This window comes from Micrasema longulum, unplaced genomic scaffold, assembly GCF_059751315.1.
Source record: "Micrasema longulum isolate JH-2025_06_02 unplaced genomic scaffold, ASM5975131v1 h1tg000919l, whole genome shotgun sequence".
NCBI classification, from domain to species: Eukaryota; Metazoa; Arthropoda; class Insecta; order Trichoptera; family Brachycentridae; genus Micrasema; species Micrasema longulum.
In genome coordinates this window covers 1-225,698 of record NW_028278110.1, presented here as the reverse complement: position 1 = coordinate 225,698, position 225,698 = coordinate 1, and the positions used below count along the sequence as shown (strand labels likewise).

The 225,698-nt window shown below is 32.9% G+C and overlaps 8 protein-coding genes and 1 long non-coding RNA gene across 10 annotated transcripts; 5 read left to right on the top strand and 4 right to left on the bottom strand.

Annotated features, from left to right (window-relative positions):
* Positions 1-2,125: 2,125 nt before the first annotated feature.
* Positions 2,126-12,062, top strand: Rac1 (ras-related protein Rac1; the record flags this gene model as incomplete). The annotated part of the gene is made up of 5 exons (XM_088231787.1): positions 2,126-2,197; positions 3,501-3,681; positions 7,338-7,472; positions 10,001-10,165; positions 10,982-12,062. Coding segments are annotated over 4 exons (544 nt in total), but the record flags the coding sequence as incomplete, so codon positions are not given.
* Positions 12,063-19,380: 7,318 nt separating this feature from the next.
* Positions 19,381-25,128, top strand: LOC148278187 (uncharacterized). Its single transcript, XM_088231786.1, has 2 exons — positions 19,381-19,878; positions 19,951-25,128. Exons 1-2 carry the CDS (start codon positions 19,381-19,383, stop codon positions 25,126-25,128), a joined length of 5,676 nt encoding a protein of 1,891 aa, XP_088087912.1.
* A 3,269-nt stretch (positions 25,129-28,397) lies between these two features.
* On the top strand, positions 28,398-55,248 carry su(r) (dihydropyrimidine dehydrogenase su(r)). The gene is made up of 22 exons (XM_088231792.1): positions 28,398-28,766; positions 31,367-31,477; positions 33,152-33,322; positions 38,688-38,849; positions 39,568-39,755; positions 40,456-40,582; positions 41,956-42,106; positions 42,576-42,751; positions 43,129-43,206; positions 43,788-43,926; positions 44,433-44,620; positions 45,394-45,609; positions 46,331-46,495; positions 46,581-46,733; positions 47,155-47,275; positions 48,094-48,177; positions 49,062-49,240; positions 50,640-50,822; positions 51,291-51,518; positions 52,807-52,871; positions 53,839-53,931; positions 54,626-55,248. Exons 1-22 carry the CDS (start codon positions 28,725-28,727, stop codon positions 54,723-54,725), a joined length of 3,120 nt encoding a protein of 1,039 aa, XP_088087918.1. The 5' UTR covers positions 28,398-28,724; the 3' UTR covers positions 54,726-55,248.
* Positions 35,943-42,177, bottom strand: LOC148278186 (uncharacterized). The gene is made up of 3 exons (XR_015823255.1): positions 42,116-42,177; positions 37,208-37,325; positions 35,943-36,079 (listed from the first exon to the last, which is right to left on the bottom strand). It is a non-coding gene; the product is annotated as an uncharacterized LOC148278186 (long non-coding RNA).
* A 2,657-nt stretch (positions 55,249-57,905) lies between the features above and the next one.
* Positions 57,906-62,533, bottom strand: FucTB (alpha-(1,3)-fucosyltransferase 10). Its single transcript, XM_088231794.1, has 2 exons — positions 62,431-62,533; positions 57,906-61,027 (listed from the first exon to the last, which is right to left on the bottom strand). Exon 2 carries the CDS (start codon positions 61,010-61,012, stop codon positions 59,687-59,689), a length of 1,326 nt encoding a protein of 441 aa, XP_088087920.1. The 5' UTR covers positions 61,013-61,027; positions 62,431-62,533; the 3' UTR covers positions 57,906-59,686.
* Positions 62,534-63,484: 951 nt separating this feature from the next.
* Positions 63,485-78,098, top strand: Polr3E (RNA polymerase III subunit E). The gene is made up of 7 exons (XM_088231793.1): positions 63,485-63,650; positions 63,750-63,968; positions 66,378-66,537; positions 68,305-68,573; positions 69,639-69,849; positions 71,109-71,308; positions 71,956-78,098. Exons 1-7 carry the CDS (start codon positions 63,618-63,620, stop codon positions 72,448-72,450), a joined length of 1,587 nt encoding a protein of 528 aa, XP_088087919.1. The 5' UTR covers positions 63,485-63,617; the 3' UTR covers positions 72,451-78,098.
* A 4,743-nt stretch (positions 78,099-82,841) lies between these two features.
* Positions 82,842-132,493, bottom strand: Mipp1 (Multiple inositol polyphosphate phosphatase 1). Its single transcript, XM_088231791.1, has 10 exons — positions 132,353-132,493; positions 106,646-106,831; positions 94,671-94,816; positions 93,058-93,240; positions 88,958-89,083; positions 87,552-87,650; positions 87,284-87,412; positions 86,872-87,025; positions 85,475-85,670; positions 82,842-84,451 (listed from the first exon to the last, which is right to left on the bottom strand). The coding sequence occupies exons 2-10, from the start codon at positions 106,818-106,820 to the stop codon at positions 84,208-84,210; spliced, it is 1,452 nt and encodes a 483-aa protein (XP_088087917.1). The 5' UTR covers positions 106,821-106,831; positions 132,353-132,493; the 3' UTR covers positions 82,842-84,207.
* Positions 132,494-140,096: 7,603 nt separating this feature from the next.
* Positions 140,097-149,344, top strand: eIF3b (eukaryotic translation initiation factor 3 subunit b). The gene is made up of 9 exons (XM_088231788.1): positions 140,097-140,275; positions 140,481-140,799; positions 142,308-142,494; positions 143,794-144,020; positions 145,248-145,424; positions 146,106-146,685; positions 147,727-147,845; positions 148,208-148,470; positions 149,052-149,344. The coding sequence occupies exons 1-9, from the start codon at positions 140,149-140,151 to the stop codon at positions 149,144-149,146; spliced, it is 2,094 nt and encodes a 697-aa protein (XP_088087914.1). The 5' UTR covers positions 140,097-140,148; the 3' UTR covers positions 149,147-149,344.
* A 1,724-nt stretch (positions 149,345-151,068) lies between these two features.
* On the bottom strand, positions 151,069-158,850 carry LOC148278180 (uncharacterized). Of its 2 annotated transcripts, none has more exons than XM_088231789.1 (2): positions 158,268-158,850; positions 151,069-152,279 (listed from the first exon to the last, which is right to left on the bottom strand). In XM_088231789.1, exons 1-2 carry the CDS (start codon positions 158,718-158,720, stop codon positions 151,932-151,934), a joined length of 801 nt encoding a protein of 266 aa, XP_088087915.1. In that variant the 5' UTR covers positions 158,721-158,850; the 3' UTR covers positions 151,069-151,931. The 2 variants fall into 2 exon arrangements, with proteins under 2 accessions (XP_088087915.1, XP_088087916.1); XM_088231790.1 differs by lacking the exon at positions 158,268-158,850 and adding an exon at positions 155,295-155,709.
* Positions 158,851-225,698: the final 66,848 nt, after the last annotated feature.

Sequence of the window (225,698 nt, the reverse complement as noted above, 5' to 3'; positions counted from 1 at the left end):
TCTCGTGTAATGTAGGTTAAGTGCGAGGGTGGTCGCCCGGGCACCTTACACTTATCACTTATGCTACCGCGGAGGGTGCTCCTAAGTCCTTACTCATCCACTCGACTCCGCTGTGCGAGAAGAAAATTACTCTAGTAATTATTTTCCCCTTTTATTTGCTTTTATTTACCTATTTATTTTATTTATATAAAAATTTGTTACCTTTAAAAATAATTTTCAACTTTTTTTTACTTTTTTTGTTTATTTTAATTCCACATCAATTATTTAAGGAAAATTGTTAAGAGTGTTATTGGTTTTTATAGCATAGTACCTATTTCATGTACCTAAGACATGTGACAGACAGACACAAACCGTCATGCCGTTTTCTCGTAGGGGTAGGCAGCAGTGGCGAGCCGTGGTTTATTTTATATGTAATCTACAAAAATAAACTTGATAATAAATTAACTAGTAGTTAGTCATGTAACTGTTTATTTTTGCATATAAATGTCTGCCTTAAAACAGGTTGTACCTAGTTAGGCAGACTAGACATAATCCAGAGAAATCTATTACCTAAGTATGTATGCAGTAGATAAAGAAATTGTAATTTTCGTTAATAAACCAATATTATTATTTGTACCTACATATAAGTATGTAATAAGTAAGTAATATAATTATAAATGACTATTTTTTCTGTGGTTCTGTGAAAATCAACTCAAATAACAATTATTATTAACCACGCGATATACATAGCTTTATTCTACACTATTTTAGTACAATACTTTTTATTTATTTATTATAATATTATATTCATAAAATTATACAACGTTGCTTTGACCATCTAACTAGGGTTATTTATCCCGTTCTAACCTAGTTAAAAAAATATATATGAAAAATAAATAAAGTCATGAAACATAGTGAAAAACATAGTAAAATACGTAGCTAAAAAACATAGTAAAAAATGTAGCAAAAAATATAGTAAAAAACTTATTTGAAAATCCAGTAAAATTTACAGTAAAAAGAAAATACATAGTAAGAAACATAGTAAAAGACATAGTAAAAAACATATTTAAAAACTCAGTAAAATACCAATTTTAAAACCCAGTAAATACATATTATAAAGAAAATACATATTAAAAAACATATTAAAAAAAACATAGTAAAAGAAAAACCATTTTAAAAAACATAGTAATAGATGTGATAAATAAAAAAAATGGTATATATAGTAAAAACATAGTAAAAAATAATGAGGATCTTAAAAAATTCAATCAATAAAGAACTAAAACTAAGACTTATACAAAAGTTTATTAAACAAATACCACAAAGACATTCAGCAGTAACTGTCAACACTAAGTACTGGCCGATTCCTTTTAAAATGAATAATGGCAAAAACGGCCACTGCGACCGCCACATGTCCTATGTGATACATAATATGTCAACGGTATCCTAGAAGAAAAATAGTCCTTCAGAAATAATGTTCGAAATATTAGTTTTCGAATAGAGAATCTTCAAATATTTTTTTGTAATCTACAAGCTTGTTTTAGTATTAAAAAGCTGACTTAGCGGCTAAATATTTTATTTTAAATACCTTTTCCCTCCTATGGATTTCATTTGATACCAATATAAAAATTTCTTTTTAAAAATATTTTACTCGAGTAGAGTTCAAATCATTGTGATCGTAGAACAGCGAAGGATATGCAAAAAATGTGGTATTTGACTTTCATTTATATTTGATCTCAAAAAGGTTGCCTATATAATGTCTTTATATTCCAAGTTTGAAAAAAATAAATACTCATAACTTACCCAAGTATCAAATGATATACTTTTCTACTCATGAAGGTGACATAAAGTGTCAAAAAAAAAAAATTAAACCGCTCTCATGTAAAGTTGAATAAAATTACATGCGTCGTTGTTCTATGATCGTGATGAAATATTCTTGAATGTAACCAGCATTCACAAATCTCATAAATATTTATTCGTTTTTTCATGTAATTGTTAGCTCCATTGTCAGGTCCAAACCAGCCATTGACAGGTCATAAGCCCTGTAGATGCCTATACTTCTTTATTACCTTACCTTCTCTTAAATGTTCTTCGTCTCTGTTGTAATATGTTTAATTGTTAGCTAACTGTTGTTTATCTTTTTTTCCAGTGCCGTAGGAAAAACATGTCTACTCATCAGTTACACAACCAATGCCTTCCCCGGAGAATACATACCCACAGTGTAAGTATATATATGTACATATTTACATTTTTATATACTGGAAAAATATTGTTTATAGGCAATAAAAATTATTGGCACAAAATTCTAAATTAAGTACCGACCTTTGGTTTTGAATTGTTATGTCAAAAAAAAAAAATTTTTCAAGACTGAAAAATCGATGAACCTTTTGCATCATATTTTGGTAAAAGGCCTCAATAAGCTACTTAATAAATTTATGTATAGTATAATTTGTGACAATAATAATTTAAATAGTGTTTTTTTTATGCGTATGACTGACGACTTTAACAAATGTATGAATCACAAAATGTATTTATTTACCGTTTTCCTTCTGGGTTCTGTGTTATCTATAATTATAATGAATTATTTCTACCTAATCATCGATTAATACAGTAAATAAGTCAGTTGATTACTCAATTTGTCAATATTTATGCATGCATTGCATTTTTAAAATGTAGTCAAACTGTTCTTCGACAATATTTTTTTTTTTAAATCCTATAAAATTTATTCCTTGATGGTTTCCTGAGGAATACATTATTAACCAAAATATTATTAAGTTCATTACAAGAGTAACCAACCTCATTTGCTCGTTTTACACTACATAATTATGATTTAAAATTACAGGATTTAGAGTAAAAATTCAGGATACTGTGTATGGTCGGTTCAACCATATTTGATCCTTTATTATTTGTTAATATGTTTTCCTACCTTGATGGTTTCCTGAGGAAAACATTATTTCCAAAATATATTATTATGTTGATTACAAGAGTAACCAACTTCATTTGATCGTTTTACAGTACATAATTATGATTTGAAATTACAGGATTTAGAGTAAAAATTCAGGATACTGTGTATGGTCGGTTCAACCATATTTGGTCCCTTATTATTTTTGTTAATTAGTAAAAACAAATAGTTTTTTGTCAAAATTATGTCTGAAAAAAGGACATCCTGTAAAACACAAGACAGGTTATCTTATTCATAACTGATATTTTTTATTATTTTAAGGAAAATCCGCTAAGGCTCTATTGAGCCTTGTCAGCATCTGAAAAAGAGAGGGTTTGGAAGGAACAACACAGAAATAACAGGAAACACACAGACCTATTGAGAAAAAATACATTTTTAGAACTTCTTTCTTGCAAATGGCAGGAATTAAACCTGTGACGCGTCTTACAATTGGCCTTCTAACCAACTGCCGCATGTCTTGATAAATAAAATAACATTTTCCGAATATTTTAGTTATCATTTTGATTAAATGTTATAAAATATTTTGAATATTGATAATATCATTTTGATTGTTCATTTTCAGATTCGACAACTATTCAGCCAATGTAATGGTAGATGGAAAGCCAATCAACTTGGGACTATGGGATACAGCCGGGCAGGAAGATTACGACAGGCTCCGTCCGCTCTCCTACCCACAGACAGATGTGTTCCTCATCTGCTTCTCCCTTGTCAACCCCGCCTCCTTCGAGAACGTTAGGGCAAAGGTCAGCTGCCGTTCAATTAATAAGTTAATAAATCGAATCTCCAATGTCTACTTAAAAATGCCATTCATAGATCCGCCTATGGATTACTGGAAATCTACTTACGACCTTTTGTTATTACATTTTTATTGGGAATTTTTATTTGTGTCCCGATAATAATTCACATTCTTTGATGTAGATTTATACTTTTTTTAAACATTGTTGTAGTGTTGTCTTGTTAAGGTTGCTGGTTATAAAACTTGCTGCTTACTTATGTTTAATATATTACAATAGAGATGGAGAATATTTTAGAATAGGTAATCTGTATTTATTTATTTTATTTAAATGTACAATACAGCACTCCTGCCAATTACAATGTACATAAATTATATAATTAGGTATCTACAAAAACATGATATAAAAAATACAACAGATTGTTAAGGTCTATAAAAAAATTGCAAACAAAGACGAATAAGTCACTAATACACATTATGATACATAGTTAGAGAGGAAGAGTCTAAAACTGGTAATCCCAGCATGGAAAAGATCCACCTCTCACGGTAGGCTGTTTAACACACAAATCATTCTCCCTACAGGCATCAACAATGGTAAATTTGTCCTGCATTCTGGAAGAGAAAATTGTATTGCGGAAATCTAGGCATTTACAGGGCATATGACCTGTCATTCGGCTATTTTGTGTAACCACTTTTACATTCACCATTCTGTTGATTTTTGTGAAGTTAAGGCGTTGAAACTTTTATTAATGGGGGACTGAACTATTTCACCTATTATTGTTATGGATTACCTATCCAGCTCCGTTTTCATAATACAATACCTCAAGATTGCTCTACAAGTGATTCTAGTCTTATGTTTTATACTAGGCAATGCCTAATGCTAAAAAAATTTTTATGTACTATTGGGTATACTAAATTAACTTTTTGTTACAAGTTGTGCAAATATAAGATTTAGACTGGAGCTGTAACCAGGCAACATTCACTCTGAATGAGATTTATAATGGAGCACGTGGAACTAACAAAAAAAAAATGAATGAAAATTTTCTTAAATATTTTGAGATATCCATGTAAAAGCGTATGTTCTCTAAGCCAGGTCCTCGGCATACGTCTCTCTCTTTCACAGTTCAAATTATTCCAATGTTTGATTGATATTGGAAGCATGTTACATATTTTCGTTATATTCCACTTGTGTTACATACACGCTCCAATTCCCATTATAGTCCTTAAAATATAGCTTGATTAGAAGACAGTTGTCAGCGAAAGTGACGACATAACTTTGTAGTAACGTCTAAGGAGGGATTTATATTGACACGAAAAATCATTCGTATCTGGCATGTTATTTTTTTTTTTATTACAATGCTTGGCATATACATCAACATAATTATATAAAATCAGCTTTAAAACTAAAATAAACCTTATTATTAACGACGTTCTTACAAGGTTACATCATTTTGCAAAAATGTTAGAGATGGGACAAATTGATCAATGTAAATCGAACATGCCTAGACTTCCATATCCCCTTCTCAAAAATTTTCCCTCTCTGTTGAAATAAATTTGAATAAAAAATAATTCATTTGATGTTGTTCATGAAAAAAAGTACAAAATGTCTTATGTTTTAGTGAATAATTGTCTTAAATACACTATAATAGGCTTGTTGTTGCGTTTTTATATCAATTTTCGGAAACAGAGTTTCATGTTTGCATGAAAACACTGATAAAATCGATTTGATCAGTACATGGTCAGTGATTAGTACATTCCCATCACTAGTCACATTAGTTTGGCAGTTGTCATTTTAACCTCTTGGCGCGTACCGCCCCACATGTGGGGCGGGAAAAATCCTGCTCAAAAAGCGTATGGCCCCACGGTTTGGACCAAGTACTTATTTCTTTAGAAAACCCAGATGCCGTCTACAATTTTATTACTTTTGACATCTATGGACGATTCGACAAAGAAAAATAAATCATTTTTAAAATATTTATTTTACTGACCGAGTTACAGTCATTTTAAAATCTCAATAATATCTTACTACTGTAGAGGTTAATCAAGCTATATTTTAAGGACCATGGTATCCAGATAGAAATGCATACTGAGAAACAAGCTTATACCACAGTAAAGATGGATTTCAATTATCTGCTCATTAGACACTAATTAAAAACATTTATTCAATATATATATGATCTGGATACATGGAAAAATCATTAAAATCACTTGTTAGCCATCGGAAAATAAGTGATTAGCAATCAATTTACCACAAATTATCAATCAGTAATTATCATATGAAAATTATACTGTACAAGTAATTTGTAATCATTATTTACTGGTACTAAACGGGCAATATTTTACTATGGAAAAGCAACAGTCCTCTCCCATATAGAGATGTGTGCATTTGTAAAAGGAAAGGCCTTGGATCTCTTTGTAGTAGTTCATTCTACCAATCTACAGGGTCTGGTACATTAATGGATAACCTATTATATTTACTTATTTAGTATACAAGTCGCATTTAATGGTGATCATGTGTTTATTTATTTGCGTACTTAAACAGAAATACAATAAAATATTTACAATATCAGTCAAATATAGCTTTAGAAAGTGCTCCTTGGTCAATAAATAAAGTTGTAAAACCAAACCAAGATGTTTGATCGATATTTTAATACGCTGTTGAAATTGTGTCTCATTTATGAAATGGCGTCTATAACCACCGGTCCAAAATACATTTGTAGTGAAAAGACAGCTGTGGCGTACGTGAAACTGAAGTAACTATATGGTAGGAGGATATATTGTGACTATAAAAAAACAGTCTACAACAAAAGTGTCCTAGTATGTCAGTCAAATAAGATTTATTTCAAACCATAAATTTACAGTCCTATCATAAGTGAATTAAACAATGTTTTGACTGTTCTGGATTTCCTCCTTTTTTTTTTGATAAGGGAATATGGAAGTCTAGGCATTTACAGGGCTTATGATCTGTCATTGGCTGGTTTAAGTGGCCACTTTACACACTGTGTAACATTCACCATTCTGCCTGCAAACATTTGGACATACTCAAAACATTGTTGAATTTACTAACTGGTAAAAGAAGAAGTATAAAAATTGGAAAATTGTTTTCAGGCGTCGCCTAGTAGGTGAATTGGTTCAGCCGAATGAATCTCACCCACGTGATAAAGGTTTCAGCTCTTTTACGTCACAAACTTCAATGGAAGAGTTGAGGAAATGCGGATGTTAAACCACAGGGAGAATGTATATATTTTTAAACCTGGAAAAAAGGCTTTAACTTTTTCAGCAATTAATATAAAAGAAAGTGAATGTCGTATTTTTTGCACATCCGTCGTTGTTCTATGATCCCGACAAAATATTTATCAATTGAAAGTTACACAATCCTTTATGTTTATCCGAAAGGTTTTTACACGTTTTCATGACACAAGTAGTCATTTTTGTTTCGATTCTAAACGTCACGCCTGGCTGGCAGTCGAAGAATAACTAAATTCGAGTTGGGCATGACTGAGCGTTTGGGCATGAGTTAAGTGTCATAATTTTTTAGGGCTCAGGGCATGTTTATGTATTAGTCAGTGCTTGTAAGGCAATGCCTAAAAACAAGTTTTTATTTACACAGAGGATATATCAATAACTAGATAGAGTCGTGTTGATAATAATTGTTTTTTTTTCTAGTGGTATCCCGAAGTCAGGCATCACTGCCCTTCCACGCCCATCATCCTGGTAGGAACCAAGTTGGATCTGCGTGAGGACAAAGACACCATCGAGAAGTTAAAGGACAAGAAACTTGCGCCCATCACATACCCGCAGGTAACATGTCGCGAACTCTGCAGAACTGAGGATGGTGCCACAGTTGATATGTTGTTGCCGTATCTGGAAAATATCATTTTTTTCAAATCTGAATTAATCTGAATGTAGAATTATAGACCCAAACCAAAATGACCGACCGAAACAAGGTTTTCCCCCAAAACCGAAACTTATTTTTAAAAGTTGGTTGTGGTCCCGTGGTAGTATTGTGGACTCACGGGTCAAAGGTTCAAATCCCACTCTACCACAACTCGATTTCCATTTTTCCAGCACAATTTTTTTTTTTCAAATTTAAAAAATGTACAAAACATAATTGTATTGAGTTAGCAAACTCATTCTGGGACAGTCGCAATTAATAAGATTATCAGATATTAAACATTTTTGAAGATTTATAGTTATACATATTGAAAACAAAAATGGACAAATCTCAGAGACTTTTTTTTTAAAACAAATTAAAATATATTATTTAACATTAGCTTGCATAAGTCAAGGGTCAGCGAGAAATAGCTTAAGGAAATGATTTTTTTTATGTAATTTGATTATTATTGGTAGACTGATAAGAAATTGATTTAAAGTGAATAGGCAGAAGGTTATATTGAGTAGAACCAATGTAAAGGATGACCTCAATCCGAATTTAGAGGAGTGTACTGGGGGTAAATGGATACACTTATGAGGTCGTGTACGATGGTTATGTACATCTCTGGTGAATTTAAGTGTTAAATTAAAGTCTAATTTGTTTTGCAATATTTGTTAAAAAGTGTTTGTTATTTCATATATAGGTAAAATACTAAATGGGATTATATTTGCAGTAGAATATATTTATTTTACGTGTTTATCTATTGGAAAACGAAATACATTTCTTATGGCCCTTTTTTGTATAACCTGTATTTCCGCAATCCTCTTTAGTAAGTTATTTACGACTTTTAGGAAATTTGTATTTTTTTTTTATTTAAGAAGGTAAACACGAACAGATACACAAAATTTATTTAATAATCCAAAAATTTAAATATTTGAGTTAATAATAAGAACCCAAGTATTTATCTTTTTTCAAAATTAGGTGTTGTTATTGTTAAACCTTACGAGTTCATCAAAATAAAGATTAAATAGAATACGTAATGAAATGAAAGGCATAAATTTAATTGTTTTTAATGCTTTTTTGTTCGCTGTTATGTGATACATAAAACTTATATGTAACAGTTTTTTAATGTACGCTATGCGAACTTTAACTAACTAACTATAAAGTAGTTTCAATATGTAAGGTAACGCGGCTGAGTCACTAGCCGTAAGATGCACCCGAGTACAGCGGTACATTATCTGAAACATTCCGACCGCAGGTTTCGGCTGAGCCGAAGTTTTGAATAATTTTAATTAATTTTTGTCCGAAACTGAAACCGCGTTCGAAACTAATTTTATTGGCCGAAGCAGAAACCGAAACTGATTTTTTTCACTTATTAGATTGGGCCTTCTTGTCAACTTTAATCAGCCATCAGGGCCTTACTGTGTTTTACAATCACAACTTTTAGATGTACACCGGAACTTTTTTTACACAGTTTCGAAACAACATGGTACAAAAATTTTAATTAAAAAAAATATTAATTTAACAATGGGTAATAGTAATAAAATTCGTTACACTCTTCGTTTTGGAAATTCCCCGCATCACTCTTTTACTTACTAGGCGTGTAATATATCGTTGGGTAATTACTACAACCAGGTAACTTAAAAATCAGCATTTTTGAGTTAACCACTAAAAATGCATTTTTGCATCCTCCATGAATGCCACATAAATAAATACTAAATAAACAAGTCGTGCATTAAAATCATCGTAATATTATTTGAATGTACAACAACTTGTCTATTTGTAGCATTCATGGCATCACAACTTGTCTATTTGTAACATTCGTGGCATCACAACTTGTCTATTTGTAGCGTTCATGGCATCACAACTTGTCTATTTGTAGCATTCATGGAGGAAGATACAAAATATGTTTTAGTAGTTGACTCAAAAATTCCAATTTTTTTAGTTCCGTATTTGCAGTAATTACCCCATGATATGATAATCTTTTTTTACGATTTTTTAAAATTAATTTATTGTCATGTTGAATTTTTAAATAAAATTAAGGTACAAATAAATAGTAAACAATTTTGTTTTTTAAAAATCCTGAATTGATTTTAATGCAAGGAAACCTATCCACCAATTAGTTTTTTTTAGTACAGGTACTTTTTTTTACTCTTCCGCTTGCTGACAAGCCTCTTAAATAGAGGCTTAGCGTAGTACTCTTTTAAAATAAGCTCTAATCACTCTCGTTTGATTGTATTCTTAGAAAAAAAAAGGTTTCCCAAATAGGCATATGAATGCCTGTTCTAAGGGCGAAATTATTTTTTATTAAAATTAGCAGTCCAAATATTTCATAACAAATCATGTTAAATAAATTGAGAACTAGGATCCAAACCATCCGTGCGCTCTGTAGCTGTAAGGTATGTTGCGATGTTTATTGTACAATGTAAGTTTATATTTCTGAATAATATTCCAGGGTTTGTCAATGGCAAAGGAGATCGGAGCAGTGAAGTACCTGGAGTGCTCAGCGCTGACACAGAAGGGGCTGAAGACAGTATTCGACGAGGCCATCCGCGCCGTCCTGTGCCCCGTACTCCTGATCAAACCAAAACGGAAGTGTGTGCTACTGTAGTGTACACGTGTGAGTATATCTTAGCAATATTATGTTAGTTTCATTCACCGTGTCAACATATCGTCGCTTAGCTAATAATACCCCCTAAGTCATTTTTGTAATTTTTACAGGACGACAAAAACTGCCTATTTTTTTTAATTGCAGAGGAATATTAGACTTCAGTTTTTAATCGGCGACATTTTATGGATAAACATTTCATTTCAATACATTTAAAGGCATACTTAAGTTTATCTTTCAATAAAATGAACAGTTTTTTCGTTCGCTAAAGTTCGATGTTAGTTAAAGGACGATATATAAAAACTATTAATATTTAACTTTTTCAATCGCCTAAGTAGGTCTCTTTAAGACTAGTAAATTTATATGACATTATTAATATAAATATTATTAAATTTGAAAGCCAAGTTTTAGTTGGTTTTCAGAACATCAGGTAAATATTTTTAATTTAGGACAGACATATAATAAAATCCTGTTTGCAAAACTTGAGTAAAAGTGCTCATCGGTCGATAAATAAAATAATTTAATTAAGCCATGAAATTTTATTGATGTTTCATATCAAAATTATTAACTAACTTATCAAGAAATATCAACAAAAAAACGTCAATATGTATATTTATATTCATTACCCAAATTGTGAACATGCACTATAGGACAGTTTGCACGGATTGTCCTCTGGTTAGGTTACTCTTCATCTAACATGGCTCAGCCTGTTCTAAGGTGGATATATTTGAGGAGTTTACGGCAATCAAAATTCAGAATGAATATATAATGTATTAGACCATGTTTTGTATACATAAAAATAATTCTGATTTTTTAATATCGTTTCAGAAATCCAAGTAAAGCTGCCTCTGCTATGGATTATAACAATATTACATTACTGCGATGTACCATCGGTTCACCTAACCTACACTAACTGAACACTTTGTGTGAATGTGTGCGTGCGCTGTGTTGAAGAGAACGCAATGAATCTAATTCTGCCATCTTCACAGCTACAAATCTTCATTACTACTTGTCCTAAAGAGACAGATGTTTCTCCACATGACATACCATTTAGAATTATGTGTCCGAGATCAGACGGTAATATCCGATTGTTATATTTTAAAATAAACAAATTGAACATTCAGTAATAAGCACAAAGTTGTGTTAACACAAGAGTATTTATAAATCTTTAAAAATTGAATCCGTTCACCAATTGTGACTGCAAGATAAGTCAACTTAAAGCCAGTGTGTAACATTCACAAGGTAAACTTTTTATTTGTTTATTTCACCAGTTAATTATTTAAAAATTTGTATCAAATAACCAGTAAAATAATACGTATGACAATTTGTGTCAGAGTTATCGATGGCAACTACGTAAAACACCTATGCATATGTTCAAAATACCACCTTTTCAGGACAGCCAATTAAAATTGTTGTTTATGTACATAACTTTCTAATGTCATAATATAAAAGTTAATGTTTTCAACATACAATAGTTTTCATATAGCTGCCATCGCTGTGTTCCCTGTTGCAATTTTAACAATTGGTGGAATTATAATCATAGCATTTTTATGATTCACATTTTATTTTAAAATTGGTTTTGAGTTTAATTTTTCAATTATTTTTCTAACCGTACTTCCATTTGTGCAGATATATTGATAACTTCCGCCCATAGATTGTGACACCATTCTTATCGCATGTAAAATGTATGCTCTTGTCTTGTGAAATACTGCACTAAAGGCCCGACGTCGTTGTATTTAGTGTTTTTTATTTCATTAAATATTGCGTAAAAAAATTCAATCTTTGTCATTCTATCTGCCTGAATATGCAATAACATTGTATCAAAGAAACATAAATACCACTCCTGCGTATGCAGATCTCCGCATTCTATATGCGTAATGTTTTTAGTAAAACTTCATTTCAAAATAAATAATGGTAAAATAATTTTCCTAACCACAGATCTTAGTTTGCGAAATTGAATATGTACATCACAGATGTTTATTCTAGTCTGTAAAAAATAATGAAAAAGCAATTAGTGCATTTATCGCATACGCTTAAGACTGTGCCAAACTTTTTATTGCACAATGCGAAAAGGTAATGTGCTAATTAATTTTGTGCTGAAATTACTGAATGTTACAATTATTATAATAAGCGAAACATGTATAAATATTACTTTACCTTGCCAATATCTTCAGAAAAAAAATTCATTCAACATGGCTTGAAAAATCGAGCAAAATTTATATTTATTAAAGGAATACATATTTGTGCTTTATTTTTTATTTGCGAGATATTTTTACCAACACGTGAAATCGTAATAATTCTGAAAGGACAGTATTCGCACAATATGTTTATTATGATTTCATTAGTAATAAATTATCTCTATCGTTTAATTATGAGGTTATCACAAGATCTCTTGTTATGTAATTGATCCATTATGATAGTATGTTCATGTATTTTTAATTACAAATATAATATGCAGTGATGAAACGGTGATCATAAATCATAGCGATTGATATTGCAATCACTATTATTTGTGCAGTTTAAAAAATCTTTTAATTTCGGTCTGTTTTATCTAAGAGATTTTTTCGAAACATGTAGTTTTTTTTGTGCATCAGTTTTTCAAAATATCCAGCCGAAATATGATAGATTCTTTAGTTTTTAAACTTACGACAAAATCTTGTAAAAAAACCATTATATTTATTTTGATAAGGCAGATTTCAATTACATTATTATTACACGCATTTCCAATTTCATTTTTATTTACAGTTTTTTCACTGTATGTATTATTACTTAAGCTACATTTTTGCAGTGTATACATTATTAAGTATCCTTTTCTTTCATTTCTATTTCATTGCCAATAATTGTGAAACCATAAATCGTTTCATCACTCTTCAATAGTTAAGTTTTATAACTTAAGTTTATTATCAATACTTATTTAACCATGCTAACTTTATATTTTCTTACAAATTAGCTTAAAATATCTTTTTTTTAGTGTAATATTTGTACAGATTAAATATAATAATTTTGCTTAAAATATTTTTACAGATATATTTGTTTCTATGTACATGTTATAGATTATTGTTAACAATCCGAGAATATTATTAAACAATTTGCAAAATGCTATACAGATGCGTAAAATAAAAACAATCTGTTTTCTAAATAGGTAGGTACGGAATTAAAAAAAATTGTGACAGTGATTTTAAAATTGTATCTATTCCAGTTTTAAGTATCATAGAAACAACACTATCTTTTGGATGTTTGCATTGTGAAAATCACCGTTGCAGTCAAGTATTTTGATTGTCTTTTGTTCGTGTTTTTTATTAATATCTATACTAATAAAACAAATGAATTATAAGATATGCATAATATTTTTGAAGGTATTTCTGTATTTTTACCAAATAGTTTTTTACAGAATTTTTTCAAAAATATTCTCTGTTTTAATGATTGTTTTCAATTCTGTATAATATGTATGCTATTATTTCGTATGAATCCAGGGCCGAGTTCTTTATTGTGGCTTTGTATTTTTAATACCTATTTTATCAGCGTACAATTTGCACTGCTGTTGGAACAACCGAGCACTCGGCCTTTGAAATGTTACGCCATATTTTTTAAGCTTGTCAATTGCCAACTGATTTCCAATTAAAGTAGAAATTTTAAATCAAAATAGATCTTTACTACTGTAGTAACCCTACACTCATAAGAAATTACCCAAATATTGTGTAATTTTATATTTTCCTTATTAAAAATTTCATTTGTTGTTTTAAACACATCCATATCTAGGAATTAACTGTATTAAATAGATTTTCTCATATAACTACGTACATAGTATTTTTTTCAGTACTGCATTTTAGACAAATTAGTATAAAAATATACCAAATTTCTCCATATTTTCCTAATTGTTGTATAAAATATTTTACGGTTACTTAAATTCACATTACACCAGAATAGATAATGAGGGAGCTTAGTGCCACGGGAAATTGGATATAAAAAATGTTTCCTTATGCGCGGTAAAAATTAAAGCATTTAATAGTGCAGGGAAGTTTCTCAAAAATGTGTGAAAAAATATACTACTTTAAACAACGTCACTAGTTCTGCTAAATCAACCAATGATAGATTTCCTATTACCAGGAAGCCAATCCACCAATCAATTGAAGAGTAATACAAAACTTTAAAAAATCATAGCGCTAAAAATACGATACACAAAAATACTTGAACTTCCTCATTCATAAAAAATTATCAAGATAAGCAGAAATTATTTTAAAGTGGTTGCAGAATCCCTTACTTGAAATTCATAACTGCCATCTTGTGTGCCTTTGTATAATCAACCACCATCGATAGTGTAAATCTTTCATAAAATTAATTTAATTGATTTTAACACAATTGGATTACGTAAATTATTAATTGAAAATATTTGCTAAAAGAGCTTCGGTATGTGTATGAAATAGTTACTATTCGTCCTAATCTACTTTTAATTGACATTTAACTTTTGGATCACTGTTCAATCTTTGTATTCGTCGTAATATTTTTATTCAAACCATACAAAAGGGAAACACAAAAAGTAAAATTATACCTTAGGCTTACCACAGTCAAATTCAATACTAACTTGTTCAAACATTTACATTCTACTTCAGCGCCCACAATGGTTCAAAGGCGCATTAGTTAGAATCATATATGTGTTATGCCCGATTGAAATTGATTCTGGGATGTCAGTTACTTGAAAATGTTATGGATATTTTTTAGCGCTAACTTAATTTAATATACGCACATTGTGTTGTCAATTACGATAAAGACTTTTTCTTGTGAAATGTTTTTATTTCACGTTTGATTCACAATGGCTTCTAATGTTAATGTGATACACATTTTTTTAATCACTCTAAAACAAATTTTGACTAAGCCTCTCTTTTTGCTTTTAAATAAATTATTGATTATGCTTTGGAATAAACCAAAAAAGTTTGGACAAATTATCTTCTATACTAAATTCCTAAAGTTAATAAAGAAAGTAATCTGTTTGTGATATTTAACCCCGTCAAAAAAATATTTAAAGCATTAATTTCATTTCCACTTTCCTGTTAATTCTCTGCACATTTTAATTGAACTATTATGTGTATATTTACAGCAATAAGCTTGTTTTTTTAACATATGTAAATACATATTATGTTTGATAAATACACATAATTTAATGTTTTCAAATACGAATAATAAAATCTGCAATTTTTACAACGTCTTGTGTAAATGAATTTCTATCCATAAAATATAAATGGGTCTTCTTCTTCTTGCGGTGCCTTGTCAGGTCCCGCCGATGTTGGCGATCACTGCAGCGAAAGAATCTCGGTGCTGCGTTACTCTTGTATTCCGCAGCTAGGACAACTGCTTATTGGATGTACTCGCCATAGTGATTCCTGGGAAAAGATGACCAGAGTGGTTTCTGTTGCCTTCTCTGTTGGATTTTTCTGTCGGGGTTACCTTCTCTTAGCCGGATAGTTCTGGTTTGGAGGTGCCAGAAACTCGCCTTTCATCCTCTCGTTATCTGCTGTAACCACACAGTTATGAGTGACCCCATTGCTCGGGATTCGCGACGTGGACACTAACGAGTAGGACTAGTCAGTAGTGTTGCCGGTGGAATGCAACTAGGCGTTAGCAGCATTTTATAGAATCACACCCTCCAGCAAGATGTGACTCACTGCGACCCTACTGACAGTTTGAACCCCATAAATGAGTAACCTAACTTAAACATATTTTTTTAGTATGTATTTTTTTGCATTCTATTTCTACACTCTTTAATCTATATTTGTACTATTCTAGAAAACACAATAGTCTTGTATGTAGGCGGGTTCTTATTACATAATCAATTTTTGATTTGCCACATGTATTTTGGTGCTACACATATAAAGTATTTATTTGTTTGTAAAATGTGAGTTTGACTTGAATGATTAAACATGCATAGAGATTGGACATTTTTCATTTTCACCATTTGATTTCTTGGAAAAGTCAACGAGATTTGTGTAATTCATGTATATTTTGTTAGAGAATCCATTGTTTTTTTTATTATATAAATTTGAGTCATAAAATAAGCATTGCAAAATGAGTGACAAATGAATAATATTTTTTAAATGACACATCCTTTTTTCGGCACTAACTTTTTGTTTGTTTCAATATACATATTCAAAAGCCAACTTCCAAATTCCATTTCTCAAATTAATGTTACGTGAATTTAAAAAAATTGTTTGACAGTTATGTTTATATTTTCATGTTTTGTAGTACATAAATATAAACATATCATTTGGGAGACTTCCCAAATATTCCTAAATGTAGGTTTTAAAACAAAATTGGCAAACTGAGTGTTTTATATTGATACGTATAAGTGTTTTTACTACAATGTTGGATATGTTGCATTATTTTTAATTTACGCAATCATAACACAAATGAAAATAACACAAAAACGCATTTCTTCCAATAATCTAAAACATTGTTGCCTTTTATAATTGCATTTTTTATTGAATATTGTCTATGCACATTGCAAGAAAAAATATTGCCTGTAAAATAAAGTTGTGTTCATCGGTTTAATTTATGGCAACAATGTGTCATTTTTATATATTATCTAATATTAAATTTAAGTATAATCTGTTTTTATTTGGTTTAAATGTTGTTATAGTAAATGTATAATACTTGGATGTCTATAAAAATATCTGATCATAATATATATATATAAATATCTTATAATCAAATACAGTTCTAATGGAACATATTTTTTCTATCAATGGATGTCAATCTTGTATAAAAATATGCTTTGTCGAAAAGAAATCTTAAAATGTTTCGAATTTATTTTTATTAAATATTGCATTTTCATTATAGCTAGAGTAAATGTTTTTGATCGGAGAAATACCCGATTGAAAAATTGATGAAAACGTCTCGAGAGATGTGTTTTTATTTTGAATGTTTACAGAGGCTTCCAGTGGTTTGTATTAAAAAGCTTCTCGAAAGCAATTATAAGAAATGGAATATATTTGACAAAATGTATGTGAATAAATTGTCTTTATGTTGGGTTTGCGAAACGCAGTTCCGATAACATAATTGTGCTTGTTTTATTATTATGTATGTTTTTTGACATATTGAGATTTGACAATTCATTTTCTAAACTTCGGATCAAAATATGTAAGTGTTCTAAAGCGCGTTTCCCGCAAACTTCACATTACGTTTGAGATTGTGAATTGTCAAATGACAAATAGTTGAGCTTTGTACATAATGAGAAATGAATAATTTTAACATAGGCTTTATATTATAATATTGTTTATTATTCACATGTCAAATAAATTTATATTATAACGAATATTAAATAAATTTGTGTAAAAAATGTGCTTTATTGTTTCATTTACATTATTATTACCTCTACTTCGGACGTTGGTCCAATTTGCATTTTTGTGCGGCCTGCGAGCTATAATGGTATTTCCAAAAAAGGCTATCATATTTTACCTGCCCTTTAAACTGTAAAAAAGTAATTTAATATTTTAGAATTTTCGGGCATTTGAAGGAGAGGAATCGAGACTACATAACCACAAAGTGTTATTATATAGGCAGTATGCTCTTTCGTTGGGAATAAATATAATGAACAATGTATTGACTCCGCCAACTGTATCTCCCTCTAACTACAAAATTAACACCTGCAATTTAAAAAAATTGAATGATGTACACCAGTTCCATTTTTCTCATTCAATTGTTGGTTATTAGAGAATAACTAATTTAAAAAAAATAAAATTCCTTTTTATGACAACAAATAAATAGATTTTACTTGCGTCCCGCTGTTCATTTTGAATTCCTAATTTAACATAATTGCGATGGTAAATGCGCATTTTTCTAATTGTGTGCTGGTTGTGTAAATGTATAATTACCTTTCTTATCCTTTATTAGATGTAGCTGACCTAAAAGTAAGACGTCTGTCAGCTAATTCGTCTGGAATGTATATTTCTTTTAGATATTCCGAAGCAGTGACATACCTAAGCCCACAGAGTTTATATTCCACCCTTTCCGCACAGAAGCTTTACTAGTAAAATACTCAAAATAAGACAATAAGAACCAAGTCAAAATAAATGTTTATATCTGATAACATGTTTTTACTTAGATTGATAAAATTCAAAGGTTTTTTTCAACTAATTTATTTTATTTTACACAAATTAAATATAAATTCTCCCCATTATCCATCAGTTTTGAGTGGTACATAAAATAATAAGCACAGTCCGTTCAAATCCTTAATACATTCTGCTTTAGTGTGCATAACAATAAGTTTTCACATAAATTATTCTAATGTGCCTAGTAACTAATAACACTTCAAATTAGTATGTTTTCTTATCCACTGACAGGCTCTAGCACTGAACCATATTTAAGTAATAAAATAATAATAGTTGTAACGGACGGTTAAATATGTAAATGAAATGCAATAATATAGTTAGGGCCCCCAGTATCTGTAGGCTAAATGTTGGACCCACAATAAAGGATGAATATTCCACTTTCGGGTCTGACTTTAGCGATACCGGGGTACTATAAAGCAGGAATTTGTGTTACAGGCCCTAAAAAGGGCCTGAATCTAGACGTTTGACGCGTTATTGCCCTAACATGCATATTTGTATTTGTATAAGGACTAAGGACTGCCTTAAAAAAGGCATTTTGTAATTGATGTGGCGCGTGCGGCGGCTCCCAGCGAAGTGACCGGGCCGAGCGCCGGCACCTCCCTATATGCACTTTGGGGGAGGCGCGCCGGCCGGGTATAGTGGGAGCGGTATTTCCCCCCCCACTCCCGTATTGGCCTAACGCCGGTTCGGACGCAGGTAGCGGGAGCCCGCAACACGCCCTATATAATGTGTACATTTGAAAGAATAAATATTGAGTTCGCCTCGAGACATCAAGTTAGTCTGATCGTTTCATTTCGTCACCCCGCCCGACCTCCCGCTCTACTACTGGATCTACACCTTGGACTTGACCATCGCTTCACCCCAGGACTACGAACCAGTATCTTCCACCGACCTACGCAGTGACACCGGACTTGAGAGGAATTTCGAGACTACATAACTTTCGGGATTTACGACCCCGAGAGCGACGACGGCAGCGAGACACGGCCAACACCTACCCCTTGCTACAGGATTGTGGAATACAGTCCAAACTGTTACTTGTACAGTACAGTTTCTGGTCCTTCGACTCGCCGGATTGTGATCTTCAGCTGCCATCTACTTTGAGTCTTCAGCCGAGACGAATCTACGATGCCCGCCTCACTACGCTCTGGAAAGAACGCCGAGGAGCAGCCCACCAAGCCCGTATCGGATGGAGATTCCGATTCGGAAGGTGACATCACTCTTCAGGAAGAAGCAACCCCCTCGCCGACTGCGACTGACGAGACGCTGCAGAACGAGAGATCTGAGAGGCGTCGGGAGAGAAGACACTACGAGAAGCAAATCAAGCAATTGATGTCGCTTTTGGGAACTACAAGCAAGCCAGCCGCTCAGCCAGACACCGCGCAACTCGGAGCGCGGACCGCTCTGGCCCAGGCGGAGAAGGAAGCTACATCGAGCGCGCCCCAGGACCGGGACGCGCTAGTCATTGATCCTGTCTACCCCAAGAGGAACGAGCCTTTCTCTGAGGAGGACAATCAAGAGGCGAGGCCGAAGGAAACGGCGCGCCGCAACACAGAGAGATGGGTCGAGGAGCACACCAACGCCGAACCAGCCGACCGTTTCACGCTGGCACTCGAGGCCTTGCTGGCAAAGCAAGGAGGGAATCGAGGACAAACCCAGGAAGAGGAAACACGCATCGGCGCCATGCTCGCTTGACAGGGGAACGCCAGGGAGCTACAGGACTTCAGCGGCAGCCCCGTGCATTGGCCGGCATTCTGCGACCAATTCTGGGAGTCTTCAGAGCTGTGCCAACTGACGGACCCGGAAAACCTTCTCAGGCTGAAGAAGGCACTCAAAGGGCCCGCCCGGGCGCTAGTGGAGGGACTACTAGTGGAATCAAAGGATGTTCATAAGATCATGAGCACCCTCGAGACGCACTACGACCGCCCGGACGTCATCATGAGCACGCAGTTGGACAAGCTGCGAAAATCACCGCGACTGACGGCAGAAAGCACCATGGACGATTTAGTGGAGTTCGCGATTGCCGTACGGAACATGTGCCTCACGTTGGAAAAGAGGCGCAAAGAACATCTGCATTCGGACGAACTGCTGAACGAGATGGTGCTTCGACTCCCGTTTTTCACGCGGCAACTCTGGGTGATGTCGCGGAAAGGAGCTAACAAGAAGGCAACACTTCGCGACTTCGTGGACTGGATCATGGTTTTCGCGGACAACGCCAAGGACGCCTGCGCCTTTGAAAAGACGAAGTTACCGGCGCGTGGAAAGGAAACAGTGTTCGCGGCGACGGAATCACGGCCAACAACAGAATCAAAGTGCGCGAAGTGCGGCCGTAGCGGTCATAAGTTAAGTGCATGTAACGAGTTTGCGAAGATGTCGTTATTGATGCGACGAGACTTTGTGCGAAATAGAATATTGTGTTATCGGTGCCTGAGTGACGGACACCGAGCAAACCAGTGCCGAAGCACCGCTAAGTGCAACGTGGGTACGTGTACAGCGAACCATCACAAGTTATTACACAGCGAGCCGCGAGTGAATAGCGCGGACAGCGTTAGTGAAACCGCAATAGTGCCCGACGGGAATCAGTTCGTCGGGGTAATGAGCGGACCGAATAGTGACTCGAAAGTTTTATTAAAAGTGATCGAAGTGGAAATAAGCGGACCACGGGGTCGCGTAACAGTGAACGCGATGCTGGACGAAGGTTCCACTATCACGTTGATAGACAATGAAGTCGCGAACAAAGTGGGAGCCCGCGGACGTAGTGACGTTATCTCGATCCGCGGAATCGGTGGAAATAGTGCAACGATAGACACGCGCCGAGTGCAAGTGAACATAAAAGGAAATAGTGACATTTCATATCGCATCGGAGCGAACACAGTGCGAGAATTGAACCTTCCACAAGCGCCGTGTGCACGCAGTGGAACCGCGAACGGTTCGAGAATTGTCAAGCCACAAATGATCATCGGGCAAGACAACGCTGGCGTAATAGTGTCGCGGGAAGTGATAACGAACGGTGATGAAATCCGTTCAAGAACCTTGTTAGGCTGGGTGACTCACGGTAGAGTCAACGGCAGCGCACTGGCGCAAAACAACATTACGCTCGCGACTATGAGTAAATCAAAGTGCTCTACGGTAGTGAATCGCGAGTGTAGCGGGCTTGTAATGCCGCCCATAACCGCGGCAGTGAATCGCGACTGTAACGGGCTAGTAATGCCACTCACAACCGCCGCAGTGAATAGCGAGTATAGCTCGCCAGTAATGCCGCTTGCAATCGCGGAAGTGAATAGCGAGTATAGCTCGCTAGTAATGCCGCTTACAATCGCGGAAGTGAATCGCGAGTGTAACGGGCCAGTAAGGCCGTTTGTAACCACCGAAGTAAATCACGAGTGCCGCGGACAGAACGAGCGTATCGTGTCGGAGCTACCCACAAGCCCGACTGACAGTGATAGGGCGCGGCAAACCAAGTGCTGCGTTAATTTAGCAAGTCTTGTAAAAAATAACTTCACAATCGACTCGTTGGGAGTAACGAGTGCCACGCGCGTTGACAGACAGATAACGCGCGCATACGCGATCATGCAAGCCACGACAAAACCTCTTCAGGATGGACATTGGGAGACTGGACTCTTGTGGAAAGACGGAGATACGTGGTTGCCCAACAATAGGCAACACGCTCTCAGCCGCCTGGAAGGAGTGGAAAGAAAATTAAGAAATAACAGAGAGCTTGCCGCCGCATATCATGAGAAAATGAACGGATACTTACAAAAGGGATATGCATCCGAGGTATGTGAAAGTGAATTAAATAACGTACCAAAGAGGTGGTACCTGCCACATTTTGCGGTCATTAATCCGAAGAAACCCGCCAAAATACGGGTAGTCTTCGACGCCGCAAGCAAGTATAGAGGCGTCTCTCTCAACGACAAGTTAATGGCCGGACCGGACCTATTATCATCGCTATTGGGAAATATGTTTCGATTCCGGGAGGGACATATAGCGCTTGCGGCGGACATAAGTGAAATGTTTTTACAAATAAAAATCACAAAACAAGATCAACTCGCTCAACTTTATCTCTGGCGAGATAATCCGGAGTCGATGCCGAAAACCTACAAGATGACGTCAATGACTTTTGGAGCCGCGTGCTCACCAAGTTCTGCGCAGTATGTGCGAAATACAGTGGCCGAACAGAGTCAGAACGAGTTCCCGGAGGCAGCGGTGGCATGCAAATCCAAATTTTATATGGATGATTATTTGGACGCCATGGACGATGCCGGCGCTGCTGAGAAAATGGTCCGGGAGGTATCCGAAGTCCTACGCCGAGGCGGGTTTACACTGACGAACTGGGCTAGCAACAAGAGTGAAGTGCTCAGCTCGGTGCCGCCTGAAGCGCGCGCCGCGCCGGCCATGCCGATATGCCTAACGGAAGCGCACGAGACGGCCGGCGCTACAAATGAATTCACAGGACGAGTCCTGGGAGTGACTTGGAGACCTGCCACAGATGAGTTTATTTATCAATTCGACGACCCACTCGGCCAGGGTAGCGACAGTTGGCCCACTAAAAGGGAGCTGTTGAGTGCAGTGATGCGAGTTTTTGACCCGGTCGGATTCCTGGGATGTCTCGTCATCCGCTCTAAGATGCTCCTACAGGATGTATGGAGGGCTCAAACCGGATGGGACGAAACGATAAGAGAAGATCATAAGACTAGATGGCAAAATTGGATCGCACAGTTAGAAAATTTAAATTGCGCCATCCCCAGATGCGCCATAGTAAGTCGGTGGAACCGCCAAGAACTACATCTATTCAGCGACGCCTCGGAAGTGGCGATCTGCGCAGTAGCTTACTACGTGGAGAACACGACCGAGGGCAAGAAGACCACCTTTATCAGCAGTAAATGCAAAGTGACGCCGTTAAAGGTGATGTCAATACCGCGCCTTGAGCTACAGGGCGCACTCATGGCGGCCAGACTGGCGGCCACCATCAGGAGAGAAACCCAGTGCGCCATAGAAAAGGTGGTGTACTGGACTGACTCCACAACGGTCCTGTGCTGGATCCGGTCGGAGCCGCGCGCTTACTCAACGTTCGTGGCCAATCGGCTAGGTGAGATAGACGAACTCACCGACGCCGCGGACTGGAAGTGGGTGCCGACAAAACTCAACCCCGCCGACATCGGTACGAGAGATGGCCGCCCGCTTGACCTGTCCCTCGAAGGAGTATGGTTCCAGGGGCCAGACTACCTCCGGCAAGGAGAAGGATCATGGCCTCGAGAAAAGAAGATGACGCCCACTCCGGACGATGCGATGCTGGAGAAGAAAGCAGAGCGAGTGGTACTGGCGATAACCACCAGCGAGGCGCTACCCGCGCCACAGCGATTCTCGTCGTGGAATCGCTTGATAAGGACAACGGCGTGGGTACTGCGCTTCGTGAGAAAAAGCCGCCGAAGAGACGGCGCCCGCGAAGTTGGCGAACTGACGGCCGGGGAGCTAGAAAATGCTGAGCTCCATTGGGTCCGTCAGTCGCAAGCGGACGCTTTCGGCGGCGATATACCTACCCTGAGACGGGGGGAGCGACTCCCTGCGCGGAGCCGCCTATACGGGCTGACGCCGCACATAGACGACAAGGGTGCCGTGCGAATGGGAACACGCTTGAGGAACACAGATACATCAGAAGGACTGAGGGCGCCTATAATATTGGATGGTGCCCATAGATATACCCGCCTGCTCCTGGAGGAGTACCACAGACGAGCCGGGCATCCGGGGACGGAGAGAGTGTTATGTGACGTGAGACGTAACTTCTACGTGCTCAAGTTACGAGGGACGCTGAGAAATATAAGTCACAGATGCGCCATCTGCCGAGTTCGGCGAGGACGAGCCGGCACACCGCAAATGGGCCAGATACCGGAGGCGCGAGTGGCCAGCTACCAACGACCATTCACCCACTGTGGGTTGGACTACTTTGGCCCCCTATATGTTACGATAGGGCGACGCCGGGAGAAGCGATACGGTGTTTTATTCACCTGTATGACGACCAGAGCCATACACCTTGAGTTGGCATCATCCCTGACAAGTGACGCGGCCATCCAAGCCATCAGACGGATGACCGCTAGAAGAGGCCAACCGAGGGTGATCCATTCCGATAACGGAACAAATTTCCACGGCGCCGACAGAGAAATGCGAGAATCAATTGCCGATCTCCATAATGACGCCGCATTCCAAATAGAACTTGCAAATAAAGGCGTAGAATGGAAGTATATACCGCCATCCTCACCGCATATGGGTGGCGCGTGGGAGCGACTAGTGAGATCAGTTAAAACCTCCCTAGTCGCTATCCTCAAAGAACAATCTCCACGAGAGAAGACCCTGTTGACGGCGTTCGCCGAGGCCGAATTCTCGGTAAACAGCCGTCCCCTTAGCCATGTGGCGGTGGACCCCGCAGATGAAACCCCATTGACTCCGAACCACTTCCTAATTGGTTCGGCCGGGGCACGCACACATCTCGCCTTCTACCCCAAAGAAACGGAGAATATCTGCCTGAGAAAGCAGTGGCGGATAGCCCAGCAACTAGCCGACAAATTTTGGCGACGCTGGCTGGGCGAGTTTCTGCCTACACTAGCACAGAGAAAAAAGTGGCTCGATAGATCGGAGCCATTGAAAGTCGGCGATCTTGTAGTGATCGCCGACCCGTCATCACCCCGCAACCAGTGGACAAGAGGGAGGATCATGGAGACACGACTGGCTGCCGATGGACAGGTGCGGACCGCACGAGTTCAGACGGCGGCCGGAGAATATGCCCGACCAGCGATCCGGCTCATCCCACTACTACTAGAGGACCTTCCAGAGAAGAAGATGCCCCCGCAGCCGAACAGCGTGGCATCGGGGGGAGTGTAACGGACGGTTAAATATGTAAATGAAATGCAATAATATAGTTAGGGCCCCCGGTATCTGTAGGCTAAATGTTGGACCCACAATAAAGGATGAATATTCCACTTTCGGGTCTGACTTTAGCGATACCGGGGTACTATAAAGCAGGAATTTGTGTTACAGGCCCTAAAAAGGGCCTGAATCTAGACGTTTGACGCGTTATTGCCCTAACATGCATATTTGTATTTGTATAAGGACTAAGGACTGCCTTAAAAAAGGCATTTTGTAATTGATGTGGCGCGTGCGGCGGCTCCCAGCGAAGTGACCGGGCCGAGCGCCGGCACCTCCCTATATGCACTTTGGGGGAGGCGCGCCGGCCGGGTATAGTGGGAGCGGTATTTCCCCCCCCACTCCCGTATTGGCCTAACGCCGGTTCGGACGCAGGTAGCGGGAGCCCGCAACACGCCCTATATAATGTGTACATTTGAAAGAATAAATATTGAGTTCGCCTCGAGACATCAAGTTAGTCTGATCGTTTCATTTCGTCACCCCGCCCGACCTCCCGCTCTACTACTGGATCTACACCTTGGACTTGACCATCGCTTCACCCCAGGACTACGAACCAGTATCTTCCACCGACCTACGCAGTGACACCGGACTTGAGAGGAATTTCGAGACTACATAACTTTCGGGATTTACGACCCCGAGAGCGACGACGGCAGCGAGACACGGCCAACACCTACCCCTTGCTACAGGATTGTGGAATACAGTCCAAACTGTTACTTGTACAGTACAATAGTATATTTTTTAATTCCTTTACAAACTGATTGGAAACATAATAATATTATGTAGGCAATAAAATGTTTGGAAAATGAATTTATGTTTTAAATAATAAAACCCTGTTAACTTAGAGACATTAATTTAAGTATATTAGATAAATATTAAGTTTGTATTCAATTATGAGTATGCTTATTATGTGTTTATCTACCATGCAAGTGATCTGGGCTTCGATTCCCTACAAAGTTGAAATAAAGTACTTCCTTATGTAAAACTTTTTTCTGCAATATTTTGTAGTCTAATCACCATCACAATTGAGAAAATAATTCAAAAGTCGCGGCTTCGATTTCCGCCAGTTACAAGAAAAAAATCTGACAAAGATTTTTCCTCGGTTGGTCTGGGTGTTGTGGTGTATTATTCATAACTTCCTTCCGTATCCTTTCTTTCCTACCTGCTGACAAGCATCTACGATAGAGGCTTAGCGAGTTATTCCTTGAAATAAAAAAAAAGGTCATTGGCATAGAAATAAGAATAGTCCAGAAGGAGCGTAGAATCATATTTGAATACATCGGACTGTGTCTAATAATTCCCCCACTATGCCCTACTTTCGCCGCGCGCATTCGTGAGGTTGCAGCGTAATGTTGCTTGATGGAAAAAAAAATCATAACACAAATATAAGGTAATAAAAAAACCAATCTGTTAATTTCTCTAAAATTTTATTGTGCACACGGAAATACTGATTGACACAACAGAGTAGATAAGTAAAGGGTCATTTAATAAGAGTAATTGAATGAATGAACTTTAAACTTGAAAAATAAAACAAATTTTATTTTACATAAAATTTTAAATAATATTTTATGTTTTGAAGATAATGTCGGTCAAAGGTCCGCCACAGAGTTGTTTAATCCGAGATCCAATATTGATTAATTCTCTCACTAGATGAGCAAAGTAGGGTAAAAAAAAATACTACCCTGGCAACACTGACAAAATTTCTATTTTGTTTTTTCTGACAGATGGAAAAATAATTTAATTTTTAAGTAATGCATATGTTATAGACACATTTATTATCTAATTACACATGAAATGTGATTGCATCCTGTTTCTTTAAGATCCTAGCAGTATTTCTTCACTATAAAAGGACACAACACGGCATACTTCAATTCAAATCAGGAGTTGTGTACTGAGCGACGTCTACAAAGAAACTAATAGATCAAAACGTAAATCTACTCATTTATGAGTAGTTGAGTCGCCTTCTGTTTGATGTGCGTATGCGGTTTCAGGACTATTCTTGATTCTATGGTTGATGGTAACACACAAATTTATTATATAGACTGAGATGCGTTAAAAGCTGTAAATGTAAATTGTAAATCCGCAAAAAAAACAAATAATATTTCAATCGAATTTAAATCGGGTTGTAGTCCTGTGGCTAGTGTCGTGGACTCACTAATCAAAGGTCCTTGGTTCGCACCTCACAATACCACAACTTGATTTGTCTATTTTAAAATCGAGTTATTTACAACTCGTTGAAAATGGTCCCCAAAATCGACATATTTGGTAAATCAAAAGAACGCAAATGTTTATTTTTATTTAAAAAATAAAATAAAAAAATGAAATATCTAAATGTTATTAAATATTTGGATATAACCAATTAGCGACTTTTCTATATCTACCGGTTTCGAGAGGTGCCTGTCTCTTCGTCAGAACACTCATTAAACTAACATGCAAAACCCACTATACACTTTCACCATAGTTGTTGCATAAAAATATAAAACCAACACGCCGATTTAAAATCCTATGCTTTTAGTAGGCAACCCTTACATGAACAAATATTTTTTTTTTCGGTTTATCAACAAAATATTATAAATACATATTACGTATCGCGTTATTTGCTTTGACGAAAAATACACGAAAAGTTTCTAATATCTGTTCTATTAAAATGATTATTCACGAAACGGGGATGTTGATATGATATACAGGGTGTTCTTTAAACCCTGTCACATCCGAAACCACGAAGATCAGATTGAGTAAGGAGACATATTGGCACATTAAAATATTTTTTTAGAACGACTAAAATCTTAAAAAATAAAAGATAAATAAAAAACAAATGGTTGCTTACTCCTGTAGGGGAGAAACGAGGGGGAGGGAGGGAGGAGCCTGGTTCACTGTCAACCGCACGGCCGCGTCCCCTTCGCTTCTCCCCTGCAGAAGTAAGAAACCATTTGTTTTTATTTTAATATTTTATTTTAAAAAATTTCTTCGTTCTAAATATTTTTTTTAATTTGCCAATATGTCTTCTTGTCCATACTGATCATCGTGGTTTCGGATGTGACAGGGTTTAAAGAGCAACCTGTATAAAATAGAGGTTTACGAATCATAATATATTTTAAAAATCGAAAATATTTTCGTGAAAATGCCTCAGAACTTTGAGAAACTTCTGTACACAGTTTACTTTGTAGCAAATAGAGAGTAGAGTAGATTGTCTCTCATTGGCTATTGGCTCCTATTGGCTAAAGTTGGATTCTATCTTGATTATTACCGAAATGTCAAATGTCTTGACTGTCAAACTTCGGTGTCAGTCAGTTTTCAGTGCGCAGTTGCCAGTGAGCGATTCCACTACCAAAATCTGCGCTTGAATTCAAAATTTAGGAACACGTCTTTATTTTTTAATCTAAAATCTAGATAATTAGGTACTTTATTAATTTACAAAAGTGTTTCAAGTTTTTATCCGCCGTTACTCGCGATTTTATGCACATTTAAAAAAAATATTTAATTAAGGCCGCGGATAGCAATTTGTTTAGTTAATCTTTTCTCTACAGTGGGTATATTAAATAATTTTATTGATTAAAATGGCTACTCGCATGGTGAGCAAGGAGATCCCCGATATTGAGGTATGCGCATTTCTTTACTATGTATATTTTTAAATTATCATTCATTACACCTTTAAAAGTAGTAAAAAAATTGTTGAGTAGGTACTGTATTTTTTTTTCGTAAATTGTACTTCTTACGATCAGGGTATTTTTAAAGCCTCATCATCAGCATCTTCCCAAACTGTCCTATACACACCCAGTGGTCCATAGAGGACTGCATTAATATTCCAATTGTAGCGAATCTTGATCGCTTGACTTGCAAGATGATCAGTCTCACACTTCAAATTCAGTCCAGGGGTTATGAAAGATTACAGTGAAAATTACCCTTCAAATAAATATTCCATATCATCTCTGCTGGGAGTCAAACCCGAGGCCTCTGACTTTGTAGGCAAACAATCTTCTAGTTCTATATATTACTCACAGAACTATAGGTATCTCAGAGTAATAATTCTCTAGAGTAGCCCTTAAGTTCTATTGCATAGAACTTAAGCTTTACAAATTGGTTTTTAGTTTAACAATAAATGTGTAATTGACGGTTTCGGTTTGCGTTTGCAATTCTCAACCAAAGTATCTACGCCATCTATGGCCCGTTGTGTTGCTGTAATCTGTAGCTAACTTCGTGGTCAATAAACATAGAATGTTTTTTCTCTGTATAGGCGACTATTAGGTTACTACTCTAAGGTATTAATTCATTACACCCGGACATGGGAAGTAAATAATATTTTTAGACCCTACTGCCCTTTTTAAATATTTCGCATGCATTAACTTTATCTCCCGTATAAATGAATTTTATCATGGTTTTGAAACTTCCTCAATTTGAAGTCTTTTCCAGCCAATTTTAAATTCATGAACATATTTTTAATGAACGCTATCAAGAATAGATTGATCTTCCTACAGAAACTGAGAAAATTTGGCTAATAAATATGAAAGTCTAGTCTAATTACATTCCCTTCTATAAAAAAATCTGTTTGTCGAGATATCATAATTTAAAACAAAATATCGACTAATATTTCATTTGCTTTAAATCTGTGGAAAATACTATTTATTTATTCATATAAAGATACTTATTACAAATAAATAACAATGTTTCCCTAACTCGACGAGGCCATGAGTCCTGTGTTGAGTTGGGATACAACATAATGGAAAGTGGAAGCATGCATATTATTAAAGAATACTAAAAATAAAAATTATTACATAAAAATAAATTTTAATAAACATCTGGACAGCACGTTTAATAGCATATAAATCTATGCAATGTCTCGCAGCAGTCTCCTGCAATGATCTCTTCCCTTAGACAAAATCCAAACTTGTACATCTCTCCTGAAAATGGCTTTCGTTTTGAGGGACCACAAAAGAGAAGTTTTTTTGAGCGAAAGCCTTACGTGTACATATCTGTTTGTTCTGAATTAATTCATTACATCAGTTCAATGTTCAATTTACTCATTGATATAAAAAAATTGTTCTAAAATTTTTTGTCAGTCAAGTCAGAAGCTTAAATATAAAAAGGTGCCTCTATCATTACTAACACATGTCATATATTTTTTAACATTAGATTAAAATAAATTGGTGTTCTCACTGCGCGATGTATATGAGTATATTATTTATTATTCAATTGTCTTATTTACTATGAAGCTCGTGAGAATTTTTCGAGTGGGTGTCAATTGCAGAAGCTACATATTTGAACCTTCATATGAGAATATTATTATATAAATATTATTTTGTTTATGTCCGGGAAAATGAGAAATACAGTTCTGTGCATTGAATAGAATTAGAATCTTGGACAAGTGTTTTTGACTCCTTAAGTATTGTAGTGCAGTGCAAAAATACATCTTTAAATAAACATTTCATGTCAACCTTACCGAGAGTTCAACCCGAGACTTTATAAATAGTAGGCAAATGCGCTAATAACTAGATAATGGGAAGGACAAGTTAGTCCTTTTGCAAGTAAATCATCACTTCCTTTATGGCACCACATATCTAAAAAAATATGTTTTTGAATTATTATTTTATTTCTGTTAAAAGCTATGTATGTACACTACATATGGGGGTCAGTGCTTTATACGCTCCTGACGTCACAGTAACCTGCATAGATCTATTGTGACGGGTCCTCGTAAATTAGTTCTCAGCCTCCAACCCCAGGTCTTTAAAGAGCCTGGCTACTGAGTGACTGACGAATGTTCTCATATTGTTAATCCTCCTCTTCCAAGCTAGATCCACAATGTAATATAATCGATGATATTATTTATTGGTTTGTACTACTAGCAAAATAAATATTTGAATTTCATTTATTTATTTATACTTTTAAATTTTTGTATTCTTTTTTTTATACAGAATAACGTTCCCTCACTGGGGTGTCCCGTGCCGAGGGAAACATTTTACAAAATGTAAAACATGCCTTAAATGAATTATTTAACAAAGTTAACATAATAATGATAATTAAAAAACGTAATTAATCTAATTAACCTAATTATCATTAGCATAATAAACAATATAAACCAAAATAATCATAAAAAACATAACCAATTTATATAGACCAATTAACCAAATTTCATAAACAGTTCACACATTTTACCTATTTGGCTTGATCCACTCATTATTAAACTACCATTTGTTAATTTCAGAGTTTGTTGAGTCTAAATCCACGTGTTACCAACTATGCATCTCTTGTCCCATCAGTAAAAACCAAATCAAATAAGGCACAGTGGAAAAGGAACACGGACAGAAAATGTACTGTAAGTTTTAATTTCCATTAGAGTATTTGTTTTATTTATTAATTTATTTTATTCGTATTTAAACTAGTACTAACATAATTCTGATACAACCTTAAAACTCATCATCAGTATACTTACTATTCAATAAGAAACGATAGCATCAATAATTTTATTCAGTAACACCTGTAGGGCTTTTACATAATATACATATTACAAATGAGGGGGTTATATCACGCATAAGTTGCACATTAAACTTAAAAGAAATAGTCTTTTTGCTGCTGGTTTAGTTTGTGTTCCCGAAAACAGTGATCATGCACAGTGGCGGTTTTGCATTTAATGATCCATTGCATGAAAAAATATGTAGGTGAACATATCCAAATTCAATCTGAAAATAAAATTATGTACCAGTGTCTATTAATTTGATCCTTTAGATCAATTCATCAACTCTGTGCTGGATTAGGTTAAAAGGTTATCATTTAAACACAACATTTAAGAAATAACAAATTGAACCCCAGATTTTTTTATCTGTTATTACAATATTATTACCATCAACTTATCAGCTTCTAAAAGTGAAAACATTTTTTCGGGATCGTAAAGTATTATAGCAGCAGGGAAAAAATGAAAGATAATTAATTAATTGAAAGTTGAATTTAAGTTTAGGGTTTAAAATATCTCACCAAATAATACTTTGATTGAGATATCTCAACAGAGAAAAAATAAATAAACTTAAAAATTACCTCCTTAGTACCTTTTAATAAATTACTAAATCTATTATAAATGCATGTGTGTAAAACAAACTTGTTCAAAAAAAATGTGTCCCATCCAAAAGTCTCTAGACTAGTGGGGTAACTAAAATAATTATAGTATTATTTATATTTAAAATAATAATATGTTACTTTAAATAGTATCAATAACCTCTTTGAGAAGGGAATATGGAAGTCTAAGCATTTATAGGTCTTGTGACCCTCTTGGCTGGTTTCTGTGATCACTATATGTATAATATTCACCACTCTGCCTATGTTTAAATACCCATATTTCTTTTAAATGATTGTAGAACAACGACGCATGTGATTTTCTTCAACTTAACCAGTTAAAATTTTTTTTGGACCCTTTATGTAACTTTTTTTTACTCATATATTTACTTGGATTAGTTATACATTTTACATTTTTTCAAACCTGGAAAATAAGGCCTTTACATAACCTTTTTTAAGAACAAATATAAAAGAAAGTCAGTCGCATTTTTCGCAGATCCATCGTCGTTATACGATCCCGTACAAGTTTATAATTTTTATTTATCGGTTTGATCTCATTTACTATTTTTATTGTAACAATTGTAAATTTAAAAAAAATCATTTTGTTTTTTAATCATTCTCTTATGAAAATTTCAGCTCAACACAGGTTATGCAAAGATCAGAAATATGTATATTAAAATGTAATTTAGATTTTTTGTTATTATTATTGTTCGTAAATAAAGAATTTGAAAAAATAATAAATTAAATATAAAAAATTTATGTAGTTGAGTCTTGCAAATTATTTCATCTACTAGAAAATGTTACAAATACTTTTAAGTATTTATACTTACTTTTTGGCCAGTTGTTTTATATCAACAAGATTTTAGCATACTCATATTATGAAATTTGCTAATCTCTTATGAATTTTTTAATTTGCAAAAACATATGTTTGATTAATCTTTAGGCCTGTCCATCGTTGGAAAATGACTTCAGTGATATAAAGCATACAACACTGTCTGAAAGAGGAGCTCTCAAAGAAGCGGCCAGGTGCCTGAAGTGTGCTGATGCCCCCTGTCAGAAGTCTTGTCCTACACAACTTGATGTCAAGAGCTTCATTACTAGCATCGCAAATAAGGTAAATCTAAATTTATTTGATAAAAATAGTTATTTATGGACGCCCACCACTGCTGACAGTTTGTGGAGAAGCCTGGAAATTATTTATGGACACCATATCCTACAACTTATTATTGGAATCTCATAAGTTCAGTCATATCACTCCACTACATCAGAAATTACACTGGCTACGTTTTCCACGGAGGGTGGAATACAAACTCTGTTGGCTTATGGATAAGTCACTGCATAACTCTGCTCTGGAATATTGAAAAAGAACTATGCATTCCAGATGAACTAGCTTACAGATGTCTTATACTTAGATCAGTTACATCTACGGCAATAGAAAAAGTCACTATACCAACCAACATATTAAATTCCATGAATGCGTATTTGCGATCACAGGCCCCATGGCATAGAATGCTCTCCCAGCAAAAATGCGAAACTGTGAGAGTGTTGTTTTGAAAAAAATATAAACCCGCCTGTTCTATAAACCATTTGACTGAATCCATAGCATAACAAAATAAATTGTTTTACTGTGTTTTATAAATTGTTTTAATAGCAAACTATGGCCTAAATTCTCCAATGACCCGCCTTTGTCGTATTGTTAACTCAAGACAAGATCTGGACTTTTTTGGTTTGAGTTTACAACGATTTAAACGAGCACTAAATAAATAGTCCAGATCTTGTCTCGATGTCCCTTATGTTTGTCAATGCTTCTTTCTTTTTTTTAAAAATGATTTAAACTATTCTTTTATTGTAATATTTAAACCTTATAAATTGTATACATGGACAATGTCCGTTAATAAATAAATAAATAAATAATAGGGATAAATACCGCCGGGGGTTGGGATAGGATTATGTTTATGATAGCTATGTAAGTGTCTAAGTACCTTATTGGATTTTTCGCCAACAATATTGAAAAATGAACACACATGGTTTTTAAAATCCAAGCTTTGTGAACTTAGTAAGTGCCGGTTCGGCACATTGCTACAATTTACAGCTGCTTTTGTAGTTTATGAATGACATGCTTGTTTTGGGGGTTTTTACGGGGTTTTTTAGATTTTTTAATGTTCTATGCTTATTTCAATACACAATAAACATTACAAGTGGGTGATGTCAAATAGTTCTAGACCAGATCAGTTAAAACTTAACCCCCGAATTATAAACATGTCTACAAACAAGAGGAAGTGTCTCTTAATTCGAGAAAAAGTGGCAATTATTTGTGAAATCGAACGTGGTGCGAAAAATGTGGAATTGTTTACAAAGTTTTCTCTATCTTCATCCACAGTGTCAACATTGTGGAAAAATAAGGATATTTATTTGTCTGCATTTGAAAAGAATATCACGGACACAAAAAAATTTAGAAAGTGCGATCGTATTAATGTCGATGACGCATTGCTCCAATGGTTTTGTACCCGAAGAAACGCAGGATTTTCCATCAATGGACCATATTAACTGGTTTACTTAGTGACAATATGCAATAGCGATTGTATAAAAAAAACATTTCTCTGGTATAACGGGTAACGTTTATAACGAGCAAATTAAATCGGTCCCATCTTCCTCATAATAACCAAGCTCGACTGTATATCTGTTTACTTTTATCTGACGTATAAAGTTTACGTAATATCATTAGATAAAGACAGCTGTACCTACATTCATTCTTTGATAAATATATAATTAATTGAAAAAAGTGTTTTAATCATTTTAGATAACTAATCTTGGTTGGTTGCTTTACGGTTTAACTTTGTTTTGTCTCAAATTTTTTATCTATTAGTAGTTTCAATAGTTCATCTTATTTTTTGTTAGGTAACTACTTAACTAGTTATTTTACCATGCCCAAAGTACTGTATTAGAATACTATTAATCTTTTTTCTTTAATTATGATTGTTTTTTAATTACACCACAAGAGCCCCCCCCCCCCCCTGACGGCAGTGAATTAAAGAACACAATTGAGAAAAATCATATTTAATTATTGTGATCTGATGAGATGGGGTATTAAATCTGGAGCCCTCGTGCTTGAGGCAAACATTTTAGGTATTACTTAATCGGATCGGATAAATTCAAAACCGCCACTGTGCGTGATCACTGTTTTTGGGAAGACCAACTAAATCAGCAGCAAAAAGACTATTTCTTTTAAGTCCAGTGTGCAACTTGTGCGTGGTACGAGAGGTAGCGAAAAGACTTCATTTTAAGTTGAATGTGCACATTGAACTTAAAAGAAATAGTCATAGTCGTTTTGTTGATCTTCCCATAAATATTGGTTATGCATTTAAGGCGCCGTGGGGCAGTTGGTTAGACGGCCAACTGTGAAACTGGCGTCGCGGGTTCGATTCCCGCCAGTTGCAAGAAAAAAATCCAAGAAAGATTTTTTTCTCCGTTGTACTTTTCATTACCTCCTTCCATATTTCCTCTATCCCACCTGCTGACAAGCATAGGCACAAGTAGAGGCTTGGCGGGGTATTTATTTTTAATAAATATATATATTTTTTAATTCCCTCATATATATGTCAATTGAAGTCAGCTCATAAACCACTAACTAATTTTATAGGAGAATTTTTTCCCCTTTTTTGTGGGGCATTGGGTATTTATATTTCACAAAATAGGTTTTCAATGAATGTAATATATATTTTTATACATACAATCTCATAAAAACTAACAAAACGTCTACTTTATATACAAATAAAAATTACTCCTTTCTTGAACTAACAAAACCATGATTTTTGCAGCAATAATCAAATTTCGACTGTTTTTTTTCCAGCTGTGACCTCATATTTATTTCCTACAATTTATAAGACCGTTAGCCACATATTTTTAGTTTTTAATATTCCATTCTATTGAACTCATCAGTAGAAAAAACTGGCATTAATCTCTACAAAAAATATGCAATGAGTCCGTTTTAGCCGTGTACTCTTCAATTATTAATACATAAAAACTAAATGGACAGTGCTGTGATTTAGATGACAGTCAAAACCTGGACATCATGCATCGCAATTCAACGTTTTTACTACTATGCATACAATCTCACTTTATATTTTTTAAATGTAAATATTTATAGATGTAAGTAATTGGGATTGTGTTATTTACACTGTTCTGAATTAATTTATTAAGATAAGACGTCATTAGTGTTGAACTCAAAGCATTATCATGGATAACGCCATGTATATTGTGAAAATAATTATTACACAATACTAAGTATATTGCTTATTTATGTAGGTAAAGTTAGTAAAAAAGCGCTGGTCTTCTTATTACTTTTTTCTAATAGTATTAATCTAAAAACGACAGTACTGAAATAAAATGTTATAACTTTGTAGTAACCAAACACAAAAAAGTTACTTATCATTCGGTGTTACCAGCATTGAAATCAGTTCTGATTTTTGCTGTTTTCTATTATTTTAACAGACTACTAAAAATGACTCCGAAAAATTTAAATTTATCTGATATTTACAATATTTGAGTTTGTCCAAATGTTTGTAGATAAAATACTGGATTTCACCCCCTCGGGAGTCAGTAAGATTAACAAATTACAGTAAAAAAACCAACTGGTCCAAGAAGAAGTTTAAAAATTGGACAATTGTTTTCAGGCGTTGCCTAGTATGTGAAATAATTCAGTCAGATGAATCTCTTCAAAGGTTTCAGCTCTTTTACTTCACTTAAATCAACAAATGGAGGAATTGAAGATATATGGATGTTCAAACAGGCAAAATAGTGAATGTTACACAGTGTGTAAAGTGGCCACTTAAACCAGCCAATGACAGGTCATAAGCCCTGTAAATGCCTAGACCTCCATATTCTCTTATTTAAGGTATTCTCCATCCCTGTTATAATTTGTTTATCTGAAATTTCGTTTAGTATTTTTAGAAGAACCTATAAAATCAGTTACTTACAATAAAATAAAATAAATTCTTACATTTCTTAAAAAGCAAAAGTGAGACGGGTCGTGGACTCAGGAGGTCCGAGGTTCGAATCCTACCACAACTTGTTTTCCATTTTCTTACACGGTTATTTGCGGCTAAAAGAAAATGGTCCTAAAATTAAAATATTTGGGTAAGTTATAAAATCGCAAAAAATAAACTAAAACGATTTACATCATTCATTGTTCTCAATGTCTTCATCCATATTACAGCCATTGGAACAAAAAACGCAGTATTTTCCCTTTCAGACAAATTAGAATCTCTTTATTTTCTAGTATGTGTCTAAGTTTTCCAAAAGCTGCCCAACTTGTTCCTATTATTCTTGGCAGTTCCGCTGTTTGATTTTCTTTGCCCGGTTTTATCTCATGTCCAAGATAGATGTATTCATCTACTATTTCGAGGTTTTTATTGTTAACAGTGATGATCTTGTATTCTGGACTTATACTTTTTGTTTTTATAATGTTCATATTCAGACTGATTTTACTAGAAGCCTCATGCGATTCGTTAATCATTTGACTCAATTCATCGATGCTTTCACTTATAACTATTGTCATCAGGAAATTTAAGGTGACTCAGATATGTGCCATCTATCTTCAGCCTCTTGTGATAAGTACTTTTAATTAAAACACTGCTCTATTACGCTAAAAAATATTTTACACAAATTAATATGCAATTTTTTTAGCTCTTGTATACTCCGTTTGAACCTAAATAATATATATAATGTTCAAAATTACATTACTAACACAATGTTGCTTGATAAGTATCACATCGATATGCTATATAAATATATTATATTGACAAAGTAAGCTTGCTAGCTCTGCTATCTTTTGTATTAATCTACTCATATATAAATACATGCGTGTATTTAAATTTATTTCAACAGAGAGGGAAAACGTTTTTGAGAAGGAAATATGGAAGTCTAGGCATTTACAGGGCTTATGACCTGTCATTGGCTGGTTTAAGTGGCCACTTTACACACTGTGTAACATTCACCATTCTGCCCATGTTTGAACATCCACATTTCCTCAACTCTTCCATCTGTTGACTTTTTGTGAAGTAAAAGAGCTGAAACCTTTATGATGTTGGTGAGATTCATCCGGCTGAACCAAATCACCTACTAGGCAACGCCTGAAAATAATTTTCCAATTTTTATACACAGTGTGTAAAGTGGCCACTTAAACCAGCCAATGACAGGTCATAAGCCCTGTAAATGCCTAGACTTCCATATTCCCTTCTCAAAAACGTTTTCCCTCTCTGTTGAAATAAATTTAAATATGAACAACTCCCTAGGGAGAAAATCCAGCCAGTCTGCAAGCATTTGGACATACTCAAACATTGTTGACATGCGTGTATGTTTTGTATGGCGGTATTGTTTATGACTCAAATAGTTTGTAAAAAAAACCTTCAGTAGCTGGGAAAATAAAACGAATACAGATTTAGTTGGCTTAATTTGAAAATTGTATTATCTTCTTTTAGAATTATTATGGAGCGGCGAAAGCAATACTGTCGGACAATCCCTTAGGGCTGACATGTGGCATGGTTTGCCCTACAAGTGACCTTTGTGTCGGAGGCTGCAACCTGCAGGCTGCGGAGGAGGGGGCCATCAATATCGGAGGCCTTCAGCATTTTGCTGTCGATGTAAGTTTTACGTTCTCTGTGTGAAATAGAACCAGACCCTGGATGAGTGTTTTCGTCTCGACGGTGCTCTCAGGTAAACATCCTAATAAGGAAAGAAAGTGGAGATAAATCCCCCTCGTTGTACACAACGAGGGGGATTCAACCACTACAGTGGTTGGCGCATTCTCCTACCATTCTTGAGGTCCTGTGCTCGATTTCTGGCAAGGTGGATGTAAAATATTGATTTAAAATGTTGTTTAACACTCCAATATTTCACTGTTTCTGGACTGGTACCTGAAGGTTAAGACTGATCACCTTTACCTTCGTGGAACAAAGGACTGAAATCAGCCGCATTTGGTTTACCAATGCAGTGCCCTATGCACCACAGGGTGAAGAAAGGGGAATGATGATGATGTAAGTTTTACATTTTCCGAATGATTTATTCAGCTCCTTTCAATATATTTTCATATAGAATTGAACCCAATCAATGTTATTTTGGTTCAATTTGACTCATGGATCCGTATAATTTTAATTTTTTACTACAAAGTAAAATTAAGGTTTCTCTACAAAAAATATAAAATGTATACAATTTAATTTCTAAATATGTTCAATTACACCGATGAAGATAGCGTTTGTAATCGTAACCCAGGTGTAATGGCTAAAACGCTTTGCTGTGGTTATGGTTAAGGAGGTAGTATCGGTGTTTGTCTAACCTAACCGGATTATAATTATTTTACAGATCTTTAAGCAGATGAAGATTAAGCAGACGCTGGATCCCAATCGGCTTCCACTTCCACTGGGAGGGTCACACAAGATAGCCCTTGTGGGTGCCGGTCCTGCCAGCATCAGCTGCGCTTGTTTCCTCGCTAGAATGGGCTACTCTGACATTACTATCTTTGAGAGAGAAAACTTCCTCGGAGGATTAAGGTAAATTATATGCACCAAGTAACTACTTAAGAGTTGGGTAACACATGCCGTTTGTTCTTCTTGAATGCAAGACCAGTTTCAACTAAAAATACGCTCTGAAATACTAGAATCGGTACATCATATAAAATATTTGGGAATAAATAGTGATAATTACTTTCAATGCCTACTCAAAAAGCCTTCAGGTACCCCAGCAGTGAGCTGTTTGAGGAATCCAGGATTTTAGATATAAGGTAGTTGTATATTCATAGAACCATAATGTTGTAAAAGTTAACTAAAATATACTAAAATAACAAACAACACAGTGTGTGTACTAAAATACAAAGCATGAAATCTGGATTTCGTGTTTGTATTTTACATGCATTTCCCCTCCCAATTCCCCGCTGTACCGCCTCGCTAACACGTAGTGAGAATTTAGATCAGTGCTGTTTAATGTGTCACAGAGGCAGCAGCGCGATGTCATATAGGATTCCCTCGCAACAGTATTTTATGATAAAATGTATAAATTTTGCAGAAAACTCTAAATATTATGAAATAGTTTTATGAACTCTAACATGACAATCACAATGACATTTTTTTTAAAGTTGAATTTAAATCATTTTAACATTTAGAGGTATTCCTGAAACCCCCATCACACATTTTTTTCAAAAAGAAAAAGTTAATATGATCAATTTACTCACAAATTCTTAAATTGGTTTCACAGCTCTTCAGAAATTCCACAATACCGTTTACCATTTGATGTGGTGCAGTTTGAGATTGACCTTGTGAAGGATCTAGGAGTTAATATAGTCACTGGAAGAACTTTAGCTACTAATGATATCACCATCGAGGTATTTTTCAAACCCATTATCCATTAATACAAAAATAAACCTTTTTTTTATTTAGAAAAATATTGTCTAAGGTAGAGTTCACACAAAGACAATACTGTCCTGTCTCTGCAAACAGCCTTAACTGCGCAGGACAGAACAGTGAGACAATACAACAATAACTGTTGTATTATTCAATCGTAGTTTAACACAGAACACTGTGAAAATGGATACACGTCGACATGTGTGGTGGTGGAGGTAAGCCATTGTCCTGAGGAGAAAGTCTGCCTGCCTATCTTTAGGAAAATGTCTAATTCCATTGTCTTGTCCCCCAAATTTCACTTTACACTAGGACAAACAGGCCAAAGCTGGGACAAGACAATATTGTCCTCGTGTGAAGAATGCATCACAATTATTGAAGCGTTACAAAGTTGTGCTTACTATTCATAAAAAACCAAATTGTTTCATCATCATTCCCTTTCCGCACCTAATGGTGCATAAGGCACTGTTGGTACACCAATCGCAGTGTATCTTGATCATTTTTGTTACATGAAGGTAAGATGATCAATCTTACGCTTCAGGTACCAGTTCAAGGACTATGAAATATTCTAGTGTAAAAACACCTTATTAAATAAATATTTCATGTCAACCATATCGGGAATCGAACTCGAGACCTCTTGCATGGTAGGCAAACGCGCTGACCACTGCACCACGAGGTCTGACTAAATTGTATACCAAAACTTAACAATGAAAGCGTTAAATTAGCACAATTTTGATAATTAATTTTGTTACATTTTTACAATACTTTTTAAAGTAATAATATTTTAATTCTAAAATAATAAATGGTATATATATTGTATAACTTTAAAATAAATTAACTAGTAGGTAGTCATGTTATTGTTTATTTTTGCATAAAAATGTCTGCTTTAAAACAGGTTGTACCTAGTTAGGCAGACTAGACGTAATCCAGAGAAATCTATTACCTAAGTATGTATGTAGTAGATAAAGAAATTGTAATTTTTGTTAATAAACCTTGATTATTATTATACATTGTCAAAACAAATGTATAAGTATTTTTTTGTTTATATTGGATGATGGCCTCACACTGTTTTAATTTTAATTAGGGATTTATGACTCTTACCCATCTTTTTACAATGTATTTATGAGAGCAATTTATTTCTTAGTTATTTTATGTGAATTTAAATATTTACTTATCTATAATTAGAATATTTCATGTTTATCAAATTGATGATGACTACATTTAAAATTATGAAATGTCTGCAGAAATTATAAACAATTTATAAACATACATTTGGGTAAAACAAATATTCCATTGCAAACAGTTGTAAAGATATAAAAATATGTTGTTTTATATCCACGATTACTGTGTATTTCAGAAATTATTTGATGACAACTTCGCAGCAGTGTTTCTGGGCATTGGTCTCCCAGAACCAAAAATAATTCCAATATTCCAAGGCCTAACTCCTGAAATGGGATTCTTTTCCAGCAAAAACTTTTTACCCAAAGTAGCAAAAGGCAGCAAAAAAGGTAAATTACCTTGGAAAAAATCACTTATAAGTTACGGTCAATTTTCTGCAAAAAAAAATTGTCACAATAGCCATAATAATTATTGGTTACAATAACCATAAACTTCAAAATAATTATTTATCACGATTGTATTGTTTATGATATAGGTACCTACGTAGTTATCTTTTTTAATTTTAAAAATAATATTTTGTAACAATAATATGAGGTTATAGCAGGCTCTCACATAGACATAAAAAGATCCCCATTCTGGGTAGCCTGCTATATAATTTGATATTGAACAACATCGTTACATTTTTATATTTTCACACATTTTAATAATTATTTGGAGTTTACATATTATATATTGTGTTTATTAGCATGGACACTTCATTATTTTTATAAAATTGATTGCAAGAATTTCTTTGAATGTTTCCATACTCAAAACATTGTTAAATCATGTTTTCATATTATTAATGATGATTTTATTAAGGTATGTGCGTATGCAGTGGCGGAGTGACTTTACCCCGCTTAACAGGGAATGTGATTGTACTGGGAGCTGGCGACACAGCATTCGACTGCGCCACTTCTGCCCTTCGTTGCGGAGCCAAGAAAGTGTTTGTCGTCTTCCGGAGAGGATTTTCTAACATCAGGGCTGTTCCAGAAGAGGTAAGGAAATGTAGTCTCGTGACTGTAGCACAAAATGCGACAGCAAATAAAAACTGCATCTGATGTGATTGGATTTTTTTTTGTCTTTGCAAGCTGTAAAACTGGTAATGCTATACTTAGATTTTCATTTTTAAATTTAAGACCATTTGATGTGGAGAAGCGGAAAGAAGAAATATAATCTAAACTGTGTAATAAAATATTTTTGATGAGGTAGATTTCTTGGTTACTCTTTGTTGATATTGACAAACTGTAAATTAGTAATGTTAGTTCTATTGTCAATTATTATTTTCAATGCATCTCATAAAGATTTAGAAAGAATTTAGGTATTTCGATTAATGAATTCAATGTAAATACGGTAATTTTTATTATTTTTTTAGGTGGACTTGGCCAAAGATGAAAAATGCGAGTTCATTCCTTTCATGTCTCCATTTGAAGTTATTATCAAAGATGGAAAGGTATTAATTATTTTTTAATGTAATAAATGTTGTTCCTTATTTTGTTAAGAGCTTTGACCGGTTAAGTGCCATAAGTGCATTAACGCGCTCTCCGTTTCCGTGCTCGGAGGGCAGGCCGTACAAAAAGAGCATGTAAAGACGTATGGGTGCCTTTGTACGCACTTTGCGCATCGAGTCCAAGTATTCCGAACGATTTTAGATTTCGTACACTCCAAGACATCTGTTAAGAGCTTGATGAAACATTAAGACACGAGAAATTAAGTAGGACAGCGGTTCAAATGAGATTTCTAAAAATTGTCTGAAATTTCGTGGCCTGCTGGGAACTGTCAGCAACACCTAGCGGCGCAAGAAATGTTAAATATCACATGCACAAACACGATAAAAAATATGTTGGCAAGACAAATACAAAAACATTTAATTGTTACAGATGACCATACATATCAATTTTTTATATTTAAAAAATCCTACCAGCCTAATAATCATTCCATGAAAACTGTAATATATATTTTATTTATTCCATTGAAAGATTAACCAATAATCATTTTCTGCCGAATAATTAAAGATATTTTTTTTAATACTAGATTACAGGTATGAAGTTCTATCGCACGGAGCCTGATCCTGAGAAGGAAGGAGAATGTATCGAAGATAAGGACCAAATAGCACAACTGAAGGCTAACTACATTATTTCTGCCTTCGGATCTGGACTTTACGATGCTGATGGTATAAATACTTTAAAATATATTATTGTTTTTATTTATTATAACATACGAACTATGTATCAATTGATCAATTAATTATGTATAAAATTATTTGTGCACGTATAAAAAATCTTCTATTGCGTAGAATGCAAAAAAAAAATTAAGTAATGAGACGCTGGTTCCAATGTAGAAATAAGAGATGTTGTCAATTTGTTTTCTCTATTTTCAATTATTTATTTGATAAATTAAAAAGATTATATATTCCAGTCAACATAGGTACACCAACAAACTCATATATCACTCGTGTTCCGACTTGGCTTGATCCACTCCTCAATTGAGAATATAAAGACTTCAGTATGCAAGAAATAAATTAATGACAGATATAATACTTAAATATGTACTGAAACTGAAACTGCAAAAAATATACTTTAATTGTATTAAATAAAATAAATAAGGCAAGATTATTTTAAAGAGAGATTTAAGTTCTTGTAAATCACTAGTCCATTTCAATAAATTGTTTGATTGTAGTGAAGAAGGCCATGTTCGGTGTTCACTTGAATCGCAGTGGACTTCCCGCTATCAACTGCGAGACAATGCAGAGCATATCAGAGCCGAGGGTGTTCTGTGGAGGGGATCTGGCCGGCTTCTCGGAGACCACAGTGGAGTCTGTTAACGATGGCAAGACAGCGGCTTGGTACATGCATTGTTTTTTGCAGGTCATTATCATTTATTATTTAAGAGATGCCTGGGAAATAAGTTGCAGTTGATCACTGTGACAATTATTGTGATAATGTATTGTTTATTCATTTTAGTTCTCCTCGCGAAGTGATCAGCTCTTCAAGCCAGACATAAATTTTATTGTAGCAAATCAGCTATTTTTCAAAACGAACTACAGTACAGTCTCGGTTATCCGACCTTCGGTTATCCGACCTTCTGAGTTATCCGACCTACCGGGGCAATGCCCCTTTCCTTTACCTGACTGCACGCATTATATTTGCGCGCCAGGCGACAGTCCTCAGTGCTTACGTAGCTCTTTCGCTGAGAGCACGTGTTGCACATTGTTTCCTTGTTTGTTTATGTTACATGTACATATTTGAAAAGTTTTCAATGTGCAAATAAAATTATGTAACACATTTTCAATGTCCTTTTTATCATTTTCCATGTTATCCAACCTTTTCGCTTATCTGACCTTGCCGCGGCCGGTTTAGGTCGGATAATCGAGACTCTACTCTACATATGTACATATTTCCAATATGGACATGATTAAAAAAAAAAAATTTTAAAATAAGGTATTTTCAAATATTTATAGGTGTAATTGGTGGACCGGTCTAACTTTTTCAGGAAGTAAAATACTCATCATACCTTCATAACTGTATCCGCATCTATCAATTACTTCGAACAGTCAATAAAAAAATATTTATTACTGAAAAACTTTAAATTTGGAAATAGTCAAAAAGAACCCTATATTTCAAACAAAATATTGTTTTAGGGATTGTCTCAAGAGACAGGAGCCGTACGTCCCCAATTGCCAAAGTTCCACTGCGCTATAGACGATGTTGATATTTCCGTGGAGATGTGCGGCCTGAGGTTTGAGAACCCGTTTGGCCTCGCCAGTGCTCCCCCCGCCACCACATCCGCCATGATAAGGAGGTCCTTCGAACAAGGATGGGCTTTCGCCGTCACCAAGACATTTTCTCTCGATAAGGTAAGATAAAAATATACTACTCACATACCACGAAAGCAGCCTAAGAGTAATCGACATTGGGTCGAAGAGACTCAACTAAAATATACAACCTACTTTTACTGTCCACTAGGGCAATATATAAATACATAAATAAGGGGATCATAACTGGAAGCTGTATCGTCCTCAATTCCACCTCAATCCTAAGAAAAACTTCCTTTCCAGCAGGGTAGTTTCAGACTGGAATAAATTGCCAAGTCTAGTTGTCCATTCCATTTCGGTCAACCAGTTCAAAACCGTTTGGACGCTTTTTTGAAGGAAGAAGAACGAGACATAGGCACATCAGCAAAGACTGCCTGCCTATAGCAAATAATAAAATAATAATAATAGCTATGATAAGTGGCTAATGGAGGTGGGTTATGTATGGATTGAGGAATGGATCAGTTTGGATGGATAAAATAATGATATATCATCGCTTAAGTGTACGATACCGCGTAAGTTATTTTTGTCTTTTTTATTTATTTATATATAATAAATAAATCAATGGCTATGGTAACAAGTTGCGCGGAAATACATATGAACTTAGGAAGTATTGTATATTGTAATTTACCATCTCTGTTTTTCAAATTGTTGAGGGCAATGCAGTATTTGCTAAATATGAGATACATTATTCTAGATACACATGACACATGCATATATTTTGGTTAGTAAGCACTGTTGAATTTTGATTGCAAATTATTTCCAGGATATAGTGACTAATGTGTCTCCTCGCATAGTCCGAGGTACCACCTCCGGGCAGCACTTCGGTCCTGAGCAGGGAGCCTTCCTGAATATAGAACTAATTTCTGAAAAGAGTGCCGCATATTGGTGCCAGAGTGTTACTGAACTGAAGAGAGATTTTCCTTCTAAGGTTTACCGTTTTATTAAAAAATATTGATATTTTTTTCAATTTAATATTTTTACCTCACCTGTCATAGTACAAATCATCTTTCCAGATTGTGATTGCTTCCATTATGTGCTCTTACAACAAAGATGATTGGACTGTGTTGGCAAAAATGGCTGAAAAATCCGGAGCTGATGCTTTAGAACTAAACCTCTCTTGTCCACATGGAATGGGAGAGTCTGGAATGGGCTTGGCGTGTGGTCAGGTATGCAATGTTTTAAACATTCTCTTTTCATAAACATGTTTACCTATAGACAAATGTGTAAATTTAAAATTTAAGCAACACTTCATATAGTTAAAACATTAGCATTTTATTTTATTGTTCATAACATCTATCAAACTAATTTTTTAGTCACTATTTTACTAAAAACATATTATGCAGACGTTTACATTATGATTTTAGAAGCCGTCAGTAATCTTTCACATTATAAGTCTAGCAACTGTCAGAAATCTTTTACATTTTGAGTCTTTCAACTGTCAGAAATCTTTTACACTATGAGTTTTGCAACTGCTAGAAATCTTTTACATTATGATTTTAGCAGCTGTGAAATCTTTTGCTTTTTTTAGTCTTGCATCTGTGGAAGTACTATGATAAAATTAGTAAAGTATATTATCTTGTTTTGCAGAAACCCGAGCTAGTGGAAGGTATCTCTCGGTGGGTAAGAGAGTCTGTGAAGATACCGTTCTTTGTGAAACTAACACCAAACATTACTGACATTGTGGACATTGCTACAGCAGCACAGTTAGGTAAAAAAACATCTCTTATAAAATAAATATTTATGGTGTAGTAAATTATTCATATACTGTAATTATAAAACGTCTACCTAAGTATATTTTATTTTAATAAATCTAACTAAAGAACAACTTAAAACCTCTATTTGAATAAATCCTTAATATGTAATGACAAAATTTATTGCCTTATTCAAAAGTTTTATTAAAATTAAATTAAATACTGCTTAGAATAACTTTTGTGAAGTGCTCTTTGTAGTACCTATTAAGTAGATCATGACAATGGTGCTATGTGTGTTATTGATAGTAACGATATTAACAAAACACATACACAGGTCATTTTATGCACAGTTAATTAATTTTCTTTTTTTTCAAATCACGCATAATACACGTTTTTTTGTGAATGTGCTACTCAACTGGTCCATAGGTACATTCTGGAGTATCATTTTAGACTTTTAACCTGTCATTAACTGTTTCAAATACCTACTCACTTTATATAAGGTGTGAAATACATAATTCTGTCCATGATTGAATGCTTATTTATTTATTTTTTAAATTAAAATATAATGTTTTCTGGTATAGAAATGTTTCCATGATAGTTTCTACAGATTACTATCACCATCGTCCCAATTTAACACAGGACTTTGATCCCGTGGAGTTGGGACTTATATCTCAAAAAATGTAAATAAGTAAATAAACAAAAATCAGTTTATTTTTTGCCATTCATTTTTCTTTTAGAGTTAGTTTTTATTTTAACATTTTGTCAAATTTGGACAAAATTTAAAATTGTTATTAATTTATTTTTTTAAGCTTGTACAATAATTGTTTTGTAACAGGAAAAGCTGACGGTGTTTCAGCAATAAACACAGTCTCAGGGCTGATGAGCGTACGACCTGACTCTACTCCCTGGCCTAGTGTTGGTAAGAAAATCTGACATATTGATTTCTTCATTTAATTTCATGCATATTCATACATATTTATTACCAGTAGCTCAATCACATATCTATCCCGCCAGATCCTCACACAATAGTTAGACCAGTTAGAAAGACACCTTGCAGTAAATATAAGCCTTGTACATAATAAGAGAGGTAAAAAATAAGCAACTCCCATTTAAAAAAAAAAGTTAATAAAAAAAGTACCTCATCCACAATGGATAATAGGGAATGCCCGTAATAATCGACGCCATAAAAGTTTCTCACAACAAGTTTTTTTCGTTTTAGCGATGCCAATGGAACATCAACTGTAATTTATCGATCGGAGGTTATTTTAATCTGTGGCGTTTGGCTACATGACTACAATAAACCAATCTTTCAGATGCGCTTGTGAGAGCTTATTATGGCGATCCAGCAAAACACGCAAAATTTTAGCGTCTACCTGCTATCTGGCGAGTGGCGCGATCAAGTGTGATTTATGAAACTTAGCCTCCTTTATTTTTGAGTAGATTTTTTGTATAAAATTTTATATTACAAATATTGCATTTAAATAATGTATTTCTATTACAAAATGAATATCAAAAGCAGGACCGCGATTACAAACGCTATTTTCATCGGTACATATCTAGATGGTATAAAGTAAAATCAATATTTATGTGCAAAAATGTATATATTTGTATGAAAAATTAAAGCATCTTCGTCGGTAATCTGTAGTTGAACATGTTTAGAAAAAAATTGTACAATAGATAAAAATGATAACTTCCCATTGTAATACAGACCCTGATACATTATTGTGATGACTCGACTATTTCAAATGTTCAATCTTAGTAATGTATTTACTAATTACTTCATTCAAAATTTGATTTATAAAGGTTTAGAAAAGCGTACAACATATGGAGGAGTATCGGGTAATGCCACTAGACCGATGGCTCTGAGGGCCATTTCTTCTATCGGCAATAAGCTGCCGGGTCTCGCCATCATGGGCATCGGTGGAGTGGACTCTCCTGAGGTTGCTTTCCAGTTCTTGCAGTGTGGAGCTTCTGTTGTGCAGGTTAATAATATTTATTCTATTATCACATGCTGTTTTCCTTCGCAGTTATTGTCAAAAGTAAGCAGATTAGATCGTAACAAATTGATTTTACTGCAGTACAGAGTACAATGGAATATTTTTACGTCCGCTAGACATTAAGGAAAAATGTTTATATATTGAGATTTAAAATAAAATAACATTTTTGCTTCATGCTAGTCTTTATTTTCTTTTTTGAGATTTATTTTTAATCATTTATCGATATGAAATTTTCCTCAAGTAACATGATTCCACTACAAGTAGAATCTTTTATCTCCTGTGGTTGAAATAATAAGCAAAATAGGTTATTTTTTACCACTTTTAATCAATATAATTATTCTTTCAGTCAGAGGCCCATCGGGCCCATCTGTCATATCTGACGCACACAATTAATGCAAAAGTTCCAGTTTTTTTAATGATTTCTTCCAGTACAAATTTTATCTGCCTATATGGGGCGAATTGCTGTCCTAGTAATTTAATCCCCGTAAGCTTAAACTATAAGAACGGATAGTCAAATAAACCCTCAAATTAAATATTTCAAATGATATAATATTTTGTAAAAGATACGGCGAATCAACCAAATTATTGAGAATTTTGAAAAGAAAAATTAAATCATATGTAAGGCGCCTTTTTTGTAGTGATTCTATATTAAAATTGATCAAAGATGCGCTGTAATCATTTTCAATGTTGCCAAAACGATATTTCAGGCTCCTTATAAATTTCTTTTGAATGTTTTTAATTTGATTAATAAATACATTATATTGAGGGGACCACACTAATGAAGCAAATTCAAGTTGACTACGCACATACGTATAGTAAAGAAGTTTGAGTGTATTTGGTGATGAGAATGGCTTGGAGATTCGTAAGATAAACCCTAGAAGTCTGTACGCCTTATCTACTATTGTATTTATGTGATCTCTAAATAAAAGCTTATCATCCATCAGTACACCCAAATCTCTCGCTTTCATTGAACGATGGACAATTTTCCCAGATAGTTTGTAGTCAAATAGTATACTTTTTTTCTTTCGAGTAAATGACATGACAAGACATTTATCAGAATTCAATAATAACTGATTGTCCTTGCAATAGCAACAGATTCTATCTAAGTCAGCTTGAAGAACTTTGCAATCATTTATTGAAGACACAATTTTAAATACTTTATTGTCATCAGCGTATAGCAAAAAAATATGTTGTGTTGTTGTTGTAGTATCTATACAGACAATAAAATCAATGACTGATATCCACAGAAATACTTGTATTATTGCAGGTATTATTACAATTATCTAATGAAATTACCAGTAAACATACTGTTTTACCGGATGCATGTCCCAATTTTTTCTTTTTGTGTTGGGGTTAAAAATTACACAACTTTTGGTTATTTTAGGTGGGTAGCGCGATTCAAAACCAGGACTTTACCCTGATAGATGACTACTGCACGGGGCTCAAGGCTCTCCTGTATCTACGCGGAATGGGTGCTCCTGGGGGCTCGTGGCTGGGGCAGTCTCCCCCGACACTCAAACATCAGAAGGGAAAGCCAGTCACTACTCTACGAGGGGCTGACGGGAAGGTACTTCATTATTTATAAGAACTAATCAAATAGTTGAATTATGTGATAGTAAATCTGGTCATATGTTTTCATAATTAGTCTGTGTAATGTAATTAATTTATTAGTCTGTGTCCAGGCGGATAAAGATAACAGTTCTGTGTGTGAAATAGAACCAGAAACCTGAATGAGTATTTTTACATTACACCATTTTTTGAAAATGACCTAAACAATATTGTTATGGTATTTGTTACAATCAGTATAGTGTAAAGTTGATGCAAACCAAGTTTTGTAACATTTCCTTTGAAAATAAACGTAAAAATGCCATTTTTCAATAAAAAATTATAAAAGCGTCATCTATGAATAATTAGTTTCATATTTTCGTTTAGAAACACCTTAATGGGATAAAATAGTAAAACAAAGAAGTGGTACATGTACGGGATTAAATTAAAGCTGTAACAAATCCTAAATTTAAACATATTCCTTATACAGATATTGGCGCATTTTGGTCCGTACAAAAGGGAAAGGGAAGAATTATTAATGAAAGCACACTTGGAGGGAAATATCTTAGATGTCATGACAGACGCTCGCCCTGAGATCGTTTGTAGAAGGAATGTTAAAATCCCTCGTATTAAAGACATCATCGGGGAAGCCTTACCCAGAATTGGCTCCTACAAAGACCTGGACAATACTAAACAAGTGGTTGCTCTTATAGATGATGTAAGTTTTATCAAAATTGTTATTGTGCACGATTTCACCATAATTTTCTTTGTGTAATTTTTATAGTTTTTGGTAAATATGAATAAGCTGCTGTATAATGTAATTTGGTACACAGTCAAATCAATTGTATTGGGGACTTGAGTATATTCTTGCTGTTTTTTCGTAAAAGATAATGTTTTATTTTTTTAAAATTAGTAAAGAAATGTAATTGAAAGTATTATCCATCGCTAGCGACTACTTTCTCCTATCTTATTTATTTATTTATTCAACACTATATATATATATACAATATATAAACATAAAAGGGCGGGCATATTGCCTTAGTGCAATTTCTTCCTACCTACCCAAACCATTCAGTTTGAGAAAATTATAAGCACATGGACATTTCGAATCTAATGATTTTATACAAAATTAAAAACAAAGATTAACTAAAAAAATAAAAAATATTTATTAAAAAACTAACACTATACTATGAAGAGAAGAGAGGGGATGGGGGGGAAAGAAGAAGGGTAAAGGAACAATTTAAATATTTAGATAGTGACTTTTCAATTTTGACTTAAATGTAAATAAAGTCTCTGACATTAGTATGTAGATTTTTCCACAATCGAGCAGCTACTACTATGAAAGAGGAAGCAAGACAATTAGAGCGATGAAAGGGTATTAACTAATCTTCCTGGCAGCTTATGAATACCATCCCGAAAGAACTACTTATCTTTTGAGATTATCCACGAATCCAGCCATTTTTTGGCATTTTCACTAGAATGGAAGTGCTACTCAGCCAGGTCATGAGTCATCGATCGGAACAAGTGGTAATTGAAGGAAGCAATATCCGGTGAATACAGCGGGTGGGGTAGGACTTCCCATTTGAGAGTTTCCAAGTATGTTTTGACTGGCCTCACAACATGTAGCCGAGTGTTCCGACAGAGCATGGTCCCCGTAAGTCTCCACAAGAATTTTACGTGCTACTGGAGATTTATTTTATAAAAAAGTAATGCAGTATTATTCCCCGCAAATACTGTTTTCTTGGCACGAAATTAGACACGTTTAACGCAATGAAAAAACATGTTGTTTACGTTTCGGCGGAACAACATATACTCTTATTTTAAGCCTAATGTATAGCTTCACAACTAAGTAGGCTGTAGTATTACCTGATGTAAAAAAGCTAAGATAATGCATCCTTTGGGAAACAATGAAAACTTATTCAAGTCCCTATTAGTTTTTCTAGTACAATTATTACAATAGTGGAAAAAATTGTACCCCTAATCTTTAATTCTAAATTTTCTTTCAGGATATGTGTATCAACTGTGGAAAATGCTATATGGCTTGCAACGATTCCGGTTATCAAGCAATAAGGTATCTATCAAATCACTTCATTTTCAAAAATTATATCCTTAACCATAGAATTAAGAATAGTCCAGAAACCGCATACGCGCATCAAACAGGAGGCGACTAAACTACTCTTAAAAGAGTAGTTTTATGTTTTGACCTATTAGTTTCTTTGTAGACGTCGCAATTTAACTGTGTCGTGTTGTGTCGTTTTAAAGTGTAGAAATACTGCTGGGATTTTAAAGAAACAGGATTGGATCACATTTCATGTGTAAGTAGCAAATGCATGTGTAAGTAGCAAGTGCATTACTTAAAAATTTAATTATTTTTCCATCTGTCAGATTGTCAAAGAAAACAAAATGAACATTTTGTTAGTGTTGCCAGGGTAGTCAAATTTTTTTAATTCATCTAATGAGAAAACTAATGAAAATTGGACCTCTCGGATTAAACAACGCCGTGGTGGACATTTGACCCTTTTAAACATCAAATATTATTTAACATGACATAAAAATATCCATTTTACATAAAATAAAATTTGTTTTATTTTTTAAGTTCAAAGTTCATTAATTGAATTACTCTTTTTAAATGACCCTTTACTTATCTACTCTATTGTGTCAATCAATGTTTCCGCGTGTATAATAAAATTTTAGAGAAATTAACAAATTGCCTTTTTAACAAAATATAATTATCTTACATTTGTGTTATGATTATATTTTTTGCGATCTGGGAACATTACGCGGTGACTTCACGCATGCGCGTGACGAAAGTGGGGGGTTTTTTGGACACAGTCCGATGTATTCAAATATGATTCTACGCGCCTTCTGGACTATTCTTAATTCTATGTCCAAAACTTTTTGAGTAAATAATTAGGGAAATATTTGCTTTAAAGCATCTGTGCTTCTGACTAAAAACTGTTTTGGCTATGCATTTTTTTCAATCCAGATAGTGAAAGTTTTATTAAAATTAATTTTTAAACAATGTGTTTGATTTTTAGCTTCGACCCGGCCACGCACAAGGCTTGTGTAACTGATGATTGCACCGGATGCACTCTGTGTCTATCCGTCTGTCCCATCATTGACTGCATAAGGTAATTTAAAACAGTAACTTTATCTTTATTATTAAACGACATGGGACTTGTAAAATATTTTCAATAAATAGACGAATACACATTAAAATATGATTTACCCTGTCTATAAACGATGTTCTGAATGGAGGTATAATTTATGAGATATAATTTTTTTAAATGGCTCTCCTGTAAAGTTTGCAAAATGTTGCTTAAAGTAAATAGCCTTTCCACCGTCAATATGTAACATACAACACAATTATGTAAGATGCCACTCCCCATTATGTACTGGTAAACCACGTGAAAACACGGGACTGGGACACAACGCATGGTTATATAATCATATGTTTACACGGCTCCGGGATACAAAGTGTTAATAACTAATACATCTATCATTGATTGAAATGAAAAATGTAAAGGACTAATTCCAAATTTGTCAGAAGAGCAATAAAGTATTTCTGATATGATAAATATAAATAGTCTGTGTCTGGGCGATGAAGAACATAGTTCTGTGTGTGAAATAGAATCATTATCAAAATCTTAGACAAGTGTTTATGCTTATGTAACAGTTAACCATTATTTTTGCTTAAATTTTCCTTGAAATCATTTGTAAATTCTGTCAATGATGTCCACCATGTTTTGAAGTACTTAGAGCATTGGGTTGGGTTACCATGTCTCTGGTTCGAAGAATGGTAAATAAAAGTAATTTGTGTTTCAGTATGGTGCCGAAGAAGATTCCTCATGTGATCAAGAGAGGGATAACCATCGAGGAACAGCGAGTATATCCAGTTCATCCTATGCTCGGCATTATGCAGTAGAGAGTAATTCTGCAAACAATGATAATATCGCAGCCTTATTGTTTATTCAGAAATAATAGTAAACCTCAAATTTATTTTGTGATTAATGTGTAAATTTTTTGAAAATATTCCTTCTCGTAACTTCTTCTACATTCATACATCATGCATGCCCTTCTTTTGGTTTATCTGAACATGCCAAGCCTTCCTGGGTCGTCCTCTCCCTAAGTTACCGTTCATTCTCGCCATATATACGAGTATATATTTATTTTGTAAGTTTAGGATTTACGAGTTTTGCATGTTAGGCTGGCGATATATTACGATCATTGTGTTTACCTAATGCATTTACCGTTTCACAAAACTAATATATATTTTTTATGTGAACTAATTAGATATGTTATGTATTTTTAAAAGTTTTACATTTTTAACATTAAGAATAAAGATTTATCAAAGTTACATACATCTATTAATAATTATTGTATAACTATAATACACTGTTTGAAATTTGTTAGCATTTTATAAAAATTATATACTTTTGTATCTGTAATGGCATTTCATTTATGTAAATTTTCTTTCTGATTGCAGTTTAGAGTTTGTTTTATATTTTTAGACAGTTTGAGCTTATTAGGATGATCATAAAGTGCTTAGAGCTTTTGCCAACCATCAAGGCTCCAGATCGCTCAGATCGGATGGTGAGCGTGTGCATAGTCAAAATGGTTTTTATCTATGGTGTATTTATAACACATCTATTATTTTGTTGTTTTTGCCACATTTATTTAAAGGTTTATGTAATATGTTAATTATTATGAAGTATATTAACAGCATTAATCTGATGCATGTACATCTAATGTACTAGGTTATAAATATGAAAAAAAAAAACAATACATATGTCTATGTAAAACTTGTATATCCGCATTACTGTTATACAATGGCAAACTTTATAATTTTTTGTGTTCGTCCAGTCGATTTTTGAACTCAATGACTAAACGTGCACCAATCACTTTCTTGGTAAGAAGGAACACCCTAACAGAAAAACCCTTGACCTCCAATAGAGGGGATGGGCAAGAGGCTAATAACCTCTTCCTGTAAAACACCGTTATTATGAAACCGAATACAGAGCCTCGGACTGCTACTGAACCTCGGAAACGACCCGGAAAAGCGGCTGCTGAGGACTGACAGAGTCAGAGGCAAAAGTTAAAGGAGGCCAAGGCTCGATTTGGGCTGTAGTCCTTTCTATAGTTTATTTAAAATAATACACAATAATCTTAAAACTTTATTGTCTTTTTCACTTAATGACTAGATATAACATTATCTTAATGCATCATAAGACAAAAACATATTATTTATGTTTTAGGGATAAATAGGATTTCGCATAATATATGAGATTCATGACAAGTACATTTTCATATTAAAAAATATTTATAAACATACATTATTATTACAAAGATGCAATTTTGTAAACTATATCATAAGGTAAATAAGAGATTCTATTCTTAATTTAATGTCACATGTGGTTTTGAAAACCGAACAGTAAAAAAATAATGATCAAATGTTGATAATAGTCATAATTGGATGGTGTTATGCAAAAATGTGACACTGCTTTAATATGCTTAATGTATTGTCAATTAAGATGTGGCTAACACGATAACAATAATGTAAAAATGTGTTAACTCCACAATGAGCGCTTTCTTTACCAGAATTGCCGACAAGTTTTGTTTATTACAAACGGCAGCTAACTTTTTTGTAATTTGAGGATTCATATCCCAAAGTTTTTTTAACGTCTGGTTTTTAGAACATTAAACTTTTGTTTCAATTTTATTCATTTTACACAAAGTTTACCATTACAATAAAATATATTCTATTGATAATTTTACATTTAGAAAAAAGGTAAAAATTACAGATTTACATTTTTTTGGTAAGTAACATCGTTTAAAACATTTTTGTGTTATTGTTATTACAAAGGTAATGGTTTTTAAGGTGTTCCTGTAAAAATGTGTTATCCAACTTTTTTGTTAAATTTTTATATTAAAAAATAATAAATATAATATATAAATTTCATAACCTTTTTGGTTCTATTAGGTACTTTTTATATATTAAACAGCCAAATTAAATTATTAATCATATTTTTGAAAAATGCGCCTGATGTGAAACATCAATTATCTCAGTTTGAGGTTGGTGTGGCTTGACACATTTTTTGCATAACACCATCAATTTTGTAAACAAAATAGCTTAGGTAACATATTGATTTAAATTCAAAGAACATATTTTTTGGTTTCCATTAAATGCTCTGAACCCTAAATATTAAAAAGTATGTAAATAATTTTATTGACAGTGAAAATTAATTTTCCTCAAATGAAATATTATTTTTAAAATATTGATATAAATAATACCATGAAAATATTTTTGTTTGCTTTTTTGTAATATATATTTTCTGAATTAAGGCACATTCAATAATTGGTTTATTTATGTAAATATTTACGGCATTTAAAAAAAATATATCGCAGTGCTTTTCATGTATAATTCAGTTATACACAGTAGCTATATTTATTTCTCTGGAAATATCAATATTTTTTTGTTACCTACTCAAAATGTATATTTTACATCAAAATACAATACAATAATTACAACTACCAATTTAAAAAAAAAACAGGTTTATCAATGAGGAAGTTCAGTGGTTTAAAAAAAAATAAATTGTTCATAGACTATTAACCCATTGTACCACTAATAAAGATAACATAATTTGTTCATACAACACACTAATTAATTTTGACACATTTTTTATTACAATAACATTAAGACTAAATTTATATTTTGTAATAAATAATGTGAAATAAATAGCGATATTACATTTTATTATGAAATCAGTAACTGAAATATACGTATTTATGTCATTTCTATGAATAAAGTTATTGTCATTCAGTTTTAATTTAAAAATAATCACTTCAAAGACAAACCGGCGAATCGCCGGCTTTGTGTCAGTGACAAATTGACCTTGGCCGGCAATGGGTTAAACTAAGCCAAAAAATATTGTTTACAATTTTTATGTATCGTATTATCAGCGTTATGCTTTTTTTCAAGTTTTGTACTCTTGAAATCACTCTGCGTGTGATGTCTCAAGTTCTCTTCCGCTTCTTCTCGGTCAGTTCTGCTGATTAGTCCGTTGACGTACCGTAAACTGGAAATCTTTCACAATTCTCTATCATTGGTTGATTAGAAGTACTTGTGACGTCATTTAAAGTAGTTCATATTTATTAAAATCATTTTTATTAATTTTTTCACATACTTTCCAGAAACATTGCCACACAATTTAATGCTCTCATTTCTACCACAAGAAAACATTTTTTATATCCTTTTTCCCACAGGGCTGAACTTCCCCATTAAGTCCACTCGAATTTTTAGGTGAAATTTTTTCTGTACATCAGAGGTCAACTATATAAACTATAGGATCCTAAGTGCCATTTTTAACAATGTGATGGTTTCACAATATGTGCTAGGTATTATAAAACTGCTAAAATTGTTTTAGACCTGATTTTTATAATTACAGTTATCGGAGTACAAAGTATTTAAATTGCAAATTTAGATAATTCTTAATCATAATAATCCATACATATCATTTTGAAGAAAATAAATTAAATTCAGTTATGATGATTGTTTTTGGCTTCTCCTGAAAAAACAACAAATGGTGCATAGGATTAGGACAGGATTCTATACCTCTGATGTACAGATTTTTAATTGGGCAATATAATATCGCGGGATAATTACTACAACTGGGTCATGCATTAAAATCATCATAATGTGATTTGAATGAATCATGACTTGCCTATTTATAGCATTCACGAAGGAAGATAAAAATATGCGTTTTTAGTGGGTGACTCAAAAATGCTGATTTTGAAGTTATCTAGTTGTAGTAATTACCCCAAGAATTATGATAAGAGGGTTATTATTATAGTCCTTAAAATATAGCTTGATTAAAATGACAGCTGCCAAACGAATGTCACTAGTGATGGGAAATTACTGATAACTGATCATGTACCGATCAAATCGATTTTATCAGTTTTTTCATGCAAACATGAGACTGTGTTTCCGAAAATTGATATAAAAACGCAAAAACAAGCCTATTATAGTGTGTTTAAGACAATTATTTACTAAAAATAAGACATCAAATACTTTTTTCAAGAACAACCACCAATGAATTATTTTTTTATTCGATCGATTTACATTGATCAATTTGTCCCATTTCTAACATTTTTGCAAAATGATGTAACCTTGTAAGAATGTCGTTAATTATTAGGTTTATTTTAGTTTTAAAGCTGATTTTATATTATTATGATGGTTTATATGTCAAGCATTGTATTAAAAAAAACTAATTAACATTCCAGATACGAATGATTTTTCGTGTGTCAATATAAATGACTTCTTAGACAAAGTTATGTCATCACTTTTTCTGACAACTATCATTCTAATCAAGCTATATTTTAAGGACTATAGTACCTACTCATGTTGATTTGATTTCAAAATATTGGAAAACATTGTTTTGATTTGTAGTAATGAAGATAAATAAAATCAACTGCGTGTTTTTATTAAAATAATAGGGAAAAATATATTTTCTACAAATTGGACAGTAGCCATGACTAAAAAATATTTTCTTCATAAAAATATATTGTCTTAAAAACCTACAAATAATATTATGACTGTAGTTTAGTTTTGAACTAATAATATTAATATGAGCGGTCACTTTACGTATATAAAGATAAACATTTATTGCTAATTATTGTTATTATTAGCTAAAGAGCTGAGCCAAAAATAACTAAGATGGTACATTTTATCGAACTCATGAATGTATTTTTTAATGCCCAATTTTTGTGTACAGTAAGAATGTATAACTTACCTGCATGACCATCATGAATTATATTTTTACAGGGTAATGATGGCACAGTGGGATGTAGATTTTTTTTATTAAATAGTCACTGAGACACTTGTTAAAATCATAATAAATTAGAAGTGTCTAGTAATTCATTTGATTCCTTAGAAAAATCTTTTTCCGTTAAATTTACTTTATTTTCTTTCATGACTAGCCGATTAAGTACAGAAGCTTTATGTTTCTGTATTGCCCATTGTTCAATCCACCATTTGTCCAGCTGATTAATTTTAAAGGGCATCTTTGGCTGAGGGCAACTGTAGTGACTCCGATCAGCGATACTATACTTGAACTCCTTATTTTTCCGTCTTTCGTGTATTTTATCACAAACAAAGCACTCAAAGGCTTCAGTAAACTTATCAAAAGTGAATCCATCCACTCTCGAAGATCGTCTATCTAACGCTTTTACTAATTTAGAATTAGTTATTTTGTTACTTAATTTATGCTGAAGATAAACTTCGTATTTGTCATCGTGAGTATTTAAATATTCTATGTAAGCGGCGAGATGCTTGGGGGAGTCAAAATTAGTTGTAATGACAGCCGATTCATCGTTTGGAAGCCAGTCTCTAATACTGGGTGATCCCATGTAAATAGGAACAGATCCGACTTTTAATGGCCTCCATAGTTTTTCAGTGATATAATCATCGCACACTGCGTTTTCGAAGGATATTGTAAACTTATATTGAGCTACAAAATTTAAGAAATCATCGGAATTCAGATTGTTGAGATAATCGCCACCGTATTCCTTCGGAAGCTGTTTATTATTTAAACATTTTCCGTAAGAATCTACTGGAATATACTTCATTAACTCCTTCACGTATATATCTCTGTATGAAGATGTATCGCAATCAGTTTGGATGTATAGAACCGGAGAAAATTGTTTCAAGAGGGAGTTTTTTTTCGAAGTTTCGATAAAGTGTTTGTGAGTGAGTAATTCATGCATCCCTCCGAGGTACAACAGAGTTAAGGGAATATCGCTGTGACGTGAAATGGTGGACGAGAAGTTGAATAACTGCAAAGCTGGTCCGTGCTGGAGAATCGGAGTGTTTCTCGGAGATTCTTCATGGATCAAGCCCCAAACATGTTTTAACGGATCCCTCGGTAACGGTAATTCTAAATAGTCAAAATCACTTCCATAAAACAAAAACCCTTCTGTATTTTGGTCGAGCCTTCTTTCTTTTGAATTTGTAAATTCACAAATCACATTGTTTTTACACCTCCGCACATTGGATGAGAAACCGGGAAAGTTGGAAGTCCACCAGATTATTATCGGATAGTCTGTCGGGTTGGATATTGTCCAGTAAAAATGTTTCACGGTGATAATTATAACAGCGCATAGTATTATTTTTAAAACTGGTCTTTTCATTTTTAGGACCCTTTTAAAGTGAAACATAACTGGAGTAGTAATCTGTAATGAGAGTAATAAACAAGTAAGAGATCATTAACCAACACATTATTATAATAATGTAGATGTACTGTTGTTCACTAGATATATTAAGTATGTTTTTCCATCATTTAAAAGCAGGATGTTCTTATCAATGGAAGAGCTTTATTTGGGTTCAATAAAACTATGAGCCTGCTATGTAAAATATACGGTCAGTGTACTGTCAGGATGGAACTAGAGATAATAATTTAGATATAAGTATAGTATATCGGCCCTGTGGTGTAATGGTCAGCGCGTTAGCCTGCCATGCAAGAGGTCTCGGGTTCGATTCCTGACATGTTTGATATGAAATATTTATTAAAAGAGGGTGTTTTCACACTAGAATATTTCATAGTCCCTGGACTGGTATTTGAAGCGTAAGACTGATAATCTTACCTTAATGTAACAAAAATGATCAAGATACGCTGTGATTGGTGTACCAATGCAGTGTCCTATGCACCATTAGGTGCGGAAAGGGAATGATGATGATAGTATACACACATTTCAATCAATTCAGATATAGGTACAATTTAAATAAGTAAGAGATGGGTTGTGGTCTATGTTAGTGTCGCGGATTCCAGATCTGTGGTTCGAACCCCGCTCTGATACAATAATTTATTTCATATTTTCTAACACGATTATTTAGGACTAGCTGAAAAAGGTTTTAAAATTGAAACGTTTGGGAAAATCCTAGGAACACAAATATTGTTTTAAATTAAATTAATAGGACAAAAATTACAAGTAAAAATAATATTTTTTAATAAAATACTAAACTAAATAAAGACATTTCATTTTTTTTAAGTGATAAAATAAAAAAAGACTTTAAATAAAACACCCTAGTTGAGAGCATATGCATAATTATATTTTAGTAAAATAATACGATTCTGATTTGTCGACCTCTTGGTGCGATGGTTAGCGCGTTAAGCTACCATGCACGGAGGTCCCAGGTTCGATTCCCTCAAAGTTGACAAAGTATTTAAATATTTGATTTTTTTTTTAATATATTATATCGTTTCCCTGGATCCTGAACTAGCATTTGAAGCATAAAACATATAATCTTAACTTCTTTTAACAAATGATTGAGAGAGGTGTAGAAATGCAGGGTCTATTGTATCTGCAAATTGGAGAGATTACAAAAAGAGAGTACAAAACTGAACACTGAAGAAAAGTATTGTGTGGTGTCAACAAAATGGTTTACGTAAGTGTTTATTCAATTTTCTTAGGTACTTAAGTACTGAGTGATACACAAAGTCAATTTTATTTTCATTTAATTTACTTATGTGTATATTAATATGAATTTATTGAATAATTCATTCTTCTGATTAGCACTGAATGTTTCTGAAACTCTATTATTATTTTATATTTTGGAAATGATATTAAATTTTTACCTTTGAAAGGGTGGAATCACTTCGAATTTAGAATGTTTACAAGTTTTGAAAAACGACCGATACAAAGCACGAAACGTCAAATTTGTCAAACTTCTTAATCCATAGATAAACTTGTAATATTTTTTAAATGTCAGAAAAATCAAGTTCATTATGGTGAGTTTTTCTATTGACATTTCTTGGTGGAACTGCATTTTAATTATAATAATAAAAATACTTTATAGTTTTGTTCCACTTTTATTTATAATTTTTTTAATAAATTATGAATAAAAGTGGAATAAAACTATCAAGTATTTTAATTATAATAATTAAAGTTCATTAAAGTTGTTTCATTATTTAAAAATTTATAATTCATATTATCTGTTCATTGCTATTAAAAATTTCAAATAAATAAACCAGCCACGTAATATGACTTATTAGTGAGATTGATTAGTGAGAATAGTCCATTTCAAACGTATCGTCCAAATCCACAAGGCATAGTAAAATTAGGATGGATTGACATTTATTATTTAATTTTCTATTTATTCAGCGGTTACTCACAGATAAAAAGCCTTCAAAAATAATTCGATTGGAGATGAGTTGGCATCATTGTGTACTGATTGTTACGTATGTTTTATATTACATAAATAAATATTTACCCAAGGGGCATTTTCATAAATAATTCAAGTATATTGATAATTTGACAATAAAATAACATGAAAACTGGTTTAACAATTAATTAAAAGGGTAAAACTATTTTTGGGCTTATATTAAAAGTTTTGTTGTGTTTTAATCGTCTTCTGAATATTTTTGTAAATTTGACTAAAATGGTTTTACAAGTAAGTCGACAATATACAGCTTACGCAGTGCTCATATTTTTTTTATGACTGACCTATCGTTACTAAACGTTTAGTTTATTTAGCGACCGGCTTATTTTTGTAACATTTAAAAATGGAATAAAAAGGCCGCAACCCAGCATTTGAAGAGCGCTGGATTACAAAATGCATTCTTTGAACTATGGATAAATATACTAATAGACAATAAAACTACCAACAGAAACAACTGTCAAAAATGTACAGTTGTCAAAGAATAAAATAATTATTTTTCTGTGTTTGTGTAACGAAAAATTTCGGTATCTGATGCTGGCATACGATATTTTCATAATATTAATGCAGACATCGTGATACCTGAATATTATATTTCATCTCAAAATGGACGAAGAGGAGGATTCTATTGTTCAAGAGGTAATCAATCGGACGAATAACGGTTCCCGTTTTTATCAACGTGGTAAAGACTTTGAGGTTATATTTATACTTTGACGAAAATCGCACGTTGTCTTTTAGATTCCCGTCTACCTGTCTCAGACTTTATCGAAGCAGCTATATGTGTTTCAATATCCACTACGGTCTGGTAAAGAAAGCTGGGATGAGGCCGTAGTACTGAATTCTAGAATTAAACCAGTTCACCAGGAAGTTAAACTTGAGTTCGGTTTGGATACAGAGAGTGACAGGTACAATTCTTCTAAAGGAGAACAGATAGCTCTGAATACCGATGGAACGAAGGTTTGTATTTAAGTACCTTATATTTAATGTATTGTAGAAGTTCAATATGTTTTTTTAGGTTGGAATATTTGTTCGAAAGATTGCATCGTTTGTCAGCCAATTTTATGTAATGCGCAGTGTAATTTAAATAAATATCCTCGTCTTTGTGGTGAAGGATCTAAAATATTATATTAGTATTTTTAAAAATTTGTTGTAATTATTCCGTATTTTATTAATATTTTTTATTGACAATTCTTGATGGAATTCCATTGTAATGATGTAATAACTTACATTTACGTACAAGTTATTAATTAAAAAATACTTGGTACACTTCCACTGATTTATTTGGCCAATTCCGTAATTAAATTTACTGCATGTTTCGTAGCCTGAATAAATGTGTCCGGACGGATAAAAATTACATTTCTGGGTACGTATTCTGATGGGAAGTTAAAATTTATCGTCAATTTTATATACAAAGTAAAATTAAGTTTTCTGTATGAAAAATATAATATGTTTACAAATTTTTTTTCTAAAACTTTTCAATTACCGTCGAAGATACTTTGAATTTTCATTCAAATATACACACTTTCATACATAAATATCGATATTAGTTTATACTGTCTCAATATATACCGATGAAGATAGCTGTTCATAATTGCGGCTCAGGGCTTAAAAAATAACCGGAATCCTGGAGGAGTGTTTTTTATTTTGGCCACTCTCAGGTAAAAATCCTGGAAAAGGAAACAGAGTTCAGATAGTCCCATTTCGTTGTGTATTGGTTGGCGTGTTTGCCTCCCATTCTTGAGGTTCTAGGTTCGATTCCTGGCAGGGTGGATGTAAAATACCAGTTGTAAAGGTGGTTCTACTCTGCAATATTTTGTTAGGTGCTAGGTGGATGTAAATAATAAAATGTAACTTTCTCAAAAATAGTATTTGATTCCCACACAAAAATAATGAGGTTATGCTTCTAGTGACTACCGTAGAGTTCTCTGCTAAGACGGGACTTGCTTTCCCTTATATTATGATATTGTCCAAGTAACATAACAATGCAAGTAAGATATTAATGTACAGTACAGTTGTCTGGTATGGTTCACCGCTTGACCGTGCTTAATATGTATGTTTTGTCACGCAGACTGAAGTTTTGATAATAAGAGTTTATACAAGATTAGGACTGTGCATAGTGACCATTACAATAATGATAGTATAGAATTAATAAGCGAAGATACGCGGTGATTGAGATAACATAATGCAAGAAAGATAACATAACAATGTTAATGCTCCTGGACTGGCACTTGAAGTTGTTTTAATGTTGGAATCTTGGGTTATTTAGATTTATTTACTTATAATTTAATTATTTGCATTTATGCGGACACAAGTACCAACTACATGTGACTAAAGTCCCGTGTTGAGTTGGGAATGATGAAAATAACAAATAGCGTATTAATATATGTGTATGGTAAACCCTGTCACATCCGAAACTGCGATGATCAGTTTGAGCATGAAGACATAATATTAGCATATTAAAAAAAAAAAAATAGAATTGTTTTAAAACTAAAAAGAAATAATTTGAAAACCAGGGGTGCGGAGGGGGTAGCTAGCTCTGCACTCTGCAGAAGTAAGCAACCATTTGTTTTTTGTTTTTTTTTAATATGCTGATATGTCATTCTTGCAAGGGTAGAAATACTCGCTACACTGGCTCCACTTTAAAGGCGGGAATGGTAGATCTACTTGATTATTTCGTCCGAGTATTTTATGTTAATGCTTCAAGATGCTCCAAATTACACACACATATCTATAAAAAATAAGATAAGCTGTCGTTTCATTTACGTACCCACATATTCACAGCACAGCACAGCTCTTACGAGATACAGGAGAGTTCCTGCGTAAGAAGATTTGTTTAGTCAATGAGTTGATAAATTATGTCCGTCTTCTTTTCACACAAATTATTATTATATGATTGGTGAGCAGAATGGTGATATTTTTTAATCGTATTTTTTATAATATGGATCGTGGTTTGTTCGTTGTTCTGCTGATGCGAATATAGACAAATACCTATATATTTAATTGTCATGTTATAAATATATTTGACTTCTACTCTTATCTCTTATTAGATTATCATAAGCAGCATATGGTGAGTGTGTATTCAAAGTTTCTTTAAAAAATAATTGGTATTTTTGGAAATAGAGTGATTTTTATCAACACAGTAATTATTTATTATTCGCAGATTTATGCCCGTTGCGTTTACCTGTTTCATAGTAGCGAAGCCCGAGCATTTTGCTGAGACCTTTCTGTATTTTTTGATCAGAAATATGTCGATGCTTCTTTAGGTAAAATTGTCTCACATCCAGCATCTTCAATTAGATAATTCCTTAATTTTAATATTAAAATAGTTGCATTTATTTCTTTATAAAAAGGTGTTATCTTTTTTAGTCTTCTCATATCTACAACAAGGAGAGGGAGCGTAATACGTACTTCAAGTCTGGAATAATGGATAAATTGCAGTACGAAAGTAATACACCCATTACAGATGCTAGTAGATATGCCATCGCAATTCTACAAGATGGAGAAATGCATTTTACTCCAGTTAATGGTAAATATTTCATAATTCTGGTCATCATACGCCACAAATTGTGTTGTAATATTGATTTGTTTAAGTATTACATAAACGACTCTTGCAATAAATATTTTTAATGTACATGAATACATAGCAACAGTTATACAAACGTGAAAAGGAATGGAGGTGAGAAAGAATTGAAAAGAAGTCAAAACCACATAAAAAAGTTAGACAATTGTGACCATAATCTAATTATACAATAGCTTATTTATTTATACATGGTATTTCTGCCATTAAATTAATACACTCATATATAAACATAAACCTGCATATTACTTGACAGGGTTCCGGATTCGATTCCTGGTGAGATCGCAAAAAATAATAATGTGATTTTTCTCAAGCCTGGACCAATTAATGGACCAGAAGGGGTTAGAATTTTATAGATTATTATGCTATTTGCTAGTTCGGTGAAGTATTGGTAAATATACAGAGAGTACACATACACGTATATCTTTATATTATATCTATTTCGAAAAATTGTAGTATCATTGCCAGACTAACTAAGGTTAGTACCTCGTTCTAAGACCAACAAATGTTATTGCCGCAATTTTGTCTGTGTCCGGGCGGAGAGAGAATCTTGGGCGAGTGTTTTTGACTCAATGGTTGCTCTCAGATAAAAATCCTGAAAAAGGAAATCGAGTTGAGACAAGCCCACCTCGTAGTGCAATGGTTGGCGTATTCGCCTAACATGCTTGAAATTTCGGTTTGATTCCTGGGAAGGTCAACATGAAATATATGTTTTCATGGGTGGTTTTACACTGTTATTTATTTGTCCTTTGACTGGCACATGAAGCGTAAGACTGATTATCTTACCTTTCTGTAACAGATGATTGAGATACGTTGCATTTCATTAAACAATGCAGTGCCCTATGCACCAGCACGTGTGGATGTCAATAATTTTGAAGTCATTATTTTCTGTACTTGCAATATTTTTATGTAATGTTTCTTATTGTTTAAAAAAAAAAAGACTTAGATTATGTGCAACAAATCCTGTCCTGACCCTGATCAGCCTCTCTATAATAATGGACAGAGGATTGAGAAAGTTGACAGCTTTAAATACTTGGGAGTACACATAACTGAGGATGGAAGCATGCATAAAGAGCTCGCAACCCGCCTAGGAATTGCTGGAGCAACTTTTAACATGATTCGTGTTGTATGGAACTCTAGTCTATACTCGGTCAAAACGAAATGCCGATTATTCAACTCTTGTATAATGCCAGTTCTCCTATATGGGTACGAATCTTGGCACTTTACCAAAGCTCAAAACATTAAACTTCTGAGTTTTGAGAGTAAGTGCTTAAGAAGAATATTAGGTATAAGGTGGTTCGATTTATAACTAACATTGAAGTCCGAGAACGGACGCAGCAGCCTCCTATAACGAGCGTTTTGAGGATGCGGCTGTGGTTCTGGCTCGGACACATGCTGCGCATGCCTCAGGAGAACCTAAACCCTAGTTGCCTCTTCTTTAAACCTGCGGGCTCACGCCGTCCTGGAAGGCCGTTAATGACGATCTTTAGACTTTATTCATATTTATATTAGGCGGAATTTAGGGGCGCTGGATTGACATGGAAAGAAGCGAGAGTACTGGCTGGCGATAGTGTCTCCTGGAGGCAACTGGTGATGTCCACATGCTCCACTTAGGAGCGGATGTGGAAAAGAAAAGAAGAGTGTTATTAATATTATTGTAAAGGTGTATGTTCTCTTTTGAAATAAGCAATTAAATTAAATTTGACTATTTTTCAGGAATCGTTCAACTGCGTCCTTCTTATTCTTATTTCGATAAGCAAGATAAGCGCCTGAAGGACGAGGAGCGTGAAAAGTCGAGTGTGGAAGATGAGGCGGGTCCATCGGGAGAAGCGGAGGCTCGTCAGGTCACTGTGTCTTTCGCTCGTACGGAGACTGATCGCATCAAGATGGCTCGGGAAAAGTCCTTTGGTTACCTGGCCAAAAAGAGCGCTGAGGAACCTTGGTGTGAAACTGTCTGGTGGCATTCCACATCCGATAAGGCTGAGGTGAGTCCATTTAAAGCTTATCTCCAACTAAATATATACAAACCAATTTTATAGGTCTTTTCAGATATACTGAACTGGTGGATTGCTAAAAGAATTTCAAGGCGCGCCCAGCGCCAGCCCATTCCCAGTGAGCTAAGAAACTAGCCGATTATTCAAGGTTATTACTCAAAATACAAAAATGTTCTCTTTATTTTACGTTATATTTTTGTTCTAAAACAAGCTTGCAGATTACAAATATTATTTGAAGATTCTCTATTTGGAAAATAGTATTTCGAACATTATTTCCTAAGGACTATTTTTCTTTGATATGATACAGTTGATATGTAACATAGGACATGTGGCGCTCAATGTGATTTCAATCATAATGGATTTTTAAAATTTAGTTTTTATTTTGGAAAGAAAAATACTCGATTTCTTATTATTTACTCAAATATTAAAATTTTCAAACCATTTCCTAAAAGTCGTAAATAACTTGAGCTGGAAAAATGGAAACCGAGATGTGGTAGAGTGGGATTTGAACCTGGGACCTTTGGTCCATGAGTCCACAACTTCCTTTCCAGCAGGGTAGTTTTAGACTGGAATAAATTGCCAAGCCTAGTTGTCCATTCCATTTCGGTAAACCAGTTCAAAAACCGTTTGAATGCTTTTTTGAAGGATGAAGAACTTGGACATTTTATTGGTTAGTTGGAAGAAATTGCCATTTGGCAATAAGCCCGCCAATGTACAAAAAACATTATGTACAAAAAGTTAAATAAATAAATAAAAATAAAAAGCAGTACACGAGATATAGGCACATCAGCAAAGGCTGCCTGCCTATAAAAAATAATAATAAAAATACATTAGTTTTAAATACACATATAAAATTGGTTTTGTCCTAATGTATTGACTGAAGCAACTCAGCATGTCTTCTAGTTCTAATGTCGTGATGGCAACTAGTTTGGCAGAAGGTAAAATCTAAACAACAGCGCATGTGTGTGCGCAATACACACAACGCTCTTCACTGTCTTGTGTCCAATTATAACATAACCTTTGTACGTCATGATTTTGTGTTTGCTTCCTTTGCAGTTGGAGCGCCTTAAGCTGTTTGCCTCTAACATGGGGGGAGGGGGCGACACCGGGCTACAGTTGCCCCCCGCGGAGTACCTGAGTACCCTGGTCCCTGTAGATGAGGAGACTAAGGCAGCGCAGGACCCGGGTCAGGCTAGCGATGTTATCAACCTTAATGAGATTAAAAAGTTGCCACTTCCCGAGCAGTGTAAAATTATTCTTAAAGATGGTGAGTTCAATTCGAAAATTTGTTTTAAAAAGTATCCCAAAAATATAACCATGGGTTCTTTATTTTTATAAAGATGTAATTCATGACACGTTTTGTTTTAAAAATACATTTTAAAACTATTACATTAGAAGAAGGGTACGGGATGTAAAGAAAGAATGTCAAAAAAGGAAGATTTGAAATATAACGTTTTTGAGTTTTCGAACCTCTCGGACGTTTGAAATAAAATAAACCATAGTCCTTAAAATATAACTTGATTAGAATGACAGTTGTCAGCAAAAGTGATGACATAACTTTGTAGTTACGTGTAAGGAGTGATTTATATTGACACACAAAAAATCATTCGTATCTGGCGTGATAATTTATTTTTTTAATACAATGCTTGACATATAAATCAACATAATTATATAAAATCAGCTTCAAAATTAAAATAAACCTAATTATTGCTGACGTTCTTACAAGGTTACATTATTTTGCAAAAATGTTAGAAATGGGACAAATTGATCAATATAAATCGATCGAATAAAAAAATAATTCATTGGTGGTTGTTCTTGAAAAAAGTATTTGATGTCTTATTTTTTAGTAAATAATTGTCTTAAACACACTATAATAGGCTTGTTTTTGCGTTTTTATATCAATTTTCGGAAACACAGTCTCATGTTTGCATGAAAAAACTGATAAAATCGATTTGATCGGTACATGACCAGTGATCAGTACTTTCCCACCACTAGTCACATTAGTTTGGCAGCTGTCATTTTAATCAAGCTATATTTTAAGGACTATAATAAATATAAAGTTACCTGCTTAACGTAAATAGCCTGTACTGTTTTATATAATCTTAAATGGTTTTCATTAAATTTAAATTATCGCTTTATTTCCAGTATTTAAATCCACATCCGCCCTTTATACCCTGTATGCATTTTTTCTTGTTCAATTATCTTGGAAAGTAGAACCTTTATGTCCAATTTTATGAAACAGAAATGTAGATCATGTAAACTGCTGTCAGATGCCATTATTAGTTTAAAACATAAAAATTGACATCCATCCTTTATATCCCGTACCCTTCATGTAAAACTTAATATATTAATCATAATTGTAAATAAAAATAATATGTGAGAAAAATAAGTTAGTTGTAGTTACAAAACCCACTCTGACCTCGCACAACTGTGACGACCTTGTGCGGCTATGCTGATCACACTCACCTACGCCGGTCCTGTAATAAATCCTTCAGGTTGATTGAATTTTGTTTGTCTCCTTTCCAGCCAAGCTGGTGACGGCAGGCTGGCTGGGCGGGGTGCTGGGGGCCCGGGGGCCGTCCCTCCTGGCAGCCCTGGGCAGCGCCGGGCGCCTGGTCTCCCGGGGGCGCTGGGCCGCCCGCTCAGACCTGCTGTACCCGCCCGCCTCCCGCTCCCGCGCCTCCGGCCTCTCCCACCACCTCATGTGCAGGGCTAGGGACTACGCCGTGAGTATCGCAACTCCACTATAATTTATGCTTTACTATTTTCCCTATCAGCTCTTTTCCCCATTTCGTTTGGAATAATAAGTTAAACAGTTAATATTAGGACATTTGTAAATCATGTATGTACATACCAACAATGTTTTGAGTATGTCTAAATATTTGTCGACAGGCTGGATTTCACTCCCTAGGGAGTTGTTAAGATTTAAATTTATGGCAACAGAGAGTGAAAACATTTTTGAAATGGAAATATGTAAGACTAGGAAGGGGTTTATGACCTACTTTGTTCTAGGTGTCCTATTAAGGGTTAAGCAAAAGATGACATGTTTTGAAATACAGGTTTTTAAAAACAAAAATATAACACTTTTACTGTTAAATAATATATTTTCTATAATTTGTAAAACTAATCATATAATTTAGGCCTTTATAGCAAAATAAAAGACATATCGTCGGTGATACTGCAATACCACGTAACTTTCAATTGAAGTTTTTGGCAGGGGATCCGCGTAAGCGTTGTGTTGATATATTAATTACGATTTTAATTAACCAACAATTCCAATAATTTTGTATTAGCAGTAGAAACAGCTGGAAATCAATGTTGAGAAAACAAAAATGATGAACATAATTTGATGATTATTTGTGTATTTTTTCAGCTCTATCTCTTCACTCAGAGTGACTATGTGGATCGAAGAAAATTCACCGCAGCCGTTAAACTCCCCCCTGAAGAGGTGAAGGAAATCCTCAGCTCTGTCGCTCATATCAAACCCAACAAGGGCTGGGAACTGCTCATCCCTCCCGACCCGGACTTCGACGCCAAGTACCCGGACATCGTCCAGCGCCAGGCCCTCTTCTGGGAAGCGAAGCAGGGACAGTTCAACGAGATGCTCTCCGGAGAGCCTTCCACACCCAAGAGGCAGAGGAAGAAGTCACAGAGAGATTCCTTCAGCTCTGACAGCGGAATGCCGAGTCCGAAGTTCAGAAGCAACAGTGTCAGTTTCAACCATAAAGACCCAATCAGCTCCGATAACGAAAGTGGCAGCGATTCTAAAAAGTCAAAGAACAACCCGAAGGGTTGCAAACGAACTCACAGCACGAGTGCCGTCACCTCACATAGCAATTTCAATTCTAGTGATAAAAGGGTGTCATGATCTTTCAACATAGTTAGGAATTTTTGTAATTCGAATCGATTTGGACTGATTGTCAAATTTAGGTCCGAGTTCGGGCCGTGATAAAGTTTACGCTGTGATTGAAAGTTATATCGTGCGGAGTTTGTTCGTAATGCCATTGTTGTATATTTAAGAAAAATTAATACGCATTTTATAACTGTGTACATTATATAATATATTAATTAATAGAACTTTTTATACATTTCTATATGTAAACTATAATGTATTATTGGAATGCCCACCGTGAAAAAAATATATCAGAGATTTTCCATGACCGTTTTTCAAATTAAAAGCATTTTGGTTTTTGTGTTTATATCAATAGGTGTCTCAATAAAATATTTGCTGATTCTGAATTTTTTATATAAGAAAATTTATGCATTTCAACTCAAAAATACATAATCAAGCGTGAGTAGGCACAATGGGTCTCCTTAAAACTGACAATTGTTCTAAGAAATTAGCGGCGGATTTCATCTTCTTCTTCTTCTTCTTTGTCTTCTTGTAGATCTGACAATCTGTTCTACTTAGACTACTCAGTCTCCTGTGATGAGGCCCAACTATCCTTCCATCGCTTAGGTCTTCAAGGTGGGCGCCGTCCGGTAGGCAATTCTTTGATTGCTATGGACACCAGTCTATCGCTGCTCATTCAGTTTATGTGGTCTATCCAGAATCTTCTACGGGATCTGCTCCAGTGCATTATATCTTCGATTTTGCACATTTCCATTAAAGGTTGCTGTTTAATGCGTATTTATTACATGGCAAATAAGATACAGCACTTGGTTGTGTAGTGTGAGCGTAGCGGCGATGATGGCTTGAAGAGACTGCACTTGAACTACATTCTGGAACTGTGACTTCATCGAGCTGCACTGACTGACTGAACTGAACTTGTTGGGCTGACTGACTGGCATTGCCACGCCCTGTAGTCTCTTCATAGGCGATTTTCCTTTGTAGTTCATTTCTTCATGGTAGGGAATATGTGAATGTACTGCAGAACGATGCCCCTGATTTCATGTGCAATACTGTTAGAGTTGCATTATAATGTTGTACTGGATTCTATAGAAAATGATGACATCTATTGATTCATTGTCAATAATCAGTTTACACCTTTTAGGTTGTCTTGCTATAGTTGTTTTAGAAACTGAAATTGACATATTGATTGATACGGATTAAATCACTGAAAATAATTAATGAATTGATAAACTCTAATTTTTACTGCGTGTAAGAAAACATTTTTTGTATCAAATTTCCCATAGCAAGTAATTAAATTATGAAATAATAAAAATATGTAAGTTAATAAATAAATTTAGTTTATTTTTACTGAATACCATTGTGTCAAAAAATGTTTTTTGTGTTATAAAAGAACATTTTAACAATTACATAACTTTTTATGTCCCACATAAATAAAAACACATTTATTTACATTTTCTTTTAGTTCGTAATGTTTATTTATTGTAATTTATTGTTAACTGATTTATAGCCTATCAAATTTAATTGTACGGAGGTATTTGTGGCTTTTGTGTTTTAATCATGGGTACATATTTTTCTTCAGGAATATTTGTATCAGCGAGAACTCGCTGGAATTTAAAGAATGGTATTGAAAGACATGTTTTCCATTTCAATTTAAGTAAGAACTTCCTTTTCGTGTAGTTAAAATACGTATATATATATATATATGGCAACATTATGATTTGAAACCACTTTCCATAGATTGTTTAAGAATGGTCAGCAAAAAATACTGATAAACCATAGGCACACTTTTTTCTGACATTATAATAAATGAACCTATATAAAGTAATTTTCAACTCCATTACTATTGAGGGTGGGGCAACATTCCATACATTTCTGCGTTTGCTCCTATCCATTTTAATAATTGCAATAAAGTAATTTAAGACTTTTGTGTTCATAATGAACCTATATTAGTTAAATACGTGAAATTAGTTTGCAATTTGTGTCGAAACGGTCTACAAAACAATTTTCAATCTTAGGTCTAGTGTGTACCATTTGAAAATGTTATAAGTGATATTTTTTACATGGATGTGAATTAGGCCTGTTGTATTTCTGTGTTGTTTTTTTTTTCAAGCAATTTAAAATATGTTTTTTTTTTTTAAATAAAGGAACTTTGTCTTAAAAGTATTCAAACGTGAGCACTCTGAAGGTTTTTGTGTGATAAGGGCAAAATGCAAACATTGATCATGTTACAAATTGCCATGTATTTGTTATTTTTCTATCACCAAATAATTTTACATCAATCAGCATTTCAAAGCCTTTCATCATTGTAATTACTCTCTTCGCACCTAGTGGTGCATAGGCCACTGCATTTGTGAAGCAAATGCAGCGTATTTTAATCATCTGTTACGTGAAGGTAAGGTGATCAGTCTTACGTTTTAGGTACCAGTCCAAAAACAATGAAATATTGCAGTTTAAACAACCTTTTAAATCATAATTTCATGTCCAACCTGCCAGGAATTGAATCCAGAACCTCAAGAATGGTAGACGAATGCGCTAACCATTAAACAAAAGCCTTTAGGATGTATAATTAAATAAATTGACAAGTTTTCGGTATTTTAGCTCTTTTGATTAGCTTCTAAGTGGGGCACCCACCATCTTTCAGGCGTTGCGTAGTATGTGGGTGAAATAATTTAATCAGATGAATGTCACCCACATCGATAAAGGTTTCAGCTGTATGTATATAGAATAAGTTTTAAGTATGTATTTCAAAATTGAATTAAAATACTGAAATCGTTTTCTATTTTTGGTTTACTGATATTTTCTTACTCACAATCACGCTATTTCTCTGTAAGGGTAGGCAGAGAGAATACACCGCTACACACGTCTATCCTGGCATATATTCTTAGTTTCTTCCACATTCATACATCTTGTCATATATGCCCTTCGGATCTGTCTGTTTTTGACATGACCAGACTTAAGATTTTGGTTTATCTGATCATGCCACGTCTTCTTTGGCCGTCCTCGTCTCACGTTACCGTTAATTTTCGCCATATATACTTGTTTTACCATTCTTTCGTCGTCCATTCGTTCTACATAACCAAACCATCTCAGAGACCCTTTCTTAATCTTATCAATTACACCTGACTCAGATTTACACTCTCGCCTGATTTCATCATTCGTAACCCTGGCATACATTGATTTCCCACACATTTGTCGAAGAGATCACATTTCAACCGCGTTCACTCGGTTTTCACCCTTCCTCTGCCAGCTCCATGTTTCACTTCCATACATAAGTGTTGGGACTAAAACTCCGTTGTGCACTGCCAGTTTAGCTTTGATTGACATATTTTGATATTTTCTTCATTCACAAAAATATTTTTTTAAAGTTCCATTATTTTTAATGTATAAGGACTACATTTTATTTTGCTTGGTCGAATGTAATATCCATTCTAGGTCGAATGTAATATCCATCTATTCCATTAATAAGTACACAAATAATGTTAATTTGTAATTATGGATACTGAGTACATTTTTACTAGTAGCACTGAAGAAGTTCCGAGTAAACTAAATGTCATGATGAAGTAAAAGTCAAATGTAACCAGTTTTAAGCGTCCAAATAAAACCAAGAATAATTTTCGGGCTGCTAATTAAAAACAACTTTTAAATGAAGTATTTCTGTACCTCAGAGGCAGACGGATGCAAATCCAGAATTTGATAAAATGACCTTTCGATTTTCAAATTCAGTTTATGATCATGTCCATTGATTTTGAAGAAATGTAAGTCTTATAATGAAAGAACCAATGTATTAAGATACTGAAAATACAAATGAATTCTATAAAGTATTAGAAATCACTTAGAGAAAGTAGATTCTTTAGGCTTTTGTTGAACATTTGACGTTTGGATTTGCATCCGTCTGCCTCTGAGGTACAGATTATGTATCTATATTATAATATTTGTGTGACAGAAGCAAGTAAAGTTAAAGTAAGTGGATAAGCATAAGTGTGGTGCGTAATGTTATAGATAATTAAATATACTAGGCCAAAACATAGATTCTGTAAATCCCTATGGGTGTGAATGAAGTCGTATTAAAACATCTGTGTCCAGGCGGATGATGTTTTAGACTCTCGGGAAGGTTGATATGAAATATTTGTTTTTAAGGTGGTTTTGTACAGCTTTATTCATTGTTCCTGGACTGGCACCACCAACAAAATAAATATTTGAGGCCTATATTTCCAAAGTGTACTTATTCCACTAAAGCATTTTTTTTGCAATTGCTGAAAAACAGTTTTCGGGGGTCAATATCACCTTTTTTTGTTATGATATTTTACACATTGAAGTGTTTAATTTAAAATTTTTTTTTTTTCATTTTTATTTTTTACTAAAATATAATAAATAACTAAACATATCTAATTCCAGGGCCCCGATTACAATGGGAAGTTAACATTTATCTTTAATTTTATCTACAAAGTAAAATTAAGTTTTCTATATGAAAAGCAGAATATGCATACATTTTTTTCTTTTAAACATGTTCAAAAAATTTAATATTAATTTACTATAAAAAGTTACTAATGAAGATACTTTAAATGTTCATGCAAATATACTCATTTTCGTACACAAACTTCCCATTTTGATCGAGGCCCAGGGAATCCATATAAAACTAGTGAATTAGAAAATGAATATGGAGCATCCTCTGGTTAGGATAGTCCCCATCTAACATGGCTCAGATCATTCTAAGATGGAGCATGTACATTTTGTCAAAATTGTGTTTTTTTTTTTTAATTCCCGTTTGGAGTAAATTTGTTTTTGGAAGTGAAACAGGCAATAAAGTGTATTTGAAAGTGATTTACAAAGTGGAATATTATTATAGTGGACTTGGAAAACACTGTCATGGGGAATGTTTCATATTATTTTTTAAATAATTATTTTCGTTTTCAATTTTATTATATTAAAAGATTCATCTGTTGTAACACTTGACAGTATGTGCTTATACTATTGGTTGAATTGGAATAAATCTAAATGGCTAATAACAGAATCCGGGATAAGTTTGTTTTGTAACTAAGACATTTAAAGGTTGATTTTTGGAATGAATTTAATGAAATTAGTTTCTTAACTTCAAAAACATTGTGTTCAATAGGGTTTAAATGTGGCATTCACTCGCTTTCTTCAAAGCACTGGAATAAGTGCACTTAAATATAGGTCTCATTTGAGTTCTATTATTACCCAAATATACATTTTTTTAGACCATTTCCTAAAACTTGTGAATAACATGCAGTGCTAAAGTTGGAATTAAAATGTGGTAGAGTGGAATTTAAATCTCTGCCCTTTGATTTTAACATAAGGCCTTTATTTTACCTATAACATGAAATATCCTGTTCGTTAGTGTGGTCGAGGTTTTATAATAATTGATCTATGGCAGTAATTAAAACTGACAGCTAACAGGCGGTGGGCTTGTAGGTGGTTCGGACGTGTTCAGATTCTAGTTCTAGTGACGATATGTACATTACTAAATAAAATATTATACTATTCTGTAAATCATGATATAGACCTCTTATTGATTTTAAAATGTTCCTTACAGATTCATTTATTATAACATATTTCATGCCTAGTATTAATGTGATGATATTATATATGCGCATATGTTTGTATTTTGTATAGGAAAATAAAAACCTAACCTTGTTGATAAACAATAGTTTTATTTTGATACATATTTGCCATTCATCATCATCATTCCCTTTCCGCACTTAATGGTGCATAGGGAACTGCATTGGTACACCAGTCGCAGCGTATCTTGATCGTTTTTGTAACGTAAAGATAAGATGATCAGTCTTACGCTTCAGGTACCAGTCTAGGGACTATAAAACTATGAATCGAATCCGAGACCTCTTGCATGGTAGGCAAACCATTACACCACGAGGCCGACAGTCATTATTTGTCATTACTCATTACTTATTTTGATTGGCAACTTTGATATTCACGTAGAAAACGAACAGTTTTTATTAATTTTATTATTTTAAATTGCTACACTTGAATTATGAATTTGAAAGTCTAAACATTTACAGGACTTATGACTTGGCTGGTTTAAGTGCCCAATTTACACACTGTAACGTTCACCATTCTGCCTATGTTTATTTATCCACTGTTCCTCGACTCTTCCACCTGTCGACTGTTGTGAAGTAAAAGACCTGAAAGCTTTATTGACATAGGTGAGATTCATCTGGCTGAATAGGGAAATATCACTTCTTTTTTTTTACAATTTTAAAGTAATAAGGTCCTATGAAATACTGTCAAGTAAGAATTTTTTTACTACTTATTTATTAATGCTATTGCATAAAAAATATTTTTCCATTAATAATTTTGAATTCCTGCAAAAACGGTCATTGCATTGGCCACGCCCCTAATACGTCATGATTCATGTTAGTTTCGAACATTGTAACCGTTAACATTTTTATAGAACATCGTCACAAATCTTGACATCACAATTATCAATGCTGAACGTGTCGCGTTTTTTTCGGTACATATTTTTTTATAATTTATTTTTTAAAGTTATGAATGAAAACATTCCTCCACAATATCCATAGTGATTTTGAAAGTACAATTAATTATTCTAAATCCATTAATATTTTTTTATGGGTATTAGTAGTATGTAATATTCCCCTATTATTTCACCTACTTCTAATCAACGCCTGGAAACATTTTTTCAATTTTCATACTTATGTCAGTTTAATCAACGATGTTTTGAAAATGTCCAAATATTTGTGGACAGGCTGGATTTCCTCCCTGGGGAGTTATGTTGATGTTTCCCTTCTCTGTTGCATCAAATTTAGAACCAAATTAGTTCCTAGGGAGGAAAAATGGCCTGTTTACAAACATTTGGACATACTCGGAACATTGTTGAAAAACTTTTGTAATCAGTTTGTTTTTGTCAAGTATATGATCCAAGCCCGTTTTCACCGTGACCCCTTTTCTTCTCTACAATTAAAGAGGCAAGGAGCCCAATTTTTATAGTTTTTATTGAACGTAGTTATACCGAAAGCAGCCAGCCATAGAAAAGTGAAACTGAGATAATAGCACATTTGTGAAAATAGTGAGTAATCAAATCTACACAACAGTTGGAATGTTTTTGACTTTGACAAATGATAAACAATAAATACATTAGTTTTTATTAAATATTATAAACAAGAATCGAACTACGTATTTACTAGTTTTAATATTTTTTTGAGTACCGCAAGATTTTTCTAGTGCTGTGGGCATAGAATTAAGAATAGTCCAGAAACCGCATACGCACATCAAACAGAAGGCGACTAAACTACTCATAAATGAGTAGGTTTACGTTTTAACCCATTTGTTTCTTTGTAGACGTTGCTCAGTACGCAACTCTTGATTTGAATTTAACCATGCCGTGTTGTGTCCTTTTAAAGTGTAGAAATACTGTTAGGATCTAAAGAAAAACGATGCAATTACATTTCATGTGTAATTAGCAAATGAATGTGTATGTAACAAATGCATTACTTAAACATTGAATTATTTTTCCATTTGTCAGATTGTCGAATAAACAAAATGGAAATTTCATTAGTGTTGCCAGGGTAGTAATTTTTTTTACCCTACTTTGCTCATCTAATGAGAGAATTAATGAAAATTGGATCTCGGATTTAACAACTCTATCATAGACATTTGACCGATATTATCTTTAAAACATCAAATATTATTTAACATGATATAAAAATATCAGTTTTATGTAAAATAAAATTTGTTTTATATTTTAAGTTTAAAGTTCATAATTACTTTTATTAAATGACCCTTTACTTATCTACTCTGTTGTGTCAATCAATATTTCCGCGTGCACAATAAAATTTTATAGAAATTAACAAATTGCTTTTTTTAACCTTACATTTGTGTTATAATTATATTTTTTCCCATTGTGCAACATTAGGCGGCGGAATCACAAATGCACGCGGCAAAAGTGAGGCATAGTGGGGGAATTATTGGACACAGTCCGATGTATTAAAATATGATTCTACGCTCCTTCTGGACTATTCTTAATTCTATGGCTGTGGGTGTTTTCTGCAAATTGAGAAATGCCGTTGTTGTGATCGGCACTATGTCAAAAGGTGATTATTACAGTTTTTTGTATGAAAGCGGCCTGGCTGTTTTTAGCAGAACAGAAGTCCTTACTGCACCCGATAACACCAATATTGCATTTTTTCAAAATCAAAATCGTGGACTGGCTGCTTTCTGCATAACTACGTTCAATTGTACCATCCTATAATACTTATTCAAGGGTAAAAATGGCATTAATAAATGAGCCCATTTTTGTCATGTGCTCTTCAAATGAAAGTTTCTATAAATAAAAAATCTATTTTGTGTTTATTAAATGTTTATTTTCACAAACTACGACAATAACTCTTTTCCATACTGCGATACAAAAATATTATTGCAACTTGAACTATGAGGTTAGTAAATAATACAATGTTTCTTCCATAGAAGTAAATAATTTTAGGACCATACTAAAATTTGATTTTGTAAATGTCATTTACTACCTATAACACGGCATTTTTCCAAGATATAAATATAAGCCAGTTACGTTCCTATGTTAAAATACTTTCAAAAAGTTGCATTTAAAAGCATTCTCTTTAACAATTATATTTTATACCAGCTCTAAGGCACGTACATAGAATGATTTTTATTACATAGAAAATACATACAACGAAAGCTAATATTAACACAATTGATTGCTAGCATGTGCATAATTATATTGTTTTTTTAGAATACAGATTTTAAAATTTGAACATATTTTTATCTCAGTATAGAAAAGATAGTTTTCAAATAAAATTTACACACCAACATAAAAACTAATGATTAAATACAAATATTTGTACTAGATGATAAAAATAATGATTTGAAATAAAAACAAGATTTTCAAAAATAAATAACAGTTTGAGTTTTATATTTTTAGTTATTTGGATGTGTATTTAGTTTCTACTTTTTGTACTATATTAATAACTTAGGCACTCTTTGAGATAGTTTTCAGAAAAATAGATAAAAACAGAAAATTAATTATGAATATATTCTATTTTATGATAGTTGTTATTTCTGTTAATAGAATAAAAAATATATTACATTTTCTCACAGCTTAAACAACGAAATAATGTTTTTAAAATTTACACTGCGAAAATCTATTGAAAACCTCTTATTGATAAAACATATAATTATATATATTTAAAAAATAAATTTACACACAAGTTTATTTGAAACAATATGAATAAATAAAAAAAAAAACAATATTTCAAATATACAACAAAAAGGTAATTAGTGTTTGTTTAAAGGGTATAGAAAAAACTCAATTAGAAAATAATAATTGTGAAACATTATTTGGTCCTAAAATAAAGAATTCAACAAATATACAGTAAAAAATATGATCGATAAAATATACAAAATAATATAATTAACAATAAAATGAAGTGTCCTTACTAGTAATAACAACATATATAAAATCATTTATAAAGCTTAATACGCATGCAGATCTATAATTCCATTAATAATGGTAAAAATCACTATCATTGATAAAGAATGTTAATTTGCATTCAATATGCTATTTTATTTTTATTGCATTTATTTCTCTATTAGGTAAATTACGTTTAGACGTGTTTGGATGTGATGACATACAAATATAGTTTTACTGATTTGTAGGATTTTGGTTGCTGAGGGTTGGTGGAGCTCCTACCCCAGTTAGAGATTGACAGGAGACACGGGGGTGCTGTTTAATCCGTATTTATCACATGGCGAATAAATAATGAACTGTGTCGCGCGAGTGTTACAGCGATGATGGGTTGAAGTAACTGCACTTGAACTAGTGACTCTGTGAACTGAGTCTTAGGGCTGGCTGAGCTGACTGGGCTGACCGGGCGTTGACTGCGCCCCGTGGTCTCTTTTATAGGCCATGTTCCTTTGTTGTTCATTTCTTCATGGTAGGGACGATGTTGTCGGCCTCTTGGTGTAACGGTCAGAGCGTTTGCCTGCCATGCGAGAGGTCTCGGGTTCGATTCCCGACCTGGTTGATATGAAATATTTATTATTTATTTAAATGTACTGCAGGACGTTGATCTCGTGTTTCGCAGAATGTAATGTATTGGATTCAATAGAAAACGCTGACTTGGTTCATCAGTTCACAAAAATACATAAAAATCCATGCAATTCTATCCAATCCAATCAACTATGTTAAAAGTGAATAAAAATATGTTTTTTTATACGTCTGACAGCTATAAATTCATAATTTGTATAGTATTTTTATAAAAAAATGTTAGCCAATTTTCTATAGCGGTGCTTTTGAGAAATAGATACATATTATACAGGCGTTTTTAAAGTGACAAATTTGCAGCTTCTAAGTACATTTTTTTTCAAACTATATTTTTAATCTTATACATAATAGATTTTTTGGACTAGGAAGGTATTTATTATATCCAATATTTATTCTCAGAAAATACAACTCACTGTGAAGGAGTGTTGAAGAAGCATATACATACGAGTAGATACAGTTTGTTTTACAATGCAAAACGTATTATCTACCAACTTTATTATTCAGTAAGAACATTTTTAAAAGCCTAACAATATTGGAAATTAGTTTTTGTGTTTTAATTTGTGGTAATTTTATTTTTATGTAATTGTGAATGAATTTTAAGAAATTCTCATTAAAATCACATTTCAAATAATAACAGCATAAAATATTTTATTCCAAATGATCCACAGTTTTTCATATAGGTATATTCATTTTATGACCCTGTCTGATCCAGTTAAAATTCTCTCAGAAGGAAAAAGTTTTGATATCTAACAATGAAAGCTTAAATTAAATTAAAGCAGAAATTAGTTGATTAGCAACATATACAAAGTACATTGCAAAATTGAAAACTAAATAAGTTTAAAAATAAGTGGTTAAAAACAAAGTTGTTTTATTTAAATAAGCTTCATTTTAGGCAACTATATGTATTTACAAAGTGTAAAAATTTGTGACAATATGATTCAAAACAAAAATATGTGTTGAATTTAATCATTGTAATTTCTTCAGTAACGCTCGTATGCAAACTAGTTCTATAGAAGCTTGTGCAAGGCATCATGTTATGTACATCGTTGGTGATACTGCAATACCGCGTAACTATCAATTGGTTTTTTTGGCAGGGGAACCTAAAAAGCGTTCTGTTAATTTTCTTACAATTTTCACCAATTAAAAATACTGCTGAAGAAAAACTGTCATTTTTTAGAGTAAAAATAGCAATAATTTAAAACTAACGGCTCTTAGCCCCTATAACAAATTTATTTCAGTAAAACATTTTCGTAAAAAAAACAGGTTATGCGGTCTTGCAATACTACCGACGATATGTTGATTTTTATGATATACTGTGTGACTACAGTATGATTTTTCTAAGAACGGTCGCCTAATGTTTTAACGAATGTGAAGTATATTATTTATTGAATTCCAATCTAAAATAAATAAATAATATTTAATTTATCGATTTTAGATTGAAATTCAATAAATAATGCGATTGTGATATGAACCGTTTTTAAATCCATGTTTTATTTTGTTTCAAAATCAATAAAAAAATATTTAGAATTATGAATATGTCATAAACAAAATTCCACTCATCTAAATACAGGTCACTAACACAATCTGCCTACATTTTCTCCCATGGAAAGTTGATTTACAGAACTAACTTGCAGAATCAATTTTGAAGTCTGCTCGTTCTCAAGGACCGCTAGACGATCATTCTTAGAAAAATCGTACTGTGGTTTCTTCAGTGGTGATTACTGGATAACTTTAGCAGCAAACACGAGTGTGAGGAAGCTGGCGACGAGCTGCACTGGGAGGGATGACGAGGGGAGCACAGCGGAGTTGTTGTAGCAGAAGTCCAGGCTGCAGGTGTCGGCGACGGATGCGAATTTCCTCTTGACCGTTTCCCAGGAACATAGTCCCACTCGGCACTCGCTGAAGTCCAGGGGCTTCTCGTTCAGGAAGAACATCACTCTGTGCGTGTCGCCCTCCTGACACCTTAAAGGAAACAATCATAATATACAACAATATTTTAAGTATTCCAAATGTTTGTGGACAAGTAGTCTCTAGGAATGTAGAATCCTAGTAATTTTCGGGGCTGAGACTTTTATATTCCATTCTCAAAAATGTTCTCCAACTCTGTTGAAGAGTATCAATCAATTTTAAATAATTTATTAATATTCTTTGTCATTTATTTTGTACGTATTTAATACAATACATAAATAATTTTGATTCGAGATAAATGCAATTTTTTTCACTGACGATATCATCATAACTTTGTTTACAACACGTTTTTATTAATTGGAAACTTAATTCATCATCATCATTCCATGTCTGCTCCCTAGTTGAAGCATATGGTGTCTATGAAGATTCACCAGGTATCTCTGTCGGCTGCTAGCTCCTGTGCATCCTCGCAAGTCAGGTTCGCATCCCGTAGATCTGAAATCAACTGCCGACGAACAGTCAACAGTGGACGTCTAGGAAGTCGAGAACCTGATGCCGTGCAAAGTAGGCAAAGTATTATCGCCTCCGCTCGATGATAGTTGTAACGGGAGTTTGCTGTGTCCGTTCTCTTATTTTATTCTTAACAAAATTTTGATTTGCCACCGCACAGCCAAGATTCTTCTGAAACACCTATTCTCAAAACTCAGTATTTTGATCAATGTCAACGTCTCTTTCTCTCTTAGTAAATTTTTTAATCATGTTTTGACATTCTTGCGTTATCCATTCGTTCTACATGAACAAACCATCTCAGTGACCCTTTCTTAACCTTATCAATTATACCTGTCTAAGATTTGCACTCTCGCATGTTTCCATAATTCCTAACCCTGTCATGAATAGATTTCCAACACATTCATCTTAGTCATGCATTCACTCTGCTTTAGTTTTTCTGCCAATTCCATGTTTCACTTTCATAATTACAATATTTAAACTAAAATGCTCGACCCACGTAGTATTTCCTTCCTTCAGCCAATTTTAATTTGATGTCTTAAATAGGTGCCCGAGCAATCTTGCACGTACTTGTAAAGTACAGCGACCAGGTTGGCGGCGAAGGGATCTATAAGGCTGGTCCTCCACATGCGGTGCTTCATGTTGCTGGTCAGGTAGTTATCCGAAGTGAGGGGTACCGAGTCCTGTGCGGTCCCCATAGCGGTGACGAACATCTCTATCATCCGGGAGTGAGTGAAGTATACGCTGGCTTTGGGCTGATCTTCCTCTGTAACAGAAAATGACATTTTATCATCTTCTAAAACAGTAATTTGTTATTCTCACCCTACAAGTGAAAAAAATCTTAAATTCTCCATCTCTGTTGTAATATGCTAATTTAAATAACTCCCTAGGGGTGAAATCCAGTATTTTTCTACAAACATTTGGACAAACTTAAAATATTGTTGATTTTACCAACTAGTAATAAGAAGAAGTATTATAAAGTGTTTTCAGGCGTTGTTTAATAGGTGAAATAAGTCAGTCGATTCTTTGGTTGTCTAATAAGACTTCTCCTTAAAAAATATCCTTATAATATTTCATAGTCGCTGGACTGGCACCTGAAGCGTAAGACTGATTGCCTTACTTTCTTGTAACAAAAATGATCAATATATGCAGCGATTGGTGTACAAATGCAGTGCCCTATGCACCATTAGGTGTGGAAAGGGAATGATGATGATTCGTTGGAAAGTTGCTTGGGATTTTCGCACATTCTATGCAATATTTATTAATTTTTATTTTTTTTAAAGGAAAAAGAAATATTTGCGTTATAATATTTGCAAATATTTCATTTTTAGGGCCATTTTTAACGAGTTGTAAATAACTCACTATTAGATAATGGGAATAAAGTTGGAGTAGAGTGTGATTCAAACCACGGACCACTGGTCCGTGGGTCCGAGATACTAGTAATATATATGTATTTGAATGAATAAATAAAAGATAATATCTGCACATTTTTTAAAGTGGAGGAAACCAAAGGCCGTTTTACACTGGTCATAAAATGGTACAAGATTTTGTGCAAGTTATTGCTCAGTTTTATAAACAATACACATTGCGCAAAATCTTGGCTCATTTTATTAGCTGTTTATTGAGCAGTTCCTTGCGTGTAAGCATGCGCAGTACGTAGTTTTTGATACCATTACAGACTACGGGCAATTTGACATTTACAGCGAGCTATCTAGTGATGACGCCGCTACTGACAACTAACAATATGTTATTATTTTTGCGATCAACAACCAACACAAGGCTTCTAAATCAACATGGATTGCGAACATTTGCTCCTAGCAGCTTTTTTGATTGATTATAATAAAAAATAGATTTTTATTACAATCCTAAAGCAAATATTTTTTTCTATAAAGAACAACTAAGTAAACACTGGGTACGGAGTTTTGTCCCCTCTACTCGTACGAGTAATGGTAATGATAAGTTATTACCTGGATGTTGCACCATCTTTGTAAACTTGGTCATGAAATCTTTAATAGGTGTGCAGCCGATCTGTTTGTTCAGTTTACTGCCATATCCCGCATCATAGTAATCTTTCAAGTCTTCTGCGTACTCCAACAGTTCCAGCTGCTCCTTGTTGAAAGCCTAAAAATAATCATAATATTTCATTAATCATCATTTTAAAAAAATATTTAAAACAGGCAGGTACGAGGGTCGATTAATATGTTCCACCCCTGATCTGCTTCAAGTTGTCCAGTCAAGCTGATGTGAGGGAGCGACGAGTTAAAACCTGCATATTATAATTTTTTTTAGCCAGATAATTATTCTTCTTATTAGCTAGATATTATTTTTCTTTTCAGCTAGATATTATTTTTCTTTTTAGCTAGATATTATTTTACTTACAGCACACCATGGAGAGTTCTTGTTCAAGTCCCAGGCCTTGTTGTATCTGCACATGTCGTATATATTTTCCACAACATTTTCTTCCAAAGGATACTTGTATCCTAAATGGTTTGAAACATTTGTAATCATCTGAAAAGAGCAAACATTAGTATCAAGATTAATTAAAAGAGCCAAGGAATCTAAATAGGCATTACCGTTATAATGGAGTGTGGATTTGTAAACAGTAAACACAATTGTAAAAAAATAAAATTCAAAGTTTAATAATTACCGTTTGGTATATTTCCTTTTTCTTGAATTGCAGTATCTGCTCCATGGTCTGCGGGTTCTCCCCAACCTCTTTTAGCCACGCTGTGCAGAATTCGTAAGGCTAGAATCAAAAATAATTTCACAAAAATATTAGTTTACGCTGGGCTTCTGGGCTGGGATTTAGATCATTATTGCGACCTTAAGCATTACCCAAAACGTTTAATTAGGTTGAATTGCCCATACCGTATTAGTTCTTTTTCCGATTTTTAAACAGTTTTATATTTCATTTTGCGTTTAATCATCAGAGTGGCCATTATATGAAGCAAGGTGTCGTTGCATTCAAAAAATAAAAATCCCCAAATTAACCACAATCTAGAGGGGATAGAGAAGAATCAGAATACCACGCTAGGTGCGAATAAGAGTTTGATGATTACGTTTTTTAATTTTAAAAAATTAAAATGGCGATGATGCTTTTGCCAATGTCATGTTGAATTATTTTATAAACAAATTGGTTCGCAGTACGCAACCAGACCCAACGGTCGGGTCTGCAAGTAACATTAACATAGGTAGGTCTAACAGTTCCGAGAAAGTTCTCTCCTTTCTCGTTTCAAAACTAAAAAGGAGAAACCCTCCACCAAACGATCAATCCTCCACCTATACTCATGCTACTGTCACCAATCCAACAACGGGCCCCAGTCGAGCTTTACAAATCGATTCCATTATTTAAAAATAATTTAAGCAAAAGGTTGTATATAAATGGATTCCTGCTCGCTAAGATGAGTTGGATATTTGTAGGAAGAGAAATTAGCAGGGCCAAAGTCTTGAAAAAGGTTGGCATTTGGTCATTTATTGGGCAAACAAAGAATAAGTGGTCAAGATCTTCTTCTTCAAAACGAAAATAGCAAATGGGGGAGTCAAAGACACCAATTTTCGCAAGGTGAATCCCTCGTACAGCAATGCCCTATCCTCATTCGACAAATGGTGGATGTATCTTTTTTGTTCAGCAAAATTTTCTTAAACCAAAGACGTGATGGGATATTAGGTTGAATGAGAGTGTAATGTTTTACTTTTGAAATTTTGGAGGAGTTCCATTTGTGGGACCAGCTAGAAGACATATCAATATTTGGGATTGCCATAAGATCCTCGGCTGGGTAGTTAGAGTAATTTGTACTTCCATTTAATACAGCTCCCTTAGCTAAATAATCGGCTTTTTCATTTCCTGGAATACCATGATGGCTTGAAATCCAGGCTAGGGAAACCTGAACATTTTTTTGTTTCAGTAAGTATAATTTTGATGATAATGATGATTTACAATAATATGCATATATTTTTTTTACACAGTTAAATTGGCTTTGCACTATTTATCTTTTTACTGATACAAATTATAGTTATTTTGAAATTATATATATAATAATATGAGATACTCACTTGAAGGAGAGTATCGTTGGGAATGACTTGTGGAGGGTGTATAGCGTTGGCTGCTTCCCGACCAAACAATCCATCAATGTACGCCCGATAACTGTCCTTGGTCCTTCTTTTCTCCGTATATCTGAACTGAAAGCACCAAGAAGAGGAAACTTGTGATTTAACCCTTAAATAGATACTATTATGTACCATTCAAACATCAATATTCATCAAAATTATTTAGTTGGGAACATATCATGCGTAACAAACAGTTTGAGATTTTGTCCATATACGGTTTTGCGACTATCATTTTTACTGACCAAATTTATATTTTTTTTATAAAAACATAATTTTGGTCAGTAAAAATGGGAAAAACGATTTCGCAAAATTCCGGAATTATCTGGGAAGTTCATGGAATGGAGTGGAATAAAACTTATTATCATCATTGCTTTTGTAAGAAAGAATATAATAACTAATTGTCTTATATTTATTTCAATTTCATTTTTAAAAAATTGTTACTTACAAATGCGCACTATTGCCAACGGACCAATCGGCAGAACTGACTGAGAAGAAGCGGAAGAGAACTTGAGACGTCACACGCGGAGTAATTTCAAAAATACAATACTTGAAAATATCGTAGCGCTGATAATTTGATCCATACTACTACCACCACGCCATTTCTCCGTAGGGGTAGGCAGAGAGAATGGACCGCCACACACGTCTATCCTGGCATATATTCCTGGCTTCTTCCACATTCATATATTTTGTCATACATGCCCTTCGGTTCGGTTTGCTTTTGACATGACCAGACTTAAGATTTTGGCTTATCTGATCATGCCACGTCTTCTTTGGTCGTCCTCGTATCACGTTACCGTTCATTTTCGCCGTATTTACTTGTTTTACCATTCTTTGTCGTCCATTCGATCCACATGACCAAACCATCTCAGAGACCTTTCTTAATCTTATCGATTATACTTGACTCAGATTTACACTCTCGCCTGATTTCATCATTCGTAACCCTGATTGATTTCCCACACATTCATCGAAGATATCGCATTTCAACTGCGTTCACTCGGCTTTCATCCTTCCTCTGGAAGTTCCATGTTTCACTTCCATACATAGTGTTGGGACTAAAAATCCGTTGTGCACTGCCAGTTTAGCTTCGATTGACATATTTTTATACATAAATTTAAAAAATATATATTTGGCTCAGTTTAGTAGACTATTAAAAAAAAAACTACTGAAATTCCTCATTATATATGTATCAGAGTGGGTATACAGTTTTGTGTGTGAAATAGAACCAGAATTCTGGGCAAATATTTTCGGCCGCTTCGTAGTGCAGTGGTTAGTGCATCAGCCTACCATGTTTAAGGTCCTAGGTTCGATTCCATGTTTGTTTTGAATGTGGTTTTAAACTGATATGCACGATGATGCATTTTTTTTAGTTTATATTAAGTTACTTTATTTTATTGCCCACTTTGTGGTGAATTCAGCTCGTTTGCCTACCATGCGAGAGGCACCGGGCTCAATTCCTGACATGTTTCACATGGAATATTTATTTGTAAAAGTGGTTTACACTTGAATATTTCATAGTCTCAGGACTGGCATAGAAAGCGTAAGACTAGTCTCATATTACCTTCATTTAACAAAAAATATTAGATGCGGAAAGGGTATAATGAATAATGTTCATAATATTTTGTGTAGTTACACTATTTTCCCATGAAAATAATTTTTAAATTTTAATTATTTAGTTATATTGATAGAAATGTTTAGTTTGTATTATATTTCTCTTTATTACTCATAAACTTAGTCATTTTGTAGTTATTTATTGAAAAGAATTTTGTATTTGTGGTCAAAACAATATGAATCATTTTGTTTTCAATCAATCTTGGTTCTAAGTTCTGAGTCAGTTGGTGCAGATAATAGAAATATCTTTATGTAAACATAAAATTGCAGATGCAAAACATTAATTATAACTTTGTAGTAACAAATGTCTTATCTGTGTGTGGTAAATATAAGTTCATTGTATTAGGAACATTAAACTTCTGGTGATAAAGATTAGTAATATGTTTATGAATCATTCTTTTCAAAGTTATTGTGACAGCAAATTGACATCAATAGGAAAATCTATTTATCACTCGACTATTAAAGAAGGCCGACTTTGACATTTTGCGATAAGGAAGTTCTGTGGTTTTAAAAAAAAAATGACTATTAAACTGAGCCAAAACAATTTTTTAATTTTAATATATCGTATTATCAGCGCTATGATTTTCAAAGATTTTTTAATTCTGAAATCACTCCACGTGTGACGTCGGAGATTCTCTTCCGCTTATTCTCGATCAGTTCTGCCCATTGGTCCATTGACGGCAAGCAAACCGGAAATTATTGGTCGATTCACATAAATTAGTGACGTCGTTCAAAGTAGTTCGTTTTTATCAAAATATTTTAAAATATTTTTTTGTACACTTTCAAGAAACTTTGCTGTGCAATTAATTGCTCCAATTTTTACCGCGTGCAAGAAAAAAAATATTGCATCCGATTTCCCGTAGGGATGAAGTTCCTCATTAGAAAATACTAAATTGTCTTGAGTTTGTCTCCTTGACGCCATTTATTTATTTATTAAAATAAAACAACAGCCATTACAACAAAAAAATTAATATTTACAAATAAACCAAAATTATAGGCCAATTGTAGTTTTCTATACATTACTAAATACAATGTCAAAAAAAGAAGAAAAAAAAGCGTACATTGAAATAGCCACTCCGCATTATTCCACACGTAAAAAATAAATAAAATATTACAATAATAATGAAATAATAAAAATATTTTATTTTTTTTGTTTACTCAGACTTAAAAATCCTTTCGCCGGCGGATCCATACGGAGCTATCAGTCCTCCTTTCATTCTTATTTCAAACAAGAGAAAATAATTACACTATAAAAGTGTACAAAAAAATAAAATATTAAGTAGGTACAGTTAGATTAAATTATAATTATTTGTTTTAGTTAGGGTTCTAGCATTTTCTTTAAATTTGTTTAAAGTGAGGAAATATATATCTATTTCAGCAAAAAACGTGTTATAATTATTTAGAATTCTGGGCAAAGATGCATTCGTATTATTATTTGCTAATTTGCTTTATTTATTCAAGAAACATGATATACAAGTATATAATATTTATATTGGTATATAATTCTTCTGTAAGTGTGATGTCACTAAACTCCTAAACAGCTTAAGCGATTTACGCGTGTTTTTTTCACATAATAATGCGTTTTGCGCTGTGCATGTTTGTAGATTAAAAAATCCTCAATCTAATCTGTAAAAATAAAGTTAGGAGCATAAATGTTTTATTCATCAACCTACCAGGGTTATATTCGGCAAGAATTTATATGCTCAAAAAATGGGAAGATGTTATTTTTTCGCATACAAAAAATGTTTGTATTTGAATGTTTACAAACAGCATTCGTTTTTTGTGGATCTCAATCACATTCTTTTCTTAAATTCCATATAATTTCTACGCATTTGTTTATTTTTACTAGATTTTTGGTAATACTAAAATAATATTAACTGACATTCAATACATTTTTGAAAATCGCAATCCTAAATAAAGAGCACCCCTGTTATTAGAAGAGTAGAGTTTGACACTCGCAAACACCATTATGTATTTAAAACATTAAAAAAAAATACATTTACTTATCGTATTATCAGCTCTATAGTTTTTTTAAGGTTTGTGATTTTGAAATTTACTATATTTATTTTTTTGTATTTTTTAAAAACATTACACATACATTAGTTAATTACAGATATACATTTTATAGTGACACAACCGGTAATGAATCATGCCTGTGAACCTGTCCCGACTCGCTAGAAAATCCGAGTGTCTGATGTCACGAGTTCTTTTTGTCCGATGTCACGAGTTCTTTTTGGCGAGTTGGCTTTCCAGCAACCGGAAATCTATCACAACACTCTATCATTGGCTGATTTCGGAGAATTAGTGACGTCGTTCAAAGAAGTTAATTTTAATTTATTTTTTATACATTTTCGAGAAACTTCGCCGTACTATTAAATGATTAATTTTTACCGCATGTAAGAAAACATTTTTTCTTATTTGTATTATTTAATACTCACCACAAAATCTCTAGGGTTGTAAACAGCGGGCAAGAGGTCTGGAAACTTGGTCTGCCACCTTTTGGCCAGGAATTTGATGTCGTCATAGCCCTGATTAGTAAGATCATTTGCGAAGTTTCTGGTGAAATTCCTGTTCCAGAACCATAATTTCAGATTCTCTAAATCTTGATTGCAGAGACGACCCTTAAAATAAATACACCTTAAGTTGTTAATTCTTACATCAAAGTCAAGAAGTAAATAAGAACTTAAGAATTCATATGTTTTTTTAAAATCGATTTATTTCCATAAATTAATTAATATTATACGTGTTTATTGACTGATATTTACAATTATTTTAATTACTTTAAATAAACTATGTTTTTTTTAATATATTAGTGCGTTGATGTAATAACTTATATTTACATATAAGTTATTAATTAAAAAATACTTGGTACACTTCCACTTATTTATTTGACCAATTAGCGCTTTCACCCTCTAATGGGCATCTTCAGACTGGTGAATATTATACAGTATAAGGATAATTTATATAAAACTAAATATTATCTAAGTGTAGGTACATTTAAAAATAGGTTGAAAAAGATACAATACGCAATATTTCAATGGAACAGAGTGAGACAAATTATTGAAACATGTGTTGGCGGTGTACTTTAAGAGTAGATTCTATTATTTGAAAAACATTCATTGTTTTATTACAATTTACAGAGTCCAACTAAGGGTGAGTTTTTTAAAATTAATAACTTATATGTAGATACAAGTTTTTTTAAATTTTTAAATTTTTATTATGTTAGTTGCATTATTCTTTTACCTTGCTTGTAATGTACAAGGTTTATATTTGCTTCAAAGCGATAGTTATTTATTTGTTTACTTAAAAAATTGTTTTTTTTATTTTTAATTTATATTAAATTTACATCAATGAAAAACTTTATTTAGTTATTTTATGTAAGGATCGGTGAGATGTTTCGGCTGTGACCTGTTTCAAGAGCTTCTCCGCATTTGCTCTGGTGACGAGGAAACCACAGAAAACTCGTCAGGAGAAGGCGGACCGTTGTAATTCGTCAACAAATATAAGTTATTGCATCATTCCAATGGAAGTCCATCAAGAATTGTCAATAAATGATTTTAATAAAATATTAGTGTGTGTTTCAATTCAATCTGATAGTAGGTACTCAAAGTAAGTATCTGCTATCAGTTTTCTCAAAAGACCAACTAAAACGCAGTAAAAATAATGCTTTTTTTCAGTATTAAGTTTTGATACTAAATTTCATCTATTTTTTTTAATAATGACTTATACGACGCACGTTTTCCCTTTATGGCCTTAAGATGAAATTTAAAAAAATTAAGTTTTAAATATCATTGCGATTTACCTGTTTAAAAAGTCTTTTACGTTTTTCTCGAAAGTATAATTTTTCATCATAGGCATATTCCTGCGTAGCATCACGTCTGATCATGATTAAAGCCCGATTACCCACGAATTAAAATGTCATTTTTTTCGCGCTACTAACGTGTATATTTAATTATTATACTTCAGTAGAATCTACGGGTTCTATAACGTGGTGATATTTATGCAGCGATTTTATAACTTATGACTAAATAATAAAACTTGTTTTATTTACCTGATCTGGTGCTGTTCTTCTAATTTCATAGTTAGCGACGATATCATCCCTTGTTTTTGCCAGTTTGGGAAGTTCGTCCATTGCTTTAACAGAAGGTAGTCTAGTTCCATGGCGGTTGAAAGACCAAAACTGTATCGGTCTGCAATCTAAAAAAAATACAAAAAAATCAAAATAACTTCAATCATCATTCATCATTCTTATTTACGAAGATTTTCATCGAAAACGAACAAAAAAATATTAAGTGTATTAATAAAATACCTATTTAAATCCAAAGTCGCGAGGAAAAGAAACAAGAAACTAATAGTTCTACATTATCTCTGCAAGAAACGTCAAAATCTAAAATCCGCCATTTTATTTGAATTGTAACAAAAGAGCGGGAGTTCTTTATTTGAACATTCACCTTGACCTCGCGTCGCGTCGTTCGGTACTTACACGCACGAATCTCGTCAACAAAGTAAAGTACCTACCTACTTTGCCTATGGACAGGGTCTACCTACAGCTTACGTGCTTTAACGGTACAAATAAAAAATGTATCTACTCAATCTACTGTGACAAAAAATGAACCAGGCGCAGACGTAAGAATTAGGCACTCTTCGATTTTTAACACGTAGGTGGGTTATTATTTGGGTATAACAAAACAGGAGTGTACGAAGCACACCCCCCGACAAGTTCGGATTGTATTAATTTATTTTTAAATGCATTTAGATTGTGTGTATATGTAGTGAAATTAATAGTGTTTTTTTCAATAATGTACCAGGAATACCCCAGCTAAAAAGCTTAAAAAATCCTTATTAAGATTGTCATGGTAGTGTTTATAAAACGTTTCGTAATGTTTTCTTAGAAAGTCATACATTTTATCATAATATAACTGGAGCCAGAGTAGACGTAGACGGAGCACACGTAGAACAGAACTGATCGCGTAGCGTTAGCAGGACAGCACAGAGGGGAGTTGAGAGGGAGAATGTATGTAAAATATAGAGCACGAAATCAGTTTTTTTGTGGATATGGCTGGAAATTATGTACTTAAATCATAGAACACACTCACTTATTGTAATATTATTAATATAATTACTACAGTAATTATCTAAAGGTTTATCGATTCATAAATTATTTCACAATACATATTTAACTTTTGTTTTTATGCCCCAACCCAGTCCAGAATGTGTAGATTAGTCAATTCATCACACGACTTGGAATTCCTTGGGATAGATATTCCGAATTTTCGTAGATCTCTTCGCGACTAAACAGTGTGGGATGAAGTTGGATTGGCATGGTTTAGCTCAAATTCTTATGTTTTTCGTTTTTATGAATATATAGTATACAATTATCGTTTTTCCCTTGTTTGTCTTTGCTACTTAGTTTTATGTTATTTTTGTTCAGTTTCTTGTATTTATGTTTCTTCATGTAATTGTTGTAATCGGCTTAGGCCGTATAATAAATAAATAATTGCTTTCTTAAGTGTGTTTTTTTAACAGAATTTTCTCTAAAACACAAAATTATAAGTACCTGAATTCCCTACCACTAAATAATCAGCTGGCTTTGGCCTTAATTTTTCCCATAGTTATAATAATTTAACATGCTGAACTAAATACGTTCAATTTATTATTACCTAAGTATTTATTTATTTATTTGACACTTTATATATACAATATATATACATATAAGGGCGGGCATATTGCCTTAAAGCAATTTCTTCCTACCTACCCAAACCGTTCAGTTTGAGAAAATTATAAATATATGGACATATTGAATCTTACAATATTATACAAAAATTAAAAGCAAAGATTAACAAAAATAAAAATATATAAAAAAAAAAAAACACTATAGTGTATACTATGAAGAGAGGAGAGGGGATGGGAAGGAAAGAAGAAGGATAAAGGAACAATTTAAATATTTAGATAGTGACATTTCAATCTTGACTTAAATGTAAATAAAGAAGGGGCGTCTCTAACATTAGTGGGTAGATTATTCCACAGTCGAGCGGCTACTACTGTGAGGCAAAACAATTAGAGCGATGACAGGGTATTAAAAGGGTTCTCTCGTTACTAGAACGAAGAGATAGTCCGTGTTGTGAAAGAGGTTGGATGAGCTCTCTCAGATAAACAGGCGATATGGGATTATTTAAAATATTGTGAAAAAGTGAAGTAAAAAATAGTATTATCAACAACAGAGTATGGATAAAAAAATTGTAAATTATTTTTGTAAAATGAATGTAATAATCCGTAAGGATTAATAAATAAATTTTCAAATAAAAAAAAATGACAATGTTTCTTCTATGCCTGATACTGAGCCAGTGTAGTTGCATGCGATACTCGGTTATGTGGTCAAATTTGCGAAAATTAAAGATATAACGAATACAAATATTCTGCAATCGTTCTAGAATATACTAAACCTAGAGTCTAATAAAACCGAAGGGCCTTATATAGTTATATAAGGCCCTTCGGTTTTAGTAGACTGAAATCAGTGTTTTATTTCAATATTAAAACTATTGAAACACGTTTAAATATGTATTCGCATATTCAAAAAAATAATAACAATTAAAATAGTAATATTTTAATAGTTATAATTTATCATAAATATAAGATTATGTTAGTTAATATTTTGATTATTTTGTTGTAATTTTTCTAGTTATTAAGTTCTATCTTCCTTATAATATTTTACTGTAAGTTTCTCTTTTCTGTTAAATAGGCTCTATCAGGTTTTGGTGGGTTTTTCTGTTAGTGCCTATTTCAATTTATGTTGAAATTTTTGTTGGTTTGGTTATGTGTTTATTATTACAATTGATATTTTGATGTTATTCTTGTACTTATAATTTTGTTGTCTATTGTTTGTATCTATATTGTTATTCCTTTCTGTTTATGTTGTTCTTATTTTTATTAATGTAACTTGTTTTTGGCCGATGTTATTAAGTTTAGGTAGAAGGCTTTAATAAAGGAAAAAAAAAACGTGTGAAATATTACAGAATCATAATTAGATTGGCTCGATTAAAAGTACCTACCTGCAATATGTGGTACCTACGTTGATTTGAATTAATTAAGCTTAATGTGAATTCACCCTTCGTTTCCCCCATTTTATCAATTCACTAAAACATGGATCAATATTTTGGAGAGCAGAGCACACAAGTCCCTAATTAATTTCGAGCTTCGTGTAAACATAAGATTTTTCAATGTTCATTAATCTATTTGTAGATGTTACCCACAAAATGCTGCTAAAGCTAGTTAGTTAAGCCAATTACTGACCATTAGAAAATCGAAAATGTATAAAAATAAAGTTTCCAACGCCCCCGATTAAAAATACCCGAGAAAAAATATACGCCAACGTAAAGGATATTATTTATTTCACTGTTTTTACAATGTACAGAGTTTCTGGTCCCGACTAGCTAGGAACTTCCTGTTTTTAGGCAAGATCTTTTTTGTAACATGTTGTTTTTCAAAACAGTTAAAATGAATACGAATAATAATGAAAATTCAAACATGCATACAAATAGCAAAAATTAAAAATAACATTATTAAAACTGACAAATTTGCCAAAGAAAAAAAAAACGTTTTTTTTTAAAAACGAACTACTTTGCATGACGTCACTCCGAATCAACCAATGATAAGAGAGTTGTGATAAATTTCCGGTTTACGGTAAGTCAACTGACAAATCAGCAAAACTCACCGAGAAGAAGAGAAATAATTTCAAAAATACAAAATTAAAATTATTTTGTCAAATTAATATAATAATCTGTGGATTTTGAGTAGTCTAAGCACAAAAGATTTAATTTTTATATATTTTTTTTTATTAATAAATTTCATAAAAGGTAGATTTTTTATAAAATTCTATACAGATCTACTTTTATACATCTAGTTGATGTTATCACTGTAACTCTTCAAAAAAAGAGACTAACTCTTGTGCTTGGAGAGTGACTTACACTGTTTTAGTTGTTTATATAATTTTAAATATATGAGTACATGAGAAAAAAAACAAAGGATATGCAAAGAAAAAAACATAAATAATAACACATTCATACGAATTAAAATTCAATGCAGTTTTTACACGTGTTCAAAAAATATCTTTAGTTTTACTTTAAATTTATTTATTGATATAGTATTTTTAATAGTTTTTAATTTATTGGGGAGATTATTATAATTTTTTACACCTTAGAAGACAAAGCTATGTTGATTTAGTAATTTTAATATTATTTTGGTATCTGAGTGACTTATTCATCTCAAATTCTTTATTTTTTTCTTCTTTATAAATTTGTATAATGGAATTTATTTTATAAAGAGTGTCTACTGTATGAACCTTAAATATTTTTTTAAGACTTTCCGTATTGAATGTTGAGGGTTTCTTTAAAATTACTTTAATAATAAATCTTTGTACTATTTTAAGAGGGTTTAATATATTGGCTTATGCATCCCCCCCATCCTACAATACCATATTGTAACAAAGATTGTACAATTGAGTAATAAGCTATTTTTAAATGATTGTTTTTTTTAAATATTCCTTAATCTAATAAATATGTTTATACATTTTCTTATACGTTTAACTAGTTCACTAATATGATCTTTCCATTTTATGTTTTGGTCTATGTATACACCAAGGTATTTAATTTTATCTTGTTGTTTTTTTATTTTTTTAAATAATAGTTATTATACTCGTACATAGAAAATGGGAATCAAATTGTGGTAAAAGAGGGTTCGAGCCGCGTATTTATTTGGAACAAAAAATGATTTCGAAATCATTCCCGTTGAAACACGTCTTTCAGATTTGTTTATAAAAGTTCTTTGATCATTTTCACAGTAGAAAAAATATTTTACCCATTCTAATTTGTGTACCTACAAATAGTCTTCAAAGCTATTTCCGTTTATGTACAATGTACATGCATGGTGTTATTTATTATAGCGACCATGCCGTCCTTTGACGACGCTATGGGGTCATGTTCCTGTTTTGTTAACAGTGGACAGTCAAATGGAAAATTTAGCAGATTTAGAAAGAAAAAAGGTTTTTTGATGAGTAAGCCTAGCAGAATTCCGTTTATCCGAAATCCAGTCATCCGAATTGAAAATATCCAGATCGTTATCAGGAATATCTGTTAAAATATTTCCCAATATTCATTTTATTATTTTCTTTTGCTGGAAATTTTATTTCTTTTCTAAAAATTGTATTTGAATATTTTGCTAGAGTTTAGTCGGGGGTCTTCCGGTCATTGTAGATAAGCTAAATAGGTACACCGCATGCATGGGTTTATAAATCAATATTGCAAAACCCATGTACTGTGTAATACTTCGTGCCTTGATGCTCAAAATCCCCTGACTGTCAAACAAAATCATCGAAAGGGCCGCGAGTTTCAAAAACCTGGGAGCATATGTTACAAAAAATGGAAGCTTTTAAAAGCTTCAAATTAATGTGCATTTATTAGGGGTGCGGCTAGGAGTAGCTGGCGCCACATGTAACAGTATGAAGGTTGTCTGAAGATCGATTCAATCGAGATTCTCCTCTATGGATGCGAATCGTGGCACCTCACCAGGGCCCAAAACAGCAAAATACTGAGTTACGAGAATAGGTGTCTCAGAGGAATCTTGGGTGTGTGGTGGTTTGAAGGAATATGTATACATGTAAGGAAAAAAATAATAAGAGAACGGACGCAGCAAACTCCGGTGACAACTGTCATCAAGAGGAAGATATACTGTTGGCTGGGTCATATACTGTGTATGCCTCCTGGGCCTCGATTATGATGGGAAGATAAGGATGTCATACCTTCACCATGACGTTGAAGATAAATTCTCTTGAGCGATTACGAAGATATTCTATCGACTCCCCACCTTCAAGTTTTGGGTAGGCACATCGATATGAAACAAGGGGAAGCGTACGTCACGTTAAATATATCTACGCACTAAAGTGGGATAGCTTTAGCATGACGTCATAGTTAAAGATAAAATTCTCCCGAACGATTACGAAAATACACTATCGATCCCCCCCCCCCCCCATCAAGTTTTTATGTAAGTACATCGGTTTGTACCATCGCGACGGGTCTAGTACCTCTCGATACACATATCTACACATCAAAAGTGTCAAAAATTTTGTTCCACGTTTTGTTTTGTTTTGTTAAATTTTTAATCGTTCTGAGGTTGGCACTTTTTTTCTTAAAAGCCTATTAAAAATATGAGAAAGAAATAAGTAAATTTTGAAGTCGTATTAAATTCCGACATAACTGTCAGTTTGTAAAACGAATGGCTAGATGCAAAAAAATAATGTCGCTAGATTCTGCCCTATTAACATATAAGAGAATCTCTAGGCATAAGAAAGTTTCCAATTAAAAAAAAAAAAAAATAGTTATTATATTTTTTCCATCTTTTTTACTATATTTTGGATTGTACGTATCGAGACTCGAGACGTTAAATAAGCAGGCCTTGTAATAGCTCAGTAGATAAATACAGACGATAGTTAAGCATACCTTCTTGGTAATTGTCAAAGTCATATAGAAATCATATTAAAGCGAGCATTTTTTGCTTAAATTGGGATTATTGGAGTATATAAAGTGGGCACTTTTTACCACAGAAGCCTATTTAAAATAAAAATGAGATATTTTTTATATATTTTAAATGCTAATGAAGTAAGGAACGCGGACTAAATATTTGGGGTCATTCATTGGTTGGACTCGATCATATGACGTCGAGATGACCAGTAGGTAGAACATACCGAGGTAGATACTAGATACAGATAGTACAGAAGTTAAGTTAAGTTCAGACGAAGAGAGTGTTCATAATCGAAGCCCTGAGAGCCTTAACCACGCTTGCTTACTTTACAAGGCATCAAGTTCTTAGGTAAATATTATCATCTATCATTAAACCCCTACTATCCGCACCCGATGGTGCACAGGGCACTCCATTGTTACACTGAATGCAGTGTATCCCAAAATCTGTTACACTAAGACGGTTAGGACTTAGCGCGTTAAATGCTCAAATAAATACAACGGCATTGTAGAATATTACTGTGTTTATTTCAATAGTAATGTAAATATCAGAGCTTGTTAGTGCTGGATTATCGATTCTGTCATCAGTATTGGACAATACCTTCCACAAACTTATTTGTAGACCATTACTCGCCTTGGCACTTAAAGCGTAATATTTACGACCATTATGTTTCATATATTATTTATTTACGAGTTACCACTTTAACTCGAAAAATAATTGCGGGCACCTTTCAATATTGGGAAAATGCCGAGTGTATGTAGTTGGTGTTATAGAAAAAATAATACCTGGAAATGGATTACTAAGGTATAAAGGTACTTAGCTATAAATTCGTGGGGACATTTTACTAAAACTAACACTAAAATGATCTAAGGTCTACAACTCTAACTTTAACTCTTTAATAGTGATAAAACGGATAGTGGTTTGGCCGGATACCGGTTATTCGGCGGACCCCTAAGCTGGATAGTCGGATATATGACGACCCATTGTTCCTCTGTTCCACGCAAAAATAGTTTAAATTAAAAATTGATTTCTTTTAAGCATTTTTTATTTCAGGGTTAAATTTATTCTATTCTTTTTCTAGGGTGTAACTGAACGCTGACGAACGTTTTTGTGCAAAAAACAAAAATTCAAATACGGAACTTTCTTATTCCCAAATTAGTCAATATCAATAAATCAATTTAGTGGCGGAGAAATAGCCCTGCAAATTATTAAAATAAACACTGATAAATTCTTCTTTCACGTCGCAATGGAGAGCCCGATTTACGTGATTTTTGAATAGGGATACGCGATAAGCTAACAAGTGTCAAAAGCTAACTTGTATATTTTTGAAAAACATCTCACTCCCTTCTTAGAAAAATTGATTAGTATTAAAACAGAATAGCGATAAGTCGATGTAGAATAAAGGATAGCGGTATTTTTTGCAAAGCGATAGTTAGAGAGCTGGCAATCGATACAGGATACTTTTTTTTCCCTAAAAGGATATTGTTCCACGAGGATTTTTTTATTGTCAAAACACAATGATTACCTTACCTTCACGTAACAGATTTTTATTGTTATTTATTAAAAGAAAACATCGGCCATTATAACAAGGAAATACAATATTTACAAATAAACCAAAATAATAGTCCAATTATAGTTTTCTATACACAATTAAGTATAATACCAAAAAATAAGAAAAAAAGAGTACCTGTAAAAAGCCACTCCGTATCATTACCACTTATAAAAAAAAAAAAATATTACAACAATAATGATATAGAACATATGAAAACGAAAACTTTTTTGTTTACTCGGTTTTAAAAAATCTTTTTTCCAGCGAATCCATTCGGAGTGACCCTAGATCAACCTTCCCTCCATTCTTCTTTAAAACAAGATAAAATAAATTTTATATACGAAAGTATAAAAAAAGTAAGGTTTGTTAAATAGGTAATAATAATTTAACTGTAAATTAAATTGTAAATATTATTTTCAATTAAGGCTCTAGCTTTTTCTTTTAGTTGTTAGAGTGAGGAAATGTCCATCTATTTCAGGAAAAAAATAATGATCAAGATACATTGCATTTATTGTTTCAACGCAGTGCTCTATGCACCAGCGGGCGCGGAAGGAGATATGATTACGTCACATATTTAATCTTTGCAAATTCGACCACATAACCGAATATCGCACGCAACTACATTGGCTCAGTATCAGGCATAGAAGAAACATTCATATTATTTTTTTTATTTGAAAATTTATTTATTAACCCTTACGAATTATTACATTCATTTTACAAAAATAATATACATTTTTTTTATTCATGCTCTGTTGTTGATAATAATATTTTTTACAACTTTTGAAAAGTTTGTCTGAGTCTTTTGTTTAGTTTTGTCTGGTAGTTTATTGTATAATTTCAGTCCGTGGTTTATTAGTCTCGACTGTCCTTGTCTCGTTTTAGAAGGTTCTCGTATTGTGTCCATGTTTAATACTTTTTTTTTTCAAGTTTTTGTTCTTCGTCTACAATAACATCAGTAGCATACATTAGTATGGATAAACTTTAATGATTCTAATTGAAAGAGTTTAGTTATATTTAATTGCTTACTTTGTTAAAATAGTTCTCTAGTTGCGGTTAGATAGGGAAGGTCATATACTAACTTTAATATTTTATTTCTACCACTTCTTCACAGTATTTTAAATAATCCTACTTCTCCTGTTTATCTGAGAGAGCTCTTCCAAACTCTATCACAACTTGGACTATCTCTTCGTTCTAGTAATACGAAAATCCTTTTAATACCCTTTTATCTCTCTAATTTTCTTGACTCCCCTTTCACAGTAGTAGCTGCTCGATTGTGGAATAATCTACCCACTAATATTAGAGACGCCCCTTGTTTAATTACATTTAAATCAAGATTAAAATGTCACTATCTAAATATTAAAGTTGTTCCTTTATCCTTCTTCTGTCCTTCCCATCTCCTCTCCTCTCTTTAAAGTGTAGCGTTATTTTTTAAAATAAATTTTGTATTTTTATTTTGATTTATTTTTATGACTGCATAATAAATGTAAACAACGAATGTCTCAAGCAAGTAGAAGAATTTGTGTATCTGGGAAGCATGTTTTCAAGAGATGAAAGAGTAGAAAAATATGTTGAAAGAAGAGTGAATGCGGGCAACAAAATGAACGGAGCACTAAGCACAGTAATTTCTAATAAAAATATGTCAATCGAAGCTAAACTGGCAGTGCACAACGGAGTTTTAGTCCCAACACTTATGTATGGAAGTGAAACATGGAACTGGCAGAGGAAGGATGAAAGCCGAGTGAACGCGGTTGAAATGCGATCTCTTAGACGAATGTATGGGAAATCAATGTATGACAGGGTTACGATAAAATCAGGCGAGAGTGTAAATCTGAGACAAGTATAATTGATAAGATTAAGAAAGGGTCTCTGAGATGGTTTGGTCACGTAGAACGAATGGACGGCGAAAGAATGGTAAAACAAGTATATATGGCGAAAATGAACGGCAACGTTAGACGAGGACGACCAAGGAAAGACGTGGCATGATCAGATAAACCAAAATCTTAAGTCTGGTCATGTCAAAAGCAGACAGAACCGAAGGGCATGTATGACAAGATGTATGAATGTGGAAGAGGCTAGGATTGTATGCCAGGATAGACGTGTGTGGCGATCCATTCTCTCTGCCTACCCCTACGGTGAAAAGGCGTGATGGTAGTAGTAGTAGTTATTTTGTATTAAATTATGAGATTCGGAATACTTCCTTAGAATATGTCTATGTTAACTTGTAATTTTTTCGAACTAAACGGTAAGCTTTAAAAAAAAAATATTTTTATTTTCCAAAAAGTCATTTAAAAAAAATCTAATCTCAGTATGTAGTACATCCTTTGTTTCTCGGACAAGCAGTCCCTCCACAAACCTCTACCCCTCTCCTACCCAGCTTCTTCCCTTGTCTGCGTCTGGTGCGTATCGCTTCGATCACCAACTTTTGCTTCTGAAACTTCAGAGGATTGGCTTTAGCGACATTCTTCTGAAGCTATTCACAAATTATCTTACAGATCGTAAGCAATATGTGTCATATGGACTGTATCAATCTGAAACATTTAATACCTCTTCAGGGGTTCCTCAAGGATCTAATTTGGGACCATTGTTATTTTTAATCTTTATAAATGATATTGGTAAAGTCATAAAATTTTGTAATTTTCTCTTATTTGCTGACGACCTAAAAATTTTTTGTGAAATACTGACTTCTTCTGATTGTATTAAACTTCAGTGTGACATTCAAAATATAATTCAATGGAGCAAACAAAACAAATTGTTCTTCAATGTTTCCAAATGTTTTGTAATGGCATACACAAGAGCATCCAAAACAATATACTATCGTTATCTCATGGACGGAGTAAGACTTGAAAGGGTTTCAACGTCCAGAGATCTCGGGGTGTTGTTTGATGCTCAGTTATCTTTTAATCTTCATATAGTTAATCTATGTAATGACTCCCTTAAAATGCTTGGTTTTGTTCTTAGAAATGCCAAGATCTTTTCTAACACTCAGATTTTGAGGACATTGTATAATTCCTTGGTAAGAAGTCGTTTGGAGTTTAGTTCCATTATTTGGTCGCCACATGAGACTCGATACTCTTTGATGGTGGAGAGAGTGCAGAAAAAATTTCTGCGCTATCTGTACCTTAAAGAGTGTGGATATTATCCTTGGCTCTTCCCAACTGACTTTTTACTGGGAATGCTAGGCTATCAGTCATTATGGAGGAGGAGGGACGTTCATTTGGGTGTTCACTTTTTCCAGGTGATCGGTGGTCGCATACATAACTCAGAAATTCTGATGGATGTAGGTCTGTTCGTACCTGATAACTATCTTCGACAAAGACAGCATCGATTGTTTTACCTACCGCGATGCAGAACCAACCTGCCAATGGTTATGCCGGTTGGTAGGGCAATCTTGCTACTTAATCGCATCGCCTCGGATGTCGACATATTTCACGACAGTGGGCCTTCCCTTAGGAAAGCACTTTCTAACATTTAATTTTTCTTTTTACATTTTGTTATATTATTTTAATAACATAATTATCTACTGTAATTTGTGATTTATTATTGTATTTAGAATGAATTGGGTCTTTTTCTGTAATGTTCTAAATATCTGAATAAATAAATGAAAATGAAAATGAAATGAAAATGATAGTCAAATACGTTTTTATCACCATTTTTTTTGTCGTGGAGGTATAGGGGTTTGCGAAAGGGATGCTAATCCGAGGAATTAAATATTTATTCCATTTTGAAATCACATTTTTAAAATATTTTTTTGGAAAAAATTATAAGTATTTTTTTTTAAAGCTTACCATGAGGAATGTTCCTCTGAAGTTTCGCTGTCTGGCCCTGAAAACCCGTGTATATATTGGTGTGTTATTAATGTTTGTGTAATTGTAAGTTTTTATCCACGTAAAATATTTGTAAAAGCCCTACGGTCGTTGAAAATATTAAAATAATATAGTAGTGAATTTGATGATAGTATAAGGACTTACAAGGCACAACATGCTGATTATTGTCCTTTCCCTTGACGAGCTCGTAAGCTGATTTGGTGGAGAACATGAGGTAGGGGTCGTAGTCTGAAGCCAGGCAGTAGCCATCCCTCTGTGCCAGGGTGGGCGAGGGACTGAGAACCAGGACGGCCCATCCCAGCAGCAATGGTCCTAACATCTTGACAGCTTCTGAAAACTCCAACGAATTTTGTGTTACTAATATTTCCAATGAAAAAAAGGCGAGAATACAAAGGTGCCATACGGAATGCATATATTTTTATACGGCCACTCCATTGGCCGGGTTGGCCCATAGGCACGTTCCGGAGTGTCCGTTAACTTATATATATATTCATATATGTATACATTTATTCATGTACTTATTATTTTATACAGGACAGTCCGTTTCATTTTATTTTTTTATTTAAGTGAACGAGCTGAAACCTTTATCATGTGGGTGAGATTCATCCGGCTGAATCAATTCACCTACTAGGCAACGCCTGAAAACAATTTTCCAATTTTTACACTTCTTATTATAGTTAGTTCATTTAACAACGTTGAGTCTAAAAACACATTGAGATGCTCAAAACATTGTTAAAATATTAGTTAAAAATTATAGTCACTATTTTTTTTTGTGTATGACCGTAATCAGCATCGTTTTTAGCTTTGACAGCTGGCTTCTGGCTGGTTTGTTTGTTTTGGAGCTAATTCCTTTCGTCCTTATGAATAAAATGTAAAGCAAGTTTTATATATTTTTTAATTTATTTAATGCTCAAAATACACAATTTTACATAGACACAATTATATGTTTTTTATGTCCCGACTTGTTAAAAAATTCCGTGTTAAGTCGGGACTCTATATTTATCTACATATTAAAACAATATTCAGGTAATTAAAACAATATGCAAAATAATCAAAACAATGTACAAAATAATAATAGAAAAATAAAAATAATAAAAATTTATAATACTCGTACATGTCGAAAATGGAATCAAAAGTTATATGATAATACGTATGACAGTGATGACATACGCATATATATATTTGAAACATGGTTCAGTGAAATTAAATTAATTTGATTAAATAAACATATTTTGTAAGATAATAACACATGTTGTGTTATGTATTTATATGTTTATTTGTTTATCATTAGTTTGAGACCCATTATTTATAAAAAAATACTAAAGTATAATAGGTATTTATTTATTTATTTTAAAACTTCAAGTATAAAGAATGAGAACTTTTGCGGACGTATTGCTAAAAGCAACATCGTCTGGCCAAACAATAAACAGACTGGTCAAAAGAAGAGTTGGTCAAATTTGTATTAAAAAACGAAAATATATAAACAAAAAACCCAATTTATTAAAAATAACAGCTGTTTTTTAATTGGGAGATATGGCTTGCACATATTAACTTTCAAAGTATTTAGTTCACACAGAATAAAAAATATTTTTAGTTTCCACAGGAATTAATTCAGTTCTGAAAGGGTGAATTTGAACCGGAAATTCTATTTTCAAAAAATATTGCATTTTTGTCAAAAATAATAAAATAGGTTTCATGAAAAAGTAAAATTGACTAATACACTTCGTAGAATATTAAACAATAAATATCCAGTAACGGCTAGTTAAACCGCAATAATTTCAGTTTAAAATTAAATAATAATCATAATAACAGTTTATTCAAAAAATTACAATATCTTTGTCTACTACATTTTTTATGGTAATAGATATCTTTGGATTATGCGTAGTGATTGTGTTTTCGCGAAATAAGCAAAATATGTTGCATTAATCTTAATATTTTTATCCAACCTATTTCGCACATTCGACGAAAACGCAATAAATTGTTTAAATTATTTCAATGCAATGTGCCCTTGTTACCATAATAATTCTGTACCCTAGACCCTTAGAGGATACAGTCTGCACTGAATGCTGCAGCGAGACTTATTTTCGGAATCTCTAAGTTCAGTCATATCATTCCACTACTTCGGGAATTAATCTGGCTACGTTTTCCACAGAGGGTCGAATACAAACTCTGTTGGCTTATGTATAAGTCACAGCACAACTCTGCTCCGGAATATCTAAGGGAACTATGCATTCCAGATGAACTAGCGGACAGGCGTCTCACGCTTAGATCAGCTACGTCTACGGCGAGAGGAAAAGTTATTATACCTCTACGCAAACAGCGCACTAAATTTAGTGAACGCGCATTTACGATCGCAGGCCCATGGCATGGAATGCTCTCCCAGCAGAGGTGCGAGGCTGTGAAAGTGAAGTGATATTTCGGAAGAAACTTAAAACCCACTTGTTCTCTAAATCATTTGAATAAGTCCGTAGCATGTGACAATAAAATGAATTGTTTTAATTATTATTACAAATTTAAAAGTTTCAATTAAATTTATTCTTCAATAGAATCACTATGGCCTCGATATAACTAAAATATTTTTTAATATAATATATGGCTTTAAAAAAATTAAATTAATTAAAATTGTGGGAGAAATAATGCGTTGAAAGAATAAAAAAGCTTTGAATGCGATAATTTGTTTAATATTCTATTTTATTTTATTCAGAAAACATACAATCATACATAGTAAGTATTAAAAACAACAATCTTTTAACATAAAAAGACCAATGAAGTTTTCATAAATTATGCAAAAGATATAAACATTAAATGTGACAAAAAAAATAAATAAATAAGAATTTCAAGTGAGAAAAGAATAATTGTTAACATTTGCGTTTTCCATTGAGGTAATAAATTAAAATAAATAAAAATACAGAATGTACACTCCGAGCCATCCACGCACACACATGAACGCACATATAAAACATACACAAACATATACATTACATGCGGCACATATACATAGCATAAACCACTCAAGATGCACATTCAGTAACTATCCCAAATAATCGACCCCATGAAGAAATTTTCTGTACAAATGCAACGTGCAGTTAAAATGTCTACATCAATACTAAGTCCATTATAATTTCGACAGGTACGTCTAATGAAATAATTCGAGGTATAATTGTTTTTACAAGTTGGTACTTAAAAAAGGGAATTTAATCTAGTATAGCGAAGAGGACAACGGAAACCAATATTTTGTAAAAGATACGGCGAATCAACTATATTATTTAGAATTTTGAAAAGAAAAATTAAATCACATGTAAGGCGCCTTTCTTGTAGTGATTCTATATTAAAATATATCAAAGATGCGCCGTAATCATTTTCAATGTTGCCAAAACGATATTCCAGGCTCCTTAGAAATTTCTTTTAAATGTTTGAAATTTGATTAATATATACATTATATTGAGAGGACCACACCAATGAAGCGAATTCAAGTTGACTACGCACATAAGTATAGTAAAGAAGTTTGAGTGTATTTGGTGATGAGAATGGCTTGGAGATTCGTAAGATAAACCCTAGAAGTCTATACGCCTTATCCACTATTGTATTTATGTGATCTCTAAATAAAAGCTTTTCATCCATCAGTACACCCAAATCTCTCACCTTCATTGAACGATTGACAATTATCTCGCAACTTGTTTTAATGACTTAATGCATTCTGTCAGTAAAGCCTCGATATGTTATAGCATAACCTTATTATTTTTATTTTTATTGTAAATTATAGCTTTTTTTGGTTTTAATAAAGTTCTATATTATTATAACTATTGAAAAAAAGGAAGGCACGCAAAAAAAAACTTATTTTTCGGGGAGGCGTAGAAGCATAAAGGTTCGAAACCGCTGGCCTAAGGTACATTTAATACATTTTTTTAATAGCCAATGCCAACAAATGATTTTTTATTGTTTCTTTATAACGTTTCCAATCACAATTCAGTACCGTGGGCTTGCCTAGTCGAAAATTTGCGGTTAAATGAAATAGGAGGTCGTCTGGTGCATTGGATGTACTAACCGTCCTGAGTTCTGAGGATGTACTTTATATTATTATGTACAATGTGGAAACATCATACCTATCTGCCTATGTCGTAATGCATTACGTATGTTCTGTTCCGCCCGTGAATTCAGGTGGGCAAAGGTCAATTGAGAACACACCATCACCAGCCTGAAGACAGCCATAATTATTAAGGCAGACATTTGGAAATTAAAGTATGTGGTAATAGACGATAATATAAGGATGTATAGAAAAACAATTGAAGATATGTGTATTGTAAAAATAGCGATTTGGTTAGAAGTTGTTCAGTAGCTCAAACACAAATATGTAATAAATTAACTATCGACGTGCTAAAAATCATGCTAAGCATTTGAGCGGTCACAATGAACAATAATGAACATGCTTAAGTTATCGCAGTCATAAGTCAACGCGTGTGTAATCTCTAAGTCAACCCCCGTGTCGGCTTTTTTTTTGTTTTCCTCGTAAATAAATACAGTTCACTGGCGAAAAATCGGCGTTTACTATAAAAAATAATACAATATATTGCATTTGCAAAATAGTAATGAGTATCTAATACAAAAAAGTAAAAATTAAATTACAATTACTATGGCGATTGCTTTTCTTGACATTTGGCTTGCCAACCGCCTGCTAAATGCAATAAATAGCACGATAAATAAAAAATAAATAAATAAAAATAGCGGTTTTGGAATATTTTCTATGTGTTCACCGGTTAAATTCTAATATGTGATTGCGCAGCAGGATTGTACGTCGCGAAACGGAAATATTTTGACATTAAATATGTGTTCACGGATCTTCCATTGTGATCGCGAATACGATAAACAACCGTGGTGAGAAATTGTTATCACGTCGCTACTTAGCGCGTCGATAGTTATTTGTGACAATATTCCTACATAGGGCAAAAACATTATAATATATGTACAAATATTGAGGTATATCACTAGAGTAATCATGAGCGTTCGAAATATGGACCCTCAACCTGCGGCCAGTTGGCATATGTTTTATCGAACGGGCTTTAGTCTGTTGCGAGCAGTCCCCGGCTACTTTTGAACTTTTGTCTCCTCGCAATTACTAAAATGCTTATATGTACGCTAAGATACTGAACAAATCGACCTGGAAAAGTGATGATATAACCTTTCACCGGTAAGTAATGTTCTTATCTTAATCAATACTATTTCAATGTCAAAAAACGTCTTATTAATACTTATTATTCGTGAGTTATCTCCTGTCTCTGTCCCGCTCAGCTATTTAGGCGAATAGTGAAACGACAAACAACTTGACGCGTGTGCGGAAGGGAGCGACATACTAAAGAGAACTTACAGTAGACCGATGTAAACAGTCCGTGCTTTTTACTGTACTACGTGCTTTGCTTTTTTTAATTTTTTTAAATAAATATTAGCGTTCTTACAATTTACCCTAATATTTCAATTTTGATGGCCATTTTCAACGAGTTGCAAATAACTCAATATTAGAAAATGGAAATCAAGTTGGGGTAGAGTGGGGTTTGAACCTCAGACCTCCGGCCCGTGAGTCCGCTGCACTAGCCACGGGACCACAACCCGATTATAAACCCGCTTGTCAAAGACGACGTGATATGACGTGACGACACTTGCTCTCTCCGCTGGTCATTCCCTTTCCTTTGGATATGACTTTTTAGCTCGTATTTGTATGGAGTGTCATCTCTTTATATTATATCTCAATGATAATATAATGCCAACGGTTGTATTCTGAACCAAATTTACGTACAAAATACACGAGATAAAAGTGTTTTCTATGGCGTTTGGAATATTACCCCAGAACCGTGGAAATGTTGTAAGATCGACAAGCTAAAGACGTTACTAGCTGTTTTCCTCAGTGAAATTGGTCGCGGAGAGTCTGAGAGGTTGATAATGGCTGATGGATAGTCAACACGTCGTGTTCTCGTTGAAGTTGTTATTGTTTTGTTAATACAATTTTAATTTTAAAAGTAACAGAAGATTATATACAAGTGATGGCTTGATCATGTGAGTCACATGGAGGATGGCCGAATACCGAAAGATATTAAGTATGGCTGCCAAAAGATACCGCGGTGGTCAGCGATTGCGATTTAAAGATATATGTAAAAGTGACATGAAGGCTTCTTTCATTGACGTGCATCATTGGAAAGATCTCACCAAGGGTAGAGATGTGTTTAGAGGAGACGCAAAGGAGGGCAAAGCGGTACACGATGACCTCTAGCTGGAAAGTCTGGGGTTTAGAAGGCTTAGAACAGCTGCCTACCGGAGCCCCCCCGCAACCTGGAAGTGAGAGAGATGTGGCTGACTGTGCTGGTCTCGTATAAGTCTTTACAATCACCAGAAAAGCTGCTTGTTTTAAGTGTTGCTTCACCATCGTCGATCGTAGACAGACGGTTGCCTAAGTGGGATTAAAAAGTACTATGGGATAGTATGAGAGGACACTGAAAGGCATATTAGAAAATTCCAGGATTTAATAATAATTAATGTTTTTAGAAAAGACTAACGACTTTCACTCAGCAGTCTCAGCTTAAACGTTTACACACGAGCTGTGCAGACAATGATATTCGTATCTGTATCCCGCAATCACCGGATCGCCTTGCAGAATACGTGTTTGATGTCTTTTTTCTCTATTGATTTAAACACAACTATTTACAGATTCATTTTTTCCACATAATAAACAATTATTAATAATAAAAATAATGTGACCTCACTGGGGTTACCTTGGCCGAGGACACTTAACAATATATATATTTTTTAATATGTTTACATGTGACACAAAGAAGATTTAATATACAGAGGTAATTAACAAAATGTTCAGACAGTTTTGTACACTGCGTATTTATGTTTATATTCAATTACATAACATAACATAACATAAACTATACATTTGTGGAGCAGCAGATTCAATATTAGTTTGGGCGAATGAGACAATCCATTTTACTTCTATCCAGCTACACTATTAATTTTTTTATAGCCTTTTTGAACATTTTATCGCTACTAATTATTTTAATGGACAGTGGAAGTAGGTTATAGATTTAATTGCACAATATTAAAAATCTTTTTGTCCAAAACTGGTGTTAGTTTGTATTTGTTTAAGCTGTCTTTGTGTTGAGGATCTAGTGATTATATTATGCTAATTGTTTAACGTAACTCGGACAAAGTTGAGTAGGGGGAAGGTAGCCTTCTAGATTGATGCTTCTGCTACACTATGACAATACGTTGACATAATAATATGTAACTCACAAAACACCTTCTTACGATTATCTCATAGGCATCGTTTTCAAGGCCTACATGTTCTATCAGAAGGGTGACCACATCACTGAAAACATAACAGAGTTGTTTTTAATCAGCGTATTCAATATAAAATACGCTATTTTGTTTTCGCGGTACCTATTATATTTTACACGTATTTATTTGAATCTTGATTACAAAGAAATTTGGCGGACTTATTGCTAAAAGCGATATCTTCCTGCCAACGAAAACAACAGACTGGTCGAAAGAAGAGTTAGTCAAAAAAATTATACTAAAAAACAATATATTTATTTATTTAACACTTTATATACATAATAAATAAATATACATAAACAATATATATACATATACAATATATATACATAAACAATATATATACATATAAAATATATAAACATATAAGGGCGGGCATATTGCCTTAAGGCAATTTCTTCCTACCTACCCAAACCAAGGACATATTGAATCTTACAATTTTATACAAAAATTAAAAACAGAGATTAACAAAATAAAAATATATTAAAAAAATAACACTATACTATGAAGAGAAGAGAGGGGATGGGAAGGAAAAAAAGTTAGTTCAGTTAATAAAATAGTGACATTTCAATCTTGACTTAATTACGTATCAAAAGAGACATACACGAAAAAACCTGATTAGTTAAAAACTAATTAATAAAAAACAAAACAAATTGGATAACATTTGGCCGCCTTGATTACTCCGCATTTTCTCTCAAATTAAAGGGTATTGACATTGAAAAGGTGGACAAATTTAAATACCTCGGCAGCATTCTAACAGAGACCCTCGACCAAGATATAGAAATTAAATGCAGCATTGAGACAGCGAGAGCTGCTTTTAATAAAATGAAATCCCTCTTCTGCAATGCTAATCTCAACTTGAAAATAAGGCAAAGATTGGTAAAATGTTATGTGTGGTCTGTATTGTTGTATGGCTGTGAGACTTGGACTCTGAAAGTGAACACTATGAATAGGCTGGAGGCTTTTGAAATGTGGTTGCATCGCAGAATGCTAAAGATATCTTGGACAGACCTAATAACTAACTCAGACCGTCTCACAAAGCCGTCATAGTGAATGAATTTTTGAACAAAAACTCAACGAATATTATTGAACAACCCCCGTATTCTCCTGACTTGGTTCCCTGTGACTTTTTTCTGTTCCCCAGACCCAAATTAGCGCTTCGTGGAACTCGTTTTGACTCGATTGAAGACACAAAACAAAATTTTCGGAGGGAACTCGAGGCGATCCCAAAATACGCATACAAAAGGAGCATGGATGGCTGGATTGTTTGTTGGAAAATATGTGTCGCTTCAGCAGAAGCCTATTTTGAGAGAAATTTAATAAATTTGGAATTATAATTGATTTATTGTTGTTTTTTTTTACTTAGTCCTGGTATTTATTTGACAGAATGTGTATTGTATAGTAATGTTTCATTTTTCTCTTCTTTTTTTATGGACAATTGTGATTTTTATAATAATTAATAGCAGTGTTTTCACACTTATAGATAACTATCGGCGAATATCCTGTAAGACATCGGACCCTTCACTTTATTAAAAAAAGTACTTCAAAACGTAATTAAAAAGTATGGACTTTATTTTTTACTACTGTTCAATTAAACAATTTTATTTTGAAATCTTATTTTTTTATTCGTTTTATTTTGACACTACTTTTTTAAATCACAGTCATTTTAACATTCCTTTTTCTTCTTGGCTGTTCAACGAAATCTGTTGTATGCTTCCTCATTATGCGAAAGTAATGCTATCACTGACATATAATTACATAGACACCCCGAGCCTTCAAAAACGATGACACTTAACTCATGCCCAAACGCTTAGTCATGACCGACGCGTATTTAGTCGTTCATCGACCGCCAGCTAGGCGTGACGTTTAGAATCGGAACAAAAATGCCTACTTGTGTCATCAAAACGTGTTTTTTTTTTGGATAAACATTTAAAAAAGGATTGTGTATCTTTTAATTGAGATATATTTGTTCATGAGAAAAAAGCATAAAATAATTCATATTCAAATGTAAATACTATTTTTTGTAAATGTGAAACTACGCCTAGCGGAGCTATTGCGAAGCTCTTCTTAGTTACATTGATGCGTTAATAGGAATTCGTTTTTAAAATATAATAAACGTGAGGTAATATTATCTTTTCGTACAATATTTTGAGTCTGTCCGAATGTTTGTATACGAAAGACTGGATTTCACCGCCCAGGGAGTCATTAAAATTAATAAAACCAACTGGTCCATGAAGAAGTTTAAAAATTGGAAAATTGTTTTCCGGCGTTGCCTAGTATGTGAAATAAATCGATCAAATGAATCTCTTCACAACAATAAAGGTTTCAGCTTTTTAACTTCAGTAAAATAAACAGATGGCAGAATCGAAGAAATATGGATGTTCAAACATGGTTAATGTTACACAGTGTGTAAAGTGGCCACTTAAACCAGTAATAAGCCCTGTAAATGCCTGGACATCCATATTCCCTTCTCCAAAATGTTCTCCATCTCTGTTGTAATTTGTTGATCTTTTCGTTCCTAAAAATCCAATGAACTGAAATAAATGGGTCGAAATTATATGGAATTTAAGGAATAAACTTTATTGGGATCCACCAAAAACGAATGTTGACTGTTAACGCTAAAATACAAACTTTTTTATGTACCAAAAATAAGTATGATTTAATTTTTGGTAGCATATGCATGCTCGTTGGATGCAGCCCCGGTATAAATAAACAGTACCTTATAACTATGGGTACGTGTCACTACTTTTAAAAATATTTTACTCCATTCATTTATTTATTTTACAGAAACAAACATTCGACAATGATATAATAACATAGAAAAGATATGGTTTAAAGACAGACCAGCGAAGTTTCTAAATAAAAATCATACATATTAAATTGTTGTACAACAAAAGGTTTTGTGTGTCTTTGAGAGTAAGTGTAGAGGTGTGTTTGTGTGTATTTGTGAGGGAGTAAGTGTTCAGGTATGTGAGTCCAATCACCATTGTTGCAAAGTTCAAGAACAATGGCGCGTGATAACTACGTTTAACTACAGTGTGGATATCTGTTGAGGATATTCCATCTTTCCTGCATTCTGCTTCAAGATTATGGCGTTGCAAACTGAAAAATGGGCACTGAAATAACAGATGTTCGATACTCTGTGAAGAAATATCATCGCATGGACAGTAGTCATCATTCCTTAATTTAAACCTATATAGATAAACAAATTACAACAGGGATGGAGAATACCTTAAATAAGGAAATATGGAAGTCAAGGCATTTACAGGGCTTATGACCTGTCATTGGCTGGTTTAAGTGGCCACTTTACACACTGTGTAACATTCACTATTTTGCCTATGTTTGAACATCCATATTTCTTCAATTCTTCCATTTGTTGATTTTAGTGAAGTTAAAGAGCTGAAACCTTTATTGTTGTGAAGAGATTCATCTGACTGAATATCTCATAGCTCCTTGTCCGGTAAAAATTTGGGTCGTTTCGAAAGTACTTTGGTGATGATGACGGAAGTTTGCTGCATCAGCTAGCGTTAGGAAAAACATAATTCAGTTATGGTGCGTCTTTTTTCAAGGGTAAAAAATCCATCGGGCAAGTCTATGTATTCTAAGTATTCTAAATCAACGAATGCAGCGTTATCCATTTTAAAAAGAAAATTATGTTACCGTATCGCGCTGGTTTAAATATCCTTGACTATTCAACCTTTTAGACTAAGGTACTCATACATTTCTTCAATTTACAATTAATCCATGAAACGAGTCACCATAAAATACTGTACATACCCACGGAGTGAATTCTAATTATGTTTTCTCTTTTATCTTGATTACCAGTTAATCAATTTGAAACACTACTTGGCAATCTTAATCAAGGTGATGGTGAAATATTTCATGCCAACCACGTCGGGAATCGAAATCGAGACCTCTGCATGGTAGGCAAACGCGCTGACCACTACACCACGAGGCCGAGTATTTCTATTACACGAAGGTAAAATGAGTCTTTTTTAAAAAATATTTTTATTTATACTTATTTTTTCCATTATAAACTATATTTAATAATAAAAATAATGTGACTTCACTGGGGTTGGGTTACCCGTGCCGAGGACACAAGAATTTACTTTTTTAAAAAAATATTTTTACATTTGAGAATAAACAAAGAAGACTAACTTAATAAACAGAGATAATTAACAAAATGTTCAGGCAGTTTTAAACACTATGAATTTATGTTTATAATTAATTTATGTTCATCTATATTATTTATATTACAAAACGCACAATGAAAGAACAAAACATAACACAAGCTATACATTTGTGGAGCAGTTGATTCAATATTGGTTTAGGCGAATGAGACAATCCATTTTACTTTTACCTAGCTCCACTATTCATTTTTTTATAGCCTTTTTGAACATTTTATTGTTACTAATTGTTTTAATAGATAGTGGAAGTAGGTTATAGATTTTAATTGAATAATACTCAAAATGCATTAGTCGTAAAGTGGTATTAGTTTGTATTAATTTAGGTTGTCTTTGTGTTAAGGATCTAGTGATTATATTATTTGTTTGTGATGTATTGTAGGGGTTATATCTTTCATTTGAGTAAGAGTAGTTTTTGAATCTGTGAGTATTGTTTTAGGGTATAATTGATTTGTGGACACGCTTTCCACTGAACCACGAGGTTATTATTTAAGTACGTTAAAATGGTAAATTATCATCATCATTCCTCTTCCCGAACTTAGAGATGCATAGGGCTCTGAATTGGTACACCAATCGTAGCGCGCATCATGATAATTTATTAGATGCATTAAAGCAAAATGATCAGTTTTACGGTTCAAGTGGCGGTCCAGGCACTATGAAGTGTTCAACTATAAAATATCGAGAATTGAAACTGAAAACGCGCTAGCCACTTCTGTTGTATGACATTTTAAATATAATATGGCCCATGGTCGCCCTACATAGCAAAATATAGTGATCTCATACACCTCGTAACATGGCATAATGCTTAATAATATTTATTACACAATAATGTACTATAGTTATATTTTTCGCGTTATGACTAATTTTGGAGAAATAGCAAACATACATTATTTTTTATATTTTATGTAAATAGTGGTACTTAGCGTTGCCAGCCTCCATCATGCGAATATTAGTAGACACAAAAAATAAATCGGTACATTTTAGTAAATTCATTGCCATTGGGGCGAGAGAGCAAGGGGGTATCAAAATTATTCTACCCATTTTCATTTCAAAATTTCGCTAAACATGTATGTGGAACATAAAAAAAAAAACAAATCAAATGGCGGGCCCCGTGGACCAACGACTGACGCTTGCCGGCCACATGCGGGGTTCCGTATTCGATTTCCGATGAGATCAAAATAATTTTAGGTAATTATAATAACAAGGTATTTTTTTTACGTTAATCGTAATTTTAAGCATTTCATTGGATTGTTCAAAAGAGGGAATTGAATTCTTTGCTGTCTGGTATTACATTGATTGGTCATGATCAATTCGCCGATATTATTACTAAACTTTTTAAAGGCTTGCCATTCGTTAAGATTGATTATTTTGCCTTTTGTTGAATAGGTTTATTTTACGTCCCAGCTCAACACAAAACTTTGGTCCCATGGGATTGGGACTAATGTGTCAAAAATGTTGGTTATTAAGTATAGTACCTACTGCGAATAAACGCATCAAATATGATCAAGATACGCTGCCGCTTCAATTCTTCCATTTGTTGATTTTAGTGAAGTTAAAGAGCTGAAATCTTTCTTGTTGTGAGGGGATTCATATAACTGAATTATTTCACGTACTAGGCAACGCCTGAAAACAATGTTCCAATTCTTTTTACTTCTTCTTTTACCGGATAGTTATTTCAACATTCATAGTACGTCGAAATTCTTGCAGACTGGCTGGATATTCGCCCTGGGGAGTTGTTCATATTTAAATTTGTTGCAAAAAAGGGAAAACAATTTTGAGAAAGGAGTATGGGAGTCTAGGCATTTACAGGGCTTATGACCTGTCATGGAAAGAAGAGCAATGTCTTTACTCAACCGTATCTCTTCGGATATTGGCATACTTTATATTAGTGAAAAAAAATTCAGAGAGGATAGCATTCTTTCTCTATAATTGCTGGGAATTTTTATTTTACCATTTTTGTATATTTAAATTTTTGTATTATTTTTTTAGTTTTATGTGTGCATTGAACTATTTTGTAATGTACATAAACGTTTATAAAATAATTAAATTGAAATTGAAAAAAATTGGCTGGTTCAGCTAGTTTGCAAGCATTTGGACATACTCAAAACATTGATGATTTGATTTCGTTAAAATACATAAAAAGCACAGAAAACCGTGGTTTTCAGTTTTAACACTCTTCTGAAAGATTTATGGATTGTGACATTTGAGGTTTTTAAAACAAGGTCTTCAAATATACTCAATGTTTTTAATCAATCACCCCTTTTAAATAAACAAGGTGGTACGTGTATGTCTTCCGATGATCTAAGGGAAGCCATTTTTTTCCTGTCAAATTGTTTACTTCCGATATCGTAACCTCGTTTCCAATATTACCCATTGCCGCAATTACTAAGTATGAAGAAGCAATGAACACTTCAAATATTGAATGTAATCGATTTGCCTGCACAGTCAGGTAAATAAAGAATGTAAATGCTATTCGAATGCATTTGTACGTTTTCATATTTTACCCTTGATCAAATGTCAAATCGAGGGAGAGTTGAATCGTGGTTGGATTCCATAAGTCTAATGCGTCGATGAGACACACCCACTTCTTAATTTAATTCCTATTTATCGTAAATTTAACATTGCATAAGAATCGTAACGGAGCAACTCTGAAAAACGTGAAAGAGTTTGTGGTAACTTGGAAGCAGCATCACCTGGGATAGTAGAACAAAAAGAGAAGTCAACTGCCGCATACATCAAGCAAGGCTTGCGTTCAACAAAAAATCAAAGATTTTCGAGTCAAACAACATAAACCTAAAACTCCGCAAGCAACTTGCCAAGACATGTATGGAGAATATTGATGTACGGTTGTGAGACATGGTGCCTTACAGAGAGAGATTAAAAAATACTAGAGGTCTTTGAGATGTGGTGTTACAGAAGAATGTTAGGAATTTCCTGGAGAGACCACATCACTACTGACAAGGTTATCGAAAACCATCTCAAAGAGGCGAGTCCAGTGGATCGGCCACATTATGCGCCATAAGGGTCTCCTGCATGACATAATAGAGGGAATGGTTGAAGGGATAACTCACAGAGGGCGCCCTCGACGGTAGTATTTGGAGTGTGCGAGAATTTGAACTGCGCCTCGTATGTTGAGCAGAAGAGAGTTGCGGAGAATAGAGAACAGTGGAAGACGAGATGCAGGACTATGCTGTAAACTAATTCCCAGGATTGAGACTGTGAAGAAGAAGAATCGTGCAAATATGAAAGCAAGGCTTGTACAGTCAGAAGAGAGAGTTAGGATAAATTCTTCCGAGCGATTACGAAGAAAAATCGTCGATTCTGTATCTTTGAGTTTCGGGTATTAAGAGACTCGTACCTTTACATAGGTATTAAGGGCATCAAAGCCCTACGATACACATATCTACGCACTGGACGTGACAAAAATCACGTTCAAGTGAGCACTTTTTGAATTTTATTCAATTTAATCACAGAAGCCTATTTAAAATACGAGAGAGAAATAAGTAAATTTTTATTTTACATTGAGCGCGGAGTAAAGTTTGACAGTGAAGACATCAGTGACAGCACCACCTAGCAGCAGGAAACGCGAACTGACTTGTCTTCATACAAATGATTTCCCGTATTTTCTCTTCGGATTATGGCGCTAGATTTTTTAACACTCTATAGATATTTACTATTGGTGTGTCTATCGTTTTGCTAAATTTGACTAAATGATCTAAAAACCCATAAAATCGCCTAGTTTTATCCGCTGTCTTCGGGCGCACGTTACAAAAATATGATAAATAATTTTGAAAAACACGAAAAATTTCACTCTGGATTCTCTTTCTGAAAAAAACGAAATCGGTTCAGTTTTGAGGTTTGGGTTTATAAATAAATAATTGTAATAAAAAATCTAAAAAAACTTTGCACTTATTAGGCAAAAAAACCAACAAGTTCCTAATAACTACTTAAGTTTATTAAAAGTTTTTGAGAAATAATTCAGCTGTTTGGCTACAATATTATGCCAGTTTGTCCATTAATTTGTAAAAAATAACACGCAATCAGATAATTTAGCCACAATGTGTAAATCGGAGTTTGTCATTACAGAAAATCACCTAGCCAATACAAAATGATTCGGTTGTTAATGCTTTCCGGTCATTATTTAAAACGACATAGAAACTTGTTCATTTTCCTTTAAGTGTGCATAGTCACTTTTCTATTTACAGCCTTGAATAATGTTTATTTTCAAAACAAATACCTTGATTCGTGAATAATTAATTTATTTTTTTATTTATTTTTTTATTTTTTTAATTTTATTTTTTATTTTATTTTTATTATTTTACATATTTATTACAGCAATATACAAGTAATTATTTATACAACAAATTAATTCAGTAGTAAAAGTAAGCAAACATATTTTTTATTTTTGCTGTTGGTTCATCTAAACTGCCTAACTAAGGATAGCTTCCCCGTTCTAAGGCAGTAAATTATGTATTTTATAATGATATTTAAAAGTATTTACAGTTTTATCATAATGTGTGCTTTTTCAGTCTTAAAGGTAAACAATGAATATCCAGAGAAAACATAAATAATACCAAAATCTCTATATCCTAAGTCCCAAGTCATTACTAGTAAAACAAGCAACCAGCTTACGTCCTACATCGGACAACAAATTCTCTGACTCCCTCCGACCAATATGGAATAAGAATGCAGTCAACACCTTCCTCAGCCTGGCGATCCCACCACATTTCCACGAAACTGGGATAAGGTTATATACCCTCGGGCCTATATAATATTGCTGCCTTTGAGCTAAAAAAGTATTGACTCTTCTCTGTAGAATCAGATCCTTATTGGAGTGTCTAGTATTATGAACATGACAAACCCTTGCGTATTTTTCCCTGTTGAGATGTGTGACCGCTACTGACCTCAATATATACTGTTGACGAATATCCAGCACTTGAAATTCTTTGAAGAGCGAATCACTCGGGTATCGGTATGGTTTTTTTAATATAACTCTTAACACTGATTTTTGAGCTATAGCTGCTGAAGCCATAGTCGTTTTAGTGCAGCTTCCCCAGCCAATCAGACCATACTATGATACTAATGATGCTAGTATCATAGTTTTGAGAAACATAGAGATGGAGAACATTTTAGAGAAGGGAGTATGGAAGTCTAGGCATTTACAAGACGTATGACATGTCATTGGATGGTTTAGGTGGCAACCTTACACACAGTGTAACATTTACCATTCTGCCTATGTTTGAATATCCATATTTCTTAAATTCTTCTAACTGTTGATTTTTGTGAAGTAGAAGTGCTGAAACATTTTTTGATGCGGGTGAGATTCACATGATCGAATTATTTCTCCTAATAAAAAAAGACATACCTATTAGGATTTTTATTTAGATATATCTCAATAGAGACGATTTGTATCAATTCAGTTTTTGTTTACAACGATTCGGATATATTATTGTTAAAAACATAAAACTCAGAACACAGTCATAATTCAAAGTTTTGAGTATTTTCAAATGTTTGCAGACAGGCTGGATTTCCTTCCTAGGGAGTTGAACAGATCTAAATTTGTTGCAACAGAGAGGGAAAACATTTTCGAGACGGGAATATGGATGTCTAGGCGTTAACAGGGCTGGTTTGAGTGGCCACTTGACACTGTCGCGGTGAATCGGGAAGGATCGATAAAAAAATTTGCCCCAAACTCCGCGAGCAGGTCCGTTGCTTTACATTTTTGACACGAAAGAGAAAGCTTGGATATGCCGCCTTTTTTGAACGCGTATTCGAAATAGAAAAAATCAAAAGATTGGTGGTATGATTATTGTCTGTGACGGCAAGCAATGAATGGCCGTCACAACACACTGTGAAACATTCACCATTCTGTCTATGTTTAAATATCCACATTTTCTCATCTCCTCATCTCTTCCATCTGTTGACTTTTGTGAAGTAAAAGAGCTGAAACCTTTATCATGTTGGTAAAACTCATCCAACTGAACCAATTCACCACTCAAACTAGCCAATGACAGGTCATAAGAACTGTAAATGCCTAGACTTCCACATTCCCTTTTCGAAAATGTTTTTCCTCTCTGGCAAATAAATTTAGATCTAAATAAATCCCTAGGGAGGAAATCCAGCCAGTCTGCAAACATTTGGACATTCAAAACATTGTTGAATTAGTTCATTTTTATTTCAAACTAAACTTATATTATGTTTAAAAAACAACAAAAAATTCAAATAAATACATATAAAACAAATTCTGAAGACATATTTGAAAAATACATTTTGCTGTAGAAAATGTCTAAAGTCAAGTTAATAATCAATTGGTAATAATCCAATAAAATATGTTTTCACCAGCATCTAGTTCGAATATTTTTTTAGTATTTAAAAAAATCTTAAACTACAGTTCATTTAATAAAAATGATTAATTATTTATCCAGAAAGCATTATTCATAAGATGATTTATATGTTCTGATTGCCAACGCCATTGGTTGAATGTTATCATTAAAAATAATCGAATAGTTTGACGAACATAAATATCACGATATAAAAGAAAATTTAGTTTGTGCTAGGATACCGATTTTAGATTGAATGAACAAGTTTTTCGTTAATTATTTTTGTTTATTCTTCATAATATACGCGTGTGTTATCTGATTTATTTATATATTAGTTAGATCAACGTTCAAAGAACTCAACAAAGACAGAAAAATAGTTTAACTAATGTAATAAATAAGTAATATCGTCGCCGTTTAGACAAAAAACACCATTTTGAGATATTTCAATTTGAAAAATTGGAGATTAAGGAAAAAAAATATTTTAAAGGTTTTATGTACACAACATAATCCATTCATGTCTTTTTAATAAATTCCATTGGTATTTTTTTTGTTTCTGGTACGTTAAAAATACCAGGAAGATTTTTAATGAGGCTATGTGGCTGAAAAAAAAAGTCACTTTTGCTTCAAGCTAAAAGAGTTAGTGAAAGGAAGTAAATATAATCATACCTCTTTTAATACCCCTTTACCGCTCTGATTTTTTTGCCTCCTATTTCACAGTAGTAGTAGCTGCTCGATTGTGGAATAATCTACCCACTAATGTTAGAGACGCCCCTTCTTTATTTACATTTAAATCAAGATTGAAATGTCACTATCTAAATATTTGAGTTGTTTCTTTCTCCTTCTTCTTTTCTTCCTATCACCTCTCTTCTTTTCTTAGTGTATTTTTTTTGGTTCATTTTTGTTTTAATATTTTGTGTGAAATTATAAGATTCTGCATAACTAGAATATTTTATTTATTTTATTACCATAAACGGCAAATTTACCTTTTACAAAAAAAAATACCCATGTGCTTGTATGTTTTCCCATTAATATAATCAATATTGAAATATTTATTTAAAATTGTGTTTTCTTCAAAAATAAATTGCAACTATGGGTACGTTTTCGTATCACTACTTTTAAAAATATTTTACTATATAATGAAAGCATCCACCCCTTTCCCGAAACTGTTCATAAAGACTTGAGTCTTTCTTCAGTTTCGCATATCAATATCAATTTTTTTTTTTTTTACTAATTAAGCGAAAATTTAATATTTCTTTACAATCAAACCGCGAAAATAACAAAACAAATAAACTTTAAAAACTTTCATTGTACCCCTCACTGCAGTATTGTCAGTTTGTGATCAATCAAATACACATGGTCAGCACAATCACCCCTTTCTAATTTCCCAGTATTACAGTGGAGGAATACAGTGTTAGTTCCAAATTGAGACCGCGGCCGCACGCTCCAGATCCCGCATCGGAAAGGAAGAAGAACGTAGTAATACAAACAAATCAATCAAACGACACGAAACCCAAATACATATGGGAAACATTAGAATAATTTGCCCTATACAATATGCACTCAATCAACAGAAGAAAAACAATACGTATCTATAACAAATCACAGTGGAACATCAAATCATCAAGACACTACCGGCAAAATCCTAACACAGATCCCAACATGATCCCTATCGAACTCAGGCGAAATTACTTTTCGTCATAGTACTGAATTCCTCGCAAAAACCATTGTCCTAATACCAACAGTAGAAACAATCCTATGCAAAGACCTTAATCGTCCTAACAATCTCACAGACCTTAAAGCAGACGAAACGGGTCCTAGAGCATGGTCGGCGCGTGGTTCTCTCGAGTTAGTCTACTATTTAGATTTGTAATTTACCATTTCCCTTCTATGGGACAAGAACAACACAGACGGACAAGAGTTTATTTCAGACAACCAATGCTAGTACCCAAGTATGCATCCCTTTATCTTAAACTGATTTAGTACTCATGGTAGGCCTTTACCCAGTTCCTCCCATTTTTCTACCCATTCGCTCACAAAATGAAAAAATGCTTTGACGTTAGTTGGATTAGCCAATAAGCTTGGATTCCACATCGGCCTCGTCACCTCTGTCAAGCCGTTTAGCATGTTTTCCCTTTCAGTATCTAAAATCGGGCAATGCCATAGGATATGTTCAGCCGTCTGACGGGGCTCCCCGCAAGTACATTCAGGATCTCTTACTAGTGCGAGGTCATATAATTTTGACCTAAACTCACCATGTCCAGACAACATCTGGACAACACAGTGATCCAAGTTAATTTTCTTAAGGCTTTGTCTTTTTCGTATGTCCGGATTTTACTATATAGAGTGCCCTATAGGGCATGTCTTTGTATTATATGTCAATGACGTACGCCCTTTATTCTGCCTTTCCACATGCTTAAAGCTGTGGGCAAGTCAAAAGCGTAAAGTATTTGTTGAATTTCAGCTTTTCTCGTTTTTTTCTTCATTCTTCCTTTAAGTCGTTCTTTTACTGTCCATTCGTTCTACATGTCCAAACCAACGCAGTACTCATTTTTGATGTTGTCGATAATGCTTTTCTCAGTCTTACATCACACACGGAATATTAATAATGTTTGCTAACAATGAAAGATAATGTTGAAAAGCGAAAAGAGGTATAAATTTATAGAAAAGGAAAGGGTATAAAAAACAATTTTAAAAAAAGCACGAGTACCTTGCCAGGGCCCGTATCACAATGGGAAGTGAAGATTATTATCTTCAATTGTCTATAAAGTAAAATTAATTTTTCACTATGAAAAATTTAATATGCATACATTAAAAAAAAACCTATTTAATTACAGGTGACCGACTAAGATATTTCAAATTTCCATACAAATACCCACATTTTTATAAATAAATTTCGATTTTCCTAAAGTGGTAAAGCAGGAATCCAATTTGGTGCCTCAAACATGGTAACTAATGACCAATTAACAAAACGACTTATTATTTTATGTTTTACTTTTGCACAATTACAATTTTCGTAAGCAGACAGAACCGAAGGGCATGTATGACAAGATGTATGAATGTGGAAGAGGCTAGGATTGTATGCCAGGATAGACGTGTGTGGCGATCCATTCTCTCTGCCTACCCCTGCGGGGAAATGGCGTGATGGTAGTAGTAGTAAACTTATGCCGTTAAACGTAATTTTTAATAAGTTGCTTTCAATTCGCTTTTCTACGACGATCATTATTTTCATACGAGTATTAATATTGTTTATGATTGAACAATTGTTTTTATTTCAATGTTAAACACACCGCAACTTATATTTGAAAAGCCATTGCATCATAGTGTATAAAGAAATCTTAAGTTTTATCATTTAATAATTTTAAAAGTGAAAATTTCGCGTGAGAAGATAACGTTATACAAGAGAAAGTAAATTTTGTAAGACAATAGCATTTATTCAAACAAACTGAACTTTTAAAAAGTAGGTAATTACCTTAATCTATTTGATAAAAATAATATAAATTGTGTCTCGGAGTTATAATGCATGTAAAAACGATGCATAAAGCACTAAATTCTTCATTAGTAAGGGATAAATTTTCAGTTGTGTACCTTTATATGAGCAATAGGGAAATATCACATACTACGAATACCAATAAAGAAATGTGAAATAGATTTGGAATAATCAATTGCATTTTCGAAATCAATACGGATATTTTCATGAATATTTTTTAAAATAAAATTTTTATGAAACATGTCTTTAAAAAACGCGACATGTTTGGCCTTGTTTAAGTTGACTAGAGACGATGTTCTATTTCAATTTAAACGGCCAAAAACAAAGTTCAAAATTTAACTGAATCATGACGTATTAGGGGCGTCAAACGCAATGGGCTGTTTTCGCGAGAATAAAATTATAAATTTGAAAATATTTTTTATGCCACTGATAAGTACAATTTTTTTTTACTCCACAGAATTTCATAAACCCCAATTAATTTAAAATTGAAAAAAAAAATCCTCATTGTGATAAGTTGCTAAGAGTGTATCATCATAAGTTAAAATAAATAAATAAATAACTTCTCTCAATCGATTTTCGGAAAAGTCAAAATTAATTTTTGAGTTTGAGTGAGGAAGTTCAGTGCTATGCGAAATTGGAAGTAAACAATGTTTGCGGTAAAAAATAGAGCATTTAATGGTAAGACGAAGTTTTTCTAAAATGTATGAAAAAAAAATTACTACTTAAAATTACTTCACAAGTTCTTCTCAATCAACTGATAATAGAGTGTTGTGGTAGACTTTCGGTTTACAGGAAGCCAACCTACTAAACAGGATAACTCCCTAAAGAGAACTAGTGACGTAACGCGCGGAGTAATAAAAAATAACGATACTTTAAAAAATTGTTGTGATACGATACATATTTTTTTTGTACTTAGTTTGATTGTTTATAAACATACATAAAAATAAAATATATTCTCATTGTTATTATGTTGTGATGAAAAAAAAACCTGAGTCCGGGCGGATGAAAAATGCATTTCCGTTTGAACTCGATGACTGCTCTCAGGTAAGTCCTGAATAAGGAAATCGAGTCGAGATAGAGTGGGACTGATTTTTTTTATTTTAAAGGATGAACCCGCTTAGCCTCTATTTAGAGGCTTGTCAGCAGGTGGGAAAGAGAAGATATGGAAGAAGGTGATGAAAAATACACCACAACACCCAGACCAATTAAAAAAAAATCTTTCTTGAATTTTTTTCTTGCAACTAGCGGGAATCGAACCCGCGACGTCAATTTCACAGTTAGCCGTCCCACAAACTGCGCCACGGCAAACTATTTCTTAACAAAAGTTTTTTTTAATTAATATTTTCGTTTTTTCAAATACCCATACTTTTTTTTTGCTCGCGTGATTGCTTGGTTTTTATTTTGTCTTAAATGTATTTTATTTTGTTACGATTTTTATGTCTATTCGTAATTTCTTTTTTGTTATTGTTTTGTAATTTCCCTCTTTTCGTTTACCCAATCCACATTTTTTCAAAATCTTTATTTTATAATGTTGTATTTATTTATAAAATAATTCTTTTTTATACGGTGAAGTTAACTCTTTACCATTTAATAATTTTACAGTAAACTTATTACATTTCCATACGCGATTTTTTTTAAAGAGAAATACTATAGTTCTTATTATTTACTCAAATATTAAAATTTTCAGACCAGTTGTGGTAGAGCGGGATTTGAACCTGGGACCATTGAGTCCACAATACTAAAACGAAAACACAACCCGGTTCGATTCGGATGTGCAAATGACACACTGATCAAGCAAATACTAATTGCACAAAAAGCATTAATAAAAAATATCTTAAGAGTCCCAATCAGAACTAGCTCCCTCGGTATATTTGAAAATCTTAATCTAAAATCTATAAAACAACTTTATGTAAAAGCTTTGTTACTATACGCACGTAAACATTATTCTCTACCTTCCGTTACAAATACAATAGTTACTAGATACTCCACCCTGATGGTGCAAAAAAAAATTAAAAAAATACAACCTTCGGTCAAAGAGGATTGGCCTACTACTCGGTTAAAGTGTACAATCTACTTTTATTTAAGGACAGTGAGTAAGTTCTCACAATATAAAATTGCTTTTAAGAAATGGATGGTGGAGGTGGGTTGCACACGGATCGATGAGTGGATCAAGCCAAATAGGTAAAATGTGTGTACTGTTTATGAAATTTCTTATATTGGTCTATATAAATTGATTATGTTTTTTATGGTTATTTTAGTTTTTTATTGTTTATTATGTTAATGATAATTAGGTTAATTGGATTAATTACGTTTTTTTTATTTGTTGTTATTATGTTAACTTTGTTAAATCGCTAATCTTAGGAATGTTTCCCATTTTGTAAAAGGTTTCCCTCGACACGGGACACCCCAGTGAGGGAACATTATTCCGTATAAAAAAAGAATACAAACAATGTAAAAGTATAAATTAATTAATAAAACACTTTGCTTTTAGACCACTTGAGTTGATTTCAATGCACTACTAGCTTCGAAAGTCACATTTCCTTCTATTTACATGTGTTATTATAAACTAAACACAAATATACAAAAAATATATATCTAGGCACTGACATGAGTGGAAGGAGCTAATAAAGCGAGGGTATATAACGGATATTTTGTAAGTAATGGTGAGGGATGATATAATATTATTAATTAATGTTTTTGTAGTTTTTCTAAGTTATTGATGATTTTATTTCATCATGTTTTCCCATTAAGTTAATGTCAATTAAATCAATAATATTATTGGAATTACTTAGAAAGTACAAAGTTAGTGTTAATATGTAAAGCTTTTGATACTTTTTTTAACCTATACTAGGTACATATATTTCGTTAATTTAAAAAACTTTTTCATTCTTGTAATTTTTTAACATTTGCACTCTCATATACGTACATGTAATTTTTATTTTTTTATATTTTTCAATTTTTCTTTTTTCTTTAATAGATAGTATTATGTATATATTATTTTTAATTCATTTCCATACCTTGTATTATGTTTATTTTGTAATTTTTTAAACTTTTTTATACCCTTTTAATTTGTAGTGTATCATAATTTTTATTTTGCTTTTATAATGCTAAAGTTTAAAATTTAAAAACGTTTGTAAATAAATATTGTTATCTGCATAATATGTTTTAAATTTGAAAAAAAAAAATAATTTAAAAAATGAGAAACTTTAGTCCTACGGGAAATTGGATACAATAAATGTTTTCTTGCGCGCGGTAAAAATTGGAGCATTAAATTGTACGGCAAATGTACTAAAAAAATAAATAAAGGAATACTTTGAATGATGTCACCGGTTCATATGAATCAACCTATGATATGACAGCTATAGGAGATTACCGGTTTGTTTAATAAGCGGAAAAGAACCTCTGACGTCACACGCGGAGTTTTTTAAGGAATACAAAACTTTAAAAAATCGTAGCTCTGATAATAAGATGTAAAAATTAAAAACAACTACAGCACAACATCATTATACTTACAGGGGAATATTTTTCTCTAATGAAATGAACAAAGATACAAGTACAAGTACAGTCAGGAATAAAATATATTTAAGAAAAAAGTTACATTTATAATTCTTCTTTATGTAGCACTGATTAAAAACATCGTTTGTATTTTTTTTGTAATTTATACACGTTATCCTAAAAATATTATTAATTAAAATAAAATAAAGTATTGTAAGACGTCACTCCCCATTATGTACAAAAGAATTGTTTATTTCTTTTACGTAATGGGAAACGTTAATGTAAATATATGTATTTAATTAATGTAAAAAAATGTATTTAGTTGTAATATTGTATTTTTATTTGTTATCAATAAAAAATAAAATTATAATATCGTAAATTGTTTTTTTTGGCTTAGTTTAAAATTCTATTAACAAATAAAAAAAACCACTGAACTTCCTCATTCTAAGTGTGTGAATCGTCAATTTCAATTTAATAATGTTTTCACAAAGATTTTTATTCGATTGAATGCAAAACAAAATTCCTTAGATATAGTGACATCATCGCCACTAGGAACATAAATCTAAAACCCAAATAATTACACATACAGTTAACGCTGTAAACTTCTAAAACCTGTAATTCATACATCAATGGATCAAAACCACAAACATTTTATCCCTCCCACTTCTTCAAGAACCGGTACCGCAAAATTGTGCTTAAGAAAATCTAAGACACGTTTTGTTATTAACTTCCAACTTTCAACCGATCAAAAGAAATGCAATACCAAAAAGTAAAAATAATTCCAACAAACAGATTCCAGATCGATTTCTAAATATAATATAAAATATTCTCACCAGATTTCTACCAGAATCTATTTTACGAACACAATAACAAAAAAAAACACCTGCAAATTAATAAACAAAAAAGAGGCGTGGATCGGTTCGCGAGTACCTGCTTAAACTAGGTCGAAAACACAACACAAAAGACGAACACAAAATTAAAAAAGATGTATCAAAACATTTTTCAATGCGGCAATATTTTTCAGAATTATTTTTGAATTTACCTTTTCAAAATTTGAAGTTTGAATTGGCGCGTAAAATTGTGGCGCGCAACCCGACGCGAAGAATGACGGCAAGTTACTAAGTCGAATACATTCACACTCCGAGTAGATACTTCTTCGTATCGTTTGTAATGGCGGCACTGTGTCGAACAGAGCGCGCCAAACTATTTATCCTACGGTACAGGGGTTTTCAGAAAATGTAGTACTTTCACATTGAGAAAATTCGTTTCTATCGTTTAATCTATTTATTCGACTTGCATATTATATTTTGTAATGAAACGCTTGAATTGTAATTTTGTACCTGTCATGTGCAGAAGAAATTTTTGCGGTATCTGTACTTAAAAGAGTGTGGATATTATCCTTTGCTCTTCCAAACCGACTTTTTACTGGGGATCCTAGGCTATCAGTCATAATGGAGGAGGAGGGACGTTCATTTGGGTGTTCACTTTTTCCAGGTGATCGGTGGTCGCATACATAACTCAGAAATTCTGATGGATGTACGTCTGTTCGTACCTGATAAATCTCTTCGACAAAGACAGCATCGATTATTTTACCTACCACGATGCAGAACCAACCTGCCAATGGTTATGCCGGTTGGTAGAGCAATCTTGCTACTTAATCGCATCGCCTCGGATGTCGACATATTTCACGACAGTGGGCCTTCCCTTAAGAAAGCACTTTCTAACTTTTAGTTTTTCTTTTTATATTTTGTTATATTATTTTAATAACATAACTATTTATTATAATTTGTGATTTATTATTGTATTTACTTTATTTATTAATTGGGTTTTCTTTTTGTAATGTTCTAAATATCAGAATAAATTAAAGCCCTCCGAGCGTATACGAGTATAATGAATACATAAAGAAAATATTTTACTATACATATTAGGTTCATATTTTTTATGAATATGCCGATGATGCGGTTATAATTGACAATTCAGTCAGGGGTCTTCAGCCCACTGTAGATAGCCTAAATGGGTACTCCGCATGCATGGGTTTAAAAATCAATATTGCAAAAACCCATGTACTGTGTAACACTTCATGCCTTGATTTTCAAAATCCCCTGGCTCTGTCAAACCAAGTCATTGAAAAGGTCGAGAGTTTCAAATACCTGGGAGTATATTCTACGGAAAATGGCAGCATTCAAAAAGAACTTATAGTGCGGCTGGGAATAACAGGCGCCACATTCAATAGTATGAAGGTTATCTGAAAATCAAATATTTACTCAGTAAAAACCGAATGCCGCCTATATAACGCCGGCATAACACCTATTCTCCTTTACGGATGCGAATCGTGGCACCTCACTAGGGCCTAAAGCTGCGAAATTCTGAGTTTTGAGAATAGGTGTGTCAGAAGAATCTTGGGTGTGCGGTGGTTTGACTTTGTAAGGAATGAAGTAATAAGAGAACGGACGCAGCAAACTCCGGTGACAACTGTCATCAAGCGGAGGCGATACAGTTGGCATGGCCATGTACTGTGGATGCCTCCTGAGAGCCTTAACCACGCTTGCCCACTTTACAAGGCATCGGGTTCTCGACGTCCTGGACGTCCACTGCTGACTGTTCCGTCCGCAGTTTGTGTCAGAACTACGGGACGTTAACCTGACTTGGGAAGATGCACAGAAGCTGGCAGCCAACAGAGATGCTTGTAGAATCTTTGTGGACACCATATGCTCCATTCATGGAGCGGACATGGAATAATGAAAAAATTTTTTTTGAAGCACGGCTGTTTTATCTTTATTAGTAATAAATTAAATGATATATTATTTTACAATGAAATAATTAAATTTGAAGGAATATTTTGTTTTTTTCTGAACACCTTATCGTGGTACAGAGCTTCATCAATAAACCGTTGCGCGTTGCATGACATAAATCGGCGAGAAATATTTTCTCGGTCCCATTTATACCTATACTATGCAGTATGTACGTGGGCAGGTGAGTACACAGTATCTTACCTACCGATATGACAGGTAGGAAGGTATATTAGGTACGCGTAGCTGGCTGCAAACAGTACGTATTGACAAGTACTTGGTTGTATTCAAATATTCCCCGCATGATGTGATGTGAAATGTGAACAAATCTCGATAGAATAGAAAGAAACAAGTCTTTTTCACGGCCGAGTTGTTCAGTAGCTCAATCATAAATATCTATCGACGTGCTTAAAAACATGCTAAGCATTTGAGCGATCATTATGAACAATAATGAACATGCTTAAGTTATCGCAGTCATAAGTCAACGCGTGTGTAATCAATAAGTCAACGCTCGTGTCGGTTTGTTTTTGGTTTTCCTCGTAAATAAACACAGATCACTGGCGAAAATCGGCGTTTACTATAAAAAATAATATAATATGTTGCATTTGCAAAATAGTAAAGAATATCTAGTACAAAAAAGTAAAAATTAAATTACAATCACTATGGCGACTGCTTTTCTTGACATTTGGCTTGCCAACCGCTGCGCCGGCTAAAAACAATAAATAGCATGATAATAAATAAATAAAAATAGCAGTTTTGGAATACTTTCCATATTTACACCGATGAAATTCAAATATGGGATTGCGCAGCAGGATTATACGTCGCGAAACGTAAATATTATGACATTTAATATTAGGTATTCACGGATGTTGCATTGTGATCGCGAATACGATAAACAACCATGGTGATTAACTGTTATTACGTCGCTTATTAGCACGTCGATAGTTATTTGTTAACACAGTTATTTTAACAAATAAAATAAAATAAACATACAAAACAAAAATGAATGAAAATAATCAACCTGCAAGGAAAGAAAGAAGAAAAAAAATGAATGATTTTTTGCATAAATCAGCGGTCTCAACATTTTCAGCCATTGCTCGAACAGGGGTGAATGGATCAACCCGCAGTGGCTTGGAGAGGCGTGTTGTTGGAGCTTTTCAGTAATAAGACTTTAAAAAAAAAAAAATTTGTACATTGGCGGGCTTATTGTCAAATTGAATTTTGTTCTGTTAATGTAATAGTTTTTTTGTGTATTTGCAACTAACCTATTGTAATGCAAAAAATAAATTATTAAAAAATAAAAAAAAATTCGTCTTTAGTTATTGTTTTTATTAGGTAAACAAACAGTATGTACAAAATATACTGACGAATTATTGTATTAGAGTGTAGGACACCCACCCTGTGCATGACTAAAACTGTGCATGACTGTACTAAAAACATTGTTTACGCTGAAGACAATTCAAATTATGTTAAATAAAACAAATGTATAAGATAAGAAATGAAATAGATGTATAAAAATAAAAGTTAATTAAATATGTGCTTCTCTTAATTTTTCTTTGACTTTTACTTAAATTAACGTCCATTGTTATGAAAAATATCAACCTCGGTAAATCTATAGTTATATTTCTCACATATTCTAGGCATTGTAGACTTTTTAAATAGTTAGTTGAAGCGTTGTCTCGTTGTCTGGGTAAAACAGAATACAAAAGTGAAAGCTTTATGAAAGGAATACCAGGAGCCATATTTGATGAAAAATTGTGATGAGAATGCAACTCTCATTGCGTCGTAATACCATTTTATGGCGATGTTGAATACTCGCTAGGCTTCTGTTATGTGAATGTGTTATAAAACAATCACCGACATGACTAACTTGTGGTTCTTTGCGGCTTTAACGAGTAAATAATTGACATTGTTCGTCGGGTTTTGCGAAATATGTATTTTGAAAAACAAAATTGTCGTTGAAATTCTTGGAACTTTCAGTCATCAATTATATATACATGCTATTGTGAATAATAATTATTTATTCTTCGCTCGAATCCCGTATTACAAATTGATACATGTGCAGTCTTATGCGAGGGTAGGTTGAAAATTAATACATACATGCTTGTAAAAGGCAAGGGAAATAACCTTCTGAAGCGCGCTGGGTGACATGTGGAAGTAACATTCCCTCTCTGTAGGCATGCGCAGGTTTGAAGGCGTTGCGTTTAGTGTAATATGAGAAACGGGAGTTTGGATACGTGTTCTAGTGTCATCGAATTTTTAACTGCAGAAAAAGTGACTCCTATTGAGGTTCATCGTCGCGCGTCGTTTAAAAGCTGTTGATACGGATTCATGTAGTGAGTCATGGGTCCATCATAACGACCCAGAAGAGAGACAGAGCGCTGAATTCACACCCGTCTTCTCCTCAAGCGACAAAGTTCAAAACACAATCATCCGCAAAAAAACTTCATTTGGCTGTGTTTTGAGATGCTCATCGAGTTTTATTTGACGGTAAATTATTCTTAGTACATACAGACTCTAAAACATCTCAGACGTCGAGTTTGTCGTGTTAGAGGCAGCCTGGCGTCAATAATCTTGCAACATGACAACGCTCGTCCACACACCTCGCACGCAATTGAAGAGGCTCTGCGAAACCTGAAGTTAGAACTGATTCCACAACCTCCTTACTCCCCCGACCTTGCGCCTTGAGCCTTGCGATGTATATTTTTTCCCTCTACCCAAGAGAGGCCTAAAGGCGTATCATTACATCTCGGACAATGAGGTGAAGGCAGCTATCAAGTCCTGGATTCGAGAAAATTCGGAAGAATTTTTCAGTGACGGAACAAAAAATCTTATTTCACGTTGGGAGAAATGTGTAAGGCTTAACGGTGACTATGTTGAAAATAAATATATTATTTGGAAGCTTAAGAATTGTACTTTAATGTACTTTTCGCTTGATCTTGCTATTTGTTTTTGTTCGTGTTCTACTAGCATGTGTGCATTACTTTTCAGCCTACCCTCGTAACTTGTTTTAAAGCAGACATTTTTTACGTTGGGGTGGACCAATGAAAATACTACTATAATTTTTTTATTAATTTTTTTATTTGAAATTTATTTATAAACTCATCGAGATGACATTCATTAAATAAAAGAATTATTCTTTTTTAAATGCATATTCTATTGGTAATGATATAATTTTTAATATCTTTTTTAGAGGTTGTCTGAGTCATTTGTTTAGTTTTGTTTGGTAGTTCATTTTAATTTAATTTTAGCCTCTGGTTTAAGTTTCGAGTCTTGACTGTCCTTGTCCCGTTTTAAAATATTTTAGGTGATACCGTTTTGATATTCTCGTATTATGCCGTGTTAACTAAATAATTTTTCAAGTTTAAGTTCTTTGTCTACATTTATTTATGAATACATTTTTAGTGATTCCATTTGAAAATGTTCAGTTCCATTAATTTGTTTAAATAATTCGTTAGTTGCTGTTAGATAAGGGAGATAAAAAATATTCTCGCATATATCATATATTCACAAACATATATATCTCAACTAGACTACACCAGCCCAGGGCCCCGACTACAATGGGAAGTAAATAGAGTTATCTTCAACTGTCTATAAAGTAAAATCGAATTATCTGTAGGAAAATTTTGATATTTGTAAGATTATTTTTAGAAACATGTTTGATTTCAAAATGTTACGAACAAAGATATTAAAAAATTTCATACAAAAATACTCATTCGTACTTTAGACAATAGGGAAAAATCACATACTTCGAATACCGATAACAAAATATATGAAATGAATTTAGAACAATTAATTGTATTTTCAAAATCAATATGGATGTTGTGGAGAAACGTTTTCATACATAAATGTAAAAAAAAAGAAATAAAAAAACTTTGCAAGAAAAACGCGGTGGGTTTGGCCTTGGTTGTTGTGACGTCAAGATTTGTGATAATGTTCTAAACAAATTTCAACGACCAGGAACAAATAAACACGAATCGTGACGTATTAGGGGCGTGACCAATGGAATGACCGTTTTTGCGGGAATTCAAAATTACAAATTTAAAAATATTTTTATGCTACTAATAATCAGATTTTTTTACTAGACAGTATTTCATAGATCTTTACTAGTTTTTTTTTTATTTTTTTAAAGTGGTATTTCCCTATTGAAGATAACTCTGTAAGCTTCCTATTGTAATACAGGCTTTGATGATGAATATATGCAATCTTTGATATTGTTATTATGAGGATGCAATACAAACATGGAAAAACGTAACAAATACATAGTACTCCGGTAAAAATTTAGGTATATTATGTACACTTGTACGGCGAGCGATTAGTTTCTGTTTGTTTTTATCCTTACTTCACCAAACATTTTTTAAACCTACAATTTGGATACATTTTTAAAGATTCAGTTCTCGGATTAACACTGAGTTTGTATGAGAGCCGGTCATACTAAAAAGCGTGTACACACGCTCAACATTTCACGTCAAAGGAAGTAAAGTATTTTTTAATGATTTTATTCATTTTCGCAAGTATTTTCTAAAGCTTTTATTGTTTCTGAAAACTCTCTGGCGGCATTTAAAAGGTTAAAGCGTCATTGGAATGTAAATTGTGATATTCTAATTTAGTTAGATAGGTAGGTGAGGTAAATACACTGTTTATCCCCTTTAAAAATAAATACATACTTAATATTGACGTGAATCATTTGATGACTTAATCTTAATATTATAATGACTGTAATATGTCATACTATAGTGACATAAGAATATTGTCAAAATTATATTAGGTATGAAAATAAATATTAGGAGTAGGTGTGGTGGTTAAAGAGGAGAATATTATCATAATTCCATGTCCGCTCCGAAGTTGAAGCATTTGGTATCCACAAGGAGCCTCCATGCAACTCTATCGGCTGCCAACCCTTTGCGTCCTCCCAAGTCAGGTTCTCGTCCCGAAGTTCTGACATAAATTGCCGACGAACAGTCAGCAGTGGACGTCCAGGACGTCAAGAATCTGATGCCTTGTAAAGTAGAAAAGTGTGTTTAAGACTCAGGAGGCATCCGCAGTATATGGCCTAGCCAACCGTATCGCCTCCGCTTGACGACAGTTGTCACCGGAGTTTGCTGCGTCCGTTCTCTTATTACACCATTCCTCACTAAGGGAAACCACCACATACCCAAAATTATTCAGAGACAACTAATCTCAGAACTCTGCTGTTTTGCTGTTTTGGGCCCTAGTGAGGTGCCACGATTCGCATTCGTAGAGGAGAATAAATGTTATGCAGCAGAATATACGTGTCTAAACTAAATTGATTTGAACAATGTAATAAAATAATTATTATTTAGAGTATATCTGTTATTTTGTTTTTGTATTTAATGACTCGTGCCCTGACTTGCCAGAAATAAAGCCTAAGCTAAAAATTTAGTAAATAAGTAAAATAATTATTTACTAAAGACCCGGTGGAATAAGTAGAATAAATAATAAATAAGAAAAGTGGACAAAAATATATTTATAAAAAAAAAACAGCCTTCTTAGAACTTAGATTTTACTAAATGTTGATGATTTTAAGCGATATTTTATTTCTCTCTGACAGATTCAATATTATACAATAAATCAGCTAACAATCTTCTTGCTACTCTCTCAACACCATTTGTTGTATTTTTATCATGTTATTAGTAGGGAAACAAAGAGGATAATTAAGCATTAAAAATTATTTTAAAATGCTTAAATAATAGAATAGGAATTTAATTTAGGGAGTTTATATTTAACTCATTATTCTCGAGCAGAGTTCATATTAATAAAAAAATACGCTGCAAAAAATGTAGCAGATTGTTAATTTTTTCCGTTACTTTCATAAACTTTTAAAAATTGGCGGGTTTTGGCGCATGCCTTCATTGGTTACGTGGGGGGGTAAGTACTATTTAACATTTACAGAGCATAATGGAACAATTTGAAATTGCGTACATTACCGAACAAGAAATTACCAACATAAGGAAAGTTGCCGCGACCGCCATCTTTCTTTCGAGCAGACATATGGCAAGCTTGCGGCGCTCCACGTTTTCTCATCGAAATGGCTAAGAAAAAAAGTGATGATAAGGCAAACCAGCCTGCAGAAAATGAGCCAGCAGAAATCAACTACGATGAGGAACCAGATTTTAGTGATCCCGAGGGGTACGTCGACGATATTGACGACGAAGGTACGGCGACACATTTGTCTTTTGACAGGAAGCGTTACAGTTATCTCTTATTTGCTCTCGTCATGCCTTCATAAATATCTGTTCGGGTGTTTTAACCGGCGAGATTCAAGGGGTTGTTCCATATCAAAATATATAGGTTTATAATATTGTGAAGTGGTTGTGCTAAATTAAGCTGATGTGTCATTTAACCTAAAAATTCTTGCAGAGCTCCTCGGCGATTTAATAGAAACAAAACCGAAGGAGACGGATGGCGTGGAGAGTGTTATTGTAGTGGACGGTCTGCCGCAAGTTGGCCCCGACCGTCTGCCCAAGTTGCAGACTGTGATCAACAAAATCTTCGGAAAGTTCGGAACAATAGTGAATACTTTTTATCCCACTAAGCCGGGTTCTGAAGAGACGGCGGGGTATATCTTTTTGGAATATTCCGACCCGGTGCACGCTCAAGAGGCTGTTAAAGCATCAAACAATGTAAAGTTGGATAAATACCATACGCTTCTACTTAATTTATTTACTGATTTTAAGAAGTAAGTACTAATTTTAATATCAGATACTTAAATCCATTTATAATATCTCACATGGTTATGTTGTCAAATTTTGTATTTATAGATTTGTTTTTCCTTTATAAACCATGCTATAATATTTAAGTCAACGTTTAACGATGTATTATAAAAGTATTTAAAAAAAAACTGAGATTGTGCCTATTCTAATTATGTAATAAATACAAAACAAAGTTGTGACTGACAAGTAATTTAAGCACACTTGAGAATTTCTACTAGAATAATATTCATTTTCAAACTTGAAAAACGATGACCATGATAATTCAGCGTAGAATTCAAATAATGGGGTGTCGCACCGGAGTTATAATAATGCCATAAGTCCAAAATTGTCATTGTTGAGTTAAATATGCAGAAATGTTGCTAAATATATTTTCCATGCGCACAATCAATGGCATAATTCCCAAAAGAAATAATGTGGCCTGTAAAGCAAAAATGTCAATGTTTTACTTTTTAATTTTTAAATCAAATTCAAGAAATGAAAGTGGCGGAATGATCATTATGCCATTGTTATTTCTGAAAACATTTTTAAGTAGATGGCACAAATGTGTGAACCTTATGTTGAGCTGTTGCAAATTAATGTCAGTTTAGTAGTGCGGGTGTGTGTTGCTGCTCTCCTGTAAATATGACTTTTTTTTTTTGTTGTGCCACTGTTATTTTCATGTGCAGTGTTGTTGTTTTTTTTGCATATTTGTTTGTACAACATCCGTGGATATCGATTACATATCATTTGATGTTCGCCTAGTCACATCATCTGGGGAATGCGGTAGTTTATGATGCTGTCCCGTTGAGTTTAGATAAAAATTGGCTGGTCGATATTCATGAATATATTATTTTCTTTAATTTCGAGTCGCCAATTTTTATCAAAACTTGACCGGGAAGCTTCGAAACACAGGCTCGCATTCCTTCAGTGGGCCTTGAATGTAGCCCCATCTATAGTTATCAAACTGAACCGTTAGTTCTCCCTGGTTTAAAATATATTCACCATGTAATGAACGCACATCGTTCATCGGAGCTCCACCGCACAACTGACAAAATAATACATCAATTGTAAATGAGAGTCTAAAAATACACTTTTAATGATAAGCGTGCTTGAGATGGTTGTTTAAAGTATGTTCATGTTCACCATTATTATTATTACAAAGTAACTGATGATTTTGGCTAAAGTCCTATTAATAAAGCATAAAGAAAAATTATTTTTGATGTGCACGCTAAACCTTTTCCCGAAATTTACAAAGTGTTAGTTCTTCTGCCATTGCTATTTTCTCGTGGGTTTGAAATAGGAAGATGAAATGCCAAACTCTTATTTTGGTATGTAATCCTAGCTTTCACTCGTAAGATAATTCATGCAGGAAAAATTTTGGTTCTCTATCTATCTGAAAACAAGATTTTGAGATGTCGGTGACCGACAATATATTTCGTGTATTTAATAAAGTATCTTTGTATTGTTTCACAATATTGATGTTTATTTCCATAAGGTATTCGTCGATACCTAAAGAATGGGAGCCCCCGGCACCCCAGGCTTACAGCGTCCAGTCAGACCTCCAGTATTACTTGACGGAGCCCGATGCGTACGACCAATTCTGCATCGGTATCGGCACTGGAGTGTCCCTCCAGATCTGGCAGAATTGCCATCCGGAACCTATTACTCTTCAGGACCGACCTGTAAGGCAATTTCTATTACAGTTAATGTTAGGTTCAGGAATTTTGTTTTAGAAAAAAATAAAGAAGAAAACACATTGAATTTATTTAGAGCATTAACTATTTGGTCAATATTTCTATAAAATAATTCAATATTTACCACAATTTTAACCGATTTGGCTGTATTTAAAATTAGGGATGCATCCGATATCAACATATTGGCGATATTTATACCCTGTGTTACTTTTTTTTTGCGCTGTGTAGTGTGACTATTATTTAGTATATTGCGCTGTTTAAACGAATCAAGTTTTATGGATTCTAGAATAAATAAAGCATCTTGTTGTTATTAATTTAAATATTTTTTAGCAAATGAAGGGTACATGGCTAAAACGGGCTAGTTGCATTTTTCGATTTTCGAGATACTAATGTAATTTTTTTCTCCGGAATGAGTTAAATAAAATGGAATATTAAAAATGAACAAAATATGGCTCCCTGTTTTATAAATGAGGAAGTTCAGTGGTTTTTATTTATTTTTTTATTTGTTAATAGGCTATTAAAGTAAACCAACATAATTTATGCGTCGTATTATCTGCGCTATGATTTTTTCAAGTTTTTGAAATTATTCCACTTATGTCATCTTAAGTTCTCTTCCCCCTCTTTTCGGTCAGTTCTGCTTATTAGTCAGTTGACTTACCGTGAACCTATCACAACTATCTTATCAATAAGAATTACATAGTGATGTCATTTTTACAGTACAATTTAATACTCTAATTTTTGCCTCAGATTTATTTTTTTAAATCAGATTTCCCATAGGGCTGGCCTTCCTTATTGTAAGAAATAAAAATAGGGTCACAACTGACAAAAAAAATACAATGATCGTTGCAAAGAGCTCATTTTTGTCAGATTAAACTTAAAAGTTTATTTAACACATATTTTTTAAACTTCTGTTAAGAAATATTACACAATTTGTAAGTGTTCTCATCAAATGATGTATGTATATGCACTCTTTAAATTCAATTGACAATAAAAAATAATATTTCACTTTTTTTCTGTTTAGTCAATTAAATTTATGTAAGCAACTTCGTTTGTGTCTTATTTACAGCTTACACTATCTTCTAAATTCACCATCATATTGGGATCAGTATCGCCGATACTTTTCTGTGCATATCGTATTAGCAGAACTACATACAGAGTCAATAAGTGCCCACTCAAATCATTGTTATTATCTAATTTAATTAGCGACAAGTATACATTTTTTACGGCATACGTATTTTTTTAGCTTAAATTAATTTTACTAATGTATTTTTTCCGCTATCTGTTTAGGAATGGACAGAGACGTTTGCGACGTGGTCTCCGCTAGGAACATACCTGGCCACCTTCCACTGGAGGGGAGTAGCTCTGTGGGCTGGCCCCAAGTTCTCCCAGTTCCAGAAGTTCTCGCACCCTTATGCGCGCTTCATCAGCTTCTCCCCGTGTGAAAACTACCTCGTCACCTGCTGCGCCAGCAACGACAGGCCCGAGGATAAGAAAATCATCATATGGGATATCAGGTACAACTGACTTTCCTCGGACCAGGTCCTTTTGTAATATCAATCCTATTAATGTCTTCTCCCGGTTTTTGGACTTTTTTGAACTAGTCGTATTTTTTTTTCCTGTGCTCTTTTTTAAAACATAAAAAATAAAAAAATAAACATAATAAATTAGGAAAAGAAATACAAGGATAAAGAAGAAAATAAAAAATAAATAGTACGATTTACTATTCAGAACATAATGAAACTTTACGTATATTTGTGTATATTTATTCAACGTTTAGCCAAAAAAAACAAACAATAAAACAAAATATAAAACACCTGGGCAAAGAAACAAAAATTTTAATATCCCAAAATAGTGGCAAATATAGATTACATAATCTAATATAACAAAAGAAATACAAAATATGTATGCCTAAGTTTACATTAAAAACTAAAATATCAAAACTATAATATTGTTTTGAAACTCTGTACATCTTCAGTCTTTCTTCAGATATTTGATTTATATTTTAATTAATATTTTTTTTTTAACCAGACCAGTTTGGACCAGTTACTTTTATTCAAATTAATAAATAATAAAATTGATTCTCCAAACCTACTAGAAAGACTTCCATTCCGTGTGCCATCTAGACCGACAAGACAAAATCTTTTGTTTTACACTGAAAACGCGTCAACAAACTATTTTTAACAATCTACAATACCTAGAATATGCGACCAATATAACAATATATTTACCGAGGCTGATATTTTTTGTGACAATGTATGTAAATTTAGATAAAAAATTATAGAAATTTTGAGAGAAGCAGACATTTAACATTATTTTTATATAAATATTTTTTCATCTCGTTTCTTTTACATTTATTATATTGAACATAATTAAAATTATTGTATTAAGTGTAAACAATTTTTTTGGTGTGTGCACGAGTTTCTTACACTAATATTCAAAGAAATTGGCAATATATGTGTACATACTGTTTGTTTACCTAATAAAATAAATAAATATTATTAATAATTAAAGCTGTACATTTACCTAAGTACTTCAAATTAAGTAGAGAAATCAAAATGCGTTTGGCCGATTGACACAATTTATTTTACTTCTATCCACCTCCATTATCCATTATTTATATTTTAAAAATATTGTATCTTTGCTTAGTTTCTCAATGGACAGTGGACATTAACTTTTAACAGTAAATCTTTTATTCAATTTTCACTTATCTAGGAAATTTACCAAATATTTTTGTTCTGCAGAACTGGCCAAGAGAAGCGTAGTTTCCCCCACCCCGAGGACTACAACTTGTGGCCGCAGTTCCGCTGGAGTAAGGACGACAAGTTCTTCGCGTGTATGGGTCCCGACATACTCTCTGTGTACTCTACGCCAGGTTTTGGGCTGCTAGACAAGAAGTCCATCAAAGTGCAAGGCATCAGGTGTGTCTCAATTTATCCATATTAATAATATCCACCTTGTGGTATAGTGGTTAACGTGTTTGCTTACCATGCCCGAGTGGTTAGTTTTTATTATTTTTTTAAGTACATTTTCAAGAAACTTTGCAGTACAATTTAATGCTCTAATTTTTAATGGTGCGTGAGAAAACATTTTTTGTATCCAATTTCCCGCAGAGATGTAGTTCCTCATCGGCTGTCTTCCATTTGCTTTCTTTCTTGTGCGTTGAATTGGAATTTTTAATTTAAAGTTTAAAAAATATGCAAATACCAGGAAAATGCTTTTAAATTTAACCATACTGTTTGAATTATCCAACATTTCTCATATTATACAATAAATTGTTTTTTTATTCATGTTTAAAAAAAAATCTAATGAATGTAAACGTCACCTTTGCGTATACGATAAATCTATTGATTTATTTGATCAGTTTGGAAATTTTCTGCACACGCCTGTCATTAAATATAGAATACTATAAAGAATAACATATGAATAATACTTTTGTAGATTGACATTGTGTGGATTTATTTTTTTTAATTCGTATTATGTTTTATGAAACGAGTCCATGGATGTATCAAATATTCACAATAAATGTTTCAATATAACAGTTAATAAAAAGTATCTGCTGCATCTGCTGATTTTATTATAAATATTTTTTTTTTTCACAGAGATTTCAGCTGGTCTCCGACAGATAACATTCTCGCGTACTGGGTGGCCGAGGACAAAGATGTACCTGCGAGGGTAACCCTGCTGGAAATACCCAGCCGCTTGGAAACTAGATCAAAGAATTTATTCAATGTCGCCGATTGTAAAATCCATTGGCAGAAGAGCGGAGACTATCTCTGCGTCAAAGTAGACCGGTACTCCAAGATACGAAAAGACAAGTCGGAAGTCAAGTACTCTGGATTGTATTTCAACTTTGAAATCTTCCACATGAGAGAGAAGGAGATTCCCGTAGATTCTGTTGAAATTAAAGAGTCAATTTACGCCTTTGCGTGGGAGCCCGTCGGTTCCAAGTTTGCCATCATCCACGGGGAAATGTCCAACGTCTGCATTAGTTTCTACGGAGTCAATGCCGGGCAAGCGCCGACTCTGCAGAAGAAGTTTGAGAAGAAGACATACAATCATCTGTTCTGGGCGCCATCGGGACAGTTCATTGTGCTAGCCAATCTCGGACTCACCGGAGGGGCCTTGGAGTTCTTGGATACTTATGATTTCACAGTCATGAACATTGTAGATCATTACCAGGTAATATATAGCTGCTGTTCTGTTAAAGCTTATTTTTTGCGTGAAATTTTTTTTAACAACCAATTGGATTGAGGAAAAAAGGGAAGTGAATTGTTTACTGACTAGGATCAAATTGATTTAGTTTTCAATTATTTTACACCGGACTCCCGTTTCACACAGTTTGAAAATAATGTGGTGCATTTTTTTTCAAACATCAGTTTAACAATGAGTAACAGTATACATATGAATAAAAATGGTCTTCATTTAGACAATTTAGAGTGGTTAGAAATAAGTAAAGCCACTAACCAAAAACTCCTTATAATAAATAATCAATGAAATTTAACTTCGAGTCCTCTTTTAAAAATATTTCCTTTACAATTCTCATTGTCCTCTTTCTCTCTCCTTTCATTCTTCTGTTTCTTTCATACAATATTTTATAATATAAATAGCAACGCGAGTAATTCTTAGTTAGTTCAAGTCCAGTCAAAAATGTTTTTGATATTTAAAAAAAAGTTGTTATTATTCGTTTTTGGCAGGCAGCCTTTGCCGATGCGCCTATATCTCGTGTACAGCTTTTTGTCTGCATTCTTCTTCCTTCAAAAAATCATTTTTGAACTGGTTGACTGAAATGGAATGGACTTGGCAATTTATTCCAGTCTGAAACTGCCCTGCTGGAAAGGAAGTTTTTCTTGGGATTGAGGTCGGAATTGGGGACGATAGTTTCCAGTTATGACCCTGTAAATTTGTGTTTATTTGGATTTAATCGATATATTCATGCAGGGGGCAGTCAAAGTAATTCTTGAGTAAGTTTCTATTAAGTCCCCTCTCTTCCGTCGTTCTTCCAATGATGTAAGTCCTAGTGCTTTTAATCTACCGTGGTAAGGCAGCCTTTTGAGTAATACTATGTATTTGTCACATCATGTGTCTCTAAATTGTTAGAAATGCAGATTTACAGTTTATAATCTCAGTTAAGTCTGATGGTATGTTATCTGTGATGCGTTTCTTGTTTAAATGTATCAAGATAATCTTGTGTATTAATGTTATATATTAATATTTGCGCAGATGTCCGTGATCGAGTGGGACCCCACAGGAAGATATGTAGTTACCGGAGTGTCAGCCCTGAAGTGCAAGATGGATTGTGGCTACTACATGTGGTCCTTCCAGGGCAAAATATTGAGAAGGTGAGATAACCATTTTTAAAATTGTATTATGGTAAAACCCCTAAATTACATTTATTAAGGAATCATTAAAAATGTACTAGTGGAGGGTAGTAAAAAAATTATGGAACGATGTTTAAACCAATTTTTTATCGCAACTTTTTTTTCATCATTTTCATAAATAATAAATATCTGTAAAACACAATAAACCGTCTTTAAAATAACAGCTAAAACACAAAAATGGCGGCTAAAATAAATGTCCATAAAACACATAGATAGAATAACAACATTAATGTGTTAATGAAATGTAAATGCCTAGCTTCCCAAATGGTTTCTTCATCTCTGTTGAAACACCTATCGATTTTGAAGAAATTCTTTTGTTTTAGGGTTGCCAAGGAGAATTTCACCCAGTTCTTGTGGCGCCCTCGCCCACCCTCCCTCCTGTCGGCCGTGCAGCAGAAGGAGATCCAGAAGAACCTGAAGAAGTACTCTGCCCAGTTCGAGTCCAAGGACCGGCTGCGCCTTACCAAGGCCTCCAAGGAGCTGGTGGCCAAGAGGGCTGAGCTCATGACGAAGTTCGAGGAGTACCGTGCCTCCAAACTCAAGGAGTGGGAGGACCAGAAACCTAGGAGATTGGAGCTGAGAAATTGTAAGTGGATTATCATTTTATGCAGTGAAAGAAAAATGATCCGCATTTATGCTTATTTATTTATTTTTGCACCTCAGCAGGCCATGGCCCCTACTGCAATGGGAAGTTATAATTTATCTTCAATTTTATCTACTAAGTGAAATTAAGTTTTCTGTATGAAAAGCAGAATATGCATACAATTTTTTCTTCTAAACATGTTCCATTATAGGTTACCGACGAAGATACTTCAAATTTTCATGCAAATATATTAATTTTTGTACACATGAAATATTAAAAAAAAAAAAAAACATTGATAAGTGTGCTTGAGATTAATGCATGAAAAAATCAATGAAAATGGTTTTAGTAAAAAATAAACTACCTTGAATGACGTCACGAGTTCTTATGCATCAACCAATGATAGTGTTGTGATAGATTTCCGGTTTACAGGAAGCCAATTCACCAATCGGCAGAACTCACCGTAGAGAACTTGTGGAGTAACTCACAGATGGAGTAATTTCTGTTCAATTAATAAACTTTTAAAAAACGAACTTCCACGTTCCCCGTAATTATTATTGTTTCTCAATGACTTCTTTATATTCCAGATGTTGACACAGATGAGTTGGACTCAGATACGAAGAACGTCGAAGAAGAGATGATTGAATTCTTTATTAAGGAAGAGATTACCGTTATCGAGTGAACGTCACGGCAGCTTCACGTTAAGCCTCAGTCAGTTAGCCACTGCCAACTGTTGGGGCCTTTTATATCATCGTACAGCGCGACCTAACACCGCAAGCCAACCAACTTAGTCTCCGTCAAATAATATTGTGTTTTTATAAAGGTCTTTTTCATCTGTAAGTAAATATCTTAATAATAAAAGGTCTATTTTACATTCAAATGAATTTTTCTGTTTTATTACCACGAAAAAATATCAAAACTGCAAGAGATGGAAGTGGATACTTTATAATTGTATTTATTTTATAGGGTAAACTAACAGTATGTACAAAATATATTGACAATTTATTTGTGTATTATTAGTCTAGGACACATGGGCATACACCAACAACATTGTTTTTATTTAAGACAATAATTTAAATTATGTTAAATATAACAAATGAAAAAGATGTATATAATAATAAATATAATGATTACCATAAGTACCCAATTGGAATGTGAACTTTTGTAAAAGGTATAATATACAGGTGGCCGGAGAAGTGACGTCCAAAGGAAAAAATGTAGGTGCCTCATGTTAAGGGGTATTCGAACCACCCCAATGTATGTTCTGCGATATTGCATAGTTTTCTAGTTATGATTTTTTAATTGGTTTTTGAAAAATTTTGACCGGATCGGTTTTAATTATTATTTTTTTAATTTGTGGAAGGTTTTTTTTGAAATATTTTTTTTGCACCTTATTTAGTTTAAATTGTGCTTTCACGCATAAAATAATCAACTTCGTAAGATCAATGGAACCTCCAAAAGTTTTGACCTAAAATTGAGAATTTACGTTTGAGCAAGTCAGACTTGAATTTTCAACTTTGAATTAAAAATATAAAAAGGCAATTTCATTGTTTTTGGATAACTTTGAAAACTGCTCTAGGCTCTCAGCTTTCATAATAATACAAAACAAAAATAACCTAATATAATAAAAAGTTGGCTTATTTTAATGTTGGCGTCAAACACAACAAACACTGTAAAAAGTGCAAATATATAGTTTTGGAAGTCGTACAGCTGAGAAAAGGTAGGTAATGGAACAATGGCTGTAAATTAAAATTAACTAAATGTATATTGATAAACTGCTTGCAATGTCAATAATATTTTATGAAGAAAATTCATAGGTGAAAACCCACGTAGTTTGTAGAACACTTTTCAGTTGATGTAAATTTTTCTTAATTTTTAAAAATATTTTCATTGATTGGTGTCCTGGTACCTTACCTAAACTTTTTAGTTTTTACGCTAAACTTGTAAAAAAAGTTTTGAGAGCAAAGGTCGAACCGTACTAGAGCGGCACTGCGTGGTACATTGCAACAACACGAAGTAACTACAGCTGCGCAGCACTTCATACAAAGTTTTGTCGCACAGCGCCTCTGAAGTACAACAAGCAGTTTGACTTAGTGCTTGAGGAGAATATTCGGTATAATATGGTTTGATTTAATAACCAACATTAAAGTCTGAGAACAGACGCTGCAGCCTCCTGTTATGAGCGGCTGAAGGGTGCAGCCGTGGACCTGCCTTAATCAAAGTTGCCTCTTCATACCTGTGGGCTCCTGCCATCCTGGAAGGCCGTTGATGATGATTTTTTGGCTTTATTCGATGGAAGTCAGGTATGCGGGATTGACGTGGGAGGGGGTGAGTGCTGGCTAGTGATAGGGTCTCCTGGAGGCGTCTAATAATGTCCACATGCCCTACTTAGGAGCAGATGTGGAAGAAAATGAATTGAATATTTATCTTAGCAGAACCAACAGTTAGCTGTATGGTATTATTTGCAATTTATGACTAGTACAGTATAAATTTTAACTAAAAGTAACAACTGTTATAAAATACATTAACCTATATAATAAACAATGCAACATACAATATATTATATAATATTCTAGAAAAATGGTATTAATACTAAAGATCATGGAAATGTAAAAAAAGTTTAATTCATCTCAATGTCTTTATCAGCGGTGCTATTCTGAACGGCTCTCACGGCCGTAGAAAACACTCTTATCTCGCGAATTTTGTATGTAAATATGCGAGATAAAAGCTTTTTCTACGGCTGCGAGAGCGTTTAGAATAGCACCCCAGATGATTACAATTAACATAACACGTGTCTTTTTTTCCAAATGAAAAGAAAAAGATGACATGTTAAAAACAAATTACAACATTAATGTATTCTCCTTCATTATTCTACAAAAAATTAGGCAATAATTCATAGCATCTTCACCGTACACTGTGCAAATATCCCGAGCAGCTTTATTTCAGAGTGTTGAAAACGCTCACTTTCAATTCCATGATATTCCATTTTTATGGCTTGTAATAAAATGAAATATATGCAATGTAAAAGCAAATTTCATTCGAATGACGTAAAACATTTAATATTTTGTTTTAATTTTGGTGCTTATTTTTAAATTTGGCAAAAAACAGACACAATTTATTCTTCTTCTTGCGGTGCCTTGTCAGGTCTTCCCAACGTCGGCGATCACTGCGACGAAAGCTCCTCGGTCCTGCGCTACTCTTATATTCCGCAGCCAGGACAATTGCTTATTGGATGTACTCGCCATAGATTCCTGGGATGATGACCAGAGTGGGTTCCCGTCGCCGTCTCTGGTGGATTTTTCTGTCGGGGTTACCTTCCCTTAGCTGGTTGGTTATGGTTTTGAGGCGCCAGACTGTGTTAACACAACTTATGTTAGACTTAATACATACAAATTATACACTTATAAAAAATATTGTTTATTTGGCTTTGTCTCTGTTTCAATGTCATATTTTGCGAGTTATCATTTCTAGCTCCTCATAGAGTTCAATACCTTTATTCTTTTTTGTACAACTAAGTTTTGTATCTCGGCTTGCAGTTCCAAGGCATCTTGTAAAGGCAACTGTTTCATTTGTGTGGCGATACTTAATGCAAACGCTTCAAACTCATCTGCCTTCCGGGAATTGGAGGAAATGTCTCTCAGAATGTCCGCGCTGTCCATGTAGTGACGGTCTTCATTGTTTGGCGCTCGCCGTTTATGAGACGAGTTATAATTTATTTGTGGGTAAGATGGCGAGTTGCGCTGGATGACGTGTGGTTGGGTTTTATAATCCTGATCTTCGGAAGATGATTCGTGAGGCATTTCATCGTCCAGCACCTGAAAATTTAAAAAATAATATTACATCTTTGTAAAAAAATGTTAATTAAAACTCACGCACATTTATTTGTTTTTTGGTACCTACCTAATTCAATAAAAAAAATACTTCATGCTAATGAGGAAGTTCAGTGCTACGGGAAATTAGATATAAAAAATGTTTTCTTACATGCGTTAAAAATTAGAGCATTTAATTGTATGGCGAAGTTTTTCTAAGCCGTATGAAAAAATTAACAAGTTTGAACTATGCCAAAAGTTTTTCCGAATCAACCAGTGATAGTGTTGTGATAGATTTTCGGTTTCCGGGAAGCTAACTCACTTATCAGCAGAACTCACCGACTAGAACTTGCGACGTCACGGGTGGAGTAATTTCAAAATAACAAGACTTTAAAAAATCATAGCGCTGATTATTGTCATTTCCTATTGGAAAAATATATATATATTTTTTTAAATTTGGCTTATTGACAGTCTATTAACAAATAAAAAAGTTTTAAAAAAACCATTTAACTTACTCATTAAACATACCTATATTTCAATAAAATACATTAAAGTTGCGGAAAACATATTTTCTAAAACTAATAAATTACTGTTACATCTGAGATAATAAATATTTGCATTATCATGAAAAAGGTGTCCTATATTATTTTACCTGTTTTAATTTGTTCATAGGTAATAAATAATATCTATCTTTATTTCAATAATAATCTAGTTTACAAGCTTCTATTTCAATAATGACTTAAGACTGCATTGAAAAAAAAGCATTTTTAAAATTATCCGTAGGGTGTAACAAAAATGTATTTTGTGAAATCAATAAAGATGTTAAATGAAATATTTTTTAGTATTGTACTAAAAAATCTTGCAGCTTAAGAGCACAGTTATTTAGTTGTATAAATACAATACAAATACTTAGTATTCGACGTGACAAACTTTTTGAGTGTAAAAGATTGTACACGGTAACTAAATAGAAAAAGATGGAACAGTTAAATGACACATAGGTTGGATAGTAATTACGATTTTTATTATGAACTCAAAATATGTAAAATTTGTCATGAAACATAAAAATCAAATTAAACAGAATATTACGAAGATAACCTAATGCATATTTGGTTCCTTTTCGCTCCAAATTAAAATGCCTAGATATTTGGTGCTCTCAACCAAAACGGAGTGTGGAGGAGACGGTTTAATCATGAATTAGAGACACTATATGGCAAATCCAACCTTGCATTGTTCATAGAAATAAGAAGATTACGATGGTTGGGCCATGTGCACAGAATGAATGATCACTGTACCCCAAAAAAGATTCTTTATTCTACTCTGAAAGGCAGACGAAGCAGAGGCAGGCCAAAATTAAGATGGCTGGATAATGTGAAAAGTGACATTAGAGCAATTGGCCTGACGAATTGGAGAAGAGCCGCAGGGTGCAGGGAGGAATAGAGACAGATTCCGGAGGAGGCCAGGGCCCACTACGGGCTGTAGCGCCATTGATGATGATGACTAAACAAAAATTAAAATAAATGTAATTGATGTTAGAGTTTATTTCCGAAAAGTATAGATTTTTTTAATAAACACAAAAAAAACAATTTAGAACTTACTTCCTAACATGTAATTTTTTGATAAAATCTTTCAATTTCTTTGCATTTTGTGCCATTTTGTACTACTTTCCATAATTTTCAACTTTAAATAAAAAATACAAATATTATAAAAATAATTTTAAAAAACATAAAAAAGTACTTTGCTTCTAATTTATCAAAATTTTCTTAAACCAATTAATGTTTTTAATTAATATTAGACACCGTGACAATGAGACACTCGCTGAACTGAATAAGATGTTCACTAAATCTCTAGTATGGTCATTTCAAAAGCAGTCACAACCGAAGGACATATATTATAAGACGTATGAGTGCGGAAGAAGCCAAGAATGTATATCAATATAGACGTGTGTGGTGGTCCATTCTCGCTGCCTACCCCTACAGGAAATAACGTGATGATAGTAGTAGTGTTAACTTTACTAAAGGTAAGATTAAAAGATTGCCCAAATTAAATGGAAAAATTGTGATTTATCCTGTAGGTACTTAAAATTATTGATCAAATAGTTTAAAAACAAAAAAATAATAGTAAGGGGTCTTTTTAAAGCAATAAAACCGTATTTTTGTTAAATATTCAGTCGTCTTCTTTAATTTCTGTATGTATTTTTTATGCGTTTTTTTGTAATTTTGTCTTATTATTTTGAGCTTAATTACGTTTATTAAATTTTTACTGGTTCCTGGCCTTGGTGAAGATTGTGCCGCCAAAGCAATTTGTTTTTCTTTTTTTATCATCTTCTTTTTTTGCATTCTCCATTTCATTCTCACTATCTTTTTTTCTCTTCAGACATCTCTGAAATATTGTTTATATTACATTTTAAAAAAATCTGACGTTTTCTTTTTAGCTCCTCGTACTTTTCAGCGTTGTTTATTAGTATTTTGCGGTAACGTCTCATTTTTTCTGCTGAGGTGAGCGGCATACTACTGGCAAAAACTAAAATCATCCACAAAGCCGCCTGGTCATTTTAGAAAATAACTTGAGACATAAATGATGCAAAGCTGATCTTTGGTTTGGTGAGAGTGTACGAAATTCCAACGTTTTACTGAGCATTTATCTCCTAAAATAAACAAGATGTCGAGATGTTTTTTTTTCATTTGACTCTTCAATCATTTTGCTACAAAAATAATCTTTAAATTTCTTCATTATCTTTAATGATTATTTATAATAAAAACTAGCGATGCAACGGAAGTGTCGTAACGGAAGCAGAAACAGATGTAAAAAGTAAATTTTAGCGGAAACAGAAACGGATGCGGAAGTGTTAATACTGTGAAAAAAAACTATAATTTTCATATTATAAATATTATGGAACTGCTTTATTTTTGATACAAAATTCGCTCGTTAAGAATGCGTTACGTCAAATTGATTCGGTACTGCCGCCTAATTTAACGAATCAATTCATTTATAAATAATTAGGTATTCGATTTCTTGACTGACCTTTTGTTTTTTAATTTCCGATGAAAGTTTGACAGCTTCATCTAACTTCTCAAACTCTACAAACTCTTTGGCGTGTATCGCTTTAAGGTGACTTTTTAAAGCGGTAGTTGTGCGGCCTTTTCGCGAATATATTTTGTCACATAGTTGACATCTGGCTGCTAGATCGTCAATTTCAACGAAATAGTTCCAAACGGGACTTGTTTTTGGTTTCATAATTGCACTTAAGCTGCACACATGACACAAATTAATTACTGAAACGTCACGACGTATAATAGCATAATCGTACAATGAAGTAAAAAAATAATGTAAATGTAAAGAAAACTAACGATGATCCATTCGAATGAAAATAATCGAATGCATTCAAATACAAAATTAATTGTAATAATGAAAATCCGAATGCAGTAATTCATTCGAATGAATTAGTAATTGCGCAAAACGAATAAATTAGTAATTGTGCCAAATGAATGAATTAGTAATTTCAATTACGCCAACTTCACCCCGAATAAAAATTAGTAAATTTCAAACTAATGAATTAATTCGAATGCAAATAGACCAATAGGCGTGCGTAAAATTCATCCATTGCAAATGGACTAATGGGCGAGCTTTACACCGAATGAAATGAATGAAGTAATTTAGTAATAAGTTATTACTAATTACAATTAGTGAGCGCCGGGAGATGTGAGCGAAGATTGACATAAAATGCTTTTTGTTTTTTTGTAGTTACGTCGGCACAGATAAAGGGTATAAGTAAAAGAGTATATTAAATAATAAAACGCATAATTTAATAATAAAGTGATGTATGTTTATGTATCTGATGGTTTATTTGTGTATTTAAAAATAATAAAATTGATATTAAATCTATCAAATCTAAAATCTCAACACAATAACAGCTGATTGTAGTTTTACATGCGTGAACTAAATAACATCATAACAAACATGAAACAAAACTATTATAATTTTCATCCTTTGTTTGACATATACATATTTATGTCAAGTGTAGTGATAAAAAATAGACCATAAATTAATACACCCATGTAAATACCTTAAAGTAAGGATCAATGCGTAGATTGCGTAGTCTACTTTATTATTGCCATAGTTAAAAAAAAAAACAAGTTGGCGTACACATGTACCTATCTAGATTTATAAGTTGTTGCTTTATTAATCCATAGTAAGGGAGGTATTTTTTTATATTTTCGAACATATCTTTACCTATTTGCTTGTTTAAAAATCAGTATTGTTTTTAGAATTGTTTTTAGGTATTGTTTTTTTATTACGGTTACTAACAATAAATACCCGCTTTTTTTCGTATTCACGTCCCGACTTGCTAGAAATAAAATCCATGTTTGAATGTGAAGTGTTAGATACGGCATATTTTATAAAATAATTAAAAGAATATATATAACAAATCGTATTTTTAGAATGTCACGAACTTGAAGTTTTCACGTAATCTAAGTAAAATAGGTACATACCTATTCTTAAAGCACAGATTTAACTCTCGAAAGACAATGTTTGTCTCTGAATAAATTTCTATGTCTATGGTATACCAGAAATGAATGATTCATCCGATTATTTAATTTATTCAATTATTAATCATTCGATTATTTTCATCGGCATGTAAGCAAACGCGTTGCGAAAAGTGTCTAAAGCACGCGCCCGGCTCGCTTGTGGTTGGCTGGAACGCCTGGAACACCCCTCCCGCGCGTAAAGTTCCGTTCAAATTTCCGTTATAAAAGTTGCGGAAACAGAAACAGAAACGAATGTCAAAAAAAATTAAATATGAATAGTAGCTTATGTGTAAATATTAAAATTTTTCATATATTTTCTTGTAATTAAAAAAAAAAAAACCATCACGCCGTTTCCCCGTAAGGGTAGGCACAGAGGATAGAACGCCACATCATTATATCTTTGCAAACAGATCTGGCTTCCTCTACATTCATACATCTTCTCATGCACGGGCGCCGATTATTTCGACTTTTGACATGTCCATCTTCTTCTATTTCTGCATCCATCAACGTTCGCATTGTAAATATTCTTAGCCGTTCTTTTGCTGTCCATTCGTTCTACATGTCCAAACCAGCGAAGAGCTCTTTTCTTGATTTTGTCGATAATGCAAGCATTTAGAGACAAGTGTCAGCCTTACATAAGGTACGGATCTCAACATTTGTGCATCTATCGTACATAGTTTTACCACACATTCGCCTGAGAGATCGCATTTCGACAGCATTCAGCCTACTTTCATCCCTGTTTTTCCAAGTCCATACTTCGCTCCCATACATCAGGGTCGGGACCGAGTCTTGTTTTTATCCGCATATAAAAAAAAAAAACGAAAAAAAATTATTGAATCGAGAATATATTATTATTTTGGAGATTTTTATGCTTTTTGTAAAATAACATTAAATAGCCACATTAAAAACATGAATTTAACTATTGACTTAACTATCAACATTATAAAATATATTAAACTTATACTTATAATATAAAAATCAACAAAAAAAATATACAGTATTAAAAGGGCCAATAATTATTACAATAACTGAGTTGTGAAATCTATTATGAAATAGCACAAGTTGCAGACAGGGGTGCATAGGGCACCGCGTTGGTAAACCAAATGCACCGTATTGAGATCACCTGTTACATGAAGGTAGGGTGAGCAGTCCTACGCTTCAGGTCCCAGTCCAAGAACAATGAAATATTTCAGTTTATATAATCTTAAAAATCAATATTTCACGCCCACCCTGCCAGGAATCGAACCCAGCACCTCAAGAATAGTAGGCGAACGCGCCAACCACTAAACAACGAGGCGAACTTATTTCCACTCGATTTCTTTATTCGGGAATTTTAGCCTAGAGCAAAGTCGAAAATACTCGTCCGGGGTCCGGTTCTTACACAGAACTGTATTCTTCATCTGCCTGGACACAGACATGACATTGAGACACATAAAATTAATAAAAATTTAAAAAGAGTGTAGTTTACCGAAGAATTTGCTCTCGAAGATTTAAATTGCATAATTGCTTGGAGAAATGTCAGAGACACGAAATGCGGCCATCGCGACACATAAGCATCATGACATTTATGTCCTTTCGCTATCTTTTTTGATTCTGTATTAAACTGATTTCTGAGATTGTGAATTTTCCTGGTAATTTCATCCGGCGTCGTGTCGAATTTTAGGGCTATTTCTTCCAGAACGTTCCGTTTTTTAGGTTTACTGGAGTATTCTTTTAGTCTGATATTCCAAAGTATGGGTCTGGCCTCGTACGTGCGTATCAATTCTTCAACTTCGCTTTTGAGCCACTCTTTTTTTTCCATTTTAAACATTTGAAAAGCAAAACTCATATCATTCACTATTCGGATAGAAGTCTCGCGACACGAAAAGGAACCATCACAGAATTCGGAGAGAAATGTCAGAAGTTGGAACGTCAAACACATCTCAAAACAAACAGAAAACGTATAAAATAAACGTACGAGTTAAACATGACCACTATTTTTATCTTTCTTCCGACAATACGGTACAAATAAAAATACTTTTTGTTAAAATGTCACGTATCAGTTATAAATTTATAAACTGAGCAACAGAGGAGCGTAATGTTGCCAGCTAAAAATGGACAAAAATATTTTTTGAAAAACACATTTTTCTTTTCGCTTTTGTTGAGCTTGTTTTGAACGACAGATGCCAAACAGTACAATATTTTTGTTGTATTTGTTGACAATATCAAGTATCAAATAGCTAGTAGCGACATCTATCCACAAACTAAAGTACTAGGTAATATGAAATGTCAAAAGATGTCGCTGATTACCACATTTACCCCGTCTAAATTAGACATGATTCTTTTTTGAAAATATTACCTGTATGAAGGTATTACGTAAAAATGATTTCTTTATTCAATTAAGTTATAATAATTAACTAAAAAATCATAAAACAACTTAAGATAAATAGTGTGGATAAGTATTTTGTGATCTCAAATAAATCAACAGTGGCTCATTCTAGTAAACAGTAAATAAATACGTATTTAGACTTAACCCTTTCACTACCAGCGTCATTCCTCAGGTAAACGAAGAATAATAATAATATCTCCTTATTTTTTAAACCAATCTACTCCATTTTTTGTACACGTCTAGTCAAAAATATTCTCTACATGAAAAAATAAAGTTTATATGTTGGTAGCCCGCGCTTGTTCTGTTATTTGGGTTTTATAACGATGCTTTTGGCGGTTCAAATTGGCTGGGCGTCACAAGGATTTAAACTTTTTATAAGGTAAGATATTACTTTTACGTATTGTAAATATTTTTAAAATTGTTAATAGATGTATATATATGTTTATATAGTTTTGAGGTATAAATATTTATTTATAAATCATTTTTTGATCATCGAATTCATGTACTTCAGGAATTACATTGATAGTCAAAGGGTGTTGTACGAGTATGCTAGATACATACCAACTTTCTAGGGGATTTGGTACTAATTTAAATCACAAATTAAAAACTTATATATTGGTTTATATGTAAGAACTTTATGAAGACATGTAAATAATATGATTTTGTGCATTTAAAAAAAAGATAATAATGGCATTGACGCATGATGAAATTACTGTTATGCTGGAAGGCGATATCTTCGACGTTGAGTGGGAATCAGACATTGACAGACAGACATCAAGCAGTGAGGATGTCTGTCTGGAGACGAAATATTTAGAGGATTCTTCAGATATTCCGGGTTCAATCGGAAGCCAGTTTATGTTGTATCTGGGACACAAACCTATAACGACTGTAAGACGATGGTCGCAGGCAGATTCTGTCCATGTTGATGTACCGTGTCCCGCTATCATTGCCGAATATAATAGGTTTATGGGTGGGGTTGACCCCAACAATATGTTAGAGTTTTACCGTATAGACTTAAGAAGCAAAATATTCTATCTCCGAATTGTATTTCATCTAATTGACATGAGTGTGGTTAATGCTTGGCTGTTGTATAAACGCCATTCCTGTCAATTAGGTAAGATATCCAAGGTCTTGATAGAATTTCATGCGGAAATTGCTAAGGCGCTTATGTTTATACGAGATGAAACCCAAAAACGAGGTCGACCTTTTTGTTTTGCGGATGAAGCAGGACCCAGTACCAAAGAACACCGTACTCTGCCTGCCATGCGTCCTATAGCCGATATCAGATATGATGGTATGGGCCTACCTTGATTGACAAACAGCAGAGGTGTACATCAAAGGCCATTGATTTAATGCCAGAAGTGTGTGTGGCTCTTGGTCTTTTGAAAAATAGAAATTGTTTTGTAAAATTCATTAATGAATGAATATATTTTTTTAAACATAAAAATGTTTATTTTTAAAAAAAAAATAGTAAATGTAACATAAGAATTAATTTTGAATGTATTTTGTAGTTTTATTTTTATATAAAATATGAAACAATGATACATGCCTTTGGTACTGTGTTCCTTTATTTTACACCCTCTTACCCCCAATGTCATTCCTTGAGTGTATGATTTTTTTAGTAAACTACATGACTTTTCTTGTTTTTTGTTTTTGTAAAAATATTATAAAAAATCATAGAATCCATAAATGGAAAAAAAAAAATTTACCTGCTAGTGTCACTCTGGTACTTAAAGGGTTGAAGCTGAAATGCTGGAAGTCACATTTGGTAAATTGTTCAGGAGAGCGGTTTGAAGTTGTAAAACTGTTTCTAATGTATCCCTTGAAGTAAAAATACAATTTATTGTTGTTTTTTGGATTTAGAGGCTTTTGATAAAAATATTTAAGAAAAAAACATTTAAAGTATGGACTAGGTATCAAATAACATGGGTCTTCAATGTCTTTTCTCTGTTATTCTGAATCAAGCCAATTAGTAAATATGGATGTTAAAACAATGGCAAAATGGTGAATGTTACACAGTGTGTCATGAGTCAAATGGCCATTTAAATCAGGCAATGATATTTTATAAGCCCTGTAAATGCCTAGACTTCCATATTCTCTTCTATAAAACGTTCTCCATCTGTTGTCATTTGTTAACCTTTTAGTTCTCTTCTGTACCTATTATATGAAGTGTAAATATATCTTGACTATAAAAATTCTTGTTAAATGGTTCACATATACGTGGGATGGTAGAATGTTTCCGATGATTAGTATTAATGTTAGGAATATAGAAAATATCAGACAGTCTGAAGGTGTTTAAACACGGGCAAAATAAGGAATGTTACACAGTGTGTAAAGTGGCCACTTAAACCAGGTCACAGGGTTTATAAATGCTTCCGTACCCCTTTACAAAAATGTTTTTCCTCTCGGTTGCTACAAATTTAAATCTAAATAACTCACGAGGGAGGAAATCAAGCCTGTCTACAAACATTTGGAGATATTCAAAACATTGTTGATTAAACTTTGACTCAGCTATGTTAGTTACATTATTTAAGTAAATAGAAACGGAGAAAATATTATTATGCAATATTCTTCATGCTGGCTTTCATAATGTACTGTATGGGGAATTGTAGGCAATTTACTAAGTAAGTAAAACCATAAACTTGTGTGAGTTTAATGATGAAATTCCTTATGAAAACTTCTGAATAACTTCTATGTAAACCAAAAGTATGAAATTAACAGATAACAACTGGGAGGGGGAATACTTTAGAGGAGGAAATATGGAAGTCTAGGCATTAACAGGGCTTATGACCAGTAATTGGCTGATTGTGGCCACTTTACATGCTGTGTAACATTCATCATTCTGCCTATAAACATAGATCAACAAACATCCACATTTCCTCAACTCATCCATCTGTTGACTTTTGTAGATTATTTTAGAAGTCAATTATTTTTGCTTAACCTTCCGACCGACTGGCTCTTGATTGCCGCTGTCAGGATGAAGACGCTTGATGAATGACAAATCAGATGGAGCTCAGCGTCTACAGGGAGATGGACTCAGTCTCTTTTCCCGATTCATAGCAGAATGGATTTAAGTCCTTTAACATGAATCACTTTGTAATTTTTTTATTTTTTTATTTTATTTTATTTTGGAAAGCCAACAGATTACAATGTTTATTAATTACAGTGTAGGTTAAATTATATATTAAGATCCAATTACAGGCCTTCTCGTAAGCTAAAAGATAAATATTACCAATAAGAAGTTAAGAATAGATATTAAATTTAGATATGTATGTACATTTTACAGTGCGGATAACATAATAATAAGTATACATACATATGCAGCGAGTATAACATTTGCGATAATTATTGAGCCTTATAAGAATCCAGTAATCCAGCTAGTACCGGGTCATGGCGAATTCTGGGGCAAATTCGCCCTCGATGAAAATCCAGACTGCTTGTGCGGGTTGGGCATGCAGACAGCTGAACACTTCCTTTGGGGATGTCCTTTTCTTGACGTGAAAAGGGAGACGATGCTCGATGTCTTGAAGGAGGCAATGAGACTGACATGGAATTCTTTAGCAATCTGAACTATTTTAGTAAACTTGCAAAATTTGCTAGCGCATGGGTGGAAAAGTGGAATGCTCATCGAGGAATCTAAATGCGCATCGTTTTTTGGCTCTAACGGAATTTTAATAGGGTGGTATTCATGGCGGCAATGCCGAACCGAACTCTAGTCATGTCTTGTCTATTTACGTAAAAGAGAAGGGGATTTATCTACTAACCCACTAACGAGTGGGGCTGGGAGGCGTGTATCAGTTGGGGGTCAGGCTGTGCTGCTCCTTCGCCGCCGAGGTGTGTTTTTGGGGACGTAGTTCAAGATAGGATTGGGTTTTCACATTACGTGAGGTTAATAAGGTTGGTTGTTAAGTTGGTTGATAGGTCAGTTGATAAATAAGTTGATAGGTCTTGACTAGGATGCTAGATTTTTAATAGGTTGATGCTAGGTTTTCGTCTTGAATAGGGTGGTGCCAGGAATTGAGCGAATTTATGAACAATGATTTTATTTTTTTGGGCTTCATAGGTTTGAATTATTTGGCTGGTAGAGGGGTAGTAACGGTTTTGGTTTTCCCGATCGGACTTGTTTCTTCCAGTTTACTAACAAGCTAATGAACTAACATACCCTATCGCCGTCAGAATTGGGAAAATTATATTGAGGGTGACAGACAAATCGATTGTTTTTAATTAGGTTGCTCTGACGGCGACTGAGGCATTGAAAGCATTAAATGTAAATGCTTACAAAGAAAACGCGAATATTTTGTAAACAAAAGAGTTATTGAAAATAAAACACCGTTCATTACAGCCAAAGAAGTAAATTGTTTTGCAATGTGCAGTTCTGAAAAGAGGACACAATACCTTTAAAACAGATCCGGGCAAGTGGGTGGGGGGTTTTAATGTTGACTTTTGTGAAGTAAAAGAGCTGAAACCTTTATCGTGGGTTAGATTCGTCCAGTTGAACCAATTTACCTGCTAGGTAATTTAAATGGGTTTATGGAACGAAAAAAAAGTATCTTCGTCGGTAACCTGTAATTAAACATGTTTAGAAAAAAAATGAACGTATTATATTTTTCATAAAGAATCTTAATTTTGTATTAACATATTACAACAGAGATGAAGAACATTTTAGAGAAGGTAATATAGAAGTCCAGGCATCTACAGGGCTTATGACCTGTCAATGGCTGGTTTAAGTGGCCACTTTACACACTGTGTAACATTCACCATTCTGCCTATATTTGAACATCCATATTCCTCATTGAGGAAGTTCAGTGGTATTTTCAATTTTTTTATTTGTTAATAGACTGTTAAACTAAGTCAAATTTTTTTTTTTAATTTTTACATATCGTATTATCGGCGCTACGATTTTTTAAAGTTTTGTATTTCTGAAATAACTCCGCGAGTGACGTCAGAGGTTCATTTCCGCTTATTCCCATTCAGTTCTTCCTATTGGTCCAGAAGCGACAAGCAGACCGGAAATCTTCCATAGCTCTCAGATCATAGGTTGATTCACATGAACCCGTGACGTCATTTAAAGTAGTGCGTTTTTATCAAAATATTTTTTATTATTTTTCTGTACATTTTCAAGAAACTTTGCCATACAATTTAATGCTCTAATTTTTACCCCGCGTAAGAAAACATTTTTTGTATCCAATTTCCCGTAGGGCTGAAGTTCCTCATTCTTTCATCTGTTGATGTTTGTGAAGTTAAAGAGCTGAAACCTTTATTTATGCGGGTGAGATATTGTTGGTTAATTTTGTATTGTAGATAAAATAGAAGATTAATGATAACTTTCTATTGTCATACCTACAGGCCCAAATTTAATTTATTTATTTTATTTACTAAAATAGCAACAAATTTTACATTATATACGTATTAATATATTACAACGGAAATAAAGAACTACTAAGAAATATAGAACTCTAGGTATTTATTTATTTATTAATATACACGGCATGCAGTGCCTTTTACCTTAAAAAGATACATATTCAAAATAATAAAAACATTTCAATATAATGTGAAAAACTTAAAATCAAATACAAAAGTATTATTTTACATAAATACTATATATATAACGCAGAAGTATAAAGAACATATTTAGATATAAAAAAAATAATTAAACAATGTGTGCAGATAAAATTTTAAAAGGAAAATAATTTATATATGTTTTTCTTTAAAAGATACAAAATATAAGTATATTAAATACAATAAAATTCTTTTGTCTCAAAAAAAATAAAAAAATAGTTATAATAATGACAATTAAAGTAAACATATGGAAGAATTGAAGGAATATAGATGTTCAAACATTGGCAAAATGGCAAATGTTACACGGTGCGTAAAGTGGCCACTTAAACCTGCCAATGACGGGCCATAAGCACTGTAAATGCCTAGACTTCTTTATTCCCTCATATAAAATGTTGTTCATCTATGTGTTCATCTTAATAATTCCCCAGGGGTTGACCAAGTTCTCAAAATATTTTTAATAGGTAGGAGACGGTGGTCTGAGATAGCATAGTGAAAAATTAAATAAATAAAAAAATATCCAGAGAATAATATGCTAAAAAGTAAGAGAATCTTGTAACGAAAAACTCCTTCGGAGACGTGAAAATGTCAATGTCCAAAGTAATATTGTTCAACATAGAGATAGCCCTTCCAACAGGCATAACCATTGGCAGGTTGGTCCTGCATATTGGAATGTGAAACAGTCTATGCTGACGCTGTTTAAGGTAATTATCCGGAACATAAAAGCTAACAGTGCATGTTTGTCTTAATCAGTGCATGTGCTTATTAAAATGCATGTCGTGTTGGTTTTATATTTTTGTGCAACAAGTATGGTGAAGGCGTATAGTGGTTTTTGCATGTTGGTTAAATTGGTGTCCTGACGAAGAGACGGGTACGTCTTGAAACCGGTAGACAAAGAAAATTCGGTAAGTGGTTATATACAATTATTTAATAACATTTACTAAAATGTTTGACCACGATGTTAATGCTTTAAATATTAATAATAAGCATGAATTATTTAATAAAAATATAATTAACCGATACGTAAATATATAACGGAAGAATACCGATACATAATTTATTATATTTAAGAAGATATTAAAGTTGTGTAGCTACACATTACCGGGAAGGGAGACTGAAATAAATATTGATGTTCAAACATGTGTAGAACGGTGAATGTTAACCAGCCAATGACAGGCCATAAACCCTATGAATGCTTAGACTTCTAGCTTCCCATCTGAAAAACGTTTTACATCTCTGTTCCAATAAACAAATATTATTATTTTTATAAAATAAATAAAACAACTTTGTTTTTTATCACTATTTTTTTTTATTTATTTTTTCCCACCGACCGGTTTCAAAGCAAACAAGCTTCTTCGTGAAGATTTACGTAACTAATGAATTGATTCCTTTTTATTTTTATCATGTTCACTAAAAAAAATTATATATATATTTTTTAAAAAAATACGTAAAAAAATTAGTGGTTAAAAAAAAGTTGTTTTATTTATTTTATTATAATGAATAACCACAAAGTTAGTGCTTCAAATATAAACTTTATATTAAAATATTTTTTCTTCGTATTTTAGGATTTTCATTTCGGTTTTCACATAAAAATGGCGAACACATAAATATTCTATTAAATGCATAAAACAATAGCATTTTTATGGCAGTTTTATGGTTATTGGTTTCAAACGACGCCTTTTAGCTATCCATTTCAATATAATATAAAACTAACAAAATTACGGGTTTAAAAACTTATATTAGGTATCATTTCTTGTTCTAGTACCTAGCCATACATTTTATTTATTTATTTACGAAAGTGAAAGAGATAAAAGATATGAGTGCACAAGAATGAAAAAAAAATCCTGCTTTGTGTAACCATCCCAGTAATAGTCCGTTTCATTATTTTCACCTTTGCATTGATAAATTTCGCAAAATATTTTACTTTCCACATAAGTAGAATTTCGTCGAAATGGTCCGGCTAGGTAAATAACAACAAATAACTCTGGTTCCAAAAAAGATATCAAAACAAATTACACACTGTTAGAAAGCTCATACTTGAAATATGTTTTTGAAAAATCAAAAGTCTTCCATCACTTTCAGTTTTTTTTTAAATGCAACGCGAAGTTGAGCTTTAAATGTTTTTAGAACAATTTTTTCATGTTTGAGGGTCCTTAACTTTGTTTCTACCAATACCATGAAACAAATATTAATTTTAAAAGGACCTATCAACCATTAACATTTTAATATAAATATAAAAAATCAGATCTGCGCATAGAAAAAAATTATAGCAGCTAAAGGTATGAAAGTTACGAAATTCCAAATTTAAAAATAAAAAAATCATATAAAAAAAATCTTGGGGCCTAGGTCAAATTTTTAGGGCTGAGTAGGTAGCAAATGACCCCCACCTACTCCCCATTTTCGTATGTTCAACGTTCTGCCAAACACCCTGTATATTGAAATTGAAAACATACTTTACATAATTTTATATAATATTCCCAAGGAGTTTTTGTAAAAAAACTCATTTAGGGACGTGCAGATAACAATATTTATTTATAGACATTTTTATATTTTAAACTATTACATTATTTACAAAAGCAGAATAGAAATTATGATACACTACAAATTAAAAGGGTGTAAAAACTTTCAAAAAATTACTAAATAAACATAATACAAGGTATGGAAATGAATTCAAAATGATATATACATAATACAATCTATAAAATAAAAAATAAAATAATAAAGAAGTTTTAAAATTACATGTATGTTGATATTTATACAAACTGAACGAGTATGAAAGTGCACATGTTAAAAAATTACTTGAATGAAAAAGTTTTAAAATTAACAAAATATATGTACATGTACCAATACATAAAATATGTGAAAAGCGTATTAAAATTACTTATACATAATACAAGCTAAAAAAGTATAGAAAAGCATAAAAATCATTTCAAAAGTATTTAAAATTACCAATGAAAGCAAAAACGGTAAAATATTAAAAATTATATGTTCAAGATGCGCATAATTCGGATCAACTAACATAATTTATTCGAAGTACTTCTGAAAAAATTAGTTTTTCAATTCGCGCGTCCTGTTTCTGGATTTTGAAATTGGTACTTAAAATTTTTGTGGCAATTTATTAAATTCCTCAAAACCTATCTATTGTAAAGATCTAGTACCAAACTTTGTAGACTTCACAGATCCAATATGAATATTATTTTTTGATCGAGTACTGTATTGATGGATGTCTCTATTGAAAACGGGATTAATGTTACTGCGCATTGAGTCGAGAGTTGTATAAATGACAGTGCTAGTTATCTCAAAATAGGAAAGCACGCTAAAGGGCATGATTTTTGTTTCAAAATAAATGGTAGGTGTAACACATTTCTGATCGCTCTATTCTGAATAACCTGCACCTCCAAAATGTTGCGCTTCATTGCAAAATCATAAATACAGCAAAGGTATGATAAATGTTGAATAATAATATAAGTAATAATACAAGTAATAAAGTAATATTGAATAATAGATTGCTCGGAGCAGCGAAACTTAAAGCATTCTCTGAAATCTTTCCCTTCAGGTGCTTGACGCATTTATTTTACATTACTGTGTACAATAAAAGGCGGTAAGCCATTTAAAAAAAAACATAATTTTTCCCCTTAATTTACTGTATGTTTGATAGGACTGCAATTTTATCACCTTAATTCACCCTTTAATTTCAATGTATCAAAAAGAGCGCAGCGACCTACCAATACTGTGGCAACAATATTTCGACTTCATATGGTAAAAATGCAGTCATCAATGGACTTAACGCTCTGGGCAATAACTACCAAGACGTTGGTGACTTATTTCATGTTAAGTTTAGTTTATATAGGACGGCCCTTCACCTATATTTCACGGGTAGGAGAAGCTAGTACCTACATTTTTTTTTTATCAATTAGTTTTCATCAAAATTGTTTAAATTTCTATATTAATGTTTTTTTTCTTTTCTTGATTTTCTTTAAAAGTACAAAATATTATTCTTTTAAATTTTTTTTTAACAGTATGTATTTATGTGTATATTTATATTAGTTACCTAAGTAGTAGATTTAAATAATAAAACATGTAATTTAAAAAAGAAAAATCTTCGTTTAGTGTTATTCAAAATTGTTTTAGTTTTTTTTTATTTATATGTGTTTCTTTCTTACTTTTTTTTCTCTTTTTTTACAGGTTCAAAATATTTCTATCACCAAATATTTAATTTTTTAAGTATTTTTAAAACTAGTGATATTATTTTTAAACCGCGTATCTTTTTTTTTTGACCCCTTAATTTGTAAATAACTGTTTAGTAATAATTTATTTTAAATACTATATTTTACTTATTTCACTTACATGTATGTATTTTATTATATGCAACTTATATGTAAAAGGCACTAAGTGCCGTTTATTTCAATAAAATAAAACAAAATATTAAAAAAATCCGCGCTCAGTCATAAATAGGCCACTGCATTGAAACATTAAATACAGCGTACTTCGATCATCTGTGACGTGAAGTTGTCAATCCGTAGTCAGTTAGTAGCACGAAAAAATACTAAAATAATACTGTACAAAACTCTGATTAAATCAATTCTGACATTCGCCTCCAAAACCTGGGTTGTGACAAAGAATATTGAGGGAACCATTGCAGCTTTCAAAAAAAGAATCCTCAGAGTTATCTATGGTCCTGTGAGAGAAAGCAACGATTGGCGTCGTCGCTCTCTATGAAACTATACAAAATCTGCCGAGCGTTCGATGTAATCAACACCATCAAGGTAGGACGCTCGAGGTGGGCTGGCCATATAATTAGAATGGATGATGAAAACCCCATTAAACGCCTAACTCTCTCTGTGCCACAAGGACGACGAAGACCAGGAAGGCTTAAAATGCGATGGATGGACTGCATCAGCGCTTATATGACAATGCTGGAAGTGAGGAACTGGAGAGGAAGGGCAGCAGACCAGCAAGAGTGGAAGAGGACCCCAGTTGTTATTATAATATACATACATATGAGGGTACTATTTGCAAACCCGGCGAAATCCATCTTTCGTTATTTTGAGCAAATCATAAAAAAGGATACAATACTTAACTTCAACTTTTTTTAAACTTCATTTTTTTATTATAATTATAAAACAAATTAATATTTACTAATTAGTAAATATTTTATACGTAAGAAGTGATGACATAAGAATGATTATGTTAAGAAACAGTAGTGAAATAATAAATTTAATTTTATACATTCTAACTTAACAATACTCAAGTAGAGGTTGCCATGTTTGCAACAAACCCGATAGTTTAAAAGTCAAGCTGTTTTATAAATATTTATTTATATAAAGCCATATTTTCAACTGACAATGTTATAATTATTGTAAAAAAATGTATTCTGAATGAGTTTCAATTAATATCTCACTTTTTTTAGATTTTGGATTTTACCGGGTTTGCAAGTAGTACCCTCATATATGCTCTTTGTCCCTTAATTTAAAAACTTACCTAATGCTCTTACCCCCTAAAACTTAAAAAAAGGTTAAAATATTATAAACAATTTTATCAGTCTATAAAATCGTGGACATAAACAAATGTTTTTTTAATGTGGTTCTTTTATGTAATATTTCATTGTACCTGAAGCTTAAGACGTTACCTTCAATGAATTAAAAACTATCGAGATACGCTGCAATTGGAGCACCAATTAAGTACTCTATGCACCACTGGATTTCAATAGGGAAGCGATGATGATGATGCCCTGAAAGTATTTGATTTCTTGATCGACAACTTCATTATCAATTTATTTCATTGAGAAGCTTACGGAAAAATTCTTAAAAAACAATGTTTGGATCTTTGCCCAAAAGTTGCCTTTAAGGGAGGAATATTGACAAGTATATTATTTATTAGGTTAGGTTATGTTTGGAGAAGTAATAAGTATAGGGGAGGTTTGCCCCGAGATTCCAATGAAGGCGCTAGTATCGCTCCAACTCAGTTCGAGGGAAGACGTATGCATGGAAAATCTACCCCCAATCGCGAAAAACTTCCGAATTCACCCGAATAATGACCGCGCGTGGAGCTTTTTAATCGCGAACGGTATTAAAACGAATGTTAGTTTGTAAGCAAATAAATGAATTGATTATCTTATAAAGTTACGACCCTAAAATACGCGGATTTAAGTGACTTAATAAAAGATTATAAAATATAGTACGTTTATCTAAGTATCTAGTGCATAGTTTAAAATTAAAAAACAAATGCAAACATAAAGTTTTTTAACCAACAGTGCTTTTGTGTATTTGTTTTGATACGTTTTTGTTAAATATTTGTTAAATTTTCTGAAAAACAGTAAGTGGCCAAATTTATCAAATTTTGGGATAAGGTGAACTTCAACTTTATGGTAAGAAGTATTTTGTTTATTTATTTATTTTTAGTTTTGATATTTACAACCAAATGTACGTTATTGTTTTTATATTTGTGTCCCGAGCTACTAGAAACGTATTCCCAATTTAAGATTCACAATGATATTGGACTTTAATTGAAATATTGAATAAAATTACACAATCAAAAATGGATCCATCTAAATTCGTATTAAAAGAATTTCGTGTAAATACAGTAGAAAAAAAATGTAATACAAGCTTTTAAAGAGAAAAAGATAAATATTTTTACAATCAAGAAAACCAAGATTTCTTTTTGATTTAAGCTTGAATAGGTGCAGTAAAAAAATATTATTTCTTCTCGGGAAAAATTGACTTTGTAAAAGGATTTAAAATAAAAAACTATTTAGATCCAAACTAATGAATCGTATGATACCCACTCCACCCCAACTTCCATACTGTATTAATCGATTTTTGTAGTAAAACATATCGTCACTCTAACTTGTTAAGTCCACAAATGGTAAAACATTATATTAAGGCATTTTCTGTAAGGAATTCAAATCCATACTAGTACTGTAATATATCTAAGTCAAATTTGCTCATTAGTTCCCGAGAATTCACCCTCTCGAGAACAATCTCGATAACTTTATGAAACTTCAAGAACCAATTAAACAAACAGCATTAAATTTTAATTAGTATGAATGTATTTTTGTTTTATGTTTTTTCTTTATATATCCTATGTTTTTATTTTTCTTTCTCATGTACTCGTATTTAAAATTATACAAACTCTTATTAATAAAAGACTAAAACAGTGTAAGTCACTCTCCAAGCACAAGAGTTAGTCTCTTTTTTTTGAGAGTTACAGTGATAACATTTACTAGATGTGTAAAAATAGATATGTTTAGAATTTTACAAAAACATGTGCTCTTTATGAAATTTATTAATAAGAAAATAAAAAAAAAAAAAAAAATATTCTTAAATTTTTTGAATAATAATTAAGTTTCTAATATTTTTATTTGTTGTTTTTTTTCATTTTAAATTGTATTTTTATAATTGTAAATTGTTTATAACCTCTGCGTATGTAAAAGTCCTATGGGCGTTAATAAATAAACACGAAAGCGTGATGCCTGTTTTCTTCATGTCGCAACTGAGCGCCCGAACGACATGTTTTTTTTTGCATAGGAATAGTCGGAAAAATGAGAAGCGAAATAAGCTACTTACTTATCGTCCCGAAATTAAAAAATACAATAAAAAAAGAAAATATAGTGAAAATGAGTAACATCATTTGAAAATACGTAGGCGGTAAGGTGAGATGTCAAAAAGAATAAATTTGAAATGAATTAAATTTAAATTGCTGTAATTGACTTGTTTTATCTATGGTTAGTTTAGTTTGCTTTTCGTAGTAGGATTTTGGATTTGTAATATTTTTTTTTGTTTAGCTAAAAAGTACACATGGATAAAATACACATGATTGGTGAAGTTTACCTACATAAATATTAATTCTACTTAAAAGTTAATATCTTTACATAAAAAATTACAGTCAAAATAAGAGCAGTAGTTTAACTGCATCTGCTCAAACAAAAATATGAAAAAAAATAAAATAAGAAAAACAAATACTTATATCATAAAAAAACAATAAACATATGAATTAAATTTGAGCACATTATTTACAGACAATTAATATAAAAACTCTTGACTAAGAAGCCAATTTCTAAATATATTCTCGTTACATATATTTTTTAATCTAAACTTTAATAATTTTCCGGGAATTTAAAAACCAATGGCAAATTTTAAAACATTTAAACATAAATTTAAAAAACGCATAAGACCCACCCTATACTGAACTCCATAAAGTGGAAAATTGTTTATATTTTATAATATAATAAGTAATTTTAAGGAATCTGTTCTATATAGTAAAAATAAAATGCAAATAAAATAAAACAAAACATATATATGTATAAATATAAAAGTAAATGTAAAACGAACTCTCTCTCTAAACACGAGTTTTTCACTTTATTTACTTATATTTTTACATTGTGTGTATTCTTTTTTATACATAATAATGTTCCCTCACTGGGGTGTCCCGTGGGGAGGGAAAATTTAAAAAAAATGTGAAACATGCCTAAGATTAGCTATTTAACGAAGTTAACATAATACCTACCCCTACGGGGAAACGGCGTGATGGTTTGTTGTTGTTGTTGTTGTAACATAATAATAACAATAAAAAAATGTAATTAATCTAATGTACCTAATTATCATTAACATAATACACAATAAAAAATAAAAATAATCATAAAAAAACACAACAAATTATTATTAAAGAGGTAGAAACGTTATGATTAACTATGTATGTATAAAACATTTTTAACTTTATAATTACTTCGTCAAAATATTTTTCCATAAAAAAAATTTAAAAAAATTATGGTTAGTAGGAATTAAATTAAAAATGTAAGGTACAATATAATTTGAGGACCTACGGCCATATTTATTACTAATTTTTGGGATCAATCATTATAAGTTAAACGAGTGGTGATTATGATTTTGATAAGATTAAAAAATATTAGAATTATACGGCTCTAAAATGATGCAAAACCACAAAATTCCTTGTACCTACTGGCAGAGTTTTGATTTATAAGAGTCTTTTGCTATCTCTCTGATATCTCATAAGCTCATGGATAGTCTTTTTTTTTTCATATGCGATAGTTGGAGGACTGGCAATCGATACAAAAAAATAATAACAATGTACTTTTTTCAAGTTAATATGTGCAAGCCTTATTTCCCAATTATAAAAAAGCAGTTATTTTTAATGAATAAGGTTTTTTTTATGTACGTATCGCTTTTCACAAATTTTTGACCAACTCTTCTTTTGACTAGTCTATTTTTTGGTTAGCTGGAAGATATTGCTTTTAGCAATAAGTCCGTCAAAAAACTTATTTTTTGTACTTGAAGTTGAAAAAAAAAAATATTAATAAAAAATCTTTATTAAACACAATAAAAACAATGTGATAAATACAAAAAAAAAAGTGGTACACGGTTAAATACATCATTCTATCGAGATTTTTTTTAGTCCTAAACGACAAAACTAATTAATTTATTTCCTAACTAATTTCTTCATAACACCACGCACATGAAGCCACGGGTAAAATATAGTAATGTATATATTGTGTGTAAAATTAGTATATTCGTTCGTGTTCCATTATTTAAAAAATACATACTATTAAAAAACTTCCCTACCATTCATTACCGAAGTAAAAACAATTTGTTCCCCCTGAACATAAGTGAGTTAAAGACTTTTTTGTTTTAAAAGTTAGGCCGACGATACATAAAATATATAATTATGATACCAGTCATACATAGTTATTTTTTAATCTTTTTAAAATTATAAATATGACCAAAAAAATATGTAACACAATTTTATTGTAAAACAAATCCCCTCTTAACAAGAACATTCTGCTCCATTAGAAAAAAGAAACGATAAATATAAAATGTAAAGATATTGTAAAAGTATAATTGTGAAACTTTTTTGAAAAAACATTTTTTTTATTTAGCTTCATACTTTTCCATTTTTAAACAAACCGTGATTATCGGTCTTAATAATTCACTGAGTGATTCCAGTTTTAAATATTTCCAAGCTATTTGAGAACATAACGCCGGAGTCAAAATTTAAGAGCTTTGGGCCTGGGACAGATAAATAATGTGATGATAAAGCGGTTCTAAAAAAAAAAAGTATTCGTTAAAATTGTTGACGAGCTATGTTCCGTGGAGTTTAATGGACATCAAATAGGAGGTCCGAGGTTTGCCATAATTTGTTTTCCATTTTCAAACGCGGATATTTACGACGATCAAACTTTTTTTAGTAAATATAATATTAAATACAATTTATTTTAAGTCCTTATTATTAGAATAACCTGCTTCAAGGAAGGTGGTAAATTTTTTTTCCACTCTTCAATATCTTTTGTTCACATATTTAAAATAATTGCTAACACAAATATTTTCATGATTTATTTACTTTCATTAAGTTTAGTTGACTGAAAAACAAAGTCGTATTTTTAAAAGGGATAATTTGATCTAACTGTGAAATGTTACACTTTATTAAGCAAATAATTTAACATCCTACAATAAGCTCTAAAACGTCGTTTTTCCGGCGTGTCCCTCGACTGCTTAAAAAATATTAAGACGTAAGATATATGTTTTGGGATGTTTATTAGACAGGATTTAAGGGGAGGCTTTATGAACGGCTATAAAAGTCACCCTCGAAAAGGCTCGACTTCCGAAATTATCATCAGAGAACTGTTGTAGGCATAGCATGCAATGACATTGATGTTTTCGTTAGGAAAAAAGTGTTTGGAGACGAAAACGAACGCCATTACAAATGCCAAGAGCATATCGTATTATAAATTCGTTTCATAAATGTCAAAAAGTTCATTAATCTTAAACTTGGACCCCCATTCAAGAAAAGACGCTTGCGTCCGTGTTATTTTAGGATTTACTATTGATATCGTTTGGTATTGTCAAAATATCAAGTATGATACTTATTATTAAATTATAGGTTTTTCAAATCCTTTGTAAACATTTATTTAATGTTATTAGTTAACACGTTTCGTTTGCATTTTTAATTAGTGCATTCTACATAAAAACACATTTTACGTATGGATAAGTTAATTTTTAATAAATGGAATCATTATTTGTAAAGAAGTATCAATGTCATAATAATTTAAACAACCTTACTTTACTTCCACTATATACATACATATTTGGGTGAAATACAACAATGAATTTGGTTATTTTTGTTTTTTAAGCATGTGTTGTTTTTGTAAATATTTTTTATTCAGTTGGCGTTTATTTTGTAGAACTCCATTTTGTAATATTTCGTTTAAATCAAACATTGATTTGAGTATAAATAAATATTTTTACTCCAAAAACTGGACAATTGTTTCACCTTGTTAGGGACATTTTCAAACGAATGTTCGCCTTGTTAGGGCTGAGTTGAAAATGCTCGATTTTTTAAGTAAAAAATAAATAAATTAGTAGACTCAAATCAGGTTTGAGATTATCAGTTTGATTTAAATATTAAGATTGTATATTGTTGTTTAGATTCCAATCCCGATTTCATAACTTTGGACGTAGGTCAATTTTTACTTGCGAATTTTCGATAAATCAAATCGTCGCGTCGATAAGACGAGTTTTCTTCGGCGACACGAAAGCGAAACCAGAAAATGCGTGTTAGCATCGAATACAATAATTCGTATAAACGATCGTAGACGTCTTCGTTCGGCATAGTAAAGGCCCTAAGGTTGTTTTAGAAAAATCTAGGCCAAATGAATAATTTTCAGGAAGTAAGCAGAGGATAATTAATCACTTTTAATTTTCAGCGTCTTTAGAGGTTTATGGGCAAAGAAGTTATTGCCGGTGGTAATGTAATTAAAATGGTGATTAAAATCACTGTTTACCATTTCTGACTTACCCTAAAATATGGATAAAATTGTATATATAATACGAGTTATGAAATTTCAAGACACTTAATTTATTTAAGCTCGTATTTTTATTGTATACTCGTACAGACGGAAAAGTATTTTTAGAATGAAATATGGAATCGAATGTATTTAAAACCGTGTTTTTTAAAAATAGCAATCGCATATTTTTTGACTGGACGAGTTTGTACAAAGCTTATATTATTTACAAAAAAACATTAAAGTTTGTCTGTGATTTTTTTTTGCTGGAATTTAATTGCAATTTAATATAAGATTGAACCAGTCTTGAGATATCGTAAAAGCGATGAAACCGGTTCCTGGTTATTTAGAATTTGTGTATTTAAGTATAACTTGTCTTTGATTCCTAAAAACTTATATTTTTCTAACATTATTAAAGTGTAATATCAATGTTTAAACATTAAATTTTTATTTTATTTAATTTGGTTTAATTACATTTTTTTTGTTTAATGTAGATTGATGATTAAAGATATACCAAATTGTCCTATTTTTAAAACATTATTCTGACATTATAAATTTCATATGCATATAACAATTTAACTTTTTGCATAAAATGTTAGCGTGTTTATTGTATGAAACCACTATAAACTTTTTCATACTTTTTTTACGTTCACCTACGAAAACTTACATTATTTTAATGTTTTTTTCTACACACAATAAATTTTTTGTATGTAAAAAAGGCACCGCGTGCCGTGAATATATCAATGAATAAATTTGCTCCAAACGGTGCGTTTATTTTAACAATTATTTGAGGATCTGGCGGGATAGTCAGATGCAGTCGTGTTAGGGAACTTGTCCGCACGTGTTTAATTAAGAGTAAACCACATACAACTCATTTGCAGAACTTCTGTTCTATTTATCCAGGGATTGGCTTTTTGTGTCCGTATTTTGTTTAATTCAACAACTGTCTTTGTTATTTGAACAATGTGTGTTCGTCAATATTGCTTTTAATTTACCGTGGTTCAGATACTCTTAGTACCTCGTTCAGATTCCTGCATCGCGCCTTTAGCCGCATTCGCTCTAAGCATCAGAAAGAAAAATGCATCAACAAATGGGAAACGCATTGGGGTATCTCGTTATCATGGAAAGCAATTGATTTCTGAGAGCTGAAAGCGATGCAGATAGCTTATTACCCCACTGTGGCTGGTGAGGATTTTTCCTGAAATTCAAGACATGAAAAATAACTGGATAAAAAACATTTATTGCGTGTTCAGTAGGCTTTCTTAAATAACGGTCGTTTTATAAAAAACAATTTTGAATAGCACTAAATATCCTAGTACTACTACCATTACGCTATTTCCCCGAAAACGCAGGCACAGAGGATAGACCGCCACATACCGACATACGTTCCTAGTTCTGTTCATACTCAGTCCCGATACAGACATCTACTGAAGAAATATTCCACAAATCACAACTTATGACACCAAAGCAATTATACGCTAAAACAATACTCATATACAGATTCAAAAACTATTATTACACAAATAAATGTCTTACATAACCTCTACAATACATCACACACAAAGTATGTAATCACTAGATCCTCAACACAAAGACAACTTAAACAAATACAAACTAATACCACTTTTGGACAAAGGGATTTTGAGTATTATTCAACTAAAATCTATAACCTACTTCCACTATCTATTAAAACAATTAGTAACGAGAAAATGTTCAAAAAAGCTATGAAAAAATGGATAGTGGAGCTAGGTAGAAGTAAAATAGATTGTCTCATTCGCCCCAACCAATATTGAATTAACTGCTCCACAAATGTTTAGCTTATGTTATGTTTCTGTTCTTTCATTGTGCGTTTTGTAATATAAATAATATAGATGTACATAAATGGATTGTAAACTTAAATACGCAGTGTTTAATACTGTCTGAACATTTTGTGAATTATCTCTGTTTATTAAGTCTTCTTTGTTTATTCTTAAATGTAAAAATATATAAAAAAAAAAGTATATTGTTAAGTGTCCTTAGCACGGGTAACACCCCAGTAGGGACATATTATTTTTATTATAAATCATAGTTTATAATGAAAAAAAATATGATTAAATAAATACATGCCCCTTGGCTATGTCTCTTTTTGACATGACCAGATTTAAGATTTTGGTTTATCTGATCATGCTACGTCTTTCTTGGGCGTCGTCGTTCTACGTAACCAACACTTCCCGTCATATATTACTAGTCTTCCGTTCTTCGTGACCAAACCATCTCAGTGACCCTATCTTAATCTTATCAATTAAACCTGTCTCAGATTTACACTCTCGCCTGATTTCATCATTCGTAACTCTGTCATATTTTGATTTCCCACACATTCTTCTAAGCGACTGCATTCAATCTGCTTTCACCATTCCTCTGCCGATTTCAAGTTTCAATTCCAAACACGAGTGTTGGGACTTTCTCATTACGAAATTCGATAAAAATAGCTTAATGAATTAAATTGCAATTATTTTTCCGTGTACAAATTTGGGGATAAGGCCAACTAATGCTTTTAACGTGTAAGGAATGGTTTTTCGTCCATTTTCCGGAAATATTTAATTTTCCCTAATGCTTCGGGCATCGGGTTTCCATTTAGCAGATTAGCTATATATGCGAATACTCAAGTAATAGTCAATATACTATATTATCTACCCACTATGTCAAAGTAGGTACTCGTATCTATCATAATATGAATTTTACCGATTTTATTTATAGGTATACATATAATTAAAAATATACAATTTTGATTTCCTACAAAACGTATTGTAATTTATATAAACGAGATAAACCTTAAGTGTTTTTACATTCGATTTACCTACAATACAACCTTTGTTAAAAAAAATCCAAATATTACTTTTTGAAAAAATATAAATTCTCGCTCCCTATAGATAAGTTATTAGTAATTATTAATTCATTTCATTTTATTTATTAATTTACATACATAGGTTTAATGTACATAATTTAAGACATAAGTTCCAACTCCATGGGACTAAAATTCCTGTGTTAAGATGGGACTAGCAATTAGTTGACACAGACATGTGAGTATATCACCACAAATATAGGATCAGAAACGTAAAAATTAAAAAAAAAAAAAAACATAAATATATGGCACATCAATATGGTACAGTAAACTCAAACATTCGGAAAATCATCAAGGAGTTTCCTACTCAAATCCCCCCCACTAAGGAAAATCCAGTCCTTAACTACTTTCTGGAAAATAGTTTTTGTCCTTGAGAGCTTAACACGCTCTTCCAAAATATTGAACAAACAGTGTGATCACATATATGTTTTAATGAAAAGAATCTTCATCGACAAGCAATATTAATTGGCTCGATGAGTCCCTATAAAAAAGAATAACAAATATACATTGATAAATTTTAATACCAGTTTTAATGTCTATTAAAAATGTTAATCTCCTCTTAAATTTCTATTTGAAATGTTAATGTCTACTTATATTTATATTAAAAATGTTGATTTCTGGTAATACGTTACAACAGAATTTAAAGAACTAAAACCTTTATTGCTGCGGGTGACATTCTGACCGAATTATTTCACCTACATTTAAGGCAACGCCTGAAAATATTTGCAAATTTTTATACTACTTTTCAAACTAGCTAGTTTTATCAACCATATTTTAAGTCGATCCATATTTTTGAAGACAATAACTTATTTAATACATTTCAAAAGAGATAAATAACATTTTCTAGAAGAGAATATATAAATCTAGGTATTTACAGGGCTCACGATCTTTAATTGGCTGGTTTAAGTGACCACATTACACACTGTGTAACATTCACTAAGAAGTTTAAAATTGAAAAATATTTTCAGGTGTTGCCTAGTATGTAGGTGAAATAATCCGGTTAGAATGACACGCGTATCGATATAGGTGTCAGCTCTTTATCTTCACAAATATTAACAGATGGAAGAATTGAAGAAATATGAATGCTCAAACATAGGCAGACTGGTGAATGTTACATTGTGTGTAATGTGGCCACTTAAACCTGCCAATAACAAGTAATAAGCCCTGTAAATGCTTAGACTCCTGTATTCCTTCCTGTAAAATGGTCTTCAGTGCCAGGGTTGAATCCAGGTCTTGTGTACAATTGTTGGACAAACTAAAAATACCGACGTAATCTCAGTTTAGTTTTTTTATTTGAAATGTTCATCTTTGTTGTAATTTCTATTTCAATTTAAATTATTTATTTAATCATATAAACTGTTGTAATTAAAAAATATAATACTTTCGTGAGTTCTTTAATAATATTGTCCAAATAAATACATTCAATAAAATAAAATAAAAATTAACGTATTATGCATATGAGTCGTACGTCCTACAATACAGAAGTCCATCAAAAGGAGAATTTAAATAAATTAAATCCCGTTATGATTATGATAATTTAACAATTCGGGGATTTTAGATAAATCCCAATTTTAATGAATAATTTCAAATGAAAATACCAATTAAATTATAGGATAGTTTTGAAATGAAGCCGTCGTTGATTGGTTGGCAAGTTAGCTGTTCATTAAATAATAAATTCTTAAACTTTTCGGAAGTAATAATTAATTATTAACCCTCCCTCCCCGGTGATGTGTAGTCAGTACACATTGCGTCTAATGACTGTAATACCTTTATAAATAAAATAAATATTGGGTTTAGATTTTCAGTATTCCTCCATTCCACATTTACGTATCGACTGAAATAATTTGTTATTAAATGATAAATTACAAATATCATCAAAATTATACCAATAACACCTGGCGTTACACGTCCACTACATGTCCAGTCACGTAGTCCAGTACTAGCTAGTAGTAACTTAGTAGCTCTAGGGAAGTTGGCGCGGGCGCACGTTTCGCCCGAGTCGTTAGCGATAACCAACGGTTTTTTCATGTTTTCAGCAGTTAGCTTTGAAATATTATCATCTTTGAATTAAATTATGGTTAATTAAAGCCATTCCCCAACAATATTTTGAGTTTGTCCAAATTTTTGTAGACAGGGACAGGATTTAACTTCCCGGGGAGCTGTTTATATTAACATATTACAACAGAGATGAAGAACATTTAAGAGAAGGTAATATATATATATAAAATAATATCAACAATATTTTGAGTTTGTCCAAATTTTTGTAGACAAGGACTGGATTCAACTCCCCGGGGAGCTGTTTATATTAACATATTACAACAGAGATCAAGAGCACTTAAGAGAAGTAATAACTTATAAGTCTAGGCATCTACAGGGTTTATGATCTGTCAATGGCTGGTTTAAGTGGCCACTTTACATACTGTGTAACATTCACCATTCTGCCCATATTTGAACATCTATATTCTTTCAATTCTTTCATCTGTTGATGTTTGCGAAGTTAAAGAGCTGAAACCTTTATTTATGCGGGTGAGATTCATCTAATTGAATTATTTCACCTACATACTAGGCAACGCCTGAAAATGTTATTGTTTCAATTTCTATACTTTTTCATGGACCAGGTGGATTTATCATCAATATTTTGAGTTTGTCCAAATTTTTGTAGACAAGGACTGGATTCAACTCCCTGGGGAGCTGTTTATATTAACATACATAATAACATTCTGTTCTTCATCTCTGTTGTAATATGTTAATAAAAAAATATGTTCATCACATAATGACACAACATACATCAGAGTTTTACTAGAGCGGTCTGTTTTCTGCAAAATGCACATCTTAGTTTGTGTGGTCAGCCAGACTTTAAAAATCATTAAAACTGGTCAAATACATCATTAACTTTCAAAAGACTGTGGTAAATAATCCCTTTGCGCACGGTGATGTAACATCGCGTTACCACTAGTAAAAGACGGAATATTCTAAGCTCAGACATTTGAAAAAAAAACATGGAGACAACTGTTTAATAATTCCTTTTCCATAATTAATGAAAAATAAATATAAAATTTAGCCCTGTTAGCAGCATAAATTAAAATAAAAAAGCAAAATAAATTGAAAATCGTAAATACGCCGCTTATATTACACGCGTGCGTCCCCCATCACTGTCATCAACCGACTGAAGACTGAATCTGTTTTAGACAACACCTGCCGCAGAAGTGTCTCTGTCTTCCTTGTTATGAGTTATATATTCGTGTTCTCTCTTATACAGATGTGTTGCTGAATTAGCGGACATTCATTCTTCACGTAGCAAGGATAAATATTTTTGTATTAACATAGTTATACAAATTTTACTTTCTAAATCCGGTGTGAAAATGTCCATTTGAAGGTTACAAAAACACGAGTTAATAGTTTGAAAAAATAAGAGAGATATTCAAGTCTTGAATCCAATGTATACTAGTTTGACATCACAATTATTTATCATTTGTCTAAATAAATCACAGTCTAACTCTTGTGAAGATTTAATTATTAACTTTTTTCACTAAAGTGCTATTATCTCAGTTTCACTTTTTTATGGCTGGCTGCTTTTGCGTAACTTTCAATTTCAAATAGCATCAAACTTCTTGGTTCATAGCCCTCTTTCTTTTAATTAAAGATTTGATGTCGCCTTCGAAGAGTAAAATTTTGTTTTATTGTCACGATTAAAAGTTTGATAGGTACTTGATCACGTTTTTCCGTTTTAGAGGGGGCGTTTGACTCAATTGCTTAACTAAGAATATATTTTTTCCCTTTTCCGTGCTAACAATGACTACAAAAAGGACCATACTATAATAGTATACCCTCAGAGTAATAATGCGTACCAAGAAAGGAGCCCAACGTAGAAAAACCATTCTATGACTATTGGTTATTAAGTTAGCTACAGTTCTCAGCAAAACAATGGGCCGTACTCGGGTCGAGAACTGCCAAATGGATATTAATTTGCATTGTAATTATTTCTAAATATGTACCTGTGTATTTATCACTTCAAATCTATTTTTCTATATTTCGCCTATATTTATTCTATAAAACCAAAAATACATGTTTGAGTTTATTTTTATTTATTTATTCATTTAATTCACAATATATTTATGTTATATTTATTGAGACATAAATCTCAACTCCATTGAATTAAAGTCCTGTGTTGAGTTTGTTTGTCCGTCACATCTCCGAAATGGCGAGTCGTAGCGGCCTGAAATTTATACACGTTATTTTAGATGCGATTTCAAGGTTAACGTTGCTATTTTCGAGTAAAATTTTAATCGACTTCTTTTCGATAAAAACGCAAACTTTATATAGATGCCTAGTGCGGCCCTGACATATTGCCCATAATCAACTGTCATTATCAACAGTAAACATTCTTTAATTCACAAATTTATCCCCTGAATTGAGAAAAAATAGTATCTGAAGTAAATATGATGATACAAGGAAAGTTTTTAAGCGACATAATACACGTGTCGGGATAATAAATGCCAAAAATCAATGTAAATCATAGGAAAATTCGGAATCAATTACATGTGAAAACTGACTCCTTTAACATATTTGACGCCCATACTGCTGCAACCAAACATACTGCAATTCACCATAGTCGATTTTTATTTATTATAACGTAAATATCCAAGTTATTTACAAACAAAGCCAAGCAGAGCTACAAAAGCATCCGATCGAACCGTTATGTTTATGTTGTCATATAAAACAAAATGGCCACCAATTGGTTGTGTGGAGGTATTATTATTATACTCTACTTGATAGTAGCTATTTGTTAGTTCATGTAAAAAGATATTTTGATTGAATGGATTTAACCTCAAGGAATAAATAAATAAAATAATTTAAGTTACTTACAATTTTTGGTTTATTACACACGAAAATACAAAGATTACACAAATAATATTTCAGAGTGAATTTGAATACTGGTGAAGACAGAGAAGGGCGAGTGACGTGTTATGCGCCCTTATATAGGTCCATTGGGCACTGTGGCCATAGACAGCAACACATCCTCTTCTCTCACTCTCTAGTCCCCACAGTTGCTAGCCATGAGACCAACATCGCTTGCGTTCTAAGAAACATAGTGTTAGGGCTTCTCTCTAGGTACGCATTATTACTCTGAGAGTATACCCCAGTGAGATCACAATTATTTTTATGATTATTCATTATTTATAATGGAAAAAATGAATAAATAAATAAACAATACTTTTAGGACTTTTAGTCCCATGGAGTTGGGACTTATGTCTCAAATAATGTGAAATTAACTGCCTTTAGGTAAATAAAAAAAAATGTATATACTATATTATTCATCCACCTGGGCACATACAAGCTATATACTATTTCATAATACAAAAAAATATGAATGAAGCTCGAGAATTGGGATATATTTATTATAATTTTTTTTAGAAAATTAAAAATTATCAAGGGTCTGAAATACTGTTGAGTAAAAAAATGATTTTTTTGTACCTTTTAGTGGCATAAAAATATTTTGAAATTTATAATTTTGAATTCTCGCGAAAACATTGCATCGGCCCCTCACCTAATACATTTTAATAATTTTATTTTTAAAATGATTTATGAAAACATTTCCCAACAATATCAATATTGATTTAGAAAACAGAATTAATTTTTCTCTGTCCATTTTACATGTTTTTATCGGTATTCGTAGTATGTGATATTTTCATATTCTTGGAAAAAAAAGAGCGGAAAAATGGAAACTGCGGATGAGGCCAACGTATTTGACAGCAGACGGTATAAAAACATAGACAGCAAACAACTGTTGGCAATTACAGTCGATCTGTCTTGAGAAAGCGCTCGGGCGTGACGTTGAAAGTGGCAAATTATTTACTTTTCTGTCAATCACGGACCTGCTATAGTTTACCGAGGGAGTCTTGACTTTACGGGAGTGCTTCGATTTTATAGATTTAATAAAACGTGTTCGTTGAGTTAACTCAATGCGGCGGCTATAAAAGAAAAAGTATTAAAATGAATGAAAAATATTTTCAACAAAAAAAAACATTTCAATTATTCTAGATGCACTCAGTAGTGGGCATGGTATCGATACTCGAATGCGGCGAGTCTTGATCATTTGATATCAGTCTTACGCTTCAGTTGCCAGTCTAAAATAAAAATAATAAAGTAGCATGGATGATTGGCCTCGAGAAGGGAGACTACACTTACGGAGAAATGGAGTCAATGTTAAAAATCTTAGGTCTACAAAAACGTAGAAATAACATTGACTCCATATTTATGTTTAATTTGCTGAATGGCTTAATTGATGTACCATCGTTACTGGAACAAGTGGCATTCAATGTTCCGATCCGCCGGTTGCGAAATAGTAATGTGCTGTTCCTCGATCAACACAGCACAAACTATGGATTGCATGCACCAATGTCCCGACTGTGTCGTATTGTAAACTTGAGACAAGATCTGGACTTTTTTGGTCTAAGTCTTTATAGTTTTAAGAATTCACTAAGATAGACCGAATTTGTTTTGAGGTAGTAATTTTTTTTTGTCCTAGCTTTAATTTTATTTAGTTGTATTTTATTAGTACCTGTATTTATTATAATAAATTTATTATAAGAAATTGTATTTACTATCGTTAGAATGGACTGTATAAGTCCGTCAAATAAATAAATAAAATCAATGAAGTATTAAGTGTAACCCCCCTCTCAAACAAAAGTTCGCGTCAAATTTGACAGGAATCAAAACCGTAACTACAAAGACTCAACTTAATGGACTAATCAAATTGAAAAATTAAAACAAATTGACATATTTGACCTATGTTTTCAAATGTTTAACTAGTTATGTCCATCCAAACACTAGTTAAATGGTTTATCATGCTCTTGTACAATATTTTCTTTCTTACAGAATAATTTGATGGGGAGGAGCCTTTTATAATCATATTTAACCCTAAGAACAGTACAAAAATTTAATTATTAAATTTACACTTTATTATATTTATACTCAAAGTCCTATTTAAATTCTCAACTCACTCTTTGATGCGCCTGAACTACTGAGCTTTATAAAATTAAATATCCCAATGAGAAACCTCAGACAAAAACTCTTTCATACCGATAACCATAGAACTAACTTTGGTTTTCATTCCCCTATGCCCAGAATTCTTAGGTCTGCCAACAAACATACCAGTCGTGATTTATTTAATAACAAGTTGTCTTCTTTCAAATGATCACTGAATCAAATTCAATTCCTAAATTAAAAACAACTACTGCACAACATACTTACAGAGGAATATTTTTCTTTAATGAAATGAACAAAGATAATAAAAAGTACAGTCAGGAATACAATATATTTAAAAGAGAAGTGAAAAATTACATCTTTACTTCTTCTTTATTCAACACTGATTGAAAACATCGTTTATATATTTTTTGTAATTTATTCATGTTATCCTAAAAATATTATTAATTAAAATAAAATAATCTATTGTAAGACGTCACTCCTCATTATGTACACAAGAATTGTTTATTTCTTTAACGTAATGGGAAACGTTAATGTAAAGATATGTATTTGATTGATGTAAAAAATTGTATTTAGTTGTCATATTGTATTATATTTGTTATTAATAAATAAAAATAAATAAATTATAAATACCTTTCTCCCGCTTCCACTTTCACAAAGTCTACTACAAACCATTGAGTCTTTATACTTTTTTTATAATAATTTTCTATGTATAAAATGTGTCCATAAAAATGCCCATTGGACGTATACATAAATAAAAATCCCTCTAACCAATTATTTCAGGAAGCTGAAATTTTGAAGCTAAGAGAAATTTATTGCCGCAATGTCTAAAATATGTATTTATGCGCCAACATACTTCCTAAAAATTTTGATAGATCTAATCAAGATCTAGATTGAATAGTTTACTTGAAATTCCTTCCTAAAAATTTTGATAGATCTAATCAAGATCTAGATTGAATAGTTTACTTGAAATTCCTTAATGTAAATCCCGACTTTGGCAAAGACACTCATTTTTAATAGCTCCAAAACTGTGCAATGCATTTCATAAGGAAAATACGATAGAGATGAATTATTTGAATTTGTTTCGATGAATTTTTTTATTGAAATTATGGATAAAAATAGCAGATTTAAATAGCTTATTTTTTCAATGAATAGAATACATTTTTTTTGTACTGCGACAGGATAGGAGGCCCAATTACAGTGGTGAATTACATCACAGAACACCCAGGCTTGAGAAAAATCACTTTTAATTTTGTGTTTTAACCGAGAATCGAACCCGGAACCTTCCGTGTGTGAGTCAAGTGTCTTGACCACTGCACCCCGGAGACTTCCAACAAAAGGTATAATAATTATAATTTAAAAAATAGGTATATAGTTTTATTCCACTTTTATAGATAAATTTTTACCAGTGACCGGGTTTCGTCGTGACCGACATCGTCAGACTGGTGGGAGACTAAACAAATTTCTATGTTATTTACAAGTGCAAGCTGGGGTTGTGAATCATGATTTTATATAGTTATGGAAATAAATGAATAAATTAAAATAATTGAGTATAAAGTAATAACAATTGTATGAATTTAAGTTTTGTTTGAATGTATATAATAAACACCGGTGAAAATTTTATAATTTTATTACACTACACTAATATACAAAGAAATTGACAATATTTGTGAACATACTATTTGTTTACCTTATAAAATAAATAAATGTTTTATAGTGAAAATATATTTGAAGTACATATAATTTTACTAAAACTATAACAGGGGCTGCTGGTTGATAGTTCCATTGACAGCTATGTCCCCGGGCCCGGGGGTAATTAAGTGATTCTCTGAAAGCGAAATTCCTGGCAGTTAATTCTTATCGAGTAGTTTCATTGTTTGTATTTTAATGGATACAATAATGGGGAATGAACGTGTGTTACCTGATCGTTTAATATTATTTTATCGGGGCAATGATTTAAGCGGTTTATTTTTAAAATTTCAAGTTTATCTTATTTTTGACCATTGCTGCATGTGTGAAGGAATTAAACATTGGTATTTTTTATCAAAAACGCGGTTTGACTCAATAAGGTGGTTATTATTGTTAAATTGTTTCACCTAGTAGGTAACGCCTGAAAAAGCAAGTAGGTACTTTACAATTTTAATTCTTATTATTGAATTAGTTCGCCAATTATTTTTTCCTAGATTGGTACACAATGTTTAAAATTATTAATCTGTTAAATTTTCGCAGTAGGCGTGGTTTGTTTGTTTTTTTACAGACAAACTTGTAAGACGCATTTCGGTGTGAATGGCAAATTTTCAAGATTATTCCAGAGCAATAGCCCACTCAACGTGTTCGCGACTTTTTTACAAAAATCCAGAGCGCATTGATATCACTCACCGTAGTCAGCGAACTTGGCCGCCTGAAAGTTTTTTCTGTTTCCAAAGATGAACAATACTATGAAAGGATGACGTTTCGCGACCAAAGAGGAGATTAAAACCGAATCCCTGAAATATTTGAAGGCCATACTGAAAAGTGTGTTCCAGAAATGTTTTGAATATTGGAATAAAAAACTGGCGAAAGCGGATATATTACTGTGATTACTTTGAAGGTTGAGAATATTGATGTTGAGGAATAAATTCGATCGGGTTATGGTTCCGTGGCTAGTGTCGCGGACTCGCGGATCAGATGTCAGGGATTCGAACCCCACTCTACTTTAACTAAATAAAAAAAATTGGAAATAAATATTTTTTTTAAATTACAAAAAAATCTGTGTATTTATCAAACGATATATGTTCAAATGTTTGTAGGTTGGTTTCATGGTAAAATGTTTTATGGGGTGCGTTTTAGAGGGTGTGTGAAACATATTAATGTGTGTATCTACTTAAGCGTATTATGTACTTTTCATTTATTGATTAAAGTGATATTTAATTTACAAATTTTGATATTAATTAAGGGCTTAATAAATTAATGAATTTCAGAATTATCTGATTTTATTTAATGTTCAATTGCCTTAAATGTCACGAAAAGAAATAATTAAACTGAATTAATAAATGAGCTCGCATAAATCAAGATTATCAACTAGTCAAAACGAAATATAAATCTTGAATTCGGTATTTGATTACAATGATTTAGATATACTCACGATATAAATTGATGTTTTGGGAAAAAAACTGGTAAAAAAAAATAACAAAGAGAACTAAATTCTTCGATCTGCCCGGTCACGCAAATTTTTTTAGCACAGGTCAAGTCAATCATTCCGCTAAATAAAACAAATATATCAATGAAAATCAATCCGCCCTGGGTAATTTTACCGTGGCGCGTGGTTTTGCACGATTCGCCTTTGACGAATAACTTCAATTTGAGGGTACGACGCTAAGCGTTGTATGCTAAAGGTTTCGGGCCTTACCTATAAATCGGGTATAAAATTATGCTTAAGAATAGTGGTAGAATAATGATGGATCAGCAAAAAGTATTACTTATAAACCTCTCTTCAAGCATCCTTGTCCTAATCCTGCCCAATTTACAATAACTTACTGTTCTTAAAAAAAAAAAAAAACTTTAATTATTGAAAAATATTTACGAGTACATAAAAATAACACAAGTATAAACTTATACATATTTATTTAATATGTAATATATTTTCTTTACTAACTTTGTTTACTTTGCGGAAATCTGTTATTAGTTCTGAGTTAATACACTATATCTGTTTGTTTACTATAAATATGTATGTAGAACTGTTGATTTCCCAAATAAAATAAAATAAAATAGAGTTAAACTCGGTTTAAATCTGGGATAGCGACCATAGAAACTTATCATCATCATCATTCCCTTTTCGTACCTAATGGTGCATAGGGCACTGCATTGGTACACTAATCGCAGCGCATCTTGATCATGAATGTAAGGTGATCAGTTTTACGCTTCAGGTACCAGTCCAGGAACTATGAAATATTCTAGTGTAAAAACACCTTTTTAAATAATATTTCATATCAACCATGCCGGGAATCGAACCCGAGACCTCTTGCATGGTAGGCAAATGCGCTGACCATTACACCGCGGGCCGACAATTTAATATAAACGCATTCCCGAATTTTGTCCCTGGATTATGGCACTAGAGTACTGTTTTTTTACACCCTATAGATATTCACTTTTGGCGTGTCTCTGTTGTTTTGATTTTTATTTTATTTTATTTTTTTTTTTTTTTCATTTATTTTATAAATACATTTTTACAGTTTCAACATTTTAATTTTCATATTTTTACTAAAACTTAAATCCCACCAAGCTACTTTCTGGAGCTTGTTGGTGGAGATTTATATTTAAACTAACTTATATAATATTATGTTATCCATAAAAACAATGAATTGATCAGAATATACATGTATATACAAAAAATAATAATATATATGAATAATTATATTTATTTTTAAATACAAGTCTAAGAAAAATTAAAATATTTACACATAAGCTACTATTCACTTTTAACTTTTAATCGAGGAGCCTCTCTCTTATTTTACTCTCTTGTTACATCGTGCGTTAAATTTAAGTTCTTTTGGAAATAAATTTAAAATTAAATAATTGAGAGTTCTATTGCCATACTTATTACATATTTTTGGTACTATCAAACAATCATTATATGTGAAGCGTGTATTATGGTTAGTTTGAGAGGCATTCTTTTTGCAAACATCAAACTCCGGTCTTCTCACCTACAGAGGGGTGTACTTATGTAGAAATACGTTTTTTAAAAATCTATTGAATTTAATATTTTTTTAGTATTACTAAAAATCCAGTAAAAATAAATAAATGGGTAGAAATTATAAGGAATTTAAGAAAAAATTTAAGAAAAAAAAAAAATCCTGAAAGAGATCCGCAAAAAACAAATGTTGTTAGGAAAAATTCAAAAACAATCTTTTTTCATACATAAATAAATAACATCTTTCCATTTTTTTGTAAATGCGTTCTCCACAAATGCAACCCTGTTTGATCGATGAATAAAACATTTATGCTTCTTACTTTTTTTTAACGTATTAGATTGAAGATTTTAATATCTACACGCACAGCGCAAAGATATGTATTTCTCTGAAACCCACACGTAAATCGGTTAAGCCGTTGAGGAAGAGTTCAATGACATCACACATACAGAGGAATTATTTATATCAAGATGATGATATTTTTAACATATTTTGTGAAAACTTGTCCGAGTCTTTTGTTTAGTTTTGTCTGGAAGTTTATTGCATAATTTCAGTCTTCGATTTATTAGTCTCGTTTTAGAATGTCTTATATGATATTGTTCCGATATTCTCATATTGTGATTTTAACGTTTTTGCGTGTAAAATAAAATTTTATTATATTTTTTGCGATCTGGCAACATTACACGGTGACTTCACGCATGCGCGCGGTGAAAGTTGGGCAAAGTGGAGGGCTTTTTGGACACAACCCGATGTATTTAAATATTATTCTAAGCTCCTTCTGGACTATTCGTAATTTTATGGGTATAACATTAAAAATAGGTTAAATTTTAGAGTGGATTTTACGATTCCAATTCAATACTATCAACGAAATAAAACAAGATTTCTTCAATAATTTTCATTAATAAACAAGTTTTCAATAATAATTTAAAATAGATTTTTTATTCAAAATATCTCGTCTTTTGCTTAATTGTATCATGGCTTTACATCACCATTTGCAGAGGAATTTTTTAGCACAATATTTTAAGAATCAATATTATTTATGTAAACGATACAATATGGTACGGCTGTTTTTATTAAATATCAACATGGAATCAGCAGAATGTGTCCCTAGGAATGAATAACTTGTATAATTTTCTAGTTGAACAAGTCGTGGGATTTGAGTTTCCGATGGATTATTTGTAAATCCCAACGGAACTGTTTTGTAATTTTCTTTTCTTCGTACTCGAGAAGTTAGGAACTCTAACTCCAAATTGGAATAAAAATAAAATTAAATCCAATAAGTTTATTTTTGTTTTTTATTCTTTGTTAATAAATTTCATAAAAGGTACATGTTTTTTAAAATCCTATACAGATCTAATTTATACATCTAGTAAATGTTATCACTGTAACTCTCCAAAAAAGGAGACTAACTCTTGTGCTTGGGGAGTGACTTCCACTGTGGTGGTTGATTATTTATAAGAGTTTATGTAATTTTAAATATACGAGTACATGAGAAACAAAATAAAAACATAGGATAAATAAAGAAAAACATAAAACAATAATACATTCATACTAATTAAAATTGAATGTAGTTTTTACACGTGTTCAAAAAATTTCTTTAGAATTACTTTATTTTTTGATTTATTATTTTTAATAGTTTTTAGTTAATTGGGGAGATTCTTATTATTTTTTACATCTTTGAAGACAAGGCTATTTTGACCATGACTTGTGTGGAATTTAGGAATTTTAATATTATGTTGGTATTTGAGTGACTTATTCATCTCAAATTCTTTAATTTTTTCTTGTTTATAAATTTGTATAATAGAATTTATTTTATAAAGAGCGTCTACTGTATATAACGAGGTCAATGAACAAATTGCAACAGAGATGGAGAATACCTTAAAGAAAGGAATTTGGACGTCTTGGCTTATGACCTGTCATTGGCTGGTTTAAGTGGCCTCTTTACACATCCGTTTAACATTCACCATTGTGCCCATCTTTGAACATTCATATTCCTTAAATTCTTCCATTTATTGATTTTAGTGATTAAATTTTTTGCACTTTTCCCTCTTTACAATTGTTCCAAGAAGCTAAACTTTTAGACCTAAGATCAATATACTGTTTTCTTATATTTTTTTATTTATAAATCATATAACACAAAGTATTTTACAAGTATAATACGTTGAATTACATTCCCAGAAGTTACAACAGCTCAATTCGGGACATAAATAATATTAACATTAAAAAAATAACACATATTGAGAACAACAAAGAAACAAAGCAAATTTAGCATCTTTATAACTAAATATAGCACCACAATATATACGCCAAAAACCTTTTCTTACACAAGCAGAATACATATATTAAAAAACGCTTTTGTAAATGAAAAATGTAGTGAATCTACTAAGGGAGATAAGGTCATTAACATCACATGCCACGCAGATGGTTTAAAATGTTTAAAATATATATTAAAGAACCAAAATTTATTTACAAGTAATTCAAATAGATCAATTTAAAGAAGGAATCGTGTGTTAGAAATACCACATTGTAAAACAAGGCTCGCACAGAGACATGCATATTTTATAGGCCTAAAAATTTAAAATTCTTTTTTTACTGATAATATTTTATTGATTCCAAACTTTCAAAATTTTCATTCTTTTAAAAAACACGCTCTATCCTGGATTCAAACTAAAGATATGAAGTCTTTTTTTCAATGATATTTATTTGATTTTGTTGGCCTTTAATAAATCGATTGGAGATATATGTATGTCCTCGTAGCAAAGTGGATAATGCATTTGCCTACCACTCTTAAAGTTCATGGGTTCAATTCTTGGTGTAAGTGAAATATTTGTTTTAAAGGTGGTTTTACACTGCAAAATTTCTGGACTGGCACCTGTAGCGTAAGACTGATGACCTAACCTTTGTAGATATGTGTATCGGAGGGGTACTAGACCCGTCGCGACGGTACAAACCGATATACTTACATAAAAACCTAATGGTGGGGAGGATCGGTAGTGTATTTTCGGAATCGGTCGGGATAATTTTATCTTTGACTATGACGTCATACTGAAGCTATGTCACTTAAGTGCGTAGATATATTTACCGTGACGTACGTTTCCCCCTGTTTTATATCGATGTACCTACCCAAAACGTGAAAGGGGGGGGGAGGGGGGCTTTTGAAAGTTGTCATTTTCCGTAACATATACTCCCAGGTATTTGAAACTTTCGACTCTTTCGATGACTTGGTTTGACAGAGTCAGGGGATTTAAGGCATCGAGGCATGAAGTGTTACAGAGTACATGGGTTTTTGCAATATTGATTTTTAAACCCATGCATGCGGAGTACCTATTTAGGCTACAGTAGCATCTACAGTAGCCTGAATACCCCTGACTAAATCGTAAATTACAACCGCATCATCGGCATATTCTAGGTCGTAGAGTTTTCGGGTGGAGGAGATGAATATTTCTAAATCTAGTGGAATTGAATTCCTTATCCATGATGATTATAAAAAGGAACGGTGCAAGGACGCAACCTTGACGAACTACGGTGGTGACCTCAAACCAATCTGTGACAACATCGTTGAATCTGATTCAGCATTCGCTATTTGAGTGAAGGCCTTTAATAAGTTTGACTAGTTTTATAGGCACCCCATATGCTACTAGTAATTTCCAGAGTGTAGGTCAGGATAGTTTGGAATAATTTTAAAAACATATTTTTTACTTAACTTAATTCAACCTATCCTAACCTAATCCGGTGGCTTTTAATTCGACCGTTTCCAAAGGGCTAGCTTTTAACTACCGAACGACCGGCCTGACTTTCCGATTGAATGCCGGTATTTAATAAGCAGCCTAGCGGTACATTAAGGTTAATCTGAGCAAGAATACCATGGGCATCTATACAGTTAGATATTAATTTGTGCAAGAATATCAAACCAGCCAAAATTCTTCTGAATTCTTAACTGAAGATATGAAAGTACTCTAGACGATCAAATAGTTAACTTACGCTTTGATCAAACTTTTTATATGTAAATTCAATTAACGTTTTGAATACTTGTTTATATACTTATCTATAAGAGTTAATCTAATAACCTGTCGATTGGTTTAAATAAAATGAACAAAAAAGGCTTTTTTACTATCTCGAACACATTTACACCCTGTTCAAAAAATCTTAAAATGGTGTGATGAGATAATATAACTAAGATTTCTTTCCAGTAGGGAGTTTATCGCGATGATTTATTACTTTTCGCGATTTTTATAGTAAAAGTAATCTACCTTAAGTAACTAGTTCTGTCTTGGAAGATTTGATAAAGGTGAACAGACGTTTTAGTATCGGAGACCTTTATCTTTATACATATTGTGTCCTTGGACGAGGCTGGAATTTTCCAGAACCCTCCGGAGATTTGAGCGGGAAATGAAAAGTAACCTTTCCATAGATAAGACGTCCCGTTGTAAAAATCGTCGCGCCATTACGAACACAGTGAGATGGCAGATTATGCGCGCTAAATTTTGTCTATGTAAATAAGTTTACATTATAGTCGGGTTCTTAGGAAAAAATCTTTGTGAACCTAATTTGAAGAGTACATTAGGGGTTAAAAGATAAATATACAGTATATAATACTATCTACCCTAAAAATAGCGTTTATATTTTGTGCAAAATAACTTCTATACTCTTCATCAATCTGTACCTAAGGGCTCAACAAATATATTGTATAAACATTTTCCCATAGCAAAATAACCGAAATTTAATAAGGAAGTTCAGTGATTTTTTCATTATTTTTTATTTGTTAAAAGACTACTGCCGTCGGAGAGTTGAACTGACATTTAAAAAGAGAATCCCGAATGACAACACGCTAAACATGGCTTCCCGGAAACCGGTAATCTATAACAACACATTATTGATTGGCTATTCTAAACCGCTGTTGACCAGAACCTATGACATTTTAAAGTAGTTTGTTTTTATCAAAACATATATTTTTTTTCTTGTATTTTCAAGAAACTTTGCTGTTCTAATTTTTGCACTGAATTTTCTCATTAATCTGTTTCTAACATCTTAAAATGATTAACTTTTGTGTGGCTGTAATGTCACACTAGTCGACATAGGACACTAATATATCTCTCTAATTTTTTAAAATGATGAACTCGTATTTTTTGTATTCAACAAATGGTCATTTTTACACCGGATTTGCAAAGTAAAATTTATATAACTATGCAGGATGTTAATACTAAAAATATTTATCCTTGCTTTGCGAAGAATAAATGTCCGCTAATTCAGCAACACATCTGTATAAGAGAGAGCACGAAGACAGAACTGATAACAAGGAAGACGGAGACGCTGTTCTGTGGCGAGTGTTGGGTAAAACAGATTCAATCTTCAGTCGGTTGATGACAGTGATAAGGGATGCACGCGCGTGACATGAGCGGCGTATTTATGATTTTAAATTTATTTTGCTACAACAGGGCTTAACTATTCGTTTATTTGCATAAATTATGAAAAAATAATTATTAAACAGTATTTCTCCATGTTTTTTTTAAATTTCTGAACTTTAGAATATTCCGTCTTTTACTAGTGGTAACACAGAATTATATGGCAATCTTGCCTCTCTGCCTACCCCAATACAGACGGGACGGTCGTGTAAAATTGGTTTTAAAAGTAGTTCTACACTGCAATATTTCATTGTTCCTGGGCTGGTATCTGGAGCATACTCATAGGATTTACCAATCATCTAAAAAAAAATACTGTACGCAGCGCTTAGATATAATACAGTGCACCACAGCGAATAGGAAAATAACGATGATTATTTTACAACAGAGATGGGGAACAGTTTTTTGATTCCGTATAAATTGTCAGTTGTAGGCTTTTAAAAAGCTACAAATGAATGAAACGAATGAAACGAATGAAACGAATGAAATGAATGAAATATATAAAATAAATAAATTTAAAAAATCATATTTCCCTTTTCTCACCTAACGGTGCATAGGGCACTGCATTGGTACACCAATCGCACCGTATCTTGATCATTTTTATTACATGAAGGTAAGATGACCAGTCTTTCGCTTAAGGTGCCAGTTTAGGGACTATGAAGGGCATTCTAGATTAAGAACACCCTTCAAATCATCCAAATCGGTAATCAAACCCGAGACCTCTTGCATGGCAGGCAAACGCGCTGACCATTACACCACGAGGCTAATAAAAATAATTCATACAAAATTTCTGGGTGTACCATCGAGTATGAATATAAATTAATCGAAGATAATAAATTATAAGTCTTATATTGACGGAACCAAAGCCTAGAATTAAAACGGCATCAGTCAAAGGCTGGATTATGTGGAGCTATTGATCGTGTTGATAAATGGCATCTCAAACAGAATTAAAACATAAATTATTCATTGGCATCGCTTTTAACAAGAAATTAATCGATATTACTTAACACTTTCATACATTTAGTGGTATGATTGTAAATTTTCAACAACGTTTGTAGTCTCAGTTTTAATTCCCAATAATTTATTTAATAATTCATACATACGCCCAGTCGGCACACCCGGAAACCAATGCCCACCGCGCAAAAGGTGAATCATTGTTCCCTTCCTCGTCTAATGGTGCATACCGCACAGCTTTGGCACACCAACTCCCGCAGCGTATATTTATATTTTTTGTTTCATTAAAATGAATGATCAGTCCTACACTTCATTTCCAGTTCAGAAACTTTGAAAAAAAATTTTTTAAACAGTTTTCCCAATAAATAGATCCCGAGACTACTTGCATGGTACGCAAACGCACTGACCATTTGATCACGACGTGGATTAATATATAATATTAATGTCGGAATAATTCCATAAAGGAATAATGTTTCCATTTTCAAAGCTGACACGATGATTGTCAAAACCACAAGGAAAAATTCTCAATCAATAATTCAGGTTTGGCTAATCGACACGAGGGTGTGATTCGAAATATAATATTAGAATATTTTAGCGCTTTGATTTTGTTTGTACCTTTCAAATAAATTTTTCATATTTTCTGCACTTCCGTAATGCAAAGAAAAACGGGGTGAAAAAATACTATTTTTCCAATGTAAAATGTCAAATCTTACCTAAAGCTTTTTTTTTCCTTTCGCTTCGCTCTTCTCAGGAGAGAACACTTTCTATTCCTCGACATAGCACATCATTTTTCAGCTATTCCTTTTCCATCCAAGCTGATATCCCAGAATCCTAAACTCCTCGAGTATTTACAGTTTTTTTTCTTCTTAAATATACATTTTCACATACATCAGCAGATAAATATGGGTATTTAAAAAATATTTTTTTCATGTTTGAAGCAATGAATTTGTGGTTATTCATTGTGATAAAATAAATTACCAACCACGAATAACCACGTTTAAACCACGTATTTTTTTACCGGATTCAAAGGTATACAAGCTACTGTATCAAGGTATACTTAACTAATGAATCTTCCTGTTTTACTTTAACAGTGATTACTAAATATTATCGAATAAATATGCATTGAAACATATGGAGCTAAAAAGTTAAGTCTTTTTGTCATGTTGCTCTTGTAAAGATGGTAAGTGTAAAGTGAGATTGATACGATCATTAAACCTAGAAGTGGATAAGATTCATTAGTTAAGTATACCTTGATAAAGAAATTCGTGCAGCTTTGAAACCGGTCGGCAGGAAAAACAAAAAATAAGTGTTTGAAAAATAAAGTCGTTTTTTATTTATTTTATTAATAGAAATATGGATGTTCAAACATAGGCAGAATGGTAAATGTAACACAGTGTGTAAAATGGCCACCTAAACCAGCCAATGATGGGTCTTAATCATCATCACCATCCTTCTTCCCACACCCAGTGGTGCATAGGACACTGAATTTGTAAACTAAATGCAGCGTATTTTGATCATATGTTACATGAACGTAATATGATCAGTCCTTCACTTCAGGTGCCGGTCCAGGAACAATGAAATCTTCCAGTTTAAAAAATCTTCAACATCAATATTTCGCGTCCATCATACCAGGAATTGAACTCAAGACTTCAAGAATGATAGGCAAACGAACGGACCCATCTCAACTCGATTTTCTCATTAAGAATTTTTACCTCAGATCAGCGAAACACTTGTGCAGGTTTCTGGCTCTATTTCGCAAACAGATATGAGTTTTTTATACCCCTGAAAACATAAAGAACCGCCAATAAAAATTTGTGAAAAATTATCGATATATCTTAGTACAATGTAGTGGAGAATAACCCTAATTTATATGCTCGCTACTTCAGAGTACCCTAAGGGGATGAAAGGCACCCCTTTAAAGAAGCTGTCCCGAGGAAATTAACGAAGTTAAGCCCTTTCGAGAGTTAAATACCAGCTACAATATTTCCGAGTTTCCTTAAACTTTGCGTTTTTTTCACTATGTCCTGAATTACAGGCTGAAGAACAACTTCCAAAGGGTGTAAATTATGACCAGAAGGAAGTTTTATGAAGGTTGTTGTAATTATTATCAATACTTTTATGATCTTTAAAGTTCTGCGAAAGAGTATTTAAATATATGTTTAGTACCTATAGTAACCTTATTTTTTAGTATTCTCTTTTGTAATGAAATATTTGCGTTTTTATGATTCTTAAATCAGGTTGTAAATTCAACTACAATAATAAATGTACAATGTTTTCTGTGATTAAATTTATATGCTGTAAGAACTGGTGTTTTTATTTCTTTATTTTTCTAAAATTCATTTCCGTAATTTATAGTAAGATTCGAACCCATTAGGACTAGTTATGTTTTACCTTTGTAGCCTAGCCGGTAGTGATTGGTTTTGTGAATGGAGGATCGTGGGTTTGGGAAGACGAATTCGTGTAAATTCTTTCATATTTCAATTTTTGTTCATATATCGATCCTCTGCGAACAAATCTTCGCAATGTAAAATTAATTTTATGTATACTAACACATATAACATACACAATTAAGGTCCCTATGGATACATCATAATATGTGTATTTTATATTTTAATACTTTTCTAACGATGTTTCACTGTTTCATCACACATCTTATAATTTTTATATTTACTGTGTTTTATTTTTAATATGTTTAACCATATCTATGAACTACGTTTTCCCTTTACTATATTCTACTATGTTTTTAAACTATATTATACATTTTGTATAATTTGGCTACGGCTGTTTATTAATCAACGAGGCATATGCAGAAAGTAAGAGTACTGTAAGATTTTTTTTTCTTCAAAAGTTGACCACACTGTTTATAAATAAAATCAGAATAAAAAAAATATATAAAGAAGCTGTAAAAGAGGGGAAAATTGGCCTAAGATATTTAAAATAAAAAAAGATGCTAAACAAATAAAATACAAACATTTGAAAGAAATACAGTTTAAAGGTTTAAAGCAGCTGGGTAAATAATATTACAATACAATATAACCTTAATATTTACTTCTTTTTGATGTGGAACATAAACATTGTTTTTTTTTAAATAGCAATACTTACTCAAATACATCGATATTGTTAGCATGTCGGTTCGCAAGCACATGCATCCGTACTACTGGAGAATGCGCGCTGTAACTGATTGGTAGTGGGGGGTCTCCTGAACACAACGAGCACCAGCGACTCTCGTTAGTACCAAAACTTGCCTCGTAGTGTTCGTTTATGAGAAAGATGTCGATAAGAAATCCCGTCAAGTGCGAGGTGCGCGCTGTCATAAGGTTCCTTTAGGTGGAAGGAAAAGCTCCGACTGAAATTTTTGCATGGATCAAAACTGTTTATGGCGAAGGTGCTATGAACCGAACAAGCGTATTGAAGTGGTGTCGCGAGTTTTATGGAGGAAGAACGAATATTCATGACGAGCAAAGGAGTGGAAGACCTTCAATTGTGACCGATGAGTTGGTACAAAATATCGACGAAACTGTTCGTGAAGACCGCCTATTGACAGTAGATGAAATGTCTGCGATTTTTCCACAAATTTGCAGATCTCTGTTATACGAAATAATTACAGAAACGATGGAACATAGATAATTGTGCTCAAGATGGGTACCAAAACAACTGACAGAGCAGCACAAATTGAATCGGGTTACTAGTACTCTCGAGTTCCTTAAGCGATTTCAATTGGAAGGTGAGGATTTCCTGAGTTCCATTGTGAATGGTGATGAAACATGGGTGGCTCATTACACCCCTCAGACAAAAAGACAGTCATCACAGTGGCGGCGCACTAGTTCTCCATCTGCTGAAAAATTCGAAATCTCAATTTAAGTAAAAAAAATCACGGTATCCGTGTTTTGGAACCGAAAAGGGATAATTTTGATTGATTTTTTGCCTCAAGGGGAGACGATTACTGCGACACAATACTGTGAGACCCTACAAAAGCTCAAAATAGCAATTCAAAACAAACGGAGGGAAATGTTGACAAAAAAAGTGTGTTTGTTGCACGACAACGCCCACCCGCACACGGTTAACGCCACCAAGATGCGTTTGAACTCGTTTGGTTGGGACATTTTGAACCACCCTGCATACTCCCTTGACTTAGCGTCTTCAGATTTTCAATTTTTTACCTTCCTGAAGACTCAAATGGGTGAAAAAAAAAATTACCGACGAGAAGGTGAAACAAGGGGTCTTGAAGTGGACGAAGGAGAAGGCGGGAGAGTTCCACGAGGAGTGCATCAAAAAGTTTGTGCCACGACTTACAACCTGCATAGAACGGGAAGGCGACTACGTAATATAAATATAAAATAAGTAATATAAATACAAACAATGTATTGTATTTTGTTTTGTATATATATATTTTTGAAAACCAAAATTGAATACTCTTCTTTTCTGGATATGCCTCATACAAACAATTATTTTTTAAATCGTCCACAAATAATATGCGTTAATACGAATTGCACACAAGTTAATAATTGTTTGAATGGCAGACGAAGTCAATGGTATATAACATTAGCATAACACATTAGATTACTCCAAAATCTACAGTACCATAAATATTCATGCACCGCTTCTAAACTTAGTTACCAGCAGTAGGCACATTTATGAATATGTAATTTTTACATTCGTAATTGCGATTAACTTTGCGAGCCCTACTTCGGATTAAAGATACCCAGAAGATTTTCGAAGACACGAGACAAAAGAAAATCCCTTCTCTCTTATTCAAATATTGTATACAAAAAATAAATTATACGCGGATCTCAATAGTTAGAAACAGAAATGTTCTGTGAAATAAATGCGTGAGTTAAGAATTTTACAGGGTTTCAGCCCTTCAGTGTAATATTCAAAAGTATATTATGTGCCAATTTTGTATCTATGTACTTGCTGATATTTATTTATTTAGTTCTATGTAACATAGTCTAATATATATTTACAACACAATATTTACATCTATACTTATTCTAACATTGTTTATCACTATTATACAATTAGTATCCTAATTTATAATATTAACTGTTTCATATGTACATTTTCATTAATTATATTCACTATTTACACTATATACCACCTAATATTTTTCACATATATACTTTTTACATTTAATTTTAAATATATTTACATTAATTTCATTTTTTATGCTTTCTGGCATTTCTTCAAATAGTTTTATTCCCTTGTACATAAGGCAGTTTGAGAGAACTACTTGCAAACCCGGCGTAGGGCATTTTTATTTATTTTGACCGAATCATAAAAAGCTGATACAATAATTGCTTCGACTTTTTTTTATATTTTAAAATTTTACTAAAACCAAAAGTATTTAATATCAGTCTTTGTTAAACTTTTTGAATATACCTACTCTGGAGGATCGCAGAAAAATAACTGACCTAATACGAGTATTTTTATATAAAATCATAAATTATTCTTTGTATATTTATACCTATAATTTTTAATTTTATTAAATTTTCACGCACATAAGGCTTTTACAAACAAACATTTTATATAAAACACGTATATATAAACAACGTAAAATTTGAAAAATGCACTATCAAGAGATAAAAGATAGAATCGTCTTTAATTTATTTTTTCATATTTTTCTCTTACAAACTATAATTAATAATAAAAATAATGTGACCTCACTGGGGTTACCCGTGCTGAGGACACTTAACAATATACTTTTTTTTAAATGTTTTAACATTCGAGAATAAACAAAGAAGACTTACTTAATAAACAGAGATAATTAACAATATATTTACAGTTTTAAAAACTAGGTATATATGTACATCTATATTATTTATATCACAAAACGCACAATGAAAATAACAAAAAACCTAACATAAGCTATACACTTGTGGAGCGGTTGTTTCAATATTAGTTTGGGCGAATGAGACAATCCATTTTACTTCTACCTAGCTCCACTATCCATTTTTTTATAGCCTTAGAAATATAGTTGGAAAAAAATATATAAAGAAGCTGTAAAAGAGGGAAAAATTGGCATAAGATAAAAAAAAAAAATTGATAAACAAATAAACTACAAACATATAAAAAAATACAATTAAAAGTTTTAAAGCACCTTGGTACATAATATTACAATACAATATACGAGTAAACCGAATATTTATTTCTATTTGATACGGGACATAAACATTGATTTTTTTAAATGACAATACTTACTCAAAGACATCGATGTTAGCATATCGGTTCGCAAGCACATACATCCGTACTACTGGAGAATGCGCGCTGTAATTGGTCGATGATTGGCCCCAGTATTACATCGGGTAACTCGACAAGGCACACCAATAAAATTTATGAGTTTACAACAACCGAACACTTAGGTTATTATTTCAAATTAAAAACCTGTTTTCTAATATTGGAATATTAAAATATTCATTTAAGTATGCGTAATATATTTATTCGATCGGTATATTTATTTTTAAATTGATGAAAAATACAATGTTTTCATTATTTTTATAGACTCGAAATCCCGTATCGTCCGCAGCAAAAATTCCAAGGTTCTCGCGCTCTTATTTGTAATGTTTTGTAAATTATGTTCAATAAAACTCGGTTTTTCATCAAATAGAACATCTAAGTCTGACATCTTTGTGACTTTTTGTGAAGGGTAAAGAATTTATTTTGTACGTGAAAACGATGGGATTCCTGTTATAATGGATAATAAAAAGGCTTTCAAAGTACGATCTTTAAAATTAATACTTAACGTTAGTCTTTAAGTCTTTGATGATAGTTCACATTTAAATTTGTTGCAACAGAGAGGGAAAACATTTTTGAGAAGCGACACAAACTTTCTTTCTTTCTTGTTTTCTTAACGAAAAACGAGTGACGTATAGTTTCGGTTTGCGTTTGTAATTCTCGACCTGAGTATCTAAGGCCTATTGTTTTGCTGTTAACTATAGTTGACTTCATGAATTCTTTTTATTTATTTATGATTTATTAGGTAAGTTCATCACATTTTAAGAACTAATATCAACCCTTAAAAACATTACAATTTTTTATAAAAAAATTCCAAGAAAATATTTTTTCAAATTAATTTGAAATATTTCAATGCTTTCTATTTAAATCCATTTCAACAGAGAGGGAAAAATTTTTGAGAAGGGAATATGGAAGTCTAGACAGGGCTTTCTATTTCTTCAGATGACTCATTTTCAAGCTTTAATCTCTTGTACGATGAGTTTTGTGACGTTTGTGAGTTTTTCTCTTCATTGGTAATCTTATCTTTTTTTATCTATCGTTTTATACGGATGACATTGTTAGTTAAATGGATTATTTAAAAAAAAAAATTATCCTCTTAATTATTTTAAAAAATAATTGAAAAATATTTCTCTGCAAGTATAATGATGTTGTGCAGTAGTTGTTTTTAATTTAGGAATTAAGATATTACCACCTGTTCTAGGTCGCGTACTTACGTTTTGAGACCTAGAAATACTACTATTTATTTTATCTTTATGTATTTGAAGCAAACAATTCTTTTTATATAGCAATTTTATATCTAAAACCTTAAATTTTTTAAATAATTGAACAGTGGGAAAAGTAGACGGTTTTTTCAAAATAACTTTTATAATTATTTTTTTCAACCGGTAAAATATTTGTTTTAAAAGCACCACCCCATCTGATTATTCCGTACATATAATTGTTTTATAGATAAGAAAACTACTCTTTATAATATAGGGATATATTACATTTTTTGATCGTCCCATGAATTATTTTTTTTGGAATATATTGAGAATGAGTTTTGATAATCCTAGAATGTTTTTTTTCCATATAGGCGGGTCTACAGCTGCGGCGCCTTGATGATTTGAGAAATATATAATATTTCTAGACGCGACATACTATAAAATTATTGTTAACGGCACGCATTGTGTTACAAACAAAGATTAAAAAAAGAGAAAAATAGAGTACAAAAGATACAGAAACTATCATCATTCCCTTTCCGCACCCAATGGTGCATAGGGCACTGCATCGATACACCAACCGCAGCATATCTTGATAACTTTTGTAACATAAAGGTAAGATGATCAGTCTTACGGTTCAGGTAACAGTCTAGGGACTATGCAATGAAGTAGTAAAACGTAGTAGAACGTACAGAAAGCAGCCAGTCATAGAAAAGTGAAACAGAAATGTTAGATAATAGCACTTTTGTGAAAAGAGTTGTTGGAATGTTTTTGACTTTGACAAACGATAAACAATGAAACCATTAGTTTTTTTATAATACAAAAATAATCTAATTATGTATTTGACCAGTTTTAATTATTTTTAAAGTACCGTAAGATTTTTCTAGTGCTGTGAGTTTTTTCTGCGAATTGAATAATGCCGTTTTTGTAATCGACACCATTTTCAGAAGGTAATTAAAACAGTTTTTTGTATGAAAGTGGTCTGGGTGTTTTTAACAGAACGTAAAATTGACCTTACTACACCCGATAACACCAATATCGACTTTTTTCGAAATTGTGGACAGGCTACTTTCTGCATAACTACTTTCAAATATTCTTGTTGTAAAAATACATTTTTAAATAGATAATTAATGTCAACCATGCCGGGAATCGATCCCGAGTCCTCTTTTATGATAGTCAAAAGAACTGACTACGCCACGAGGCGGACTACAAAAACCAGCTAAAAATAATGGTTAAATTAAAAATAGTAAAAAAAACGTTTATCAGTTTAAAATTCATCATATTCATTCCAATGAGGTTTTGAAATTATTAATATTAGATAAAATGATTATTTTATTATTCACTAAAAATTCGCCTTTCAAACGTTTCCATACATAATTTATTGGCAAACTAATCACAATAAAAATTTCACAGTGAGGTATAAAAAATAAATCCCCTGAAATAACATTGGAAAAAACGGCGCCGATTTACGGTGTATTAAAACGATTGAAATTGGCGGGAAACGCGGGAACTCTAGATTTGAATGGAAACACTTAAAATTCTGAATGATCCATTTTATTCAGTCGGTGAAAAAGTCTATGAAAGTAAACGATGATTTTTGTTTGAATTTGAATAACATCCAAACCTCTTCGTAAAAAAATATTTATATATTTAAAAACGTATTCGCTCGAGCTGGTTAATTACTCTCATTAAGAGGACACGTGGTCTGACTTTTCTTCATACAAAAGTATTCCCATATTTTGTGCAGTGATTTTTTTCCACAGTGTAGATATTTACCAAAGGCGGCGAGTCTCTATTATTTTCTTTATTTATAAATAGCTTCAAATGAGAGTTGGACCATCCAGAAATTCATAAAGCGCATTGTTTTATCTGCCATATTTGAGAAATAATTTTGAAAAATCAGAAAAAGTACACGGAAAATTTTAGTCTAATACTCTTACAAAAATACACGGGAGTATATGTAACAGAAATGGCAGATTTCAAAAAGAACTGGGAGTTCGATTAGGAGTAGCAGGTGCCACATTCAACGGTATGAAGGCTGCCTGGAGATCGGATATTTACTCGGTGAAAATAAAATGCCGCCTATATAACGCTTGCATAACACCTATTTTCGGCACCTCAATAGGGCTCAAAACAGCAAAATTCTAATAGGTGTCTCAGAAGAATCTTGGGTGTGCGGTGGTTTGACTTTGTGAGGAATTAAGTAATAAGAGAACGGACGCAGAAAACTCGGGTGACAACTGTCGTCAAGCGGAAGCGATACGGTTGATTAGGTCATATACTGAGGATACCTCCCGAGAGCCTTAACGACGCTTGCCTACTTTACAAGGCATCAGGTTCTCGACGTCCTGGACGTCTACTGCTTACTGTTCGTCGGCAGTGTATGTCAGAACTTCAGGACGAGAACGTGACTTGGAAGAACGCGGCCATTTTCGCACCTTATAGTGCATAGGGTACTGCATTAGTAAATAATCGCAGCGTATCTTGATTATTTTTGTTACATGAAGGTAAGATAGTCAGTTTTACGCTTCAGGTATCAGTCCAGTAGCTCAATCACAAATAACTATCGACGTGCTTAAAAACATGCTAAGCATTTGAGCAATTTATTTATTTTTTTATTTGACACTTTATATGCATATACAATATATATACATAAAAGGGCGGACATATTGCCTTGAGGCAATTTCTGCCCACCTACCCAAACCGTTAAGTTTGAGAAAATTATAAATACATGGACATATTGAATCTTACAATTTTATACAAAAATTAAAAGTAAAGATTAACAAAAAAAAAATATATATATAAAAAAAAATTAACACTATACTATGAAGAGAGGAGAGGGGATAGGAAGGAAAGAAGAAGGATAAAGGAACAATTGAAATATTTAGATAGTGACATTTCAATCTTGACTTAAATGTAAATAAAGAAGGGGGGTCTCTAACATTAGTGGGTAGATTATTCCACAATCGAGCGGCTACTACTGTGAAAGAGGAGGCAAGAAAATTAGAGCGATGACAGGGTATTAAAAGGGTTCTCTCGTTACTAGAACGAAGAGATAGTCCGTGTTGTGAAAGAGGTTGGATGAGCTCTCTCAGATAAACAGGCAAAGTGTGATTATTTAAATAGCAATCACAATGAACAATAATTAACGTGCTTAAGTTATCGCAGTCATAAGTCAACGCGTGTGTAATCTCTAAGTGAACACTCGTGTCGGTTTGTTTTTGGTTTTCCTCATAAATTAATACAGTTCACTGGTGAAAAATCGGCGTTTACAAAAAAAAAAACTATATATTGCGTTTGCATAATAGTAAGGAGTATCTGATACAAAATAGGATATAAAATACAGGATATAACACGTAACATTATTATGTAGGTAGAAATAAGTTGACAAACGTCTTCTGGTACAGTTACTTCGCGGATGGTGACACTTCACAGCATACGGTGAAACAAACTCACATATGTAAATATACCCATATAACCCCACTCGACACAATAAAATGGAATGTCAACCAGTGGGATCATTTTTAAAAATAAATTAAAAACGGCTGGTTAGACGTACTAGATTTAACGAATCTCATAACTTTTAATGTAAGATGTATGCCCGGAGAGCGAATTGGTGATGAACGAAAGTAAGTCAAAAGTGATGGTATTTGTAAGGGGAAGTAAGGTTACTAACTGCATAATAAATGTAAACAACGAATGTTTTGAACAAGTAGAAGAATTTGTGTATCTGGGAAACATGTTTTTAAGAGACGGAAGAGTAGAAAAAGATGTTGAAAGGAGAGTGAATGCGGGCAACAAAATTGCTAATACAAATATGTCAATCGAAGCTAAACTGGTAGTACACAACAGAGTTTTAGTCCCAACGCTTATGTATGGAAGTGGAACATGGACCTGGCAGAGCAAGGATGAAAGCCGAGTGAACGCGGTTGAACGCGGTTGGCGGCCTCTGTGGTGTAGTGGTCAAGACGCTTGACTCACGCACAGAAGGTTCCGGGTTCGATTCCCGGTGAGAACACAAAAATTAAAAATATGATTTTTCTCAAGCCTGGTTGTTCTGCGATGTAATTCACCACAGTAATTGGGCCTCCTGGCTTGTTGTGGTGCAAAAAAATGAAATGAAATGAAATGAAATGCGACCTGTAAGACGAATGTGTGGAAAATCCATACATGACAGGATTATGAATGATTAAATCAGGCGAGAGTGTAAATTTGAGTGAGGAATAATTGGTAAGATTAGGAAAAGGTCTCTGAGATGGTTTGGTCACGTAGAACGAATGAATGATGAAAGAATGGTAAAACAAGTATACATGGTAAAAATGAACGGTAACGTGAGACGGGGACGACCAAGAAAGATGTGGCAGGATCAGATAAAACAAAATCTTAAGTCTGGTCATGTCAAAAGTTGACAGAACCGAAGGGCATATATGACAAATGTATGAATGTTATTTTTATTGTTATTTAAAAATCGCCATATCGACACATCCTACGTACAACTGTGTAACTGCCTCATCCATGGTTATACGACTGTCATTTTCGAAATATACACCTTTGAAACATTAATATCAAATATAAAAAAAATAAAAAAAATCGTTGGAACTTGTTTTTTTCAAAAAGCATAAATGTTTAACTGTATATATACAATTTGCTTTTTAATTCAATCATTTATTTTATCCATATTTTTTTCTTTTTTGGTATGTAAAGTTTCACTTTTTATTTTGCATAGCAGTATGTTTTTTATTGTTTCTACATGTATACAAAAAAGCGTTGTTTATTTTTTAAATTATTACTTACTATGTTTGTACTTACCTGTAAATTTTTTGTAAATGCTCCTTGGGCGTATTGTAAAATAAAATAAATTATCCAAAACAAAATCCGAGGAATAATTAAGTGCGTGCCATCTACAGACTATTACGCGGGGGTAATGCGGCGCGGCGCGGGCGACGGAGATCTGCCCGTCGCTCAGTTCTACCTCGGACAGCGAGAGAATGCACAGACTCCGTCAAAAATTTGAAAAAATTAAAAAACACAGGCATACTTACAAAATAATGAAAATAATCTAATATGATTGTTGTGACAGCGATACATAAACAAATATAAGACCGTATTTAATTAGGATTTAGTGGTAAACGCTGTGTAAGTGAACATTTTAGGGGAAGATATCAAATAAAGTACAGAGTAAAAATATGTAACTAGGCAGATAATCGTGAAAAATTTCAATGAATCTCATAGAATAAGCCAGTATTAGCGACAAACAAATCAAATAACTCAATTAAAAGCGTTATATCAAAAACAGCGAAATATCACGAGTTGATTTTTAAAAAATCTTTAAAACGCTCTCCTGTAAAGTTGACTTTTTTCAGTTACACAGTTGTACGTAGGATGTGTCGATATGTTTTTTTTTACATCAACCTCCCAGGAATCGAACCCAATACCTCAATCATGATATGTGAATGTGCCAACCACTATACTGCCCTTTTAAAAAAACGGCAGCTTTTAGACAATAATCACGAAAATAATCAAATATCAGGTCATTTTCTGTAAGAAATTTTGAACCATTTGACTTAAAGCAAAAAGCAGTAAAAAAATTCAGAACGAATAACAATGAAACGTTTTTTTATGCAAAAACAGAGTATCTAGAGATTAATAGGCAAAAACACAGTGTAGATATGACATATATAGGTTTTATGATTGGAAACAATTGACATTCTTTAATTTTTACAGTTTAGAAAACATTACATAAAGTTGATAAATACTCAAAAGTGTATTATCTAAAAATACGACTTTGGCAAATAGCTACCTTTTTGGTTATGAGGGCTGCATACAGCGAGGCGGACTTTTTTCCACTCGGATTCCCTTTTCTGAATTTTTCATTTTTGTAGGGTTTAACTGTTTTGGCTGTGTTTGAACATCCACTTTTCCTGAACTCTTCCATCTATTGACTTTTGTGACATATGTTACGAAACCATTATTATGTAGATGAGATTCATCAGGCTGAACCATTTCACCTACAAGGCAACGCCGGATTTTATTTACTTCTTACACTAGTTAGTTAAATTAACAATATTAATAGTATAGGTCCAAGTCATAAATCTTGTAAATGCCTAGACTTCCATGTGCCTTCTCAATTGTCCCCCTCAGTAAAAACAAATTTAAATCCAAATAACGAAAAGCACCATGACCTGAAAGCATTTGAGTCAGCTCGTAAGTCCGCCCAAAAGTATCCAATATCTCGGCATCTTTTATATTTTTGAAAAACAAATTCGTTATTTTGCCTGTATCACTTGATAAATATCTTTTGTTCCAAGTATAGTATGATGTTTCTTGCACTATTTTTTTAATATATGATATAGGAATGTGGTCATAGGTAGGAAGAGTTCTCATTTTAGAAGCTTTTTTCGCTAATTCATCCACTCGCTCATTTTCCATGTTGGTGCTTTTCGAAAGTATCTTCATAGATTTAAAAAAGAGATAACGATTGCTGCCCTTGCGATGGACTTAGCTCTCAGGACGTCCTCCATATATTACTAGATTGTCCTATGTTTGATGCCGAGAGGTTAAACTGCAAACAAATGTGCGCACAATTCAGCCAAATTTTTGAAAACCCAGAGGAAGTTATAAAAAATGAAGCTACTTCCGAAAAATACATTGACTTTCTAAAGGCCATAGTTACAAAAATGAAAAAAATTAATGAGGGAATTGACTCAGACCCGTGAAAAATAACTATTGTGCAAAATATACATACCAGGAAAAAAGCTTTGTATGCATAAGCAAAGCAATGAATAACGGGAACAAGAGGGAAAAAAAAAAAAAAAAAAAAAAAAAAATCCAAATAACTCCCCAGGAAGGAAATACCTGTCTACAAACATTTGGACATACTCAAAATATTGTCGATTTTTTATTGGTTGTTTCTCGCACCAACAGTTGACGATTTTAAAATAAATGTAAAGAATAGACAGAGGCAAACTACCGGCGGGCGGCGGACCGAGTACTCCACTGCACTTTGTGCGAATTTCGCTCGGCACCTTTATTTCCCCGTCTGCCTTTTGTAATGGCGCGCTAGTCTCAAATGCGATACAAATTGGATTTTGGATTTCACGGGAAAATGACGTTTCGCGCCCTTTATACGAACCTGTTCGTAAAATACCGCTTTATTTTGCATTCATTGTGCATTTCAATAAAACGGCAGTGCAGACAGACGGTATTCGAGTTTGGCCACACTGTTTTAATTGATTAATAACACTGATCTACAAAGTTAAACTTTTTGAATATTGAACTAAACAAGATGATTCTCATCAAATCTGTTTTCCAAATCTTTCCAGCACGTAAGGTTCGAGTTCAAAACTTCAGATTGTTTTTTTTTTATTGATGTAGGTACATGTACATAATTTATTTCTTCTTCGTCTTTTCCACATTCACTCTTAAGTGGAGCATGTGGACATCACCAGTTGTCTCCAGGAAACCCTATCACCAGCCAGCATTTTTGCCTCTTCCCACGTCAATCCAGCGCCCCTTAATTCCGCCGAATAAAGTCTAAAGATCGTCATGGCCTTCCACGACGGCGTGAGCCCACAGGTTTAAAGAAGAGGCAACTTGGGTTTAAGTTACATAATTTATTTACCTAATGTATTTTTATCCAATTTTTCATGTGTTGCATAATTTTACTCTACTCAGTACCAGTGGCGAACGGTCATTTTATTTAGAAGTAAGCTATAAAAAAATCATTTATTTGTACCTACATAGTAGGTACATAATATAATGTAAGTGATATATACTATAAATTGCTATATTTCTGCGGTTCTGTGAGATAAACATCTCTCATCTATGAAATCAACTCAAACGACGTAACTTCGTGATAAAGTATATTATATAGCTATATTATCCATTAATTTAGCACATAATTTATATAAAAGTTTATCAAATAGCCCAATGAATTCAGTAAGTATAAGGTATTCTTATTACTATTGAAATGTCAACTGGCCGATTTGTTCTAGAAATGTAAAATACCAAAAACGGCCGCGTCGAGCGCCACATATGTTACGAGTCATACGTCAAAAGTTTTATCTCAAAGAAAAATAGTCATTAAGAAATTACGTTTGAAATGCGGTTTTCCAAATAGAGAATCTTCAAAGAATTTGTGTAATCTGCAAGTTTAAAATATGAGAAAAATCCCGTCACTGGGTTTAACAAGTTCAAAATATAGTACACTTATTTGTATGAAGAAATATGCTGTTGTAATCGGATAGTTACTTGGCTCATCGCTAACGCTGGGCGTGTTTTATTAATATTTATTATTTATTTGCGTGTTTTATTAATGGCAAAAGTTTATGAGAAAGAGTAATTATTTGTTTGTTTTTCTGTAAATAAAGTTACCGTAAAACATTATTATGAATAGTCAAATAAAATGGTAAGCTGCGCATAAAAGCTTCTATACATGGTTCGCCCCTGCTCAGTACTGTATTCAATAAATTCAAATTCCGCCTATGACGTCTGCAAAACACCTATTTTCCTCTACGGATGCAAATCATGGCACCTTACCAGGGTCCAAAACAGCAAAATACTGAGCTTTGTGAGTAGGTGTCTCAGAAGAATCTTGGGTGTGCGGTGGTTCGACTTTGTAAGGAATGAAGTAATTAAAAAACGGAGGCAGCAAACTCCGGTGATAACTGTCATAAAGCGGAGGCGATACGGTTGGCTGGGTTTTATACTGCGGATGCCTCCCGAGAGCCTTAACCACGCTTGCCAACTTTACAAGGCATCAGGTTCTCGGCGTCCTGTAGACGCCTTCAGGGGTGGTATTACAAACGCTCTCGCGGTCCTATTATCTCGTGTATTTAAATACAAAATACTGTTTTCTTTAATTTCACTAAACGCAATTTTACCGCAATTGGTCTAGTGATTGGTGTCGCGGATTCACAGATCAGAGGTCAGGGGTTCGGACCCCATTCTACCCAAACTTGTTTTTAAATTTTTATTTACAACTCGTTTAAAATGAGTGCGAAGGTTTTCACGGTCACTGTTATCAATATTATGTATCTTTTTTGGGTGATACCGTGTATGTTGGATTTGATCCGACGTTTCGGCTACCATTGCAGGAGCCATCTACACAGTTTTCCCTGAAGATGGCTCCTGCAATGGTAGCCGAAACGCCGGATCAAATCCAACATACACGGTATCACCCAAAAAAGATACATAATATCGTTTAAAATGGTCACCAAAATTTAAATATTTGGGTAAATTCTTTGTTTTAAATTAATCAAAATAAAATAAATTATAAGAACGTAAACACATAGTTTTTTTAACAACACTTTGTTGAGTTTATCCAAACTTCTATATACAAGAACTGGATCCAGAAATAAGAACATTCTATTCGATTCTATTTTATTTTATTTTATTTTATTTTATTTTATTTTATTTTATTTTATTTTATTTTATTTTATTTTATTTTATTTTATTTTATTTTATTTTATTTTATTTTATTTTATTTTATTTTATTTTATTTTATTTTATTTTATTTTATTTTATTTTATTTTATTTTATTTTATTTTATTTTATTTTATTTTATTTTATTTTATTTTATTTTATTTTATTTTATTTTATTTTATTTTGGAAACCAAAAGTTCTACATTCATATTTATAGTATACAAACCGATATAGTGTATAAACTAATAACGTATTTTCTGGGCTGAAACCTTTATAAAGTTTTCTGCTCCTTAACTTCACAAATACTAACAGATGGAAGAATTTAAGGAATGTAGGTGTTTAAACAGGTAAATGTTAAACAGTGTGTAAAGTGACCACTCAAATTTCTATATTCTACACTTCTATAAAATGTTCTTCATTTCTGTTGTAACATATAAACATAGTTTTTCTTTTGAAAACTGTGATTTTTCAGTGCAATATTAATTGACCCTAGTGATCAACTTCATGTAGGTAACATTTGATTGAAATGCCCTGAATTAGTGTGCCCTAAGCACTACTGGGTGTGGGATAAATAACTCATTACACATGTTTTTTTCTAACAATATCTACAATGAAATATGTACACATATTAAATATTCATAAAAGAAAACCGTCAAGTTTAATTTAGTCACCAAATAAGCGCCGTATTTTTCTAAACGATTTATTTTATCGCGGGTTGTTTTTCATGTCAACTTTTCTTGGTATATCAGATGGATTAAAAACTTTATCTTCACACAATGGATAACCCGAGAAGATTAATAGTAGATTTGCGTGCTTTAGTAACATTAACACCTAAAAAATGCATTCCTTAGAAAATAAAACAGAGAAAACAAAGAATAAATGTTTGTTTTTTATTTGTATTAAGAGTTTTCTTCGTGTCGGTTAGTTCTAATCTTTATGGTGTAATGAGAACTTAATTTATCACACTGCTAAAACGGCGTTCATTAATTAAAATTGCTCAGAAACAAAATGTTTATGAGATTATTACACAATAGTTTATTAAAAACAGCTCTCGCCGAGATCGTAGAACAACGACGCTATGTTATTTTATTCGACTTTACGCGGGGGCGGTTTAATTTTTTTTTACACTGTATTCACTACTTGATAAGTACAAAAATGAACAATATTTTGAATTTTCAAAATATTGTTCATTTTTCAAATGTTTGTAGACATAAAATTGGATTTCACCCCCTAGAGAGTCATTAAGATTAACAAATTACAACAGTGAGTTAAAACATTTTTGAGAAGGGAATATGGAAGTCTAGGCGTTTACAGGGCTTATGACTTATCGTTGGCTAGTTTAAGTGGCCACTTTATACACTATGTAACATTCTATATTTCATTTTATTTTATTATATAAATTTCAAAAATTGTTTTCAGGCGTTGCCTAATATGTGAAATAGTTCGATCAAATAATCTCTTCACAACAATAAAGGTTTCAGTCCTTTAACTTATTTTAAATCAATAGATGGAAGAATTGAGGAAATATGGTTATTCGACCATAGGTAAAATGGTGAATGTTACATTCAATGACTTCCTAGGGGGTGAAATCCAGTTTTTTGTCTGCAAACATTTGGACAAATTCAAGATATTATATAACTTATTCAATCGCAGATATAAAAGATTTATTATTTTTTTAAAGGATTAACACGCTAAGCCTTTATTTTAAGGCTTGACAGCAGGTGGGATAGAGGAGGCATGGAAGATGGTAATAATAAATACACCACAACACCCAGACCAATTGAGAAAAAAATCTTTCTTGGATTTTTTTCTTGCAACTGGCGAGAATCGAACGCGCAACTCCAGGTCGTTGCTTTACGATCCCGACGATATATTGCTATAATCTAATACATCCACTTTACGAATTTTACTCTACGAGTAAAACAATAATGTCCTAATGGCGGTTTAACATTCTTATTTATTTATTTATTTTATTTTATTAGGTAATTCAACAAACATAGAACATACATACTAGAAAACATACAATTTAAAAGCATTCGTCGAAATAATTTAACATGCATATATATCTTCAATTATAGAATTACACAAAATAGATTTATACGTTAAGTTGTAATACATATTTATTTATATTTTTGTTTATACAGGATACAATGCAATAAAAAATAAGTTGTAAGTGTGTACTTATTGAATAAGATTTATTCCTAAGAAATTATTCGCAAAAGCTGAGAGTGTATCATGAAAAATGTCAATTTTATTCAGTATATATTATATTCCCGACACATGCGGGCCATAGGTGTGTGGTATGTAGCATTATTTGAAAACAAAGGCAGTTTAAATATTTCCCGATATCTGAGTGTTCTCAATCCTGCATTTATTTGTATTTTATTTAGGAGGTTAGTATCTACTTTGTAGTTTAATATTTTATACAGAAATTTTACATCGAAAACAACGCGGCGTTTTATCAGAGAATTAAAATGAAAAATAGTTAGAAGTTGCTCGTAATTTGAATTTGAACGTGGGTTAGAAATTTGGAACTTATACAAAAGGTACTTTAAGAACTTTTTTTGAACAGATTCTATTGAATTTATTTGGTTTTGATATTGCGGACTCCATACGCATGAGGCATACTCAAGATTACTGCGAATCAAACTCATATATAGACATATGACAGTTTCCGGTTTTTCAAAGGGTTTGGTTACTCTCTTTAGGAACCCCAGTAGCTTAAGTAACTTACGAGTTATGTAATCTATATGATGTTTAAAATTTAATTTTGTGTCAAAATAAACCCCGAGATTCTTAATAATGTTAAATATACTTAATATTTTATCACCAAGAGAGTAGTCAAAAAATATTGGGTTAATTTTACGAGTAAAACTGATAGAGTAGCACTGAGTATTTTTGTAGCAAATGCGTAAACAGGGTGAGTGGATCCACCCTGCAGTGCCTTAAAGATTTGTATTATTGAAACTTTTTAGGCGTTGCCGTAGGCTCCACTGGCGTATTAGGACAGCGAAGAAGTTCACCCGTTCAGCCGTCAGTTCATGCAATTGTCAAAATGCATTAAGAAGTAGTGTTGCCTTTACAATGTACACATGTAAAATAATTTTTCGGTTGAATTACTAACAATCCATTTTACTGTGATCATTGACTATAATAAATGATAGTAGTCAACACTTCAAGCCAGTAAAGAAAAAAAGAACGAGAATCTACCATTTAATACAATAGACTAAAAAATAATAATAATTACCAACTAATTTCAGCAAAACACTATGCTTGCTTCAGAGTTAATTACAAACTAACATAATTTATATAAAATGTACACAGAGAGGGTAGAGTGGGTGTGGCTAAGGGAGGAAAGACGGGGTACAAGCGGGGGGTTTATGTGTGGATTTAGGTAGAGGGAACATATTCAAAATATGACTATTGCTTAGGTATATTTGATAATTAATAATATTTAAACTGTTATAAACAGCCATTCTAATTTCTAATATTTATTAATTATGAGTTGTGTTTCCTTTTTATTTACGCGTAAAATTTTGATACCATCTTCGAAGTTAAATGAGTGATTATTTGTAAGAATATGCTTTTCAAACTCCGAAAAATCACTGTTTTTTAGACATTTCATATGTTTATTGACTTTAGCTGTATAAAATGAAAACAAACCATCAAGTCGTTTTTCGTAAGGGTAGGCAGAGGATAGAACGCCACAACACTCTATCTTTGCATACAGATCTCGCTTCTCTACATTCATACATCTTCTCATGCACGCGCGCCGATTATTCCGACTTTTGACATGTCCATCTTCAAGTATTTGTTGAATTTGATCATGCCATGTCTTTCTCGGTCTTCCTCTACTTTGGCATCTATCAACATTCGCATTGTTAATATTCTTAGCCATTCTTTCGCTGTCCATTCGTTCTACAAGTCCAAACCAGCGCAGAGCTCCTTTCTTGATTTTGTCGATAATGCTTGTCACAGCCTCATATAATGTACGAATCTCAACATTTGTGCATCTATCGTACATAGTTTTACCACACATTTGCCTGAGAGATCGCACAGAATTTAGCCTACTTTCATCCCTGTTTTTCCATGTCCACACTTCGCTCAAATCATAATATGCAAAATTCATTGCAAGAGGGCCACTGCAAGCAGAAGTGATCAATTTGATTAAAATCATGGTTTGTAAAATTGGAAATAAATAAAACTACTAGATTTTTGACAGAAATGCTTTTTTAGTATTAGCAAAACCGATAGGAAGATCTTTGGCCTTTAAAAACGGTATGTAGAGGGAGTGTTTTCACAGCATAAATGTATTATTATAGATGTAACCAAAAACTCATTAATTTTTAATTACCTTGTTTCCTCAATTATAAGACGCACCCTTATTTTTCGAAACTAATAAAATACCATTTAAACAAACTTTATTTAAAATCAGCAAAGTCATTATTTATGTATGAGGCATATCCAGAAAGTAAGAGAACTGTTTGGCTCTCGTGCTGTGAGAATTTTATTTACAAAAGTTGGCAAGACAAATTGGTAGTGGGGAGTCTCCTGAACACAACGAGCACTGGCGACCCTCGTTAGTACCAAAACTTGCCTCGTAGTGTTCGTTTCCGTGAAAAATGTTGATAAGAAATCTCGCCAAGTGCGAGGTGCGCGCTGTCATAAGGTTCCTTCTCGCGGAAGAAAAAACTCAGACTGAAATTTTTGCACGGATCAAAACTGTTTATGGCGAAGGTTCTATGAATCGAACAAACGTATTTAAGTGGCGTCGTGAGTTCAATGAAGGAAGGACGCATATTTATGACGAGCAAAGGAGTGGAAGACCTACAACTTGAACGATGAGTTGGTGCAAAAATTCGACGAAACTGTTCGTGAAGACCGCCGATTGACCGTAGATGAAATGGCTGCGATGTTCCCACGAATTTCAAGACCTTTGTTATACGAAACAATTACAGAAACGCTGAAATATCGAAAATAGTTCTCAAGATGGGTCCTAAAACAACTGACAGAGCAGGCACAAATTAAATCGGGTCGCTAGCGCTCGCGAGTTCCTTTGAACTCATTTGAATGGGACATTTTGAACCACCATTTTTATATTTTCACCTTTCTGAAGACTCACATGATGAGGAGGTGAAACAAGAGGTCTTGAAGTGGACGAAAGAGATGGTGGGAGAGTTGCCGTTTACGTTAAAATAAATAAATACAGATGTTCAAATATGGGCAGAATGGTGAATGTTGCGCAGTGTGTAAAGTGGCCAATTAAACCAACCATTGACATGTCATAAGCCCTGTGGACGCTTAGACTTTTATATCACCTTCTATAAAAAGTTCTTCATCTCTGTTGTTGTATAATAATACTTCGTTTAAAAACGAAAAAGCTAGTCATTTTGTCAAATCAAAAAATAACAACCTTTAAATATGGTTTCGAATTTACAATTTACATTCATGAACGTTCTGGCCTTTAAAAATAAGTACAACACTTTATCGAATTGAATTTATTCACCCCTTTACAAACAAATTTAAACGTTTTTGATTAATACCTTAGCTTCAAAAACATTTTCGGAGGTACTGCTACTAAATTGCGACTCGAGGAATTTAAGGTTAGCTCCGACTCTAATGAATGTCAAAGAGACATTTGTATTTTTAATTAATTTAATCTAGTAAACCATTTTTGAAATACGCCCCGTCGAAATGAAATCTATTTTGGACTAAAAAATTGTTTATGCCATGTCAAAGCTACCTCGTTTCATTTGCTAAGTATAACATTTATGCCCACTGGTCTGTTAACAAGAGCTGGCGCTTACAATACATTTACACATTGCGCTTGTGTAGTATCTGTAAATAAGCGCATAGTATGATATCGCACGGCATCCGCATTATGAAAATAATATCTGTCTCTCTCGCGCTCAGACGCGCTTATGAGCATGACAGGGACAACTATCGCTTTGTTTGTTGCTAATGGTGTGGTAATAAATCATACACACGGTTCTTCTGCATTCGTTTGAATTTCGCTGCGATTCCATATAGTAAAAATACAATTATATATATTCAGTGTATAGGCATTAAGATATGGGTTACACTGGTTTATAAAAATAATTTCTCATTTAATTTAGTCGCGTATGCATAGGTCGTTTATCTAGTGCTGGCGCGTTCGCAAAATTTACACAAATGCATTTTTAATGTACGCAATGTTGATTTGATAAAATTTGATATGAAATTTTAGTCGAATGTGCTATGTTTGTGTAGGTATATGAAAAAAAAAAACATCAGTTAAGAAAATGTCATATATAATCGGGTTGTGGTCCCGTGGCTAGCAAGTGTCACAGTCTGACGGCTCAAAGGTCCTTGGTTTTAATAACTTATCTTATTTTTTGTTTTGTACACCATTTTATGAAAAAGGCTTAAATTATATTGTTATGGTATTTATTACAATCAATGTAGTGTAAAATTTCCGCAAACCGAGTTTTGTAAATTTTCCATTGAAAATAAACGTAAAAATGGCATTTTTAAAATGAATAATGACAAAAGCGCCATCTATGAATAATAAGTTGAATATTTTCCTTTAGAATCACCTTTAAGATTTACTTACTTGATAGTTGTATGGTACACTTTGAACGCCGCCACGCCGTTCCCAAACGGTGTCATATTCCAACTTTTTTCTTTGTGTCAATCAAGCTTTTCTTTAAAAAAATTTATCCATTTAAAAAAACAAATGTGTACATATAGGATTTAGTAGTTGAGGGATTGGTTGGAGTTCCTACCTCAATTAGAGATTGACAGAGAAGACACGAGATTGCTGTTTGATGTTTATTTATTACATGGCGAATAAATAATGAATTATGTCGAACGAGTGTTACGTCGATGATGGGTTAAAGTAACTGCACTTGAACTACATGCTGGAGCTGTGGGATGTCGTCGAGCTGGTCTGACGTGAACTAAACTGACTGACGTTGGCTGCGTCCTGTGGTCTCTTTGTAGACCATATTCCTTTGTAGTTTATTTCTTCATGGTAGGGACGATGTTCATCGGCATTGCTTTCAAAAATGAAAATGAAAAATCCATTGACAGATACATTGTTTTAAGACAAGATGTTCATTTAGTTTTTAGCTCTCCTAGAAATTCTGTTTTTTTGAGTTATGACTCTATTTTATCGGATGAGCCGCATGTACACATAATCGTATATATGGTACACATATTCACTTGAATTAGTTCAAATAATTACTTGACCTAAAACACCCACGACCAAGCCCCCGTGTTCGAACTAATTCGTCCATTTAATCAAAGTTTTTACATGACAGGCCAAGGGGTCGAATTACATTGTTATATTTTATAAAAATACCGAGGTCTGAAAGAAATAAAGATTCTCGGAAATGTGAGAAAACCAGGGATAACTTTTTTGAAGCTTAAGTGTCAAATTCTGTAATTTCACACCGTGATTGGGCTTTACGACCGGTTAGAAAAATAATTTCAAACATGTACCAATGTACAACTCAAACACATATAACTCTTTTACTTCACAAACATCAAGAGATGAAAGAATTTAAGAAATATAGATCTTTTAATATGGGCAGAATGGTGAATTTACACAGTGTGTAAAGTGGCCACTTAAACCAGCCAATGACAGGTCATAAGCTCAGTATATACCTAGACTTCTATATTACCTTCTCTAAAATGTTCTTCATCTCTGTTGTAATATGCTAATGTACCAATGTTATTTTAAGTATTTTAAGTATATATATATATATACTCATGATGAAATTCTGTTGACCATCGCGTATTTTCTCCCTGGATTAGGAACTAGAGCGAGGATGAAGCTTAAGACTGATTTGTGATATTTTTCTTAATTTCTAGGATAACGCCTTACATAATCGTTTTGTGAAATTTTAATATTTTAGTTCAAATCCATTTTATTGAATTTAGTTATTTTTTTAAAGAAGAATATTTTGCTTGAAAATATTAAATTTCTTTACTATGTTTTTAGCAAAATTTTGGTGCCGTCGAATGGTCAATATGAATATAAGACTACAGCCTTAAGAGGATACGTGGATTGACTTTTCTTTATACAATTCCAATTCCCCCTGGTTTATGACACTAGAGTAGTGTTTATTTTTACATACTGTAGATATTTACCATTTTCTTTACTGTTTTGCTTTTTTGGTAAATCTTTTTTTTTTTGGGCTAGAACCATCCAAAAACTTATAAAGAAGCCCAGTTATATCCGCCGTCTTCAGACGTACGGTTTACAAAAAAAAATGATACTCGGTTTAGTTTCGGGGAGCGGAAAATGATACAAAAAACCCGCGATTTTGTCGATTTTAGTGAAGCATAATCAGTCTGACGTACAATTATCTTTTTCGCACAATATCGGGAGGCATCTGCGAGAAAGTGACAGAAAAAAAATGTTCAAATACCTATTCACCGAATTTCCTCTTAACCTTTTATGTGCTGCTAGGTAATGCGACGGTAGTTCTTAGCAGGCCGCGAAATTTTAGGCAAATTTTAGAAAATCTCATTTGAACCGCTGTCGTGTCGATAATTTCAATAACACCTCGTGTCCCAGTGTACGAAATCTAAAACCATTCGGAATACTTGACCTCGACGCGAAAAGCGCGTAAAAGAGCACGCGTCTTTACGCGCTTTTTTTCTATGGCCAGCTATTCGAGCACGGTACCGCAGAGCGCGTTAACGCGCCTATGATAGTTAACCGGTTAAGCAATGAAGGCAAGGATGGCAATTTATTTATTTATTTATACTTTTACATTGTTTGTATTCTCTTTTTTATACAGAATAATGTTCCCTCACTGGGGTGTCCCGTGCCGAGGGAAACATGCCTAAGATTAGCTATTTAACAAAGTTAACATAATAAGAACATTAAAAAAACGTAATTAATACAATTAACCTAATTATAATTAACATAATAAACAATAAAAACAAAAATATTCGTAAAAAACATAACCAATTTATACAGACCAATTCAAAAAATTTCATAAACAGTGCACACATTTTACCTATTTTGCTTGATCCACTCATCGATCCGTGCGCAACCCACCTCCGCTATCCATTTCTTAATAGCAATTTTATATTGTGAGAACTTACTAATTGTCCTTATAGATAATGGAAGTAGATTGTACACTTTAACCGAGTCGTAGGTCAATCCTCTTTAACCGAAGGTTGTATTTATTTTTTTATTTTTTTTGCAGCATCAGGGTGGAGTATCTAGTAACTCTTGTATTTGTAATTGCCCACAAATTGAAACGTTATTTTCTTCACGCTAGTCACGTGTCTATTTAATTATTTCTCAAAAATAACGTAGATCTTATCAAAGTCCCCAACCACAAAAAATAAACGAATTATTAAATAGTGCACAAAAAAGCTTTAATTGAAATTTTAATTTCAGCTGTCCCCATAGATAAGCAAATCATAAGTAATGAAAGCATTTCACATAAAACCGTGGCCTTCTCATGATTAACCCATTAAGGTCTAACTTTTTAACAATTTTTTAAATCTCATTATATATATGTATATATACATATGTATTTTCATACATAAGATACATATTACAAAAAAAACGTATCCCTAACTCTACGAAGCCAAGAGCCCTGTGTTGAGTTGAGATACAATAAAATAGAAAGTGGAAGCATGCAAATTGTCAAAAAATACTATAAATCAACAATATTTTGAGTTTGTCCAAATTTTTGTAGACAAGGACTGGATTCAACTCCCTGGGGAGCTGTTTATATTAACATTTTACAACAGAGATGAAGAACATTTAATAGAAGGTATTATAGAAGTCTAGGCATCTACAGGGCTTATGACCTGTCAATGGCTGGTTTAAGTGGCCACTTTACACACTGTGTAACATTCACCATTTTGCCTATATTTGAACATCTATATTCATTCAATTCTTTCATCTGTTGATGTTTGTGAAGTTAAAGAGCTAAAACCTTTATTTATGCGGGTGAGATTCATCTAATTGAATTATTTCACCTACATACTGAAATGAAAATATTATTTTTTCAATTTCTATACTTCTTCATGGACCAGGTAATTTATCAACAATAATTTGCGTTTGTCCAAATTTTTGTAGACAAGGACTGGATTCAACTCCCTGGGGAGCTGTTTATAATAACATTTTACAACAGAGATGAAGAACATTTAAGAGAAGGTATTATAGAAGTCTAGGCATCTACAGGGCTTATGACCTGTCAATGGCTGGTTTAAGTGGCCACTTTAGTGGCCAGGTTTCACCTCTTTAACTTCACAAACATCAACAGATGAAATAATTGAAGGAAAATATATGTTCAAATATAGGCAGAATGGTGAATGTTACACAGTGTGTAAAGTGGCCACTTAAACCAGCTACTGACAGGTCATAAGCCCTGTAGATGCCTAGACTTCTATAATACCTTCTCTTAAATGTTCTTCATCTCTGTTGTAAAATGTTAATACTACAAAAAAAAATTAATCAACATCTACTTCAACATGCTTAATAGTACCATATATAAACCTGTGCAATGTCTCGCAGGAGTCTCCTGCAATGGACTCTTCCCTTAGACAAAACCCAAACTGGAAACTTTTCAATGGATATTTTTTAACCTGAAAACGCGATTGAAAATGCTCTCGAATACTCGTGTTCTTAGGTTTCTTTATAATTATTGATGCGAAGCAGACTTAAAAGTGAATCTCTGATCTGGGCGCCCCACGAGTCGAAGTACTCTGTTATGTTGGGAATAGTTCAGAAGAAATTTCTGAGGTATCTTTTCTTAAGGGAGTGCGAACACTATCCGTGGTTGTACCCATTAGACTTCATACTGGGAATGCTTGGCTACAGTAGGTGTAATGAAGAGTGTTATCGTTTATGTTCCTAATAAATACTTTAGACATAGAGGCGGCTTAAGCTGTTTTATCTTCCTGCTTGAAAAACCAGCCTGCCGATGGTAAAACCAGTTGGAAGAGTGATGTCTTTACTCAAACGTATCTCTTCGGATATCGACATCTTTCATGTTACAGAAAGAAAGTTTAGCAGATAGCTTCCTTTTATTCTAACGAAGAACGTTAAACTCTACGGGAAATTGGATACAAAAAAGTTTTTTTGCGCGCGGTAAAAATCAAAGCATTAAAATGTAACGAAAAGTTTCTTCAAAATATACGAAAAAAATAATAAAAATATTTTAATAAAAACAAGCTATTTTTGTCACTGGTTTATACGAATCAACCAATGATAAGAGAGCTGTGAATTGTATCCGGTTTACTTTCCGTCAACTAACCAATCGGCAGAACTGACCATTAATTAGCGAAAGAGAATCCTTGCGTCACATGCGGAATAATTTCAGAAACACAAAACTTTAAAAATTCATAGCGCTCATCATCATCATCATCATTCCCTTTCCGTACTTAATGGTGCATAGATCACTGCATCGGTTCACCAATCGCAGCA

Coding starts and splice junctions, on each gene's coding strand:
- LOC148278187 (XM_088231786.1), top strand. CDS start 19,381: ATGCCCGCCTCACTACGCTCTGGAAAGAACGCCGAGGAGCAGCCCACC. Junction 19,879..19,950: donor TGGCACTCGAGGCCTTGCTG/GCAAAGCAAGGA, acceptor CTCGCTTGACAG/GGGAACGCCAGGGAGCTACA.
- LOC148278180 (XM_088231789.1), bottom strand. CDS start 158,720: ATGTGTTTGACGTTCCAACTTCTGACATTTCTCTCCGAATTCTGTGAT. Junction 152,280..158,267: donor CTTCGAGAGCAAATTCTTCG/GTAAACTACACT, acceptor TTAAATTTTCAG/GTGCTGGACGATGAAATGCC.
- Mipp1 (XM_088231791.1), bottom strand. CDS start 106,820: ATGTTAGGACCATTGCTGCTGGGATGGGCCGTCCTGGTTCTCAGTCCC. Junction 89,084..93,057: donor ACAACCCTAGAGATTTTGTG/GTGAGTATTAAA, acceptor TGGTGCTTTCAG/TTCAGATATACGGAGAAAAG. Junction 87,651..88,957: donor CCAACGATACTCTCCTTCAA/GTGAGTATCTCA, acceptor TTTTGATTCTAG/CCTTACGAATTCTGCACAGC.
- FucTB (XM_088231794.1), bottom strand. CDS start 61,012: ATGTTTCACTTTAAAAGGGTCCTAAAAATGAAAAGACCAGTTTTAAAA.
- eIF3b (XM_088231788.1), top strand. CDS start 140,149: ATGGCTAAGAAAAAAAGTGATGATAAGGCAAACCAGCCTGCAGAAAAT. Junction 140,800..142,307: donor TTATTTACTGATTTTAAGAA/GTAAGTACTAAT, acceptor TATTTCCATAAG/GTATTCGTCGATACCTAAAG. Junction 147,846..148,207: donor CAGGGCAAAATATTGAGAAG/GTGAGATAACCA, acceptor CTTTTGTTTTAG/GGTTGCCAAGGAGAATTTCA.
- Polr3E (XM_088231793.1), top strand. CDS start 63,618: ATGGACGAAGAGGAGGATTCTATTGTTCAAGAG. Junction 63,651..63,749: donor AGGATTCTATTGTTCAAGAG/GTAATCAATCGG, acceptor GTTGTCTTTTAG/ATTCCCGTCTACCTGTCTCA. Junction 63,969..66,377: donor TGAATACCGATGGAACGAAG/GTTTGTATTTAA, acceptor TATCTTTTTTAG/TCTTCTCATATCTACAACAA.